This window comes from Meles meles, chromosome X (assembly GCF_922984935.1).
Source record: "Meles meles chromosome X, mMelMel3.1 paternal haplotype, whole genome shotgun sequence".
In the NCBI taxonomy this organism is placed as follows: domain Eukaryota; kingdom Metazoa; phylum Chordata; class Mammalia; order Carnivora; family Mustelidae; genus Meles; species Meles meles.
This window is the reverse complement of record NC_060087.1, coordinates 62106389-62394746: the sequence shown is the minus strand read 5'-3', so window position 1 is coordinate 62394746 and position 288358 is coordinate 62106389. Positions and strand designations below refer to the sequence as shown.

General features: G+C 37.1%; 1 protein-coding gene and 2 pseudogenes across 2 annotated transcripts; 1 reads left to right on the top strand and 2 right to left on the bottom strand.

The window, feature by feature from the left end:
• Nucleotides 1–92038: 92038 nt before the first annotated feature.
• On the top strand, nt 92039–93357 carry LOC123935180 (annotated as a pseudogene).
• A 3407-nt stretch (nt 93358–96764) lies between these two features.
• Nucleotides 96765–259211, bottom strand: ABCB7 (ATP binding cassette subfamily B member 7). 2 transcript variants are annotated; one of them, XM_045995536.1, is made up of 16 exons: nt 259025–259211; nt 182419–182496; nt 179986–180072; nt 169944–170063; nt 140806–140938; nt 139677–139945; nt 138981–139069; nt 138801–138888; nt 136202–136376; nt 135126–135283; nt 134411–134574; nt 134120–134249; nt 129693–129864; nt 126711–126814; nt 122736–122843; nt 96765–98366 (listed from the first exon to the last, which is right to left on the bottom strand). In XM_045995536.1, the coding sequence occupies exons 1-16, from the start codon at nt 259190–259192 to the stop codon at nt 98151–98153; spliced, it is 2259 nt and encodes a 752-aa protein (XP_045851492.1). In that variant the 5' UTR covers nt 259193–259211; the 3' UTR covers nt 96765–98150. The 2 variants fall into 2 exon arrangements, with proteins under 2 accessions (XP_045851492.1, XP_045851493.1); XM_045995537.1 differs by lacking the exon at nt 179986–180072.
• LOC123935089 lies at nt 101329–101906 on the bottom strand (annotated as a pseudogene).
• Nucleotides 259212–288358: the final 29147 nt, after the last annotated feature.

Genomic DNA, 288358 nt, shown 5'->3' with positions numbered 1-288358 from the left:
AGATTTCATTTCTTTTGATGGCTGCATAATATTCCGATGGTTGCTTAATGTAGAACTCATTCTTTACTCCTCTTCCCTCCATGTTAGAGATATTTACTATCTTAATCTACGTTTTTTTGCTATGTGAGTCCCTGGACTGATTTTTACAGAAATACTTATTTTTCTTCTTTTGTGCTTTTTACATTTTATACTCTCATATATGGTCTTTACTTTCTACTCAAAGAGTCCCCTTTAATATTTCTTGTAGAACTGGTTAAGTGGTCACGGACCCCTTTAGTTTATCTGAGAAACTCCTTATCTCTCTTTCTATTCTGAATATTATCCTTGCTTGGATACAATATTGTTGGCAGCAGATTTTTACTTTTCAGAACTTTGAATATATCATGCCACTTCCTTCTGGCCTACAGTGTTTCTGCTGAAAAATCCCGAAAGCCTTCTGACATTTCCTTTGTGTGTAACTGTCTTCTTTTCTTTTGCAACCTTTACCTTTTTTTCTTTATCACTATTTTTTTGTCATTTTAATTATTATGCATTTCAGTGTAAACCTCTTTGGGTTGGGTTTGTTGGAGGATCTCTATGCGCCCTGAATCTGGATCTCTGTTCCTCTCCTTACATTTGGTAAGTTTTCAGCTATTGTTTCTTCAATTTCATTTTCTATCCCTCTTTCTCTCTCTTCTTCTGGGAACCCTGTAATGCAACTTATTATTCTTGATGGAGTCACTGAGTTCTCTACATCTGTTGTCACTATACAGTATTTGTTTGTCTCTCACCTGTTCAGCTTGATTGTTTTCCATTACTCTACCCTACAGGTCACTGATACATTCTTTTGTTTTCTGTTGCCTACTATTTATCCCATCTATTGTATTTTTAATTTCATTTATTGAGTTCTTCATCTCTGATATTAGTTTTTATCTTTTTGTCACTGACATCCTTCACCCTTTTCTGAAGTCCAGTGAGTACCTTTATGATTATTATTTTAAGTTCTCTATCAAGCATTTAAGTTCTCTATCAAGCATATTTCTGTTTCACTTAGATATCCTGGGGTGATTTTGTTGTGATCTTTAATTTGAGACAAATTCCTCTGTCTCCTCATTTTGTCTAACTCTTTGTGACTGTGTCTGTGTTAGGAATGTCAGCTATGTCTTCTCTTCTTGAAAGTAATGGCACTATGAAGAAGAGATCCTGCTCTTCAGTGCAGTGTCCCCTGTTCACCAGAAACTGGTACTTCAGGGGAATTGCCTATGTGTGATGTTTGTGTCCTGCTCTTATGTCCTAGTCACTTTTCCATTCAGTTCAGGCCACTGATTATTGTGGGTTATGCTTTCTCTCTGTGGTGTTAATGAGTCCAAGGCAGGCCAGGTCTGAGGGGGCATAACAATAGGAGGACTCAGGGGGCAGGGAAGCAGCATTAACAAAATTTATACTGAGCTGCTAGTCCTAGGCTGGATCCCCTAAATCATGGCAGTGGCCTGGGGTGCAGTGCACATTAGTGGTAACAGCTGAGAACAAGGTTGGAGGCTGCCATAGCAGCCAGGGGCATGCAGCAACTAGGCATGGCAAATGGCATCTGTGTATGCAGAAGCTGTGCACAGAATGAGGTGGCTTTCTGTGGTTGGGCAAAGCACACAAAATGTCAGCAAAATTTGTATTGGGCTGTTAGTCCTAGGCCAGATCCCCTAAAGCATGGCAGTGGCTTGTGGCATGGCATGGTTTAGCAGCAGTGGCCAGGGACAAGGCCTGTGGCAGCAGCAAGGGGTGCAGGTTGTCTCTGTGATGGCTGAATATGAAGTACAATGGCAGCTGGGGGCATTCAGTGTCTGCACAAGGTGGGTGTGTGAGGTGCACCTACCATTAGCAAAATTTGATCTGAGCCATTAGTCCTAGGTCAGATCCACTGAAGTGTGATGGGCACTAGAGTGGATTGCAGAAGCAGCAGCTGGGGAGGCCTGCTCAGGGTTAAATTTGTGCTGAGCTCTGGGTCTAGGTCAGCAGGCTTGGAGTGGGTGAGTCCTCAGGAGGACTCATGGGCTGGGCACACTGCTAGCAGCTTAGGTAGCTATGTGTCTGTGCCCTGCCACCTCCCACAGGTGGCTATGTTTATGCTGGGGGCAGTGGGAGGAAAATTGTGTCTGCAGTTCCTCATTCCTGAAGTCTTCCAACATGCTCCAAAATCCTTACTAACAGATCTCCCTCCCATTTGCCCCAGGCATTGCACAATTCTACGTTACCTCCTTGTGGGCTGTTGTCTTTTTAAAGGCAAGGTACCTAGCTATCATTCAACAAAAGTTAAGCTGGCTTTTAAAGTTCCCAGGATCCAAGTCCTGTTGGTTATAAAAACTCATGGAATTCAGCCCCTCTGGTTTTCAAGGCCAGACATTAGGGGGATTTATTTCCCTGTGTCGGTTCCTTCGTATTTTCCCCTCTCCATGGTCACAGCTCCCTCCTTCCTGCTGGCAGCTCCCAACCAGTTTCTGCAGTATGTAACCTCTCTGATGTGGCTTCGTCTCTACATTTAATTGTGGAGTTTATTCTGCCAGTCTTCCAATTGCTCTTCAGTTTATTGCCTAAGATGTGAGTGGTAACTAAACATGGGATAGGGTGAGCTTAGGGTTTTCCTACTCTGCCATCTTCCTCCATCAGCTATTGTAATTTTTAAAGATCACAAGTGTTGGCTAATGAAGGTTGCTAGTGATTTTAGCTGTTCACTTAGATTTACAAACTTAATTTCACTCTATGACTTTTCTTTATGGGAGGAAACAAGGTAGCCTTTTCATTTCACTTCACAAAAATGGTAACAGGATGAGAATCGTTGGCTTAAGTTATAAACAATGAAAGAGCTGATTGATCCACGGAACACGTAGTTATTTATCTAGTTTCTACAATATGCAGTCCACGTCAACACCCAGAAAGCCCCACGATAGGGACCCAAGTAAGGAAGATGCCTTCTTTGCTCATGAGACGCTTACTGTTCAGTGGATAAGATAAGAAAATACAACTTGGGGTGCCTCGGTGTCTCAGTCATTAAGCGTCTGATCCCAGGGTCCTGGGATCAAGCCCTGTATTGGGCTCCCTGCCTGGCAGGAAGCCTGCTTATCCCTCTTCTACTCCCCCTGCTTGTGTTCCCTCTCTTGCTGTCTCTCTGTTAAATAAATAAATAAATAAATAAATAAATATTTTTAAAATTCTATCTCTGTTTAAAAAAAAAAAAAGAAAAATCTTAGGGGTCCCTAGGTGGCTCAGTTAGTTAAGCATCTGACTTCTGCTCGAGTTGTGATCTCAGAGTCCTGGGATTAAACCCTGCATTGGGTCCCCCACTGAGTGGGGACTCTGCATCTCCCTCTATCTCTGCCCCTCCCCCTGCTTGTGCTCTATCTCAAATAAATTAAACAAATAAGCAAACTTTGTTCTTAGAAAACACAACTTTAATGCAAGTCCCCATGTGGTGAGTGAAATGTGGTCAATTTCTCCTAATGTCTTCAAACATTACCTCTTGACAAAAGATCCTTTATTCATTTAAATCATTTATCTATGTATCTTAACTAGAGATCCAGGAACTTGTTACCATCTACTTGTTCTCAATGAAAACAGAGCTTAGGTCAACCTTCAGTTCTCCACACAAATGAGGAAGGGCAGAAATTTTTCACATAAGTCAAAGACCTCGGTTTTTTTTTTTTTTTGGTAATTGTTTCAACTGCTTTCCCACAAATTCTGTTGTTGCATATGGTTATTAGTATTTCCACAGAAAGCCAAATGAGCTGCCATTCCTCCTGCAAGCTCAGTCCACCTCTTCAACTTAAACTGGGTAAATTAATAGATTGCTAGGTCTCTAAACAATGTAGTGAAGTTGCTGATCTGTGATGGCAAGGACAAGCACAATATTAGAGAACTTGGTTTGAGAGTTGACTCTACCAGTAGCCAGCTGTGTGACCTTGGGAGAGTCATTTCTATCTCTATACCTTTATTTCCTCATATTCTAAAAATAAAGATGTTAATATTAATCTCACATTGATGTGAGCCTCAAATATGAAACTGCTTCATAATTTATGCAATTGTGTTTCTGTGGATTGGGCAGTTGTTGTTGCTGTTGCTGTTGTTGTTGCTGTTTTTAGAAGAAGCTGGTCTTCTTCAATCCAGGACATCTAACAACTATTGGGACTTCTCATCTGAACTGATTATCTTTTTTATGACAGAGGGATTGCATGTTCTTAGTTAACTACTGGTAGTTTACTCATTTGGAAGAAATATTTAAGGGCCTTGGGATCACTTCTAACCTCTTTCTCTTGATAAATAAAAAAAAGAAAGCTAAAATTTCCACCATCTCAGAGTTAGGGTTTTTGGATAGCCAGTATAGGAAGGAGCAAGAAGATGATGATAGTGTTTAAGATGTCAAGGGATTTTAGAAATTAAATAGTCCAATTGTCTCATTTTATAATTGAGGAAACAGCCTGATTATGAAGATGAGTTGTTATGATAACAACAACATCTAGCAATTACAGAATGCTTCCTTTGTGCCAGGCACTCTCCTAAGTGTTTTACATGCATTATCTCACTTAATCCTTACAATTATTCTCTGGAACAGGAATTGATATTATACCCATTTTACAAATGAGGAAACTGAAGCACAGAGGGGCTAACTTTTCCAAGCCCACATGATTAGGGAGTAAAAGAACACAAATAATTCAAGGAATCTTTGGCACACTTTCTCTTCATAAAAACATTCTGTCTACCAAAAACAATTGAAATATGGCATTCAAGACCCTCCATGATCTGGCTACAGCCTGTCTCTCCAGCTTTGTCTCCTAGATTTGTCTTCATGTATCTTACACTCTATCAAACAGCTTGCTGAATATGTCACATACTTTCCTAACTTGTTGTTTTGGCTGTGTTACCTTCTATTCTCTTCCTTGGGCTCTCTCCAGGTAAGAGAGTAACACTTTATCAAGTGTTACCCATCTTTTAAAACTCAGTTGAAATGTCATTTGGTTCACTTAGAAATGACCTCAACTTCCTCTGTGTTTCTGAAGCTCTTTGCAGGGAAGAGAAGGGCTCTTATTCTGGTTTGTCCAGAAAGAAGTACTGACGAGAGAACCTCTACCTTTTGTCAGTTTCTAGAGTCCTGCTTACCTCGCAAGCTTGTCATAAGGATGTGATGAGGCAATGGACTTAATGGGCCTTTTGAATCAATAAGTACTGTAAAGGTCATTATTGCATTTTTGGTATCCCTTTATTATCCAGGTTTGGAAAAGAAGAGACCTTCCAGTGTGTAATTATTTTAGGAGGGAAAATTTTCATTTTTAGTCTATATTAAAGAAAACTTAAAATGTCAAAATTGGAAAACAAAATGGCAAGGAGTGAAAGGTAACCTGTACAAATAAAAATACAGTTTTATTAGGTGATGACAGTGTGGACAAGTACAGTTATAGATTTCTGTTGTTTTTACAATAGAGAAACACAGAAAGATAAGAAAAGTGAAAAGAGTTGCTTGGGTTAATTGTGCATGTTCATAGCTTCTGTTTGATTTGCAAAATCTGTGTTCATTTAAAATTCCTAAGAGAGAGCTTGTGCTCTTTGCTGATAGAGTGATAGGGCCATAGTGCAATAAAATGAAGGGTAATTACAGACCAAGGTTTTATTTATGTCTATGTGTACACATAAAAACCCACCTCCATGTTGAAAGATGACACTCAAAAGCCTTCAGAGAGACAGTGACATCTGCTATGGGGGAGTCACACTTGGGACAACTTGATTGACCATTTTTGGCATATGCTGGTCTAATTTAGTTTGTCTATTGGCTAACAATCTTTTCTGAATTAGGTCCAACTCTCAACAGGCACATTTCCATCTGGTTAAGTTTAGAACTCAAGCTGTTTTTTTTAAACTACCTTACACCAATACTAGTCCAGGCAAAAGGTTCTTATATATTATTTCACTCCTGTACTCCTTTGAAAAATTGTCTTTCCCCCTGCTTTAAGCCAGAGGTGAATGATGTGGTCACTGTGGCTCTGTGAGCCTGGAGTTTGAAGAAGAGCAAAGATAGATTTTTTAAACAAAGACTTAAAAGGAGAGAGGAAGGAAGAAAGTGAAGACATCTGTAAAACCTGCTGTGTTTGTATGGCAAAACAGGAAGATACCATGTTAGGAGACTGAATTCTCTCAGGAGGTATGTGGCCCCAGTGAACAGTTACTTAGTACAGAGTCTTTTTCTCCTTGAGTGTCTCATTGTATCTATGTCAAGCACAGCCTTTGGGACAGTTCATCACACTATCAAGTCACAGAGATGATTAGAAGGGATATGACAATAAGCAAAGTCATGTGGCATATGGCATATAAATCAGAGGATTGAGGGCTTTGATTGCAATCAGAAAATAATGATGTTATTGACCTTTTCTTAGCACAACTCTGCTCTTAATTTCTGGGTGTTAATTCCCATAAGAGAGATGCCTGGTTTAGGCATGGAAGGTAAAGAGTGAGTTAGAGGATTGAGAGCCATGGTTAGTATTTTTTCAGAATGTGTTCATATCACTGATATTGATAGAGAAGTCTGAGAAAAAGCCTCTCATTTCCAGGTGTTTTGTGATTCTGTTGTAGGGCTGGGATTTAGCAATTTTCTCATGGTTAACACTTTGTTAAAACACTTTTCACTTGATCCATAATCTGGATCAGGCTAGCAATTTCAGGAAGTAATTTCTGGGATGGTGCTAGAGATCTAAGGATGTTCAGTTTTGTTTTGTTTTGTTTTTTTTCAATTTGGAAGTAAGGGAAGACTCAGGAGAAATTGCAAAAATAGTGGAGTTCCCATATACTCTTTATCCAGTTTTCCCCAATGATAAAATCTTATATAACCATAATACATTATCAAAACCAGGACATTGACATTGGTACAATACTGTTAAGTAAATCATAGACCTTATACAGAGTTCAACAAATTTTTTTTTAAATATTTTATTTATTTATTGGACAGACAGAGATCACAAGTAGGCAGAGAGGCAGGCAGAGAGAGAGGAGGAAGCAGGCTCCCCGCTGAGCAGAGAGCCCGATGCGGGGCTCGATCCCAGGACCCTGGGATCATGACCTGAGCCGAAGGCAGAGGCTTAACCCACTGAGCCACCCAGGCGCCCCAGATTTTACATGCATTCATCCATTCATTTGTCTGGGTGTTTTTTGATGAAATCTTACCATGTGTAACTATCACAACCATCAGAACACAAAACTATACTATCACCAGAAAGAAGATCTCTTCTACTACCCTTTTACAGTCAGTCATCCCAGGATTGTTTAGTATATATATATATATATATATATATATATATATATATATATATATAAAATCTCTATATCCAAAGTGGGGCCTGAACCCATGGTCACGTGCTCTTTTGACTAAGCCACCCAGACACCCTCCAGGAGTGTTCAACTTTAAATAAACTTTACTTTGTTTGTTTATTATTAGTTTCAGAGATATAATTCAGTGATTCATCAGTTGCATATGACACTCAGTGCTAATTACATCAAGAGCCCTCCTTAATGCCCATCACCCAGTTATCCATTCCTCTCACCCACCTCCCCTCCAGCATCCGTTAATCCATTTCTAAGAGTTCAGCATCTTTTATGGTTTGCCTCCCTCTCTGTTTTTTTTTAAGATTTTATTTATTTATTTGACAGAGAGAGAGATCACAAGTAGGCAGAGAGGCAGGCAGAGAGAGAGAGGAGGAGGAAGCAGGCTCCCTGCTGAGCAGAGAGGCCAATGTGGGGCTCGATCCCAGGACTCTGAGATCATGACCTGATCCAAAGGCAGAAGTTTAACCCACTGAGCCACCCAGGCACCCCTCCCTCTCTGTTTTTATTTTATTTTATTTTTCCTTCCCTCCCACTGTGTTCATCTGTTTTTTTCTTAAATTCCACATGAGTGAAATCATATGGTATTTGTCTTTCTCTGACTGACTTATTTCTCTAGTTCCACATATCATTACAAATGGCAAGATTTCATTCTTTTTTTAAAAGATTTTATTTATTTATTTGACAGAGAGAGAGATCACCAGTAGGCAGAGAGGCAGGCAGAGAGAGAGGGGGAAGCAGTCTCCCTGCTGAGCAGAGAGCCCGAGGCGGGGCTTGATCCCAGGACCCTGAGATAATGACCTGAGCCAAAGGCAGTGGCCCAATCCAATGAGCCACCCAGGCGCCCCAAGATTTCATTCTTTTTGATGGCCGAGAAATATTCCATTGGTATATATACCACTTCTTCTTTATCCCTTCATCTGTCAATGGACATCTGAGCTCTTTCTATAGTTTGGCTATTGTGGACATTGTTGCTATAAACATTTCAGTGCAGGTGCCGCATCAGATCAATACATTTGTATTTTTGGGGTAAATACCTAGTATCACAATTGCTGGGTTTAGGGTAGTTCTATTTTTAACTTCTTTTGGCCCCCCTTTTTAAAAAAATTATTAAATTTTTTTATTTTTTATAAACATGCAATGTATTTTAACCCCGGGGGTACAGGTCTGTGAATCGCCAGGTTTACACACTTAACAGCACTCGCCATAGCACATACCATTCCCAATGTCCATAACCCCACCCCCCTCTCCCGAACCCCCTCCCTCCAGCAACCCTCAGTTTGTTTTGTGAGATTAAGAGTCTCTGATGGTTTGTCTCCCTCCCGATCCCATCTTGTTTCATTTGTTGTTTTCCTACCCCCAAAACCCCCATGTTGCAACTCCACTTCCTTATATCAGGGAGATTGTATGATAGTTGTCTTTCTCTGGTTGATTTATTTTGCTAAGCATAATACCCTCTAGTTCCAAACACGTCATTGCAAATGGCAAGATTTCATTTCTTTTGATGGCTGCATAGTATTCCACTGTATATATATACCATATCTCCTTTACCCATTCATCTATTTATGGACATCTAGGTTCTTCCCATAGTTTGGCTATTGTGGACATTGCTGCTATGAACATTCGGGTGCACATGTCCCTTCAGATCACTACGTTTGTATCTTTAGGGTAAATATCCAGTAGTGCAATTGCTGGGTCATAGGGTAGCTCTATTTTCAACTTTTTGAGGAACCTCCATGCTGTTTTCCAGAGTGGTTGCACCAGCTTACATTCCCACCAACAGTGTAGGAGGGTTCCCCTTTCTCTGAATCCTCGCCAGCATCTGTCATTTCCTGACTTGTGAATTTTAGCCATTCTGACTGGTGTGAGGTGGTATCTCATTGTGGTTTTGATTTGTATTTCCCTGATGCCGAGTGATGTGGAGCATTTTTTCATGTGTCTGTTGACCATCTGGATGTCTTCTTTGCCGGAATGTCTGTTCATGTCCTCTGCCCATTTCTTGATTGGATTATTTGTTCTTTGGGTGTTAAGTTTGCTAAACTCTTTATAGATTTTGGATACTAGCCATTTATCTGATATGTTGTCTTCTTCCATTCTGTCAGCTGTCTTCTGGTTTTGTTAACTGTTCCCTTTGCTGTGCAAAAGTTTTTATCTTGATGAAAGTCCCAATAATGCATTTTTTCTTTAGTTTTCCTTACCTTTGGAAATGCATCTAGCAAGAAGTTGCTGTGGCTGAGGTCAAAGAAGGTGCTGTATGTTTTCTCCTCTAGAATTTTGATGGATCCTTTTAAGTTTTTCACCCATTTCGAGTTTATTTTTGTGTATGGTGTAAGAAAATTGTCCAGTTTCATTCTTCTACATGTGGTTGCCCAATTTTACCAACACCATTTTTGAAGAAACTGCCTTTTTCCATTGGAACTTCATTCCTGCTTTGTCAAAAATTAATTGACCATAGAGTTGAGGGTCCATTTCTGGGCTCTCTATTCTGTTTCATTGATCTGTGCATCTGTTTTTGTGCCAGGACCATACTGTCTTGATGATCACAGCTTTGTAATACTGCTTGAAGTCTGTCACTGTGATGCCACCAGGTTTAGTTTTCTTTTTCAACATTTCTCCAGCTGTTTGGGATCTTTTCTGATTCCATACAAATTTTAGGATTATTTATTCTAGTTCTGTGAAAAATGTTGATAGTATTTTGATAGAGATTGCATTGAATGTGTAGATTGCTCTGTGTGGGAGGTTGGGGGAACCAGGTGGTGGCTAATAGGGAGGGCATGTATTGCATGGAGCACTGGGTGTTGTGCAAAAACAATAAATACTGTTACACTGAAAAAAATTAATATTTTTTTTAAAAAAGAAAGAAATACAAAAAAAAGATTGCTCTGTGTAGCATAGAAATTTTAATAATGTTTGTTCTTCCAGTCCATGAACATGGAATATTTTTCCATTTCTTTCTGTCTTCCTCAACTTCTTTCATAAATGTTCTGTACTTTTTAGGGTAAAAATTCTTTACCTCTTTGGTTAGGTTTATTCCTAGATATCTTATGACTTTTTTGTGCAATTGCAAATGGGATCAATTCTTTAATTTCTCATTCTTTAGTCATATTGTTAGTGTATAGAAATGCTACTGACTTCTGTGCATTGATTTTATATCCTGTCATGATGCTGTATTACTGTATGAGTTCTAAGAATTTGGGGGTGGACTCTTTGGGGTTTTCCACATAAAGTAACATCTCATCTGTGAGGAGTGAGATTTAGACTTCTTCTTTGCCAAGTTAAATGCTTTTTATTTCCTTTTGTTGTCTAATTGCTGAGGCTAGGACTTCCAGTACTATGTTCAACAATAGTGGTGACAGTGAGCATCCCTGTCATGTTCCTGACTTTCAGGGAAAAACTCTGTTTTTCCCAATTGAGAATCATATTTGCTGTGGGCTTTTCATAAATGGCTTTTATGATATTAAGGTATGTTTCCTCTATCCCTAGTCTGTGGAGAGTTTAATTAAGAAAGAATGCTGTATTTTGTCAAATTCTTTTTCTGCATCGATTAAGAGGATCTTGTCCTTTCTTTTATTAATGTGATGTTCTTGTCCTTTCTTTTATTAATGTGATGTATCATGTTGATTGATTTGCCAATATGGAACCTCCCTGCAGACCAGGAATAAAACTCCCTTAGTGGTTGTAAATAATCATTTTAACGTACTGTTGGATCCTACTGATGGTTACCTTGGTGAGAATTTTGGCATCCATGTTCATCAGCGTTATTGGTCTGTAATTCTCCTTTTTGATGGGGTCTTTGTCTGATTTTTTATATCAAGGTAATGCTGGCCTCATAGAATGAGTTTGGAAGTTTCCCTTCCATTTCTAATTTTTTGAAAACTTTCAGATGAATAGGTGTTAATTCTACCTTAAGTGTTTTGTAGAATTCCCCTGGGAAGCTATCTGGTACTGGACTCTTTTTTTTCTTTTTTTTTTTTTTGAAGACCAATTAAATTTCTTTGCTGGTTATAGCTCTGTTTCAGTTTTCTATTTCTTCTTGTGTCAGTTTTGGTGTTTATATGTTTCCAGGAATGCATTCATTTCCTCCAGATTGCCTAATTTGTTGGCATATAGTTGTTCATAATATGTTCTTAAAATAATTTGTATTTCCTTGGTATTGGTCATGATCTCTCCTCTCTCCTCTTTCATTCATGATTTTGTTAATTTTGTTCCTTTCCCTTTTCCTTTTGATATATCTGACCAGGGGCTTCTCAGTCTTATTCTTTTTTTTTCTTTCTTTAAAGATTGAACGGTCCTCTCCTCTTTCGGGGAAGGTCGACCTCTTCGACCGACCGAGTGTGCAGCTTCGGGAGGGACGCACATGGAGCGGTGAGGGAGGAAAGGGACACCTGCCTAGCCAGCCAGATCAGCTGAATCAACCCTGGCGATCAGTGGGGTGACAGATGTCGCAGCCAGATCGCCCTCACATCCTTCTTTTTTTTTTCTTTTCGGTGCTCCAGAATTCATTGTTTATGCACCACTACTCAGTGCTCCATGCAATATGTGCCCTCCATAATACCCACTACCAGGCTCTTTATCTTATTCTTTCAAAGAACAAGCTTCTAGTTTCATTGTCTGTTCTTCTGTTCTTTTGGTTTCTATTTCATTGATTTCTGCTCTAATCTTTTTTTTTAAGATTTTATTTATTTATTTGACAGAGAAAGAGCACAAGTAGGCAGAGAGGCAGGCAGAGAGAGTGAGAGGGAAGCAGGCTCCCTGCCGAGCAGAGAGCCTGATGCAGGACTCTTCTCTAATCTTTATTATTTCTCTGTTCCTGCTTGGTTTAGGCTTTAGTTGCTGTTCCTTCTCCAGCTCCTTTAGGTGTAAGTTTAGCTTGGATATTTGAGACTTTTCTAATTTTTTTGAGAAAGGCTTGTATTGCTATGTCCTTGCCTCTTAGGACTGCCTTTGCTGCATCCCAAAGGTTTGGGAGCTGTGTTTCATTTTCATTTGTTTCCATGATTTTAAAATTCTTTAATTTCCTGGTTGATTCATTCTTTAGTGGGAGGCATTTAACCTCTAAGTACTTGAGTTACTTCCAAATTCTCTCTTGTGATTGAGATTACATTTCAAAGCATTGTGGTCTGAAAATATACAGGGAATAATCCCAATCTTTTGGTACCTCTTGAGACCTGATTTGTGATCCAGTATGTGATCAATTTTGGAGAATGTTTCATGGGCACTGGAGAAGAATGTGTATTCTGTTGCCTTAGGATACATGCTCTGTATTTATCCATGAAATCCATTTGTTCCAGTGTCCCATTCAAAGCTCTTGTTTCCTTGTTAATCTTCTGCTTAGATGATCTGCCCATTGCTGTGAGTGGGGTTTTGAAATCCCCTACCATTATTGTATTACTATCAAGGTGCTTCTTTGATTTTATTATTAATTGGTTGACATAATTGTCTATTCCCGAGTTAGGAGCATAAATATTTAGAATTGTTAGATCTTCTTGTTGGACCATTTAAGTATGATATAGTGTCCCTCTTCATCCCTTATTAGTCTTTGGCTTAATATCAAATTTGGCTGATATGATGATTGCTACTCCAGCTTTCTTTTGATGTTCATTTCCATGATCAGTGGTACTCTATCCCCTCACTTTCAATCTGGAGGAATCTTTAGGTTTAAAATGTATAGAGAGCATATGGATGGGTTTTGCTTTTTTACCCAATCTGATAATTCTGTGTCTTTTGATTGGAGCATGTAAACCATTTACATTCATTGTACCTACTGACAAATAGGAATTTAGTGCTGTTGCAGTCCTCATAAAGTCCCCATTTCTGTAGACTGTCTCTGATTCTTTCTGGTCTATGCTGCTTCTGGGCTCTCTCTTCACTTACATGATCCCCTTTAATATTTCTTGCAAGGCTGGTTTAGTGATCACAAATTTTTCTCATTTCTGTTTGTCCCAGAGGCTCTTTATCTCTCCTTACATTATTAATGACAGCCTTGCTGGATGAAGTATTCTTGGCTGTGTGTTTTTCTCATTTAGTACCCTGATTATATCATGCCAGTCTTTCTGGCCTACCAGGTCTCTGTGGATAGGTATGATGCCAGTCTAATGTTTCTACCATTGTAGGTTAAGGAGCTCTTGCTTTGAGCTGCTTTCAGGATTTTCTCTTCATCTCTGAAATTTGCAAGCTTCACTATTATCTGCCTGTGTGTTGATCTATTTTTATTGACTTCGAGTGGGCGTCTTTCAACCTCCTAGACTTAAATGCCTGTTTTCTTCCCCAGATTAGGAATGTTCACAGCAATGCTTTGCTCAAATATGCCTTCTTTCCCTCTCCTTTTTCTTGGACCCCAATATCTAATATTTTTTGCTTTATGGTATCACTGATTTCTCAAAGCCTCTCCTCATCATCCATTAGTTGTTTTTCTCTCCATTCCTCAGCCCCTTCCTTCCCATCATCTTGTCTTCTATGTCCCTGACTCTCTCTTCTACTTCATTTACCCTTGCTGTTAGAGCATCCATTTTAGACAGCATCTCAGTTAAAGCATTTTTAATTTTGGCCTGATTAGATTTTATTTCTGCACTAAGATTCTCTAGTGTCTTTTATGCTTTTTTAAAGCCCAGCTAGTAACTTTATAATCATCATCCTGAATTTCAGCTCCAATATTTTACATATAGCCTTATTGATTATATCTGTGTCAGGGAGCATTACCCTCTTCATTCTGCCCAAAGAAGAATGGATTAATGAGAGAACCAAATCAAAAATATCAACCATGACCCAAACAAAATCCACACTAGACAAATCTGAAGAATTCAGAAACCAAAAGAAAAGAAAGAGAAGGAAAAAAAGAGAGAATATAATCTCCCAAGTGTATAAAACAGGGCAATCCCTTTGGTCCTGAGTGTATTTTGGTATGCTTTCTGGAAGATTCTAAATCCCAAAATTGTAAAGAAAGCAAAACTTCTGTATCTACAAAAATAAATTGAATACAGTGAAAGGAAACAAAAAATGAAGAATATATAAAATGTAAATGTAAAATGAAAATTAAAAGAAAACTTAAAAACAGAATTGATAAAATAAGAACCTAGTTGAAAAGGAAAAAAAAAGAAAAAAGCATAGGAAAAATTTAAAATGAAAGATAAAAGAATCATGAGGAAACAACCTCAAATTCTATATACTAATTTCCCCTAGCACAGGAGTTTTGCAGTTTTGTGTGTTTGGTAAAGTTGATATTCATCTGATGTTCTAGCTGGTCTTCTGGGGGAGGGCCCTGCTGCACGGATTCTCAGGTGTCCACTTGTGCGGAGTTTCACCACTCATTTTAGGGGGCCAGGCTCAGTGTAAGTTCCTTTGGGTTGCTCTATGTAGCTTTCATTCCCTGAAGGCTCTCTGTATGGCTTTGAAGTTGAAAATTAAAATGGCAGCACCTTAGTCTCCAACATCAGAGCTGAAATATCATGGCCTCTTCTCCTCAGTAAACCCTCAGGGAAATGCACTCTTCAATTTTGTGTGCCCAAACTCTGCAGATTCCTGTGGTGTGCACCTGTGCTGGTCTTCCCAGGAGAAGCAGGTGGGTCACCACTGGTCTACTGCTTTCAGGGTTCCCCACACAGAAAGTATTCACCCAATCCTGCCCTAGTTTGCAGTTTATGGCAAACTGAGTTACGGGCTCACTGACCATAGCTGGATTCCCACTCCAATGCTTGGGAACTCTGCCAATTCAGGCACCCCTGCTCTTTCTGGGATCCTAGGGATCCTGAGACAACACTATCCCACCTAGGATTCTGCCCTGCTTCACTGCCTGAGCACCTTTCAGGCAGGGATGTCTCTCACTGGAGCAGACTTCTAAAAGTTCTGATATTGAGCTCTGCTGCTTTATCACTTTCCAGTAGCTGGCTTTCAGGAGTTCCCTCCCCACTCCCTGCCACTTATCTTCTGATACATACCCCTCATATTCACTTCTTTGCATCTCCTACCTTGGGAAATGTGGTCACTGTTCTAATTGTAGAATTCCAGTAATTCTTTTCTTCCATCTCAGGTTGAATTCTCAGGTGCTAAATTCAAGGGACTACATGAAACAATGTCCCCTATCTTCCATCATTTTTGTGAAAGTCTAGCTTCGGTCTGCTTTTTCAGAATTGATTTGGCAATGCAGGGTCTTTTATGGATAAATACACATTTTTGAATTTTTAAAAAATTCTGTGAAAAATGCTGTTGTTATTTTGATAGATATTGCATTAAATGTGCAGATTGTTTTGGGTAGTATATCCATTTTAACATTATTCTTTCTTCAAATCCATAAGAAGGGAATGTCTTTCCAATTCTTTGTGTCATCTTCAATTTCTTCCATCAGTATTTTCTAGTTTTCAGAGTATAGGTCTTTCACCACTTTGGTTAGTTTTATTCCTAGGTATCTTATTAATCTTGCTGCAATTGTACATGGAACTGATTCCTTATTTTCTCTTTCTGCTGCTTCATTTTTGATGTATAGCAATGCAACAGATTCCTATATGTTGATGTTGTATCCTGTGACCTGACTGAAGAATTCCTGTACCAGTTCTAACAGTTTTTTGGTGGAATCTTTCAGGTTTTCTTCATAAAGTATGATGTCATCTGCAGATAGTGATAGTTTGACTTCTTCCCTGTTGACTTGGATACTTTTTTTTTCCTTTTTGTTATCTGATTGCTGTGGTTAGGACTTACAGTATACTATGTTGAACAGAAGTGGTGAGAGTTGACATTCCTGTCTTGCTCCTGACCATAGAGGAGAAGATTTCTGTTTTTCATTATTGAGGATGCTTTTAACTGTGGGATTTTAATATGTGGCTTTTATTATGTTGAAATATACCCATCTTAACAAACTTTGTTGAGGGCTTTTATCATGAATGGATATTGTACTTTCTCAAATGTTTTTCCTGCAATCTATTTAAATGATTGTATGGTTCTTTTCCTTTCACTTATTGATATGATGTATCACACTGATTGATTTGTGAATATTGAACTATTTGTACAACCCAAGAATAAATCTCACTTGATTGTGTGAATGTTTTTTAAGGTATTCTTCAACTCAGTTTGCTAGTATTTCGTTGAGGATTTTTACATCTATGCTCATTAGGGATATTGTCTGCAATTCTATATGTCAGTGGTAACTCATTCCAGTTTTGATATCAGAATAATGCTGGTCTCACAGAATTAATTTAGAAGTTTTCCTTCCTCTTCTTTTATTTTAAATATAAGTTCAATTTAATTAAGGTATAATGTATTATTAGTTTCAGGGGTAGAATTTAATGATTCATCAGTTGCTTATAACACCCAGTGCTCATAACATCATGTGCCCTCCTTAATATCCATCACCCAATTACTCCATCATCCCACCCACCTCCTCTACAGCATTCCTCAGTTTGTTCTCTGTACTTAAGAGTCTCTTATGGTTTGCCTCCCTCTTTGTTTTCATCTTATTTTATTTTTCTTCCTTTCCAGTTTCATCTGTTTTGTTTCTTAAATCCCATATATGAGTGAAATCATATGGCATTTGTCTTTCTTTGAACGACTCCTTTCAATTAACATAACACCCTCTATCCACATCCTTGCAAATGGCAAAATATCATTCTTTTCATGGCTGAGTAATATTCCGGTGTGTGTGTGTGTGTGTGTGTGTGTGTGTGTGTGTGTGTGTACACATACCTATACCAAATCCTCTTTATCCATTCATCTGTTGATGGACATTTGAGCTCTTCCCATATTTTGGCTATTTTGGACATTGTTGTCATAAACATTAAGGTGCAATGTGCCCTTTCAAATCACTATGTTTGTATCCTTTGGATAAATACCTCATAGCGGAATTGCTGGGTTCTAGGATAGTTCCATTTCTAACTTTTTGAGGAAACTCAAAACTGTTCTCCAGAGTGGCTGTACCAGTTTGCATTCCCACCAGCAGTGTAAGAGGCTTCCCCTATCTCCAGAGCCTCACCATCTGTTGTGCCCCAGATTGTTAATTTTAGATGGTATGATGTATTATTTGGATGGCTTTTATTTCTTTTTGTTATACGCCAATACTATGTTGAACAACAGTGGTGAAAGTGGACATTCCTGTCATGTTACTGACTTTAGGATAAAAGTTCTCCGTTTTTCTTCATTGAGGATATTGGATGTGTGTCTTTCATATATGGCTTTTATGATGTTGAGGCACGTTCCTTGTATCCCTACATTGTGAAGGGTTTTGTCAAGGAAGAATGCTGTATTTTGTCAAATGCTTTTTCTGCATTTATTGGGAGGATCATATGTTTCTTATCTTTTATTTTATTGATGTGGGGTATCGCATTGATTGATTCGTGGATGTTGAACCACCCCTGCAGCACTTGATAAATCCTGCTTAGTGGTTGTGAATAATCCTTTTAATGTACTCTTGGATTTGAATAGCAAGTATCTTTTGGGAATTTTCCATCCATGGTCATCAGGAATATTGATCTGTAATTCTCCTTTAATGTGTCTTTGTCTGGTTTGGGGATCAGGGTAATGCTGTTAGAATGAGTTTGGAAGTTTGCTTTCATTTCTATTTTTGGAATCATTTCAGAATAATAGGTATTAATTCTTCTTTAAATATTTGTTAGAAGAGGAGTTAAGACAGCAGAGGAGTAGGGGCCCCTAAATTCGTCTGGTTCCTGGAATTCAGCTAGATATCAAATCCTTCTGAACATCTGTGAAATCAATCAGATCTGAGAAAAAGAAATGTTGCAATTCTACAAATAGAAAAGTTATCACTTTTGGGAAGGTAGGAGGTGTGTAAACTTGAATCCAAGGCTATATTACAGAGGATATGGGAGTGGTGATAGAGCTGGCTTAAGGAGGCTACCACAAAGTATTATAGGCAGCAGAGCACAAAATCAGAACTTTTAGAATTCTACTACAGTGCGGGATGTCCCTGGCTTAAAGGTGCTCAGGTGGTGAAGCAGGGGAAATCTCAGGTGGGACAGCATGGTCTCAGAGTCCCTGGGGTCAAAGGAGAACTGGGGTGGCAGAATGTGGCAGAGTTCCCAGGTATTGGAGCAGGGAAGCTGGGTGAAAACAGCGAGTCTTGGTTCTGGCTTTCTGCTCTGTGTTGCTATAAACTGTGAACTGCTGCATGGTCACAGGACTGTTCTCCTGGGAGGGACCCAGCAATAGGCAGAAGTGTGACAAGACACCCCTCCCTCCCCTGGGAGTAACAGCATGGGTCCATGATGTAGGTGTCTATAAAATTTGGAGACTTCAAACTCAATCATGTGCCTGAGATAAAATTATTGGTCATGGGCTGGGAAAATACAAAGTTTGGGTGGAAACCAGGAGACAAAAGTGAATGCTTTCTGTGAGGGCTCACTAAAGAGTAGGGGGTGTAAACTTTCAGCTCTGGGGCACCACATTTTCATCCAGCCCATTGGGGCTGAAAGCCTTCAGAGAGCCAAACAGTGCCACATAATGGAATCTGGAGCCACTTACACTGAGCCTGGACCCTGGCAATGGAGGTACATTTCCACAAGTGCAAGTGCCCCCAAGAATCAATGCAACAGGACCTTCCCCCAGAAGACCAGCAGGAACAACTGGCTAGCACCAAATTTCCTCATTATAGAAAATTGCAAAGCTTCAGCTCTTGGGGAAAACAGTATACAGAATTTGTTGGGTTTTTTTTTTTTAATTCTTCAGCCTTTCAGTTTAATTTTTTCACTTTTATATGTACATATAGTGGGGGACTTGGTTTGGGGATCAAAGTAATGTTGGCCTCATAGAATGAGTTTGGACATTTTCATTCTATTTCTAATTTTTGGAATATTTTCAGAAGATGGGTATTAATTCTTCTTTAAATGTTTGGTAGAATTCCCCCCAGGAAGCCATCCAGCACTGGAATCTTGTTTGTTGGGATATCTTTGATGACTGGTTCCATTTCTTTGCTGTTTGTGGGTTTGTTCAGGTTTTCTATTGCTTCTTGTTCCAGTTTTGGTAGTTTATATGTTTCTAGTAATGTATCTATTCCAGATGGCTTAATTTCTTCACATATATTGCTCATAGTATTCTCTTATAATTGTTTGTATTTCTGTAGTGTTGGTTGTGATCTCTCCTCGTCTATTCATGACGTTATTTGGGTCCTTTCTCTTTTCTTTTTGATAAGTCTGGCTGGGGGTTATCAATCTATTAATTCTTTCAGAGAAATAGCTCCTAGTTTTGCTGATCTGTTCTACTTATTTTTTATTTCTATATCATTGATTTCTGCTCTTACCTTTATTATTTTCCTTCTCCTGCTGGATTTAAGTCTTAATAGCTGTTTTTTTTTTTCCAGGTCCTTTATGTGTAATGTTTGGTTGTGTATTTGAGAATTTTCTTGGTTCTCGAGGAAGGCCTGTGTGGCTATATACTTCCCTCTTAGGACTACCTTTTTACAAAGGTAGTCAAAGGTTGACCTGTCCTGTTTTATTTTAATTTGCTTCTGTGTATTTTTTTAATTTGTCTCTAATTTCCTGGTTGATCCTTCCATTCTAATAGTATGGTCTTTAAACTCCATGTATTTGTGGTCCTTCCAAGTTTCTTAAGAGTTGTCTTCAAGTTTCAAACTGATGTGGTCTGAAAGTGCATGGTATGATCTCAATCTTTTTGTACTGGTTGAGACCTGATTTGTGACCCAGTATGTGATCTATTCTGGAGAATGTTCCATGGACACTCAAAAAGAATGTGTGTTCTGCTGCTTTAAGATGAAATGCTCTCAATATATCTGTGAAGTCCGTCTGATCCAGTGTGTCACTCAAAGCCCTTATTTCCTTGTTGATCTTCTGTTTCCATGATCTGTCCATTGCTGTGAGTGGGGTGTTGAAGTCTCCTCCTATTATCGTATTATTATCAATGTGTTTCTTTATTTCTGTTATTAATTGGTCTATATATTTGGCTCCTCCCAAGTTAGGGGACTAAATATTTATCATTATTAGAGCCTCTTGTTGGATAGACCCCTTTATTGTGGTATAGTGTCCCTCTTCATCTCTTATTACACTCTTTGGTTTAAAATCTAGTTCATCTGATATAAGTATGGTTACTCTAATTTTCTTTTGATGTCAATTAGCATGATAAATTCTTCTCCATCCCCTCACTTTCAATGTGGGCATGTCTTTGTGTCTAAAATGAGTCTCCTAAATGAAGGGGACAAAATGAGGGTAAGACAAACCATGAGAGACCATGGACACCAAGAAACAAACTGAGAGTTTTAAAGGGGAGGTGGGTGGGGGAATGGGATAGCACAGTAATGGCTACTAAGGAGGGCACGTATATTATGGAGCACTGGGTGTTATATGTAAACACTGTATCATGGAACACTCCATCCAAAATAAATGATGTACTGTATGGTGAGTAAATTAACATAGTAAAAAAAATTTTAATAAAAAATAAAACTAAGAAATAAGGATACAAAAACATTAAAAAATAAAAATGAGTCTCTTGCAAGCAGCATTTCAGTGGGCCTTTTTTTAATCCATTCTGATACCTTATATCCTTTGATTGGAGCATTTAGTCCATTTACATTTGTATTAGTAATTAAAAAAATACAAATTGAGTGCCATCATATTTCTTGTAATGTTGCTCTTCCTGTACCTTGTCTCTGTTCCTTTCTGGTTGTTGTCACTTTTTAGTTCTCTTTCCACTCAAAGCATCCCCTTTAATATTTCTTGCAGGACGGGTTTAGTATGTAGTTTTTGTTTGTTTGGGAAACTTTTTATCTCTCCTTATTCTGAGTGATAGCCTTGTTGGATAAATATTCTTGGCTGCATATATTTTCCCATTAGCATGTTGAATATGTCATGCCAGTCCTTTCTGGCCTGCCAGTTCTTTGTGGATAGGTCTGCTGCCAGTCTATTGTTTCTACCTTTTAGGTTAAGGAGCTCTTGCCTCAAGCTCCTTTCAGGATTTTCTCTTTGTGTCTGAAATTCGCAAGTTTCACCAAAATATATTATGATGTTGACCTATTTTTATTTATTTTAAGGGGAGTTCTCTGTGCCTCTTGGACTTGAATGTCTATTTCCTTCCCCAGATTAGGGAAGCTCTTGGCTATAATTTGTTCAAATAAATCTTTTGCCATCTTTTCACACTCTTCTTCTGAAACACCCATAATATGGATATTATTTTGCTTTATGGAATCGCTGCATTCCCTAAGTATACCTTTGTGATCTAATAGTTTTGTTTCTTCTTTTCAAATGCATTATTTCCCATAATATTATATTCTATATCATTGATTCACTCTTCTGCTTTGTTTATCCTCATTTTTTATGGCTTCCACTTGGGAGTACATATTGGTTATAGCCTTTATAGTTTTGGCCTGACTAGATTTTAGTTCTTTTATCCCTACCATAGTGGATTCTCTAGTGTCTCCCATGCATTTTTCAAGCCCAATAATTGTTAAAACAATAAATTGTTTTAAATTATAATTCAGAGATCTTACTTATATTTATATTAATGAAATCCTTGGCTGTGAGTACTACCTTCTGTTCTTTCTTTTGGTATTTGGATTTCTCCATCTCATCATTTTTTCCAGAATAGTAAAGAAGAAGGAAAAAGAAAAACAACAATAACAACAACAAACTATATATACACATACATATGTATATACACATATACATATATATATATACACATATATACACATATATATAAAACAATAAAAAGAAATAATAAAAATATATATAAAGCATATATAAATACAAAAATTTAAAAAGAATTGAAAAAATGAGAAAAATAACTGAAAAAATAATAATAATAAACTAAAGAATAAAAGTAGAAAGGATGTTAGATACATTTTCCCCTAGAGCTAAAGCTTTGCAGCCATCTATGACCAGTAAACAGTATGAGTAATTTGTGCTGGTCTTCTGGGGGAGGGGCCTGTTGCACTGATTCTCAGGGGGACTTGCCCTAGTGGAAATGCACCTACAGTGCACAGGGAGGCAGCGATTGGTGTCCGAGGCTCCAGACTCTACCTCTAGGTGGAGCTATTTTGCTCCCTGAAGGCTTTCCCCACTGATGAGCAGCATGAATATGGTGGTGCCCTGCTCTAGCCCCGGTGCTAAAAATTCGCAGCCCCCAGTCTTCAGTGAGTATTCACAAAAGAGCAATCAATCACTCTTGTATCTCTGGTTTCCGTCATAACTCTGTGCTCTAGTTCACCCTGCCTATGTCCAAGCTTTTTTTTTTTTTAAATCTCAGACACAGGATGGAGTTTTAAAACTCCAAATTGTTGGGACTACTATGGTGCTTACCTGTGCTGTTCCTCCTGGCGAGGGTTTCTCCAGGCTTTTGCCTTTTGCTGGACTCATCCCAGGAAAGCAGTAGCACAACAAATTTGCGGTTTGCAGTTTAAGGCAACAGAGAGCAGAAAGCTAGCACCTAGACTTAATGTCCTCAGCTGGCTTCTATGCTTCTATGCCTGGGAACAGTGCTTCACTAAGGTGCTACCCATTCTTCTTGAGACCAGGGGATCCCTCAGACCACCCTGTCACACCTGGGATTCTGCCCCACTTCACCATCTGAGCACCTTTAAGTCAGGCACATCCCCTACTGTAGCAGACTTCTAAAAGTTTGGATTCTGTCCTTTGCTACTTATTGTACTTATTGTTACTTATTGTAATACTTTGTGGTAGCCTGCTTAACAGCCTCCCCCACCGCCCTTATCCTCATCTATATCACACCTGACCCAAGTCTCCTCCCCTCCTACTTTCCAAAAGGCAGTGGTTTTTATCCTTGTAGACTTGCAGTATTTGTTTTCTCAGGTTGCTGATTGATTTCTCAGGTGCTCAGAATTATTTGACAACAATCTAGTTGTATTCAAGGAATGAGAGTTACTTAGGGTCCCCCTACTCCTCCACCAACTCAACTCTCATCTTCATCTTCTATTTTTCAAAATAATTTGAGAAGAATATGTATTAAGTCTTCTTTAAATATTTGGTATAATTCACCTATGAAGCCATCTGGTCCTGGACTTTTCTTTTTTGGGAGTTTTTTTGATTACTGATTTGATTTCTTTGCTGGTTATCAGTCTGTTCAAATTTTTTATTTCTTTCTATTTCACTTTTATGTTTTTAGGAGTTTATCTACTTCTAGACTGTGATTGTTGGCATATAATTTTTCCTTTTTTAATATTCTTTTCTTTTTTTTAGTAATCTTCTCTCATGACTACAAGATCAATAGTCACATGCTCTTCTGACTAAGCCAACCATGTGCCCCTACTTTTTACAATATTCTCTGACAATTGTTTGTACTATTGTGGTGTTGGTTGATAATTCTCTTCTCTCAGTGGTGATTTTGTTTGAGTCCTTCCTTTTATATTGATGAGTCTGGCCAGAGTTTTATTAATTTTGTTGATCTTTTCAAAGAATCAGCTCCTGGTTATGTTGAACTGTTCCATTGTTTTTCTAGTTTCTATTTCATTTATTTATGCTCAAATCTGCTGCTTTTTGTGTTTTTTGTTGTTATTTTTCTAGCTCCTTTAGGCTTTAGGTGTAAGTTTCAGTTATTTATTTCAGGATTTTCTTTCTTTTTGAGATAGGCCTGTAATGCTATAAACTTCCCTCTTAGAACCATTCTTTGTTGTTCCATCCCAAAGGTATTGGATCATTGTGTTTTCATTTTCATTTGTTTCCTTGTACTTTTTCATTTCTCCATTGATCTTTTGGATAACCTATTCATTCTTTAGTAGCATGTTATTTAATCTTCATGTATTTGTGCTCTTTCAAGATTTTTTTCTTGTGGTTGATTTCTAATTCACAGTGTTGTGGTCAGAAAAGATGCATGTTATGACCTGAATTTTTTTTTAATTTGTTGGGGCTTGTTTTGTGGTGTAATATGTGATCTATTCTGGTGAATGTTCCAAGTACACTTGAAAAGAATGTGTATTTTACTTTTTCAGGATGGCATGTTCTGAGTATATCTGTTAGAGACATCTGGTTCAGTGTTTCATTCAAAGTCACTGTTTCCTTGTTGATTTTCTGTCCATTGCTCTTTCCATTGCTCTAAGTGTGGTGTTAAAGTCCCTTACTATTATTTTATTATCATGGATTTATTCCTTTATGTTTGTTATTAAATGTTGCATGTACTTGGCTGCTCCCACGTTGGTGGCATATATATTTATATAATTACAATTCTTATATCTTCTTGTTAGCTTGCCTCCCTTCTTATTATATAGTGTCCTTCTTTGTCTCTTTTTACAGACTTTGTTTGAAAATCTATTTTGTCCTATATAAGTATTGCTAATCTATATCTCTTTTGACCACCATTTGCATGACAAATGTTTCTCCATCCTTTCACTTTCATTATGCAGATATCTTTCAGTCTGAATTGAGTATCTTCTAGGTGGCATATAGTCTTGTTTTGGGGTGTCTGGGTGGTTTAGTTGGTTAAGCATCCAACTCTTTTTTAAATTTTTTATTTATTTTAAAATTTCTTTTCAGTGTTCCAGAATTCATTGTTTATGCACCACACCCAGTGCTCCATGCAATACGTGCCCTCCACAATACCCACCACCAGGCTCACCCAACTTCCTACCCACCCCCAAACCCTCAGTTAGTTCTTCAGAGTCCACAGTCTTCCATGGTTTGCCTCCCCCTCCAATTTCCCCCAACTCCCTTCTCCTCTCCAGCTCCCCATGTCCTCCATGTTATTCCTTATGCTCCACAAATAAGCGGAACCATATGATAATTGACTCTCTCTGCTTGACTTACTTCACTCAGCATAATCTCTTCCAGTCCCGTCCATGTTGATACAAAAGTTGGTATTCATCCTTTCTGATGGAGGCATAGTAATCCATAGTATATATGGACCACATCTTCTTTATCCTTTCATCCATTGAAGGGCATCTTGGTTTTTTCCACAGTTTGGCGTCTGCATCCAACTCTTGATTTCAGCTCAGGTTGTGATCTCAGGGTCATGAGATTGAACCCCACCTTCATCTCTGCAGTGGGCATGGAGCCTGCTTAAGAGATGATCTCTTTCTCTTTCCTTCTACCCCTACCTCCTAACTCATGCTCCATCTCTCTGCCTCTCTCTCTCTCAAAAAAAAAAAAAAAAGAATAGATGTCTTGTTTTTATTCATTCTATCACCCTATCTCTTTTGATTAGAGCATTTAGACAATTTACATTCAAAGTAATCATTGATAGATAAATATTTCTTGCCATTCTCTTACTTGTATTGCGGTTGTTTTTCTAGCTCATTGTATGATTAATTCTTCTCTTTCTTACTTTCATGGTTTGCTGGTTTTCTTTAGTGATATACTTGGGTTCTTTATCCTTTATGTTTTCATATCTGTTACCACTATGTGATTGGTGGTTACAACTTAGTTTAAATACAACAGCTTCTGTATATAGTAGTCTATATTAAGCTGGTGATCTTTTTTTTAAAAGATTTTATTTATTTATTTATTTGACAGAGAGAGAGAGATCACAAGTAGGCAGAGAGGCAGGCAGAGCGAGGTGGGGGTCGGGGAAGCAGGCTCCCTGCTGAGCCTGATGTGGGGCTTGATCCCAGGACCCTGAGATCATGACCTGAGCCGAAGGCAGAGGCTTAACCCACTGAGCCACCCAGGTGCCCCTAAAAGCCTGAAGTTTTAAAGGTCAGTGGGTTTCACTGGGATAGAGCATAGAGGGTTCTGTGCTGTTGCTAGTGAGATGGCAGGCCAAAACCCAGTGGCAAACAGTGTTGAAACAGCAATCCGAAGGGCTCCTGGGCCACACTGTGGGTAGATTATTCACTGTTCTCAGAGCACATACCTGAGAAGTAGCATTCATGGAGATACCTCTCCAGAAACAAAGGAGCTGGTGAGTGACATTTCCCTCCCACATTAAATACTGAGCCACCTGTGGGAAGCAGTGCAGTATGGACATTGGCTGCCTAACATGCTCACAGCAAGCCCCACACTACTGTGCTCTGGTGGAACAGTCCTTGCCAGTTATGCTTGCCTCATTCTTAGCATGTTAGGGCTCTCCCCCAGAAGACCAGCACAAACCCCTTCCTATACCACATCTCCCAACCAGAGAGTTTTGTAGGGCCTCAGTTCTGGTGGAGGTGGTGACAGGTCTCATTTCAAAAGCAGACCAGAGCACACCTAGTTCAAACTCACCACATTTAGACCAAGAAGTAAACTGCCCACTGCAGGCAAGGAGAGCCTCTGCAGATGGCTGGAATGAATTATAGAGCAAGAAGAACAAAACATCAGAGCACAGGCAGTGCACACCAGAGTTACTCCCTGAAGCACTAGGAACAGGGCACTACATGACCTCTTCACAAGGATATTACTTTCAGAAGCAAGGGACATAATTGGCTTTTCTAACACAGAGAAGAAAGCAGAGGGTTAGACAAAATGCAAAGACAGAGGAATTTATCCCAAATAAAAGAAGGGGTGGGATGCCTGGGTGGCTCAGTCAGTTAAGCATCTGCCTTTGGCTGAGGTCATGATCCAGGGTCCTGGGAATGAGTCCCACCTCAGGCTCCTTGCTCGGTGGGGGGCCTGCTTCTCTCCCTGCTCCTGCCTGCCACTCTGCCTGCTTGTGCACTCTCTCTCTCTGTGACAAATAAATAAATAAAGTCTTAAAAAAAAAAACAAGATAAGGCCAAGGCCGGAGATCTACCAAAGCAGATATAAGTAATATGCCTGATAGAGAATTTAAAGCATCATAAGAAAACTCACTGGGCTACAGACAAAAATAGAAGACTTCAATGTGACCCTTACCACAATGATAAAATGTTTAAAAAAATAATTCAAAGACGGAATTCAATAAATGAGATTAGAAATGTGTTGGATGTTATGAACAGCAGGCTGGAAGAAGCAGTGGAATGAATTAATGACATAGAAGACAAAGTAATACAAAACAATGAAGGTGAATGAAAGAGAGAAAGAAGAATTATGCAAAAGGAGAACAGAGTTCAGGAACTCAGTGACTCCATTAAATGTAATATTTGTGTTATAGAAATCCCAGAAGAAGAAGAAAGAACAGGAGTTAGAAAATTCATTTGAAAAAATAATAGCTGAAAACTTCCATAATCTAGGGAGGGAAACATACATCCTGACCCAGGAGGCACAGAGAACTCCCATAAAAATCAACAAGAGCAGGTCAGCACCTGTCAGATTTGCCCAGCAAACCCTGAGACAGTGAATGAAAAGATTACTCCAGGCACCTTGGTAGGATAGAGGAGAGGGTTTGGTGACCAGACAGTATAGTGTTAAAAGGCTCTGAGTCAAGCTTTGTCTCAGCTTTTATTGTGAGTTTTATCAATACACCAAGTGCAAAGGCAAAACAAGAAGGAATGTGTAGTTTTAATGATCGGGACAGTAATATATGGGGCAGTGTGTGATAAGGGCAAGCAGCACTTGTGACATGCATGAAAAGCAAGGAGTTTGTGGAGTTCATGACTAGCAGAGGTGACTGTTTGTTTTTTTTAAAGATTTTATTTATTTATTTGACAGAGGGAGAGATCACATGTAGGTAGAGAGGCAGACGGGGGGCGGGGGGAGAAGCAGGCTCCCTGCTGAACAGAGAGCCCGGTGTGGGGCTTGATCCCAGGACCCTGAAATCATGACCTGAGTGGAAGGGAGAGGCTTAACCCACTGAGCCACCCAGGGACCCCAGAGGTGCATGTTTTTCTTCAAAACTTAAACATTTACTCCCTAGATGAGAACCTTGAGCTTCAGTAAGAATCTGGCCACTTTTAGCCGAGAAACTTCAAAGAAGTCCCAGCGTTCTGGGCATGTTCCTTTGCTTTTAAGTCAGTTTCATCCAGGAAGGCATATAAAAGTCAGATTTTATTTATCCAGGGACTGTGAATTCCCACAAACACCAGCATATATTGTAATTAAATTTGCAAAATATAGTGAATAAGGAAAAAACCTTAAACATAGCAAGAGAAAAGAAGTCGTTTACTTACAAGGGAAAACCCACAAGGCTAGCTGGAGGTTTCTCAACAAAAACTAGGAAAGCCAGAAGGGAGTGGCATGATATATTCAAAGTACTAAGTGGGAAAAATTTGCAACCAAGAATACTCTAACCAGCAATGCTATCATTCAGAGTAGTAGAGATTATTTCCCAGACAATCAAAAACTAAAGGAAAAAACTAAAGGAAACAATGGTCACTAAACCATCCCAGCAAGACTATTAATAGGGGGATTTAGGAGATAAGAGGGACCCTAGGTTTGTCTCATTCCTCAAATACAATTATAGTTATCAAATCATTCTGAACACCTAAGAAATCAATTGGAGATCTAACAAAACAAATGCTTCAAGTCTCTATCAGTAGAAAAGTACCACCATTGGAAGATAGGAGGTACAGAAACTTGAATCAGGTGTGATATAGCTGAGGATACAGCAGAGAGGAGGGAGGCTGATTAAGGAGGCTACTGTGAAGTATTATAAGCAGCGGAGTGCAAAATGGGAACTTTCAGAAGTCTGCTACAGTGGGGGAGGTACCTGACTTAAAGCTGCTCAGGCATCATAGTGGGGCAGAATCCCTGTTGTGACAGCATGGTCTCAGGATCCCTGGAATCCCAAGAACAATAGGTGGTGCCTAAGTATGGCTGAATTTCCAGTCATAGAAGCCAGGGGAGAAGAGCAAGTCTAGGTGCTGGCTTTCTGCTCTGTGTTTCCATAAACTGCAAACTGCTACTCTGCTGAGGGACCACTTGACTGGGAGGGGTCCAGCAAAAGGCAGAAGAATGATAAGACCCCCCCACACACACACACCCAGAAGAAACAACGTGGGTCATTTTACAGGAGTTTGTAAAATTTGGAGTTTTGGTACTCAGTCACATGGCTGAGATAAAAGTGCTCCATCACAGGCCAGGTGAATGCAGAGTTCTGATCGAAACTGGGGAGACAACAGTGGTTGACTGAGAGCTCATTGAATACTGGGGGTGTGAATTTTCCACTCCAGGCTAGAGAGTGGGCATAGCTATATTCATCCTACCCATCAGTGCTGAAAGCCTTCAGGGAGCAAAACAGTTATACCTAATGGAGTCTGGAGCTGCTTATACCATGATTTGCCTCCACCTACTGGAGGACAATTTCCACCAGGACACATCCACCTGTGAATTAGGGCAACAGTCCTCTCCCAGAAGACCAGCACAGATAACTAGCCATCATCAAGAGTACTGATCAGAGAAGGCTAAAATGCTTCAGCTCTTAGGAAAAACTGTATATGGCATTCTTCATATTTTTATCCTTTAGTCTCTTAGTATCATTTTTTAGTTATTTTCTTATTTTTAATTCTTTTTCATTCATTTTTTATTTTAATTTTTATACATATTTATGTATTTTTTATTTCCTTTCATTGTATTTTATTTTATATAGATACATAGGTAAATATAGATATATATGTTTTTCTTCCTTATTTTGGAATCTATTTTCTTTTAAGAAGTAGAAGAAAATACATGCAAGATTTAGTTTTTTTCTTTTTGTTATTTTTATTCTTGTTTTTGTTTTTCATGTTTTTTCTCTTTCTTTCTTCTTTTCTTTTCTGGACAAAATGACAAGATGGAGAAATTCACCCTGAAAGAAAGAACAGGTGATAGTACTCACTGCCACAATTTTATTCAATATGGATATAAGTAAGATGTCTGAACTAGAAATTAAAACAAAGATTATAAAGATAATATCTGGGCTTGGAAAAAAGCATAGAAGACACTAGAGAATCCCTTACTGTAGAGGTAAAAGAACTAAAATCTAGTCAGGTCAAAATTAAGAATGCTATTATGGAGATGCAGTTCCAATTAGAGGCCATAAAAATGAGGATGAACAAAGCAGAAGAGTGACACAATGATACAGCAAATAAAATGATGCAAGATAAGGAAGCTAAAAAAGAAGAGGGAAACAAAACTATTAGATCATGAAGGCAGAATTTGGGAAAGCAGCAATGCAATAAAGCAAAATATTATCTGTATTATAGGAGTTCCGGGGGGGGAGCAAAGGGTTTATTTGAACAAAATATAGCTCAGAACTTCCCTAATCTAGGGAAGAAAACTGACATTCAGCTCCAGGAGGCAGAGATAAACTCCCCCTCAAAATTAACAAAACCAGGTCAATACCTCAATATATTATAATGAAACTTAAAAATTACAAAGATAAAGGGAAAATTGTGAAACTAGCTCACAACAAGAGATCCCTAACCTACAGGGGTAGATATATAAGGTTGGCAACAGACCTGTACACAGAGACCTGGCAGACCAGAAAGGACTGGAATAATATATTCAATGTGTTAAGTGGTAAAAATATGCATCCAAGAATATTTTATGCAAAAATGCTGTCATTCAAAATAGGAGAGATAAAGAGTTTCCAGGACAAGCAAAAACTAAATGAATTTGTGAACAGTAAATAAGTCCTGCAAGAATATTAAAGGGTATCCTTTGAGCAGACAGGAAGGGCCCCAAAGTAACAAAGACAGGAAAGGAACAGAGACAATCTACACAAACAGTGACATTACAGGTAATACAATGGCACTAAACTCATATCTTTCGATGACTAATCTTTTTTTAGGAGCACTTTTTAAATTATTTATTTATTTGACAGAGAGAGCATAACCAGGGGAAGCAGCAGGCAAAGAAGAGGGAGAAGCAGGCTCCCCATTGAGCAGGGAGCCTGATGTGGGGCTTGATCACAGGACCCTGAGATCAGGACCTGAGCTGAAGGCAAACGCTTAACCAACTGAGTCAACCAGACACCCCTCTTTCAATTACCAATCTGAATGTACATGGACTAAATGCTCCAATCAAAAGATATAAGGGTATCAGAATGGATTTAAAAAAAAAACAATGGCCATTGATATGCTGCTTACAAGAGTCATTTTAGGACCAAAGGCATACCCAAGTTGAAAGTGAGTGGGTGCAGAAAAATTTATCATGGTAATGGACATCAAAAGAGTGCTGGAGTAACCATCTTTATATCAGACAAACTAGATTTTAAGCCAAAGAGTGTAATAGAGATGAAGAAGGACACTATATCATAATAAAGCAGTCTATTCAACAAGAAGATCTAACAATTATAAATATTTAGGATCCTAACTTTGGAGCAGACAATTATATAAGGCAATGAATAACAAAATTAATGAAACTCATTGAGGGTGCCTGGGTAACTCAGTTGATTAAGCAGCTGTCTTCAGCTTGGGTCATGATCCTAGGGTCCTGGGATTGAGTCCCACATCGGGGTCCCTTCTCAGCAGAGAGCCTGCTTCTTTCTCTGCTCTGCCTGCTGCTCTACCTACTTGTGCTCTCTATCAAATAAATAAATAAAATCTTTTTTTTTAAAGGAACTCATTGGGGCACCTGGGTGGCTCAGTGGGTTAAAGCCTCTGCCTTTGGCTCGGGTCATGATCCCAGGGTCCTGGGATCGAGCCACATATCGGGCTCTCTGCTCAGCAGGGAGCTTGCTTCCCTCTCTCTCTCTGCCTGCCTCTCTGCCTACTTGTGATCTCTGTCTGTCAAATAAATAAATAAATAAAATCTTTAAAAAATAAAGAAAATAAAAAAGGAACTCATTGATAATAATACAATGATAGTATAGCCTTTATCACCACACTCAGAGCAATGGATAGATGATCTAAGCAGAATATCAATAAGGAAACAAAGGTATTCAATGACAAACTAGACATATGGCTTTAACAGATATATTCAGAGCATTTCAACTTAAAGCTGCAGAATATAAATGATTTTCAAGTGCACATGGAATATTCTCCAGATCACATACAGGGTCACAAATAAGGACTGAACTGTTACAAAAAGATTGAGATCACATCATGCATCTTTTCAGACCACAATGCTATGAAACTTTAAGTCAATCACAAGAAAAAAATTGGAAGGACCACAAATACATGGAGTTTAAACAACATCCTTTTAAAGAATGAACGGTGGTTTTTATGAAGGAGGGCACATATTGCATGGAGCACTGGGTGTTGTACATAAACAATGAATTTTGGAACACTGCATCAAAATGTAATGATGTATTTTATTGTGTTATCTATCATAACACAATAAAAGTTAAAAATAATTAGTGGGTCAACCAAGAAATTAAAGAAGAATTTAAGAAATACTTTGAAGCAAATAAATATAAGACATGATAGTTCAAAACCTTTGGGATGCATCAAAGGAAGACACAAAGAAATGGAAAAGCATTCCATGCTCCAGAATTGGAAGAATGAATACTGTTAAAATGTCTACGCTACCCAGAGCAATCTACACATTCAATGCAATCCCTATCAAAATACCACCAGCATTTTTTGCAGAGCTGGAAAAATAATCCTAAAGTTTGTATGGAACCAGAAAAGACCATGAATGAGGAATGCTGAAAAAGAAAACCAAAGCTGGGGGCATCACAATGCCAGACTTCAAGCTGTATTACAAAGCCATAATCATTATGACTGTGTACTAGCACAAAATCTGACAAATAGAGAAATGGAAAAGAATAGAGAACCCATAAATGGATCCTCAACTCTATGGTCAACTATCTTTGACACAGTAGGAAAGAACATCCAACAGAAAAAATGACAGTCTCTCCAACAAATGGTGTTGGGAAAATTGGTCAGCCACATGCAGAAGAATGAAACTGGACTGCTTTCTTACACCATAGACAAAAATAAACTCAATGTATTGCATGGAGCACTGGGTGTGGTGCAAAAACAATGAATACTGTTACGCAGAAAAGAAATTAAAAAAAAACTCAAAATGGTTGAAAGACCTAAATATGAGACAGGAAACCATCAAAATCCTAGAGGAGAACATAGGCAGCAATTTTATTGACATTGGCTGCAGAAGCTTCTTGCTAGACTTGTCTCTGGATGCAATAGAAATAAAAATGAACTATTGGGGATTAATCAAGACAAAAGCTTCTGCACAGTAAAGGAAACAGTCAACAAAACTAGAAGGCAACCTACAGAATGGGAGAAGATATTTGCAAATGACATATCAGATCCAAGATCTATAAAGAACTTCTCAGGGTACCTGGGTGGCTCAGTAGGTTAAGCCTCTGCCTTGGGCTTGGGTCGTGATCTCAGGGTCCTTGGATCGAGTCCTGCATTGGGCTCTCTGCTCAGTGGAGAGCATGCTCCACACACACACCCCGCCCCGCCTGCATCTCTGCCTACTTGTGATCTCTTTCTGTCAAAAAATAAATAAATAAAATCTTAGGGGGAAAAAAAACAAAGAAATTCTAATGCTCAACACCCATACAACAAATAATCCAGTCGAGAAATGGGCAGAAGACATGAACGGACATTTCACCAGAGAAGACATACAAATGTCCATCAGACATATGAAAAAATGCTCCACATCACTGGGCATCAGAGAAATAAAAATCAAAACCACAATGAGATACCACCTTACACCAGTTAGAATGGCTAAATTAACGACAGGAAACAACAAATGTTGGAGAGGTTGTGGAGAAAGGTGAACCCTCTTACACTGTTGGTGGGAATGCAAGCTGGTACAGCCAGTCTGGAAAACAGTATGGAGGTTTCTCAGGATGTTAAAAAGGGAGATACTATATGATGCAGCAATTGAACTACTGAGTATTTGCCCTAAAGATACAGATTTAGTGAAAAGAAGGAGCATATGTACCCCAATGTTCATAGCAGCAAGGTCCACAATAGCCAAATTGTGGAAGAAGATGCTGAAGGAGATGTCCTTCAACAGATGAATGGATAAAGAAGATGTGATTCCTATATATATTACTCAGCCTTCGCAAAGGATGAATACCTACAATTTACATTGATATATATGGAAATGGAGAGTATTATGCTAAGTGAAATAAGTCAGTTAGAAAAGGCAATTATCATACAGTTTCATTCATATGTAGAATATAAGAAATAGCACAGAGGATCATAGGGGAAGGTTGGAAAAACTGAATGGGAAGAAATCGGAGAGGGAGACAAATCATGAGAGACTCTTGACTCTGGGAAACAAACTGAGGGGTGCAGAAAGGGAGATGGGTGGATGGGGTAACAGGGTGATGGGCATTAAGGAGGGCACATGATGTGATGAGCACTGGGTGATGTATGCAGCTGATGAATCATTAATTCTATCCCTGAAACTAATAATATACTCTATGTGAACTAAAATTGAATTTAAATAAAATCTTGAAAGAAAAAACCCCAATACATCAACAAACTGTACAATCTAGAGGAAATTGACATATTCCTAGAACCATATCAATTACCAAAACTGAAACAAGAAGAAATAGGAAACTTGAATAGACTGATAACCAGCAATGAAATTATATCAGTAATCAAAAAACTCCCAACACATAAAAGTCCAGGACCATTCACAAGAAAACTCTACCAATATTTAAAGGAAAATTAATACCTATTCTTCTAAAAATACTAAAAAAATAATTGGAAGGAAAACTTCAAAATTCATTCTATGAGGTCAGCATTACCCTGATACCAAAATCAGAAAATATTCCACTTGGGCCGCCTGGGTGGCTCAGTAGGTTAAAACCTCTGCCTTCAGCTCAGGTCATCATCCCCGCATCAGGCTCTCTGCTAAGCGGAGAGCCTGCTTCCTCCTCTCTCTCTGCCTGCCTCTCTGCCTGCTTGTGATCTCTGTCTGTCAAACAAATGAATAAAAATCTTTAAAAAAAAAAAGAAAGAAAATATTCCACTAAAAATGAGAAGTATATGTCAATATCTCTGATGAACAGAGATGCAAAAGTCCTCAACAAAATGCAAGCAAACCAAATTAAGCAATACATTAAAACATCATTGACCAAGATCAAGTGGGATTTATTCCTGGATTGCAAGGGTCATCCAATATCCACAAATCAATTAACACTACACATCACATTAATATGATATAGGATAAGAACCATATAATCTTGTCAATGGATGCAGAAAACACATTTGATGAAGTACAACATCAATTCATGTTAAAATCCTTCAACAAAGTAGGGCTAGAGAGAACATACCTCAACATCATAAAGGCCGTGTATGAAAAACCCATAGCTAAAATCATCCTCATGGGGAAAAACAGCTTTACCTATAGAGTCAGAAACAAGACAGGGATATCCACTCTCATCACTTCTATTCAACATAGTACTGAAAGTTCTAGGCTCAGCAATCAGACAATAAAAAGGAATAAAAGACATCCAACTCAGCAAGGAAGAATTCAAAGTCACACTATTTGCAGATGACATGATACTCTATATAGAAAACTTGAAAGACTCCACTAAAAAATTGCTAGAACTGATACACAAAGTCAGTCAAGTCATGATGTATAATAAGATCAGTGTAGGGAAATCTGCTGCATTTCTATGTGTCAATAATGAAGCAGCAGAAAGAGAAATTAAGGAATCAGTTCCCTTTACAATTGCACCAAAAAAAAATGTAAGATACCTAGGAATAAACCTAACCAGCCCTCAGGAGGCAGAAGATCTATATTCTGAAAACTGTAAAATACTGTTGAAAGAAATTGAAAATGGCACAAAGAAATGGAAATACAATCCCTTCTCAGGGATTGGAAGAACAAATACTGTTAAAGTGGCTATACTACCCAAAGCAATCTACACATTTAAGGCAAGCCCTATCAAAATACCACCAACGTTTTTCAGAGAGTTTAAAGAATCCTAAAATTTATATGGAACCACAAAATACCCCAAATAGGCAAAGCAACCTTGAAAAAGAAAAACAAAGTTAAAGACATAACAGATCCAGACTTCAAGTTATATTAGAAAGCTGTAGTGATCAAAACAGTACAGTACTGGCACAAAAATAGACACATTGACCAACGGAATAGAATAGAAATTCCATAAATTAACCGACAAATATGCGATCAATCAATCTTTGACATAGCAAGAAAGAATATCCAGTGGGAGACTGACAGTCTCTTCAACAGATGTTGGGAAACCTAGATTGCAACATGCAAAATAATGAAACTGGACCATTTTCTTACACCATACACAAAAATAAATTAAAAATTGATTAAAAATCTAAATGTGAGAACTGAAATCATAAAAATTATAAAAAACACAGGAAGTAACTTCTTTGACTTTGGCCTAAGGAACTTCTTTCTAGAGATATCTCCTGAGTCAAGAGAATGAAAGCAAAAAATAAACTATTTGGAGTACATCATCATAAAAACTGCACAGTGTAGGAAACAATCAATAAAACTAAAAGCAACCTGTGGAATGGGAGAAGACATTTGTGAATGACATATGTGATAAAGGGTTAGTATCGAAAATATATAAAGACTTACATCATTAGCATCCAAAATATAATAATCCAATAAAAATGGGCAGAGGACATGAATAGAAATTAATCCAAAGAAGTCACTCAGATGGCCAACAGACATATTATAGATGCTCAACATCAGTGATCATCAGGGAAATGCGAATTCAATCTCCAATCAGATATCACACCTCTCAGAATTGCTAAAATTAAAAACAGAACAAACAGTGGTGTTGGTGAGGATATGGTGAAAGGGGAAACCTCTATTCTGTTGTTGGGAATTCAAACTGGTGTACTCACTCTGTAAAACAGTATGGAGGTTCCTCAAAAAGTTACATAAATTGCATGCCTGGTGTTACCCAAAGAACACAATAACACTAATTTAAAGGTATACAGGCATCCCTATGTTTATAGCAACACTGTTTACAATAGAAAATCATGCAAGCAGCTCAAAAGTCCAGAGACTGATGGATGGATAAAGAAGTGGTACACACACACACACACACACACACACACACACACACACACACATACACTGGAATATTTTTGAGCCATAAAGAAAGAAATCTTGCCATTTGCAAAGACATGGATGGGGTAGAGAGTATTATGCTAAGTGAAATAAGTCAGTCAGATAAAGACAAATAGTGTATGACTTCATTCACATGTGGAACTGAGGAAAGAAAACAAATGAACTAAGGGGGAAAAAAGAGAGGGGCACCACACAAGAAACAGTCTTAACTATAGAGAACTGACTGTTCGTTACCAGAGGAGATGTAGGTGGGGGGATGGATTAAATAGGTGATGGGGTTTAAGAAATGCACTTGTGACGAGCACAGGGTGATATATGGAATTATTGAATTATTAGATTGTACCCCTGAAAGTAATATAACACTGTATGTTAACTAACTGGAATTTAAATAAAAGCTTAAAATAAGGAAGATCCTCAAACAATAACTTTACACCTAGAAACTAGAAAAAGAAGAGCATATGAAACCCCAAAACTAGCAGAAGGAAGGCAGTAATACAGATTATAGTAAGTAGAAATATGTGAAATAAAAAACAGAAAATAAATAATACAAACAAAATCAAAAGTTTGTTCTTTGAAAAGACAAGACATAGAAAAAAAAATTTAGGTACCCCAAAAAAAAGCTGAGAAAACTCAAATTACTATAATCAGGAATAAAAAGAGACCATTGTTATGGGTCCTACTGAAATGAAGAAAATATGAGAATGCTATGAAGAATTGTATAATAACAAATTAAGATAACCTAGATGGAAAGGACAAATTACTAGAAATATGTAAACAACCTGAATACTCAAGAAAATTGAAAGTCTGAACAGACATAAATACAAGGGAAGAGACTGATTATTAATAAAAATTTTCCAAACAACAAAAAGCTCAGGACCAGATGGTTTCACCAGTGAATTCTTCCAAACATTTAAAGAAAGTAAAAAATTTTCCACTCCACAGAATGGGAGAAGATATTTGCAAATGACAATACAGACAAAGGGCTGATAACCAAGATCTATAAGGAAGTCCTCAAACTCAAAAAAAAAAAAAAAAAAAAAAGATAATCATGTCAAAAATGGGCAGAAGGTATGAACAGACACTTCTCCAAAGAAGACTTACAAATGGCTAACAGACACATGAAAAAATGTTCATCATCACGGGCCATCAGGGAAATTCAAAACAAAACCACATTGAGATACCACCTTACACCTGTTAGAATGGCCAAAATTAACAAGACAGGAAACAACAAGTGTTGGAGAGGATGTGGAGAAAGGGGAACCCTCTTACACTGTTGGTGGGAATGCAAGTTGGTGCAGCCACTTTGGAAAACAGTGTAGAGATTCCTCAAGAAATTAAAAATAGAGCTGCCCTATGACCCTACAATTGCACTACTGGGTATTTACCCCAAAGATACAGATGTAGTGAAAAGAAGGATCATCTCTACCCCAATGTTCCTAGCAGCAATGGCCACAGTCACCAAACTGTGGAAAGAGCCAAGATGCCCTTCAACAGATGAATGGATAAAGAATATATGGTCCATATATATAGTGGAATATTATGCCTCCATCAGAATAGATGAATACCCAACTTTTGTATCAACATGGACAGGACTGGAGGAGATTATGCAGAGTGAAATAAGTTAAGCAGAGAGAGCCAATTATCATATGGTTTCACTTATTTCTGAAGCATAAGGAATACCATGGAGGGCATTAGGAGAAGGAAAGGAAAAGTGAATTGGGGGAAATCAGAGGGGGAGATGAACCATGAGAGACTGTGGACCCTGAGAAACAAACTGAGGGTTTTAGAGGGGAGGGGGTTGGGGGGTTGGGTGATACCCTGGCGGTGGATATTAAGGAGGTCACGTATTGCATGGAGCACTGGGTGTGGTGCATAAACAACGAATCTTGGAACAATGGAAAAAATAAAATTAAATTGAAAAAAAAATAAAGAAGGGTTAACCATTTGTATGTCTTCCTTGGAGAAGTGTCTGTTCATGTCTTCTGCCCATTTTTTGACATGATTATCTGGTTTTTGAGTGTTGAGTTTGAGGAGTTCTTTATAGATCTTGGATAACAGCCCTTTGTCTGTAGTGTCATTTGCAAATCTTTTCTCATATTCTGTGGGTTACCTCTGTTTTGTTGACTGCTTCCCTTGCTGTGCAGAAGCTTCTTATCTTGATGAAGTCTCAAAAGTTGATTTTTGCTTTTGTTTTTTTGCTTTTGGAGACATATCTTGAAAGAAGTGGCTGTGGCCAATGTCAAAGAAGTTACTGCCTGTCTTCTCCTCTAGGATTTTGATAGATTTCTGCTTCATGTTGAGGTCTTTTATCCATTTCGAGTTTATTTTTGTATATGGTGTAAGAGAATGGTCAAGTTTCATTCTTCTACATATAGCTGCCCAATTTTCCCAACACCATTTATTGAAGAAACTGTCTTTTTTCCACTGTATATTCTTTCCTGCTTTGTCGAAGATTATTTGACCATAGAGTTGAGGGTCCATATCTGGGCTCTCTACTCTGTTCCACTGCTCTATGTGTCTGTTTTTGTGCCAGTACCATGCTGTCTTGGTGATCACAGCTTTGTAGTAAAGCTTGAAATCCGGCAATGTGATGCCGCCAATTTTTTTTTTCTTTTTCAGCATTTCCTTAGCAATTCGGGGTCTCTTCTGATTCCATACAAATTTTAGGATTGTTTGTTCCAGCTCTTTGAAAAATGCCGGTGGAATTTTGATTGGGATGGCACTGAAAGTATAGCTAGCTCTAGGTAGTATAGACATTTTAACAATGTTTATTCTTCCGATCCATGAGCATGAAATGCTTTTCCTTCTATGTGTGTCTTCTTCAATTTCTTTCATGAGTGTTCTGTAGTTCCTTGAGTACAGATCCTTTACCTCTTTCATTAGGTTTATTCCAAGGTATGTTATGGTTTGTGGTGCTGTAGTAAATGGAATCGATTCTCTAATTTCCCTTTTTATATTTTCATTGTTGGTGTATAAAAAAGCAACTGATTTCTGTGTGTTGATTTTGTACCCTGCCACATTACTGAATTGCTATATGAGTTCTAGTAGTTTGAGTGTGGAGTTTTTTGGGTTTTCCTATGAATTATCATGTCATCTGCAAAGAGAGAGTTTGACTTCTTGGCCAATTTGAATACCTTTTATTTATTTTTGTTGTCTGCTGTTGTTTGGACTTCTAGTACTATGTTGAACAACAGAGAGTAGGCATCCTTGTGTTGCTGATCTCAATGGGAAGGCTGTCAGGTTTTATCCATTGAGAATGATATTCACTGTGGGATTTTCATAGACAGATTTTTTTATTCTTAATCATTTTAATCCACTGAGCCACCCAGGTGCCCCTATTCTTAATCATTTTAATATGGAGCTTAGATAACTCAGGATGGTTCTTCCCCTCCCCCCACCCAGTAGCCTTAATTTTTTTTAAATTTCTTTTCAGTGTACCAGAATTCATTGTTTATGCACCACACCTAGTGTTCCATGCAATACATGCCCACCATAATACCCACCACCAGGCCCACCCAACCTCCCACCCTCTTCCCTCCAAAACCATCAGATTGTTTCTCAGAGTCCATAGTCTCTCATGGTTCATCTCCCCCTCCAATTTCCCTCAACTGATTCTCCTCTCCAGCTCCACATGTCCTCCGTGTTATTCCTTATGCTCCACAAATAAGTGAAACCATATGATAATTGACTCTCTCTGCTTGACTTATTTCACTCAGCATAATCTCTCCCACTCCCATCCATGTTGATACAAAAGTTGGGCATTCATCCTTTCTGATTGGAGGAATAATATTCCACTATATCTATGGACCACATCTTTCTTATCCATTCATCTGTTAAGGACATCTTGGTTCTTTCCACAGTTTGGCGACTGTGGCCATTGCTACTAGGAACATTGGGGTAGAGATGGCCCTTCTTTTCACTACATCTGTATCTTTGGGGTAAATGCCCAGTAGTGCAATTGTAGGATCATTGGGAAGCTCTATTTTTAATTTCTTGAGGAATCTCCACACTGTTTTCCAAAATGGCTGCACCAACTTGCATTCCCACCAACAGCATAAGAGGGTTCCCCTTTCTCCACATCCTCTCCAACACTTGTTGTTTCCTGTCTTGTTAATTTTGGCCATTCTAACAGGTGTAAGGTGGTATCTCAATGTGGTTTTGATTTGAATTTCCCTGATGGCCCGTGATGATGAACATTTTTTCATGTGTCTGTTAGCCATTTGTAAGTCTTTGGAGAAGTGTCTGTTCATACTTTCTGCCCTTTTTTTTGGCATGATTATCTGATTTTATGAAGACATACTATATATACATATATATATATATATATCACATACCTTCTTTATCCATTCATCAGTCAATGGCCATTTGGGCTCTTTCCATTATTTGGCTTTGTTGATAATGCTGCCATAAAAATCAGGGTGCATGTGTCTCTTCCAAAAATAGAACAGAAAACAATATTTCCTTACTAATTCTATTAGGCTGAATTATCCCAGTACCAGGCCAGGTAAAGAAATCACAAGATAAAACTATACACCAGTTCCCTTGGGGATGCAAAAATCCTTAACAAAATACTAGAAAACTGAATCCAGCAGCGGGTTCAGTGGATTGTATATCAAGTAAGAATTATACCAGAAAGTATTCAGAGCAACATTATTCATAATAGCAAAAAGTGTAAACAATTAATATGTCTTACCAACTTGTGCATGGATAAAGAAAATATGGGTATATCTATATGACAGAATACTATTCAGTAATATAAACAAATACACACCTGATACATGCTACAATATAGATGACTCTCAAAACAACATGATAAGTAAAAGAAGCCAGAAGCAACAGATCAGATGCTATGTCATTCTAGGCTGCAAAACTCTATACATTCATTAAAAAAATCATTGGATTTTACACTACAGTAGATGAATTTTATGTTATATGAATTATTCCTCAATATATCTGTATATAAAAAATAGATTGGGCTATAAAATTTTAAAAGAGCTTTTAAATTCTTACTTTCCAAAGAAAAGCAGATTATTGTCTACCTTGAACATATGCTTCTCCTTCACTGTCCCAGACTCATGTAAATTTACTGGTACATTTTTAGCACATAAATTCATGTTACAGGCTCAGTTTTACTAATATTATTATCATCATCATCATCATCATCATCATCATCATTTTATTGTTCTTGCTATTATTATTTCAGGATGTCAGAGACATAAGGAATCTCAGAAATGGTCTAATTCAACTTACCTCATTTTAAATATGAAGAGACTTAGGTCCAGTCAGAAGAAACTACTTGCCAAAGGTCTCAAGACTAAGACTAGAATGTGATTTTTTAAATTTTTCATGAAAAGGGACCATTTTCCTCTAAGAAAAGAACTAAACTGTGAAGAGATCTCAATCTTTGATCCTCCCATTAGAGGTCATTAGAGGGTCCTACTGATTTAGATAAGACTGGTCATTGTAAAGGAAACAAAGCTAGCTAGTTTTTTGTTTTGATGCACATGTTTATAAAGAGTCTGTGGAAGTTCACATTGCTTTTTCTCACTGGGAAAAGGCCATGGACAAGATGCACACATTCCTCCTTCACCACTCCCTTCTCCTCTTTATTTAAAGACCTATACCAAATCTTTTAGTAGGTACCAAGAAGGACTTCTGAGCAGTCAAAAAAACAAAGAAACAAAGGTATGGACGAATAACTGAACTATCATTCCTCAATCAGCACAAGGAAGTAAGGGGAACTGAGTGCTGGAGCTTGTAGATTTGAATTGGTAGCTAATGGGGGGTGGTTGCAAAGAATAAAAAGAGTGAATTTGGAGGATGAACTATCCACAGTGTAGTGCTTTGATAGGAAGCCAGTTCACAATGCTCAGAACTTCATAAATGCTTCTGAGTTCTACTTGAGTGATGAAAAGGGAGGCCAGAAAACTTTGGATTAGGAAAATGGCATTATGCTTTATGTAATTATCTTAAATACCTGTGTTTTTCTCAGATTTAACAAGGTACAATTGAGGAATAAAATTCTAATATATTTAAAATGTACATTGTGATCACACACACACACACACACACACACACACATTGTGAAGGACTCCCTCTGTCAATTATCACATCCATCATCTCACACATTTTTGAGTGGGGTTTTTTGTGGACAAAATTAAAGTTCTATTCTCTTAAAAATTTCATTTATGCAATACATTTACAGACCATTCTTGAATTTTAAAAAAAAATGTAACCAAGAGGGCTTAAATGTCTGTTGATAAAGGGATAAAGTTTAGTATCTGGGTCTTATATGACCATGTCACATGCACTTAATGACCAGGTGAGCTGTGAGAACATACCATTTAGAAAATGGGTTCAGTGAGGTTGATTTTACCAAATGAAGGTTCACATTGTGTCGTCATTCACTAGACAAGTATTTCTTCAGCACCTAATATGTGTAAAGTATTGTGCTATACTCTCTTTTATGTTTGTACAGATCAATGAATTTTCACAATGTGGCAGATGCTGAGAGGGGATGCATACTTCTGCCCCCAAAGAGCCAACAGTTTAGTAAAGGAGATAGGAGATATACAAAAAAGATATACAGAAGTATAAAATTGACAGTTGTTTAGTGCCATGTTAGTGGTACACATGACTACAGAAGTTCAGAGATGAAGAAATAATTTCCTAGCAGAATTAAAATGAAAGTTTTACAGAGGGATGGACAGGATTTCATGTGTGCATGTATTTGAAGTTCTTTGAAAATGTGAAAAGAGACTATAAGGAGGATGACAGAGCATCTGTTCTTGGATTGTAGCAACAGTAGGTAGGGAATAGTTTTAAAATACATCAGAGTAATTTGGGGTAACATATGAAAAGCAGTTTCCTGATTCTATGGACAGTAAAACACGGGAAGACACAAGAAAACTTAGAAAGTTTATAACTTTTTTAGGTTGAAGGTTAGATAATCATACACCTGTGATAGTTTAAAATGAGTACTTTGTACAAGCAGATAAATAAGACTACCTCCTTGGATGGCTTCCATAAGCACAGCTACTACATGTTTGAGAGGGAATTTATCTTTTTTCTCCCACCACCCTAAATTGCTCCTCCTCCTGGGTTATCCACCTTAGTGAATGACTCAACCATCCATCTGCTCAAGGTCAGGATCCTTAATGCTCTTTTCTCTCCTTCACTTCCCACATCCAAAATGCCACTAACTCCTGGTTATTCTAGCTCTGGAATCTCTCTTGAACTTTCCCGCTTCTCCCCACCTCTTTACCACTTCCCTAGTACAGTTCCATTATTTCCCCCTTAAGTACCATGTGGGCCTCCAAAGTGGCCTCTTTGCATATGTAAGATAAAAGGTTCCGCAGAAAGTTAAGAAGTGCCCAACTTACATTAATGTGACGTTTGTATTATTTTAAGCTCTAGCATTGGTTATTCCCCCATTGGTTGCCCAAAGACCTACTTTAATAAAATTCTAATTTTTCAACCTGGCATTCAAGACCTTCCAAAATTTTTATTCCTACATTACCTTCAGTTTGTCTTTCCTCATTCTCATTTCCCTAGTTCAAGCTCTTATTACCTCAAACGCCCATTCCCTTCATTACTTTAAAATAGAAGTTGTGACATATTAAGTGGTCTATAGCACTGCTATCATCTCCCTGTCAGTTCATTTTATCTGCATCTTCTAATCCTAAAACACATGTCTAAACCTGGTTTTAATTCTTTTTTATTTAAATTTAATTATCCAAGATACAGTATATCATTGGCTTTTGATATAATGTTCAACAATTCTTTAGTTGAGTGTATCACCCAGTGCTCATCCTATCATATCATGCCCTCTTTAATGCCCAACACCCAGTTACAACATCTCCCCACCTCCCTATCTGCAACCTTTAGTTTGTTTCCTGGATCCATGAGTTTCATATGGTCTGTTTCCCTCTTCGATTTTTTTCCCAGTTTCCCCCGTATCCCTATTATCCTCTGCACTATTCCATATATTGCTTATATGAGTGAAATCATATGATAATTGTCTTCCTCTAATTAACTTATTTCACTTAGCATAATATCCTCCAGTTCCATCCATGTCAATGTAAATGGTAACTATTCATCCTTTCTGATGGCTGAGTAATATTCCATTCTATATATGAACCACATCTCTTTTATACATTCATCTGATGAACACCTTGGCTCCTTCCACAGTTTGGCTCTTGTGAACATTGCTGCTGTGAACATTGGGGTGCATCACTACATCTGTATCTTTGGGGTAAATACCCAGTAGTTCAATTGCTGGGTTTTAGGATAGCTCCATTTTTAACATCCTGAGGAACCTCCATACTGTTTTCCAGAGTGGCTGTACTAGCTTGCATTCCCATCAACAGTATAAGAGGGTTCCCCTTTTTCCACATCCTTGCCAACATTTTATTTTTCCCTGTCTTGTTAATTTTAGCCATTCTGACTGATGTAAGGTGGCATCTCATTATGGTTTTGATTTGTATTTCCCTGATTCCCTGTGATGTGGAACATTTTTTCATGTGTCTGATGGCCATTTGTAAGACCTTTTTGGAGAAATGTCTGTTCATGTCTTCTGCCATTTCTTAACTGGATTATTTGTTTTTGGGGTGTTGAGTTTGAGAAGTTCTTTATAGATCTTGGATACCAGCCCTTTATCTGTAATGTCATTTACAAATATTTTCTCCCATTCCATAGGTTACCTTTTACTTTTGTTGATTGTTTCCTTTGCTATGCAGAAGCTTTTAATCTAGCTGAAGTCTCAGTAGTTCACTTTAACTTTTGTTTCCCTTGACTTTAGAGAGGTGTTTGAAAAAAGTTGCTTTGTCCAAGGTTGAAGAGGTTGTTACCTCTGTTCTTCTCTAGGGTTTTGATGGATTCCTATCTCACAATTAGATCTTTCATCCACTTTTATTTTATCTTTCTGTATGGTGTAAGAGAATGGCCCAGTTTCATTCTTCTGCATGTGGCTGTCCAATTGTCTGAGCACCATTTATCAAAAAGACTGTCTTTTTTTCCATTGGCTATTCTCCCCAGCTTTGTCAAAGATTAGTTGACCATAGACTCAACTGTTGCTCTCTATTCTGTTCCATTGATTTATGTGTCTGTTTTTGTGCCAGTACCATGCTGTCTTGATGACCATATCTTTGTAATATAGCTTGAACCAGGCATTGTGATGCTCCCAGCTTTGGTTTTCTTTTTCAATACTCCCTAACTTTTGGGGGTCTTTTCTGGTTCCATACAAATTTGAGGATTGTTTGTTCCAGCTCTGTGAAAAATGTCAGTGGTATATTGATAGGGATTGCATTGAATGTGTAGATTGCTCTGTGTAGCATAGAAATTGTAAAGTTTATTTTTTCCAATCCATGAGCATGAAATGTTTTTCTATCTCTTTGTGTCTTCCTCAATTTCTTTCATCAGTGTTCTGTAGTTTCTAGAGTACAGATCTTTTACCTCTTCCATTAGGTTTATTCCTAGACATCTTATGGGTTTTGGTGCAATTGTAAATGGGACTGATTCCTTAATTTCTCTTTCTTCAGTCACATTGTTAGTGTATAGAAATGCAATTGATTTCTGTGCTTTGATTTTGTATACTGTCACGATGCTAAATGGATTTATGAGTTTTGGCAATTTTAGGGTGGAGTTTTGGGTTTTCCACACAAGTATTTCATCTGCAAGGAGTGAGATTTTGACTTCTTCGTTGCCAGTTGAATTCCTTTAATTTCTTTTTGTTGTCTGATTGCTAAGGCTAGGACTTCCAGTATTATGTTGAACAATAGTTATACTATTGTATAGTGGAGAGAGTGGATATCCCTATCATGTTTTTTACTTTAAGGGAAAATTCTCAGTTTTTCCCCATTAAGAATGATATTCTCTGTGGGCTTTTCATAGATGGCTTTTATGATGTTGAGGCATGTTCCCTCTATCTCTATACCTCGAAGAGTTTTAATCAAGAAAGGAAGCTATATTCTGTCAAATGCTTTTTCTGAATCTTTGAGAGGCTCATATGGTTCTTGTCCTTCTTTTATTGATGTGCTCTATCACGTTGATCGATTTTGAATGTTGAACCACCCTTGCATCCCAGGAATAAATGCCACCTGGTCATGGTGAATAATCCTTTTAATGTACTGTTGGATTCTATTGTCTAGGATCTTGGTGAGTATTTTGGCATCCATGTTCATCAGCGATATTGGTCTGTAATTCTCCATTTTGATAGTGTCTCTCTCTGGTTTTGGGATCAGAGTAATGCTAGCCTCATAGAATAAGTTCAGAAGTTTTGCTTCCATTTCTGTTTTTTGAAACAGCTTCAGTGTAATAGGTATTATTTCTTCTTTAAATATTCAGTAGAATTCCCCTGGGAAGCCATCTGGACTCTTGTTTTTTGAGAGGTTTTTGATTACAACTTCAATTTCCTCGCTGGTTATTGTTCTGTTCAGATTGTTTATTTCTTCCTGTTTCAATTTTTGTGGCTTATAAGTTTCCAGGAATGCATCCATTTCTTCCAGATTGCTTATTTTGTTGGCATATAGTTGCTAATAAAAATTTCTAACAATTGTTTCTATTTCCAAGGTATTAGTCATGACCTCTCCCTTTCATTCATGATTTTATTGCTTCGGGTCCTTTCTCTTTTCTTTTGAATAAGTATGACCAGAGGTTTATTGATATTATTAATTCTTTCAAAGAATGAACTTCTAGATTTGTTGATCTGTTCTACTCATTTTCTGTTTTCGATTTCATTGATTTCCACTCCAATGTTCAGTATTTCTCTTTTCCTGTTTGGTTTAGGCTTTATTTTTTGTTCTTTCTCCAGGTCTTTTCATTGTAAAGTTTTCTTGTGCATTTGGGATTTTTCTAATTTTTTGAGAGAGGCTCGGATGGCTATGTACTTCCCTCTTAGTACCACCTGTGCAGTATCCCATGGGTTTTGAACTGATGTGTTTTTATTCTCATTAGTTCCAATGATTGTTTAAGTTCTTCTTTAATTTTGCAGTTGACACAATTATTCTTTAGCAGGATGCTCTTTAACTTTCAAGTTTTTGAGTTCCTTCCAAATTTCTTCTTGTTGTTGAGTTCCAGTTGCAAAGCACTGAAGTCTGAAAATATGCAGGAAATATCTCAATCTTTTGGTATTGGTTGAGACCTGATTTTTGACCCAATACATAGTCTATTCTGAAGAAAGTTCCATGTGCACAAGAGAAGTATGAGTATTCTGTTGTTTTAGGATGGAATGTTCTGTATATGTCTGTGAAGTCCATCTGGTCCAATGTGTCATTCAAAGCTCTTGTTTCTTTTTTGATCTTCTGCTAGATTATCTTCCAGTTACTGTGAGTGGAGTGTTGAAGTTTCCTACTATTAATGTATCATTATTGATTTTTTTTTACTTCGGTTATTAATTGGTTTATATAATTGGGTGCTCCCATGTTGGGGGCATAGATATTTACAATTATTAGATATTCTTGTTGGATAGACCCTTTAAGTATGATATAGTGTCTGTCTTCATCTCTTACTACAATATTTGGTTTAAAATCTAATTTGTCTGATATGAGGATTGGTACCCCAGCTTTGTTTTGAAGTCCATTAATGTGACAAATTATTTTTCATCCCCTCATTTTCAATCTGGATATGTCTTTAGGTTCAAAATAAGTCTCTTGCAGACAGCACATAACTGGGTCGTGGTTTTTTATCCAGTCTGAAACCCTGTGTCTTTTCATGGGAGCATCCAGCCCATTTATACTGAGAGTAACTATTGAAAGATATGGATTTCTTCACAAGTGATACCGCAAACAAAGGGCTGATATCCAAGAACTATAAAGAACACCTCAAACTCAACACACACAAAACAGGTCAAAAAATGGGCAGAAGGCATGAATAGACCCTTCTCCAATGAAGACATACAAATGGTTAACAGACACATGAAAAAATGTTCACTGGCCATCAGGGAGATTCAAATCAAAACCACATTGAGATACCACTTTACACCTATTAGAATGGCCAAAATTAACAAGGCAAGAAACAACAAATGTTGGAGAGGATGTGGAGAAAGGGGAACCCTCTTACACTGTTGGTGGGAATGCAAGTTGGTGCAGCCATTTTGGAAAACAGTGTGGAGATTCCTCAAGAAATTAAAAATAGGGCTTCCCTATGACCCTGAAATTGCACTACTGGGTATTTATCCCAAAGATACAGATGTAGCGAAAAGAAGGGCCAGCTCTACCCCAATGTTCCTAGCAGCAATGGCCACAGTCACCAAACTGTGGAAAGAACCAAGATGTCCTTCAACAGATGAATGGATAAAGAAGATATGGTCCTTATGTACAATGGAATATTATGACTCCATCAGAAAGGATGAATACCCAACTTTGGTATCAACATGGACAGGACTGGAGGAAATTATGCAGAGTGAAATAAGTCAAGTGGAGACCGTCAATTATCATATGGTTTCACTTATTTGTGGAGCATAAGGAATACCATGGAGGACATTAGGAGAAGGAAAGGAAAAGTGAATTGGGGGAAATCAGGGGGGGGAGATGAACCATGAGAGACTGTGGACCCTGAGAAACAAACTGAGGGTTTTGGAGGGGGTTGGGGGCTAGGTGATCTTGGTGGTCGATATTAAGGAGGTCACATATTGCATGGAGCACTGGGTGTGATGCATAAACAATGAATCTTGGAATACTGAAAAAAAAATTTTTAAAGATAATTTAGTACCATTGCATTGCTTGTAAAGTTCCTGTTTCTGTAGATTGTTTCTGTTTTGTTTTGTTTTGTTTTGTTTTTTCTGGTTTGTGTTACTCTTGAGGTCTCTTTGCTTACAGCATCACCCTTAATATTTTTTGCAAGGTTGGCTTGGTGGTCACATATTCTTTCAGTTTCTATCTGTCCTGGAAATTTTTTATCTCTCCTTCCATTCTTTTTTTTTTTAATATTTTATTTACTTGACAGAGAGAAATCACAACCAGGCAGAGAGGCAGGCAGAGAGAGAGGAGGAAGCAGGCTCCCCGCTAAGCAGAGAGCCCGATGCGGGGCTCAATCCCAGAACCCTGGGATCATGACCTGAGCTGAAGGCAGAGGCTTTAACCCACTGAGCCACCCAGGCGCCCCTCTCCTTCCATTCTAAATGATAGCTTTGCTGTATAAAGTATTCTTGGCTGCACTTTCTTTTCATTTAGCTCTCTGAATATATCTTGCCAGCCCCTTCTGGCCTGCCAGGTTTCTGTGGATAGGTCTGATGTTATTCTGATATTCCTCCCTCCATATATAAGAAATCTCTTCCCCCTAGGTGCTCTCAGAATAGTTTCCTCGGCTCTAAGATTTGCAAAATTCACTATTATATGTCAGGGAAATTTGATATTTTTTTTACTGATTTGCAGAAGGGTCCTCCCTACCTCTTGGATGTGATTGCTTGTTTCCTAGATTAAGGAAGTTCCAAACCAAGATTTGCTCAAATATACATTCTAACTCTCTTCCTCTCCCCACCCCCTCTTGGATCCCAATGATCCTGTTATTGGTTCTTTTCAGTTTTCATTAAATTCTCTAAGTCTTTCTCATGTACTAAGTTGTTTTTCTCTGTTTTCCTCAACTTTCTTCTTTTCCATCAGCCTGTCTTCTAGATCACTCATTCTCTCTTCTGCCTCAGTTACCTTATCTGTTAGAACATCCAATTTAGATGGCATCTCATTCATAGTATTTTTAAGTTTGGCCTGATTAAATCTCGTGCCTGCCTTCAGAAGTTCTGTATTGCATGTATGCTTTCTTCAAGCCTAGCTATTAGCTTTATAATTGCTATCCTGAATTCTATCTCTGACGTCTTGGTTATATCCATATCAATGAGTTCTGTGGAAGAGGACATTGCCTCTGATTCTTTAATTAGTTGTGAGTTCCTTCTCTTAGTCATTCTGCCAAAAAACGATTGACCAAATGAACAGAGTCCAAAATATGAACCCTAGAGAAATACAAAATGGGCTTAATTCTTAATAATATTTTTATTATAAAGTCCAAATATCATTTTAGAACACATTCTTAATTCAATTTATGATAATAAAAGTCTGACAGCCTCTTGAACATGAGGAGTAATAAGAAGAACAAGCTGGAGAGAGAATGATAGGAATAGAAAAAGTTGTTTGCTCAAAGCCTTATTTGTTCAATGAAAGTAGGGAGGCTACTCAAAAGGCTATTATAAGAATTAAAAAATGAGAAGCTACACAACAAATTTTACAGTAAGAATCTATTTTCATTTAACACACATTTAGTAAACCATAGACAAGAGTCTTACTAGATTCTGTTGGAGTTACAAAGGTGGACAATTTGGTCACTACTATTTGGAGCTTACAGTCTACTATGATATAAACAAGAAAAAAACTCACAATGAGTACAAGGTTAAGTAACTAACTAAAAGGGTAACTGGTGCCTAAGTAGAGGTAAAAAACAAAAACAAAAACCCATATTTGTTATTTATTGGAACACCTGATTTTTTTTTTTTTTTTTTTTTTTTTGGCCAGGGCCTATGGATTGTAACATGACCTAAATGATACAGTATGTTTATTTATTTATTTATTTTTGTTATTTTTTTATTTTATTTTATTTTTTAAAGATTTTATTTATCAATTTGACAGAGATCACAAGTAGGCAGAAAGACCCACAGAGAGAGGAAGGGAAGCAGGCTCCCCACTGAGCAGAGAATCCAATGTGGGACTTGATCTCAGGACCTGAGATCATGACCTAAGCCGAAGGCAGAGGCTTTAACCCAATGAGCCACCCAGGCACCCCTTGTTAATTTTCTATTAAATTCAAGTTATTACTTGGGCGCCTGGGTGGCTCAGTTGGTTAAGCCTCTGCCTTCGGCTCAGGTCATGATCTCGGGGTCCTGGGATTGAGTCCCGCATCTGGCTCTCTGCTCAGCTGGGAGCCTGCTTCCCTCTCTCTCTCTGCCTGCCTCTCTATCTACTTGTGATCTCTCTCTGTCAAATAAATAAATAAAATCTTTAAAAAAAATTACAGTTACTTAACACACAGTGCAGTATTAGTTTCAGGTGTACACTTTGTTTATTTTAATTATGTGAAAGAGTTGAAATGGGGCATGTTGGATTGGAATATAAAAGACAACTTTATTCTTAAGTCTAGCTGTGACATTCAACATTTTATATTAAGGAATTCAATATATTTTCACGTATAGTTTACCTCTTATACCATTCATCTGAGGTACAAGGAGACAGAATTATCCAGAATATGTAGTGAGGTCGTATTTCCAAAAGTAACTCAACAACAAATAGGAGAAACAGGACTGAAATGTAGGTTTTCTAATTCCCACTCTAATCTCCCCTAGCTTAAACTCTACTCCTTCCCAAGATGATACTTAGAAAATGTTGAGTAAAATCTTCTTTATTCAGCACTGTTAACTATGATTCATTTATTACATTTTTGTTTATTTCAAACCTTAGTCCTTGGAAATGTTTTAAAGACATTGCATTGGAATTTATTGGAGATGGCATTTTAAGTCTAGGCAGACTTGGCAGGGTCTATAAATTGAATTCCCAATAAATCTCACCATTAACAGGGACTTTTAGAAGTCTGAGGTATAGGTTAACTTCTTAAGACTATCAGAATTTTTAAAAGTAGAGGGAGGAATTAAAATGGTAGAGTAGTAGAGAGGCACTGAACTTGCCCCATCCTTCAAATACAGCTAGATTCAACAACTTTGAACAACTAGAAGGAGGGTTGGAACATTAAGGAAACGATCTCCACAGCTGGAGCATAAGAATGAGGCAGACGGGTGGCTTACTTCACAAACAACTCAAAGGACACCTACTTAAAGGTCAAAACACTCCCCACTACAAGGAAAGAGTATCTTTGCAGAGGAAGGGTCAGTGGGAAAAAGCAACCAAACACAATAGAAGAGTGAACACAGCATACACGAGAAAGACTTCCTGAATTTGTGGTTGTTATTGTTGTTTTTATTTATTTATTTATTTATTGCCTTTTTTTTTTTCTTTCCTCTTTTCTTTTCTGGACACAATCACTAGGAGGAGAAATTTTCCATAAAAGAAAGTACAGGAGGTAGTATTCTCTGCCATGGATTTAATCTGTATGGATATAAATAAGATGTTGGAACTAGGATTCAAAATAACAATTATAAAGATACCACCTGGGCTTGAATAAGTATACAATACAGTGGAGAAGCCCATACTATAGAAATAAAGAAATAAAATCCAATCAGGCTGAAATTGAAAATGTTATCACTGATATGCACTAAATAATGGATGCTGTCATGGCTAGGATAATTGAGGCAGAAGATAGACTCAGTGATATAGAAGACAAATTGATGGAAAGTAAGATTCCTTTAAAAAAAAAGAAAGAAAGAAACACAACCACTGGATCACAAGGGGAGATATTGAGAAATCAGCAATATTATAAAATGCAATAATATTCAAATGGGGTACAAGAAAAGGAGGGGCAAGAGAAAGTTTATCTGAACAAATTATAGCTGAGACCTTCCCTTATCTGGGGAAACAAACAGGCATTCAAGTCCAAGAAACACAGAAAACCCTTCCTCACAATCAACAAAACCAGGTCAATACCCTTACATATAAATAGTGAAGCTTGCAAATTTCAGAGATAAAGAGAAAGTCATAAAAGCAGCTCAGGGATAAGAGGTCCTTAATATACAAGGGTAGAAACATAAGTCTGGCAGCAGACCTGTCCACAGAGACCTGGCAGGCCAGAAAGGACTGGCAAGATATATTGAATGTGCTAAATGGTAAAAATCTGCAGCCAAGAATACTTTAGCCAGTAAGGCTGGCATTCAGAATGTAAGGAGAGATAAAGAGCTTCCAAGATAAACAAAAATTAAAGGAATTCATGAACACCAAACCAGCTCTGCAAGAAATATTAAGGGAATCCTGTGAGTGGAGAGAGAACCCCAAAGTAACAAATACCAGAAAGGAAGAAAGAAGACATAATCTAAGGAACACCAGGGGTTGCCTGGGTGGCTCAGTTGGTTAAGCAACTACCTTCAGCTCAGGTCATGATCCCAGAGTCCCGGGATCGAGTCCCACATTGGGCTTCCAGCTCCATGGGGAGTCTGCTTCTCTCTCTGACCTTCTCCCCTCTCATTCTCTCTCTCAACTCTCTCTCTCTCTCTCAAATAAATAAAGAAAATCTTTAAAAAAAATAAAGGAACACCAATACTACAAGTAATACAATGGCACTAAATTCATATCTTTCGATAGTTACTCTGACTGTAAATGTACTAAATACTCCCATAAAAAGATGCAGGCTATGAGACTGGATTAAAAAAAAGAACCTATCAATATGCTGAAGAGATTCATTTTAGACCCAAATACACCCCCATATTGAAAGTGAAGGGGTGGGGAAAAATTTATCATGCTAATGGACATAAAAAGAAAGCTGTACCAGCAATTCTCATATCAGACAAACTGGTTTTTTTCCCCCAGAGATTTTATTTATTTATTTGACAGACAGAAATAGCAAGAGAGGGAATAAAAGGAGCAGGAGTGGGAGAGGGAGAAGTGGGCTTCTCACAGAGCTGGGAGCCCAATGTGGGACTCAATCCCAGGACCCTGGGATCATGACCTGAGCTGAAGGCAGACACTTAATAACTGAGCCACCCAGGAGCCCCCAAACTAGGTTTTAAAACAAAGACTGTAATAAGAGATGAAGAAGGGCACTATATTATAACAAAGTGTCTATCCAACAAGATCTAACAATTATAATTATTTATGCACCTAACTTGGGAGCAAGCAATTATATAAACCAAGTAATAACAAAATAAAAAATGATAATAATACAATAATAGGGGGTGGGGACATTAACATCCCACTCACAACAATGGATAGATCAACAAGGAAACAAGGGGCTTTGAATGACTCACTGGACAAGATGTACTTCACAAATATATTCAGAGCATTACATCCTAAGGCAAACAGAATACACATTCTTCTCAAGTACACATGGAACATTCTCCAGAATAGATCACATACTGGGTGACAAATCAGGTCTCAAGAGGTACCAAAATATTGACATTATACCATGCATATTTCAGGTTTAAAGCTTTAAAACTTGAACTCAGTCACAAGGGAAAATTTGGAAGGAACATAAATATATGGAGATTAAGAGCATCTTACTAAAGAATGAATAGGCCAATCAGGAAATTAAAGAATTTTAAAAATACATAGAAACAAATGAAAATGAAAACATGACAGTTCAGGAACTTTAGGATGCATCAAATTCAGTCCTAAGAGGAAACCTAAACTTACACATAAAGGACCTGGAAAAAGAATAGCAAGTAAAGACTAAATCCAGAAGAAGAGAAATAATAAAGATTAAGAGAAGAAATCAATGACATAGAAATCAAAATAACAGTAGAATAGATAGTAGAACAAAACTAGGAGTTGTTTCTATGAAAGAATTAATAAACCCCTAGTCAGACTTAACAAAAAGAAAAGAATTAATAAACCCCTAGTCAGACTTAACAAAAAGAAAAGAGATGGACCCAAATAAATAAAATCATCAATGAAAGAGGAGAAATCACAACTAACACTGAAGAAATACAAAGGATTATGAGAGAATATTATGAGCAATTGTAAGCTAATAACTTAGGCAATCTGGAAGAAACGGATGCATTCTTAGAAGCATTTAACCTGACGGGACTGGAAGAGATTACGCTGAGTGAAACAAGTCAAGCAGAGACAGTCAAGTATCATATGGTTTCACTTATTTGTGGAGCATAACAAAGAACATGGAGGACATGGGGAGATGGAGAGGAGAAGGGAGTTGAGGGAAATTGGAAGGGGAGATGAACCATGAGAGACTATGGACTCTGAAAAACAACCTGAGGGTTTTGAAGGGGCGGGAGGTGGGAGGTTGGGGAACCAGGTGGTGGGTAATAGGGAGGGCACATATTGCATGGAGCACTGGGTGTGGTGCAAAAACAATGAATACTGCTACGCTGAAAAGAAATTTTAAAAAAGTGAAAAAAAAAAAAAGAAGCATTTAAACTACTAAAACTGAAAAAAGGAAGAAACAGAAAGCCTGAAAAGACCCATAACCACCAAAGAAATTGAATCAGTCATCAAAAATCTGCAACAAACAGGAGTCCAGGGCCAAATGACCTCCCAGTGGAAATCTACCAAACATTTAAAGAAGAATTAGTACCTATTTTTTTTCAAGCTGTTTCAAAAAATAGAAGTAGAAGGAAAACTTCCAAACTCATTCTATGAGGCCAGCTTTACCTTGATCACAAAGTCAGACAATGACCCCACCAGAAAGATTTACAGACCAATATTCCTGACAAACATGAATGCAAGAATTCTTGCTAAGATACTAGTTAATAGGATCCAACTGTATATTGAAAGGATTATTGATCAGTACCAAGTGGGATTTATTCCTGGGCTGCAAGGGTGGTTCAGCATCAACAGTTCAATCAATGTGATATGCTACATTAATAAAAGAAAGAACAAGAACCATATGATCATCTCAATACATGCAGAAAAAGCATTCAACAAAATACAGCATCCTGGGGCACCTGGGTGGCTCAGTGGGTTAAAGCCTCTGCCTCTCCCAGGGTCCTGGGACCCAGCCCCGCACTGGGCTCTCTGCTCAGCAGGGAGCCTGCTTCCCCTCTCTCTCTGCCTGCCTCTCTGCCTACTTGTAATCTCTGTCTGTCAAATAAATAAATAAAATCTTGTAAAAAAAATACAGCATCTTTTCTTGATCAAAACCCTCCTTTCTTGATTAAAAACCCTCCACAAACATAACTCAGCATCAAAAAGCCATATACAAAAAACCCACAGCAAATATCATTGTCAATAAGGAAAAAGAGAGCTTTTCCCCTGAGGTCAGGGAAATGACAGGGGTATCCATTCTAATCAATGCTGTTCAATGTAGTACTGTAAGTCCTGGCCTCAGCAATCAGACAACAAAAAGAAATAACAGGCATTCAAATTAGCAAAGAAGAAGTCAAACTTTCACTCATTGTGGATATGATGTTCTATGTAGAAAACCCAAAAGACTCCACCAAAAAATTGTTAGAACCGATACAGGAACTCAGCAAAGTTATGGGATATAAAAACCAATGCACAGAAGTCAGTCACATTTCTATACGCTAACAATGAGGCAGAAGTAAGAGAAACCAAGGAATAGATCCCATGTACAACTGCACCAAAAATGCTAAGATATGTAGAAATAAACCTAATCAGAAATAAACCTAATCAAAGGACCCATACTCTAGAAACTACAGAACACTTATGAAAGAAATGGAGGAAGACAAAGAAATGGAAAAACATTCCACACTCCAGGATTGGAAGAATAAACATTGTGAAAATATCTATGCTGTCCAGAGCAATCTACACATTCAATGCCATCCTTATAAAAATGCCATCAACATTTTTCACAGAACTGGAACAAACAGCCCTAAAATTTGTATGGAACCAGAAAAGACCCTGAATAGCCAAAGGACTGTTGAAAAAGAAAACCAAAGCTGGAGGCATCACAATTCTGGAATTTAAGCCATCTTACAAAGCTGTAATCATCAAGAGACATTATGGTACTAGAATAAAAACAGACAAATAGATCAATGGAACAGAATAGAGAACCCAGAAATGGACTCAGAACTCTATTGTCAACTACTCTTCAACAAATCAGGAAAGAATATCCAATGGAAAAACACAGTCATGTCAATAAATGGTGTTGGGAAATTCAGACAGCCACATGCAGAAGAATGAATCCGGACCATTTTCTTATATCATACACAAAGAAAATCTCAAAATGGATGACAGACCTCAGTGTGAGAGAGGAAACCATCAAAATCCTAGAGGAGAACACAGGCAGCAACCTCTTTGACATTGGTCACAGCAACTTCTTAGACACATTTCCAAAGGCAAGGGAAACAAAAGCAAAAGTGAACTACTGGGACTTCAAGATAAAAAGCTTCTGCACAACAAAAGAAACAGTCTACAAAACTAAAAGGCAGCCTATGGAATGGGACAAGATAGCTATAAGTGACATAATAGATAAAGGGCTGGTATCCAAGATCTATAAAGAACTTGGAAAACTCAACACCCATAAAACAAATAATCCAGTCAAGAAATGGGCTGAAGACATAAACAGACACTTCTCCAAAGAAAGCATACAAGTGGTTAACAGACACATGAAAAAATGTTCAACATCACTAGCCACCAGGAAAATACAAATCAAAACCACAATGAGATACCACCTTACACCAGTCAGAATGGCTAAAATTAACAAGACAGGAAACAACACATATTGGAGAGGATGTGGAAAAGGGAGATCCCTCTTACACTGTTGGTGGGAATGGAAGCTGGTACAGCCACTCTGGAAACTAGTATGGAGGTTTCTCAGGATGTTAAAAATGGAGCTACCCTACAACCCAGTAATTGAACCACTGGGTATTTACCTCAAAGATACAGATGTAGTGAAAAGAAGGGGCACCTGCATCCCAACGTTCATACCTGCAATATCCACAATAGACAAACTGTGGAAGGAGCCAAGAGTCCTTCAACAGATGAATGGATAAAGAAGATAAAGAAGATGTGGCTCATTTATACAATAGAAAATACTCAGCCATCGGAAAGGATGAAAACCTACCTTTTGCATTGACACGGATGGAACTGGAGGGTATTATGCTAAGTGAATTAAGTCAAGCAGAGAAAGACAATTATCATATGGTTTCACTCATATGTGGAACATAAGGAATAGCATGGAGGATTACTGAATGGGAAGAAATCAGAGAGGGAGACAAACCATGGGAGACTCTGGACTCTGGGAAACAAATTGAGGGTTACAAAGGGAGGGGTAGAGGGGAGGTGCTATCTGGGTGATGGGTATGAAGGAGGACAGGTGTTGTGATGAGCACTAGGTGTTATGCACAACTGATGAATCATTGAACATTACATCAAAAACTCATGATGTACTATATGCTGGCTAACTGAACATAATAATAAAAAAATAAATGCAGTCAAATTATGTTTCTGTTTAACTGGTATCATAATATTATGTGACAATGTTGTCACATGAGATGCAATAGGTTGAATTATTAATATCTATAATGCTAAGTGAATAATTTTCATATTTTAATTTATAGTTCTTCCAGTATGTTTGGAGTATAGTCCTCCCTTCCTTCAGACAAAAAATTCTGCTGTGATGTCAGTTTCAAGGTGAAAATGATTTTCAGCATCTTTAGAAATGGTTAGAACAGTTTTGAGATTAGGAAGTTATTTTTTGGGACACCTGGGTGGCTCAAGCTGTTAAGTGTCTGTTTTTGGCTCAGTTCATGATCTCCAGGTCCTGGGATTGAGCCCCAAATTGGGCTCCCTTCTCAGCAGGGAGTCTGTTTCTCCCTCTGCCTCTGCCTTTCCCCCCACTTGATCTCTCTCTCTCTCTCTCCCTCTCTGTCAAATAAATAATAAAATCTTTTAAAAAAGAAAATGATTCTTCTACTCTACCAATTATAATCCAGTGATTCATCTCTTAAGTTTAAGAAAAAAATAAATAAAACTTTGTTTTAGTACTAATATTAAAATCTAAAATAAGTTTTAGATACAATGAAAAAATTTAGAAGTTTTTGAAAAAAATATTTATAAACTATAAGTGTAAATCAAGAAAAATAAAATGTACATCATGTGTCTTCACAAAGGCATTAAGGAAACTCTAGAATTTTAAAATAGTGATTTGGTAAACAAATTGACAGAGATTATTGCAGGTATAAGTATAATACCAGTATGAAAACAGAAGTAATGAGAACAAATGGAGTCATTTTTATAAGTATGAAATACCCATACTTATGCCCTAGATACAAGAACAAACCTATTAAATATTACATAATAATGTCATCCGTATAATATAGCTTTTAGGAAACAGTATATACTTGTAAGAAAATGAGAGTGAAAAAAGCAAGTGTCTTAGTACAATTATAGAAACTGATTTGGCCTCACAAGCTCTTAAAGAATCTCAGGAACCCCCAGATTCCACTTTGAGAACCTTTGAGCTAGACTTCCCACTTTACAATATGACATGGAACCACTCAATCAATTTGTACATTTTTTTTTTACTTGTAAGACGAAGAAAAATTAAACTGGGTGACCTTCTGTAATTGCTTAGAAATCTGAGAGATGAAGGTGAATAATTAACAAAATAATTACTCATCAGCCCCTCTAGGTCTTCTCTATTTCCCATTAGATCTTGCTTATTATTCAGTTGAAACTGGGTGATGTGAGAACCCCAGTTAAAAATGAAGCATTGGGAACAGAGAGTTCACAGAAAAGCCTGCCAGTATATTTTCTCTCCCAAAGCAACATATAGAATCACCAATACTTTCCTCCTTTTCACCTGCCAGTCCAGTTTCTGGAATAGAAAAATCTACAGAAGTATGTTCCCAAGTGTCATGAACAATTAAAATATCTATTATTGTACTTTGGTATCCACAAAATAAATACCTATAGAAGTTCCACAAAGAAAAAGAGAAAGGAATCAAAACCTATCAATACAATAACAAAAACCAAACACAAAGAAAGACAGTAAGAGAAAAAAAGGAATAAAATAACTACAAGACCAAAAAAAAAATCAAAACAAACAGTTAACACAATGGTGATAGTTAATTCTTCCTTACCAATAATTACTTCAAATATAAATGGAATAAAGTACCCAACAAAAAGATACAGAATGGCTGAATAGATTAAAAACCAAGATCCAACTATATCATGTCTACAAGAAACTCATTGCAGATTCAAGGACATACATAGGCTGAAGGTAAAGGGAAGGAAAGAAATATTCCATGCAAATAGTAAGTAACCAAAACAGAGCAGGAGTGGCTATACTTATATCAGGCAAAATAGACGTTAGGTCAAAAACTATATCTAAAAACAAAAGTCAATATATAATGATAAAAGGATCAATTCAACAAGAAGATATAACAAAGGCAAATACATATGTACCAAATGCCAGGGCATCTAAGGATATAAAGCAAATATTGATAGATCTGAAAGGAGAAGTTGACAGAAATGCAGTAACTGTATTAGATTTCAGTATCCCTTTTCAATAATGGATTTAACATCTGGACAGAAAATGAATAAAGAAATAGCTGACATAACACCAAATGTACCTAACAGACAAAGAATTTTTTACCTAACAGTAGAATACACATCCTTCTCAAATGCACATAGAACATCTTCAGGATAAATCACATGTTATGTCATGAAACATCTCTTAATAAATTTAAGATTAAAGTCATACTAAGCTATCTTTCTAACCACAATGGAAAGAAACTAGAAATCAATAACAGCAAGACAATGAAAAAACTCAAATACATGAAACTGACATATACTTGAAAAAATCAGTGGATCAAATAGGAAATCAAAAGGGAATTTAAATAATATCTTGAGAAAAAACAAAATACAGCATACCAAAATGTATAGGATGCAGCAAAAGCAGTACTAAGGGAGAATTTTATACTGATCATAGCCTACTTTAAAAAAGAAATGTATCTTATAAATAGCCAAACTTTACACCTCAAGGAAATAGAAAAGAACAAACTAAGCCCAAAGTTAGAGGAAGGAAGGAAAATCAGAGAATGGGGGGAAAAGTAGAAAAAATATCAACAAGACTAAGAGTTGGGTTTTTAAAAAAATGAACAAAATAGACAAATGTAGACTAGGAATAAAAACAGAATTCTCAAATAAACAAAAGCAGATACGAAAGAGGAGACACTGCAATGGATGCTTGAGGAATAAAAATGACCATAAAGGATTATTATGAACAATTATATGTCAACAAATCACATAATATAGAATAAGTAGATAAATTTCTAGAAACATACAACTTACCAAAACTGAATCAAGAAGAAGTAGAAAGGGGCACCTGGGTGGCTCAGTGGGTTAGAGCCTCTGCCTTCGGCCCAGGTCATGGTCCCAGGGTCCTGGGATCGAGCCCCGCGTTGGGCTCTCTGCTCAGCGGGGAGCCTGCTTCCCCTCCTCTCTCTCTGGCTGCCTCTCTGCCTACCTGTGATTTCTTTTTTTTGTTTCCCTTTTTATTAATTTTTTCAGCGTAACAGTATTCATTCTTTTTGCACAACACCCAGTGCTCCATGCAAAACGTGCCATCCCCATCACCCACCACCTGTTCCCCCAACCTCCCACCCCTGACCCTTCAAAACCCTCAGGTTGTTTTTCAGAGTCCATAGTCTCTTATGGTTCGCCTCCCCTCCCCAATGTCCATAGCCCGCTCCCCCTCTCCCAATCCCACCTCCCTCCAGCAACCCCCAGTTTGTTTTGTGAGATTAAGAGTCATTTATGGTTTGTCTCCCTCCCAATCCCATCTTGTTTCATTTATTCTTCTCCTATCCCCCTACCCCCCCCATGTTGCTTCTCCATGTCCTCATATCAGGGAGATCATATGATAGTTGTCTTTCTCCGATTGACTTATTTCACTAAGCATGATACGCTCTAGTTCCATCCACGTCGTCGCAAATGGCAAGATTTCATTTCTTTTGATGGCTGCATAGTATTCCATTGTGTATATATACCACATCTTCTTGATCCATTCATCTGTTGATGGACATCTAGGTTCTTTCCATAGTCTGGCTATTGTAGACATTGCTGCTATAAACATTCGGGTACACGTGCCCCTTCGGATCACTATGTTTGTATCTTTAGGGTAAATACCCAGTAGTGCAATTGCTGGGTCATAGGGTAGTTCTATTTTCAACATTTTGAGGAACCTCCATGCTGTTTTCCAGAGTGGTTGGACCAGCTTGCATTCCCACCAACAGTGGAGGAGGGTTCCCCTTTCTCCACATCCTCTCCAGCATCTGTCATTTCCTGACTTGTTAATTTTAGCCATTCTGACTGGTGTGAGGTGATATCTCATTGTGGTTTTGATTTGTATTTCCCTGATGCCGAGTGACGTGGAGCACTTTTTCATGTGTCTGTTGGCCATCTGGATGTCTTCTTTGCAGAAATGTCTGTTCATGTCCTCTGCCCATTTCTTGATTGGATTGTTTGTTCTTTGGGTGTTGAGTTTGCTAAGTTCCTTATAGATTTTGGATACTAGCCCTTTATCTGATATGTCGTTTGCAAATATCTTCTCCCATTCTGTCAGCTGTCTTTTGGTTTTGTTAACTGTTTCCTTTGCTGTGCAAAAGCTCTTGATCTTGACGACGTGGATGGAACTAGAGCGTATCATGCTTAGTGAAATAAGTCAATCGGAGAAAGACAACTATCATATGATCTCCCTGATATGAGGACATGGAGAAGCAACATGGGGGGGTAGGGGGATAGGAGAAGAATAAATGAAACAAGATGGGATTGGGAGGGAGACAAACCATAAATGACTCTTAATCTCACAAAACAAACTGGGGGTTGCTGGAGGGAGGTGGGATTGGGAGAGGGGGAGCGGGCTATGGACATTGGGGAGGGGAGGCGAACCATAAGAGACTATGGACTCTGAAAAACAACCTGAGGGTTTTGAAGGGTCAGGGGTGGGAGGTTGGGGGAACAGGTGGTGGGTGATGGGGATGGCACGTTTTGCATGGAGCACTGGGTGTTGTGCAAAAAGAATGAATACTGTTACGCTGAAAAAATTAATAAAAAGGGAAACAAAAATACAAAATGCAAAAAAAAAAAAAAAAAGAAGTAGAAAGCCTGAACAGATCAATAACAAATAAGAGGAGTGAAGTAGTAATTTAAAAAAACCTCCCAACAAGGAAAACCTCAGGACTAAATGGCTTCACAACTGAACTCTAACACACTTTCAGAGTACTAATATCCATCCTTCTCTAACTCTTCCAAAAAATAGTAAAAGGTATACTTCCAAACCTGTATGAGGCCAGCATCACCCTGATACCAAAGTCAGAAAAAGAGTACAATAAAACTACAGGCCAATATCTCTGATGAACACAGATGCAAAAATCCTCAATAAAATACCAACAGAACAAATTCAACAACACATTAAAAAGATAATACACCATGACCAAGTGAGATTTAACCCTGAGATGCAAGGTTGGTTTAACATATGCAAATCAATCACTGTGATACACCCCATTAATAAAATAAAAGATAAAAAGTATGATAACCTCAATGGCTGTAGAAAAAGCATTTGGGAAATGGAATAATCATTCATGACAAAAACTCGCAACAAAATGGGTATGGAAGGAACTTACCTCAACACAGTAGAGGCTATTTATGAAAGCCCCATAAGTAACATAATCAATGGGGAAAAACTGAATCTAAGATCTGATTACAAGGCAAGGATTCGCATTTTCGCCACTTCTAGTCAACACAGTACTGGAAGTACTAGGAAGAGCAATTAGACAACAAAAGGAAATAAAAGCATCCAATTCTGAAAAGAAGTGAAATTATCTGTTTGCAGATGACATGATTCTATATGTAGAAAACCCTAAAGACTTCATTTAGAAAAAAAAGCCTCATCAGACACATGAAAAAATGTTCATCATCACTAGCCATCAGGGAGATTCAAATTAAAACCACATTGAGATACCACCTCACACCAGTTAGAATGGCCAAAATTAGCAAGACAGCAAACAACATGTGTTGGAGAGGATGTGGAGAAAGGGGAACCCTCTTACACTGTTGGTGGGAATGCAAGTTGGTGCAGCCACTTTGGAGAACAGTGTGGAGATTCCTCAAGAAATTTAGAATGGAGCTTCCCTATGACCCTGCAATTGCACTACTGGGTATTTACCCCCATGATACAGATGTAGTGAAAAGAAGGGCCATCTGTACCCCAATGTTTATAGCAACAATGGCCACGGTCACCAAACTGTGGAAAGAACCAAGATGCACTTCAATGGACGAATGGATAAGGAAGATGTGGTCCATATATATTATGGAGTATTATGCCTCTATCAGAAAAGATGAATACCCAACTTTTGTAGCAACATGGACGGGACTGGAAGAGATTATGCTGAGTGAAATAAGTTGGGCAGAGAGAGTCAAGTATTATATGGTTTCACTTATTTGTGGAGCACAACAAAGAACATGGAGGACATGGGGAGATGGAGAGGAGAAGGAAGTTGAGGGAAACTGGAAGGGGAGATGAACCATAAGAGACTATGGACTCTAAAAAACAACCAGAGGGTTTTGAAGGGGCGGGGGGGTGTGAGGTTGGGGGTACCAGATGGTGGGTAATAGGGAGGGCACGTATTGCATGGAGGACTGGGTGTTGTGCAAAAACAATGAATACTGTTATGCTGAAAAAAAATAAATTTATAAAAAAAAATAAAATACTTAGGAATAAATTTAACCAAGGTACACTGAAAACTAAAACACTGATAAAAGAAACTGTAGAAGGCACAACTAAACATAGATACCCCATGTTTATGCAATGAAAGAATATTGTTACAATGTTTATACTACCAAAAGTGATCTATAGATTCAATGCAATCCATAACAAAATTACAATGGCATTTTTTAAAGAAATAGAACAAACCTAAAATTTGTATGGAACTACAAAATACCCTGAATATCCAAGGCAATCTTGACAAAGAAGAATAAAGTTGGAAGCATCATATTTACTCATCTCAAATTATATTATGAATCTATAGTAGTCAAAATAGTATGGTGCTTATATAAAAACAGACACTTAGACCAATAGAACAGAATAGAGGGCCTGGAAATAAACCCAAGCATATATGGTCAATGAATTTTCAACAATGGTGGTAAGAACATACAATAAGGAAAGGATACTCTTTTCAAATGGTGCTGGGAAAACTGAATATCCACATACAGAAGAATAAAATTGGACCTGTATATTACCATACAAAATAATAAATTTAAGGTGGATTAAAGACTTAAATGTAAGATCTAAAACCACAAAACTCCTAGAAGAAAACACAAGGAGAAATATCATTGATATTGGTCTAGACAATAATTTTTTGGATATAACATCAAAAGCTTAGACAACAAAAGCAAAAATAAACAAGATGGACTTCATCAAATGAATAAGCTTATGCATAACAAAGGAACTTTCTTGACTCAGGACAATGATGAAAGCAGATATATTGTACTTTCAATGGTTTCAATTTTTTTCATAATTTAATTTTCTCCTTAGCCCCTAATTTGCAAATAGCTGTTTGGAAGTCTCCTGTGACTCTTAGAAACAAATCCCATAGGCTTGGTTAGCAAAACCATATTAAAACTGTACATAGAAGAGAACAATTAGAATTAATTAGGTTAATTGACAAATAGAAGTCTTATTATAACCTTATTATCCTCCACAAATACATAGTGTAAGGAATCTTTGTTGTTCTTAGACCTGGCATTAGAATCCTAAGAGGCCAGATATGAAGAATTAGTTCCCATATGACCTTATTAAGAGAAGTTATGAAAAAAAAAAGATTTAAACCACCTTCTGGAAATCCTGGATTTTTGTTTTGTTTTGTTTTGAGCTTTATTGTCTTAGGACAGCTGAACTGTATAGACTAGTGGTTGGATTAAAATATTAAATGTAATAAAACTCAAGAGAAGACATTAGACTGCTCTTTTAATTGATAGTCTCTCACCCTAGTCATTATTCACCCTAATTAGCTTTGCAGTATGATGCTGTCTGAATGGACTAAAAATAGTATCCTCCAGCGGTTTCTCTTCATGACCTGACCACATCCTTGGAAACTCTTACCCATTAAGTTTGGGTTCTTCAGTTTCCCTGGGTTCTTCATATATGCTGAAGAGTTGAAGGAGTTGAGAAACACTTCTTTACTCCAACAAAACTGAAGACCCATTGGTTAGCTGAGATGAGGAACAGATCCTACCTCTGCTCTGCGTCAGTTGGCTGACTCTGGGCTTGTTGCCAACCCCTCTGTACCACAATTTCATCATATTCTTAAGGATAGATTTCTTAAAATCAAGGTGTTAGCAGGACATCCTTTCAAAACCTCTGGAGGAGAATTCTTTTTTGTCTCTTCCAGCTTCAGTTAGTCCCAGACATTCCTTGGCTTGTGGATGCAATCACCCCAATCTCTGCCTCTGTCATCACATGCCTGTGTTCTCCCTGTGTCCTCACATTTTCACATTTTCCACATGCCATTTACTGAATGAATGATATTACTTACTGTAAAATCTTTCCAACGAACCCTTATTATCAGGGCCTAAAAATTTTTAATTTTTAACTGGGAAGTTCACTCAAAATTGCTACCAAATATGTTACTAGAGCTGGTCATGTTAATTATCATTTTCATAGACCATTAACTCAAACATTAAATTAAAATGGCTACACAGATGCATGCAGAGAGCACACAAACAAATCATATTCTGAACTACAGGTTAAAGGATATGTTGATGAATTTCATGTGATCTTAAGATATGAAGAGGAACATTAATATCTCTAAAACCATGGAGAGGCATGACTATTTGAAATCAGTATGAAATCTCCACTAAATTACATTATACTTTTCACTTTTTTTCCTAAATAAGAGAAATTAGGAGAAATGGCAGTGCCTTAGGAAAACCAAACTCTTGAGCAGAAATATAATTTTTGAGGACATTCAGCAATAAATCTAGAAAGCTGTTCTTTTCATTCTTTTTGAGTGATCTGCTTAAGAAAGTCCTCTCACCAGAGTTTTATCAGGAGTGGAAGTCAGCTGGGTAACAATTGGCTCAACCAAGTCGATTCCTAATTATTTAGCCAATTTAGTCAATTCCTAATTATTCCATAATTGAAAATTTGATTCCCAGATTATCAAAGCATAAACTTTCTTCTTCCTCTGGATTTTATGGTCATTTTTCTGCTCCCTCACTACCACTGGGCTAAAGTAAGATAAAAGAAAGGATAAGCAAACAATTTTACAATGTTAATGAATATAGTTGGTGGGTAGGAAGATGAAATGGGATTTAATCATTTACAGATTTCATGTATTTCTGAGAATTCCTGACCACCATGAAGATAGCTAATAGTTCATTGCTATAGTGCTAGTTATTTATTATATAAATGAGTGCTAGGTACTGCATTGAAAGAAAATTAAACAGAAGGAAGAAGCATGCATGGACAGGAACCTTACAAGTTAAATTAAGGAGCCAAACATAGGAAAAATAAGAAACTTCCAGTACTGTGGAATATTTAGATTCACCCTTTATAAAAAGGTTTGCTGATCCCTAAATTAAGCCATCTGAGATTTACTCCAATTTTGATATTCCATACAACCTATGAAATTATTAATTTAATAATGAACTTAATTTATAATAATGAAGTAATTAATTAATTTACAATTGCATCTTTTGTATAAACTTGCAACTTCTAATTTATGCAGTGGCTTTTCTTTATAGAGAAGTTGGCATTTAATATTACTAGTAGAAGAAGGGTTTGTTTTTCACGTTTCATGAGTATATTTAAAGACAGTATCTGATTTGCAAACGACATATCAGATAAAGGACTAGTGTCCAAAATCTATAAGGAACTTAGCAAACTCAACACCCAAAGAACAAACAACCCAATCAAGAAGACATGAACAGACATTTCTGCAAAGAAGACATCCAGATGGCCAACAGACACATGAAAAAGTGCTCCACATCACTCAGCATCAGGGAAATACAAATCAAAACCACAATGAGATATCACCTCACACCAGTCAGAATAGCTAAAATTAACAAGTCAGGAAATGACAGATGCTGGCAAGGATGCGGAGAAAGGGGAACCCTCCTCCACTGTTGGTGGGAATGCAAGCTGGTCCAACCACTCTGGAAAACAGCATGGAGGTTCCTCAAAATGTTGAAAATAGAACTACCCTATGACCCAGCAATTGCACTACTGGGTATTTACCCTAAAGATACAAACGCAGTGATCCGAAGGGGCACGTGCCCCCGAATGTTTATAGCAGCAATGTCTACAATAGCCAAACTATGGAAAGAACCTAGATGTCCATCAACAGATGAATGGATAAAGAAGAAGTGGTATATATACACAATGGAATACTATGCAGCCATCAAAAGAAATGAAATCTTGCCATTTGTGACGACGTAGATGGAACTAGAGGGTATCGTGCTTAGTGAAATAAGTCAATCCTAGAAAGACAACTATCATATGATCTCCCTGATATGAGGACGTGGAGATGCAACATGGGGGGTTGGGGGATAGAAGAAGAATAAATGAAACAAGATGGGATTGGGAGGGAGACAAACCATAAGTGACTCTTAATCTCACAAAACAAACTGAGGGTCGCTGGGGGGAGGGGGGGTTGGGAGGGGGGATGGGTGTTATGGACAATTATGGACATTAAATTGGGGAGGGTATGTGCTATGGAGAGTGCTGTGAAGTGTGTAAACCTGGCGATTCACAGACCTGTACCCCTGGGGATAAAAATACATTATATGTTTATAAAAAAATAAGAAATAAATAAAATTTTTTTTTTAAAAAGCACAAAAAAGTAAAGACAGTATCTGCAGAGGTGTTTTTTTTTACTTTCTAAATTATGTATTTATTAAAAACAGATACACATTCTAGCTCATTATTTCAGCATTAGCATGTAACAGTTATGGAGAATTGCCCCCTAGCAGCTTTTTTTCTTTTTTGATTTTGTTGTTAGTCACCATAGAGTACTTCATTAGTTTTTTTTTTTCATGTCTCAAAGTAAGCCCACTGTTGCAGTAGAATTAATAGAAAACAAACCCAAATATTTGTTTCATTAAAAAAGAAAGAAAAACGAGAAAACAAAACAAAACAAAAAATCAAACCTCATGCAGTAATTACACCTAAGTTTTTTTTTTATTTCTTTTCAGCATAACAGTATTCATTGTTTTTGCACCACACCCAGTGCTCCATGCAACACGTGCCCTCCCTAAAATCCCACCACTTTGTTCCCCCAACCTCCCACCTCCCACCCCTTCAAGACCCTCAGGTTGTTTTTCAGAGTCCATAGTCTCATGGTTCACCTCCCCTTCCAATTTCCCTCAACTCCCTTCTCCTCTCCATCTCCCCATGTCCTCCATGTTATTTGTTATGCTCCACAAATAAGTGAAACCATATGATAATTGACTCTCTCTGCTTGACTTATTTCACTTCATTAGTTTTTGATGTAGTGTTCCATGATTCATTATTTGCATATAACACCCAATGCTCCCTGCAATACATGCCCTCCTTAATACCTGTCATCAGGCTAAGCCATCCCCGCACCCCCCACCCCTCTGAAAACCTCAGTTTGTTTCCCGGAGTCCATAGTCTCTCATGGTTATCTCCCCCTCTGATATCCTCCCCTTCATTTCCTCCTTCCTTTTCCTAATGTCCTTCGTGCTATTCCTTATGTTCCACATATAAGTGAAACCATATGACACTGAGGGTTTGTTTTTTTTTTTAAAACCATCATCATCAAAAATGTTTTAAGTGTGGTAAATGAACCTTTACAAATAGCAGCTGGAGACTCCTGTAATTAAAATCAGAAGAAAAACTGAGGATATTGATTTCTTATTTCACTGGCATGACTTCTTGGAATACAGAAGTAAAATAGTAGCAATACACTACAATGTCAACTATGAAAATTAATAAAGGGAAACCTCATTAAAATAGAGTCCAGAGGTTTAGCAGGGGGAGCTCTCATGCCACGACTCATACTCAATCACAGACCAGCAGGAAGAGACAGACCTTGCGGGTGGATACTAATTTACACCAGCAAAAGGAAGGAAGTCTTCCTCACCCCTCAGCAACAGCACAGCCAGTTAGAGACAGTCAGAGCTTAGCCAAGGAAAAGCCACTATACTTAGAACTCCCAATTTACTCCAGTAAACTTTTTGTTTACAATGGCCTTCCAAACTTCCCAATTTCCTCTATGAAAGAGCACTCCTCTCCTTTGTTGGGTAGACTTGCCTATGGTTTTGTCACAGCTTCTTGTCCTAGATTGGAATTCTCTGCTATTCCTGAATAAACACATCTTTCACTGATAATAATAGGCAGCTTTATTTTTTAAGGTTAACTTTACTCGGTACCCCTCATAGGGGTCCAAAGAAAACCTCCAATGACTCCAAGGTTGGGGAACAAAAAGATGCAGGTAACAGTATTCATTCTTTTTGCTAAAAAAATAAATAAAATGGAAAAAAAAAAAAAGATGCAGGTACCAGAGCTGATTGTGCTATTTTCTTGCTGACTCTGACATTTGAGGGTAAGTTTTCTCCTGCATTTAAAGCACTATGCCTTGTGTCTGAGCTCTCCAGGCTTTTACTTGGGATCCGTTTTAACAGCCTTGTTTTTTGTTTTTGTCTGTAAGTATATTCCTTGGCTTTCAGTCTCACTCCTTTTCAGAATCGGACTATTCCTGATGGAACTGTGATAGCCTTTGGTATGATTCCTTTTAGGAACCAGACTATTCTTTTTGGAACTGTGCCAGTTGGATATGTAGGCCTTTGGTCTGACTCCTTCTTAAGATTGGACTTTTCTGGTTAGTACTGTGCCTGGTACACTGAAAACTACCTGGGACTGGACTATTCCTACTGGAACTGTGCGGGTCTTTAGTTTGATTCATTCTGGAACCAGGCAGTTCCTGGGTTGGGTCCTACCTGGGATTGGACTATTCCAACTGGAACTGTGCTGGTCTTTGGTCTGATTCATTCTGGAACCAGGCAGTTACTGGAAAACCTCTAAAAAATGGAATCCCCATCATCAAAATGTTTTGAGTCCACCTCCCCTTTCTGAGACTCCAGCCAGTTTTATGGTTAGAAACTAAGGTCTCCTGTCATGCATATTTTTAATCATGTGGACCAACTTATTCAAAGTAAGTTCTTTTTTTTTCTTTCATTTTTTTATTCTTTTAAGTTTTTATTTAAATTTAAGTTAACATAAAATGTAATATTAGTTATAGGTGTACAATTTAGTGGTTAAACACTTACATACTACACCTAATGCTCATCACAAGTGCACTCCTTAATCCCCATCACCTATTTAACCCATACTCCACCCACCTTCTTCTGGTAACCATCAGTTTGTTCTCTATTGTTGAGTCTATTTCTTGGCTTGCTTCTCTCTCTTTTTCCCTTTGCTTGTTTATTTTGTTTCTTAAATTCCACATATGAGTGAAATAATATGGTTATTTATCTTTCTCTGACTGACTTATTTCACTTAGCTTAATACTTTCTAGCTCTATTCATGTCCTTGCAAATGGCAAGATTTCATTCTTTATGGCTGAGTAATATTCCATTCTCTCTCTCTCTCTCTCTCTCTCTCTATATATATATATATATATACATATCTCACAGCTTCTCAGCTTCTTTATCCATTCATCACTTTATGGGCATTGGGGCTCTTTCCATAATTTGGCTATTATAGATAATGCTGCTACAACCATTGGGTTGTATGTATTCCTTTGGGTTAGTATTTTTGTGTTCTTTGGGTAAATACCTATCAGTGCAATTGCTGGATCATGGGGTATTTCTATTTTTAACTTTTTGAGGACTCTCCATACTGTTTTCCAGAGTGGCTATCCCAGTTTGCATTCCCCCCAAGGAGGTTCCCCATTCTCCACATCCTCACCAACACCTGTTGTTTCTTGTGTTGTTAATTTTAGCCATTCTGACAGGTGTGCCGTGGTATCTCATTGTAGTTTTGAATCATAGTTTTTCCCTGATGGTGAGTGATGCTGAGCATCTTTTCCTGTGTGTGTTGGTCATTTGGATGTCTTCTTTGGAAAAATATCTATTCATGTCTTCTGCCCATTTTTTAACTGGATTGTTTTTTGGGTGTTCAGTTTGATAAGTTCTTTATATATTTTGGATACAAACCCTTTATCAGATAGTCATTTACAGCTATCTTCTCTCATTACATAGGTTGCCTTTTAGTTTTATTGATTCTTTCCTTCACTGTGCAGAAGGATTTTATTTTGATAAAGTCCCAATAGCTTATTTTTGTTTTTGTTTCTCTTGCCTCAGGAGACATGCTAGCAAGAAGTTGGTATGGTCAGTGTCAAAGAAGTTACTGTCTGTGTTCTCCTAGAGGATCTTAATGGTTTCCTGTCTCACATGTAGGTCTTTCATCCATTTTGTGTTTATTTTTGTGTTTGGTGTAAGCAAGTGGTCCAGTTTCATTATTCTTCATCTGGCTGTCCAGTTTTCACCAACACCATTTGTTGAGGAGACTGTCTTTTTTCCATTGGATATTCTTTCCTGCTTTGTCAAATATTATTTGACCATATAGTTCTGGGTCCATTTTTGGGTTCTCTAATCTGTCTCCCTAATTTACAATGATGGGGCTCTGAAGAACTACAGGGGTTCTTTGCAATCTTCCTTGTTAAATGGATCAAAAAAAACCCACTCTCTAAATTGGGAATGAAACTTTCTCTTTGTCCTTATTGACACTGGAGCTACATTCTTGGTGCTTAACCTCACTGCTATAAAGCAGTCCCTGTGTTAGAGTACTGAAACAGTTCAAATAGTGGTTGTATCCAATAAACCTTAACAGATTCCTTTCTCTTAACCTATTCCCTTCTGCTTAGGCCCTTTGAGGAATACTTACCCTTTTTCTTCTTAGTCCCTCCACCCCCTATGAATTTATTGGGCCAAGATTTCATAGAAAATTATCACACCAGAATTTTTCCCCAAAGGGGGAAACAATTCTATTATTTGACAATAGTAACCAAAATAGTTAACCAGGGGAAATAAATGACCCTTCACCAACTTATCTGTCCTGTCTCTGATGGCACTATAACTGAATCAGGGGACACTGATCATTTATATCTATTAAATCAGCTACCATTCTCTTAATGGGCAAAATCCTCAACACCCTGATATTGGCAGAGTTGATAGCGTACCTCCACAATTCAGAAAGATTTCTCAAAATCTCTCTCCAGAATAACAATGCTTATAAGTAAAGAAGACCTTCAGGTCAGGTCCATACTAGATTATAAGGCCCAGGGTCTGCATTAGTCCCTGTAACACCTCTATTTTACCCGTGAGAAAACCCAAGGCTGAGGATGAAGTTTTGTCTAGGAACTCTGAATAATAAATAACATTGTTATCCCTTGGTACACTATTGTTCTTAACCCCCATACACTACTGGTATTCATTACCACTGAAAGCAAATTTTTCACTGTAATCAACTTACGCACTGCATTATTAGTATTCCAGTTGATTAAAGGTAGCTGATACCTTTTTTATTTCACTTGGGAAGAATGGAAATATACCTGGGCAGTAATGCTCCAGGGTTTCACAGAGAGTCCTTCTTACTTTTCACAAACCTTACAAACTGATTTAAATGATAATAAAATTTTCTGTAGACTATACTTTTTTACAATATGCAGATAGTTTACTTCTCTGCTCCCCCCCTTCTCAAACCTCTTCACAGGAAGATAGCATTCACCTCTTTAACTTTTGGCCTTAAAGGACATAAGTTCTCTAGAGAACAATTGCAGTTTACTTGCCTCAGGTTAGATACTGAAGGCATCAATCTCAAAACAAGGACTACATTTGGATCCAGATGAAAATCATCACACCTGCTTAATACTGATGGGTTAACTTTTGACTCCCCATGATAATTTAGAAATAACTCCTCTAACCAATGCAGAATTTTCATGGCTTATTGGTAGTTCTAATTTAAAGAATAAAATAAATATTGTATTGGGTATACCATTATAACTACTTTTGAAGTGATTAAGATGGCACCTTTACAGTTTGGCTACTTCAGACCGACAAGCGGAATTATACACACTTACTCAAGCTTCTTTTACTTTAGCCAAGGGCAAAAGTACAAACATTTATACCAATAGTTGGTATGCTTTTGGGGTAGCCCATGACTAATAAAATATTATACAATGAGATGTCCTTGCCTTCAACGGAAACAATATTAAAAATGGTTCCTATGTCCAAACATTTATTTGGTGCCATAGTCTTGTCAGCTTCTTTGGCTATTAATGTTCCTGGACATTCCAGACTCCACATCTTGGAGAGCAAAGTAATCCACCTCACTTATATTCCCAACAAAAAATGTTGCTTTCAAGGATACCCATAGCCAGACCTCTGTCATTTTCCAAGGGGATGTTCTCCCAAATTATAAGTTTTAGAAAAATTGACAAGAGATACCCAGCAATTGGCCCCAGAAAGGGAAAAAATGGAAATCCAATAATTTCTGGCTCAATAAAAAGAGAACTCTGGTCTGAACCAAATAATAATCCAGCTTACCAGACATTCTGAAATTCCCAGTATTTACAACTGTATATGCATTAAACCATTGATCTACAGACAAAATGATAGCATTTATGAACAAGTGTTGGTGAGCAGAAGTTAATAAGCCTGCAAGAGGTGCCTACTTTGCTTGTTCCACCTGTCCAAACCACAATCCAGGAAACCTGTTTGTACAAATGGATTTCACATAGCTTCTCCACCTCATGGATGTTCATATGTTTTAGTCATGGTTTGTATGTTTTCTCATTGGAACTAAACTTTTCTTGTAGGTAAGCCAATGGCTCTTCTCTTAGAAATGATTATCCCTACCTGGGGAACCCATCTTGAACTTTATAGTGATTGGGGAACGTATTTTACTGGTCAGGTGCTTCAACAATTCTGTGTTTTGCCTGTGTTACAATACTTTCATTGTACATACAATCCTCAATCCTCAGAGTTAGTCACACTCACTAATGGCACTATTAAGACTTAATTGACAAAATTTGTAGAGACTCTCCAAAAACTTTGGCGTAAAGCATAATTGCTGGTCCTTCTAAATCTCAGATCCACCCCCTTAGGAATTCATAAGCTCATAAATCTTTTAAGATACTCAGAAGATGTCCCCTGCATTTGGCCCCTGCCTCCTCTGACCCACAGTTGATATGAAGAGATATACTTCAATACTGTAAAGACTTAATTGTTTCTATTAAAAATAACCATGCTTTGGTATTGCAGTCTTTTCACAGTGCACTCCTGGGAGATGATGACTTTAGGCATCACATCTTGCAACCTGGAGATTTTTCTGTTGGAAAAGACACCTCCATAAAGACTCTTCAACCTCACTGGAAAGGCTTTCATCAGGAACTGCCAAACAACCCATGTGCCACCAAACCCCAGAGAATAGATTCTTGGATTTATGTGACACATCTAAAAAAGAAAAGCACCAAACCCTGACTGAACCTGCATACTATGTAGTGAACTGAAAGCCATTTGCGACGACGTGGATGGAACTAGAGCGTATCATGCTTAGTGAAATAAGTCAATCGGAGAAAGACAACTATCATATGATCTCCCTGATATGAGGACATGGAGAAGCAACATGGGGGGGTAGGGGGATAGGAGAAGAATAAATGAAACAAGATGGGATTGGGAGGGAGACAAACCATAAATGACTCTTAATCTCACAAAACAAACTGGGGGTTGCTGGGGGGAGGTGGGATTGGGAGAGGGGGAGCGGGCTATGGACATTGGGGAGGGGAGGCGAACCATAAGAGACTATGGACTCTGAAAAACAACCTGAGGGTTTTGAAGGGTCAGGGGTGGGAGGTTGGGGGAACAGGTGGTGGGTGATGGGGAGGGCACGTTTTGCATGGAGCACTGGGTGTTGTGCAAAAAGAATGAATACTGTTACGCTGAAAAAATTAATAAAAAGGGAAAAAAAACTTTCAGGAATTAATACAGATGACATCTGATGAGGCAGCTTTCCCAAGATATCTGGACTAGGTTTATATACATTTTTCTCATGGTCACATCTTCTAGCTCTTTTGTGGAGTTTCCCAAACTTTTACAAAAGGGGGAAACTTCTATGATTTTGGCCTTTTGGAGACAGCCTCACCATGATCCTGTGACAAATAAATTTTTCACTTGTCTTCTCTGAAAATTTGGAAGGTTCAGAGTTCACAAAAGTCTTTCTTTCATCTAAACTGTTAACTAAACAATTGCAGTCTTGTGGCTGGGACACAGAGTCAGCTGACGAGTTCTGATATAAACTGTTAACTAACTTTGGATTCTTATCCAAATTCATGGTCTCTGAATTTATAGCCTCACAGACTGTATTATCAATAACACATATGGTTCTAAATAGTTCTATTAAGACAAAAAATATGGTTTTAAACTGTTTTTGAGGTTTTGCTTTTTTACAAAAAGTTCATCAGCTATTGCTTCATATATATACCTGTACTGCACTCAGTACAGGTATATATATGCACTCAGTTAATTCTTTCAGTGTGCTCCTGCAGTATTCACTATTTTGCTTTCATCGTTTCTTTAAGCAGAGACTTCCAGACTCCAGGTTTGCCTTTATAGGGAGAGACTTTCTCCCCGAAGTTGTAATAAGTGCCAATCAATATTTCAGTTGGCTACTTTCAGTCCTAGAGTCCTGGTGTAGAACCATTATATATAACTTGGAATTATTATGTTACTTATGTTTTGTATAATTAAGTTTTATACTTTGTTGACTATTAAAACTTTTTTTTTTTTGGTAGAAAAGATGTACCCAGTAAACTGATAATGGGTTAGTACATCAAGATCATCTCCAACACTTATGACTTTGAGAAGATGTAGACTTTAGGTGGGAAGTGCCTGAGAGTTTCTCCTAGTCTTCCTTGTTACTCAAATGTGGCTTTAAGTGATTTCCAAATACCATGCACTTTCCCTCCAATGTAAGACATTACAGCCATAAAAGGTTCTTCCTGGCACCGTGGGGGAGAAAACTAAATATAAAGCACCTGACTATTGATCGGTGATCTTTTTAAAGAAAGATCTTGATCAAAAAGGTGAAAGGTGAAAATTAATAAAAGGAAATTGAATTGGGAGGTTTGACATGGGGAGCTATCACACTCTACCACTCATAGCTAATTGCAGACTATAGGAAGAGACCCTGAAAGAGACCTTGCCCCATGGACACTACCTTACTACCCCAGCAGGAGGAAGGAAAGCATCCTCCTCCCCAAGCAACATCTCAGCCACTATATTTGGAATTCCCAATTTACGCTAATAAACTTTTTGTTTACAAACAGCCTTCCCAACTTCTCACTTTCCTCTATAAAAGAACATTCTTCTCTTTTGGTGGATTTGCCCAAGGTTTTGTCATAGCTTTGGAATTCTCTGCTATTTCTGAATAAACCCATCGTTTACTGATAGAATAATGGATAGTTTTATTTTTTAAGGTTAACACAGCATATGTACAAAAGACATATTTTGTCATGAGCCTCATGACAACACAGGCTATAGTCAATATTCTTAACCTTGTGCCCATTAACAATAACTTTTCATTCCTCCAAAACACAGTCCTATCCCTAGGCAGCCATTAATCTACCTTCTGTCTCTATAGATTTGCATGTTCTAAAGTGGAAGCATACAATATATGGGATCCATATGTAACACATATGTAACATGGATTAGTACTTCATTCTTCATTTTTATTGCCATGATATTCCATGATATATCCAGGATATAAAATATTTTATTTGTTCATTCATCAGTTGTTGGGCATTTAGGTTGTTTACATATTTGGGTTATCATGAATGGGCTCCTATCTAGGAGTATACTTTGAGGAACTATCAGACTCTTTTCCAAAATAACTGCACCATTTTACATTCCTACCAGCACTGTAGGAAGGTTCAAATTTCTCCACATCCTTGCAAACAATCCTATTTTGTCTTATTTATTATACCCATCTAGTGAGTGTGAAGTGGTATCTCCCTCTAGTTTTGATTTGCACATCCCTAATGGCAAATGATGTTGAGCAACTTTTCATGTGCTTTTTGGATATCTGTACATCTTCTCTGGAAATTTTTATTCAGATCTTCCACCCATTTTATATTGGGTTATTAGGATTTTTGTTATTGAGTTGTAATTTTATTTATATATTCTGGATACAGTTTCTTATCAGATATATTATTGGAAAATATTTTCTCCCACTCTGTCTTTTCACTTAAAAAAATTACTTTATTATTTATTTATATGGATATTTATTATTCTATTCAATTAACCAACATACAGTACATCATTAGTTTTTCATGTAGTGTTCAGTGATTCATTACGTGTGTATAACACCCAGTGCACATCACAACACATGCCCTCTTCATACCCATCACCCAGTTACACATCCCCTCATCCCTCTCCCTTCTGTAACCCTCAGTCTGTTTCCTGGAGTCATGAGTTTCATATTGTTTGTCTCCCTCTCTGATTTCTTCCCATTCAGTTATCCTGACCTTCCCCTATGGTCCTCCATAATATTCCTTATGTTCCACATATGAGTGAAACCATATGATAAGTGTCTTTCTCTGCTTGATTTAATTCACTTAGCATAATCCCTTCTAGTTCCATCCATGTCAATGTAAATTTTAGATATTTATCCTTGCTGATGGCTAATATTCCATTGTATGTATGAACCACATCTTCTTTATCCATCCATCTGTTGAAGGATGTCTCGGCTCCTTCAAGTTTGGCTATTGCAGACATTGCTGCTATGAACATTGGGGTGCAGGTGCTGCTTCTTTTCACTACATCTGTATCTTTGGGGTAAATATCTAGTAGTTCAGTTCCTGGGTCATAGGGTAGCTCTATTCTTAACATCTTGAGAAACCTTCATATTGTTTTCCAGAGTGGTTGTACCAGCTTACATGCCCACCAACAGTGTAAGAGGGTTCCCCTTTTTCCACATCCCCACCAACATTTGATGTTTCATGTCTTGTTAATTTTAGCTATTCTAACTGGTATAAGGCAGTATCTCATTGTGGTTTTGGTTTGTATTTCCCTAATGGCTAGTGATGTTGAACATTTTTTCATGTATCTGTTAACCATTTGTATGTCTTCTTTGGAGAAGTGTCTGTTTATGTCTTCAGCCCATTTCTTGACTGGATTATTTGGGGGGGGGTTGAGTTTGAGAATTTCTTTATAGATCTTGGATATAAGCTCTGTATCTGTTATATCATCTTCAGCTATCTTCTCCCATTCCACAGGTTGCCTTTTGGTTTTGTAGACTGTTTCTTTTGCTGTGAAGAGCTTTTTATATTCAAGTCCCGGTAGTTCACTTTTGCTTTTGTTTCCCTTGCCATTGGAAAGTTATCTAGCAAGAAGTTTCTGTGGCTGATGTTGCTGCCGGTGTTCTCCTCTGGGATTTTGATAGATTCCTGTCTCACATTGAAGTCCGTCATCCATTTTGAGCTTATCTTTGTGTGTGGTGTTAAGAAAATGGTACACTTTCATTCTTCTACATGTGGCTATTCGAATTTCCCAGCACCATTTATTGAAGAGACTGTCTTTTTCCATTGAATTTTCTTTTCTGCTTTGTTGAAGATTAGTTGCTCCTAGAGTTGAGGATCCATTTCTGGGTTCTCTATTCTGTTCTATTGATCTCTGTGTCCACAATTGTACCCATACCATAATGTCTTGATGATTCTAGCTTTGTAATATACCTTGGAATTCTGGCATTGTGGTACCACCAAGTTTGGTTTTCTTTTTCAACCTTACTCTGGCTATTCAGTGTCTTTTTTGGTTCCATACAAATTTTAGGATAATTTGTTCCAGCTTTGTGGAAAATATCAATGATATTTTGATAGAGATTGCCTTGAATGTGTAGATTGCTTCTGTAGCATAGAGATTTTAACAATATATATTCTTCCAATCCATGAGCATGGAATGTTTTTCCATTTCTTTGTGTCTTATTCAATTTCTTTCATAAGTGTTCTATAGTTTTCAGAGTACACATCCTTTGTGTCCTTGGTTAGGTTTATTCTTAGGAATCTTATGGGTTTTGGTGCAACTGTAAATGGGATCAACGCCTTAATTTCTCTTTCTTCTTTCTCATTGTTAGTGTATAGAAATGCAACTGATTTCTGTGCATTGATTTTTATATCCTGCCATGATGCTGACTGTATCAGATCTAGCAATTTTTGGGTTTTCCTCATAGAATATCATGACATCTGTAAAGAATGAGAGTTTGACTTCTTCTTTGCCATTTTGAATGCCTTTATTTCTTTTTGTTGTCTGATTGCTGAGGCTAGGGCTTCTAATACTATGTTGAACAACAGTGGTGACAATCGGCACGGCTGTTGTGTTCCTGACCTTAGGGGAAAGTGCTCAGTTTTTCCCCATTGAGAATCATATTTGCTGTGGGGTTTTTATAGATGGATTTTATGATATTGAGGTATATTCCCTCTATCCCTACACTGTGGAGAGTTTTAATCAAGAAAGATGTATTTTGTCAAATTCTTTTTCTACATCAGTTGAGAGGATCATATGGTTCTTGTCCTTTCTTTTATTAATGTACTATATCACATTTAGTAATTTGCAAATGTTGACTCACCCTTGCAGCCCAGCAGTAAATCCCACTTGGTCATGGCGAATAGTTTTTCAATGTACTGTTGGATCCTTTGGCTAGTATCTTGGTGATAATTTTGGTATCCATGTTCATCAGTGATACTGGTCTGTAATTCTCCTTTTTGATGGGGTCTTTGTCCAGTTTGGGGATCAAGGTAACGCTGGCCTCATAGAATGAGTTTGGAAGTTTTCCTTCCATTTTGACTTTTTGAAATAGCTTCAGTAGAATAGGCATTATTTCTTCTTTAAATGTCTCATAGAATTCCTCTTGGAAGCCATCTGGCCTGAACTCTTGGGGGGTTTGAGGGGGAAGTTTTTGATTACTGTTTTAATTTCATTGCTGGTTACCGGTTCTGTTCATATTTTCTATTTCTTCCTGTTTCAGTCTTGGTAGTTTATAATTTACAGAAAATGCATCCAATTTTTCCAGATTGCCTAGATTCTGGCATTTAGTTTCTTATAAAATGCTCTTTAAATTGTATTTCTTTGGTGGTGGTTTTGATCTCTTTCACTCATTATTTTATTCTTTCTCTTTTCTTTTTGATAAGTCTGGCCAGGCGTTTATCAATCTTATTAATTCTTTCAAGGAAACTGATGCTAATTTCATTTATCTGTCCTACTGTTCTTCTCATTTTTATTTCATTGATTTCTGCTCTAATCTTTGTTATTTCTCTTCTTCCTGGTTTAGACTTAACTTCCTGTTCCTTCTCCAGGTCCTTGAGGTGTAAGATTAGCTTGTGCATTTGGGATTTTTCTAATTATTTGAGAGGCTTGTATTGCAATATCCTTCCCTCTTAGGATTACCTTTGCTGTGTCCCAAAGGTTTTGAACAGTTGTGTTCTTGTTTTAATTAGTTTCCATGAAGTTTTAAATTTTTGTTTTTAATCTTTAAAACTTAAAGCTTTTAATCTTTGTTAATTTCCTGCTTAACTCATTCATTCTTTAATAGTATGCTCTTTAACCTCCAAGTGTTTGAGTACCTTCCAAATTTCCTCTTGTGATTGAGTTCAAGTTTCAAAGCATTGTGGTCTGAAAATATGCAGGGAATAATCCTAATCTTTTGGTGTTGGTTGAGACTTTATTTATGATCCAGTGTGTGGTCTATTCTAGGGAAAGTTCCATGTGCATTTGAGAATGTGCATTCTGTTGCTTTAGAATAGAATGTTCTGTAAACATCTGTGAAGTCCATCTGGTCCAGTGTCTCATTCAATGCCCTTGTTTTCTTGTTGATCTTCTGCTTCGATGATCTGTCCATTGCTGTTTGTGTGGTGTTGAACTCCCCTAATATTACTGTATTATTATCAATGTGTTTCTTTAATATGATTAGTAATTGGTTTATATAATTTGCTGCTCCCAAATTAGAAGCAGAAGTATTAATAATTGTTTGCTCTTCTTGCTGGGTAGACCCTTTAAGTATGATATTGTGTCCCTCTTCAACTCATACTAGTCTTTGGTTTAAAATCTAGTTTGTCTGATATGAGGATTGCTACCTCAGCTTTCTTTTGAAATCCATTAGCATGAAAAATGTTTTACGCCCCCTCAGTTTTAGTGTGGAGGTGTCTTTAGGTCTAACATGAGTCTCTTGTACACAGCGTATGGATGGGCCTTGCTTTTTTGTTTTTATCAAATCTGATACTCGGTGTCTTTTTATTGGAGCATGTAGCCCATTTACATTCAGAGTAACTATAGAAAGAAATTAATTTAGTGCCATTATATTACCTGTAAAGTCTCCATTCCTGTGGATTGTCTCTGTTCCTCTCTGGTTTATCTTACTCTTGGGCTCTCTCTTTGCTTACAGGTTCCCCTTTAATATTTCTTGCAGGGCTGGCTTGGCGGTCACATATTCTTTTAGTTTCTGTCTGTCCTGGAAGCTCTTTATCTCTTTTTCTATTCTGAATAACAGCTTTGCTGGTTAAAGTATTCTTGGCTGCATGTTTTTCTCATTTAGTAAGTACCCTGAATATATTATGCCAACATTTTCTGGCCTGCCAGTTTCTGTGGATAGGTCTGATGCCAGTCTAATATTCCTATCCCTGTAGGTTAGGAACTTATTGTTTGAAGCTGCTTTCAGAATTTTCTCTTTATCTCTAAAATTTGCAGGCTTCACTATTACATGTTTGGATGTTGATCTATTTTTTATTGATTTTGGGAACTGTCCTCTCTGTTTCTGGGCCATGAATGCCTGTTTCCCTCCCCAGACTAAGGAAGATTTCAGCTACGATTTGCTCAAATATACCTTCTGGCCCTGTCTCTTTTTCTTTTCCTTTGACATCCCAACAATTCTGATATAATTCGTTTTATGGCATCACTGATTTCTCGAAGCCTCCCCTCATGGTCCACTACTTGTTTTTCTCTCTTTTCCTCAGCCTCCTTACTTTCCTTCAACTTATCTTCTATGTCACTGACTCTCTTTTCAGCCTCATTTACCCTAGCTGTTAGAGAATCCAATTTAGACTGCATCTCAGTTAGAGCATTTTTTATTTTGGCCTGATTAGACCTCATTTTTGCACAAAGTGATTCTCTAATGTTTTTTATGCTTTTTTCAAGTCCAGCTAGTAACTTGATAATTGTTATCCTGAATTCTAGGTCTGACATTTTATATTCATATTGATTAGATCTATGGCAGAGTATTACCTCTGGTTCTTTCTTTTGTTGTGAATTTCTCCTTCTAGTCATTCTGCCCAGAGAAGAATGGATGAAGAAGTGAGCATTATCAAAATAATCAACCACAACCCAAGCAAAATATACACTAGACAAATCCAAAGAGGTCAGAAATCAGAAAAGAAAAAGAAAAAGGGAAAAAAGGTGTGGGGAGAGAATATAATCTTACAGGGTGGACAAAACAGGGTGGTCCACTTGGTCCTGAATGTATTTTGGTCTATGTTTTAGAAGACAATAAATCCCAAAAACCAAGAAAGCAAATCATACACACACACACACACACACACACAGAGAGAGAGAGAGAGAGAGAGAAAATTGAATATAGTGAAAGGAAGACAAAAGTGAAGAATATATCTATAAAATGTAAATTCAAAATATGAAAGCTAAAAAAGGACTTAAAATCAAAGAGTTGATAAAATAAGAACCTAGTTGGAAAAGGAAAAAAGAAAAAAAGAAACGGGAAATTTTAAACTGAAGGATAAGGAAATCATGAGAAAAAAAACCCCCTCAAATTCTATATACTATTTTGCCCTAGCACTGGAGTTTTACAGTCCTATGTGGTCTGTAAACTTGCTGTTCACCTGTTCTTCCAGTTGGTCTTCTGAGGGAGGGGCCTGCTGCACTGATTCTCAGGTATCCTTGCCTGGGCAGAGTTGCACCACCCCTTGTCGGAGGACTGGTCTCAATGTAAGCTGTTTTAAGTTGCTCTATGTGGCTTCTGATCCCTGAAGGTTTTCTGTGCCTCTTTAGAGGATCAAAATAAAAATGGCCATACCCAATCTCCAGGACCAGAGTGGAAAGATCTCAGCCCCCACTCTTTAGTAAATCATCAGGGATAAATGGTCTTTACTTCTGCATGTGCCAAACTCTGCAGACTCCTGTGGTGTGCACCCACCCCTATCCTCCCAGGGGAAGGATGTGCTTCTGCACTTTGTATGGTCCTGGCATGGAGAGCAGCTGCCCAATCATGGTGCACCAAATTCAGCCGCCCATTTATTTTCTGATATATCTCCTCAAAAACACTCCTCTGCATGTCCTACCTTGCAAAAAGTGGTCCCTTTTCTACTTGTAGAGTTCCAAATATTCTTTTCTTTCATCTCTAGTTGAATTCATGGCTGTTCAGAATGATTTGATACCTATGTAGCTAAGTCCAAGTGACCAGTTGAAACAAGGTCCTCTACTCTTCCACCATTGTACCTCCCCTCCCTGTTCATATTTTTAGTTTGTTTTTACCTGTAAAATTGGCACTGATATCCTTTCATTCGTTTTTCCCCCACTAATTTGAGTCTTCACTATTTTGTTACTCATCAATCTACTTTAAAAATTTTAGTTTTGTTAATCTTTCCAAAGAACCAATTTGTGGCTTTGTTAATTTTTTCTACTGATTTTGTATTCTTTATTTCACTGATTTATGCTCTAAATTTTCTTTCTGCTAGATTTTGGTTCAGTTTGCACTTTTTTCATTTCCTAAGGCAGAAGTTTAGGTTAGTGATTTGAGATATTCCTTCCCTTGAAATTTAAGCATTTATGGTTACAAAATTCCCTTGAATGACAGCTTTAGCTGCATCCCATACATTTCTGTTTTTCCATTTTCAATCATCTCCATAGTTTCCCCTGTAACTTCTTCTTTGATCCATATTTAAAGTGAGTTAATTTCCTTCTGAAGTACCCATATTTTGTTCCTCTATTATTGACTTCTAATATTTTTATTATGGCCAGAGAACATGTTTTATATGATTTCAATCTTTTAAAATTTATCAACACTTTTTTTTTGGCCTAACATTTAATCTATCCTGAAGAATGTTCCATGTGCACTTTGGCAAAAAGGGTATTCTGTTTAAGTCTTCTATTCCTTTGATCTTCTGGCTAGTTGTTCTAACCATCATTGAAAGAGGCCTTGAAATTTTCCACTATTATTGTTAAATTGTCTATTTCTCCCTTCAATTCTGCCAGTTTTTGTTTCATGTACTTAGATAGGTTCTTAGGTGTATATAACATATATGTAACATATAGTTTAAAATTGTCATATCTTGGGGCACCTGGGTGTCTCAGTGGGTTAAAGCCTCTGCCTTCAGCTCAGGTCATGATCTCAGGGTCCTGGGATCGAGCCCCGCATTGGGCTCTCTGCTTGTCAGGGAGCCTACTTCCTCCTCTCTCTCTGCCTGACTCTCTGCCTACTTGTGATCTTTGTCTGTCAAATAAATAAATAAAATCTTAAAAAAATTTGTCATATCTTCCTCATAGATTGAACTTCTAATCATTATGAAATACCACTTTTTATCTCTAGTAGCATTTATGTGTTTTAAAGTTTTTTTCTCTGATATTAGTACAAGTACTTCAACTCTCTTATGGTTCTTTCTTGGAGAATGTACATATATGTATATATAGATATACATATACACACATATATATATATATAGTTCTCATTCTTTTTTTATTTCTTTATTTTTTAAAAGATTTTATTTATTTGACAGAGACCACAAGTAGGCAGAGAGGCAGGCATAGGCAGAGAGGAGGAAGCAGGCTCCCTGCAGAGAAGAGAGCCCGATGTGGGGCTCAATCCCAGGACCCTGGGATCATGACCTGAGCTGAAGGCAGAGACTTCACCCACTGAGCCACCCAGGTGTCCCTATTTCTCATTCTTTTAAAAAAGATTTATTCATTTGAGAAATTGAGGAGAGGGGCAAAGGGAAAGAATCTTTAAGCAGACTCCATGCTGAACATGGAGCCTGTTATGGGGCTCAATCTCACAACCCATGAGATCATGACCTAAGCTAAAACAAAGAGTTAGATGCTAACCAACTGAGCCACTTAGGCACCCTTCCGATCTTTTATTTTCAACCTATTTATATCTTTGAATATGAAGTGGTTTGCCTATAGACAGAATACCTGTTGGATCAAGTTGGATCTCAATTTTTAAAATATATTTTCATTATTTTTATTAACATATAATGTATTATTTGCCCCAGGGGTACAGGTCTGTAAATCGTCAGGCTTATAAACTTCACAGCACTCACCATATCACATACCCTCCCCAATGTCCATAACCCAACCACCCTCTCCACACCCCCTCCCCCCAGCAACCCTCAGTTTGTGAGATTAAGAGTCTCCTATGGTTTGTCTCCCTCCTGATCCCATCTTGTTTCATTTTTTCCTTCCCTACACACCAAAACCCCCACTCTGCCTCTCAAATTCCTCATATCAGGGAGATCATATAATTGTCTTTCTCTGATTGGCTTATTTCATTAAGCATAATACCCTCTTTTTCCATCCACATTGTTGCAAATGGCAAGATTACATTTCTTTTGATGGCTGCATAGTATTCCATTGTGTATATATACCACATCTTCTTTATCCATCTGTTGATGGACATCTAGGTTCTTTCCATAATTTGGCTATTGTGGACATTGCTGCTATAAACATTCAGGTGCAATACCCCTTCGGATCACTACAATTGTATCTTTAAGGTTAATATCCAGTAGTGCAATTGCTGGGTCATAGGGCAGCTCTGTTTTCAACTTTTTGAGGAAACTCCATGATGTTTTCCAGAGTGGCTGCACCAGCTTGCCTTCCCACCAACAGTGTGGGAGGGTTCCCCTGTCTCTGCATCCTCTCCAACGTCTGTCATTTCCTGACTTGTTAATTTTAGCCATTCTGGCTGGTGTAAGTTGGTATCTCACTGTGGTTTTGATTTGTATTTCTCTGATGCCAAGTGACGTTGAGCACTTTTTATGTGTCTGTTGGCCATTTAGATGTCGTTGCAGAAATGTCTGTTCATATCTTCTGCTCCTTTCTTGATTGCATTATTTGCTCTTTGGATGTTGATTTTGATAAGTTCTTTATAGATTTTGGATACTAGCCCTTTATATATCATTTGTGAATATTTTCTCCCATTCTGTCAGTTGTCTTTTGGTTTTGTTAATGGTTTCCTTTGCTGTGCAAAAAAGCTTTTGATTTGATGAAGTCCCAAGAGTTCATTTTGCCCTTACTTCCCTTGCCTTTGGTGATGTTTCTAGGAAGAAGTTGCTGTGGCTGAGGTCGAAGAGGTTGCTGCCTGTGTTCTCCTGAAGAATTTTGATGGATTCCTGTCTCACATTGAGGTCTTTCATCCATTTTCAGTCTACTTTTACCTGGTGTAAGGAATTGGTCCAGTTTCATTCTTCTACATGTGGCTGTCCAACTTTCCCACAATTTGTGGAGGAGACTGCCTTTTTTCCATTGGATGGCCTTTCCTGCTTTGTCGAAGATTATTTGACCATAGAGTTGAGAGTCTATTTCTGGGCTCTCTATTGTGTTCCACTGATCTATGTGTTTGTTTTTGTGCTAGGACCTTACAGTCTTGATGATTACAGATTTGTAATAGAGCTTGAAGTCTGGAGTTGTGATGCCACCAACGTTGGCTTTCTTTTTCAACATTCCTCTAGCTATTTGGGGTCTTTTCTGGTTCCATATAAATTTTAGGATTATTTGTTTCATTTCTTTGAAAAAAAATGATGGTATTTAAGTAGGGTTTGCATTAAATGTGTAGATTGCTTTAGGTAGCATAGACATTTTCACAATATTTGTTCTTGTAATCCATGACCATGGAATGTTTTTCCATTTTTTTGTGTCTTCCTGTTTCTTTCATGAGTACTTTATAGTTTTCTGAGTGCAGATTCTTTGCCTCTTTGGTTAGGTTTATTCCTAGGTATCTTATGGTTTTGGGTGCAATTATAAATGGGATTGACTCCTTAATTTCTCTTTCTTCTATCTTTTCTTGGTGTATTGAAATGCAACTGATTTTTGTGCATTGATTTTATATCCTGCCACTTTACTGGATTCCTGTATGAGTTCTAGCAGTTTTGGAGTGGAGTCTTTTGGGTTTTCCACATAAAGTATCATAGAAGGAGATAAAAAAGCTTCCGGGACAAACAAAAATTAAAAGAATCTGCAAAGACCAAACCAGCCCTACAGGAAATATTGAAAGGGTTCCTCTAAGCAAAGAGAGATGCTATAAGTAGTAGACCAGAAAGGAACAGAGACAATATACAGTAACAGTCACCTTACAGGCAATACAATGCCACTAAATTCATATCTTTCAATAGTTACCCTGAATGTAAATGGGCTCAATGCCCCAATCAAAAGACACAGGGTATAAGAATGGATAAAAAACCAAAACCCATCAATATACTGTCTACAAGAAATTCATTTTAGACCCAAAGACACCTCCAGATTTAAAGTGAGGGGGTGGAAAACAATTTATCATGCTAATGGACATCAAAAGAAAGCTGCGGTGGCAATCGTTATAGCAGATAAATTCGATTTTAAGACAAAACTATAATAAGAGATGAGGAAGGATACTATATCATACTTAAAGGGTCTGTCCAACAAAAAGATCTAAAAATTTTAAATATCTATGCCCCTAACATGGGAGCAGCCAACTATATAAACCAACTAATAACAAAATCAAGGAAACACATTAACAATAATACAATAATAGTAGGGGACTTTAACACCCCCCCTCACTGAAATGGACAGATCATCCAAGCAAAAGATCAACAAGGAAATAAAGGCCTTAAATGACACACTGGACCAGATAGACATCACAGATCTATTCAGAACATTCCACCTCAAAGCAACAAAATACACATTCTGCTCTAGTGCACATGGAACATTCTCCAGAATAGATCACATCCTGGGTCACACATCAGGTCTCAACTGGTACCAAAAGATTGGGAACATTCCCTGCATATTTTCAGACCACAATGCTCTGAAACTAGAACTCAATCAGAAGTGGAAAGTTGGAAAGAACCCAAATACATGGAGGTTAAAGAGCATCCTACCAAGGAATGAATGGGTCAATATGGAAATTAAAGAAGAATTGAAAAAAATTCATGGAAACAAATGAAAATGAAAACACAATTGTTCAAAATCTGCAGGACACAGCAAAGTCAGTCTAGAGAGGAAAGTAAATAGTGATACAAGCCTTTCTCAAGAAACAAGAAAGGTCTCAAGTACAAAACCTAACCATACACCTAAAGGAGCTGGAGAAAGAACAGCAAAGAAAGCCTAAACCCAGCAAGAGAAGAGAAATAATAAAGATCAGAGCAGAAATCAATGAAATAGAAACCAAAAGAACAGTAGAACAGATCAATGAAACTAGGATCTGGTTCTTTGAAAGAATAAGATTGATAACCCCCTGGCCAGACTTATCAAAAAGAAAAGAGAAAGGACAAAAATTAATAAAATCATTAATGAAAGAGGAGCGATCAGAACCAACACTAAGAAATACACACAATTATAAGAACATATTATGAGCAACTATACGCCAGCAAATTTGACAATCTGGAAGAAACGGAGGCATTCCTAATTCCTAGAAACTTATGAACTGCCAAAACCGAACCAGGAAGAAATAGGAAACCTGAACAGACCTATAACCAGTAAGGAGGTTGAAGCAGTAATCAAGAATCTCCCAACAAAGAGCCCAGGTCCAGACGGCTTCCCAGGGGATGTCTACCAAACATTTAAAGAAGAATTAATACCTATTCTCCTCAAACTGTTCCAAAAAATAGAAATGGAAGGAAAATTTCCAAACTCATTTTATGAGGTCAACATTACCTTGACCCCATAACCAAAGGCCCCATCAAAAAAGAGAAATAACATGGAGAACATGGGGAGATGGAGAGGAGAGGGAGTTGAGGGAAACTGGAAGGGGAGATGAACCATGAGAGACTATGGACTCTGAAAAACAACCAGAGGGTTTTGAAGGGGCGGGGGGGGGGGGTGGGAGGTTGAGAAACCAGGTGGTGGGTAATAGGGAGGGCACGTACTGCATGGAGCACTGGGTGTGATGCCAAAACAATGAACACTGTTATGCTGTAAATAAATAAATAAATAAAAAGAGAATTACAGACCAATATACTTGATGAACACAGATGCGAAAATTCTCACCAAAATACTAGCCAATAGGATCCAACAGTACATTAAAAGGATTATTCACCATGACCAAGTGGGATTTATTCCTGGGCTGCAAGGTTGGTGCAACATCTTCAAATCAATGTGATACAATACATTAATAAAAGAGAACAAGAACCATATGATACTCTCAGTAGATGCTGAAAAAGCATTTGATAAAGTACAGCATCCTTTCTGATCAAAACTCTTCAAAGTGTAGGGATAGAAGGTATATATCTCAACATCATCAAAGCCATCTATTAAAAACCCACAGCGAATATCATTCTCAATGGGGAAAAACTGAAATCTTTTCCCCTAAGGTCAGGAACATGGCAGGGATGTTCACTATCACCACTACTATTCAACATTGTACTAGAAGTCCTAGCCTCAGCAATCAGACAACAAAAAGAAATAAAAGGCATCTGAATCAGCTAAGAGGAAGTCAAACTATCACTCTTTGCAGAGGATCTTGATTTTTTTAATTCAATCTGACAATCTCTGCCTTTTGACTTAATTCATATTTAATAGTTACATCTTCTACTTTGTTTTCTATATGCCTCATGTCTTTTTTTCTATTCCCACTTTATTGCCTTCTTCTTGTATTAAGTGGATATGTTCCAGTGCACTGTTTTGATCCCTTTAATATTTTAAGTATATTTCTTACAGTTACTTTTTTAGTGGTTGTTCTAGGTCTTACAATATACAACCTAACTTCTCAGAATTCACTTTGCTTTTCCACTGATTATTTCCAAAGAAGTATGTAACATTTACTCCTATATAGTTCCTTTCCATACCACCTTTTTGTACTATTGTTATATGTATTACATTTATATAGGTTACATTTATGTGTGTGTGTGTGTGTGTATAGTATCAAACTCAACAATACATAGTTAAAATTATTTGTTTATACGATCTTATATCTTTCAAAACATCTAAGAGAAGGACAAGTGTATATTCATAGAATTTGTTATATTAATCATCAATATACAATTTCACCTCTCTTCATTTGTTCTTGTGGATTCTGGATATCATCTGGTTTCATTTCCAAGAATTATTTTCATTAATCCAAGACATCTCTGTTTCCACTCCCAACAAAAGAATACACATTGCTTCATGTGGTTGTTTTCTAAGTCAACTTAAGTGAAGTTTTAAAATTTTCTTACTCTACTTGCAGCATTTGGTGGCAGAATGTCTCATAGGAAACTCTGTTCCCAGGCATGGGTCCCTGGGCTTCTTGCCTCAGAAACACAGTGACTGGCATCATGGAAGGTGACGAGCTTCCCCAAGCATGACTCTATTCACCTCACGGCTTTCCTCATCTACAAGGCTGGCATGACTCACGTTGTATGAGGGGTCAACAGGCCAGGATCCATGGCGAAAAAGAAGGAAATTGTGGAAGATGTGACCATTGTGGAGGTACCATCCACGGTAGTCATGGGCATCATGGGCTATGAAGAAACCACTCAAGGTCTCTGTATGTTTAAGACCATCTTTGCTGAGCACATTCATGATAAGTTAAAGGGCACTTCTATAAGAACTGGCATAAGTCTAAGAAGGCCTTTGACCAAAAACTGCAAGTGGCAGGATGATGATTGGCAAGCAGCAGCTAGAGAAGGACTTCAACAGCATGAAGAAGTACTGACCAATCATCTGTGTCATTGCCCACACCCAGATGCCCCTGCTTCCTCTATGCCAGAAGAAAGCCCACCTCATAGAGATCCAGTGGACTAGATGCACAGTGGCTGAGGAGCTGGACTAGGCCCACGAGAACCTGGAACAGTAGGTTTTTATGAACCAAGTGTTTGGGCAGGATGAGATGATAGATGTCATTAGTGTCACCAGCCACTGGCACACCAAGAAGCTACCCTGCAAGACCCACCAGGGACTGTGCAAGGTGGGCTGTATTGGGGTATAGCATCCTTCCCAAGTGGCCTTCTCTGTGCAGTGGGCTGGGCAGAAAGGCTACCATCACTGCATTGAGATCAATAAGAAGACCTACAAGATTGCAGGGCTACCTCATCAAGGATGGCAAACTTATCAAGAACAATGTTTCCACTGATTTTGATCTGACAAGAGCATCAACCCTCCAAGTTGGCTTTGTCCACATGATGAAGTGACCAATGCCTTTGCCATGCAGAAAGGCCATGTGATGAGAACCAAGAAGCAAGTGCTTACTCCCCACAAGTTGTTGCTCGTGCAGATCAAATGACAGGCCCTGGAGATTGACCTTAAATTCATTGACATCACCTCCAAGTTTGGCCATGGCTGATTCCAGACTGTGGAGGATAAGGAAGCATTCATGGGACTACTTACGAAAGACCTGCTATAGCTACCATCTGGGCCCCTTAAAGCAGTATTTACTGCCCGTTTTTCCTGTGTAGGCATGGCACGTTCCTGTTTTTTGCATTTTTTATGATCTTTTATTATAAGGCAGACTTTTTATTATAGTATCTTATAGCAACTCTGGATGATCCTCCTCCTATAAGGGATCAGCATTTACTTGGTAATTTCCCCTGCAGTATGCAGCCTGATATTATCTCTGTCTTTTAGTCTAGCCACCTAAGGGTTATCTCTGGGTGGGCATAATGCACTTATTGCTAAGATTTTTACCCTTTACCATTGGATATGAATGAACTTGGAGGCTGCTGTCAGAGAGTTTTGTTTTGACCCATGTTCAGCCAGTGACTAGTAACTGGGAGGATCCTTCTCTTTTCTGGGAGGGCACAGTTTTAGACATATAACACAGTCTTCCAGACTGCCAAGGAGGAGTGTGATTTTATTTTTAAGCCTGTGTTCCTAATAGTCACCTCTAGATGAGAACAATTTATTGTTCAGTGTTTGGTCAAGTTCCTTGTGCCAGTGAAGTGTTTGCTCTGTGCTGATGGGTACATATACTGGGAAAGGCTTTTAAGTCTGTCCCATGCTCTGCTCTAATTGTTCCAAGTAGGTGCAGCCTAGCACATGCACAGTCTCTTCAATCCTCAGAGTTGACTTTGCTCCCAGGAGGGCTCTTTCTGGTTCCCTCTTGGTTTCTCTTTACTAAAATCCTGGCTGCTCTGCTGCTTTGCTTGCACCAGCTCCTCCTAATTGCTCTCCACCAAGATCTCCATTGTTTTTGACAATGTCCTTAGGGACAGAGTTCTCTATGCTGTTTCAAATGAAGTCAGTCCCCCAGGCAGAGAGGTGGAATTCTTTGTTCTCACTGCATACCTTCCCACTAAGAAAGGACCTGTGCACCACTGAACCGAAGCTGGGGGTGTGGGGCAAGGGGCGAAGAGTGAAAACACCACTCCGAGTGGACACTGGGCCATGGTGTCAGTCCCTGGTATTCTCAGTTATCCTCTCCTTGAGTGAAACATCCAAACTTTGAGTAAGCTAGCGTGGAAAAATCAGGGCCTCAGTATTCTCACCCTGCACACAGAATAGTTTGCTTCCACTCAAAGAATGGAGACTGGGTGGTGAAGTCCTCTTGGCTGTGCCTGTGAGGAATAAATTTCTTCAACACAGAGTTGGGGGGTAAAAAATGCAGGCAGCTACCCCTGCCAGGGTGAAATCAGAGCCCTGGAGTGGGAGCTGGGGGGAGGAGCCCTACCTCCTCCCAACATCTTCACCACACCTGCCTAAATAGAATACCCAAGGTCAAGCTTCTGTAACACAGACCTGGTATGGTATAAGTTATGCAGGTAATTCTTCAAATGCCAGACTTGCTATTCTTACTGATATTTAATAGTTTTTTTTTTAAGATTTTATTTATTTATTTGACAGACAGAGATCACGAGTAGGCAGAGAGGCAGGCAGAGAGAGAGGAAGGGAAGCAGGCTCCCTGCTGAGCAGAGAGCCCGATGTGGGGCTCGATCCCAGGACCCTGGGATCATGACCTGAGCCGAAGGCAGAGGCTTTAACCCACTGAGCCACCCAGGCGCCCCTAATAGGCTTTCTTGAATCAATGTTTTTCCAATTGATATATGCCCTTTGCACAATTTCTAGAGATTTTTAAATTATTGTTTTTAAAAAATAATTTCAAACAGTTAAGTTGTTTTGCTGCAGAGAAGGTCTACTGAGCTGCTCACTTCAACATTCTGGAAATCTCAGCCATCAATATATTTTTAAACTTAGCTTCTGAGTGGAAATGTCCAGCAAAAAGAGAAATGGAGTAGGTGTTAAGAGCCAGAGTTTTCATTCCAACTTGGTCTCTTGCAAAACCAGTGATTTCTCCTGAAATTCAGTTTCCGAATGAGGAAATTACATTAAAAGCTTCGATATTGCAACTCTAAATACCCTATGCTTTTATAAAGTAGAAATGGGAATAGAAGGTAATCAGTGAAAAATGTTCTGTAGCTGTGTGAGAACAGGATATAAGAAAACAATCCACTGCCTTTTTAAGCCGAAACTGTTCCAACTTGTTTTTAATTAGAACAATTAATTCTAATTCTACTTAATCAAAATACTAGTTTTGCATGCTTTGCAGTAAAAAAATTTCTTAGTCCAAAGGTTTCCTTCCTAACCATTAGAACTGAAAAACTTGGGGCAATGGAAAGTTGCCTTTCACTGACTGGTCATCAAAAATATAACAGCTTAATGCTAAGTGAAAGCACTATAATTTACTACCATTTTACCTATATTATGAAATCTGCAAATAATTACTTTCTCTCTATGACAATTCCAAGTTTTCACCTTCTGCATAAGGCTCTAAGGCCATACCCCAGGGTGTCTATTAATTATTCTTATTTACTCTGTGTGAATGACAAAATATCAGTTCTCCCTATGCACTGCAGAAAAAAGTTGCTTCAATGGGCCACCCATTTCTAGTCACAAAGATATATTGTTTATTTAGTAATGATTATCTATACAAATTGCTATAACAATAAAACTAATAAAGAACCTCCCTTGCTGAGTTGTTTTTGTCTTAACTAATAGTTTTAACCAGTGTATTTAATATGTCCTTTACTATATAGTTTACATTCAAAATCTATATACTCAAAGCAGGGGGAAATGGGACTTTTTATAATTTAAGAAAGCTGCCAATGCAAATATATTTAAAAGCTTTCAATTATTAATCTACAACAGAACATCCTATGATAAAGGTAGAAGGTATATATGAATTATAAATATACACTTGCAAAAGTTGCTACTTACTGATACATCCAGAAATTAGGAAGGATGACAGCAAGAAGACAACATGGACAAAGTGACCCAGAAACAAAAATTCATTTAATCTTTAAATACCTTATCCTTAAAGCAAAATTATCTATCTACCTATCTATCTATCTATGCACGGAGGGAGAGAATCTTAAGCAGGTTCAATGCCCAACTCAGTGCCCAACGCAGGACTTGATCACATGACCCTGAGATCATGACCTGAAAGCAAGAGTTTAACGCTTAACAGACTGAGCCATGGAGGTGCCCCTTAAAACTTATTTTTATACTAACCATTTGTACAAACTGATCTTCATCAACATCTAAGGGAAAAGGCAAAATACTTATCATAAGATATATAAAAGATGCATATCCCTATAGAGTTAAAGTAAATGCATACTTTGAGTTTGTCCACATGCCTAGGCCTCTTTTTGATTTTCATAGTTAACCCTTACATTTGAACTGCTGAAAAAACTTCCAAATGAACCTATCCATTCACCAAGATATTTCTATGTTAAAAACTCTAAGGAAGACATCAGTTTTTCTGATCCCAAATTACTCGTTTCAATTTTTGTAGATTGGGATTGCCTTTAGGAAGGAAATATGCAATTTTTAAAACACAGGGATATAAGAAATAAAACCCCATCATCTTGCTCCATTTCAGAGCCCATATTCTAAAACTGTAGCTTATTCATCCCAATCCATTAAAAAATTATGTTTCAACATTGATTTAAAAAATTTATACTTTATACACCTTTATGTGAATATGTAATATTGTAATGTAAAATTATTGTTATAATAAATGCCACTTTTCTTGACGTTTTCTTCTGAGTGAGTCATCCTAGGAAGCTTTCCTTTTGTTCATTATTTCACTGTATGGAACCATCTTAATATGATGAAGGTAAGAGAAAATATTTAAGACTTACTTAATGGCCCTAACAATAACTGTTTTTTAGGTTATTCAAGTTTTTATTAGCTGAAAATACTGGCTAATGCTCACATGATCCAATGGTCTTGAGACCACCGCTAATCATATGAAAAGAAAATAGCTTTTTCAAAAAGAAAAGAAGCTATTTAAATTGGAAAAAGAGAGGAGCTTCTAAGTGAACATATACCAATATTTTATTAACAGGTAAAACTTGATCATTTTGTTTGGGCTCTTCCTTGTGAAGTCACATTTAAAGGAACTCATTAAATTACTGAAGAAGGAAGGGAAAGATCCTGTAATAAATTCTGACGTGTCACTGATTAAAGTCCCAATCATCTAGAGTACATATACACAACTTTCTCCTATTTACCTCAAGGTCATTAATAATCTTTAAGTGGTTGCTGCTTTTATACAGTTGTGAGCATGTGCACACACACATATCTGTGTATGTATACATTCCATTTAGTTTTTTCTTTATATAGCTCCAGACAGCAAAAGCACTATAGTTAAGATGGAAATAAAGAGCAGTTAACTTCCTAAGCTTTTTAGATCATTCCCAGTATGACAACTGTCAAATTACATCAGGGTTTTAAGTGTTAAAGAGAAAGGCATAAATTTTGGTCCCAAACAAGAGCAATAACTCATTTTGATGAAAAAATAAAATTCCCACCACTAGAGATGCCAGTTAATGATGAAGAACATTCTACATACATACGTGAGAATTAAGGTTTTTCCTCCAAAAGCTATACAGTGGCAGACTTTAAAAAATGAAGGTGTAGGTATCTTTGAAGTATGTCAGCAAGGAGGGAGGAGGAGAAACAATGAACCTACATTGTCCTCTTTTAAAAAGAAAAAAAAAAAAAAGAAATGGATACTTTTCATCTAAACTGTAAGCATAAAGGAGACTTAAAAAAAACTATTAAAATTTGGAATCCAATGTAATTCATCTGATTATGGATATCAAATGGCTATCAGGCCCCCCAAAATGGAAATGGGGCAAAGTGAAATAGTAACAAAAAACAGGCTTTAGGCATAACTAAGGCAGTAACAAGAAGGTAATTTGGGGCTAAATGCAGATGTCACATTAAATATTGTGAAAGATGTAAAACTCAAATTTCTTTTCAAACAAATCTTATCTTAAAAAAGGATTATAGAAAATGGGAATGCATGATTTTTTTTTAATAAAACAATTCTGCTTCAGTGCAAATGTGTCAAAAAAAAAATGTCTCGTGCAACTTAGCAGGAACAGTTTCCACAGCCTTTCACACTATTGACAATTTCTTCTTGTAGTTTCTTCCTTTCCTCCTCTTTGGACGTATTTTCTTTTTTTGCATCCCATGTGGGGTTATTATGGTTCTGCACACGGTTACTTTGTGTATGCCACATTTCTGAATAGATACTGCCAGGGTTTGCAAGCAAACCATGGTGGGTACCACGTTCCGCTATCTTACCCTAAAAAGCAAAAGCAAGAGAAACATAGAAAAAGGTCACATAACTAGCATAATAACTGAAAATACATAATAATTTCTAACTAAGGATTTTGAAGGATTTCCGTTCATTATAATACCTCTCCCAATTCTGTATCCATAGCACAAGTAGGAAAAATTGAGGTAGGGATGCTTTCTTCACTACTAAGGTATTAGTGTAGTGAACAAACAAAAAGCTATGAAATCCTATATACCATAAACCATTTCACTTAAAAGAAATGATATTTTAATGTTTTATTTTTAATTTTGAAGGGCAGAAAAGGAAGGTGAAAAATTTTAAAGGTGATTGTAATTGGTAAATATTTAATCAAAAGCACTGTGATTTGTAACAGGGACTTAAATACCCTGAAATCCTTATGTATACTTTAAAATAAAAGATTTCTCCATGAAAAGCTTACTTCTTCCAGTAGCTATTTTTGTTAACAATGGATATTAAACTTAACATTACAGACTTGGTATAGATTCCAAACTCGTATCGACAATTAATTTGCCTCTGACAGCTACTGTTAAACATGGTGGGAGACAAAAGGAGTTTTGTCACTTTTACTGGTACTCCCAGTTACAGGATCTTTACAAATATACCCTTAAGCAAAACAACTAAAATTTGTTCCACATCTGAGTGGTTAATTTAAGACTCCTCTTTCATTGCCAGCTAGCCAGTTTAAAAAAGAACTATTTTGCTCAGCTGTTTAAATTCCTCTGGATTGTGAGGAACATAGTTCTCAACCTAGGTATGTGTAGATCACTTCGTTGGCACAAAACTCCCCTTGGATTACATGGTTTATATTTTTCTATTTACCATTGTCAAAAACAAAATCCTCAGTGAAAACTTCATCAAAAGTTTCTAGAAAAAATAAAATTATTTTTGTGGAAACACCAATGAAATAAATCACAAATAATTATCCTATAGTAAAAATGTATAAAATATATTTTAAATTACTTTTATTTATATTAAAGCACAAATGTATATATCTTAAAAAGTAAGATTAAAAGCTTATAACAAATTGGGGGAGGGGGAGCGGGCTATGGACATTGGGGAGGGGAGGCGAACCATAAGAGACTATGGACTCTGAAAAACAACCTGAGGGTTTTGAAGGGTCAGGGGTGGGAGGTTGGGGGAACAGGTGGTGGGTGATGGGGAGGGCACGTTTTGCATGGAGCACTGGGTGTTGTGCAAAAAGAATGAATACTGTTACGCTGAAAAAATAAATAAAAAGGGAAAAAAAAAAAAAGCTTATAACAAAAAGGTCTTTTGTCTCCTCCTTCATACCTATCTCCTTCCTATCCACAAATTCATAGCTATTTCTTCTTGTATTTACAAACACATATATGAATATATACATGTATTATGAAATTCAGCACTCCTATGCTACCCCACATTACCACTGCTTCATTTTTACACTCTTCTAATAGCACTGGTCATAGCACAGGTGTTGTTTAAGTTAATATTCAGTGTTTACCTTATTATGACCATGTAAAGCATTACCTGCTGAGTCAAGTAGATACTAGAATTTTATATATTTTTTCTTGTAAAATTTTTGTTCTTCCTGGACTTAGTAACTGCCACATTTTTTTTTTGTTTTCTTAGTTTTCTATGTCACTATTGGTAATTCTCTCTAAACTTTCTTCCAGAATTATAAAGACTATAGTCTATAAAGTCTAAATACTATTTTTCTCATAATCAATTGTATTAGGGGATCTATTATTTCAATCCCCCATGACTATCACCCCTTTGAGACAATCCTCTCACAACTTTTAAGGTTGTTTTATTTATCCTCAACTGTAAAATTTTACAATATGTGTTCTGGTGTGTGTGTGTGTGTGTTTTCTTTTCCATTCATTGTGCTGGGTACCTTTCAATATGGAAACTCATGCTTCTCCCAATTTAGCAACTGCCACATTTGCTTTTTCTCACTTCATCATCTAAATTTACACTATTTTTTGCTAATTCATTTGAGAATGAGTTATGAACATCATTACATTTCACTCCTAAATATTTCATTAGCATGTATCTCCTAAAAACAAGAATATTTTTGTATTGACTAGAATACAAATATTTATAGAATACAAATATTTATAGAAATTTATCTAACATATAGTCCATAGTCGAATTTCACCTGCTGTCCCAATAATATATCCTTTATATATTTTTCCACCCAGAATTCAATTAGGATCAATACACTGAATTTATAAGTTTTCGAGTCTGTGGGGTATGTATGACACTGACATTTCTAAAATACCCAGGTGTGTTTTTTAAAGAATGCCATTTAAGTTGTTTTTTGTTTAGTGCTCCTGATTATTAGATCCAGGCTAAACATTTTTAGTAGAAATACAATACAGGTGATGTTGTGCCCCCCTGCATCAGTTCAGGAAGTACACAATGTCAATTTACTCCACAATAAAGAATATTAAGTTTGATCCTTTCGTTAAGGCAGTGTACCAGATTTCTCTATTTTTTTTAATTCTTACTTAATTTCTATTAAGCACCAGCTTAATACTACAGAAAGTTCCAATCACCTTTCAACAACCCATTCTTCCCTCCCCCAACCAAATTCTTGATAAAGAGCTCTTCGAGGGGCGCCTGGGTGGCTCAGTGGATTAAAGCCTCTGCCTTATGCTCGGGTCGTGATCTCAGGGTCCTGGGATCGAGCCCCGCATCGGGCTCTCTGCTCAGCAGGGAGCCTGCTTCCCTTCCTCTCTCTCTGCCTGCCTCTCTGCCTACTTGTGATCCCTCTCTCTCTGTCAAATGAATAAATAAAATCTTTAAAAAAAAAAAAAAGTTTAAAAAAAAGAGCTCTTCGAGTGAAGACACTTCACTTCACTCTCTTCTCTCTTCTGTATAAAACTTTATCAAATAAAGGCAAATAACTGTGTACATCTTGCTGTAAAATGCTGCTCATGGCTGTGGAAAATGTCTGCGGAAAATGTCTGCCCAGGCTCTTTTCACTGTCCAGGTCCTGAAAGACTCTTGTTCATGAACTGTCTCTTCACAAAGCAAGTCCACCACTTGCTAGGTTTATCATTCTGAAGGTCAAAAACTTTCTCACAAAGTCTCAGTCCAGTCTCTTGTCTCAACTGCTGTAAGTAGGCCCTCATCACCTCATCTTCCTGTTTGTTTGCTGGTTTGGCATAAATCGCATGGAAATAAATAAATAAATAAAATAAATCGTGGAAAACCAGGCTCTCCAGGAATGGGAAAATTAGTGATTCCCAGTGTATGCATTTCTTTTTCACCTTGGCTTTTGGAACTGCACTTTTGGAGTTTCTTTAGACACTCAGAAATGTAGAGAGTTATATACATCAAGGTTCTATCAGCTTAATTCTTAATCTCATAGTTTTGGAAGAAGACATTGGCCTTGAAGTAATAGATGGCTTCACCCACAATATCTGTATCTTTTGTCTCTCTAGAGGCAGGTCCTTTGAACTGACTTCTGATAGGCAACAGTGGCATGTTTCCAATGATTTTGGTGTCCGGATCCATGAGAGATGAGTGGTAAGCCGGCATCTTGGCGGTGCCCTGGTTTCAAGCAAGATGAGGAGAAATTTCTCTATTTTAAAGGTACTTTTTCTCTTTGAAATTAATCTATGGGTTACATTTTCAAACTGTATAAATAATCCATTCCCCAATATTTTTTTTCACCATAGGGTTTTAGCAATCAATGATGATGCTTAGCTATAGTCATTATTACAATGGTAGTTGCAAAATATGATTTTCTAAATTTATCATTCCTTCTACAAGTGACAGTTGGCATGCTTTTTTTATTTTATTTATTTGACAGAGAGAAATCACAAGTAGGCAGAGAGGCAGGCAGAGAGAGAGGAGGAAGCAGGCTCCCCGCGGAGCAGAGAGCCCGATGTGGGGCTTGATCCCAGGACGCTGGGATCATGACCTGAACCGAAGGCAGAGGCTTTAACCCACTGAGCCACCCAGGCGCCCCTAGTTGGCATGCTTCTTAAAGAAGATCCCCATACTTCTGCACTGTTGTGAAATTATAGGTTAGTTTTTTACTGAACATGCTGTAGTTCACAAGTATCATTTTTTTTTTTATGTTTGAATTATCCCACATTGGGCCAATGGGAGCCCACACAAAATGGTTTTTGTGTCTTTGTGATAGGTATTCATTAGTTTTCTCACTCCAGATACTGAATCAGTCATTTATTCAAAGAATTTTGGTTCCTTTTAGTGAGGAACAGTATTTAGTGCTCAAGATCTATGGGCTAGTTATACTTATTACCGCTGGGATTTCACTGCTTCTAGGTCTTTTCAGTGAAAAATTAGGAACTTCTTTATCATCTTCTGATAATTCTGTTCCAATATAACATCACAAGGTTGCCCCTCTTCCCACATTCCATTTTTAATCTTTCTTCTCCCAAGTAAGATTACTGTTTTACAACAACATTAATATATTTACTCATATATGCACTCTTAAAATATACAAAAAAGAATTCTGAATAGGCTCCTTCCATACTACTGATTATAACAGAATTAATTTCAAAGTTTTATTTACTTTTGACCTTATATTCCACTAAGGGTAAATAATCAGAGTAATGTGGTCAATAGTCACTTGGATTGTTTTTCTCTTGCATGTTTGTTATCAATTTGTTATGCAGTTAGTTCCACTTCTATTTGTAATCACTTTTTGCTTTTCTCTGTCCTTGCTGATGTTCAAACATTTAAATATATAAAAACATTACTATGGTTCAAAAATAAAAATAATACAAAAAAAGGAGCTAAGATGGTAGAGTAGGAGACCGTAGGCTTGCTACATCCCTCAAACACAGCCGGATAAATATCAGCTCATTCTGAATAGCCAAGAAATCGATCTGAGGACTGACAGAACAAACCGCACAATTAGAGGGAGAAGAGGCTACATTGTGGAAAATAGGAGATACAGAGACCTGGTTTGGGAGAGAAATAGATAATTGGTGCTGCAGAGAGGAAGGAGCCCAGGTTGCAGAGGGGGGTTAGAGAGAAAGGAATGCAGAGGGGATCACACAATGAAAATGCTTCCCAAACTCATTAACTGAGAAAACAAGGGGATGATTTCCATGGGTTTTTTTCCTGGCACAGCTGACAGAATCCTGAGGGTGCTGCAGTTCTCCTAAAGGCAGGAAGGTAAACCGAGGTCAGATGGCATGATCTGAGGATTTCCTGACATTCACTGGGAGAAATGGATCCTCTTTCCTAGAATGCTTTTGAGAGAGATGTCATTGCCTCTCTGGGGACAAAGGAGTCAGTGGGCAGCATTTCTGTCCCCTACCCCTAAGAATAGGTACTGAGACACCTGGTGAGGACAGCAAAGTCAGACCCTGGCTGCTTAGTGAGCTCTGCTCCAAACTGCACACTCCTGAGCTCTGGTGAGACTGCCCTTCTGGGTCAAACCTGCACCACCCTCAGACCAGAACAGGTCCCCAGCACACCAAGTCTCTAAAGATTAGAATTTTAAAACTCAGCCAGCCTGACTGGGGAAGAGCGTAAAGTTCACACGGTTCTGCAATAGGAAGGCAAGCAACCCGGACACAAACAGTGAGAAAACAATGATCTAAAAAACACTTAGGGTGCATGAAGGGAGTTTATTTGCTCCTCTGGGAGTGCTTCCCTGACATTAAGTGAGCACGAACTCCCCTCTCAAGGGAAAAAAGAACTGGCTGGTGCCACCTCCCTCCACTGGCCTTCAGCATAAACTAACTTCAGTAAATAGAAGAGTGCCAACACAGGCTGCTTAATTGCTTACATCAACCCTATTCCTCTGCACTCTACTGGTATGGCTTGTCTCAGGCAAGTGTGCCTGAGAACCAGTACAGCAGGCTCCTCCCCCAGAAGACCAGCACAAACTCCCACAGGCATCATGTCTACTGACCACAGACTTCTGCAAAGCTTCAGCTCTAGTGAAAATGGCACCAGGTCTTTTTAAACAAGCAGACAAGAGCATAACTAGTTAAAACTTGCCACACTCTGGCCAAGGTCCAGACAGTACTCACTGTAGGCAAGGAGAAACTCTGCAGAGTACTGATCTGAGGCGGACAGCAGCCATTAACACAACAGCAGAGTGCACAGAACAGACATCAGAGATGCTTCCTGAAATGACAGGCCCTGGACATTATATGATCTCTTCTTCATAACACCATTACATCTCAAGAGCAGGAAACACCACAACAGGCTTTCCTAACACAGAGAAGAAAACAATACCTAGACAAAATCCCAAGACAGGAATTCATCACAAAAGAAAGAACAAGGTCATGGCCAGGGATCTAAACAAAATACATACAAATAATAGGCCTAACTGAGAAATTAAAGCAACAGTCATTAAGGATATTAGCTGGGCTTGAGAAAAGCATAGAAGACACCAGAGAGACCCATACCACAGAGATACAAGAGCTTAAAAACAATCATGACAAAATGAAAAATGCAGTAACAGATTCAAAAACTGACTAGATGCAATGACCACATGGAAGAAGAAAAGGAATGAATAAGTGATATAGAAGATACAATTACAGAAAATAAGGAGGCTGATAAAAGGGGGGAAATCTAGGACCTTGCGAGCAGACGTAAAAGAACTCAGTGACTCCACAAAATGTAATTACATTTGTATCACAGGAGTCCCAGAAGAAGAGGAAAAAGGGGAGAGAAGGTTAATTCGAGGAAATAAGAGCTGAAAAATTACCTCATCTGGGGAAAGAAACAAGTCCAGTAGGCACAGAGAACTCCCATCAAAATCAACAAAAGGGACGCCTGGGTGGCTCAGTCAGTTAAGCTGCTGCCTTCAGCTCAGGTCATGATCCCAGCGTCTTGGGATCGAGTCCACACAGGCTACCTGCTTGTGCATTCTTACACACACTCTCTCTCTGATAAATAAATAAAGATCTTTAAAAAAAATCAACAAAAACACAGACCAACATCAGAACATACTGTAGTTAAAGTTACAAAACAAAACAAAACAGAGACACAGAAAAAATCCTAAAGTAGCAAGACAAAAGGAATACATAAGAGGGAAGACAAACTATATTAGCAGCAGACCTGCCCATAAAAACTTAGCAGGCTGGAACAGAGAGGCAAGATATATTCAATGTGCTGAATAGGAAAAATATGCAGGTAACAATACTCTTATCCAGCAAGGCTGTCATTCAGAATAGAAAGAGAGAGTTTCCCAAACAGACAGTAAAGGATTTCGTGACCACTAAACCAGCCCTGCAAGAAATATTAAAGGGGACTCTTTGAGTGGGAAAGAAAGACCAAAACTGACAAAGACTTCAAAGTAACACAGAAAACTGTCAGGAACAATGACAAAACAAGTAATAAAATGGTACTAAATTCATATCTAACAATAATTACTCTGAATGTAAATGGACTAAATGGTCCAATCAAAAGATGTATGGTGTCAGACGGGATTAAAAAAAATTAAAAAAAAACCCAAGATATACTATATCTATATCTATCTATATGTCTATATCTATATATCTATATCTATATATAGATACCTATAAAAAAACCAAGATATACTATATCTATATCTATAGATATCTATATATAGATATCTATAGATATAGATATAGTATATATAGTATATATACTATATACTGCCTACAAGAGACTCATTTTAGACCTAAAGAGACCTGCAGATTCAAAGTAAGGGGATGGAGAAATATTTACCATGCAAATGGACATCAAAAAATGCCAGAGTAGCAATACTTATAACAGATAAACTAGACTTTGAAACAAAGACTGTAAGAAAAGATGGAGAAGGGCATTATATAATAAAAAAGGGGTCTACCCAATTAAGAAGATCTCCCCCACCTTGGGAGAATTCAAATAAATAAATTAATTAATAAAAAAACATAAAAGAACTCATTGATAATAATACAAAAAAACAGCAGGGCATGCTTATATCAAGTGACAGATCATCTAAACAGAAAATCAGTAAGAAAACAATGGCTTTGAATGATATACCAGATTAGATGGATTTAAGAGAGAGATCCATATGGTTTCACTTACTTGTAGAACATAAGGAATAACGTGGAGGACATTAGGCAAAGGAAAGGAAAAGTGAATTGGGGCAAATCAGAGAGAGAGATGAACCATGAGGGACTGTGGACTCTGTGAAACAATCTGAGGCTTTTTGAGGGGAGTGGGGTGGGGGAAGCCTGGTGGTAGGTATTAAGGAGGGCACATATTGCATGGAGTACTGGGTATTGTATATAAACAATGAATCTTGGAACACTGCATCAAAAACTACTGATGTATTTTATGGTGACCGACATAACACAATAATACACACACACACACACACACACACACATATAGAGAGAGAGATTGATTTAGAACAGAATTTCATCTTAAGCAGAATATATATTATTTTCAAATACACATAGGGCAGTCTCCAGAACAGATCACATACTGGTCACAACTCAAGCCTCAACAAGTACAAAAAGAATGAAATCACACCATGCATACTTTCTGACCACAATGCTATGACCCTGAAATCAACCACAAGATAAATTTTGAGAAAAACCACAAATACATGGAAGGTAAATAACATGCTACTAGAAAATAAATAAACTAGAAAATAAAAGAAATTAGGAAGAAACACAGAAACAAATGAAAATGAAAACATGACAGCCTATAATATTTGGGATGTAGCAAAAACAGTCATAAGAGGGAGTATACAGCAATACAGGTCTAACTCAAATAGAAAAATCTCAAATACGCAACATAACCTTACACATAAAGGAGCTAGAAAAAGAACAACAATGATGAGCACTAGGTGTTATATGCAACTAATGAATCACTGAACATTACATCAAAAACTATTGATTTTGGCTAATTGAATTTAAATTTAAAAAATGAAACAAAGGAAAAAGAACAACAAATGAAGGCTAACACTAGCAGAAGTGAAATAAGAAGATTAGACTACAAATAAATAATATAGAAATCAAAAACACAGGAGAATAGAACAATGAAACCAGGAGCTGGTTCTCTGAAAAAATTAATAAAATTGATAACCCCCTGGCCAGACTTATAAAAAAGAGGAAGGCTCCAAAAAAATAAAATAGAGAATTCATAAATAATAATATAAAAATACAAACAAATAAAATAATATTATGAAAAATTGTATGTCAACAAATTGAGTAATCTGGAAGAAATGGATAAATTGCTAGAAACATATAAACTACCAAAACTGAAACAGGAAGAAACAAAAACCTTGAACAGACATAACCAGTGAAGAAACTGAATCAGTAATAAAAAATCTGTCAACAAACAAAAGTCCAGGGCCATACGGCTTCACACGGGAATTCTATTAAATCTTTAAAGAAGAGTTAATACCTATTTTTCTTAATAGAAATGGAAGGAAAACTTCCAAACTCATTCTATGAGACCCACATTATTCTGATTCCAAAATCAAAGACTCCACTAAGAAAGAGAACTACAGGCGAATATCTCTGATGGATACGGATGCAAAAATTCTCAACAAAATACTATCAAATTGAATACAACAGTACAGAAAAAGAATCAATCACCACAATCAATTGGGATCTATTCCTACACTACAGGAATGGTTCAATATTTGCAAATAAATCAATGTGATACACCACATTAATAAAAGAGGGTAAGAACCATATGATCCTCTCAATAGATGCAGAAAAAACATTTGAAAACATATAGCATCCATTCTTGATAAAAACCCCTCAAAGGGGCGCCTGGGTGGCTCAGCGGGTTAAAGCCTCTGCCTTCAGCTCAGGTCGTGATCCCAGGGTCCTGGGATCGAGCCCCGCATCGGGCTCTCTGCTTGGCTGGGAGCCTGCTTCCTCCTCTCTCTCTCTCTGCCTGCCTCTCTGCCTACTTGTAATCTCTATCTGTCAAATAAATAAATCTTTAAAAAAAAAAAAAAAAAAAAAAAAAAAAAAAAAAAACCCCTCAAAAACCGAGGGACAGAGGGAACATACCTTGATACTATAAAGGCCATATATGAAAGACAACAGCTATTATCATCCTCAATGGGGAAAAACTGAGTGCTTTTCATCCAGCATCAGGAAAAAGACAAGGATGTCTACTCTCACTACTTTCATTTAACACAGTATTAGAAATCCTAGCCTCAGCAAACAGATAACAAAAAGAAATAAAATGTATCCAAATCAGCAAAGAAGTCAAACTTTCACTATCTGCAGATGACAGGGTACTCTATATAGAAAATCCAAAAGACTCCACCAAAAAATTGCTGGAACTCATACATGCATTCTGGCCAGTTGCAGGATACAGAATCAACATACAGAAATCTGTTGCATTTCTATAAACCTATAATGAAGCAGCAGAAAGAAAAATCAAGAAATCGATCCCATTTGCAACTGAACAAAAACCGTAAGACACCTAGGAAGAAACCTAACCATAGAGGTAAAAGATCTGTATTATGAAAACTTAGAAAACACTGATGAAAGAAACTGAAGATGACAGAAAGGGAAAAACGTTCCATGCTCATGAATTGGAAGAACAAGTGTTGTTCAAATGACTATACTACTGAAAGCAATCTATACATTTAACGCAATCCTTATCAAAATACGAACAGCATTTTTCACAGAGCTAGAACAAAGAATCTTAAAATTTGTATGGGACAAAAGCAAGAGGCATCACAATTCTGGACTTCAAGTTATCTGTAGTAATCTGGATGGTATAGTAGTGGTACAAAAACAGACACACGGATGAATGGAACAGAACAGAGAACCCAGAAATGGACCCCAAAATATAAGGTCAACTAATGTTCAACAATACAGGAAAAACTATCCAAAGGGACACAGTCTCTTCAAGAGATGGTGTTGGAAAAACTGGACAGAAACATAAAAGAGAATGAAACTGGACCACTTTCTTACATCATAAACAAAAATAAACTCAAAATGGATGAAATACCTAACTGTGAGACAGGAAACCATCAAAATCCCAGAGAAGAAAACGGGCAATAACCTCTCTGACATCAGCCATAGCAACTTCTTACTTGGTATGTCTCAAAAGCAAGGCAAACAAAAGCAATAATAAACTTATCAGGGCTTTTCCTGCCACTGAATTCCCATATGAATTCTAGCAATTTTGGGGTGGAGTCTTTTGGGTTTTTCACATAAAGTTATCAGGTCATCTGTGGAGAGTGAGAGTTTGACTTCTTTGCCAATTCAGATGCCTTTTATCTCTGTGTTGTCTGACTGCTGAGGCTAGGACTTCTAGTACTATGCTAACCAGCAGTGGTGATAGTGGACATCCCTGCTGTGTTCCTGACCTTAGAAGAAAAGCTCTCAGTTTTTTCCCCACTGAGAAAGATATTTGCTGTGGATCTTTCATAGATGGCCTTTATGATACTGAGGTATGTTCTATCCCCACACTGTGGAGAGTTTTAATCAAGAAAGGATGCTGTACTTTGTCAAATGCTTTTCAACATCTGTTAAGAGTATCATATGGTTCTTTTCTTTTATTTATGTAGTATATCGCACTGATTGATTTGTGGATGCTGAAGTACCCTTGCGGCCCAGAAATAAATCCCACTTCATCCTGGTGAATAATCCTTTTAATGTACTGTTAGATCCTACTGGCTATTATTCTGGTGAAAATTTTTGCATCCATGATCATCAGGGACATCGGTCTGTAATTCTACTTTTTGGTGGAGTCTTTGTCTCGTTTTGGGATCAAGGTAATGCTGGCCTCATAAAATGAGTTTGGAAAGTTTTCCTTCCATTTCTAATTTTTGGAAGTTTCAGGAGAGTTGGTATTAACTCTTCTTTAAATGTTTGGTAGAATTCCCCTGGGAAGCCATCTGGCACTGGGCTCTTGTTTGTTGGGAGATTTTTTTTTTTTTTTTTGGTTGGGAGATTTTGATTACTGCTTCAATTTCTTTCCTGGTTATGGGTCTACTCAGGTTTTCTATTTCTTCCTGGTTCAGTTTTGGTAGTTTATATGTCTCTAGGAACGCATCCATTTCTTCCAGACTGCCTAATTTGTTGGCATATTCAGTCAAGTGGCAGGATATAAAATCAACACACAGAAATCAGTTGCATTTCTACACCTAACAATGTGATTAAAGAAAAAGAAATTAAGGAGTTGATCCCATTTATAGTTGTACCCAGAACCATAAGATACCTAGGAATAAATCTAACCAAAGAGGCAAAGGATCTGTACTCAGAAAACTATAGAATACTCATGAAAGAAATTGAGGAAAACATAAAGAAATGGAAACCCATTCCATGCTCTTGAATTGGAAGAACAAATATTGTTAAAATGTCTATACTACCTAGAGCAATACACACATTCAATGCAATCCCTATTAAAATACCATCAACTTTTGGGGCACCTGGGTGGCTCAGTGGGTTAAGCCTATGCCTTCGACTCAGGTCATGATCTCAGGGTCCTGGGATCGAGCCCCGCATTGGACTCTCTGCTCAGTGGGGAGCCTGCTTCTCTCTCTCTCTCTCTCTCTCTGCCTGCCTCTCTGCCTGCTTGTGATCTCTGTCAAATAAATAAATAAAATATTTTTAAAAATACCATCAACTTTTTCTCAGAACTAGAACTAATAATCCTAAAATCTGTATGAAACCAAAGACCCTGAAGAGCCAAAGGAATGTTGAAAAAGAAAACCAAAGCTGGTAGCATCACAATTCTGGACTTCAAGCTCTATTACAAAGCTGTAATCATCAAGACAGTATGGTACTAGCACAAAAACAGATGTATAGATCAATGGGAACAGAACAAGAACCCAGAAATGGACCCTCAACTCTGTGGTCAACTTATCTTCAAAACAGCAGGAAAGAACATCCAATGGAAAAAAGGCAGTCTCTTCCACAAATGGTGTTAGGAAAACTGGACAGCCACATGCAGAAGAATGAAACTGGACCATTTTTTTACACCATACACAAACACTGACTCAAAATGGATGAAAGACCTAAACATGAGACAGGAATCCATCAAAATCGTAGAGAAGAACACAGGCAGCAACTTCTGTGATGTTGGTCATAGCAACTTCTTGCTAGACACACCTCCAAAGGCACAGGAAACAAAGGCAAAAATGAACTACTGGGACTTCATCAAGTTAAAAAGTTTCTCCACAGCAAAGCAAACAGTTGACGAAACCGAAAGACAACCAAGAGAATGGGAGAAGATATTCGCAAATGACATATCATATAAAGGGCTAGTATTCAAAATCTATAAAGACTTTATGAAACTCAGCACCTAAAGAACAAATAATCCAATCAAAAAATGGGCAGAAGACATGAACAGACATTTTCCCAAAGACACGCAAATGGCCAACAGACCCATGAAAGAGTGCTCAACATCACTCAGCATCAGGGAAATACAAACCAAAACCACGAATACCACCTCACACCAGCTAGAATGGCTAAAATTAACAAGTCAGCAAATGACAGATATTGGGGAGGATGCAGAGAAAGAGGAACCCTCCTACACTGTTGGGAATGCAAGCTGGTGCAGCCACTTTGGAAAACAGTATGGAAGTTCCTCAAAAGTTGAAAGCAGAGCTACCCTACAACCCAGGAACTGCATGACCAGGTATTTTTCCAAAGGATACAAACACAGTGATTTGAAGGGGCATCTGCACCCCGATATTTATAGCAGCAATGTCCACAATAGCCAAACTATGGAAAAGAGCCTAGATGTCCATCAATAGATGAATGGATAAATATATCCACTACGTGTACACACACACACACACACACAGTAACATTACTCAGCCATCAAAAAAAAAAAAAAGAAATCTTGCCATTTGCAATGACATAGTTGGAACTAGAGGGTATTATGCTAAGCAAAACAATTCAATCAGAGAAAGACAATTATCGTATGATCTCACTGGTAGGTGGACTTTAGGAAACAAAACAGAGGATCATAGGGAAAGAGAAGAAAAAATAAAACAAGATACAACCAAAGAGGGAGACAAACCATTAATCTTAGGAAACAAACTGAGATTTGCTGGAGGGGAGGGGTGGGTAGGGGAATGAGGTAACTGGGTGATGGACATTGGGGGGGGTATGTGTTGTAATGAGCACTGTGTATTTTAAGACTGATGAATCAATACCCCTGAAACAAATAATACATTATATGTTAAAAAATAAACTATCCGGGGCGCCTGGGTGGCTCAGTGGGTTAAGCCGCTGCCTTAGGCTCAGGTCATGATCTCAGGGTCCTGGGATCGAGTCCCACATCGGTCTCTTTGCTCAGCAGCGAGCCTGCTTCCCTCTCTCTCTCTCTGCCTGCCTGTCTACTTGTGATCTCTGTCAAATAAATAAATAAAATCTTTAAAAAATAAATAAATAAATAAATAAATAAATAAACTATCGGGACTTTTCAAGATAAAAAGGTTCTGCACAGTGAAGGAAACAACTGGCAAGACTAAAAGGCAACCTCCAAAATGGGAGAAGGTATTTGCAGATGACATATCTGATAAAGGATTAGTATCAAAAATCTATAAAGAATTTATTAAACTCAACACCCAAAAGACCAAATAATCCAGTTTAAAAATGGGCAGAAGATGTGAATAGACATTTTCCCAAAGAAGATACCCACACGGCTACCAGGCACATGAAAAGGTGCTCAACATCTCTCATCGTCAGGGAAATACAAATCAAAACCATGATGATATACCATCTCACACATATTAGGATTGCTAAAATCAACACAAGAAACAATAGGCGTTGGAAAGGATGTGGAGAAAGGGGAACCCTCTTACACTGTTGGTGGGAATGCAAACTGGTTCAGTCATTCTCAAAAACAGTAGGAACGTTCCTCAAAAAGTTAAAAAGAGAACTACCTTACAATCCAGCAATTCTACTTGTAGGTACTTACTGAAAGGATACAAAAATACAGATTCAAAGGCATACATGCACCCCAATGTTTAAAGCTGTTTTATCAACAATATCCAAACTAGGAGAAGAGCCCAAATGCCCACTGACTAATGAATGGATTATGAAGATGTAGTATACATATGTGCATATGCATGCACACATATGCACACACACACAGGAATATTATTCAGCCATCAAAAATAAATCCTTCCATTTGCAAGGATGTGGATGGAGCTAGAGAGTATTATGCTAAGTGAGATAAGTCAGAGAAAGATAAATACCATATGATTTCACTCACTTGTGGAATTTAAGACAGAAAACAGATGAACATGGGGGAGAAGAGAAATCATGAAACAGACTCTTAACTACAGAGAACAAACTGAGAGATGCTGGAGGTGACATGGGTGGGGAGATGGGTTAAATGGGTGATGAGCATTAAGGAGGGCACTTGTGATAAGCACTAGGTGCTGTGATGAATCACTGAATTCTACCCCTGAAACTAGTATCACACTCTATCTTAACTGGAATTTAAAAACTTGAACGACTAAAAAATATATATATATAAAAAAGTATAATCAGGAAAGTCATGCTCCCTTTCCTATCCCTTTTACCTCTTTCTATCTCCGCTCCATAAACAATTTAATTTCTAGTTTATGTTTCCTGAGTTTGTTTTTGTTGTTTTTTCTTTTACTAAGAGTTCTTTTTATTTGGCATTGAAACATAAAAAAGAAAGGCTTTAGTCTATTTTATGTTAATCAAACTATTAAACACTGTTCTGTATTGCCTTAGTATAGTAATAATTAATATCCACAATCATACCTCTGAGCCAAAGACTGTGAATGATCAAATATTAAATTCTTTCTAGCTCAACTTAGGATATTTCTTTTTTTGTAATTTTTTATTGAAATTATTGAAATATAATTGACATAGAATGTTTTATTACTTTCTGGTGTACGACACAGTGATTAGACAACTGTATACATTATTCAGTGCTGGCCTCGGTTATGTAGTCACCATCTGTCACCATAAGGCATTATTATAATATTATATTATAATATTATTGACTATATTACTTATGCTGTACTTTCAATATCCATGACTTATTTATAAGTGGAAGTCTGTACCTCTTAATTAAAGAAAACTGGTAGTTGCCAAAGGGAAGGTGGATGAGAGAATGGGCAAAGTAAAGTGGATTAAGAGGTACAAACTCTGAGGTTTTTTTTCCCACAGAAATAAGTAAATATCACATATTCCTTTTTCCCCCATCCTCCTTGTAAATAGCAACATACAACAGATTCTGAATTGTTCTCTCTTTCATTTAACAACATATCTAGAACTCATGCCTTATAAAGCTCCCTTTACTTTTTTCTCTTAACAGCATCTGTCCTTATTTTAGAAATGCTTTATTTTCCATGACCTGTGACAATATTAATTATATAAGTTGCTTTATGCTCTTTTCATTGTCTATATTTTCTACTGAATTCCTTTTTTTCTGCTTAAGAGGTCTTCCTTTATTATCCATTGATACTTAATAATGGAGCATTAGAAAGCTGATTAGAAACTATGTGCATGGGAATGGGAATTTCAACTGCGGGATTTCACTGAAGAATGACCGTATGGATACACGGTCATTTTGCTGGGGCAAGTACAAGTACAAATATCTTTTTTTTTTCCCTGGGGCTACATGTGTTTTCTGCAGAGAATTCTTCAATTATCTCCTGATGAAGGAAGGAGTGGTGATATTAGAAATAAAGAAATGGTTAGCAAGGTTCTTGAAGCCAGTGGCAGAAGAGGGTCTATGGTCTTTTTTTGGTGTGCTTTGATTTCCAGTTAATCTTTCCCCATCTTTGTTCATGTGCTAGACAATTTTCTGTCTAGAGCCTCTATGACTCAATTTCCTGACAAGTCAACTTACAGCCTCTTGCCAAGGCTGGGAAGCAGTAATTACCAGGCTGTGGGATTAAGGAGGGGCCTTGAGAATTCAATTTCTTAGGTAGATGTAACATTATACTACGAGGCACTGTTGACAGAACACATGAAGTTATATACATTTCACTAGAAAATGAAAGTCTCTGATTTTCATAATCAAGCAAATACAGAATGATCAAATTATAAATACTAAGATATTTTAGATACATGTGCTATAATCATTAATATATTAATTATAGTTCCAATTATAATCCAAACTTCAAGTGGCAATGTTGTAATATAACTATAGATACTGTCAACCTCAAAGTATGAAACAAGAAAGCTCAAGCTTGTTCAAGTACCTTTACCACTTTATAAGAAAAGACTATCTGCATGCCTGTATACAATGGAAAGGTTAGTAAAAAAGCACCAACAGCAAATTTTATTTCAGATTCTTTCTTTTTAATTTCTTTCCTCCAAGTTTTTATTTAAATTCCAGTTAGTTAACAGATAGTATAATGTTAGTTTCAGGAGTAGAATTTAGTGATTCAACCCATACATAAAACACCCAACTGCCCTCTTTTGAATATCAATTGGATAATAGAGTGTATTTACAACATTTCATATTTAAGGCATTCTGGTATATAAGCATACTGAAAAAATTAGTTTGTTTTCTACTGAATGTAAGCACTTATGAAAAAAACAACAAAAAGACCTAGGGTTACTCAAGTACACACAGGTAAGACTAAATAACAATATATATGTACGTATCTAAAAAAATATATATACATACACACCACAGAAAAATCAACAGCTTATATGAAATTTTAGTGGTGTGAAAAATTCTCTTGATAACTCAATATAGAAAGTACATGAGAATGCTTTTTCTCTCTCAACATCTAGTATTCAGGCTTTCAAAATGAAAAGAATTGAAGGTTTATTTATTAGAAGGGAAACATAATCACAGAAAAGACTGAATGGAAGGTGAAAAACTGAACAGTGTGAGAAATAACCGAGTAATAGGATGTGGGAAAATATATTCTTATAAAGAGTAGAGAAAAGGAAAATTACCAATCACTACAGTGGTATTCTGAGTGATCAGAACATTTAGAAAGTAGTACACTGGTAATAGTAAAGCCCTCAGAAGGGATAAAGCAGGCTATCCATTTTCTTACTTTCCCCAGGAGGAAAAAAATAAAAATAATCATGTTTGCAAGTGACTATTTTATGGTAATTTTCTTTTAGACATCAAGGCTAATATTAGATATTAGATATTAGATATGCAGATATTAGAAAAAATAAAAATACAAAATACAAAAACGATAATGAGCAATGATTCTGTACAGAGCAAAACTGAATGCAAAGAAATATTTTATATATATATATACTCCCTAAAACTTGATTCTATTATATGAGGCTTTAATGCTTTCCTGATATAAGTTTGCTTTTAATACTTCGATGAAAAGTGAGTTAATGGTTTATTTCTTCTTGGAAGAAAAATGCCTTTGTTTTCCTGTCAAAGGAGTAAAAATGGGAGTCCTATCAGGATTCACTCTTATTTAAAGAACACAAATTTTGCATTTTTCTTTAGAAACAATATTTAAGTTATTTGTGTTTGTGACAATTTTCTATGTTCTTCATATACTAAACTTTTTTTTTTAAAGATTTATTTATTTATTTGACAGACAGAGATCACAAGTAGGCAGAGAGGCAGGCAGAGAGAGGAGGAGGAAGCAGGCTCCCCGCTTAGTGGAGAGCCCGATGTAGGGCTCAATCCCAGGACCCTGAGATCACGACCAGAGCCAAAGGCAGAGGCTTTAACCCACTGAGCCACTCAGGTGCCCCCTAAACTTTTTTTTTTAATTGAACTGCAACTAAGATCTAATGTTCTATTAGTTTCAGGTTTAAAATATAATTATTCAATAATTCTATACATTTTTCAGTGCTCATCAAGTTAAGTGTACTCTTATTCCCCTTTATCTATTTCACCATACTCCCATACCACACCTCTGAAGACCACCAGTTTGTTTTCTATATTTAAAGGGTCTATTTTTTGTGTCCCTTTTTCTTTGTTCATTTGGATTTTTTCTTAAATTCCACACATGAGTGAAATAGTGTGGTATTCATCTTTCTCTGACTGATATCACTCATCACTATATCCTGTAGGTTGATGCATATTGCTCCAATGGCAAGATTTCATTTTTTTTATGGCCAGGTAATAGTCTTCTTGATCCATTCTCTATGGATGGACATGTGAGAAGTTTCCATATCTTGGCTATTATAAATATTGCTGCAATAAACACAGGGGTGCATATATCTTTTCAAGTTAGTAGTTTCATTTTCTTTGGGTAAATACCTAGTAGTGGAATTACCTATTTTTGAAGGTACCTTTTTGAAATTACCAATTTTTGAAGAACCTCCACATTGTTTTCCAGAGTGGCTGCACCAATTTGCATTCCCAGCAATGGTGCATGAGGGTTCCTTTTTCTCTGTATCATCGTCAATATTTCTTATTTCTTGTGTGTCTGATTTTAGCCATTCTGAAAGGTATAAAGTGATATCTCATTGTGGTTTTAATTTGCATTCCCCTGATGATTAGTTATGGTGAGCATATTTTCATGTGTTTGTTGGCCATCTATACAGCTTCTCTGGAAAAATGTCTATTCAAATCCTCTGCCCATATTTTAAATCAGATTATTTGTTTTTTGGGGTGTTGAGTAGTGTTAAGTTCTTTATGTCTTTTGGATATTTAGCCCTTATCAAATAAATCATTTTACAAATATCTTCTTCCATTCAGTAGGTTGCCTTGTAGTTCTGTTGATGGTTTCTGTCATTATGAAAAAGCGTTTTAGTTTGGTGTACTCACAACAGTCTAATTTTGCCATCGTCTCTCTTGCCTGAAAAGACTTACGTAAAAAAAGTTTCTATAAACAATGTCAAAAAAAGTATTGCCTATGTTTTCTTCTAGGAATTTTTACAGTTTCAGGTCTCACATTTAGGTCTCTAATCCATTCTGAGTTTATTTTTGTGTATAGTGTAAGAAAGTGGTCTGGTTTCATTTGTTTACATGTACCTGTTCAGTTTTCCCAGCACCATTTGTTGAAGAGACGCTTTCCTCCTTGTATATTCTTGCCTCCTCTGTCATAGATTAACTGACCATATAAGCGTGGGTTCATTTCTAGACTCTCTATTCTCTTCCACTGACCTATGTCTCTAGTTTTATGCCAGACAACCACGACTTTGTAATGTATCTTGAAATCAGGGATTTTAATATATCCTGCTTTGTTCTTTTTTGGATTGCTTTCGCTATTTGAGGTCTTTCGTGGTTCCATAAAATTATTTTTACAGTTCTAGGATGGTGTTGGTATTTTGATAGGGATTACACCGAATCTCTGTAGACTGCGTTGGGTAGTACAGACCCTTCACCAATTTAATTCTTCTAATTCCTGAACCAGAAATATCTATTTGTGTCATCTTCAATTTCTTTCATCAGTATTTTATAGTTTCCATGGTACAGAACTTTAAGTTCATCCCTAGGTATTTTATTCAGATTAGGTTGTTTATTCCAGATTTTTATTCTTTGAGACAGGCCTATACTGGTATAATCTTCCAGCTTAGAACGCTTTTGCTGCATCTTAATGACTTAGAAACTGTGTTTTCATTTTCATTTGTCTCCATGTATTTTACTTTTTCTTTGATTCTTTGTTGATCCATTGGTTGTTTAGTAGCATGTTGCTAAGCTTTCAAGTGTTTGTAGTTTTTTCCCTTATTTTTCTCGCAATTGATTTTTAGTTTTATATCTTTTTGTTTTGGAAAGATGCTTGCTGTGGTTTTATTTTCCTAAATTCAGAGACTCGTTTCGTGCCCTAATATGAGATCTATTCTGGAGAATGCTCTATGTGCACTTGAGAATAAGTGCATTCTGCTGTTTTTTGATAGAATGTTCTGAATATATAGGATGTTAATTTCATCTGGTCCAATATGTCATTCAAAGTCACTCGTTATTTTCTGTATAGATGATGTACCCATTAATGTAAGAAAGGTGTTAAAGTCAGTTATTATTACTGTGTTAATTTCTTCTTTTATGTCTCTTAACACATGATTCATGTTTTGGAGTGCTCCTATGTTGGGTGCACAAATATTTGCAACTATTTTATCTTCTTGCTGGATTTTTCCCTTTTATTATCATGTAGTGCCCTTGTCTCTTACAATCTTTGTTTTTAAGTGTGTTTTGTGCAACGAAAGTATTGTTCTCCTGGCTTTCTTTTCACTTGCATTCACATGGTAAATGTGTCCTTCCTTTCAATCTCCATGTGTCTTCAGTTCTTGAACTGAGTCTCATGTGGGTAGGACTTAGATGGAGTTTGCATTTTTTATCCATTCAGTCATCCTGTGTTTTTTTTTCCTCCTATGTGTTTTGACTGGAGCATTTAGTCCACTGGCATTCAAAGTAATTAATGACAGGTATGTAATTATTGCCATTTTGTAACTTGTTTTATGGTTGTTTTTGTAGTTCTCTTTTTTCCCTCCATCTTCCCTTTTCTCTTGTGATTTGATGGCTTTCTTCAGTGTTATGCTTGGATTGCTTTCTCTTTGCTTTTTGTGTATCTACCACAGGTTTTTGATTTGTGATTACTATTAGGCTCACATGTAATATTTTACGCATATAGCAGTCTATGTAGGTTGATAGTTAAGTTTGAAGCCATTTTTAAAGTAGTAAAATTTTACTTCCCCGACATTTTATGTGGTATCATACTTTACATCCTTTTATTTTGTGACTCTCCTGATTACTTTTCTTAAAGATTTATTTATTTATTTATTTATTGAGAGAGAAAGCACAAGAACGGGGAGAATCAGAGAGAGAAGCAGACTCCCCGCTGAGCAGGGAGACTGATGTGGGACTCGATCCGGGACTCCAGGATCATGACCTGAGCTGAAAGCAGTCACTTAACCAACTGAGCCACCCAGGCACCCTCTTGATTACTTTTACAGATATATTTTATTGTTTTTCTGCCCTAATCTCCATACTGGTTTTATAAGTGATTAATACACTACTTTAATTATATGTTTGCATTTACCTGTGACATTTTTTCCTTTCATAATCTTCTTACTCTTAATTATGGCCTTTTCTTTCCAAAGGATTCCCTTTAATTTTTCGTGAAGGCTGATTTAATGGTAATGAACTCCCTGAACTTCTGTTTGCCTGGAAAACTCTTTCTCTCTCCTTGTATTCTGAAGACAGCCTTACTGGGTAGAATATTCTTGGTTACAGGTTATTTTTCTGTCAGTAGTCTGAATATACCATGCCACCCCCTTCTGGCCTACATAAAGATTCTGCTGAAATATCATGTGAAAAGCCTTATGGGGTTTCCCTTGTATGTAACTATTTTCTCTTGCTGCTTTTAACATTCTCTCTTTATCATTACTTTTTGCCATTTTTGGTTGTTATGTGCCTTGGTGTGGACCTCCTTGGGTTGATTTTGTTGTGGGTTCTGTGTGCCTCCAGAATCCAGATGTCTGTTTCCTTTAGTTTTTGGCTATTATTTCTTCAAACAAATTTTCTTCATCCTTCTCTCTCCTCCTCCTGGGATTGCTATAATGTGACTATTATGATCCTTAATGATGTCCCTGAGTTCCCTTAATCTAGTCTCATTTTTTACTCATCTTTTTCTTTTTGTTGTTCAGCTTGATTTCATTACTCTGTCTTCTAGCTCACTGATCCATTCTTCTGTCTCCTCTAATCTGCCAGAGCCCCTCTAGTGTAGTATTTTTTTTTAAAGATTTTATTTCTTTCTCTGACACAGAAAGAGAGAGCATGCAAGCAGGGAGAGCAGCAGAGGGAGAGGGAGAAGCAGGCTCTCTGCTGATCGGGAAACCTAATGCAGGGCTTGATCCCAGGATGCTGGGATCATGACCTGAGCTGAAGGCAGACACTTAACTGACTGAGACACCCAGATGCCCCCATCCAGTGTATTTTTAATTTCAGTCATTAAGTTCATCTCTCACTGGTTCTTTTTTATATTTTCTATCTCTTTATTAAAGGTTCATTGAGATTCTCTACTTTTCTGTCTAGTCTAGTGAGTATCTTTAAGATCATTAATTTGAATTCTTTATCAGGCAATATTGTTCATCTCTGTTTTAATTAGTTCTCTTGATTTACTTTTGTCCCATTCTCTCATATCTAGGACACATTTGTCTGTCTCCTCATTTTGTCTAACGCTTTGTATTTGTTTCTATGTGTGAGAAAAGTCTGCGAAGTCTCCTGATTTTGAAAGTAGTGGCCTTATAAAGAAGAGGTCTTGTGGTATCCTGTAGCATAATGTCTACTGTTCACCAGAACCAGGAGCTTCAGGGGTATCTCCTAGTGGGTTGTGTGTACCCTACTATTGTGGCTAAGCTGTACTTGCCTTAAGTCATTAGATGCATTGGTCCACTTTTCATGTTCTGGGTGTACCAGGCAGGGTTTGCTCTCTGTGCTTTTAGGGGAAGAGTCTGGGGCCACTGTGGGCTTATAATACAGTAGTGTGAGCAGTCAGACTAGATGTGTGCTCTCAGCCCCTCTGACTGGGTTGCAGTCACACCGAATTGCAGGGTCCTCTCCCACTGTTGCCCCTGAGAGGCTTTCATTGGTGGGTGGTGCCTGTAGTCAAACCAGATGCCTGCCCCCAGTCCATCTGTTATGGTGGCAGTAGCATCAACCTTCAGGGTGCTCTTCCTGCCTTTTCTTGAGAGGCTTTTGATGGTGGGTAGGGCCAACTGTCGGACCAGATGCCTGCCCAGTCTGTCTGCCGTTACTGCAGTTGCACTGCTGTATGTGGTTATCTTCTCTCCCCAGGACAGGAATCACTTTGGAGTGGTGCAGGTCCCTGCAAGGGCTGCTTGCAGTGTGTGTCTTGGCAGAAACTGCTTTGGAGGGATACTTGCTAAGTGGCGTGCATCCCCCAGAATGCCGGATGTGGTATTGGCGAGATAGGTGATAGAGTGTTCCTCCTGATTCCTGCAACTGTCTGGCTATCTAGGCTGGGGGTGGGGGAAACGAAATGGTTGCCCACTAGCCCTTCCATTCTTAGGGAAATCTCTAATAATCATCTCTATCCTGGTGGGGTTTTTTTTTTGGTTTTGCTGGCTCTTTAAGGCCCAAACCTCAGTTTCCAATTGCCCTGTGGGCCTCCCACAGCTAAGTTAGCTGATTTTTAAAGCACCTGGCATTAAGTCTCACTGATTATAAAAACTCATAAAGTTAAGACCCATTTTAAAGCCTAATGTTTGGGGGACCTATCTTTCCAATGTAGTTCCCCCATTGCCTAAGGTGTCTGGTGTGGGGTCTGCTTCTCTCCCTTTTCCATGCTTGTGGCGCTCCTTCCATTTGTGGTTAGTCTCAATGGGATTCTGGTTCCAGACTATGTCTGGCCCTCCTACACTCTTCAGGTGGCCTCCTGTCTGCAATAAACTGCAAAGTCTGTTCTTACAGGGCATTTTTGTGTTAGTTGCACTGCTGTGATTATCTAGATGTGTCTGTGCGATCAGGTGAGCTCAGGATCCTCTTGCTCCACCATCTTCCCCCAAATCCCCCCATACTAAACTTTAAAGTTAAATCTCTTACCTGATCCAAGACAATGATTTCATCTGCATCAACCACTGTTGACAATCTGTGTGCAATGAAAATAGAAGTTCTATGTTTGACTGCATCCTTCATGGCACCAAGAATAGTCTGCAAGTTTGACAAGAAGAGTAGGAAAAAAAGATCTATTAGGTAAGTGTACATTAAAATAACCATACATTTCTTAAAGGAACATATAAAATGCCAATGAATTTTTTTATTATATAAAATTTATATCACTACCAAATATTTGACCTATTCTAATAATTAGTAAGAGGAGAAAACTGATCAAAAAGGGAAGGCAAATATGCCACATTATCATGGAAAAAATTATCTTTTAGATAGGCAACATTTCTTTAAATTAGAAAGACCTGGAGAGGGGTAGATATTTCTATACTTAAAAATAAACAAGTAACAATGATGAATCCAATCATATTAGGAACATAGCCAGGTATGATGTTTATCTGGCCAATAAGAATAAAAATAAAATGTGATAGGACTCAAGTGATAGGATATAGAAAATTTCAAATCAGTAGAAAGGAGATTCAAAGGGTACAGGAACATTTGCTTTTAATTAGTTCAAACTCAGAGGACAGAGGGGCAATAAAGACAACTGTGTATGGTAACTTCAGCAAACTTCCTTTTCAAAAGTATTCTGACTTATTTATCCATCATCAATTGATGGACAGCTGGGCTACTTCCGTATCTTGGCTATTGTAAATAATGCTGCTATAAACACAGGTTGCATGTATTCCTTTGAATTCATGTTTTTGTATTTTTTGGGGTAAATACCCAGTAGCACAATCACTAGATTGCACACTAGTTCTATTTTAAACTTTCTGAAGAACCTCCATACTGTTCTCCAGAGTGGCTACACCAGTTTGCATTCCCATCAACAGGACACCAATGTTCCTTTTTCTTGACATCCTTGCCAACACCTGTTGTTTCTTGTGTTTTTGATTTTGGCCATTCTGACAGGTATGAGGTGAGATCTCATTGTAGTTCTGATTTGCATTTCCCCAATGATAAGTGATGTTGAGCATCTTTTCATGTGTTTGTCTGCCATTCGAATGTATTCCCTGGAGAAATGTCAGTTTATGTTCTCTGCCCATTTTTAAGATTTATTAGAAAGTGTTTATTTAAATATACAATGAAAAATAACACAGCCATAAAAAAAGAATGAAATCTTGCCATCTGCAATGACATGCATGGAGGTAGAGAGTATAATGCTAAATGAAATATGTCAGATAAAAAACCAAAAGCCAGGATGCCTGGGTGGCTCAGTTGGTTAAGCAGCTGCCTTCGGCTGAGGTCACGATCCCGGCGTCCTGGGATCGAGTCCCACATCGGGCTCCTTGCTTGGCAGGGAGCCTGCTTCTCCCTCTGCCTCTGCCTGTGCTCGCTCTCGCTCCTCTCTCTCTGACAAATAAATAAATAAAATCTAAAAAAAACACCAAAAGCCATATGATTTCACTCATAAGAGTAGTTTAAGAAACAAAACAAACAAGCAAAGGAAAAAAGAGAGAAAGAATGAGACTGAGACAAATCAAGAAATGACTCTTAAGTATAGAAAAGAAATGAATGGTTACCAGAGGGGGATGGGTAGGAGGATGGGTGAAATAGGTAATGGGAATTGAGGAGTACAGTTGTTGTGATAAGCAGTGAATAATGTATGAAACTTGTCAATCACTATATTGTACACCTGAAACTAATATAACACTCTATGTTAATTATACTGGAACTAAAATAAAATAAAAAAAGGAACAAAAACCCTTATATCATAATGCATCAAAAAAATAGCAAGAGGATGGAAATGGCTACACAGAGAACAAAGCCATCAATTTAGAAGGCATTGTGATAAAGCTAAGAATGAAACGTCTGGCTCCATTTCCCTTTGCCCTAGAAGGAAGGACAGCTTCCTCCCAATACCTCTGGCCTTTTCCGAACATAAGCATTCTATGCAGGGCACACTGAAATGGTGTAGGACTATCTTTGTCAAAATAATTCTGAAGAGCAAGTTTTTAGAATGCCTTTTTCCCTCCAAAATATCCAAGATTCAGAAGAAAAAGGCCAGCCCCCCCCCCCCCATTATAAACAGAGGGAATGACTCTGAGTCACTGGCCCTGAATAGCCAACTGAATAAAGAGCAAAAGGAAGGAAATGGGGGAAAAAGTATTCTGACTTCTTAGGGAACTCTGGGAAACATTTTTTATTACAGTATAATTAACAATGTTATATTAATTTCAGGTGTACAGTATAATGATTCAATAATTTTATACATTACTCAGTGCTCATCAGGATCAGTATACTCTTAATTCTTTTTATTTCACTTGTCCTCCCACCAACCTCACCTCTGACAACTACCAACTTATTCTCTGTATTTAAGAATCTGTTTAGAAAACACATTTTTGTTTACTGCTTTTAAAATGTAAAGGAGTTGTACATATATTCAGCTGTACTTGGAAACCTGGGTCTAAGTACAGCTAACATGATGGAAACAGCAATGTGGGGTTGGGCATATACCCAGTGGCTCCCTGCAGATATTTCTAAACATTGTATTTATTAAAGGAATAAAATTATCAAGAGTAGATATGGCTACCCAGGAAGGGAAGAGCTTATATTTTACTAAGATAGATGGTAAATCAAATGTGGGGCCAATTCTAAGAAAAATTGTGAATATTTGTGGGGACTCATCTTCCTTATTCTCAAGAACTTAAGCTCTGACATTCTACTAAGTGCTATGCACCTTTTAAAAAGGCCCATTAAAATGTACTAAATCTGCTGGTAACTCATTCCCTTGGGGGGTTGTCTACTAGCTCTTAATGGGTTATGCTCTGTGATATAATAAAGCTACCTGACTCAAATAATGACTGTTAGGACATTTAATTTGTGGTAAACGTGATAATACATTTGTAGGTATAAAGTTCTTGTAAGCAGATTACTATTTGGAAGGGACAGAGGAGGAGGAGAGAAAGAGAGAATCTTAAGCAGGCTCCATGCCCATAGCAGAGCCAGAGGCCGAACTCCACCTCACAACCCTGAGATCATGACCTGGAGCTGAAACCAAGGGTTGGACACTTAACCAACTGAGCCACCCAGGCGCCCCAAGATTCTCTTTAAATATAATGAATCCTTATGCTAAACAAGTCACTTAGATATTAAACTATTTTAAACATATGGTAGATCAAATAATATGCCCTGAAACTTAACGACATATGCAAATATTATGTCATACATGCTGCAAAGCTGAAATTAAGCCTATCCTTCAATACTGGGTTTTTCCTATATATTTAAATAAAATGTAGATGAATGGAGGTAACTGACAGATAATCTGCCTATCTTCAGTTCTAGATTAAGGGGATCCATTCATGAAATTATCGTTATTGTTAAGACTATTATGTATAATGCAAAGATGTTTTTATTAAGTCTAATGTAGTTGCTGAGTTGTACCACGACATCAAATGTCACAACATCTTGGTGCTGCACAGTATTTTTTTGTGAAATGACTATAAATTTATACCAGCACCACAGGCTGTGTGTGCCTGGCTTGTACTTCAGTGAGTTGCTCCATGGTAAGTGAAAGATTTTCTGGTGTATACTTGTGTCACAATCATTTACATGACCTATTTTCATGAATGGTAAGTAGCAATAGCAGAAAGACTAAAACATTCTTCATCTGTCAGCAGATTAGGCAATTCTTACAAGCTTTGCAAGATGTAAGGATAATAGAATAGTCATAAGGTTCAAAAAGAAGACACTTTTGCAAATGGACTTAGCAATGTGATAAATGAATGCAACCTGACATTCTTGTTATCAGCACTTGCTATATGGGGACAAAGGGCCAGATATTTTGCTCTACCGTACCTCCTACTGAAGTTCATTCAAAATGTAAAAGAATATAGCCATTTTACTGAAACTTCCAAGGAGAAAAGTTAAGCATTGAGAATTGAAGAGCTCTGCATTTTCATCATCATTTACCTCTTCAGTAATTGAATCTAATGATGAAGTGGCTTCATCATAGAGAATGACTGGGGGGTCCTTCAAAATGGCTCTTGCAATTGCTACTCTTTGCTTTTCCCCTCCTGGTAAAGAAAAATTTAGTTTAAGAAAGTATAACATACAGACATATTTTGTGTTTCTAGTCCATCGATCATAACCACAAAGCAATACCTTCAACATGTACCTCTACTCTGACCACTGTCAGTTTACTCAGAAGAGTCTAAGTTCATATATGATATCCTTTGACAAACTATATACCCTGGAAAATAAATGTAATTCTGGATCCTGACTTTGTGACAGGAGAAAAGAACAAGGAGGAGAGGTAATAGCTTTGATTCCACGATTACTCCTCTCACTGAGAATATGTTCACACCGAGAATATGTTCATTACATGTGTTATTTTATATTACTTCCCAATGGACAGCAACCACAGAGAGAAAAATTTCAGTATTAGAGAATCAAAAAGGCCAAAAACAAATACAGTATCTGAAACCTGGCAACTTGAAGACATGAAACTATGAATATTTATATTTACTTCTTAACAAAATGTACCATCTAGCCAGTATTCTTTTCAAGAATTTTTAGAATTAATTATTATCTTTTATCATGATCAGTTAGCCACTAGTTTTGGATGTAATGTCCAATGATTCATTAGTTATGTATAACACCCATTACACATCACAACACATGCCCTCCTTAATACCCATCACTCTGTTACCCCCTTCCCCAAACAACTTCCTTCTCAAGGATTCTTTTGACAGATATTATTTTCACAGTACTCTTCAAAGTTAAAGGTGTACACTAGATACCACTTATTTCACCTTAGTCATTTGCTATGGGTCTCTAGAACAGCAGAATTTTAAAACAGAAAGGAAAGAGAGGCCCAGAAAGGTTTAGTGATTTGCCCAAGATCACAGAGCAACTTCTGGTGGAATCTAGACTAGACCTGACTCCCAGTTCAGTGCTCTTCCTAACATAATATGCAAGCCCGTATTTGTTCCTAAATATACTCTGGTGAAAATAAAGTAATCATTCTTTCCTCACTGGGACTCTTATAGGTCTAAGGTCATCAATCATACATAAACTATAGCTGAAAGTATAGAGGATGGTGCTTTGCTGAATATGTCCCTTTGGCTTCTTTTCTTTCCCATTATCCGTTAATTTATCAATGTCTGAAAAAAACTTGTATTTTTCTTAGGGAAAACTTTGTATTTCTCTTAGGGAAACAAGCTCTACCTGTTTACTATCTGGTACACCAAATATTATTTCAGTTTTATTTCTGCAATTGTTATTTGCAACTTGTAAAAGAGGGCTCCTTATCTCTAATATTAATAAGTTTGTATTTATACTATCTACATTCTTCCCCATTTAATAAGATCAGAATTCTCCTACCAAAGCAGGCATCATGCCAGCACTACCTCCTTACCTACCTAGCAAATCAGTGGCAGAAACCTCCTAAAAAGATGCAGATACTCAGAGGAAAGACTAGTTTAGACATGACTCTCAAATTTCAAGTGGAAACAAACCCAGTTTCAATTCTAATCAATAGAATTTTGGCACCTTGAGAAGAAATATTTGTTAATTCCCTACCATAAATACTAGCATAGATGCTAAATAATACTCATTTAGGGAGGTCTAGCTGTAGGGCAATGGATATTAAACAAAAAGAAAATTTCTTTAGCCATTCCTACTCCCAAAGGCATGCAGAGAAGGGAAAAATGATTGGAAAATGACACATGGCATAGCTATCTGAGGCAGAGTCTTATTTTGAGAGGTCTAGTTTATACTATATGAAAACTTGGAGGTCTTTAAAATTAGCCAACTGCACAAATCATCTGGGGGTGGTCTAGTTAGCTGGGCACTACTCCTGTTAAGAGCAATGGTGAAGTATAAACGGGGACTGGAATGATGCAAGAATCTTCTACTACCAGATGATAATCAAAATACTACAGACCAACTTAACTTGAAATCAATCTTTGCTTAACATTTTCTAAACCTAGATCAAAACTTTCTAATGGAATGCAAATTCCCTGACAGCAAGTACATTTATGCATCATCGTATTAACTCTCAAAGCATTTAGCATGTTAGTCTGTACATAACATGCACCTAATCAATGTTGTGAATAAATGAAGATGGTTTGTAATGAAAAGGAATGGGGATTCATTAAATTCATGCAGAGTATTCTTCATTCTTTTTGTCTCACCTCTATCCCTAATTTATATATTTCCTCCCTAAATTAAACTAGAATAAAGAATAAATGTAAAGGATATAGTGTGTTTATACTAGTTACATTAATACTTTCAGGCACAGATATCATACTTTTGGAATTCAAATAATTTTGGTGAAAAAGCTTTTTTATGGATCCTCCAAAAAATTCAGTCATTACAGGGTAATTATTAAACACAGCAATCTCATAATTAAACACTTAAATAGAAATGTACAAGCCCCAAAATTTACTTGACCACTGAACCAACAAGGACATGAAAACGAAACTGGCTGTAATAAAAGTATAGCAGTTAAGTATATCAAGTATAAGGAAGTCTAAAGTATTGAAAACATCCCATAATGATCTAGGAAATTATGATGAGATACACTATTTATTATCAAATTACTTTTCCCTACTCCTACTACTTTCTCAGGTGAGAAATGATGCTGGCTTTCCTTTAATATTAAAATTATGGATGATAAGTTAATGCTGACCTGAGGATGTATTAGCAATTTACTATTAAGCATTTACAGTTTACAGCTGCAAGTGAAATAAAAAAAGAGACCTGCATGACTGAGAAGTTATTTCCGACATGTTGAATTATTTACGGTGATGGCTGAGACTAGGACCTTGTTGAAAGTGACTAGATGAGCACTAGGTGTGTACTCTGTCATTGCATTTTCAAGAAAATGGCTCTGACAAATTAAAGTTTGATGGGAGTACACAAGCAGGAGTAGATCTAAAATCTGATTACCTGAAAGTTTGAGTCCTCGTTCCCCTACTTCTGTATCATATCCATGTGGCATTCGAAGAATTGCATCATGGAGTCCAGCTAATTTTGCCACCGCATACACCTCCTCTGGTGAAGCATGGATGTTTCCATATAAAAGGTTGTAGTAAATGGTATTGTGGAAGAGGACAGCATCCTGAAGCAGATTTATATATATGTACATATATATGTGTATTCATTACAAAAAACTCAAACAACTTAGTAAAGACACAAAGGCATAAAGAGTAAAACATGGTAACTCCTTTATCACCCCCCTCATTCCTGCAATCCCATTTCCCTTACAAGCTCTAATCACCATGAACAATTTGTTGAATGTAAGTCCAGACTTTTTTTTTTAAGATTTTATTTATTTATTTGACAGACAGATCACAAGTAGGCAGAGAGGCAGGCAGAGAGAGAGGAAGGGAAGCAGGCTCCCCGCTGAGTAGAGAGCCCGACGTGGGGCTCGATCCCAGGACCTGAGATCATGACCCGAGCCGAAGGCAGAGGTTTAACCCACTGAGCAACCCAGACGCCCCAAGTCCAGACTTTTTTGATGAATTTATATGCCATATATTTTTTCTTCAACATAGTGAGATCATACATACATGTTATTTTATAAATTGCTTTTTTCACTTAACATACGCTGGGAACTGCTCACGTCAGTAACAGAATCCTACCTCACCTTTTTTTTTTTTTTTTAAAGATTTTATTTGTTCATTTGAGAGAGAGAGAGACAGAAAGAAACAGAGAGAGCACAAGCAGGGGTAGAGGCAGAGGGAGAGAGAGAAGCAGATTCCCCGCTCAGCTGGGAGCCTGACATGGGGCTCGATCCCAGGATCTGGAGATCATAAGGCAGAAGCTTAGCCATCTGAGCTACCAAGCATCCGCTCTACCTCAATTTTTAAACAGTTGTATGATACTAACAATATATTTATTTATTTACTTCTCTACTTATAGATATTAATGTGGTTTCCAAATTTTTGCTACTATAAACAACGTTGAATGAAATATTGTATATAGGGCTCTGTACACTTGAGTATTTCTCTAAGAACGACCCCTAAAAATAGACTGATGAGTTAAAAGGTAAGCATACATCTGGCTCCCTGATCAGTGGAGTCTGCTTCTCCCTCTCCCTCTGCTCCTCCCCTCCTCTCCTTCTTGTGCTGTCACCTGTCAATTGAATGAAATCTTTTAAAAAAAGGTAAACATACATTTATCCTTTGATAGTATTGCCCGTCTTCCAAAATGGTCCAACAGTATACATACTCCAAACCATAGTGTATGAGGGCATCAGATCCCTATATATTTGACAACCCTGCATATTAATTAAGTTTCAGTTGTTGCTACTTTTGGGTATAAAACGTGCTGTTTAAATTAGCACTTCCCTAATTACTAATGAGGTTGAATATATGTTTCTCAGAAGCTTTTAAACTGGGACACAGAAACAAGTTTTTTACTTGGACACAGAAAACAAAGGATTTATACACTAAAGATATTTTTTGGAGAAAGGTCACTACAAGCATTCAATTGATATTTCATTTTATTCTGATATAGCACACTAAAGCTAAGGTACTTAAAGTAAACATCCACCTCCCACTTCCCTTTTAGTCTCCAAATGGTTGGAAGGCAACAGTAAGATGAAATAAAATGGCTCCATTAGTTCACATTAACCAAGATAACTAATTAAGATCTTCTTTAATATCACAATCAGCCCCAGTTTCAGATATTACTTCAAATAGTATTTTAATCATTTTATACCAACTACTGATCTAAAATGTTCTCATTTTGAAATGGTACTTAAACCCACTAAACTTAAAGTTCTATAAAGAGAAAATACTTTTAAATATTTTATATTCAAAAAAGAGCTAACAAATACTAACTGGAAACTTTGAAAATACAAAAAAATATGGTAAAATAAAAATTTATTAAATAATCCATAATGCTACCATATATCAATAACTACTATCATCATTTTTGTTAATTTTCTTTCTTCTCTAGTTATATATATTCATTTAGTATTATAAAATTGGGATATTATATTTTGCTTGGTATCCTCCTTTTAAGAAACTTTGTATTTGAGTATTTTTTATGATAATATTATTTACAAGCAGCATATTTATAAATGGCTGTATGACATTTGATCCTATGGTGATAAATTTAACCATTTACTTTGGTTAGTCACTGTTGGATAGTCACTGTCAATTTCAAATTCTGCTATTATAAATAATGGTGTAATGAACATCTCTGCATATAAAAATCTGATCACTTCTCTGTTTATTTTCCTTAAAACTTCCTAGAGGCAGAATTACTGGAATAAATGGTATCAGTATTTTTCTGGCTATTGGTACATATTGCCAAGTTGCTTGTCAGGAAAGCTGTATACTTCCACCGGCCAAACAACAGACTAGCCATTTTACACAGCCTTGCCCAAACTGGATGTTATGAATTCTAAAATCATTGCTGGCAGGTGAAAAATGGTTATCACATTGTTGTTTTAATTTGTACTGGCAAGCCTTCCGATGAGGATCTGCATCTTTTCTTTCATTTATTAACCATGTATATTTTTCCTTGTGAATAAAATGTTCTATTTTTCAAAAGGTCAAGGGCAACTGTTATATACCCTAAGAGAATGGCAGTAATCTAGCTGGATGGATGAGGACACTGAGCCCTAAGCAGACACAGCCTAGAATTCAATTCACTTGATATTCAAAAATGCAGGTTCCTGGGCCCCACACAGCCCTCCCTTTTTTGGAGGGGGGTGTCTTCTGATTATTATTTTTTTAAATTTTTTTAAAATTTATTTATTTTTTTCAGCGTAACAGTATTCATTGTTTTTGCACCACACTCAGTGCTCCATGCAATACGTGCCCTCACTATTACCCACCACCTGGTTCCCCAACCTCCCACCCCCCGCCCCTTCAAAACCCTCAGGCTGTTTTTCAGAGTCCATAGTCTCTCATGGTTCATCTCCCCTTCCAATTTCCCTCAACTCCCTTCTCCTCTCCATCTCCCCAAGTCCTCCATGTTCCTTGTTATGCTCCACAAATAAGTGAAAACATATGATACTTGACTCTCTCTGCTTGACTTATTTCGCTCAGCATAATTTCTTCCAGTCCTGTCCATGTTGCTACAAAAGTTGGGTATTCGTCCTTTCTGATGGAGGCATAATACTCCATTGTGTATATGGACCACATCTTCCTTATCCATTCATTCGCTGAAGGGCATCTTGGTTCTTTCCACAGTTTGGCGACCGTGGCCATTGCCCACACAGCCCTCCTAAGCCAGAACTAAGGTCCGTGAAAGAGTTGGAATTTCAATAATCTCCCTAGGCAATTCATGCACACTAATATTTGAGATTGTCAGTGAAAGAGGGAGGACAGTGCAGACTGTCAGTTCATTTGGGGACCTTTTAGAAGTTACATATCCCTGACTGATCCCTTTCTTACAGTTGTCTCAATTTAATTCAGATTCTAGGCTGCAACTTGTTCCCAGGTCTCTCTATTGGCTTTTAGCATAAGAAAAATTCACATTCTATAAGGCATCCCTGTTGTCTTCTCAGATTTTGCTCTAAATTTATTTTTCTCCCTAAAGTCGTTCAACAAATACTTACTAAATACTTACTACAGGTCAGACACAAACAGGACAAGTTGGTACAAAGACAAGGCATACAAACATGGAAGCAGATAGCCAAATTGTTTCACTATGTCAAAAACTGTTCAAAATCACAGTAATAGTTTTCACTTACTGAAAAATTACGTGATGGACATTATGCTTGGTGCTTTATAGTATATCATCTCTAATTCATAATAATTCTATCCTCTAAGACAAATGGTTATTATCCTTATTTTAAAGATAAGGAAACTGAGGACCAAGACCACAGAACTTAAAAGGGTTAGAGCTGGGGTTAGAATCCAGATGTTTGTCTTTAGTCTGGGCTCTTCCCTTTATATTATGCTATCTTTCTAAGACTTAAAAAAAATCTTTCCATCATGCAGATTTTCCATTCATTATTTTAAAATATTTTTGGTAACAGAATTTGAAATGTAGGGCCTACTGCTTCCTACTTAATTAGCATATATTGACCTTTTTTTCCCCTTTTATTTGGCGGGGAGAGAGAGAGAGAGAGAGAGAGAGAGAGCCAGCACACAAGCAGAGCGGGGAGGGACAGATGGAGAGGGAGAGAGATACCCCAAGCAGGCTCTATGCCCAGCACAGAGGCCAACATGAGGCTCGATCTCACAATCCCTGAGATCATGACTTGAGCCAAAATCAAGAGTCAGATGCTTAACCAACTGAGTCATCCATTGATGACTATATTGACTCTCTGAATTCAAATTATTCTGATAAAAGATCTACCAACCCAATAAATCTTTCCCCAAATAGGTTTTTTCTTTTTTTTTTTTAAATACCTGAGGCACCACTCCCACTGCCCTTCGAAGGCTTTCCAGGCTCACATCTTGTATATTTTGACCAGCAAGGTAAATGTTACCCTTTTGAGGCTCATAGAAGCGAAACAATAGCCGTACTATTGTGCTTTTTCTGAAATTGGAGACAAGGAAAGGCTATGTAATATTATTAACATTAGGGAACCCCTGTTCTAAACAACTCTAATCATTTTATTATGATAAAGGAAAAAAAAGCATTATATTGGGACTCATTAACCAATGATGCAGAATTTTATAAATAACTGAATTACCTACCCTGACCCACTACCTCCTACAATGGCCACTTTCTTTCCTGCAGGAACTTCAAAAGATATTCCACTAAGGACTTTCTGTCCCTCAATGTATTCAAAATGCACATTATCAAAGGCCACCGAAGCTGTCTGTGGTGTGATCTGAATGGGAGATGCCATTGCTTTGTCCTAGTAGTGAAGAGAAAAAAAAAGCCACTTTAGACACCATGTAGAGTATAGCCATGAAGACAATTTTCTACTTCACAAAGAGAAGAATGGAAATAATGGGGGAAGAGGAGGTTTACAAGTAGAGCTACACTACTTCCAAGCATGCTTTTAGAGATTTGTTTTTTCACTCTGCACTAAGGTCAAAAATTCTTAAATGCTTTGGGTTCTGAGCAATTTTGGAGAGCAGGTAGGAAGATGGTGGGCACAGGTATAAGGAAGTTGAGAATGTGAGGAAAGGCAATCACACATTTTATATCATTTTTAGCAGAAGTAAATCAAGTGCAAGTACAAATAATTTAAATTAACAAAATTTAGCTTCTAGGTATAATATTTGCTAATACTGTAAACATGGAAGTAGAAGCTCTAATAACCTCTTAATACACATAATAGCTCCAATTCCTACAAAAAAGAAACAGTTCGCTAACATGGTGATATAAATATTCCCTTAGAACAATCCTATTAATGGGATGATATTCACATGCTTTTAAAAAAGTACTGAATAGATTACTTACTTTAATTCGACTGTCTACCTTGAGTAGAGTAAACAAGGTGTTCATATCTATGAGTGCTTGTCTAGTTTCTCTATATACAGTCCCCAGAAAGTTAAGGGGTAATGAGAGTTGAAAAAGCAGTCCATTCACCATTACTAGATCTCCAACCGTAAGGGTACCTTAATATGTAGTTAGCAGAAGAAAAAAAAACAACAATGGTATTTTAGAGGTTATAAACTTTTCCAGCTTAAGACAGAAAATTTACAGTCTATTATTCTGGAATATACTTCAAAAATGCATATAACTAGCAACTCTTAAGGCTTACTCAAATTTCAAAGCATTTTAATCCAAGATTCAGGAATACAGGGAACTTGATGTAAGTAGAATGGGAACCGCTCACCCATACACTATACATAATATTTTTTTAAAAAGGAATGGTTTAAGGGAAGATAGAAATGGATGGCTAGAAATCTTTCCTTTCTTCCTAATACCCTAGCAAGTAACTCTGTAATGTGAAGTAGAAATTTTTTAAAAAGTACATATTAAAAAATTGGAGCAAATGAGTATATGACTGGGAATGATAAACCATGTATTAAAGACACAGTGAATGAATAAATCCTGAGTGGGCAGGTTATACAAAGGAGGCAGAGACATTATTTACTTTTGAAATGTTTTGCAAATACATCTAATTAAAATGTAACTAGTAATTGTAATTGTAATCCTTTGGACTAAACACTAAATTAATTACCATGCTTTCCAGGTCCAGAGATAAATAGAAATTAGAAATATTAAATGCTAAAAAAAGAAGTTACTCCTGAAATAATCAGTACGTAGCCCCACAAAATGTATAAACAGTAGTCCTAATTAATGAGGGAGCTAGTGCTAAACTTACAGTGTCAAACAAAAGGAAGTTAAAAAAACATTATCATACAATTAAGAAAACACATTCTGATACAAAAAGGAAAGCACTCCAAGGATATTAAAGCACCTTATTGAACATGCTTTATAGTAAGACTAATATATACATTCCTTTCATTAATCTTTATTTATAAAGGTTAAGTAAAGTATCTTTAATGTGAACACTGCAGATCCATTACCTGCCACAATTCCCTGACTGGCGAGCACCATAATAGCTGTTAAACCAACACTGAAAATAGCACTTTGACCAAAGTTCAGCATAGCCAGAGTAGAGGTACTTTTCAATGAAGCAGTTTCATATGTCTTCAGAAATCTATCATATCTTTGTGCTTCATAGTTTTCATTATTAAAATACTATAAAACATACAAAAATAGTAATTACATGCAAGTACAATTAGAATTTATTCTCTTAAAGGCAACCCACGGGATAGGAGAAGATATTTGCAAATGACACTACAGACAAAGGGCTGATATCCTAGATCTATAAAGAACTCCTCAAACTCATCACCCAAAAAACAGATAATCACATGAAAAAATAGGCAGAAGACATGAACAGACACTTCTCCAAAGAAGACATACAAACAGCTAAGACACACAAGAAAAAATGTTCATCATCATTAGCCATTGGGAGATTCAAATCAAAACCACCATGAGATACCACCTCACACCAGTTAGAATGGCCAAAATCAACAAGATAGTAAACAACATGTGTTGGAGAGTACGTGGAGAAAGGGGAACCCCCTTACACTGTTGGTGGGAATGCAAGTTGGTGCAGCCACTTTGGAAAACAGTGTGGAGATTCCTTAAGAAATTAAAAATAGAGCTACTCTATGGCCCTGCAATTACACTACTGGGTATTTACCCCAAAGATACAGATGTAGTGAAAAGAAGGGCCATCTGTACCCAATGTTCATAGCAGCAATGGCCACAGTCGCCAAACTGTGGAAAGAGCCAAGATGCCCTTTAACAGACAAATGGATAAAGAAGATATGGTTCATATATACAATAGAATATTACGCCTCCATCAGAAAGGATGAATACCCAACTTTTGTATCAACATGGACGAGACTGGAGGAGATTATGCTGAGCGAAATAAGTCAAGCAGAGAAAGTCAATTATCATATGGTTTCACTTACTTGTAGAACATAAGGAATAGCATGGAGGACATTAGGAGAAGGAAAGCAAAACTGAATTGGGGTAAGTTGGAGGGAGAGTTGAAGCATGAAAGACTGTGGACTCTGATAAACAAACTGAGGATTTTGGAGGGGAGAAGGTGGGGAGATGGGTGAGCCTGGTGGTGGGTATTAAGGAGGGCATGTATTACATGGAGCACTGGGTGTGGTGCATAAACAATGAATCTTGGAACACTGAAAAAATAAAATAATATAAAATAATAAATCTTTCTAAAAACTAAAAAAAAAAAGAATTTATTCTCTGAAGTGATTAGTATCCTTTTCATCTGACCTCATGTATGGATACAATTTTATACTGCATACTCCATTTTAAAAAATGACTTTCAATACACTGGACTATGGTACTCCTATAGTTTTCCACAATGAACTGTATTTGAAAAGTCCATGAAATTTCTCATTTTGAGGAATGTCTGGTTAATTTTCTTTGAGGATTTTATTCATTTATTTGACAGAGAGAGAGAGAGAGATCACAAGTAGGCAGAGAAGTAGGCACAGAGAGGGGTGGAAGCAGGCTCTCCACTGAGCAGAGAGCCCAATGTGGGGCTTGATCCCAGGATCCTGAGATCATGACCTGAGCAGAAGGCAGAGGCTTAACCCACTGAGCCACCCAGGTGCTCCAATGCCTGGTTAACTTAAACCAGATCTAAAACACCTGGCAGGCTCGGTGGAGCAGATGACTCTTGATCTCAAGGTTTTGAGTTCAAGCCCCACAATGGTGTAGAGATTACTTTAAAAAAAAATCTTTTTTTAAAAAAAGCTGTTATTTAAAGATTTTATTTATTTATTTGACAGAGAGAGAGAGATCACAGATAAGCAGAGAGGCAGGCAGAGAGAGAAGGGGAAGCAGACTCCCTGCTGAGCAGAGAGCCCAATGTGGGGCTCGATCCCAGGGCCTTGGGACCATGACCTGAGCCGAAGGCAGAGGCTTAACCCACTGAGGCACCCAGGCACCCCTAAGAAAAAGCTGTTAATGGCATTTCCTTCACAAAGCCTTCCCCTGATCCCGAGACTGAAATGACAGTTCTCATTGCCCCTACCGCCATCACACCTTCTTATATAGTTACCTGCATACTTATTTAATTCTCCCAATTAATGGAGTTAAATCTGGGAGGGCAGGAGGGCAAGGGTTAAATATTAATCATTTTTTACCACCCTCCCCCATCACAAGACCAAGTGTAGTGCTTTGGACATAAAAAGCATTCAATAATATTTGTTAAACGGAAAAATGAACATATAAATGAAAGAATTAATGGAAAGCACTATGTTAAGTACTCTGAGGGATAGAAAGTCAAGAACTTACATGTCTGTTTGACCAGCTTAGTGTTCATTCTGAATCAAAGCGCTACCTATACTTTTCTCACTTATAAATTAATTCAGAAGGTAAAATTCTGATGCTGCCACACAAAAATGGAGGCAGAAAGACAATTTCCAAATAAGGAAAAATAACAAAGTACAATTACTCCATCATAGCTAGAGATCCTATCCTCATCTAAAGCTCTAACTTAACAGCACCTATTCTATTAAATGGCAGAACAAATCTTTGTGCAACATGAAAGGCAGAGGAAAGTATAATTAAACATATTACCTTCACAGTTTCATAATTCAGCAGCGAGTCTATGGCAGCGTTACCTGCATCATTATCCGCTTTGTTCATTTCTATTCTAAATCTAGTTCTGTAAGACAAAGATGTGCATAGGCATGAAATTTTTATTATAAAAGCATCGCTAATTTCTGAACCTTGACTGGCTCCTGGGAAATACTTTACCTCCACCGTGTAACAGCAACTGTGAATGCTGTGTATGCACCAAGAGTCCCGAGGGTTACCAATGCAAACTGGGTACCACATCTATAATACTGGAGAAGCCAAAAGAAGAAATTATGGTCTTTGTTCTTGCCAAATAGTTTATAATCTACAACAGCAAATATCAGTCAAAAGATTTTAATAAAAACATGCTGATGGGAAGTTATATAAATAAAATGTGTGAGGAATCAAATATCTTAGAAAAGCTACCCAAGGTAGCAAGGGAAGAAAGCCAAACACTTGCCGCATTGATACTACTGTCAAATGCTGATAAAAAATAACCCAATAAGCCTTAAGAGGAATAAAGAGTATATGTACAGTTTTAATTATAAAATATGAAATTGCTTAGAATATTATAAATGGTGAATAAAAATCTAGGTAATTTGAGCATACCAGTCTAAAGTCATATAAAAATATCTCTGCCAAAACAATTACAAGCACTAGTTAAACAACTGATGTATGTGTTGAACTGACCAACTCTTTACAATAACAACATGATAAAGATTTTGGACAGTCTCTTGAAGCTTGTGGCAAATAATTAAATTAACTGCATAACCCCTCTCATACCACGGAATTTTGCTTTCACACCAGCTTCAAATACTAAGTAGCCACTAATGAGAATGTAAGATAAAAGCTTATTATGAAAAATGTCTTACTTACCAAAATACCACTGACAAGAGTCACCTCAAACATGATGGGAAGGAGATTAAATACTAAAGCACTCAGGACAAAACTGATACCCCTTGTCCCTCTGTCAATAGCCTTTGATAAAGCTCCTGTCTGTCTACTCAGGTGGAAAGCCAGATCCAGGTTGTGCAGATGGAGAAAGACATTTCTGGCTATTCTTCGGATTGAATTTTGGGCCACCTTGCCAAATACTGCATTTCGAACTTCATTAAAAAAGGCAGCTCCAGCTCTTGATACACCATCTAATAATATATTCAAAAGAAAAAAAAATGGGTTATAAAAACGTTAGAATCATGGGGATAAAATGATAAGTATGTAGTAAGTAAGAAAGTGTTTATACAATAAATGAATACATCACAGAATACTTACATTAAAAGAAACCTAGAAAGAAAGCACCTAGCCTAGTGACTACCAATCTTTCCACCACTATGGATCCCTTTCATTGTTATTTCCCTCTATAAATTCCAGATTTTGAAAGATTTTTTTCTAACTAAATACTTTTAATAAAGAGCAGTCTATATGGCCTTATTGTGGACAAATTCTAATCTACTTCAATGCACCCAAATAACAAATGATAAAATCGAGTTCCTGAAAAATCAAGTGCTTGACTAAAGCATGTCCCCATTCAAATCTCCTGAGTCTCACAAAGTGTCCTTTCTAATGCATGAGGGAACAAAGCAACATGTTCTGTTCTTTACAAATGGTAAATTTGTGTCATGGCTATTGAATATTATTCAATAAGACATTAAATGTACACATATCATTATTTAGCTATTTCCCTTAAAATAATTAACAACAGCAAGAAAATAACCAGAATTATTGAAAAGGTTATCTGATAGACTATCAGAAGTGGTTGTTATGAATTCAATGTCTTATTTCATTTTATTTTTTTCTAGAACTTGAAAAATGAGGCTGTTATAGAATTTTTAGAAAGTATACCATAAAAAGAATTTTTAAAAACCACATCTCAAATATCTCACATAAAATGATAAACATCCAAAATGCTAAATGTGTTTGTGGTGAAAAGGTCATCTTCTCAAATATGATGAAACCCTCTTGAAGAAAGTCAACACCTGCAGACAGATCAAAGAATCACACATACAGCCAATCAGAACTGCCGTTGCCATGGTTGCAACTGTATTTGGTGCATCACTCAGGTTCAGCATGTTTCCCGACATCTGGTTGAGGCTGTCTACAGCATATTTAAACATGAAGGGGACCACAATATTCATGGCCTAAAAATATAAAAGCAGCAATTAACCATCATAAACAAATGTACTCTCTAAAAGCACAAATATTTACCTTAAGTTAGTATTTATGGGAATGTTTAGATATTAATCATTCATTAGTAATGAAATGATTTTCCCAGTTTACAAAGATAAAATCTTTCACAGTGGAGAGCTCTCATTTCAGAATCTCTACCTCACACTGACTGCCATGTTAATATTCATTTAAAAGCGACAAGCATTAGTCAAATGCTCATGCCTCCATGAAATAATCTCTGATCATCTACTCAAAATGCTCTCTCCATTATCTGAAATTGCTACAGAGCTTAGGACACTTAAGGCAAAATGCCTTATCGTCATTTATGTAAATATTTTTCTTTCTTACTAGATCCTTGATGATCTGTATCATAATCCTACACTTGTTCTGTACTACTATGCTTTGTATTTAGTAGATACCCAATCAAATACATAAAAATATTTGTTCACCAAAATAATAGTAAAACTAAAATTATTTAGTGAAAATGTATCTCAAAAGTAGATAAATTACAAGTATCTGTGGCTGACTACTTGGGAAAAAACACAATACTCGTAGATCTATCTGCCCCACAAAAAGATTCCTTGGGTCAGAGAAGAGGTGGGGGAATGAGTGAAATAGGTGAAGGAAATGAAAAGGTACAAACTTCTGGTTTTAAGATAAGTGAGTCATAGAGACATAAAGCATAGCATAAGAAATATAGTCAATAACACTGAAATAATGTTGTATGGTGACTACATTTTTGTGGTGAGCGCTGAGTAATGTATAGAATTGCTGGAGCACTTTGCTGTACACCTGAAACTAATTTTGACATTGTATGTCAACTATAACTCAATAATAAAAATTTAAGAAGATTCCTTTGCTCCACTACTAAACAAAACCCACTATATACCAAATTAAGCTTTCAAAAACCAACGTATTTGTCTAAGAGAATACACCAGAAAATATGAAAATTATGGGTATATCGCTTTCATATATTCAAGGCACATTTCACATTTTCTGCAAGGTTATAGTATCAAAAACATCAACTATCACTTAAGAACAGAAAACTGATCAGAATGTCAAAGCTTTAAAGAAATTAAGTTCATGTATATCAATAACATATGAAAGCAATTCTTTTTTTTAAATTTTTATTTATTTGAGAGAGAGAGAGAGAGATGGAGAAGCAGACTCCCTGCTGAGCAGGGCGCCCAAAGTGATGCTCAATCCCAGGACCCTGAGATCATGACCTGAGTCGAAGAAGCAGCTTAACCGACTTAGCCACCCAGGCACCCTGAAAGCAAGTCTGTAAGGCTTGACAAAAACAATGAAATCCCAGCTCTTGTTGTAGGGGCCTGATTAGCCAGAGGAACTGAAAACCCCGGATACAGGGGCGGGCCAGGCCAGCTAGATGGAGACATCCAATCAGTGGGGCATGCATATATTTACTGAGGTGAGTTGCAATCTCATTGGCCACCTATGTGTAGGCCGGGCTCAACCACCTCTAGAAAGGCTGGTCTTTGAGGGGGGGAGGGTAGCAGTAGCCATTAGAGTAGCCATTGGGAGCCGTTAGGGTGTCGGGGTCATCGAGAGTGACAGCGGCCTCTTCATCATTGGGAGCGCCATTGCTGGGAGCCCCGCCGCCTGGAGCAGCGGTGCCACTGGGAGCGACCTCGCCGCCGTCACGAGCCCGGGGAACAGCCTCGTTGGCAGCGGCCTCATCACGAGCTGCCTCATCCGGAGCGGCCCTGTCCGGAGCGGCCTCATTAGCAGCGGCGCCGCCATGAGTGGCCTCGCCGCCCAGAGCAGTGGCGCTGTCACCAGTCCGGGGAGCAGCCTCATCCAGGGAGCGGCCTCGTACCGGGGAGCGGCCTGTGGTACAGTGAGAGTGAGGCAGGGAGCCTCCAGGAGGGACCCCAGGGCAAGGAGGCGGTGGCCCCCACTAAAGCTCGGGCACCTACCGGTCAGTTTGATTTCTGAAGGATGGCGCGAAATAAAGCTTTGCTTGATTTTCGCTTTGTGTAGGTCTCGTTCCTTTGATCATGGACCCTAACATTGTTAATGTCCCATTATTATATCATTCATCTTTGTTAAACATAAAAAATATTGTCAACAAGCCCAAGTTCAGCTGACAGCTGACAGGAGCTATGTAAATCTTACCAATCAAGATTTCAAAGTAAAGTATACAAGTGTCCTAGCAACCAAATAGGTTCAAAAATACCATTAAAATACGCAGCAGAGGACCATCATGAATGAAGAAGAGGCATTAGCCTGGTTCTGAAGGCTGAGGAGGGCGGGGGGGAAAGGGAGAGGGCTATTAAGCCAAACCCAGTAAACACAATATTCAAGGAGTTAGGTTTCAGCTCAGAAAGAGAGAACTTGATAATATTTGGGTTGCCTAAAGATAATACAGGAGAAGATGGTGGGGAAGTAAGAGGAGGCAACATTTCAACCTGTACCCTAAAGTGAGCTGATTACCTACCAAAGAACTCCGATCACCCATGAAATCAGCCTGAGATCAGAATTATACATGTCTGGATCTCTACAGGAGCAGAAGATGCTAGTGGGCAGGTAAAGTGGAGTGGGAAAGTCAGACTGTTATCTGAAGATAAACAAAAGGGGGAAGGAGCCACCAGAGGCGACCGATTGGAAAGTAATACCCCAATACGAGAGTGCCCTGCATCTGGGGAACAGCATTAACTTGGAGTCTGGTTGAAAGCACTCAAAAAAGAGCAAAGGATCGTGGGGAGAAATTGTGGGAATCGGGGAGGGTAGGGACAGGGGCTTAAGTCCCCAGACCCAGGACAGCCTCCCCTGGCGCTGAGACACAGAGAGTGTGGCGGAGAAACAAGGACTTAGTCCCTGAGCCGCCAGTGCGCCCGAGAACACGTGGGAGAACGCGTGGGGTCTGGCTCCCGTAAGGGGCTGGGAGCCTCGCCAGAAGGCGTTCCTGGGATGCGCGTGCCCCACACCCTCCCTGAGAGAGGTACGGGCAGGCATTAGCCTGGCGCTCTTAGACCTGCGACAAGGGATCAAAGCCTAAGACGCGTGCGCCCCACACCCTGCCCTGGGAGAGGTGCTCACAGGCGCTAGCCGGGAGCTCTTGGACCTGGAAAAACCAGGCACTCCCACCCAGGCCAGCAGGAAAATCTCAGTGTGTGATCGCTGCCTGGAACCTTTCTGGCGGTCTGGAGCCACCCAGACAGCCACCGATGCTGTAGTTTTGGGTATAAGGAGGAGATCCTGCATCCTCAGGGACTGTGACTCGGGAACCTACTCTGCCAGCAGCTCTGCAGAGCATTCTGAGGCTTCTCTCTGAGAGGGAGGTCAGGGTGTAGTTTGCTCTCCTCTAAAACTCCAAAAACCATAAAAAACTGTCAAGGTGAGAGAAAACAGATGAACAAACATAAAAACTTCCAGAGAACAAAAGCCTGAAAAAAACGGTTTCCTCAGAGCCCATCCCCTTGAAGGGGGTGGGAGGACTTAATTCAGGGAACCTCATTGACTGAAAACGCACGTGGCAGGCCCCTCCCCAAGAAAACCAACCAGGAAAGAAAAAAAAAAAAAAAAAGACAACAAGAGAACAACCACCACTACTTCATAGATACAACTTTTATTTTTAACTCGTTACAACTATTCTGGTTCATTTTTTTATACATATAGATAATTTTTTAACCTATTTATCATCACAGTGAGATGACCAGGACATCAAATTCCTTAATAACCTTCTAACCTGAACTTTTTGATACATACACCCGTGTGTTTCTTTTGCCTTTCTATTTTTTTTAATTTTTTTAAAAATTGTAGTTTAGTATAGTCTAGCTTATTCTTTTTTAATTTTTATTTTCTAATATACATATAGAGTTAAACTTCAAGGTAATCCCCATTCCCCAATCAATGCTACTCCTATAGGTAAACCAATTTTTTTTTAAAGATTTTATTTATTTATTTATTTGACAGCGAGAGAGAGAGAGATCACAAGTAGGCAGAGAGGCAGGCAGAGAGAGAGAGAGAGAGGGAAGCAGGCTCCCCGCCAAGCAGAGAGCCTGATGTGGGACTCGATCCCAGGACCCTGAGATCATGACCTGAGCCGAAGGCAGCGGCTTAACCCACTGAGCCACCCAGGCGCCCAGGTAAACCAATTTTTAACCCCCCTTTATCTTAGGAAAGTTGAGTCCTTTAACAAAGACATCAAGATACATCCAGGAAGGATCAAAATAACCTTACTCACCCACACTGAGAATTTATAACTACTCTCCCATCTTCTCCTTCCACCAGTGTTTCTGTGTATTTGTGTTTGTCCTGATAGTATATAAATCTTATACTTGGGGTTCTTTTTGACGAGGTTCTTCCTTTTTTTGCTTTCATATATATATTTTTTTCTCTTCTCATATACTTTTATCAGTCTTTTTGTTTGTCTCTTTTTGTTTGTATACTTCATAAATCTTACCTTGGGGCACATTTGGGATGAGCTTTCTCTTTTATCTTCCCTTTTTTCCCTGTCTGTCTCTCTCTATAACTTTCTCTTTTCTTTTTCTTTTCCTTTCTTTTTTCTCTCATTTGGGTGGGGAATCCTGATTGCTCAGAAGCGTTCCAGGGTGCAGCTTGACTGCACCACAGTCGATACATCCAGCTACATCCGTTCAGTCATCTCTCACCAAAATGACAAGGAGGAGGAATGTCCAACAGAAGAAAAATACAGAGGATGGACCTTCTGCAACAGAGTTAATGGCTATCGACATAGACAATATATCAGAAAAGGAATTCAGTCTAACAATTATCCAGGCAATAGCTAGGTTGGAGAAAGCCATGGATGACCAAATTGAATTGATTAGGGCAGAACTGAAAGTCACCAGGGATGATGTTCACAATGTTAGGGCAGAACTGAAAGCCACCAGGGATGATGTTCAAAATGTTCTCAATGAGTTCCAATCTAATCTAAATTCTCTAAAAGTTAGGGTGACTTGAGACAGAAGATAGAATTAGTGATCTGGAGGACAAACAGATAGAGAGAAAGGATCAGGAGGAAGCCTGGAACAAACAGTTCAGAAGCCACGAAAACAGAATCAGGGAAATAAATGATGTCATGAAACGTTCCAACGTCAGAATTATTGGAATCCCTAAAGGGGAAGAGAAAAAAAGAAGTCTAGAAGATATAGTGGAACAAGTTGTCTATGAAAATTTTCCCAATCTCACGAATAGAAAGAGCATTCATGTTCTAGAGGCAAAATGGTTTCCCCCCAAGATTATAGATTCTCGAAAGTCCTCGAGACACCTGATAGTAAGAACGAAGAATTATAACTGTACGCAGACACTCTTGAAAGCAGCTAGGACAAAGAAGCTCCTTACATACAGAGGAAAGCCCATTAGAATAATCTCAGACCTTTCCACAGAGACCTGGCAAGCCAGGAAGGGCTGGAAAAATATATTCAGAGCACTAAATGAGAAGAACATGCAGCCAAGAATACTTTATCCAGCAAGACTGATATTCAAAATGGATGGAGAGATAAAGAGTTTCCACGACGGGCAAGGCTTAAAAGACTATGCAACCACCAAGCCGACACTGCAGAAAATATTGAGGAGGATCTATAAAAGAGAAAAAAATCCCAAGAATATAATTGAACAGAAATATAGAAACAATCGACAGAAAGAAAGACTTCAAAGGTAACACGATGTCAATAAAAACGTACCTATCAATAATCACTCTCAATGTGAATGGCCTAAATGCGTCCATAAAACGACAAAGGGTTGCAGATTGGATAAAATGTCAGGACCCATCCATATGTTGTCTACAAGAGACCCATTCTGAACCTAAAGATACACCCAGACTGAAAGTAAAGGGATGGAGAAACATCTTTCATGCCAATGGGCCTCAAAAAAAAAGCCGGGGTCCCGATTCTCATATCAGATAAATTAGATTTTAAACTAAAGACTGCAGTCAGAGATATAGAAGGACACTACATAATTCTTAAAGGGACTATCCACCAAGATGATCTAACAATTGTAAATATCTATGCCCCCAATATGGGAGCAGCCAATTACATAAGAAAACTATTAATCAAGATAAAGAGTCATACTGATATAAATACATTAATAGTAGGAGATCTTAACATGCCTCTCTCAGTATTAGATCATCGAAGCAGAAAAATCAATCAATAAATAAAAGCACTGAATGAAACATTGGACCAGATGGACCTCATAGATATATACAGAACATTCCACACTAAAACAAGAGAATACTCATTCTTCTCAAGTGCACATGGGACCTTCTCCAGAATAGACCACATGCTGGGTCACAAAGCAGGACTCAACCGATACCAAAAGACTGACATTATTCCCTGCATATTCTCAGATCACAATGCTTTGAAACTGGAACTCAATCACAAGGAAAAGTTTGGAAGGAACTCAAACACCTGGAAGCTAAAGACCACCTTGCTTAAGAATGCTTGGATCAACCAGGAGAGCAAAGAAGACCTTAAACAATTCATGGAAACCAATGAGAATGAAGACACCTCGGTCCAAAACCTATGGGGTACAGCAAAGGCGGTATTAAGGAGGAAATACATAGCCGTCCAAGCCTCCCTCAAAAACATCGAAAAATCCAGAATACACCAGCTGTCTCTACACCTTAAAGAACTGGAGAATCAACAACAAATCAAACCAACTCCACAGGCAAGAAGGGAAATAATCAAGATTAGAGCAGAGATCAATGAGGTAGAAATCAGAGATGCAGCAGAAGGTATCAATGAAACTAGAAGCTGGTTTTTTGAAAGAATCAATAAGATCGATCAACCATTGGCCACACTAATCCAAAAGAAAAGAGAGAAAGCCCAATTTAATAAAATTATGAATGAAATGGGAGAGATCACAACTAACACCAAGGAAATAGAAACAATCATCAGAAATTATTACCAACAGTTATATGCCAATAAGCTAAGCAACCTAGATGAAATGGATGCATTTCTTGAAAACTATAAACTCCCAAAATTGAACCAGGAAGAAATTGACAACCTGAATAGACCGATATCTAGTAATGAGATTGAAGCAGTGATCAAAAACCTCCCAAAAAAAAAAAAACCCGGGACCTGACGGATTCCCTGGGGAATTCTACCAAACTTTCAAAGAAGAAATAACACCAATTCTCCTGAAGCTGTTCCAAAAAACAAGCAGAAGGAAAACTTCCAGACTCTTTTTATGAAGCCAGCATTACCCTGATCCCCAAACCAGGCAAAGAACCTACCAAAAAGGAGTATTTCAGACCAATATCCCTGATGAATATGGATGGTAATAATTTCAACAAGATCCTAGCAAACAGGATCCAGCAGCACATTAAAAAGATTATTCACCGGGCGCACACGTGGCTCAGAGGGTTAAAGCCTCTGCCTTCAGCTCGGGTCATGATCCCAGGGTCCTGGGATCGAGCCCCGCATCGGGCTCTCTGCTCAGCTGGGAGCCTGCTTCCTCTCTCTATCTCTGTGCCTGCCTTTCTGCCTACTTGTGATCTCTGCCTGTCAAATAAATAAATAAAATCTTAAAAAAAAAAAAAAGGTGGGATTCATCCCTGGGTTACAAGGATGGTTCAACATTCACAAATCAATGAATGTGATAGAACAGATCAATAAGAGAAGAGAGAAGAACCACATGGTCCTCTCAATGGATGCAGAAAAAGCATTTGACAAAATCCAGCATCCGTTCCTGATTAAAACGCTTCAAAGTATAGGGATAGAGGGAACATTCCTGAACTTCATAAAATCTATCTATGAAAGACCCACAGCAAATATCATCTTCAATGGGAAAAAGCTCGCAGCCTTCCCGTTGAGATCAGGAACACGACAAGGATGCCCACTCTCACCACTCTTGTTCAACATAGTATTAGAAGTCCTAGCAATGGCAATCAGACAACAAAGAGAAATAAAAGGTATCCAAATTGGCAAGGAAGAAGTCAAACTCTCTCTCTTTGCAGATGATGTGATTCTTTATATGGGAAACCCCAAAGACTCCACCCCCAAACTACTAGAACTCATACAGCAATTCAGTAACGTGGCAGGATACAAAGTCAATGTACAGAAATCAGTGGCTTTCTTATACACTAACAATGAAAATACAGAAAGGGAAATTAGAGAATCGATTCCATTTACTATAGCACCAAGAACCATAAGATACCTGGGAATAAACCTAACCAAAGAGGTAAATGATCTGTACTCAAGGAACTACAGAACACTCATGAAAGAAACTGAAGAAGACACAAAAAGATGGAAGACTGTTCCATGCTCTTAGATCAGAAGAATAAACATTGTTAAAATGTCTATACTGCCTAGAGCAATCTATACTTTTAATGCCATTCTGATCAAAATTCCACTGGTATTTATCAAAGAGCTGGAGCAAATAATCCTAAAATTTGTATGGAATCAGAAGAGACCCCGAATTACTAAGGAAATGTTGAAAAACAAAAACAAAACTGGCGGCATCACGTTACCCGATTTCAAGCTTTACTACAAAGCTGTGCTCACCAAGGCAGCATGGTACTGGCATAAAAACAGACACATAGAGCAGTGGAACAGAGTAGAGAGCCCAGATATGGACCCTCAACTCTATGGTCAAATAATCTTCGACAAAACAGGAAAAAATATACAGTGGAAAAAAGACAGTCTCTTCAATAAATGGTGCTGGGAAAACTGGACAGCTATATGTAGAAGAATGAAACTCGACCATTCTCTTACACCGTACACAAAGATAAACTCGAAATGGATAAAAGACCTTAATGTGGGACAGGAATCCATCAGAATCCTAGAGGAGAACATAGGCAGTAACCTCTTCGATATCAGCCACAGCAACTTCTTTCAAGATATGTCTCCAAAGGCAAAGGAAGCAAAAGTGAAAATGAACTTTTGGGACTTCATCAAGATCAAAAACTCCTGCACAGCAAAGGAAACAGTCAACAAAACAAAAAGGCAACCCATGGAATGGTAGAAGATATTTGCAAATGACAGTACAGACAAAAGGTTGATATCCAGGATCTATAAAGAACTCCTCAAATTCAACACACACAAAACAGATAACCATATCAAAAAATGGGGAGAAGATATGAACAGACACTTGTCCAATGAAGACATACAAATGGCTATCAGACACATGAAAAAATGCTCATCATCACTAGCCATCAGGGAGATTGAAATCAAAACCACATTGAGATATCACCCTACACCAGTTAGAATGGCCAAAATTAGCAAAACAGGAAACAACGTGTGTTGGAGAGGATGTGGAGAAAGGGGAACCCTCTTACTGTTGGTGGGAATGCAAGTTGGTGCAGCCACTTTGGAGAACAGTGTGGAGAGTCTTCAAGAAATTTAGAATGGAGCTTCCCTATGACCCTGAAATTGCACTGCTGGATATTTACCCCAAAGATACAGATGTAGTGAAAAGAAGAGCCATCTGTACCCCAATGTTTATAGCAGCAATGGTCATGGTCTTCAAACTGTGGAAGAACCAACATGCCCTTCAACGGACGAATGGATAAGGAAGATGTGGTCCATATACACGATGGAGTATTATGCCTCGATCAGAAAGGATGAATACCCAACTTTTGTAGCAACATGGACGGGACTGGAAGAGATTATGCTGAGTGAAATGAGTCAAGCAGAGAGAGTCAAATATCATATTGTTTTGCTCATTTGTGGAGCATAACAAATAACATGGAGGACATGGCCAGGAGATGGAGAGGAGAAGGGAGTTGAGGGAAGTTGGAAGGGGAGATGAACCATGAGAGACTATGGACTCTGAAAAACAACCTGAGGGTTCTGAAGGGGGTGGGGATGGGTGGGAGGTTGAGGAACCACGTGCTGGGTAATAGGGAGGGCACGTATTGCGTGGAGCACTGGGTGTGGTGCAAAAACAATGAATACTCTTATGCTGAAAAGAAATTAAAGAAAAAAAGATAATGCAGAAAAAAATATGCAGCAGGTGTTGGAACACATTTAAGAATGTAACACTCGGGAAAAATTGCTTAACATTTTTTCTAACTTCTAAAATATAATCTAATAGAATAGGAAGTTTGAAGTATGATAGATTTCTCAATTTTGATTTTTATATAGTCATATAACCTCAAGCTCTTGCTTCTGCTTGAAATGGTCTGCCTGCCTGATTTACCTTTCTTCCTTTCCATTTTTAAAACCCACTCTGAATACTATTCCCATCATGATGCATTCTCTGAAACCTGCAGCCCATTTGACACTTTTCATTTGCAAACTCCTTTTTTTCATAGTTTATATACCTCAGTATTTGTCCTTTTTACTATATATTTATCATTTGCTTTCTAGGTGCAATGTTCATGGATATACTGGCTTCTCAACCTCAGTTCACAAAACTTTTGTGGCAAAACAAACATTTTGTGAACAGCTACCAGAGACACATATGGTACTAGGTATCTTTCATAAAGGTGAGAACTGAATTACATAATTCTCTTCAATGGACAGCCCTGTAATTGAGGAAACTTAGGTTCCATGAGGTTTAATGACCTATCTAATAAGCAGCAGAGCTAGGATTAAAATCAAAGACTGACTTGAAATTCAGATTTTTTTCTAGAATACCATTGCCATATTAGCAGCTCATAAAGCAAGGGATCATATTATTCTACTTCATTTGTACCCCAAAGTAGATGCTCTCAAATATGTTGTTGAAACCAGCATAAAGTATCGCATAAATAATTTTTAAAATTTGAGCAGATTCCAGTGTTTCTGTATAATAAGACCACATCCCCTCACTTGCATTCTAATAAAATTTTCTGAGCAGGAGAAAAAGTGATAGTTATAGCTAGCACACAATTCATAACTTACAGCTCATTGCATCTTTGTCTCAGCCAGAGTGAGTAGTGACTAAAAATAATCTATCACCAAGAAAGTTGTGTTATTTTACTTCCTTGAAAATGTGTTTGGGTCTGGTCAAATTTGGCAGCATCCTTATAAATGTATAAAGGATATGAATATCATCTGTCCTGTATTTTAATTGACAGAAAAAAGGAAGTTTGCACATTTCTAAGAACATGTACTACCTCTAATATAACTACTGATTACTTCCAGTTTTCCCCCAAAAAAGTAATTTTAGACAGGAAAGAAATTTTTAAACACCAAAGAAATAGAAAGGAGTATATTATGTGTAGATGTTTTTATTAGTACATGTGTATTTGCTGCAGTGGCCTTGTGGTATTTTGAGCAGAGGGGGTGGCAAATATTGGTTTTCCCCAATATTCTGTTTTCACAAGAACTATACTTAAACCACCTCAGAGAAATGTGAATTTAGAAAAAAAAAAACAAAACTTTTCTTTTGAAATAATTATAGACTCACAGGAAGTTGCAAAAGTAGTACAAAGTGACTCATAACCCTTCACTCAGTGTCTCCTAATGATGACATCTTATATAGCTGTAGTTGAATATCAAGACCAAAAATGTACACTGGCACATTACTATTAACTAGACTACAGAACTTATTCAATTTTTATCATACTTAAATATGTATTCATGTATGTGTGTGGTTTCTATGTGTTGCCTATATGGTCCTATGCCATTTTTTTTTTTTTTTTCTTTTTTACAGATAGAGAGAGAGAGAGAGAGAGATTACAAGTAGGCAGAGCAGCAGCCAGAGAGGGGAGGAAGCAGGCTCCCTGCCAAGCAGAGAGCCCGATACGGGGCTCGATCCCAGAGACCCTGAGATCATGACCTGAGCTGAAGGCAGAGGCTTAACCCACTGAGCCACCCAGGCGCCCCTGGTCCTATGCCATTTTATCCCATCTTTAGATCCATGTAACCATCACCACAGTCAAGATACAGAACTACTCCATTACAACAAAGAAATCTCTTGTGCTACCTCATTATAATCACTCCCATCCCACCTTGCCCCACACCTAAATCCCTGTCCTCTGGCAACCACTAATCTGTGCTTTTACTCTATAGTTTAGTTATTTTGAGAATATTATATATATGGAATCAAATAGTTCATAATCTTTTGAGACAGACCTTTTTCTTCACTCAGGGTTCATCAAGGATGATGTACGTATCAACAGCTTATTTTTAAAGATTTATTTATTTGAGAGAGGGAAAAAGTATGCACATGTATGGAGGGGAGGGACAGAGAGAGAGGGAGAGAGAGAGTCTTTAGCAGACTCTGTGCCAAGCATGGAGCCCAATATGGGGCTCGATCTCATGACCCTCATATCACGACCTGAGATGAAACCAAGAGTCTAATGTTTAACCAGCTGCATCACCCAGGCGCCCCTCAACAGCTCATTTTTTATAGCTAAGTACTATTCCACAGATGTACCAAGTTTATTCATCCCTAAAGGACATTTTGGTTGTTTGTAGTTTTGGATTATAAATAAAAAGATGCTGTAGAAACTTTCATACAGGTGGTCATAAGTTTTCATTTCTCTGGGATAAATGCCCAAGGGTAATTTTTAAATCATATGTAAGTCTATACTGAACTTTTTAGGAAACTGCCATACTCTTTCTGAGTGGCTATACCATTTTATATTCCCACCACCAGTAAAGTATGAGTGATCCAATTCCTCCACATCCTCACCAACATTTGATATCATCACTATTTTTTTATTTCGAAGCCAATTTTTTAAGCAGGTTCCACAATGGTGCCCAAAGTGGGGCCTGAATCATGACCCTGAGTCCAAGACCTAAGCTGAGATCTAGAGTCAGTCGCTTAACTGACTAAGCCACGTGGCATCCTTTTATTTTGAAACTATTTTAGTAAGTGTATAGTGATATCTTGTGGTTTAAATTTGGGTTTCCCTAACAGCAATAATGTTGAACATCTTTTCATATTCTGATTTTCCACCCATATATCTTCTTTAGTTAAATATCTGTTCATGTGTTTTGCAAATTTTGTAACTAGACTGGTTTTTTGCTTTTGTTTTTTTATATTGAGTTTAAGAGTTCTCTCTATATTTTCTAGATATAGAGGCCTTCGTTGGGTCTGTAATTTGAAAATATTTTCTAATAGTGTGTAGCTTGTCTTTTATCCTGTTGAGGAGCCTAAACTCCTACCCCACCTAGAAGCCATGAGGAGTCCCTTCCTTTAGGAGTCAATGGAGGCCAAGGTGAGAACCTAAACTTTTAACCCCACCTGAAGTAATGAGGCAGCAGCCCATTCCCACTGGAGCAATATCATAGGAGGTCTGCTAAACAAAAGATGTTTTAAAAAGCCAGAGTCTAATACCATAATACTCAAAATATCCAAGGTTTCAATAAAAAGTCACTCAGTATACCAAGGACTACTAAGACATCAACTTGAAATAAAAGAATACAATCAACACACACAAATGTTAGAAATACCTGATGAGGTTTTTAGAATAGCCATCACAAAAGTGCTTCAAGGAGCATTTATAAACATGCTTCAAACAACAAAAAATAGAATGTCTCAGCAGATAAAGAGGACATAAAGAAGAACCAAACAAAAAATCCAGAACCAAAAAAATATAATGACTGATTTAAAAAAATCTGAATTTATGGGATCTATGAAGCATGGAGAGGACAAAGGAAAGAATCAGTCAACTTGAAAACAGAAAATAAAATTTATTTGAGTATGAATAACAGAGAGAAAACACTAAAAAGGGGGGAGAGGGTACAAGACTCTGGGATCTATGGGACTATAAAATAAAGACCTATCACTCCTCTTTAGAGTCTTAGAAGATTAGGAGAGAAAGTCTGAGGCTGCAAAGAGTATTCCAAGAAATAATGACTAAAAATTCCCCAAATCTGGCAAAAGACATAAACTTACAGATTCAAGAAGATGAGCAACCCCTTGATTAGGGAAAACCCAAAAAAAGTCACACCAAGACACATTATAATTAACATTCCAAAAGCTAAAGACAAATTTAAAAATCTTAAAAACAGCCAGATAGAAACAATACATTATGTATAAGGGGAAAACAATTTGAAGAAACCAGATTTCAGGGAGGCCAGCAGGAAGTGGCACATTTTTCAAGTGGTAAAAGTAAAGAACTATCAACTTAGAATCCTATAATCAGCAAAATTAGCCTTCAGGAATCAAAGGAATATCAAGACCCTTTCAGGTTAAGGAAAACTAAATATTAGTCACTAGCAGACCTCCTCTAAAAGAACTGCTAAAGGAAACTCTTCATACACATGGGAAATGGTAGCAGACAGAAATCTGGAACGTCAGAAATGAAGGAAAAGCAACAGAAATAGTAAATATCTGTGCAAATATAGTAGCTTATTCTCTTAAGTTCTTTAAAATATGTTCGATGGACAAAAGCAAAAGTTAAATCATTGACTAATGGGGTTTTCAATGTATGCAGATGTAATATATAACATAACCTATAAATATAAAGGGGAAGGTAAAGGGACTTAAAGAGTAGTAATGTTTTTACATTTCACTTGACATGGTAAAATACTGATTCTAAGAAAGCTATGAAAAGTTCAGTATCAATATTGTAATTCCTAGAGTAACTACAAAAAAATTATAGGAGTACCCAGACTAAAAGGCACAATAGATAAAGTAAAAGGGGATAGTAAAACATGCTTAAATAACACAAAAGATGGCAGGAAAGGTGAAACGGAGTAACGGAAGAGGAAACTGGCACAAAATAAATAATAAAATGGTAGGCCAAACTCCAAATTTATCAATAATTATAAATATAATTATCAACAAATTATAACCAACATAAGCAAATAATTATTAATGTATCCATATATTAGTAATGAACCAACATTTTAAAAAATTACAATACCCCAGTGCCTGGGTGGCTCAGTCAGTTAAGCGTCTGCCCTCAGCTCAGGTCATGATTCTAGGATCCTGAGACTGAGTTCCACATCAAGCTCCGTGCTCAGTGGGGAGTCTGCTGCTTCCTCTCCCTCTGCCCCTCCCCCTGTTCATGCTCTCTCACTTTCAAATAAATAAATAAAATCTTTAAAAAAATTAAAATAACCTCCCACCAAAGAAATCCGTAAGTACAAACCTAACCCACGATTTCTCAACCTTCAGCACTACATTCTGTGTTAGATAATTCTTTCTTATGAGAAGAGACATTCTGTACACTTTAGGATGTTTAGCAGTGTCCTTAACGTCTACCTACTATATGCTAGTGGCACCCTCATCCCCAACTGTAACCATCAAAAATGTCTCCAGATAGTGCCAAATGTCCCCTGAAAGGCAAAATCACCCCTGGTTGCAAACCAATGGTCTAATCAAACATGTACGGTGTCTATATGATAAAGCTACAAGTGCAGATGAAATAAACAAGAGCTAAGTAAGTGGAGAGATATTCTATGCTCACTGACTGGAACACTCAATGTAGCAGGAATGTCAATTCTCCCAGTTACTCTAGAGATTTAAAAAAAAATCCATTTAAAAATCCTATATGGCTTCTTTGTAGCTACAGACAAGATCATTCTAAAATTATATGGACAAAGAAACCAGAATAGCCAAAAAAAATTTTAAAAAGAAAAACTTTGAAAGAATCAAACTATCTCAATAAAGTCAATGTGGTGTGGATGAATAGAGAGACAGATACATACAGATCAACAGACAAGAACAAAGTCCAGAAAAAGATACACACACACACACACACACACACACACACATACACACACACACACGTAGAGAGAATAATGGCTCCCTAAAATCTCCATGTACTAAGGTACTAAAGAATATGAGCTGGGAAGAGTATCGTGAATTACCTGGGTGGGCCAAGTGTAATCAAAAGGGTTCTTATAAATCTTATAATAAGAGGGAGGTGGGGGGGGATCCAAAGTCAAGACAAAAGATATGACTATAGAGGCCATAAGTTAGAGTCAGAGAGACTAAAGATGCTGCAGGCTTTTAAGATGGAGGGAGGGGCAGCCACAAGTCAAGGCATGCAGATAGAAAAGGCAAGGAAATGGGTTTTCCCCCAAGAGCCTCTGGAGGGAACACAGCCCTGACAAATGCGCTTATTCTGATGCAGGAGACCATCTTGGACTTCTGAACTTTACAAAATAATATATATGTGTGGTTTTAAGCTACCAAGTGTGAAAAGTTTTTACAACAGCAATAGGATACAAAGGAAATCCAACTAGGAGAGTATAGTGTTTATGTTAGGAACAACTGGACAAAACAATAAACTTCCAACTAAACTGGATACAATTCAAAATGGAGCATAAATATAAATATAAATTACATAAATATAAATGTAAAAGGTAAATATATAACTTTTTTATTTTATTTATTTTATTTTAGGAGAAAACTCAGGAGAAAATCATAATGACCTTGAGTTAGGCAAAAAGTTCTTAGACGTAATAAATCAAACATAATCCATAAAGAAAAAAATGATAAACTGGAACCCATCAAAATTAAAAACTCTTGTTCTATATAAAACACTATTAAGGGAATTTTTTAAAAAGCTAAAGATGGGAGAAAATTTTTGCAAATTACATATCTGAGAAAGGTCTCATATCCAGAATGTATAAATAACTCACTGAATAGTAAAAAAAAAAAAAAAAAAAAAAAAAAAAAAAAAAAAAAAAGCCTAACTAAAAATGGACAAAACGTGAACAGACACTTCACCAAAGTGCATAGGTGCCTGGCAAATAAGCACATGCAAGGATTTTCAATATAATTAGCCATTAGGAAAATGTATATCGAAACCACGAGACATCACTAAATGCCTGACAATATCATGTGTCGGCTAAGAAGTAAAGCACTGGAACGCTCATCACTGCTGTTAGGAAGACAAAAAACCATTCTGGAAAACAGTCCAGTGGTTTCTTATAGAGTTAAAAACACACTAACCATGACCATGATCTCTAGGATATTTATCCTAGAGAAATGAAAACTCAGGTTCATACAAACACCCATACTTAAGTGTTTACAGTCACTCTAGTTATAATTGCCAAAAGGTGGAAAGAAACCAAATGTCTACCAGTAGGTAAATATAGTACATCAATACTACAGAATACACCTCAGCAATAAAAAGAAAAATGAACTATTGATAGACTTAATGAATTGGATGAATGACAAAGGCATTATGTTCTTTGAGAGGAGCCAGCTCAAATGGTTATACACTGTATGATTCTATTTACATGGTATTCTCAAAATGACAAAACTATAATGATAAAGGACAAATCAGTAGTATCCAGCAGTTAAGGGTCTGAAGAGGATATATCCACAAAGGGGTTACACAATAGAGATTCTTGGTGTGGTAGCACATTTCTGTATCCTGACTGTGGCAGTAATTACATGAATATATTCATGTATTAAAAATCATAAGAGTACACTTTACTGCATGTATATTAAAAGCAAAATTTAAAAAATAAAGCCAGTGTCTCAGGCCACACCAGACCTGGCTCCCTAGAGGCTGGAGAGGTCTAAAAATAAGGCTAGATGTTAATGTATTTCAATCAAAATTGACTCAGTATGGAATTTAATCCCACTGTTGTTTTCTAAAAATTAAGAAACTGTTTTTACTGGATTGTAGTCATGGGACAGAAGTTGTTTCATCTATAACTGCAATGTGCCCATTAATTTAAGTACAAGAGAAATAAAAGGACTTAGTACACAATATTTTCTTCCCTAGATCAAAAGTTTAAATCACATATATAAATAATCTAAATTCTTGAATTTTTAGGACTGGTATATAATTAAGAAATTGAATCTGTTTAACTTTAACTTGAAAATGCACAGCTTGGGACATTAAATAATGGAATTAAGGAAAAAGTACAATCACCATCAAGGACAACCAAAAATATGCTGTATCTATATGATGCCAAATTTACTGGTCCATATGATCAGTTTGCTGAGGATCTCAAATTCTAGATTTTAAAATGACTTTTCCCTTCTTGGTCATGAAAGTATTGTCTAAGTCATCTGAAGAACACAATTCTTCCAGACCCTTTCAATACCTAAATTCCTCAATAATTAATCCCTTTCACAGCAGTCTCTGATAATTAAGGACTCTATAACTAGTCCTGCCAAGAAGGGCCCAATATACATGAAGAGGTAAAAGAGAATTTTGTTTGTTCATCTCTCTAGCCTCAAAAAGATCAGAAGGAGAGAAAGAACATAATGGACAAGAGCACTAAAGGGAAATATGACTAGCAAGGCAAAACAAGGAGAAAAGAAAAGTAGACAATATATTCAGACAATCTGTAAATACCATTCCTTCCAGAAAACAGAGACAGAAGGAAAATTTTTGAACTCATTGTAGGAGGCCAACACGACACTAATACCAAAACCAGGCAGACATTATAAGAAAGGAAAACTCTGGGGCGCCTGGGTGGCTCAGTGGTTTAAGCCGCTGCTTTCGGCTCAGGTCATGATTTCAGGGTCCTGGGATCGAGTCCCGCATCAGGCCCTCTGCTCAGCAGGGAGCCTGTTTCCCTCTCTCTCTGCCTACCTCTCTGCCTACTTGTGATCTCTCTCTGTCAAATAAATAAATAAAAATCTTTTTTAAAAAAAAAAAGGAAAGGAAAACTCTGGAACACTATCTCTCATGATTACAGATAAAAAATTCTCACCAAAATATTACCAAGTCAAATCAAATATTATATAAAAATAAATATATAAAATGACCAAGTGGAATTTACTCCAGGTATGCATAGCTGGTTCAATATTGGAAAATCAATTAATGTAATCCATCACATCAACAGGCTAAAGAAAAAATATCCCATGATATCAATAGAGGGAAAAAAACACTAGACAAAATCCAATACCTATTCATGATTAAAAAAAAAAAAACTCTCAGCAAACTGGGAACAAAATAGAAAGAAACTTCTTTATAGATCTTGGATATCAGTTCTTTGTAGTGTCAGACACATGAAAAAATGTTCACCACCACTAGCCATCAGGGAAATTCAAATCAAAACCACACTGAGATACCACCATATACCAGTCAGAATGGCAAAAATTGAAAGGCAAGAAACAACAAGTGTTGGAGAGGATGTGGAGAAAGGGGAACCCTCTTACACTGTTGGTGGGAATGCAAGGTGGTACAGCCACTTTGGAAAACAGTGTCAAAGTTCCTCAAAAAATTAAAAATAGAGCTACTCTATGACCTAGCAATTGTACTACTGGGTATTTACCCCAAAGATACAGATGTAGTGAAAAGAAGGGCCACAAGCACCCCAATGTTCATAGCAGCAACATCCATAATAGTCAAACTGTGGAAAGAGCTGAGATGGATAATGGAAAAAGATGTGGTCCATATATACCATGGAATATTACTCAGCCATCAGAAAGGATGAATGCATCAACATGGATGGAACTGGAGGAGATTATGCTCAGTGAAATAAGTCAAGCAGAAAAGTCAGTTATCGGGGGGGGGCGGAATCAGATGCATAGACAAACCATGAGACTATGGATGCCAAGAAACAAACTGAGAGTTTTAGAGGGGAGAGGGGGATGGGTTAGCCCCATGATGGCTATTAAGGAAGGCATGTATTGCATGGAGCAGTGGGTGTTATATGCAAACAGTGAATCTTGGAACACTACATCAAAAACTAATGACTAACATAACAATAAAAAAAGAAAAAAAGAAAGAAACTTCTTCAACTTGATTAAAGACACCTACAAAAAAACCCTATAGCTAACAACATACTAAATGATGAGAAACTAGATGCTTTACCCCTAAATCTGGGAACAAAGCAAAATGCCCTCTCTTGTCGCTCTTGTTCAACATAGTACTGGAAGTCCTATGTAATGCAATAAGAAAAGGAAAGAGAAGACACACATGTTAGGAAAGAAGAAATAAAATTATTTTTGTAGATGATATGATTAGCTATGTAGAAAATCCTGAAGAACTGACAACAACAACAACAAAAACCCCTCCTGAAACTAATAAGCAACTCTAGCAAGGTTGCAGGATATGAGGTTAATATACAAAAGTCAACTGCTTTCCTATTTATCTCCAGTGAACAATACATGATTTGAAATTAAAACAGTAAGACCACTTAAATTTGTACCCAAAATGATATAATTAGGTATAAATATAACAAAGCATGTTCAAGATCTATATGAGGAAAACTATAATACTCTGATGAAAGAAATCAAAAAGGAACTTAATGAATAGATTCTATGTTCATGGATGGAATGACTCAATATTGTCAAGATGTCTGTTGTTCGTAAACTTGCTCTAAATATTCAATGTAGTCCCAATCAAAATCCCAACTATTTGGTAGATATGGACAAACCAATTCTAAGCATTATAGAGAAAATCAAAAGACCCAGAATATTAAACACAATATTGGAAGAAAAAAACCAATGTCAGAGGGCTGACACTACTTGACTGCAAGACTTACCATAAAGCTGCAATAGTCAAGACAGTGTTTTTGCCTATTCTGGCAAAAGAATAAACAGACCAATAGAACAGAACAGAGTCCAGAAATAGAAAAATATACATGAATATATTCAACTGATGTTTAACAAAGGAGTAGAGGCAACCAAGTAGGGGGAAAATAGTCTTTTCAAAAAGTGGTGCTAGAAACTAGTGCAACCACTCAGGAAAACAGCATGGAGGTTCCTCAAAAAGTTGAAAATAGAGCTACCCTATGATCCAGCAATTGTACTACTGGGTATTTACCCTAAAGATACAAACGTAGTGATCCAAAGGGGCACGTGCACCTGAATATTTATAGCAGCAATGTCCACAATAGCCAAACTATGGAAAGAACCTAGATGTCCATCAACAGATGAATGGATAAAGTAGAGGTGATATTACATACACACACACACACACATACACACACACGGGAATACTATGCAGCCATCAAAAGAAATGAAATCTTGCCATTTACGATGCCATTTACGATGATGGAACTAGAGGGTATTATGCTTAGCGAAATAAGTCAATCAGAGAAAGACAACTATCATATGATCTCCCTGATATGAGGAAGTGGAGATGCAACATGGGGATGTATGGGGGGTAGGAAAATGAAAGCAAAGACGGGATCGGGAGGGAGACAAACCATAAGAGACTCTTAATCTCACAAAGCAAACTGAGGGTTGCCAGGGGGAGGGGGATCGGGAGAGGGTGGTGGGGTTATGGACATTGGGGAGGGTATATATTATGGTGAGTGCTGTGAAGTGTGTAAACCTGGCAATTCACACACCTGTACCCCTGAGGCTAATAATACATTATATGTTTATAAAAAAAATAAAAACAATTATTAAAAAAAAGTGGTCCTAGAACAACTGAAAGTGGGGGGAAAAAAGACAAAAGCCTTTCACAAAAATTAACTCCAAATGGATCATAGTCCTAAATGTAAAGCACAAATCTATAAAACTTCTGGAACATAAATAAAATCTGGTGACCTCTGGTTTGGCAATGACATTAGCTGTAACACTAAAGACACAATCCATGAAGCACTGATAAGTTGGACCACATTAAATTTAAAACTTCTGTGAAAGACACTGTTAAAGAAGGAAAATACAAGCCACAGACTGAATGAAAAAATTTGCAAAAAAAAAATCTTATAAAGGACTGGTACTGAAAATATGCAAAGAACTCTTAAAACTCAACAATAAGAAAATGAACAACCCAATTTAAAAATGGGCAAAAGACTTAACAGGTATCTCATCAAGCAAGATATACAGATGATCAGTAAGCATACGAAAACATGCACAATATCATATGTCATTAGGCAGTATTAAATTCGAACAAAAATGAGATAGCATTACACACCCATTTGAAAGAATACAAAATCCAGAACATTGATAACACCAAATACTGACAAGGATATGGGGCAACAGAAACTCTCTTATGCAGTGCTGGTGGGAATGCAGAATAGTGCAGTCACTTTCGAAGACCGTTTGGGAGTTTCTCACAAACTAAACATAGTCTTAACATATAATCTAGCAATTGCACTCTTTAGTAATTACCCAAATGAGTTGAAAACTTATATCACACAAAAATCTTGCACACAAAGGTTTAGTGCAGCTTTACTTTATGACAAAATCTGGAAGCAACCAAAATGTCTTTCAAAAGGTCAGTGGATATACACACTATATGGTATGTCCACATAATGGAATGTTTTTCAGCAATAAAAAGAAATAAACTATCAAGTCATAAAAAAAGACACAAATGACTCTGAAATGCATATTGTTAAGTGAAAAAAGCCAGTCTGTAACAGCTATATTCTGTACGATTCCAACTATATGACATTATGGGAATGGGCAAAACAACAGAGATAGTGAAATGATCAACGGTTTTTTAGGGATTTGGGAGGATGGAGAAATGAGTAAGTGGAATACATTGGATTTTTAGGGCAATGATACTTTATGGTGGATACATGACACTACGCATTTCCCCAAACCTGTAATAAGTGCCCAACACAAAGAATAAATCCTAACGTATACTATGAACTTAGCTAATAAGAGTAATGTATTTTTAAATAATCGGTTCATCAATTGTAACAACTGTACCATATTAATGCAAGATGTTAGTAATAGAAGAAATTGAGTGGGGTTCAGGGGGATATATAGGAATTCTCTGTCTTTACTGCTCAAATTTTTGGTAAGCCTCTAACTTCTCTAAAACGTAAGGTCTTTTATTTAAAAAAAGATACTCCAGGATATAAATAATATTTCTCAACTAAAGGTTTTAGGTAGCATTGTTTCATTCTAAAAAGTGTTTCTCAGAAAATTTTTAAAGAATCAAAATTAAGCAAAAGTGCATGAATCTTTTAAAGTTACATATGGCAAGACAGTAGTTACTGGAAATCTCTAGCTCTTCCATGGAGCCTTCCTCAAATGCCCAATTGCTGGAACTCCCATATATCTTCATTTGTGATTCCCTTTGCATATTTACGTTATATATATTTAGAAATATATATAACATATGTAATTATATGTTATATATACATATATGTATGTATATACAATATACATACATGTAATACATAATAATGATTATTATGATCATAATCATTATTTGTGCTTTTTTCTCCAGTACACTGCAACTCCAGGAGGGAGGGCAAGGCCCACATTTTATTCATTTTTGTATTCCCAGCTGCCTAGAATAGTATCTTGTACCTAACAGTCACTCAACAATTGTTGCTCAATACATATTTCTACAATCTGAATGTGCCCCTGCCAAATTCACATGTTGAATCTTAACCCCCAGAGTGATGATACTAGAAGTGGGGCCTTTAAGAGGTTATCAGGCCCTTATGGAATTAGTGCCCTTATAAAACAGTCCCCAAAGACCCTTCTTACCTCTTACATCATGTAGATTACAACAAAAAGACAGCCATCTATGAAATACATAGTTTACAGAGATTTTTTATAGCAGTGTAAATGGACTAAAACACATTTATTATTCCACACTTTATATAATAGATGCATTCTTGAAGAAAAGGGATATCAATTATACTTTTTATAAAATGCCCTCTCCCTTGGAATTATTTTATAATTTTAAATGAAGCTTATTTTCATTTGAAACAGGTTTTCAATTGAGATATCTTTTTGTACTTGATACTTTAATGTTCTGTGCTCCCCAAGTTCTCTGTCAACTAAGTGGTTCCAAAGGTGGTGCTGATTAGAGAATATGAATAAACTTTTTTTTTCCTAGCCTCTTGCATTTTTTAAATTTTTTTTTACTTTATTTTATTTTTTCAGTGTTCCAAGATTCATTGTTTATGCATCACAACCAGTGCTCCATGCAGTATGTGCTCTCCTTAATACCCACCACCAGGCTCACACAACCCCCACCCCTCCAAAACCCTCAGTTTGTTTCTTAGGGTCCACAGTCTCTCATGGGTCATTTCTCCCTCCAATTTACCCAAACTCCCTTCTCCTCTCCTTTTCCCAATGTCCTCCATGATATTCCTTATGCTCCACAAGTGAAACCATATAACTGACTTTTTATAACATTAAAATAAACACTTACTTTATGAAAACAGATGACTTTAGTTAATATGTTTTATATTTCCCTTAAATCCTGGCACAGCTATAAGTGAAATACTAATAGAAAGGTTAAATTAAAAAAAAAATCCTTAGATCTCAAAATCCCCAGATGAATGATAACGTGATACTTCTAGGATATATGTGTGGATGGTAAGAAAAGGCACTGCATATGATTTGTAGGGATTAAGGAATGAAGGCAAATAGTGTTCTATCTCTGTTTGTCTCTCTCTCTGTCTCTCTCTTGACAGCAACCCCCAAAATAGTGAAAAGGGCATTAATAGACAAGTAAGCAGATTAGGTATGCTATGGCCCCACATGTTAAGCATGAAATCCTCTCTTTTTCTTCTTCTCATTTGACATTTCTCTCTTTCTGTCTTCCTTCTCCCTCATGGATGCTTCTGGCCTTGCTATGAAACCACCACATACTGTTCAGATGGCTGGGTGGCATTCATTTATAGCTGAGAAGATTCCTGAACCTTCTCCTAAAATTCCCACAAGTATGTGGAGGAGGTAGGGAAGACCACAGTATAAAGGGGAATAGACTGGTCCAAAGTACTTACATGCCAAAGTATGTAAGTAAAAAAAAAAATAGGAAGCCAACGAATGAAAGGGATAATAATCCATCTTTGCATACCAAATATAAATCACACCTACAATACTACCAAAATGAAACAATAACCAGGTTTTAAAGATTGGGAGAGTAATAGTCACTTTTTAAACTGAGGAAGCCAAAGAATGAAATGGATAACAATCTATCTTTACATAGCAAGTATAAATCATGCCAACAATACTACCAAAATTAAACAATGACCAGGTTTTAAAGATTGGGAGAGTAATAATTACTTTAAACTGAGGACAGCAGAAAAGCTAGAAAAATGATTTTAGGAATGGTTAAATGCTACTACTGTATATTCCAAAAGTTATTCTATGGTCTAGTTCCTATCTAGTGAAAAGTAAACTGGTTTTTGTAACATGTTCTGAAAGTACAAGCATGCAATCATTATAACATCAGGTAATTTATTTCTTCTCCTGACTCAAAAGGAACCAAACACACTTTGTAAGGACTGACTTTTTTATATTCATTTCTGTTTTCTTGTCATTAGTTTATATGAGGTTAGTACATCACTATCCATTCTATCAGTGTTCAGTATTTATTGAGAGAAGAATCAAATATTAGCCTTCTAAAAATATTTGAGTTAATAAGAAAGTTACCTTGACCTAGCTTTTATACCTGACATTGACCTGTCACCAAGCAAGAGAAGTCTGTATTTTGAACAACTGAAATTCACTGCAAAAATAAAATCTAATACAAATGTCATTATTTAACACTCCTCCCTTTGACTGACTTAATTAATCATGTTCTAACCTTTTCTCTTCAATTCAAAAGAAAGTCCAGAAAACAATCTGCCTTTAACTTGTCAGCAAAGTACTTTCATTCAGCTAATAAAGAATAAAGGCCAATTTACTAATTCTGCCTTGCACAAGAGCTCATTATAATCTTTATCCTTAAGTAATTTGTAGGTAAAAGATAATTCAGCAACCAGTACAGTGCTAAAAATGTAAGAGTTAAAAGAATTTCAACATTAGCTACCAAAATTAGATTTATAATATTATCCTCTATGTTCAGCTTAAACAAAGAGAATAAAGTATGAATTCTTGGTCTGTTGTTTCGTATCTTGATTTAGTCTTCTTGGAGGGAAGGGGTCTGGTTCATTGGGAGAGGTACTCAACAGAACCAATACATGGGAAAGAAGAAAAGACAATGAATAAGTTGGACTGAATTATTCTACTCCTCTCCAATCACTCCTTTCCTGTTTCCATTACTGTTTATTACCCTACAGGAGCACAATTTATCATAAGTTTTGTCTGCAGTCATCTTCTATTTCTGCTCTATTCCTTGGTGAACTAATTTGCATTGTTCTACCTCTTCCTCCAGCCCCCCATTACCTCTTAATCTCTCTAGCCTGGGGTTCCTTCCTAAACTTGTCTTGCATTTTATATTATCAGCTAAATATTCTGTCTCAACATTCCATTAGCATCTCAAACTTGACTTGCCCCAAACCAAAATTTTCATCTTCCCAAATAAGACCTCCTAACTTCCTACATACTCCTATTAAAAGCATTTTTCTTCTCTTATCCTTGGCATCAACGTTGAATTCTATTTCTCTTTTACTTCTAATATCTGATCCATTTCTAAGTCTTGTTGATTCTACTTCTCTTACCTCACAATATCTCTGGCATCTTTTTCCTCCATATTACCATTTCTACCACTAGTCCAGTACAAAGTGCTATTACTTCTAATCCAGATTATGATATCAGCCTCATAACTGGTCAGTAAATATTTGCTAAATGAATACATGAAATGAAAATAAATGGTATCCCTACTTTAGTTCTCTTACCACCATAATCCATCTTATACAACAGGATCAGATTAATTTCCTAAGGTACAGCTCTAACCTTACTACTCTTCTATTCAAAATAAATCTTCCTAGTTCCAACATAATTAAATTTTTGTTTCACAGTTTCAGTATTTCACATTAGGAGTACATCTATCTTTCCAAGGTTACTTCTAATTTCTCTGAAATATTATCCCCTCACTAGAGCAAAGCTGGACTATTTACTACTCCACACACACTATATGTCCTCTCTCATCCTGTCCATGTTACTCCTATACCTATAACAATCCCACCTCAATCCAAGACTATCTCAGACATCGCCTCCTCTGTGAAACCTTTCCAGACTCTCCATCTTGGTGGTTTTTTCCTTTGAAATCACCCAATATGTGAATGGTACTTTTAAATCATTTATGACCTACTTTGCATTACAGCAATAAAATATAACTTGTTTTATCCCGTATGATTTGAGAGAAGAAATATGCTTTATTTATGTTTGAATACTCTGCAGGGCCAAGAACAGTCCTTTGTATGACAGGTTCTTTGTTTTTAAGATTTTATTTACTTATTTGACAGAAATAGTGATCACAAGTAGGTTGAGAGGCAGGCAGAGAGAGAGGGGGAAGCAGGCTCCCCACTGAGCAGAGAGCCCGACAGGGGGGCTCAATCCCAGGACCCTGAGATCATGACCTGAGCCAAAGGCAGAGGCTTAACCCACTGAGCCACCCAGGCACCCCTATGACAAGTTCTTAATGCATACTTTTAGAGTATGGAAAAGAATGAGTAAATAAAAGGCAACATACATGACATAAAGAAGAAATAAGTGATAATGACCTGGGTTCTAAAACAATAAATTAACCCTTACACATAAGAGTGGTAATCAAACCTCATTTATACGTTTCAGCAGACTTTTTTTTTTTTTTTACCAATTTTTGATGGAAATCTAAATTAATTTATTTTTATTTTAACACTTGTTTTACTACATGCCAAACACTGTTTCAAGCCTTCTGTATGTTGATTTATTTAATCCTTGTAACAACAGTATTTTACCTTATTTTACAACTTGGGAAACTGAGGCACAAAGACTAAGTAATTTGCCCAATGTTAAAATGTTAGTAAGTGCCAGAGCCCAGGAATTCTGACTCCAAAGACTACACATGTACCATGACTACATATTGTACCTAAAGATATATACTTCACTGACTTTAATCTGAATAAATTGAAATAACGCTTTTTTCCTTGCAAGTTCAGAGTCGTTATAACTGCCTTATTAAAATGTTCTACAATCATTACAGAGATAAACTGAAGAGGCTGTTAAGGTATAGAGGACCCCTGGGCACTTGGGTGGCTCAGTTGGTTAAGCAACTGCCTTGGGCTCAGGTCATGATCCTGGAGTCCTGGGTTCAAGTCCCACATCAGGCTCCCTGCTCAGCAGGGAGCTGCTTCTCCTGCTGACCTCTCTCCTCTCATGCTCTCTCTCTCAAATAAATAAAATCTTAAAAAGAAAAAAGATATAGAGGACCCCTACATTGAGTGGTACAAAAATGCCTAGCTTGGTGCAACCACTCTGGAAAACAGCATGGAGGTTCCTCAAAATGTTGAAAATAGAACTACCCTATGACCCAGCAATTGCACTACTGGGTATTTACCCTAAAGATACAAACACAGTGATCCGAAGGGGCACGTGCACCTGAATGTTTATAGCAGCAATGACCACAATAGCCAAACTATGGAAAGAACCTAGATGTCCATCAATAGATGAATGGATAAAGAAGAGGTGGTATATATATATATATATATATATATATATACACAGTGGAATACTATGCAGCCATCAAAAGAAATGAAATCTTTCCATTTGCGACGACATGGATGGAACTAGAGGGTATTATGCTTAGCGAAATAAGTCAATCGGAGAAAGACAACTATCATATGATCTCCCTGATATGAGGAAGTGGAGATGCAACGTGGGGGGTTTGGGGTGTAGGAAAAGAATAAATAAAATAAGATGGGATCAGGTGGGAGACAAACCATAAGAAACTCTTAATCTCACAAAACAAACTGAGGGTTGCTGGGGAGAGGGGGGCCGGGGGAGGGTGGTGGGGTTATGGACATTGGGGAGGGTATATGCTATGGTGAGTGCTGTGAAGTATGTAAATGTGGCGATTCACAGACCTGTACCCCTGGGGCTAAAAATACATTATATGTTTATAAAAAATGAAAAAAAAAAGAAGTCCAGCTTTTGTGGGCATTTTAAGTCTTCCTGGTTTGTTTTTTTTTTTTTTCCTCTTCACATTGTTGTTTACCACTTATGGCTATCAGTGTGCCTAAATGTGTCTTCATTCTCTTTTCAATTTACTGGGAGCTGAAAACCAAGCTTATGAGAAATATGCATTAAGAAAGAGCCAACAGGGTTCTGAGGAGATTGTTTTATAAAGTTCTTAATGCTTTGTTACAACTAATGATCCTATATCTTACACTGGTTTCAGGAGTGAATTCCATTAAGTTGAGGCTCTTAAATCTGATCCAAGATAAACTGGGCATTACCATATAATTTCTGACTGCATAAAAGAGTTATGTAAATAAGGGTCCTTAAAGTTAATAATGCTCCCCCAAAAGTAGCTTTTATAAGCTCAAGTTTTGTTATTAGAAAATGCCATACTATTTCTTAGTTACACAACAAACAATGAATAATTTCTCCTATTCTTACCTTTGCACCACCCAAAAATCCCAAGGAAATGCCAACTCTAGCTCGTAGATCTGGCCTGTCTTTGGGCCACACATAAGAAAGCATTGCTTTTATGATTTTCCGAGTATCAACATCTTTTAACTGTTGAAAGAGAGAAAACAAAGCAGTGAGTAACATGTCATTTCAAATATAACTGCATTTTAATAATGTAGAATTATGTACATATTTGAGAAAAACTTGCAAACATTACAAACATAACTTTTTTTATTCAAGTATAATTAATATATAGTGTTAATGCAATCAGTATCAAAATACCAATAATATTTTTCACAGAACTAGAACAAATAATCCTAAAATATGTACGGAATCACAAAAGACCCTGAATAGCCAAAGCAATCATGAAAAGGAAGAAGAACCCTATGATCCAGTAATCACACCACTGGGTATTTACCCAAAGAATACAAAAACACTAATTCAAAGGGATATAAGCACCCTTATGTTTATAGAAGCATTCTTTATAACAGCCAAATTATGGAAACAGCCCAACAGTCCACTGATTAATGAATGGATAAAGAAGTAGTAACATATATATATGTATATATATATACACACACAATGGAATATTACTCAGCCATAAAGAGAATGAAATCTTGCCATCTGAAATAACACTGATGGAGCTAGAGGGTGTAATGAAAGTGAAGTAAGTCAGTCAGAGAGAGACTAATACCACATGATTTTACTCATGTGGAATTTAAGAAACAAAACAAATGTGAGAAAAGAAAAAAGAGAGAGAAACATACTCTTAATTAGAAAAAAACAAACTAATGGTTACCAGCGGGGAAGGGAGTAGGGAGATGGATGAAAGATGTGATGGGTATCGGGGAAAGTACCCATCATGATGAGCACTGGGTGATACATGCAATTGCTGAATCACTATATTATACACTTGGAACTAATATTACACTGCATGATAACTGAAATTAAAATAAAAACTAAAAAAAAGACCCAAACTGGAGGTTATCATAATCCCAGATTTCAAGATACACTACAAAGCTGTAGTAATTAAAATAATATGGTACTGGCACAAAAACAGACACAAATCAATGGAAGAAAACAGAGGTCCAGAAATAAACCCGCACTTCTATGGTGAATTAATCTAAGACAAAGAAGGCAAGAATATACAACGGGAAAAAAAAACAAAACAGTCTCTTCAACAAATGGTGCTGGGAAAATTGGACAGTTACATGCAAAAGAATGAAATTGGACTGCTTGTACCATACACAAAATTCAAAATGGATAAAAGACCTAAATGTGAGACAGGAAACCATAAAGTTCCTAGAAGAAAACATCAGCAGTAATTTTTTTGACATTAGCCACAGAAACGTTTTCCTAGATGTCTCTTCTGGCAAGGAAGCAAAAGCAAAATTACACTATTGGGACTAATAAATAAATAAATAAAATAAAATAAAAATAAATAAAAAGCTTTTGCACAGTGAAGGAAACCATCAAAAAACCAAAATGACATGGGAAAAGATATTTGCACATAGTTTTTACTCTGAATCTAAGGTCAGTATCTCTCAAGCTCTAACTATCCTGGAGAAAAAGAAACTATATAAAATGCTTTTTAAAAGCGACTTATATCCCTTCATTTTTTACTTCCAGCTACAGCCATTCTCATATTGTCAAAGAATTATTCAGTAGGGGCAAGAGGACATGTACTATACATTTATTTTCCATCTATTAAGCTATCAGTACATTACACAAAATTTAATTAACATTTCAATATTTCCATCTTTGTGGTCAAAATCTTTATATACTTTTGGGCTTTTTATCAATATGTTTATTTAAAATAGTTGGAGCCCTCAATCAAAACTCATGATAAAGTAGAGTTCTAATGCAATGTTTAGGAAAGTAGGAGTCTTGGTATTAATTATAAAGCACAGAGGTTGGATTATTAAAAATTTCAACAAAAACACAATTTGCCAGTCATGTTTAATCTGACCTAAATCATCTTACATTTTTCTTTCTCTCAAGTTTTGGAGGCAACATGCCCATGAAATCTTTTTGTTTTAGTTTCAGCTTTTAGAGGCAGAATATTAAGAATCAAAACCACACTTGGTAAAGTCAAAATAAAACTAGTACATACACATTGCAAAACTACTATGTTATTATAGTTGGCAAAATAATCTCCGTTCAAAAAACTGAATTATCTACACACTTTCTGGAATAGATATTTAAAAAACTCCCCAAAAGTTAATGCTCATTGCTGGTGAAGTTGCACTGAAATGGGCGTTCTAACACAGTTAATGGGAGAGTAAACTGAAACAATCTATCCAGAAAGCATTTTGATATCTACCATCAACTTTTAAAATAATTTGCCCCTTGTGTCAAGAATTCCATTTCTGGGGGCGCCTGGGTGGCTCAGTGGGTTAAAGCCTCTGCCTTTGGCTCAGGTCATGATCCCAGGGTCCTGGGATCGAGCCCCACATCGGGCTCTCTGCTCTGTAGGGAGCCTGCTTCCTCCTTTCTCTCTGCCTGCCTCTCTGCCTAGTTGTGATTTCTCTCTGTCAAATAAATAAAATATTAAAAAAAAAAAGAATTCCATTTCTGGAAACTTATGCTTTAAAAAATACTTAAGAATATGAGCCAAACTGAATCAATTTTACCTCATAAAAATTTCTTGAATCTATTTTCACTACCAACCTAATCAAAGCTATCGTAACCTCTCACCTAAAATACTTGCAACACCCTCCTAAATGATTTCTCTGTATCCACTCTCCTCCTTGTTCAATTAGTAAACCCTGCAATCAGATATTACTCATAGTTTAAAACCCTTCTATTGCATCCTACCACTCTTAGAATGAAGATCAAAGTCCGTAACATTACTTGTGAGGCTCTGCTTGGCTTGATCCCTGACTACATCTCTAGGGATGTTTTATACCACTTTTCAGTGTTCATGCCATACTAGCTTTTTTTTCTTTTAGTGCCTCAAATATGCTATAAACTCTCCTGCCATAGGGCATTTGCATTATACCATTCATTCTGTCTGGAATAATCTCCTTCTGTGTAACACCAACTCACTCTCCAACCTCTTCCAATTAGTTAACTGCCAGCTCAAGCAGCATTTCTCCAATGAGCTCTTTCCTAACCCCAGTCAGGATCCTTGGCTGTATTCTTTCACAGGAGAGTATTCCTCCTTCCAAAGCATCCAATTCGATTATAAACTACATATGCATAAGTGTGATTATTTGATTAATATCTGCTCTCCTGTTATTATTTTGTGAGTGGCAACTTTGTTGTACCATTTAACCCAATATCAATACAGTGGCTAACACACAGTAGGTACTCTCAACAAGTATCCACTGAATAAAGGAATGAAAAATTTAGTTATAGGACGTTTATTCTTATGCTGTTTTAACAGGAAAAATTTGGAAAGAGCCTAAATGATCAATAATGGAGAACTGTAAAAACAACTTATAGTGCATGTATACCACAAAGTACAGCCATTCAGAAATATATGTAGTGACACAGAAACATCTAAAGTGAAAAAAGCAGAGTACAAAACTTATTTTTCATGTTAAAAAAAATAAGTGAGGGCGCCTGGGTGGCTCAGTGGGTTAAGCCGCTGCCTTCAGCTCAGGTCATGATCTCAGGGTCCTGGGATCGAGTCCCGCATCGGGCTCTCTGCTCAGCGGAGAGCCTGCTTCCCTTCCTCTCTCTCTGCCTGCCTCTCTTGTGATTTCTCTCTGTCAAATAAATAAAATAAAATCTTTAAAAAAAAATAAGTGATGTGTGTATGAGTTTACAAATGCAAACAAAAGGGTCTGAAAGCAATACCCCCAAAAGGGTTAAAATAAGTAGCTGTGAGTAGATGGAATCATTGATAATTTTTTACATTCTTTTTGCTTGCTTGTATTTTCTGTAGTTCATATGTAAGAAAAAATTTAGTTCACCTTGACAGAGGAAAATTACACAATTTCAAGTAGATTTATACAGCAAGGAATGGAGGAAACTGTCAAGATATAAGAAACCCAGGACAACACATTATGTTATACGGGGTAGTTTATATTATGGTTATTGCCCCCAAAGCTCAGCAAACTATTTTTCTAGCTTAAGTCTCAGTTTACTGTGTAAAGAGCAACAGAAATAAAACTGTTCATATTGTACTAAATACAGGACTATATTCTGGCTGCTTTAAAGATATAAGGTGGCAAAAACATGAAATGCCAAAAGTACAGTTGTTAATGTTTTATTTCATACACACATATACTCATATATGCTCTCGTAACCAGTAAGGTATTTTTAAAAATGGGAATAAGGCTATAATTTTAAAATTCACTTTTTCCAATCAAACTATTACTAAATAAATATAACTTAATGCATTACAACACAAATTGAGGCATTTCAACCACTTTCCCATTTCACAAGTTTTATCTGTCTTATTTTTCTTGGTGGAATAATGACAAAAAGGCCCTGTTTCTGCATATCTTTCTAAACATTCTCTCCTATCAAAACCTTCTACAATAAACCCCAAAATTTTTCAATAAGGATACAGAGGTTATGGCTAAGAGCAAGAAAATTATTCTAGTTGGCTTAATAGTACATAAAATGTCACCATTTCATTTAACAAAATGGGTTCTGAAGTTGTGTAATCATGCATTATGAATCCATTCAGCTATAAAGTATATGACTTCAGTTTCACATTAGCTAAATTTGAAAAGTATCTTTTTTTAAGTTGAGCCCAAATCAAAAAGGCATATTATTAGAGGCTGAGGCACACTTTTAAAGGATTTCAAACCAACTCATTCTTGCTGCACGAGAGTAAAATAACACTGGAGGTCTCAATACAGATCCTGAAAGCACACACCATCTTTCAAAATCACCAGAGTCATCATACTGTGGATACCCACAATTCATACACTGGACAGACAATGGTAATCCCGAAAGACAAAAGGGTTATCTAAAGCCATAAGCTTGAGACCAAATTCAAAATCACCTTCATTTCAACTTATTTTCATTTCAGTCTAAGCATCACAAATAGCATAGATACCCCTTTAAGATCACATTCTTAAAGAAAGGGTGGAAAATACAAGGAATGGTTAAGGAGGATGATAAGAAACTGGCTTTTCTGAAAACATAGTGTATAAGGAGTATTAGAGGGGAAAAAAAAACAATGATTTAAGGAAAGGAAGTTCCTTCTCAGGGGTCAAAATTCCTGAAGCGATCATATCGTAATTTTTGATATCATTAATTTTTATTTAAGCCTCACTTACATGTAAAAAGGAAACATGAAATTCCTTCACTTTTCTGTTCATCATTATTTTCACAATAAGTAAAATTTAAAAGTTATTTTAAAAAATGAACTATGGGGGCACCTGGGTGGCTTAGTGGTTTAAGCCTCTGCCTTTGGCTCAGGCAATGATCTCAGGGTCCTGGGATCGAGCCCCGCAGCAGGCTCTCTGCTCCGCAGGGAGCCTGCTTCCCCATCTCTCTCTGCCTGCCTCTCTGCCTACTTGTGATTTCTCTCTGTCAAATAAATAAATAAAACCTTTTAAAAAAATGAACTATGATGACATATCATGATAACAAAATTTGAATGTTACAGAAATATCATTAAAGGGCTTATAAAAGTAGAAATGAATCTATTTTCCTCTTTGCTAACAATAAATATAATAAGACCTTCTTGCTATAGCTAAGTAACTTCAAATTTTAAATGTGGAACTGACATTTTAAGCTCTATTAAAACTAGTACTATGTTAGTATGAGGAATAAACACTTTTACAAGTCTCAAATACATACTGGAATTAGCTTGCCATAATAAAGGGAATCAATTTGGATTCAGAAAGAAAACACAAAGGTAATACAGGAAAGAATTCAAATAGGCTCCCTATACCTCTATATGGTAACAAATTGTATCTTTTGATAACATCAAAGAGCCGTGAAAGAGGAGATGAAAATGAAAATAAGGTGGGCCGACAGAAAAAAAGCAGGTGCCACAAAAAGAAACCTGATATCAGAAATAATGCTCAGTAAATATTTATTCAATTAATAAATTATTTTATCTATTCTTAAACACAGGATGACAAACTGTTACTTATATTCAGGAGAATACTTATTACTTGATGTATTAAGTCATCATAACTTCTGACAGGTTTTAAAATATTTACTTATTTGGTATTAATATGTAGTTTCATAAGCCTTATGAGGCTGGGCAGGTAAAAGAAATAATGAAGGAGGGCGCCTGGGTGGCTCAGTGGGTTAAGCCTCTGCCTTCGGCTCAGGTCATGATCCCAGGGTCCTGGGATCAAGTCCCGCATCGGGCTCTCCGCTCAGCGGGGAGCCTGCTTCTCCCTCTCTCTCTGCCTGCCTCTCTGCCTACTTGTAATCTCTGTCTGTCAAATAAATAAATAAATAAAACCTTAAAAAAAAAAAAGAAATAATGAAGGAATACCTACTTATATACAGGGAGCTGAAACAGCACAATCATAGCATGGTGGGCCAAAAACAAACGCAGAAATAAAACAGGAAGCCTCTGACCCAACTGGGTATAAGTGGAAAGCCACAAACTGCACTGTTTATATGCAGTAGTACTGAATGCAACAGTATGACCTGAGAGAGAGATGTAGTCTCTCACAGCCATAAACGCTATAAGTGAATACCTATAACTAGTAACTATGTGGATAGGGCACAAAAAGGACAAAAAGAAAATCAAAGCACCTCTGGAGCAGCTCACTTGGTAGAATTTTAAGATATTGAAGAAAACTGCATATTAATAAGCTAAATATGTGTTTTGTTTCTCAGGTCAGTAATTTTTTATCATTCAGCAGAAAAGGTTGTCAAGCATTGAAGCAAGAACAATTTTTTCCACTAAGAGTCCACTGCTTCCAAGGGTGTACAGCTCACTGGGTTCTGATAAGAAAATAAAAGAGTATGAAAAAAGAAAATGATCATTTGATAAAGGTAACAGAATCACTTTTTCTTTAACTGATGTGGAATGTATCTAAGAATTCTAGTTTAAAAGACATTCCTGCGGGACACCTGGGTGGCTCAGTTGCTTAAGTGTCTGCCTTTGGCTCAAGGTCATGATCCCAGGCTCCTAGGATCAAGCCCTACATTGGGCTCCCTGCTCAGAGGGAAGTCTTCTCCCTCTGCCTGCCGCTCCCCCTTGCTTGTGTTCTCTCTCTCTGCCAAATAAATTTTTTTTTTAAATCTTTAAAAAAAAGACATTCCTGAATTGAGAGGCACCTGCCTGGCTCAGTCAGTAGAGCATGGGACTCTTGATCTTGGGGTCACAAGTTTGAGCCCCAGAGTGGGTGCAGAGATTACTTTAAAAAAAAAAGACATTCTTGAATTCTAATAGCAAGAAATTTTCTAATCTTAGATCAAGGGACTAGTTAAAGACACTACTTTGGGGCAAAATCTGTGGTGAGGAAAAATAAAATATATACTAAAAACTTCGGGTTCAATTTGTTTTGTATAAATGTGCACTACAGACTGAATGTTTTCTCCCAAAAGAACCAATTTAGCAGCAGATAATTTGGAAGTAACCAAAGTGGACAGTGGAAACTGTCCAGAGAAGAGAATTGTTGTTTCACTCCAGGCTAAAGATAACTAAGTACAAATAAAGGAATAAATTCAACCACTACTTCAATATTGTTAGAAATAACAGTGGTTTGATAAAAGCAAGGTCAAAAGACAAGCAAGTTGAACAGAAGTCTAATGGAAAAATCAAGAGTAACTGAAAACTATTCCAGTATTACTGGGGATATAAGTATATAGTAGGTTTATGGATGGGAGATGAAAGATATACTATCAGGAAAAACTTTACTATTATTGTTACTTTCTCTATACCTTAAGGTTTGTTTTCTATACTCTGTTGGTCTAATACCACAAATGAAGAGTTTATCTAGCAGTGAAAAGGCCCTAAAACTAGCTTATGGTACATATGAGATGCATCGTTACCCATAAGTCAATTTAATAGCATAATAAAAACATTACAAGCTGACTGATTTCACAATGGCCAATCCATTAGTCCTCTATCCCAAAGAGAAGTCAATTGGAAAAATCAAATAAAGATCGTAAGGCTGCGTGATGATGAATAAAATCAGAGCTAGAAAACAGCCTCTCCAAGTTATCCAGGTATTCCTGTCCATTGGTCTAAGTGTGCACTCATCTTAACAAGCCTGGAAATTCATTATTCCATTATCTTCCCAAACCTACAATTCTTAAAAATTCCACATTGCTGTTCCACTCCTTTTGATTATATTAAGATTTGTACCAAAGCTCTCTGACTGCTCTAGTAAGTGCTAATCTTTCTTTTAATACTACTAGCCTCTGACTATATCCAATAAAGATCTGTTGCTAAAATAAAAAAAAGTATGTCAAGCAAAGTCTGGAAAGTCATCCTTATTTTAAGTTCTTCATTACTCATTTTATAATGAGCACAGAATGAACTAAATTTACTAATATATGATTCTTAATAGGACAGTAAAAAAGTTTAAACACAGGAGTAGAGCACCAAAATTCTTCAAAAATCTGAAGATTCTATTATAAAACAATTTCTTAATTTGTCTATTTTAAAAACAAGAGCTTCCAAATACTGAAACTATCACTCTTTTTTCATAATCCCTTTTACTACAGGGACTGGGTAAACAAATGATTTGAATACCTTCTGAGCAGCATTATTAATTTTTATTAGTAGTGTTAAGAATACAAAAGTGGTGCAGCCCATTGTGGAAAACACTACGGAGGTTCCTCAAAAAGTTAAAAATAGGGGCGCCTGGGTGGCTCAGTGGATTAAGCCGCTGCCTTCGGCTCAGGTCATGATCTCAGGGTCCTGGGATCGAGCCCCGCATCGGGCTCTCTGCTCTGCGGGGAGCCTGCTTCCTCCTCTCTCTCTGCCTGCCTCTCTGCCTAATTGTGACCCCTCTCTCTGTCAAATAAATAAATAAAATCTTTAAAAAAAAATAAAAAAATAAAAGTTAAAAATAGAACTACTTTGCCATCTGGCAATCTCACAACTGGCTATTTACACAAGGAATATAAGCACACTAATTCAAAAGGATATATGCACCCCATGCTTACAACAGTATTATTTAGAATAGCCAAGATATGGAAGTAGCCCAAGTGTCCATCAAGTGACAAATAAAGAAGATGTGGTATGCATGTATGTATGTATGTATGCATGTTTGTGTATACACACACACACACAAACAGGAATATTATTAAGCCATAAAAATGAAATCTTGCCATTTCCAACGACATGGACAGAGCTGGAGAGTATAATCCTAAGTGAAATAAATCAGAGAAAGACAAATACCCACATGATTTCAGTCATATGAAATTTAAGAAACAAAACAAGAAAAGGGAAAAAAATAAGAGGGAGAGAGACAAAGTAAGAAACAGACTCTTAATTATAAAGAACAAACTGATGGTTACCAGAGGGTAGATGGTTGGGGAAATGGGTTAAATAGGTGATGGGGATTAAAGAATGCACTTGTTGTGATGAGCACGGTGATATATGGGAAGCACTGAATCACTATATTGTACACCTGAAACACTGTGTTAACTCACTGGATTTAAAATAAAATTTTTTAAAAAATAATATGGATAATTAAATAAATGGATGAGGTAAATGGAGGATTTATCAGGAAGCCACCGGGCATTCTAGGATCTTTCTAAACTTAGTATAGGGAAGGAGAAATGATAACCTCAAAACACACACACACAAATTGCTTTTAAGTGCTAAATCTAATTTACCTATTTATTTATAAGATTGGATTATATAAAAAATAACCTCAACCAATGCTATTTTAAATAAAGAACTAAAACGTTTAGGTTGATAACTTTTTTTCGTTTTTAGAAAATCATGTAATTTTTTTGTTTTAAGCCCAAGAGAATGTCATCCATATAACGATGTTCAATTCATAAGGTTCTGTATTAGAAAACCTATAGTTACATGAGTCAATCAAAATATTCCAGAATATAATCATCTTGAATGTGTGTGTGTTCTATGCAAGCATAAACATGTATAAGAATTTCCATTTACTTTATTTGCTCTTACCCCTTCTTTTGGGTCTGTGTGCAGTCCTCCTCCTGCATGACCATGCCAACATGTCCTCTTTTCTATCAGTGGCCAGGCCTGGAGACCCTAGTTGAAGATGATACCAAGTTGTCCATCAGCTATTACAGAATTTCAGATCTTTAAAATCTAATGTCCCATACAAATTCATAGGCATAGCTTCTAGCTTAGCATAACAAAGCAAAACACCCTCACAATTAGCTTATGGATACACTTACACAAAGAATAAAACTATATATTAATATACTTATATTAATATAATATTATATATTAATATAACTATATATAACTAATACTTATACAGAAGTTACTTTCTCTAAATAGCTTTTGAAATGTTTGAAAACTTATTACACTTCTACTTGACTTATACCAGCTTTCTTACTGTCATTTGCTATTACAGTACTATGTAAACAATTACTCTGTCACTGGCAAGCAAAATGTGTCATACAGTTAACTAATTATATTTCACTTGCTTTACACATGTATACATATTTTTTGCTTTACTGTTCATTTTACATAGCTGATTCTTTTCCTTATTCTTGCTTCTGTGTGTTTCTGTACAAGTATTTTTTTTAAAGATTTTATTTATTTATTTGACAGAGAGAGATCATAAGTAGGCAGAGAGGCAGGCAGAGAGAGTGAGAGGGAAGCAGGGTCCCTGCCGAGCAGAGAGCCCAATGTGGGACTCGATCCCAGGACCCTGAGATCATGACCTGAGCCGAAGGCAGCGGCTTAAACCAATGAGCCACCCAGGCGCCCCATCTGTACAAGTATTTTTAATACTTCCTATCTGTCTGTCATATGCTACAGTAATACGCACGCATGTTTTGTCTTTCTTATTACATGGCAAATTTTTTGAAATTAAAGACAGTCTCTTTTATTCTTGTATCTCCCATGGCCTATGCCAGTGCCTTGCACACGAGCAGAGTAGATTTCAATGCTTAATGAATTAGCTTATAGAACACAGCTATCTATAAATCTCCCAACTAGCCTTGAAAATATGCAAACATCTTGCCTACTTTAAAGAAAGGTCTTAAGACTGATTCTTAGACTAGATAAACATAAAAGTCTTACTGGAGAAAATATAATAGTCATTTGAGAAAATAAAATAGTTAATATTTTAATAATAACAGTAAAGATTAGGCTCAAAATTGAAGCTTGCTAATATTTAGAGGTTTTCCTCAATTAAAACATACTTAAAAAATGCATATAGTTAATTCATTAACTATTATTATAGTTATATTATATATATAGTTATATTATATAATAATATTATTATATTATTATAGTTATTATATATTAATATATTATATATATAATATATTAATATATATTATATATATTAATATATAATATAATATATATTAATATATTATATATATTATTAACTATAATAATAGTTAATGAATTAATGAAAGGCAAGCTCTTTACAAACACAAATGTGTATCAATGCCAAATCATAACAGCATGAGCTTTGGGCTAAGCCATGAAAATAGAATCACAAAAGGCAAAAGTGTCTTCTTATTCACACCAGCTGAGAACAAAAAAATAATTGCCATAAATGGGTTACTGATTCTTGGATCAATAATCTTAAAGTATTTTTAAAGGGAAAACATCAAAATAGGAGTTTTTGTCTGACAATATCTTCTTGCAACACTTTTTTCTGAAAGACTAAGCAACAAATTATATCAAGGGGTCTGATGAATACCACACAAGATAATGAGGTCTTTGACAAAGCAAATGATTAAAATGTAATTCACTTTTACAGCCTCTGCATAAATTAGAACAAACTCTTATACCTTGTAATGGCAAATAACTGCTAATCAAAAAGAAATAATAAAGGAAGTACTCAGGGTTTAGGTTATCTTCTAATTTTCTAGCTCTTTTCTATCTTGGAGAATTGCCTCTATAATTTTAGAGCACTGAGAAATTTCTGTCTTTCACTTACATTAACAATGAAAAATAACCCTTATCAACAAGTAAACTAAGTATGAGGCTCTAATAAGCTTAGAGTCCCTTGATACTCTGCCATCCGAACATCTTCAAAGGTAAAGGAACTTCACTCACTTGAAAAGCTTACAGCAAGTATTCCATATATCACATACAAAGTACTGGGGAAAATTTAAGTGTCAACAAACTGCCATTGCATTTATAAAAGCATTCTAAAAATGTTACTGTAGCTGGCACTGATCTCAAGAGAGTGTGACAGAGTTCTCCAGTAGAAAAACAATCAAGATATCTATCCCTGTTTCTACTAACAAGAACACACTTTCTTATTCATCTTTCAGTATTTAGAAAAAATAAAAAGTATTTTGAAAGAAATGAGAAACACAAAATATGTAGTATAAATTTGAAAATGCTCAAAGGGCTTGCAAATTTTTTGAGTTATATGTAGAAGTATCTGCTCAATCTTACCCTGGTAACATCTAATATCTGTCTTGAGTTGGCTTTTCCCAGTCTCTGCCATATAGTATGTCTCAATGACTCTGGGATCTGTGGAGGAGAAAAAAAGGAGGAAAATTTTTCAGAATAAACAATTAATATTAAAAGATTTCCTCTAAAAAAAAAAAAGATTTCCTCTATTCTCCTGTATACAACTGTTAGGTCAATCTGGTCATTGAGGGTGACTATTTCCCTCTTGACCTTCTGACTGGTTGATCTATTGACTGACGTAAGTGGGGTGTTAATGTTCTCTACTATTACTGTATTACTACCAATTTCTTCCTTTACATCTTTTAATAGTTGCTTTATACATTTAGGTGCTTCCATGATGGGTGCATAGATATTTATAATTGTTATATTCTTGATCTGGATTGTTCCCTTTAACAGTATGTAGTGTTCTACTTTGTATCTTGTTCCAGTCTTTGTTTTAAAGAGTATTTTGTCCATTATAAGTATGGCTACCCCAGCTTTCCTTTCACTTCATTTGCATGATAAATGTTTTTCCATGCCTTCACTATTAATCCACATGTCTTTAGGTCTGAAAGGAGTTTCTTACAGGAAGCATACAGATGAGTCTTGCAATTTTGTCAATTCAGTCAGCCTATGTCTTTTAATTGAAGCATTCAGTCCATTTATACTTAAATAAATTGATAGGTATGTACTTAATTGCCATTTTTTACTTGTTTTACAGTTTTCTTATAGGTCTTTTCTTGCTCTCTTCCCTTGTGGTTTGATGGCATTCTTTAGTGTTATGCTTGGATTCTTTTCTTTTTATTTTTTGTGTATCTACTACAGGTTTCGGAGTTGTGGTTACCATTAGGTTCATATAAAACATCTAAAGTGTGTAGCAGTCTACATTCAGTTTGTAGTCACTTAAGATCAAACCCATTCTAAAAGTACTCAACTTTTTACCACCTCCACATTTTATGTGTATGATGTCATACTTTACATCCTTTTGTCAATCCTTTGATTTTTGAATATACAACTGACTTGAATGTTTTTGTATTTAACCTCCACACTGGTTCTATAAGTCATTAATCTACTATTTTTATTTTATGTTTGCATTTACTTGTAAAATTTTTTCCTTTCATAATGTTCTTACTCCTGATTGTGGCCTTTTCTTTCCACTGAAAGAGTTCCCACTACTTTTTCTTAAAGGTCAGTGTAAAGGTTATGAATTCCTTCAATTTTTATTCATCTGGGAAATACTTTATCTCTCCTTCTATCCTGAGTGATAACCTTGCTGGGTAAAGTATTCTTGACTGCAGATTTTTTCCTTTCAGCATTTTAAATACATCATGCCACTTTCTTATTAACTGCAATATTTCCAAAGAGAAATCAGCTGATAGCCTTATGGAGTATCCCACATGATATACATAATATATACACAAAATTCCATCCAAAAATAGCATAATACATTTTTTAAGTACTCATGGAATATTTTCAGGACAGACCACACCTAGGCCACAAAACAAGTCTCGACGAATTCTAAAAGACTGAAGTCATTATCATACATGTTTTCTGACCATAATGGTAGGAGCGAGGAGGAATTAGTTAGAAGAACAATTTGAAAAGAATACAAACACATGGAGGCTAAATAACATGCTACTAAGCAAGGAATGGGTCAACCAAGGAATCAAAGAGAAATAAAAAGAAAAAAACATGGAGATAAAGGAAAATGAATACACAAGAGTATAAAATCTTTGAGAGGCAAAAAGCTCTGCTAAGAGGAAAGCTTATAGCAATAGAGGCCTACTTCAAGAAACAAGAAAAATCTAAAATAATCAACCTGAAGGAGTTATAAAAAGAAGAATACACAAAGTGCAAAGCAAAATAGAGACTATTTAAAAAAAACAATAGAAGAGATCAATGAAACCAGGAGCTGCTTCTACAAGAAGATTTAAAAAAAAAAAAAACTGATGAACCCTAGGACAGACTCATCAAGAAAAAAGAGAAATGACTCAAATAAACAAAATCAGAACTTACGGAGAAATAACTGACACCATAGAAATACAGGATTACAAGAGAATAGTATGAAAACCTTGGGAAACAAGAAGAAATAAAGTCCTAGAAACATAAAACCTTCCAACACTAATCAGAAAGAAAGAGAGGGAGGAGAAGGATGGTGGAGGAACAGGACACCTAAATATCGTCGGGTCCCAGGAGTTCAGCTAGTTAGTTAACAAACCATTCTGAACACCTACTAACTCAACAGGAAATCAAAGAGAAGAAGAGCAGCAATTCTAAGAACAGAAAAGCAACCAGTTTCTGGAAGGTAGGACATGTGGAAAAGTGAATCTGAGGTGATGTATGGGAAGACAGATCACGGGAGGGAGAGGCCACCTCCCGGCAAGCGGTAGACTAACAGAGCACAAAACTGGAACTTACAGAAGTCTCCTCCATAGAGGGACATTGCTCCAGAGGCTAAGCAACGGGGTGTAGCTCTTGCAGAGACAGTGTGGTCTCAGGACCCACAGGGTCAAAAAAAGACTGGGATATGTGTCTGAGGCAGAGTTCCAAGGTATCACAGTAGAGAAGCCAGCTGCAGACACGGAGTCAAGGAGTGGGCTCTGAGCTCGGGGTTACTGTAAACCGTGATCCGAGGCAGAGTTGGGCCACTGCTCTTCATGCAGGGACACCACAAGTGGCAGATATGGGGAGAAACACTTCTTGCTCCTCCAGGAGGAGAGACACAGGAGTGCACTACAGGAATCGGCTGGGTTTGGAGACTCCAAACAGGGCAGTGTGCCAGAGGTAGAAATGCTTGGTCACAGGCTGGATGAGCACAGAGTGCAATGGGAGACCAGGGAGATGGGAGTGATTGACTGCTTTTCTAGGAATTGCTTTGGGATGGAATATTCTGAATGTATCTGTGATGTTCTTATGGTCTAGTGTGTCATTTGTTTAAGATTTTATGTATTTATTTGACAGAAATCACAAGTAGGCAGAAAAGCAGGCAGAGAGAGAGGAGGAAGCAGGCTCCCTGCTGAGGAGAGAGCCCGATGTGGGGCTCGATCCCAGGACCTGGGATCATGACCCCAGCTGAAGGCAGAGGCTTTAACCCACTGAGCCACGCAGGCGCCCCCTAGTGTGTCATTTCAAGCCTTTATTTCCTTGTTGATCTTTCACTTAGATGTTCTGTCCATTTCAATCAGGGGGTGTTAAAGTCCTCTATTATTATTGTATTATTTTCAATGTGTTTCTTTGATTTTGTTATTAATTGGTTTATATGGTTGGCTGCTCCCACGTTAGGGGCATAGATATTTAAAATTGTTAGCTCTTCTTGTTGGACCAAGCCTTTAAGTATGATATAGTGCCCTTCCTCATCTCTTATTATAGTCTTTGGTTTAAAATATAATTTATCTGCTACAAGGAATGCCACCCCAGCTTTCTTTTGATGCCCATTAGCATGGTAAATTGTTTTCTACCCCCTCACTTTAAATCTGGAGGTGTCTTTGGGTCTAAATGAGTCTAAATGGGTGTAAAATGAGTTTCTTGTAGGCAGTACAATAACACTAAGGGGAAAGTATACAGCAATACAAGCCTTTCTTGAGAAATGAGAAAGGTCTCAAATATACAACCTAACCCTACACCTAAAGGACCTGGAGAAAGAACAGCAAAGAAAGCCTAAACCCAGCAGAAGAGAAATAATAAAGATCAGAGCAGAAATATATAAGATAGAAAACAAAAGAATGGTAGAACAGATCAATCAAAGTAGGAGCTGGTTCTCTGAAAGAATAAGATGGATAAACCCCTGGCCAGACTTAACAAAAAGAAAAGAGAAAGGACCCAAATTAATAAAGTCATGAGTGAAAGAAGAGAGATCATAACCAATACCAAAGAAATACAATTGTCAGAACATATTATGAGCAACTATATACCAGCAAATTTAACAATCTGGAAGAAATCAATGAGACATACAAACTATCAAAACTGAACCAGAAAGAAATAGAAAACCTGAACAGACCCATAACCAGTGAGGAGATAAAAGCAGTAATCAAAAATCTCCCAAATAAAAAAAAAAAAAGAGCCCAGGGTCAGACAGCTTTCCATGGGAATTCTACCAAACATTTAAAGAATTAATACCTATTCTCCCCAAACTGTTTCAAAAAATAAAATGGAAGGAAAACTTTCCAAACTCATTTTATGAGGCCAGCATTACCTTGGTCCCAAAACCAGATGAAGACCCCATCAAAATGAAGAATTACAGACCAATATACCTGACGAACACAGATGGCAAAATTCTCACCAAAATACTAGCCAATAGGATCCAATACTACATTAAAAAGATTATTCACCACAACAAAGTGGGATTTATTCCTGGGGTGCAAGGTTGGGTCAACATCCACAAATCAATCAATATGATACAATACATTCATAAAAGAAAGAACAATAGATGCTAAAAAAGCATTTGATAAAGTACAGCATCCTTTCTTGTTCAAAACTGTTCCCAGTGTAGGTACAGAGGATACATACCTCAATATCATTAGAGCCATCTATGAAAAACCCACAGCGAATATCATTCTCAATGGGGAAAAAAAGAGCTTTCCCTCTAAGGTCAGGAATACAGCAGGGTTGTCCACTATCACCACTGTTATTCAAAATAGTACTAGAAATCCTAGCCTCAGCAATGAAACAACAAAAAGAAATAAAAGGCATCTGAATCAGCAAAGAAGAAGTCAAACTCTCACTCTTTGTAGATGACATGATACTTTATGTGGAAAACCCAAGACTCCACTCTAAAACTGCCAGAACTCATACAGGAATTCAGTAAAGTGGCAGGATATAAAATCAATGCACAGAAATCAGCTGCATTTCTATACACCAACAGCAAGACAGAAGAAAGGCAAATTAAGGGGTTGATCCCATTTACAACTGCACCTCAAACCATAAGATATCTACAAATAAAGCTAACCAAAGAGGCAAAGAAGCTGTACTCAGAAAACTATGAAGTACTCATGAAAAAAATTGAGGAAGACACAATGAAATGGAAAAACGTTCCATGCTCATAGATTGGAAGAACAAATGCTGTGAAAATGCCTATGCTACCTAAAGCAACCTACACAGTTAATGCAATACCTATCAAAGTCCCATCATTTCTTTTTTCAAAGAAATGGAACAAATAATCCTAAATTTAAATGGAACCAGTAAAGACCCAAAAAAGCCAGAGGGATGTTGGAAACAACAACAAAAAAAACCCCCAAAGTTGGAAGCATTGCACTTCCTGATTTCAAGCTCTATTACAAAGCTGCAATTATCAAGACAGTATGGCACAATAACAGACACATAGATCAATGGAATGGAATGGACCCTCAACTCCATGGTCAAATAATCTTCGACAAAGTAGGAAAGAATGTCCAGTGGAAGAAAGACAGTGTCTTCAACACATGGTGTTGGGAAAATTGGACAGCCACATGTAGAAGAATGAAACTGGACCATTCCCTTACACAACACACAAAAATAGACTCAAAATGGATGAAAGACCTCAATGTGAGACAGGAATCCATCAAAATCCTAGAGGAGAACATGGGCAGCAACCTCTTCAACCTCAGCTGCGGCAACTTCTTCCTAAGACATCACCAAAGGCAAGGGAAGCAAGGGCAAAAATGAAATCTTGGGACTTCATCAAGATCAAAACATTTTGCACAGCAAAGGAAACAGTCAACAAAACCAAAAGACAACTGACAGAATGGAAGAAGATATTTGCAAATGAAATATCAGATCAAGGGCTAGTATCCAAAATCTTTAAAGAACTTATTAAACTCAATACCCATAGGACAAATAATCCAATCAAGAAATGGGCAGAAGATATGAATAGACATTTCTCCAAAGAAGACACAAATGGCCAATAGACACATGAGAAAATGTTCCACCTAACTTGGCATCAGGGAAATACAAATCAAAACCACAACAAGATACTACCTCGCACCAGTCAGAATGGCCAAAATTAACCAGTCTAGAACTGACCGGTGTTGGCAAGGATGCAGAGAAAGGGGAACCCTCCTACACTATTGGTGGGAATGCAAGCTCGTGTAGGAACTCTGCAAAATAGTATGGAGGTTCCTCAAAAAGTTGAAAATAGAGTGACCCTATGACCCAACAATCACACTACTGGGTATTTACCCTAAAGATATAAATGTAGTGATCCGAAGGGGTACGTGCACCTGAATGTTTGTAGCAGCAATGTCCACAATAGCCAAACTATGGAAAGAACCTAGATGTCCATCAACAGATGAATGGATAAAGATGTGGTGTATACATATACAATGGAGTACTATGCAACCATCAAAAAACCCCAAATCTTGCCATTTGCAATGACGTGGATGGAACTGGAGGATATTATGCTAAGCAAAACAGGTCAATGAGAGAAAGACAATTATCATATGGTCTCTCTGATATGAGGAACTTGAGAGGTAGGGTGAGGAGTCGTGTGGGGTAGCGAGGGAAAAAAATGAAACAAGATGGGACTGGGGAGGGAGAAAAACCTTAAGGTACTCTTCCTCTCAGGAAACAAACTGAGGGTTGCTGGGGGGTAAGGAGGGAGAGACAGGATGGCTGGGTGATGGACACTGGGGAGGGTATGTGCTATGGTGAGTGCTATGAATTGTGTAAGACTGATGATTCACACACCTGTACCCCTGAAGCAAATAATACATTTTATGTTAATAAAAATATATATATTCTTCTTCTTTTGATGGTTTTCCCAGCTGGTACCAAATATAAAAAAAAAATTCTTAGCACAGACACCTTCTATTAATAGGTGGCATACTGGATTTGTCTCAAGGGTCATATATTGCCGATTCTTGCTCTAGATGACTTTAAAATCCCAGCAGCCTCCAAAGATTCTGTGAATGTCATAGCAAAGCAAATGGAAACACATCCACCAAAAAAAAAAAAAAAAAAAAAAGACGCCACTTTCACCATCACAGAAAACCAACTCATGAACAAACAATATCCACAAAATTCCCCTCTTCCTCAAACAAATTTTTACATCTCTTGGGGCTTAACACTAGCAGCAAGACCTATTTAGTGCATAGCATAATTTGCATAGCATAGTTTTTAAGTTTTTTTAGGCAACTTTTGTGAAGTTTAAACACCGTTCCTGTTCATAAACAACCTTATTTGACATTTCTGTCATCATGAAACTTGGTCACTGCTTCATACATTTCAGCTAAGTGGTGTGAGATTCCATGCTGTTAATAAAGTAAAAAGGAACAATGAATTTGCCAATTTCAAGGCAATAAACATCAATGACAGAATTCTAAAGTAAGAAAAAACTTTAGAACCAATTCCTTTTAAATCATGAAATTAGGGGAGACCTAAAGAGAACTTTACTATTAGGGTAACTAAGGATTCATTTTAGACATGTTTAGTAATTATTCCATTGAGTTGGCTTATTAGAACCCAAGAACATAAGGAAATTGGGATGAGTCTCTCAGTCTTTTAAGATTCCTAGCCTGACTATACTCGTGCACAAAATGGAGATGTATTCTTAGGATTTTTTCTCTTTTATAGGACCCCCCTTAATATTTCCTGCAGTGTCGGCTTGGTGGTTGCATAGTCTTTTAAGCCTTGCCGGTCTTGGAAACTCTTTATCTCTCCATCCATTTTAAATGTCAGTCTTGCTGGATAGAGTATTCTTGGTTGCATGTTCTTCTCATTTAGTACTCTGAATATATTTTGCCAGCCCTTCCTGGCTTGCCAGGTCTCTGTGGAAAGGTCTGACGTTATTCTAATGGGCTTTCCTCTGTATGTAAGAAGCTTCTTTGTCCTAGCTGCTTTTAAGAGGGTCTCTCTTGAAACATAATTCCCCATTCTAACTATAAGGTGCCGTGAGGACTTTCGAGAATCTAAAATCTTGGGAGGAAATCTTTCTGCCTCTAGTACATGAACGTTGTTTCCATTCGTGAGATTGGGAAAATTTTCATAGACAACTTCTTCCACTATATCTTCTAGACTTCTTTCTTTTTCCTCCCCTTCAGGGATTCCAATAATTCTGACGTTGGAACGTTTCATGGCATCGTTTATTTCCCTGATTCTGTTTTCGTGGCTTCTGAGCTGTTTGTTCCAGGCTTCCTCCTGATCCTTTCTCTCTATCTGTTTGTCCTCCAGATCACTAATTCTATCTTCTGTCTCAGTTACCCTAGCTTTTAGAGAATTTAGATTGGATTGGAACTCATTGAGAGCATTTTGAACATCATCCCTGGTGGCTTTCAGTTCTGCCCTAATCAATTCTGTTTGGTCATCCATGGCTTTCTCCAACCTAGCTATTGCCTGGATAATTGTTAGTCTGAATTCCTTTGCTGACATATTGTCTATGTCGATAGCCATTAGCTCTGTTGCAGAAGGCCCATCCTCTGTATTTTTCTTCTGTTGGGTATTCCTCCTCCTAGTCATTTTGGTAAGAGATGACTAAACAGATGCAGCTGGACTTATTGATTGTGGTGCAGTCAATGTGCACCCTGGAACGCTTCTGTGCAATCGAGATTCCCCATCCAAATGAGAGAAAAAAGAAAAGAAAAAGAAATAGAGAAGAAAGAAAAAAAAGGGGAAAGAAAAAAGGAAAAAAAAAGAGAGAGAGAGATAGGAAAAAAAGGGAAGATAAAAGAGAAGACTCAGCCCAAATGGGCCACAAGGTAAGATTTGTGGAGTATACAAACAAAAACAGACAGACAAAAAGAGTGATAAAAGTATATGACAAGAGAAAAAAATATGTATATATAATATCTGCATATGTTTTAACTGTTAGTTTAGTATTGCTAATAGCACTCAAACCTGAGAAGGTTGCTAACATCTATTCCATTACCTCCTCATGGTCTAATTAAACAGAGATGTGATGTAAAACACAACTATGTATTTCTTGTAACACAATTATTGCCCCAAATAAATGAATTAGCTTCTCAAATAAGAAAAAAAAAATAACCTTTTCAAAGGATATTGTGCCCCCTCTGAAACATACATACATAAAAATGTCTTAATTTTGGTTTCTCTCATTTATCTCATTTATCTATTTGAACCCTGAAATAACCTGTTAGAGTTTTTTCCTAAAAATATCCACTCCTCTTTTCAACTGCACTTTGAAAATTCCAGAAGGTAACCATAATTCACACAATGACTAGAACACTTATTTTCACATAATGCCAGGAAGAAAACTGGCAGCTCTCTTAGAAGCATTTTGAGAGTTGTACTTTCTTCTAAATGCCTTAAAAAGAAGCTCCAAAAAGCCTTAAAGTCACTCTACATTGTTTCAAGAGTAAACAAACCTTGCTCTAAACTGCCATATCAACCTTCTTAAATTGTATTCACTGTTGAATACCAAAAGGCTATTATCTTACATATGGTATACAACAAAAACTTTAAATGCATGATCCTGATACTTTAAGAGTTCATAATCCAAAGCTAACAGATGCAGGCATATCACAGAAATACAAATACAATGATAAGATATATCTTGATTGCCTTCCCAATATCATCCACCTCCCCCCCCCAAAAAAAACCTCAATTTTAGTTCATCCTTGGAGATGCTCAGCCCACAACAGAATAGATTCACTGAAGGCCAGGGCAGTTAGTATTTTATCTACTTTTCATATTTTCATTCTGCTCTTGGTTTGCAAAAGTACTTTTTGCATTACAAACCATGTGGATTAGAAACAGCTATAATCATTTTTAGTAAGAACCATTCACTAAGCAGTCACTATTTGGCTGGTTTTCTATCCACTGCTACATTATCTCACATCGTTCTCGCTACAATGCTACAAGGTATCTACTATTATTATTCCCATTTAACACACTAGATACTGAGGCTCAGTGAGGCTGCTCTGCCCAAATTCACACAGCCAGTAAGTAGTGGACTGGAGATGTACATCCCTAACATTATCAATACTAACAATATCTATGATGTACTGGACCTAGTAAGTTTACTGTCATCTTCCTGATTGATAACCTTAAAATGTCTAGGTTAATTTTTGTATTGTTAATAAAACACATGTGATGTTTTTGGTAAAAGCGTCAGCGCAGGGCGCCTGCGTGGCTCAGTCTGTTAAGTGCCTGCCTTCAGCTCAGGTCATGATCCCAGAGTTCTGGGATCAAGTCCTCCTAAGAGTCTGCTTCTCCCTCTCTCTCTCCCTCTCCCCGCTTTTCATGCGTGCTCTCTCTCTCACACATACATAAATGAATTTTTAAAAATCAAAAAAACATCATCAATGCAACTGTGATGCTAAAACTAAAGAGTGACATCACCAAAGTTCCAGAGTACGGAAATTCAAAAATACATACCTCCACTGAAGCAATGATTAAGCTGTCAAAAAACTGATAGAAACAACTTTTTTAGAACTCCGGAATCTAATTGAAAAATTTATAAAAACCAGTGTATAATGAAGAAGTTGCTAAATTTCAGTATAAAGTGTTGATATTTGTGCATACTCGCCCACCATCCCCAGGTCCCCAGATCAGAGGCAACCATAGGGATGGATAGCATCTCCCGTTTCTCGTATGGCTTTCTAGTACCAGAAGGGGAAATATGGGCTTTGTGCTCAAAGAAATATGGTTGTGTATTTTGACTTGTCTGGCAGCTTCCCAAATACTTGGCTTAGGGGCTTAACCTACTCTGCACCCATCACAACTCTCTTCAGACTGGAGTACCCTTCAGTGTCACTGCTTGCTATAAGCATATAAAGGTATGTACTAGTTGCAGATGCCTGGTGCAAGGTACAAAAGCAGCAACCAGGAGACAAAATAAAAGAAAAGAAAATAGCAATATTAGATTTTAAAAGTAAGAAAAGTTAAATAAAGGAACACAAAGTGTAAGTATTAAAAACTATTTAATATGATACCAAGAAAAGATTAAAGTGTAAAGAAACTGGAGGTTCTTCAAAAACATAAAAATAGAATTACTATATGATCCAGTAACTCCATTATTTCATATTTATCCAAAGGAAATAAAAATATTAATTCAAAAAGATATATGCATCCCTATGTTTACTGAAGCATCATTTACAATAGCCAAGTTATGGAAGCAGCCCACATGACCACCAAAAGATGAATGGACAAAGAAAAACTGGTATAGATACATAATGGAATACTACTCAGCCATTAAAAAAGAATATCTTATCATTTGCAACAACACAGATGGACCTAGAGGGTATAATGCTAAATAAACCAAGTCAGAGAAAAACAAATACCATGTTATTTCACTCATATGTGGAATTTAAGAAACAAAACAAAGAAAAAAGAGACAAGCAAAAAAATCCCAGACTCTTAAACACAGAGAACAAACTGGTTGCCAGAGGGGAGGTGGGTAGAGGGAATGGGTGAAATAGGTGAACAGGATTGAGAAAATATTTATCATGATGAATACTGAGTAATGTATAGAATTGTTGAATCATACTGTACACCTGAAACTAAGATAACACTGTATGTTAATTATAATTTATTTAAAAACAAGGTATAAAAAATTAAATACAAAAAGATTAAATTTGCCAAAATTAAAGATGGAAGATTTCATATTGGAAGAGCATATAGAGTGCCAAGAGGAGAAATTACAAAAAAAAAAAAACTTATCATCTAGACATATTTACAACAAAACTTAGGAATATCAAAGTAAAATAATATATTCTTTAAAAATCTACAAAGACTTTTCAACAAGTTGTACTGAATGCAAAAACAGTAAAGGATTTCAGAACATTAAAAAAATGCCAAACCTAGAGTTTTAGATACAACCAAATTGTCTTTCAAATCTGATACAGATTTACATGGGTCTTCTCAGTTTGTAAAAAGTCATCAAGCTCTATACTCATGATGTTTGCATTTTTCTGCTCATATATTATACTTGAATAGTTAAAGGAGTGACATACAAGATGTCAGAAAAGAAAATCCTAGCTCTGCCAGAGAAACACTGATTTGATGAGGATACATGGTCCAAAATACCTTAATGAGAATTTCACATTCCAAGTTGCAGTATCCGAGACAAGGACAAAGCTGAGAACAGCTGCACTAAAGAACTTAAGAATAGCAAATTCACTTTATCCACAATGAACCCCTCCCCTAAACCAGCAGAGCTCAATGCTGAGACAGATCATCCCGGCTGGCAACTTTTTCCTTGAGGGCAAGAGTAGTGAAATATGTATTCAACATCTCAGAATTATACAGTGTTGCTCCAGGTACTGGTTTCTGTCTCAGATTACTTGGATGAGAATCAGAATAGTTTGGATGTCTCAGGGCAGATAAAAACAAAGGGAAGTGGCTGGTGCATTACTACAATTGGCACAGCTTTGAACATTGGGAGGAGGCACAGAACTTGAGGCTTCCTTCCTGACAGTGAGGGAGAAACATGCATCCAGCAACCTAGCTTTTGTGAGTGCTGCCCCCCAGCTATGGTTTCTGTCTCAGCTCACTGGAAGCCCTGACAGAACCAACACAGTCTGGATGCCCCGGGGCTGCTGAGAAAAAGAGAGTGGTGAGTAGTGAGCAGTATACCCAGCATGATCAGGAGAAGATACACAACTCAAGGCTTCTACTTTGGGAAGGAGGGAAGGAGTGGAGCATGCATCTAACATTCTGACTCATCAGCAGGTTGTCCAGGGGTCTGGTTTCTGTCTTGCCTGATTTAAGAGTACTGGTTAGACATGGCATATTACAGATGCATGGGGAAGCTGAGAACAACAACAACAAAAAAACACCTTGGTGATGTGTTACTGTTTCAGAGAACCAGCAGTGTAACAGACCCCCAAGAGAACAAGAAATTACAAGCTTCAAAAATAAAGAAACTAACAAATCCCTCTAATTAAAAATCTACATACACAAGTCCAGAGAAGGTATATCCAGAGGCCCTCAGAATGTCTAGCTGGGATGACTGGTGAAGGTCTTTTCTGCCAGTCAGTACTTAAAGACTAGGAAATATGGTTGTTTCTTCAAATGTGCAGATGCCATTGCAAAGCTAAAAAGAACATTAAAAAAAAGAGAAATAGGCCTCATCAAAGGGACAAAATAAAGATCCAGAAACTGACACTAATGAAATGAAGGTTTATGTGTGACCTGGCAAAAAGTTCAAAATCAACGTCATAAAGTTGCTCAATGAACTTTGTAAAATAGTACATGAGCAAAATAAGAGTATCAAGAAAAAGAAAGCACAAAAAAGAAAAATTTAGACCTAAATATTACAAAGCCTGAACTGGAAAAATTCAATACCTGAGTTCAAGAACAGACTTGGTCAAGCAGAAGAAAGAATCAGCCAATTTGAAGAAAAGTCATTAGAAATTACTCACCTAGAGTAGTAAAAAGAATGAAAAGGAGTGAAGAAAGCCTAAGGGACTTAACACATACCATAATACAAATCACCTTTCATATTATGGGAGTATCAGAACAGGAAAAGAGAGAGCAAGGGGCAAAAAGATTATCTCAATAGGTAATGTCTGAAAACTCCCCCAAACTGAAGAGGGAAACTAATAATGAGAGTTGATAAAACCGAAGGGACCAAAAAACAACCCCCCAAAAATCCACAAGACAAATTATAATCAAATTATAAAAACTCAAGGACAAGGAATTTTGCAAGCAGAAAGAAAAAGTGATTCATCTCAGAAAAGAGAGCCTCAATTAAAACTAAAAGCAGACTTCTCATCAGAAACTTCACAGACCAGAAGAGAATAGGATGACATATTCAAAGGGACAAAAAAACCTTGCTAACCAAGAATACAATATCCAGCAAAAACAACCTTCAAAAAGTAGATAAAGACTTTCAGATAAGCAAAAGCTGACAGGGTTTATCAAACACCAGACCTGCCTTACAAGAGAAGATAAAGGGAGAGTTCCTCAAATTGAAAAGAAAGGACCTTAAACAGTAACACAAAAGCATATGAAAGCATGAAGCTAGCTGGTAAAAGGAGATATACAAAGAATACAAACTATAATAACCCAAAAGTGGTATAAACAATTTTTTCTATTATAGGGTTAAAAGATAAAATCATAAACAGTAACTACAACTAGAAATCCTTAAGGGACATACATTATAAAAAGGTGTAATTCTGATATCAATAATATCAAGTGTATGTGGGAGATTAAAACTATAGCATTTTTCACAAGTGATCAAAAATTAAGTTGTTAGCATATAATATATTATGAACATAAGAAGTTTTATGAAAGCCCCACGATAACCACAAAAAGATACCTGTAAAAGATACACAGAAGAAAATTAAAAGGAATCAAAGAATGTCACTAAAAAAATCAATGAATTAACACGAAAGAAGCAAGAAATGAAAGGCAGGACAAATGAAGTACAAGACAACACAATTCACAAATATGGCAATAGTTAAAGAAAAATATAAATCAAAACTTCAGTGAGATATTACTTCATAACTGTTAGGATGGTCATTATAAAAAAAAAAAAACAAATGCTGGTGAAGATGTGGAAAGTTTGGAACCCTATGCACTGTTGGTAGAAATGTGGAATGGTACAGTTGCTATGGAAAAACAAAACTCCTGATAAGTTAAAAATAGAACTACCATATAAGCTACCAATCCCAGACCTGGGTATTTACCCAAAACAAAGTGAAATGAAAATCTTGAAGAAATATTTGTGCTCTCATATTGACTGAAGCATTACTCAAAATAGCCAAAGTGTGGAAGCAACTGAAATATCCATCAGTGGATGAGTAAAGAAAATGTGATGTATACTCACAATGGAATGTTTTTCAACCTTAAAAAGGATATCCTGTCATATGTAGCAACTTGGATTACCCTGGAGGAGAACACGCTAAGTAACATAAACCACTTACAGAGGGACAAATACTACATGATTCCACTGAGGTAACTAAAGCAGTCTAACTCATAAAAGCAGAAAGTGGAATGGTGGTGCCAGGAGCTGGTGGGGTGGAAGAAATAAGAAGTTGTTTTCAATAAATGTAAAGGTTCAGTTATAGAAGGTCAAAAAGTCCTAGAAATTTCCCTTTGCTTACAGTTTATAATATTGTACTGCACACTAAAAATTTAAGAGGGCAATATGTTATTAGTGTTTTTTTAAACCATAGTAAAAAATAATTATGATAGGGAGATGGCAAAGCAGTGGAAGCATAATATTTTCATATTCCTGAATTCTCACATTACAAAATACACAAAACCAAGAACAGAACTTATATACAATATTTGAACAAAATTAGGACATAAGAAATTACACTGAACCTCAAAATACAACTAAAGGAGACCACCAGAGCCACATGATCTGCATGGTTTATTAGCAATTCTGTGGTAATAAGCAGAGACCATATGCAAACCTGAAATCTGCAGAATACCCATACAGTATTCACTGGAAAACCTAGTGGCCACATTAGGAATAGTACATGAAACTGGAAGGCCTTTTGTCCACACCAGTAGTGGAATGGCAGGTGTCAAGGATAATAAATTCTGAAACAGCTGGAGCAGTCTTAACCCCCACTGAGTCCTCAAAACTGACTAACAAAGGCTCCCTTCAAGACACAATGGGAAAAACTGTTGGAATTAGAATTAAAATTGGGCATGATATAAGGACAATAGAAACAAAGGAAAAGAAGGCTCATAGGAAAGAAATGGGAAGAAAGAGGATATCACTGAAAAGAACACAAAAGGGAGCTCTGTGAAGTTAGAAAAGCTAGCTGAACCAAGCCTCCTTTGAAAAACTTGAGCAAAATAATTTACATAAAAATGAGCAATAGAAAACTATCAAGACCAAACCCCATTCAAACAGGGGTGCCTGGGTGGCTCAGTGGGTTAAAGCCTTTGCCTTCCCCTCAGGTCATGATCCCAGGGTCTCATTGGGCTCTCTGCTCAGCGAGGAGCCTGCTTCCTCCTCTCTCTGTCTCTTCTTCCTCTCTGCCTACATGTCTGTCAAATAAATAAATAAAATCTTTAAAAAAAATAACAACCAGAATGGTACCATAGACAAGGAAAGCACAACAACATATGCTTATAAAACAAGATCACAAGTATAAAATATCTTAAAATAAGCTACAGATTTTAAGAGAATGACAATATATAAAAGAACATAAAGCAAAATTGGGTACAATGAGAAACAATGAGAGAATTCCAACAATAATTAGAAACAAAAGTAAAAAAGCACATTATAGAAATAAAGCCCAAATTAGAAGGAATACAAAAGCAAATACACAAGGGTAAATAAACTAAATAATGTCTTAACAAAAGCAGAATACATTAAAAAATGTATAAGTCAAATAAGGATTCAAGAAAAAGTGACATAATTGGAGAAAGGAAAAGATGATCCAGCATATGAATAATAGATGTCCCTGAAGAAGAAAATTAAAGTGCATTTCTTGATTCAAAACTGACTATGAAACTACGGTCATTTAGACAAGATGGTACTGACATAGACACAGAAATACAGATAAATGGAACAAGACTGAGAGTACAGAAATGAACCAATACATTTACTGTCAACTGATTTTTGAGAAGGGTGTCAAGAAAAAAAATGGGAGAAATAATACTCATTTCAACATAATGTTTCATTATTTTGTCAAATGTTTCTGGCTGGGACTTCTAGTACTATGTTGAACTTAAAAATGATAAGAGTGGGAGCCCTGTCTTGGTACAAATCTTAGAGGAAAAGCTTTTAGCTGTTCACTATTGACTATGATGTTAACTGTGGGCTTGTCATAGATAGCTTTTATTATGTTGAGATATTTTCCTTTTACACCTAATTTTTTGAAAGCTTTTTTAATCATGAAAGGATGTCGAATTTTGACAAATGCTTTTTCTGCATCTATCAACATGATCATATGATTTTATCCTTCATTTTGCTGATGTGTATATCAATTTTATTAAATTGCAGCCAAAGAGCCAAGGTCTGGAGCACAAGCACATGCAGGATGGTCAGAGTTCAGAGGTACAGGGCATGGCTTATATGGTCAGGGGGCTGGCAGCGCAACAGCTGCTCCTTCTTGGTTGGGAGGACATCAGTATCTCACTCTCTGGGGGGAGAGGGTCCGTGGTGGTGACAGCTGTTGGTTACCTCAGTGGTAAAAACGGTCAGTGTCTTCAGAAGAGAAGGTCACTGAGGTCTATACAGAAAAAAAATTCTGAGAGCATCAGCTGAGAAAGTTGCAAAGGGAGGCTGAGGCTGTTGCAGAAGCTCTTAAGGTCCTCAGCAGAGCAGGCCACTGGGGATCAGTACCACATGGCTGATACTGATGTCTCCTAACCTTTCTTTCTTCCTAGCTTTTCTAGATGTCTCAGATATGATGCCCATCTCCCCAGCAATCCTTTCTGCACTGTTCTCCATTTATTTCTTGTTTCTTTGTGTTCCCATAGTTTTTCATTAGACTCTACAGCTCCCTCCTCCAGGGCTATTTTTTTCATATGCAACTGTATAATTGTTACTTTTGGTGTGGGTCAGAAAGCTAGCATCACCTACTCTACAATTTTGTGGACATCTCCCCAAGCATAAACATTTTTTAAGGTTTTTGATCCACTTGGCAAACTGTCCTCCAGAAATGCTGTGCCATCGTACATTGCCATTAGCACTGTCTAAGAATAATTTCGTTGTAAGAATGCTGCATGTTTTTACTATTCTCAACTAAGCAGAATGTAAAAGATTCAACTGCTGTTTAGAACTCGTATTCTTTTGTGGGCTGTTTTTGTTTCCTGTCCTTTCATATTAAATTTGATTACCTTTTCATACACTTATTGATTACTCATCTAGTATTTCTTTTTCAATGAATGGTCTTTTTACCTCTTTGCCTAGCTTTTTAAAATATTTTTATTTTTTAAATTTCTTTTCAGTGTAACAAAATTGTTTATGCACTACAACCAGTGCTCCGTGCAATATGTGCCCTCCATAATACCCACCACCAGGCTCACCCAACTTCCCACCCCCCACCCCTCCAAAACCCTCAGATTGTTTTTCAGAGTCCATAGTCTCTCATGGTTCGTATTCCCCTCCAATTTCCCTCAACTCCCTTCTCCTCTCCATCTCCCCATGTCCTCCACATTATTTCTTATGCTCCACAAACAAGTGCTTTATTTATAAGTGCTTTATACTGCTTGCCTTATTTCACTCCGCATAAAATCCTCCAGTCCTGTCCATGTTGATATAAAACTTGGGTATTCATCCTTTCTGATGGAGGTATAATACTCCACAGTATATATGGATCACATCTTCCTTATCCATTCATCCATTGAAGGGCTTTTTGATTCTTTCCACTGTTTAGCGACTGCTGCCATTGCTGCTATGAACTTTGGGGTACAGATGGCCCTTCTTTTCACTATTTGTTGTTCAATATTTGTTGTTCTCTGTCTTATTAATTTAACCATTCTAAATAGAGTAACGTGGTATTTCAATGTGGTTTTGATCTGAATCTCCCTGATGGCTAGTGATGATGAACATTTTTCATGTGTGTGATAGCCATTTGTATGTCTTCATTGGAGAAGTGTCTGTTCATATCTTCTGCCCTTTTTTTGACATGATAATCTGTTTTGTGTGTGTTGTTTGACAAATTCTTTATAGATCCTGAATATCAGCCTTTTGTCTGTATTGCCATTTGCAAATATCTTCTCCCATTCCATAGGTTGCCTCTTTATTTTGTTGACTGTTTCCTTTGCTGGGCAGAAGCTTTTGATCTTGATGAAGTCCCAAAAGTTCATTTTTGCTTTTGTTTCTTTTGCCTTTGGAGACATATCGTGAAAGAACTTGCTGTGGCTTCTGTACCCCAATGTTTATTGCAGCAATGGCTACGGTCGCCAAACTGTGGAAAGAACCAAGATGCCCTTCAACGGATGAATGGATAAGGAAGATGTGGTCCATATACACAATGGAGTATTATGCCTCCATCAGAAAGGACGAATACCCAACTTTTGTAGCAACATGGACGGGACTGGAAGAAATTATGCTGAGCGAAATAAGTCAAGCAGAGAGAGTCAAGTATCATATGGTCTCACTTATTTGTGGAGCATAACAAATAACATGGAGGACATGGGGAGATGGAGAGGAGAAGGAGTTGAGGGAAACTGGAAGGGGAGATGAACCATGAGAGACTATGGACTCTGAAAAACAACCAGAGGGTTATGAAGGGGTGGGGGGGGGGGTGAGGGGGGTGGGAGGTTGAGGAACCAGGTGGTGGGTAATAGGGAGGGCACGTACTGCATGGAGCACTGGGTGTGATGCCAAAACAATGAACACTGTTATACTGTAAATAAACAAATAAAAATAAATAAATTAATTAAAGGAAAAAAAAAAAGAACTTGCTGTGGCTAATATCAAAGAGGTTACTGCCTATGTTCTCTTCTAGGATTCTAATGGATTCCTGCCTCACATTGAGGTCTTTTATCCATTTCGAGTTTATCTTTGTGTATGGTGTAAGAGAGTGGTCGAGTTTCATTCTTCTGTATACAGCTGTCCAATTTTCCCAGCACCATTTATTGAAGAGACTGTCTTTTTCCACTGTATATTCTTTCCTGCTTGGTTGAAGATTATTTGACCATAAAGTTGAGGGTCTATATCTGGGCTCTCTACTCTGTTCCACTGGTCTATGTGTCTGTTTTTGTGCCAGTACCATGATGACTTGGTGATCACAGTGTTAGGTCCATAATCAAAGGAGCGAGACTGATACAAAGCGAAAGTCAAGCAAAGTTTTATTTCGTACCAAGCACTGAGAATCAAACAGACAGTTCGGGGCCGATTCTTACAGAGAGGGTGACCCCTTCCTGCCTTACAGACTAACTTTTATAGAGCAAAGGCCAGGTGGTTGAGCCTGGCCAACACAGGTGGCTAATGAGATTGTAACACACAGAGAAAGCTGCACAGTCATGCTAGGTCACACACGGGTGGCCAAATGAATTACAATTCACCCCATAGTAGCTATTTGAACTAGCCTATCATCTTGGTCAGAATTGGTGCCCAAAAGGCGGGGCGCACACTCCTTGATAGCTAGGAAGACAGTATGTGTGCCCTACTGATTGGATGTCTCCACCTGGCCTGACCCGCCCTTGTATTTGGGCTTTGTTACCTGGGACTGGTTTCCCCGGACTTGCTTTTAAGTTAAGTCTCTGGGGGGGGGGGGGGCTTGGGGGGGCAGGGTCAGTTTAAGTTTTACTGTATAAACAACAAAATCACTGTGTAACTGGATGGAATAGCCCTGGCTAAATAGGCCCTTACAAAAGCTTTGCAGTAAAGCTTGAAATCCGGCCACGTGATGCTGCCAGTTTTTTTTCTTTTTCAACATTTCCTTAGCAATTCTGGTCTCTTCTGATTCTATACAAATTTTAGGATTGTTTGCTCCAGCTCTTTGAAAAATACCAGTGGAATTTTGATCATAATGGCACTGAAAGCATAGATTGCTCTAGGCAGTATAGACATTTTAACAATATTTATTCTTCTGATCCATGAGCATGGAATGGTCTTCCATCTTTTTGTGGTCTTCTTCAATTTCATTCATGAGTGTTCTGTAGTTCCTTGAGTACAGATCCTTTACCTCTTTGGTTAGGTTTATTCCCAGGTATCTTATGGTTCTTGGTGCTATAGTAAATGGAATCGATTCTCTAATTTCCCTTTCTGTATTTTCATTGTTAGTGTATAAGAAAGCCACTGATTTCTGTACATTGACTTTGTATCCTGCCACATTACGGAATTGTTGTATGAGTTCTAGTAGTTTGGGGGTGGAGTCTTTGGGGTTTTCCATATAAAGAATCATGTCATCTGCAAACAGAGAGAGTTTGACTTCTTCCTTGCCAATTTGGATACCTTTTATTTCTCTTTGTTGTCTGATTGCCGTTGCTAGAACTTCTAATACTATGTTGAACAAGAGTGGTGAGAGTGGGCATCCTTGTCGTGTTCCTGATCTCAACGGGAAGGTTGTGAGCTTTTTCCCATTGAGGATGATATTTGCTGTGGGGTTTTCATAGATAGATTTTATGAAGTTCAGGAATGTTCCCTCTATCCCTATACTTTGAAGCGTTTTAATCAGGAACAGATGCTGGATTTTGTCAAATGCCTTTTCTGCATCCATTGAGAGGACCATGTGTTTCTTCTCTCTTCTCTTATTGATCTGTTCTATCACATTCATTGATTTGTGAATGTTGAACCATCCTTGTAACCCAGGGATGAATCCCACCTGGTCATGGTGGATAATCTTTTTAATGTGCTGTTGCATCCTACTTGCTACGATCTTGTTGAGAATCTCAGCATCCACAATCATCAGGGATACTGGTCTGAAATTCTCCTTTTTGGTGGGGTCTTTGCCTGGTTTGGGGATCAGGGTAATGCTGGCTTCACAAAAAGAGTCTGGAAGTTTGCCTTCTGCTTCAATTTTTGAAACAGCTTCAGGAGAACAATTGTTATTTCTTCTTTGAAAGTTTGGTAGAATTCCCCTAGGGAATCCGTCAGGCCCTGGGCTCTTGTTTTTTGGACGGTTTTTGATCACTGCTTCAATCTCATTATTAGATATTGGTCTATTCAGGTTGTCGATTTCTTCCTGGTTCAATTTTGGGAGTTTATTGTTTTCCAGGAATGCACTCATTTCATCTAGGTTGCTTAACTTATTGGCATATAACTGTTGATAATAACTTCTATGATTGTTTCTATTTCCTTGGTGTTAGCTGTGATCTCTCCCTTTTCATTCATAATTTTATTAATTTGGGCCTTCTCTCTTTTCTTTTGGATTAGTTCACCAAGTGGTTTATCGATCTTATTGATTCTTTCAAAAAACCAGCTTCTAGTTTCATTGATGTGTTCTACTGTATCTCTAGTTTCTGTCTCATTGATCTCTGCTCTAATCTTGATTATTTCCTTTCTTGTGTGTGGAGTTGGCTTAATTTGTTGTTGATTCTCCAGCTCTTTAAGGTGTAGAGACAGCTGGTGTATTCTGGATTTTTCAATTTTTTTGAGGGAGGCTTGGATGGCTATGTATTTCCCCCTTAGGACCACCTTTGCTGTATCCCATAGGTTTTGGACCTCTTTGCCTAGCTTTTAATTACATTTTTGTATTTTAAAAAACTTATTTGTATGTATCACCTCTAACACTGGCTTCTTATGTTACAAGAATTGCTTTGTTATATCATCTTTGACAAAGAATATGTGTATTTACATCATCACATTTGTATATTTTATTTGTTTATGCCATTCTCTCATACTTTAGAAATGCCATTCTTAGCCTGAGAGTAAATAAATGGCCATGTTATATATTTGCATTGATTTAAGGTACAATTTATAATATTTAATCATTAATACATTTCCAGTTTACTTTACCTATGCTATTAGGTAAAAAGCTAAGTGTTTTTTCTCCTACTAATTTGAAATTTAAAGAACTTGCAAATACTAAGTATATATGTAGGTCTGTTTCAAATTTGATATCTGGTCTCATTAATCTCCTTGTCTACTCATACACTAGTATCACTGTTTAACTTATATAGTGTAGTATCTGGAAGAATAAGTTCCTCCCCCCAAAACACCTGCAGTACTTTTATTCACCAAAATCTTCATGGCTTTTCACATCAGCTTATTCTTCCAGAGAAGCTTCTGAGATAATTTTTTGGAGGTCTTCTCAAAAAATCCTGTAGAAATTTTGACTAGAATATACCTAAAGCTATTCATTAATTTAAGGAGAATCAACATCCACATAATACTCAGTATTATACTGAGTATACTGAGTATATATAGTATATACTAGCATTTTCTCTAATTATTCAAATTTTCTTCTATGATCTTCAGTAATGATTATTAGCTTTGGTCATAAGGTCTTAAATAGTCTACCTTAAGTTTATTCTGAATGTGTATGTGTATATTGTTGATTATGAGAATCTCTCCCCCCCAACATATTTCCTATAAACTAAGGGCATCTTCACAATGTATGAAAGAATTTAGAACTATTTTATTAGTATGTACAATCATACACTTCTAGATTAAAAGCTTATATGTAGAAATTTGTCCTGATATTATCTATCAGAATTACTTGAGTTTTTAAAGAATGTAATATTCCCCCTACTCCTACCGCCTGCCAACACAGCTTCTTGAAACACCTGACTACCTTTTAAGTACCTAAGAATAAGTTGTTATGATCATTAACATTATTGGCTTCCTAAATATGACCCAGAATTAGGTTGCAACCTATCCCTCCAGTTTTATCTTACAGAAACTTCTCAGGTGCTCCCATACTTCTTATCACCACAGAGCTTTTAGACATGTTGTTCCCTCAACCTAGAACTCTCTTCCTTTTCTTTGCCTACTTACATCCTATTCATTCTTCAGAACCCAGCTTGGGCATAACTATCTCAGGAAAGCCTTCCTTAACTTTTCTGATTAGGTCAAAGTATACTTAACAAAGAATATCATGGCAGCACACATCTCTGAATATAGCACTTGTACATTTCCAAATTCGCATTTAAATTTTCTGTCATTATTTAATGTTTGTATTTGCATCATCACTTCCATTTGGTTCACAAATGTAAGGCCCATGTCTCTTTCCTGCTGTGACCCACAATCTACCACACTTCCTGGCATTCAATATAGTCTTTCTATGAGTAATTTTCGAATAAAGTTAAAAGAACAAATCATGAATTTGAGGAAATTCAATGTCTGTGTTACTAGCAACTCTCATTCAAAATTGGCTTAACTTTTCAGTTGGTTTTGAAAGTTCTGATGATATAGAAGTGCAAAGGAAAAAAGAGAAAGACAGCTTCATCAATACTCAGATTTCTCTATAAATTTTCCTATATCAATAGTTCTATCAAAATCCCAGGAAGAACTGAGCAAGGATTAATTATACAAAATAAAAGTAATCTGAAATGAACTGAATTAAAAAAAAAACCAAAATAATGTAGAAGGACAGACATTGTACCAGAAGTTAGGAGATCTTGGCTCTGTGATTCATTCAGTATCTCTTTGCTACTGGGCATATCATGCTTCAGTTTCTCATTTGTAAGATTATGAAAATAGAGTATATCACCCCCAGAGTCTATTTAAATGCTAACAGCCGATGAATCTATGACTCATGTATAATTGCTTTGTGTACTTAAAAAGCAACTGCCTTTGCTGGCAATTAAAACATTAGTTAAGTATAAATTCAAATGTCATCCAAAAGTAAATAAAGCTTACATAAATGAAATTTTGAGAGAATATAATATCTGTCCTTCCCATATGACTATCACTGAAATCTGTCCATTATTCACTATAATTTGATTTTATGAAGTAAAGCTCTTAAATGAAGTTCTTATGCAGTTTCAGAACTTAATAAATCAAAATTATAAGTAAACTTACTAAAAAACAACTAAATTATATAACTCTTCATGTTCTCAGCCAATTTAATAAAATTAAATATATAAAGATAGTGTGTCCTATGACTAATCACTTTAAAATCACACTAGCTCTAAAACAATGTTGTCACTTGCTATTCAGTGTTCTTCTATCATATGTGCTGGTGTACAACAGTGACTCCTGCAAGTCTGTATGTTATGTTGCGCTCACCACAAGTGCAGCTATCATCACTCACCATATAATGCTATTCCAATACCATTCATTATATTCCTTATGCCCTACCCTTTTAGCCCCATGACTTATTTTTTGTCAAGATATAAATGTATAATTGAAGCATAATTAGCATACAATGTTATATCAGCCGCAGGTGCACACTATAAAAATTGAACAATTTGGAACACCTGGGTGGCTCAGTCAGTTAAGCAGCTGCCTTCAGCTCAGGTCATGGTCCCAGGGTCCTGGAACTGAGTCCCGCACTGGACTTCTTGCCCAGCAGGGAACCTACTTCTCCCTCTGCCTGTCTCTCTCTTCCCCTGCTTGTGCTCTCTCTCTGACAAATAAATAAATAAAATCTTAAAAAATGAAACTGTTCTATGCATTAATTACTGCTCCTCGAGATACCTACAGTCTTAATCCCATTTACATATTTAACCCATGTCCCGAACCACCTCCCCTCTGGCAACCACCACTTTGTTCTACATATGTAAGAGTCATACTCTGTTGTTCTTGCTGTTTGCTTCCTTTTGTTTCTTTGTTCATTTGTTTTGTTTCTTAAATGCCACATATGAGTGAAATCACATATTGTGTCTTTCTCTGACTCACTTATTTTTCTTAGCATTATACCCTCTAGGTCCATCCACATTGTTACCAATAGCAAGATTTCATCTTTTCTTGGCTGAGTAATATCCCATTACATATATATATATATATATATATATATATATATATATATATACATACACACATATACTTCCCTGGTAACTACAGATGTCGAGCATCATTTTATGTTGTCTACTAATAATCTGTATGAGTTCCTTGGGAAAATATCTAAGCAGGTTCTCTGTCCCTTTTCTTTATTTGAGAAAGAGAGCAAGAGAGAGAATACAAGTGGGGACGGGGTTGAGGGGGAGCCAGAGGGAGAAGCAGACTCCCCACTGAGTAGGTGAACAGGGAGCCAACATAGGGCTCGATCCCTGGACCCTGGGATCATGACCTGAGCAGAAGACAGAAGGCAGATGCTTAACCGACTGAGCTACTGAGGCACCCCTACTTTGAATTCTTTATGAAGCATATTGATTATATATGTTGCATTTAACTCTACCGCTTGGTTTTTGCTGTTCTTTCATTTGGGACATATTCCTCTGTCACCTCGTTTTGTCTAACTGGTGTCCTGCAGCACAATGCTCCCTTTCATAAGAACCAGGCACTTCAAGGGTGTCTGCTTTGTTGGGTGCATGTGCCCTGTTGTGACTGAGCCACGAATGCCTTCAGTAGAGTTGAGTGCAACGCTCACTTTGCCTACTGTAGGCACACAGGGCAGGGTTTGGTCCCTTTGCTGTTATGGTGGCAGTCTGGGGCTGCCATGGGCTTATAGCTAAGCATGCCATATGCCTGTGACCAGCCAGGCTTCAGGTCATTTTCACAGTTAGGTGAACTGACATGCCTGTTATCTTAGTGTCACTGTGGGATAAGATGAGCTCAGGATCTGCCTACTCTGCCAATATCCCAGAAGGGTATGAAGGCTGGAAGTTCTATACCAAGGAGACAGCACAGTCAGATCTCTGGAGAGGGTTACTTCTCCCCATGACTTATTCTTTCTGTAACTGGAAGCCTTTACCCCTTTCACCCATTTAGTCCCTCCTCTCAACCCTCAGATAAAAGTGACTTTAAATATCACAAGCTAAATAAGCACACAGAAAAGCAAATAGATTAACTTTGGTTATAATACCAGGAATCTTAGCTAATGACATGACTGAAAAATGGAAGACCAGAGAACTTGAAAAACCCATTCTTCAAGAGAAACATTGAAAACAATCAAACTGAAAGAACCAACCTCACCAGAGTGTCTTTAGTGAGTTGGCCTGTCTTACAAGAAATGTTAAAAGAAATATAAGGGGGAAAACACAAAACAGTACTTCAAAGACATATAAATAAAAATTTCCAGTAAAGATGACCACATAGGTAAATACTAAAGTCAACAGTATCCTATTTCTGGATTGTAACTCTATGTTTTACTTCAAGCATGACCTAAGAGATAAACATAAAAATATTCATAAAAATATTTATAAATCCATGGTAAGGGTCATACAATGTGTAAAGATGTAATAAATGATAACAATAATGTAAAGAAGGAAGACTCCACCTAGAAGCAGCATTTTTTTTCTTTTTTTATATTTATTTTTATTTGTTTATTTACAGCATAACAGTGTTCATTGTTTTGGCATCACACCCAGTGCTCGACCATTCTCTTACACCGTACACAAAGATAAACTCGAAATGGAAAAAAGACCTCAATGTGAGACAGGAATCTATCAGAATCCTAGAGGAGAACATAGGAAGTAACCTCTTCGATATCAGCCACAGCAACTTCTTTCAAGATATGTCTCCAAAGGCCAAGGAAACAAAAGCAAAAATGAACTTTTGGGACTTCATCAAGATCAAAAGCTTCTGCACAGCAAAGGAAACAGTCAACAAAACATAGAAGCAGCATTTTAAAAAATTTATTTTTTAATTTCTTTTCAGTATACCAGAATTCATTGTTTATGTACCACACCCAGTGTTCCATGCAATATGTGCCCTCCATAATAACCACCACCAGGCTCACCCAACCTCCCATCCCCCACCCCTCCAAAACCCTCAGATTGTTTTTCAGAGACCATAGTCTCTCATGGTTCATCTCTCCCTCCAATTTCCCCCAACTCCCTTCTCCTCTCCAGCTCCCCATGTCCTCCATGTTATTCCTTATGCTCCACACGTAAGTGAAACCATGTGATATTTGATTCTCTCTGCTTGGCTTATTTCACTCAGCATAATCTCTTCCAGTCCCGTCGATGTTGATACAAAAGTTGGGTATTCATCCTTTCTGATGGAGGCATAATACTCCATAGTGTATATGGACCACGTCTTCCTTATCCACTCATCCACTGAAGGGTATCTTGATTCTTTCCACAGTTTGGTGACAGTGGCCACTGCTGCTATGAACACTGGGGTATAGACGGCCCTTCTTTTCACTACATCTGTATCTTTGGGGTAAATACCCAGCAGTGCAATTGCAGGGTTATAGGGAAGCTCTATTTTTAATTTCTTATGGAATCTCCACACTGTTCTCCAAAGTGGCTGCACAAACTTGCATTCCCACCAACAGTGTAAGAGGGTTCCCCTTTCTCCACATCCTCTCCCGACACATGTTGATTACTGTCTTGTTAATTTTGGCCATTCTAACTTGTATAAGGTGGTATTTCAATGTGGTTTTGATGTGAATCTCCCTGATGGTTAGTGATGATGAACATTTTTTCGTATGTCTGTTAGCCATTTATATGTCTTCATTGGAGAAGTATCTGTTCATGTCTTCTGACCATTTTTTGACATGATAATCTGTTTTGTGTGTGTTGAGTTTGAGGAATTCTTTATAGATCCTGGGTATCAGCCTTTTGTCTGTACTGTCATTTGCGAGTATCTTCTCCCATTCTGTGGGTTACCTCTTTGTTCTGTTGATGTTTCCTCTGCTGTGCAGAAGCTTTTGATCTTGATGAAGTCCCAAAAATTCATTTTCGCTTTTGTTTCCTTTGCCTTTGGAGACATATCTTGAAAGAAGTTGCTGTGAGGTTACTACCTACGTTCTCTAGGATTCTGATGGATTCCTGTCTCACAATGAGGTCTAGAAGCAGCATTTTCTTTATATTATTGAAGTTAAACCAGAATCAATTCAAAATAGATTGTTATAAATTTCAGTAAGTTGGAATCCCTATACTAAACACTAATTAAAAAAAATACACACACGCACATATATATACACACACACAAAATGAAATGAGAAGTGAGTCACTATGAGATGCCGAAATAATCGATTAAACCTCAAAAAGGCAAGATATGAGGGAAAAAATGGTACAGAATTAAGCAGAATTAAAGTAGAATGGGGCTGAGGATGGTGAAGTATAGGAGGACACTATGCTTGACTCGTGCCTTAAACACAATCTGATAAATATCAAATCATTCTGAACACACAAGAAATCAATCTGAGAACTGAGAGAACAAACTGTACAAATAGAGGGTGAGAAGAGGACATGTCCTGGAAGGTAGGAGTGTGGAGACATGATTTGGGGGAGTAGAGGACTGTGAGTGCTGGAGAGGGGAAGGAGCCCTGATCACAGAGGAGAGAGAGAGAGGGGGAGATGGGGCGAGAGAGAGCAGCACACATGGGATCACACAAGAAAGACACTTCCCCCAAACTACTGACTGGGAAAACGAGAGGAGCTAACTATTGTGAGTTTTTGCAAACAGTGGAACTCAAAAACTGGAGTTTTAGACGTCCACTCCACAATCAGTGTAGAGCCCAGCAGATACAGTAGTCCTTCTGTGGAGAAGGAGAGCAGAGGCCCAGGAGTGCATGGCACAATCTGAGGAACCCCTGGTACACACTAGGAGAAACAGTTAACCCTTGCTGGAATGCATCTGGGGAGGTGGCATTACCAGTCAGGGGACAAAGAGCCAGTGAGCCACTGAGCTACCTGATTCCTTAGCATGGGGGCAGAAACACCTGGTGAGGGCAGCAAACCCGGACGGTGCCTTTTTTGCACCACTCTACTATATATAAACTCCAAGCTCCTATGCAATGGTGCACCTATCCTTCTGAGACAAGCCCGCACCAGCCCTAGTGCTGTAACACCCTCCCACAGAGGACCAGCATGGGTCCAAGCTGCGCCAGTTTCCTAAAGTTTGGAGTTTTGAAACTAAGCTGGCATTACTAAAATAAAACACAAGCACATTACACTGCTGGGCAGGCAGATGTCCCAGACACAAACAGATTGAAGGTGGGGATCTGAGGGATGCCTGCAACTCACAAGGGGAGATTGTTCACTCTTCTGTGAGGCCTTCTCAGACAGCAGAATGTGCGAACTCTCCTCTCTTAGCAGGTAGACGAGGACTAGCACCATTTTTCTCCTCCAAATTTCAGCTCAGACTGACTTCACTAAGCAGAACAGCACCAAAAGTGAAGGCCCAAGCAACTTACACCAAGGCTCACCATCCTATGCTCTGCAGGTGCTTCTGTACTAAGGCAAGTGTGCCTAAGAACAAGAGCAGGGTCCCCTCCCTGCAGAAGACCAGCACAAACCCCCCATATGCACCAAGTCTGACAATAGAAGGCAGCAAAGCTTCAGCTCTAATGGAAACAGGAAATGGCCTCTTTTAACAAGCAGACCAGAGCACACCTTGTTAAAATTCACCAGACTCTCGAAAAGGTCCAAACACTTCCCTGCAGGCAAGGAGAAACTTTGCAGAACAGTGACCTGAAAGAAAAAGCAGCCAAAACACAGAAGCACACTGCACAAGGGATACACCAGAATCACTCCCTGAAGACCCAGTCCTTGGGTATTTTAAGATCTCTTCTTCCTAGAATCATTACTCTCAGGGGCAGGAAACAGCAGAATTTCCTAACACAGAGAAGACAGAGACTAAGACAAAATGCAAAGACAAAATGCAAAGAGGGATTCAAGCCAAAAGAAAGAACAAGAAAAGGGCACAGCCAAGGATCTAATCAAAACAGAAATAAGTAATATGTCTGATAAAAAATTTAAAGCAACAGGGACGCCTGGGTGGCTCAGTGGTTTAAAGCCTCTGCCTTTCGCTCAGGTCATGATCCCAGGGTCCTGGGATCGAGCCCCGCATCGGGCTCTCTGCTTGGCGGGGGGCCTGCTTCCTCCTCCTCTCTCTCTCTGCCTGCCTCTCTGCCTACTTGTGATCTCTATCTGTCAAATAAATAAATAAAATCTTAAAAAAAAAATTTAAAGCAACAAACATAGGGATACTAACTGGGCTTGAGGAAAGCATAGAAGACACCAGGAAGTCCCACACAGCAGGGATAAAAAGACCGAAAAACTACTCAAATCAAAATTAAAAAATGTTATAACTGAGACATGAAACTGACTGGTTATAATAACCACAAGGATGGAAGACGCACAGAAAAAATAAGTGATATAAAAGACAAAATTATGGAAAATAATGAAATCATAGAGGGAAAAATTAATATTGGATCATGAATATAGATTTAAGGAACTCAGTGAGTCCATTAAGCATAATAATATGGGTATCATAGTCCCAGAAGAAGAGAGGGAAAAAAGAGCAGAAGGTTTATTTTTCCAATTAGTTTAAAACATTCCTAATTTGGGGAAGGAAACAGACATCAAAATCCAAGAGGCACAGACTCCAGTCAAAATCAATCAAAGCAGGCCAACACTGACATATTGTAGTGAAATATGCAAAATGCAGTGAGACTAAGGAAAAAAATCCTTAAAGTAGCATGGAATGAGAAATCCTTAACTTACAAGGTAAGACAAATAAGGTTAGCAACATACCTATCCGCAAAAATTTGGCAGGCCAGAAGTGAGTGGCATGATATATTCAAGGCGCTGAGTGGGAAAAATCTGCAGTCAGGAATACTTCATCAAGCAAGGCTATCATATAGAATAGAAGAAGAAATAGAGTTTCCCAGACAAACAAAATCTAGAAGAGTTTGCAACCACTAAGCCAGTCCTACAGGATATATTAAACGGGAACCTTTATGTGGGAAAGAAAGAACAGAGAAAATCTCCAGAAACAATGATAAAGCTAGTAAAAAATGGAAATAAATTCATATCTAACAATAATTACTCAATATAAATAGACTAAATGTAACAGTCAAAAGACAGAGTGTAAGAATGGATTAAAAGGCAAGACTCATCCATATGCAGCATACAAAAGACTCATTTTAGACCCAAAATCACTTGCAGATTAAAAGTGATAGGATGGAGAAACATTTGTCATTCTAAAGGACATCAAAAGAACCAGAGTAGGAATACCTACATCAGACAAACAAAATTTTAAACCAAAGACTAACAAGAAATGAGAGAGGGCACTATTTCATAATAAAGGGGTCTATCCAACAAGACTTATGTCCCCAAAATGGAAACACACAAATGTATATATCACTTACTAAAAAAAACCATAAAGGAACTGGTTAATAATAATACAATATTGTAGGGGACTTTAACACTTTAATTACATCAAAAAGACAAATCATCTACACAGAAAATCAAGAAGGGAACAATGGCATTGAATGACACACTGGACCAGATGGACTTAACAGATATATTAAGACCATTTAATCCTAAAACAGAAGAATACACTTTCTTTTCAAGAGCACATAGCACATTTTCCAGAATAAATCATATAATGGGTCATAAATCAGGCTTCAACAAGTAAAAAAGACTCAAATCATACCATGCATACTTTCTGACCATAATACTATGAAACTTGAAGTCAATCACAAGAAAAAAAATTGGAAAGACCACAAATACATGGAGGCTAAGCAACATGGTACCAAACAATGAATGGGTCAATATGGAAATCAAGGGGAAAAAAGATGTATACAAACAATTTAAAATTAAAACACAACGATCCAAAACCAGCCTAAGAGATATAGATATGTAACACAACACAGACCTACCTTAAGAAACAAGAAAAATCTCAATTAAAAACCTAACCTTACATCTAAAGGACCTAGAAAAAGAACAATAAATGAAGCCTAAAGCCTGCAGAGCAAAGGAAATAATAAAGATTTGAGCAGAAATAACTGATAAAAAAAAACAACAACAAGAGAACAGATCATTGGAATGAGGAGATGGTTCCTTGAAAAAATTATTAAAATGGATAAAACTCTAGCCAGGCTTACAAAAAAGAAGAGAAAGGACCCAAATAAATAAAATTATAAATGAGAGAGGAGAGATCACAACAACACAAAAATACAAATATAAAATTATATTATGAAAAATTATATGCCAACAAATTGAACAATCTGGAAAAAATGGATAAATTCCTAGAATCAAATAAACTACAAAAACTGAAACATGAAGAAACCATATGATCCCCTCAACAGATACAGAAAAGAATTAACAGTAGACTATACATTCTTGATAAAAACCCTCAACAAAGAAGGTATAGATGGAATATACTTCAACATTATAAAAGCCATATATGAAAGACCCACAGCTAATATCATCCTCAGTGGGGAATAAATGAGAGCTTTTCCTCTGTGATCAGGAACAAGATAAGGATGTCCATTCTCACCACTCTTATTTAACACAGTACTGGAAGTCCTAGCCTCAGCAATCAGACAACAATAAGAAATAAAAAGCATGCAAATCTGCAAGGAAGAAGTAAAAATTTCACTATTCACAGATGACATGAAACTCAATGTAGAAAAGCAAAAAGACTCCACCAAAATCAAGCAGCAGAAAGAGAAATCAAGGAATTGATCTGATGTACAATAGCACCCCAAACCATAAGATACCCTGGACAAACCTAACAAAAGAGGCAAAAGATCTATTCACTGAAAACTACATAACGCTTATGAAAGAATTGAAGACACAAAGAAATAGAGAGCTAGTCCATGCTCAGGGGTTGGAAGAATAAATACAAGTAAAGTGTGTTTGGTACCCAAAGCATAGTACACACTTAATGCTATCCCTATCAAAATACCAACAGCATTTTTCAGAGGTGGAATGAACAATCCTAAAATTTGTATGGAACAAAAGATGCTGAATTGCCAAAGCAACCTTGAAAAGAAAAGAAAAGAAAAAAAAAAAAGCAAAGCTGGAGGCATCACAATTCCAGACTTTGAGCTATATTATAAAGCTACAGTTATCAAGACAATGTGGTACAGGCACACACACACACACACACACACACAAAAAAAAAAAAAAAAAAAAGACACACAAAGCAACAGAACAGAGAAGAAAATCCAGAAACGGACCCCAAATTATATGGCCCAGTAGTCTTTAACAAAGCAGGAAAGAATATCCAAGGGAAAAAAAGACAGTCTCTTCAACAAATGGCATTGAGAAAACTGGACAGCAACTTGCAGAAGAATGAAAAACTGAACCACTTTCTTTCCATACACAAAAATAAATTCAAAATGGCTTAAAGACCTAAATGTGATAGCGGAAACCATCAAAATTCTAGAGAACACAGGCAGCAAACTTTTGACCTCGACTATAGAAACGTCTTACTAGACACGCCTCTGGAGGCAAAGGAAACAAAAGAAAAAGTGAACTACTGGTGCTTTTTCAAGGTACAAAACTTCTGCACACTGAAGAAAACAAAAAAAAAAAAAAAAAAAAAAAACTAAAAGCCAACCTATGGAAGAGGAGAAGATATTTGCAAATGATATACTTGATAAAGGGTTTATATCCAAAATATATAAAGAAATTATAAAACTCAATACCCAAAAAACAAGCAATACAGTTAAGAAATGGACAGAAGACATGAATAGAAATATTTCCAAAGAAAACATCCAGATGGCTAACAGACATATGAAAAGATGTTCAACATCACTCATCATGAGGGAAATACAAATCAAAATTACGATATACCACCTCACACCAGTCAGAATGGCTAAAATTAACAATACAGGAAACAACAGATGTTGGCAAGGATGCAGAGAAAGGGGAATGAATACTCCAGCTGTTGGTGATAATGAAAACTGGTACAGACACTCTGAAAAACAGTATAGAAGTTCCTCAAAAAGTTAAAATTAGAGCTACCATACACACTAGCAATCGTACTACTAGGTACAATGAAGATCTTGTATGTTGGTAAATGGGTGAATTCAAATCAACCAGACAGAAAACCAATAAGGAAACAAAAGATTTAAACAACACTATAGAGCAATATATGGAAAACTCCACCCAACAAAAGTGGAATACATAGTCTTTCAAAGTGTACATGGAACATTTCCCAGGATAGACCATATGTGTGATCACAAAACACAACAAATTTAAGACTGAACTTTTATGAAATGTTTTTAACCATCAAAATGGAAAGAAAAAAAATGGAAAGAAAGTAGCAATCAACAGAAGAAAAATGAAAATCCACAAATATAAGGCAATTAAACCATATATACTATATACTGCTAACCAATGGTTCAAAGAAGAAATCAGAAGGGAAATTAGACCATATCTTCAGAGAAATAAAAGTGCAACATATGAAAGGTAAAGAAATGCAGCAGGGGCGCCTGGGTGGCTCAGTGGATTAAGCCGCTGCCTTCGGCTCAGGTCATGGTCTCAGGGTCCTGGGATCGAGCCCCGCATCGGGCTCTCTGCTCTGCAGGGAGCCTGCTTCCTCCTCTCTCTCTGCCTGCCTCTCTGCCTACTTGTGACCTCTCTCTCTGTCAAATAAATAAATAAAATCTTTAAAAAAAAAAAAAAAAAAAAAAGAAATGCAGCAAACTCAGGACTAAAAAAATTGTAGCTCTAAGTGCTAATATTAAAAAAGAAGATGGGACTCAAATCATCCACCTAACTTTATATCCCAAAGAACTGTATGGAATAATAAATACTTAGTATTTAAGTATTTAATATTTCCATACTTAATTAAAGTATGGAAATAAAAAATACTGGAGCAGAGGGGTGCCTGGGTGGTTCAGTAGGTTAAAGCCTCTGCTTTCAGCTCAGGTCATGATCCCAGGGTTCTGTGATCAAGCCCCGCATCGGGCTCTCTGCTCAGAGGGGAGCCTGCTTCCTCCAATCTCTCTCTCTGCCTGCCTTTCTGTCTCCTTGTGATCTCTGTCTGTCAAATAAATAAATAAAAATCTTTAAAAAAATACTGGAGCAGAGATTTAAAAACTGAGAAGAGTAAAGCAATAGAGAAAAAGAAATTGAGTTGGATTCTAAAAAACATTAACAAAACTGAAAAACCCTTAGGTAGACTGGTAGGAAAAAATGATTCAAGTAATATCAGGAATAAACAAGGGTACATTACAACTGATGGCACAGAAATAAAAAGGATTACAAGAGAATATTATTTAAAACAATATGCCAACAAATCCAATAACCTACAAGAAATGGATAAATTCTTACAAACATACAAACCTACCAAGACTGAATGATAAAAAAATAAAAAATATTAACAGACGTGTAACTAAGTAGACTGAATAAGTAAAAATCTGTTTCAAAAAAAAATGACAAGAAAATAAAAGAAAAGCCCAGGATGAGATGGCTTCATGGGAGCAGTCTACCAAATATTTTAAAAGTTTATCAATCCTCCTTAAACTCTTCCAAAATGCCAAAGAGAAGAAAACACTTTGAAATTTATGCCCTATAAACAAAAGCAGACAAAGACACCTTAAAAAGAGGAAATTATAGAGGAATATCCCCTAAGAAATAGGATACAAATATGTTCCACAACATATCAAGAAATCTAATTCAACAGCACATTAACATGAGTATACACCATGACCAAGTACTCACTCTTGATATACAAGGATAGTTCAACATCTAAAAATTAAGCAATGTAATATACACCACATTAATGGAATAAAGGATAAAAACCACATTACTGGGGTGCCTGGGTGGCTCAGTGGGTTAAGCCTCTGCCTTCTGCTCAGGTCTTGGTCTCAGGGTCCTGGGATCAAGCCCCGCATTGGGCTCTCTGCTCAGCGGAGAGCCTGCTTCCCCCTCTCTCTCTGCCTGCCTCTCTGCCTACTAGTGCTCTCTCTCTGTGTCAAATAAATAAATAAAAATCTTTTTTAAAAACCCACATTATCATATTATTTGAGACAGAAAAAGCATGTGATAATTTTCAACAACCTTTCATAATGAAAACACTGGAAAGTCTAGGAAAAGAGGGAAATGACCTCAACATAATAAAGTTCATAAAGTAAAAAACAAAACAAAACAAAACAAAACCACAGCTAACATCATACATAACAGGGAAAGCCTGAATTTTTTATTCACCTTCACCATTTCTAGTCAATAGGGTAGTGGACATCCTGGCAACAGTAATTAGAGCAAAATAAGGGGTGGGGCAGAAAAGAAGGAAGGGCATCTAAAATGGGTAAGAAGTAAAATTACCTCTATTCACCTATGACATAATGTTATGTAAGAAAACCCTACAGATTCCTGAAAAAAAAAAAGACTATTAACACTAAAAAAGAATTCAGCTAAGTTACACAATGCAAAATCAAAATGAAAAACAGGGGTGTCTCTATAAACTAAATATGAAGATTATAACAATAATCCTTTTACAACAGTATCATAAGTAGTATAGTAATTAGAAATAAACTTAACCAAGAGGTCAAATGACTTCTACTCTAAAAATTATAAAATATTACCAAAAGAAAAAAGACACAAATAAATGATAAGACACCCTATAATCATGGATTGGAAGATTTAATACTTCTAAAACACTCACATATTACCCATAGGAATTTATACAATCAATGTGATCCATCAAATCTCAATGTCATTTTTTTTTTGCAGAAATAGAAGTCCAAAAATTCATATGGAAACTCAAGAGTCCCTGAAAAGCCACAACAATCTTGAGGGGGAAAAGTTGGAGTCCTCACAATTATGGATTTCAAAACACATCACAATGCAACAGTAATCAAAACAGCTGGGAATGGCATAACAACAAACATATAGATCAAAAGAAGGGAATAGAGAGTCCAGAAATATCTTGCCCATACGTTAAAATGGTCTTCTATGAGTGCAAAGGCCACACGACGAGAGAGTGTAGTCTCTTAAACAAGTAATAATGGTAAACTGGATATTCACATACAAAAAACTAAAGCTGGACTCTTACATAATACCATACACAAAAATCAACTCAAAGTAAAATACCTAAATATAAAATATCTAGTATCTTCTCTATAATCTGTAAGACTTCAAGAAAAAAACAGGAGGAAAACATTGTGACTTTGGATCTGGCAAAGTTTTCTTGAATGTGACATTAAAAGCACAGGCAAGAAAAGAAAAAAAAACACAAATGAGAGTACATCAAACTCTAAAACTTCTGCACATCAAAGAAAACAATCAACATAGAGAAAATGCAACCTATGGAATGGGAGAAATTATTTGCAAACCATATAACTCATAAGGGGCTGGTTATCTAAAATGTATATATGGAACGCATATAATTCAGTACCAAAATAACAAACGCTGCAATTTCAAAACAGGCAGAGTAACTAAATAGACATTTCTCCAGAGAAGACATACAATTGGATAATGGGTAAATGAAAAGGTACTCAATATCATTAATCATAATAGAAATGCAAATCAAAATCAAAATGAGATATCAGCCCACATATAGTGGAATGGCTAAAATCAAGAATAGAAGAAATAAGTGCCAGTGAGGATGTGGAGAAAACTGAACTGTCTGCTGATGGAAATGTGAATTGGTACAGCCACTGTGGAACACAGTATGGAGGTTTGTCAAAAAATTAACTGTATATACCATTTGACCCAATAATTCTACTACTGGGCATTTACACAGTGAAAATGAAACCATTAATCTGAAAAGATTAATACACTCCTATGTTAATAGCAGCTTTATTTATATTAGCCAAGATACAGAAGCAACCTATGTGTCCATCAATAGATAACTGAATAAGGAAGATGTGGTATACACACACACACCAGAATATTACACGGCCATAATAAAGGATGACATTGTGCAACATGAAACAACATGGATGGACCCAGAAGGTACTATGCTAAGCAAGTCGGACTGAGAAAGATAAATCCCAGATGATTTCACTCATAAGTGGGATCAAAAAAAAAGCACAAATAAATAAGCAAACAAAACCAGAATCAGACCTATAAATACAGAGAATAAACTGATGGTTTCCAGAGGGGATGGAGGTGGGAGTATTGGGCAAAATGGGTAAAGAGAAGTGGGAGACACAGACTTCCAGTTATGTACTGCATAAATCACGAAAATAAAAGACACAGCATAAGGAATATACTCAGTGATATTGTAATATCAATGTACTGTGACAAATGGTAACTATACTTGTGATGAACAGAGCATAATGTATAAACTTGCTGATTTCTGTTATACACCTAAAACTAATATAACACTGCCAATTACAAAGAAAGAAAGAGGAAGGAAGGAAGGAAGGAAGGATGGAAGGAAGGAAGGAAAGGAAGCGAAAAGAAGGAGGGTGGGGAAGAAGGAAGGAAGCTAGGTAGGAAGGAGGGAAGGAAAAAGGGAAGGAAAAAATAAGAAGTATTTTGAGACGGGGCACCTGGAGGGCTCAGTCAGTTAAGCATCCAACTCTTGGTTTTGGCTAAGGTCATCATTTCATAGGTCAGGAGATGGAGCCCCTTATCCGTCTCTGTGCCCAGCAGGGAGTCTGCTTTAAGATTCTCTCCCTCTGTCCCTCCCCCCACTCATGTGTACAGTTGCCCCCCAATACATAAATAAACCTTTAAGAAAAAGTACCTTGAAACAAATAGGAAAACACAACATACCAAAATTTATGGGATGCAACAAAAGTAGTAGTTAGATGCAACTCTATAGTGTTTGCCTAAGATTAAAAAAGAGAGAAGATCTCTGCAACAGAGTGCATTTTTGTGCCCCCTACCCAAATTCATGTTAAAACCTACTCCAAGGGCGCCTGGGTGGTTCACTTGGTTAAGTGTCTGCCTTTGGCTCAGCTCATGATCCCAGCATCCTGGGATCGAGCTCCCTGTTCAAGGGGAGGCTGCTTCTCCCCTTCCCCCTGTCTGCTGTTCTGTTTGTGTTCTCTATCAAATGAATAAATAATTTTTTTTTAAAAAACCTAATCCACAGTACAATGATATTTGCAGGTAGGGCCTTTAAAAGATGACTAGGTCATGAAAGTACAGCCTCATTAATGGGATTAGTGCCCATATATGAAGGAGGTATGAGAGCAATCCTTAGGCTATTCCACCATATAAGGGAGAACACAGCCATCTATGAACCAGAAGATGGGCCCATGAGACACTGAATCTCCTAACACCTTGATCTTGGACCTTCCAGGCTTCAGAACTGTGAAAAATAAATTCTGATGTTTATAAGCCACCAATGTATGATATTTTATTAGAGCAGCCTGAACTGAGTCTCAAACAAACAACCTTACTTTACACCTCAAGGCAGATAAAGAAGAACAAACCAAACCTGAAGACAGTGGAAGAAAAGACATCATAAAGACTAGAACATAAATGAAACAGAGTATTGTGAAGCAGTAGGGGAAAAAATCCCAACAAACTAAAGAGTTAATTTTTTGAAAACAAAATTAAAAAACCCTTAGCTAAAATAAGGGGGGGGAAAGACTCAAATAAATAAGATAAGAAAAACAGGAGTGCCTGGGTGGCTCAGTTGGTTGAGCGTCTATCTTCAGCTCAGGTTATGATCCCAGGGTCCTGGAATCAAGCCCCGCACCTGGATCCTTGCTCGACGGGGAGCCTGCTTCTCCCTCTCCCTCTGCCTGCCACTCTGCCTACTTGTACTTTCTATATATATATAGAATATATATATATATATATATATCCGTTAAATAAATATATATATATATATATATATATATCCGTTAAATAAATAAATAAAATTTTTTAAAATATTTTATTTATTTAACAGACAGAAATCACAACTAGGCAGACAGACAGGCAGAGAGAGAGGAGGAAGCAGGCTCCCTGCAGGGCAGAGAGCCCGATGTGGGGCTCGATCCCAGGACTCTGGGATCATGACCTGAGCCGAAGGCAGAGGCTTTAACCCACTGAGCCACCCAGGCGCCCCTAAAATCTTTTTTAAAAAGAGAAAAATAGACAATACTACATTTCCTTCACAAATCAAAAGGAACATAAAAGAGACTATTGTGAACTCTGTCAGAAAACAAAAGCCTAGAAAAACGGTTAAATTCCTAGAAACATACAAAATACCAATACCGAGTTAAAAAGAAACAACAAATGACAAATAAGAGATAGAATTTGATTACTGAATCAAAAACCTCCCACAAAGAAAAGCCCAAGACAAGATGGCTACAAGGATAAACTCTACCAAGCAGGCAAAGAAGAATTCACACTAATCCTTAAACTCTTCCAAACACTGGCTGAAGGAATATTTCCAAACCTATTCTATGAGGCCAGCATCATACTGATACCAAAACCAAAGATACTGCAAGAAAAGAAAACTACAGGCCAATATTCCTGGTGAATCTAGATGTAAAATTCCTCAATAAAATACTAGTAAACCAAATTCAATAGCACATTAAAAAGATTATACACCTCGACCAAGTGGGATTTATCCCTGTGACACAAAGATGGTTCAGTATGAGTAAATCAATCAATGTGATACACCACATTAACCAAATGAAGGGAAAAGAATGGTCATCTTAGTAGAAGCAGAAAAAAACATTTAACAAAGCTCAGCAACTACTCACAATTAAACTTCTCAACAAAATAAATATAGGAGAAACTTACCTTAACATAACAAAGGCCATATATGAAAAGCTCACAGCTAACATCATACCCAATGGAGAAAAACTGAAAGCTTTCCCTTTAAGATCCAATACAAGGCAAAGATGCCCACTCTGGCCACTTCTTCTCAACACAGTACTGGAAGTCCTAGCCAGAGCAATTAAACAAGAAAAAGAAATAATATTAGGCAACCAAATTAGAAAGGAAGAAATAAAATCATCTTTGTTTACAGATGACAGGATCAGATATGTAGAAAACCCTAAAAGGTCAACAAAAGTACTGTTAGAAAAAACAAACTGAGTACAGTTGCAGGATGCAAAGTCAAAACACAAAAATCAGTCATGCCTCCATAAATAAAAAACAAACTATCCAAGTAGTTAATTAAGAAAATCTCATTTACAATAGGAACAAAAAATTAAAATAGAAATAAACTGATCCAAATATGTAAAAATTTACATACTAAAAACTTTAAAATATTGATGAAAAAATCAAAGAAGACATGAATGGAAAGACATCATGTTCATGGTTCAGAAAAACCAATACTATTAAAATGCCCATACCACCTAAAACCTTCTATAGAGTCAATGCAATTCCTATTAAAATTCCAATGGCATTTTTCACAGAATAAAATCCTAAAGTTCATAAGGAACCACAAAAGGCCCTGAAGAGTCAAGGCAATCTTTAGCAAGAAGAACAAGGCTGGAAGTATCATATTTCCTGATTTTAAAATATGTTACAAAGCTTCAATAACCAAAATAGTATGGTCCTATCATAAAAATAAACATATAGACCAATGGAACATAAGATGGCTCAGAAATAAAGCTATGTATCTATAGTCATATGATCTTTGACGATAGTGTCAAAACCATTCATACGATGAGGAAAGGGCAGTCTCTTCAACAAATTATACAGCAAAAGTAAATGTCCACATTTAAGAAATGAAGCTGGACCCTTACCTAACACCAAATACAAAAATAAACTCAAATGGACCAAAGACCTAAATATAACAACCAATATATAGCTCTTATAGGAGAAATTATAATGGGAGGTTTTATCACATTGGACACTGGATTTAGCAATGATTTCCTAAATGTGACACCAAACACACAGGCAACAAAAGAAAAAGAGACAAACTATGCATTTCATCGCAATTCAAAATTTGCATATAAAAGGATACTGTCAACAGAGTAACAGGCAATCCATGGATGGGGAGAAAATATTTACAAATCATGTATCTGATAAGCATTAATATCCACTATAAACTCTTATAGCAGGCAACAACAAAGAAAAGCTCAAAAATTGACTGAAAAGATCTCAATATACATTTCCTCAAAGAAGATATAAAAATGGGCAATAACCTTATGAAGAGATGCTCAACATTATGAATTATGTATGAATCATCAGAGGACTGCATATCAAAATCACGATGAGATACCACTTCACACTCTTTAGGATGGCTATGATTAAAACAACACACACACACAAAAACACAAACAGAAAATAACCAGTGTTGTCAAAGATAATAAGAAACTGGAACTCTTGTGCTCTGCTGGTGAGGATGTAAATGGTGTAGTCATTGTGAAAAACACAATAGCAGTTCCTCAGAATATTAAAAATAGGATTACCGTATGATCTAGATGTGCCACTTTGGGGGTATATAATAAAAATAATTCAAAGCAGGAACTCAGACACTTGTACATCCACATTCACATTATTCACATCATCCACAAAATGCAGTAAATGCATAAAATGGAATACTATACAGCCTTAAAAGGAAGCAAATTCGGACACATGCTATAACATGGATGAACCCTGATAACATTATGCTAAGTAAAAATACTATCACAAAAAAGACAATATAAATATTTTGATTCCATTTATATGAAGTACCTAGAATAATCAAATTTATAGAGACAGAAAGTCAAATGGTATCTGCCAGAGACAAGAAAAAGAAGGGAAGAGAATTAAGTAGTATTTAATGGTACAGAGTATCAGTTGGGAAAGATAAAAAGTTATGGAGATAGATGATAGTGATCATTGCATTCATATAAGTCTGAACATACTTAATGCTACAGAGCTGTACACTTCAAAATGGTGGGAGTGGAAAATGTTGTATATATTTAACTATAAAAAATGACCCAAATTTTAAAAAGAAACCAACATATCAGAACATATGGGATGCAATGAAAGCAGTGCTTAGAGGGGAAATTATAGCACTAAAAGCCTACATGAAAAACAAAGACATATTTCCAATAAATAACCTAACTTTATACCTTAAGCTGGAAAGGAAGAGTAAACTAAATTCAAAGACAGTAGAAGAAAGGAAATAAAGATCCAAGGGAAGATAAAGAAAGAAAAAAGAAAAAGACAGCAATGAAAGTAAAACTTCATCCAGAGTAAGGTGACTCTACGTCTGACTCCTCACTTGAACACAGCTAGATAAATATTAAATCATTCTAAACACCCCAGAAATCAATCAGAAGTCTTAACGGATAATGCTGCACTTCTACAAACCAGAAAAACCACCTGTTGAAGGTGGCACTGTGGAGAGCTGATACGTAGGGGAAGAGTGGTGGGTACTCCCCAGGTGAGGGAGCACTGACCGAAGACTGAGTAGCAAGAGAAAAGGAGAGAGAGACAAAGTGTGGGAGAAAAAAAATGAAAACTCATACAGCGGACTACACAAGAAAACTACTGCTCAAATCAACTGACAGGAGAAAACGAAAAGGTTACAATACTATAAACAGCAAAGTGCATATTCTGAAGTTTCAGAAGTTTGTTACATACCCAGGTTTGCACCTGGGAACCTGAGTAGTGCTCCAATGGGGGAGCAGAGCTGAGCCCCAGCAGCAAGCAGCCTCCAGATCCCCAGGGTCAGATGGGGAGAAGCGGTTCCCCTGCTTGCAATGCATTTGGGAGAGGTGTTATGGCATCTCTGCGGGCAAAAGACCCTGTGGGGACATCCAGCTTCCCTGCCCACCAGTACAGGAACAAGACTCCAGCTGAGGACTATAAACCCAGGCACAGGGTGTGTTGCAATTTCCATAAACACCAAAGGGCTGCATGGTCTCCCAAATATCTTCCAGGACAAGCCAGTGCCAGAAACACCTTGAGGGCATTTGGGAGTGGTGATATGGCCTCTCTGTAGGCAAAGGCAAAGGACCCTGTGGGTGACACTGAGCTGCCCTGCCCACCAATACAGGGAAAAAGACACTGGCTGGGGTCTACAAAACTTGCAGCTGGTTGTATGTCACAATTCACCATGAATCCAAACTGCAGCACCATCCATCCAGTGTCTTTTGCTACAAGCCAGTACTGGCCACAACACAGGGAGACCCTCTCCCAGAGGATCAGTGCAGATCTGCACCTCAGGGGTTACTAAAGTGGGTTTTGAAACACAGCTCTCCCTGACCAAAAAAAAAAAAAACCAAAACAAACAAAAAACCACAACACAGGAGTGCCGTGCCATTTGTCAGGCAGACAGCTCCAACACAGACAGGGTGAAGGCAGGGATCTGACAGAATACAGGAACACAGGAGGGGTCACTGTTTACATGTCTCTGAGGGCTCATTAAAGAGGTGTGCTGCCCATTTCCCCACTTCAGAAACAAGATAACACTGTAAAATCATTCTCTCCCTGTACCCACCACCTGAATGAGCTAAATATTGCCAAGCAGGTAACAGGCCACTATACCTAGCATTCCCTGTCCCCCCTGCCATGCAGGCACACCTTTGCTAGAGGAATTAGACCTGAGAATCAGAGCAACAGGTCCCTCCCCTAAAAAAACCAGCACAATCCCCTTACTCACACCAAGTCTGCTGATTACAGAGTGCTACAAAGCTTCAGCTCTACGAGAAACAGGATCTAGTTTCTTCTGGGTATTTTGTTGTTGTTTGATATTTCCTTCCTTTTTTTTTGTTTTTGTTTTTGTCTGCTTTTTTTGTTTCCTTTTTTAAACACAAACACAACTTTTTTATTATTTTATTTTAATTTTTTGTTTTTCTTTCTTTTTCTTTTCTTTCTTTCTACCTTTTTTGTAACAAGCTTTCCATAACAAGCAGACCAAAACACTCCTAGGATCTAGTTTCCTTTTAATGTGTTCTATTTTATCTTATTTTCTTTTTTTTTTTTTAGCTATTATTCTTACTTTTTATTTTTTTCTCCAAAATGACAAGACAAAGGAATTCACCCCAAAAGAAACAGGAAGACATGACGGCCAGAGATTTAATCATTGCAGATACAAGTAAAATATCTGAAACAGAATTTAAAGTTAATTATACGGATACTATCTGGGCTTTGGAAAAGCCCAGAAGACACTAGAGATTCCCTTGCTGCAGAGATAAAAGAACTAAAATCTAATCAGGCCAAAATTAAAATTGCTATAACTGAGATGCAAGCCCAAATGGAGGCCACAAAAATGAGAATGGACGAAGCAGAGAAACAAATCAGTGATACAGAAGATAAAATTATGGAAAATAATGAAGCTGAAAATAAGAGAGAAACAATGGTAATGGATCACAAAAGGAGACTTAGGGACTTCAACGACTTATCTTTTTTTAAGATTTTATTTATTATTAGACAGAAAGACACAGCGAGAATGGGAATAAAAGCAGGGGGAGTGGGAGAGGAAGAAGCAGGCCTCCCACTGAGTGGGGAGTCCAACGTGGGGCTCGATCCCAGGACTCTGGAATCATGACCTGAGCCCAAGGCAGCAGCTTAACGACTGAGCCACCCAGGCGCCCCTTCAACAACTTATTAAAACAGAATAACATCTATATCATAGGAGTCCCAGAAAATGAAGAGAGAGAAAAAGGGGCAGAAGGTTTATTTGAGCAAAGAAGCACAGAGAACTCCCATTAAATTAAAGAAAAAATCAATGATCACCAAGGCATATCATAGTAAAATTCGCAAAATACACAGACAAGTAAAGAATCCTGAAAGCAGTAAGGGGTAAAAAAGACCCTTAACCTAAAAGGGAAGATAGATCAACAGCAGATCTCTCCACAGAAACTTGGCAGGCCAGAAGAGAATGGAAGGATACATTCAAATTGCTGAATCGGAAAAATATGCAACAAAGAATTCCTTATCCAACAAGGCTGTCATTTGGAATAGAAGAGATAAAGTGTTTCCCAGACAAACAAAAACTAAACAAGTTTGTGACCACTAAACCATCCCTGCAAGAAATACTGAGGGGTATTCTGTGAGTGGGGAAAAAGAATGAAAGCTAGAAAGAACCAGAGAACATCATCAGAAATACCCACTCTACAGATAACATAATGACAATTATTGAAATTCTTATCTTTCAATAATCACTCTGAATGTAAACAGGCTAAATGCTTCAATCAAAAGACACAGAGTATCAGAATATATAGAAAAAAAAAACGACCTACATGCTTTCTTTACAGGAGACCTATTTTAGACCTAAAGCATATGAAAGTTGAAAGTGAGTGAATGGAGAACTATCATGCAAATGGACGTCAAAAGAAAGCTGGAGTAGCCATCCATATATCAGCTAAACTAGACTTTAAAACAAAGACTGCACAAGAGATGAAGAAGGGTATAATATCATAATTAAGAAGTCTATACATCAAGACGAACTAACAACTCCAAATATTTATACACCTAACTTGGTAGTACCCAAATATATAAATCCATAAATAATAAACATAAAGTAACTCATTGATAATAATACAATAACAGTAGGGAACTTTAACACCCCACTTAGAACAATAGACACATCATGTAAACAGAAAATCAACAAGGAAAAAAATGGCATTAAATGACACAGTAGACCAGATGGATGTAACAGATAAATTCAGAACATTTCATTGTTAAGCAACACAGTATACATTCTTTTTGAATGCACATGGGACATTCTCCAGAATAGATTGCATACTGGGTCACAAATCAGCTCTCAACACATACAAAAAGACAGATCTCATACCATGCATATTTTTAGACCACAACACTGAAACCTGAAGTCAAACAGAAGAAAAAAATTTAGAAAGACACACTGAAACCTGAAGTCAAACAGAAGAAAAAAATTTGGAAAGACCTCAAATACAAGGACCCTCAACAAGTAGATGGATATGCGGAACATACCTCAAGATCATAAAGGCTCAGAGCTCATATCCTCATTGGGGAAAAACTGAGAGCCTTTCGCCTATAGTCACGAACAAGACAGGGATGTCCCCTCTCACGATTACTATTTAACGTACTACTAGCAGCCTTAGGATAAGCAATCAGACAGCACAAAGAAATAAAAAGGCATCCAAAATGGCAAAGAAGTAGTCAAACTTTCACTATTTGCAGACAACATGACACTATGTAGAAAACCTAAAAGACTCCAGCAAATTGCCACAACTAACACATGAATCTGGCAAAGTTGCAGGATATAAAATCAATCTGCAGAAATCTGTTGCATTTCTCTATACCAATAATGAAGCAGCAGAAAGATAAATCAAGAACTGATCCCCTTTACAACTGCACCAAAAATAGTAAGATACCTAGAAATAAACCTAACTTAAAAAGGTAAAAGATATTTATTCTGAACAGTATAAAACACTTATAAAAGAAATTGAAGAGGACACAAAGGAAAAATGGAAAAACATTCCAAGCTCATGGATTGGAAGAACATATATTGTTAAAATATCTATACTACCCAATGTAATCCACACATGTAATGCAATGCCTATCAAAATAACACCAGCATTTTTCACAGAGCTAGAACAAACAATTCTAAAATTTGTATGGAACCACAAAAGACCCCAAATAGCCGAAGCAATGCTAAAAGGAAAAAAAAAAACCTGAGGCATCACGATTCTGGATTTCAAGCTATATTACAAAGCAGTAGTCATCAAGACAGTATGGTAGTGGCATAAAAGTAGACACAGACATCAATGGAACAGAACAGAGAACTGAGAATTGGAACCACTACCATATGGTCAATTAATCTTTGCTAAAGCAGGAAAGAATATCCAATGGAAAAAAGACAGTCTCTTCAACAAATGGTGTTAAGAAAACTGGACAACAACATGCAGAAGAATGAAACTGGACCACTCTGTTACACCATACACAAAAGTAAATTAAAAAATGGATGAAAGACCTAAATATAAGGCAAGGAACCATCAAAATCCTAAGGAACGGAGGCAGCAACCTCTTTGACCTCAGCTGTAGCAACTTATTAGACATTTTGGCGAAGGCAAGGGAAACAAAATAAATGAACTATTAGGACTTCATCAAGATAAAAAGCTTCTGCATAGCAAAGAAAGCAATCAACAAAACTAAAAGGCAGCTTATGGAGGGATAGAATATATTTGCAAATGACAAATCTGATAAAAGGTTAGTACCCCAAATCTATAAAGAACTTATCAAACTCAACACCCAAAAAACAAATCCAGTTAAGAAATGGGTAGAAAATATGAATAGACACTTTTCCAAAGAAGACATCCAAATGGCAAACAGACACATGAAAATATGATCAAAATCACTCCTCACCAGGAAAATACAAATCAAAACTACAATAAGGTATTACCTTGTCAGATGCCTAAAATTAGTAACACAAGAAACAGCAGTTGTTGGCAAGGATGCGGAGAAAGGGGAACTCTCTCCCACTGTTGACAAGAACGCAAAACAGCCACTCTGGAAAACAGTATGGAGGTTCCTCAAAAAGTTAAAAATAGAACTACCATATGGTCTAGCAATTGCACTACTAGGTATTTACCCAAATGATACAAAAATACAGATTCAAAGGTATACATGCACCCCGATGTTTATATATTAGCATTATCAAGAATAGCCAAACTATGGAAAGAGCCCCAATGTTTGTTAACTGATGAACGGATAAAGAAGTTGTAGTACATATATAAACAATGGAATATTATTCAGACATTAAAAAAAAGAAATCTTGCTGTTTGCAACTATATAGATGGAGCTATAATGTATTATGCTAAGTGAAATAAGTAAGTATGAGAAAGACAAATACCATGTGAAATTTAATAAAGAAAACAGATGAACATATGGGAAAGAGGTAAGAGGAAAGGGAAATAAACCATAAGAGTCTTTTTTTCTTACTTATTTGAAGTTTTTTTTTTTTAATTTAAATTCAATTAGTTAACATATAATGTATTATTTGCTTCAGGGGCACAGGACTGTGATTCATTAATCTTACATAATACCCAGTGTTCATTACATCACATACCCTCCCCAATGACCATAACAGACTCTTAACGATAGAGAACAAATTGAGGGCTGATGGAGGGCGGCTGGAAGCGGGGATAGGACAGATGGATGAAGGGTATTAAGTAGGGCACCTGAGATGAGCACTGGGTGCTGAATGTAGGTGATGAATCTCTGAATTCTACTCCAGAAACCAATATTGCACTGAATGTTAACTAAGTAAATATTTTTAAAAGTTTATTCTCTTGAAAATATCAACAAAATAGACAAACTTTTAGTTAGAATGACAAATAAAGAATGAAAAAAAGAAAAAGATGCACACAATTAAAATAAAAAATGAAAGAAACATCGATCTTAGAGAAATAACAAGGAAAAAAATCATATGTTAACAAATAAGATAAACTAGATAATAAGAATAAATTCCTATTATAATATAAATTACCAAAGTCAAGTTGCTTCAAGAAATAGAAAATCTGAACAGACCCCTAACAAATAAAGACACTAAATCAGTTATGAAAAAATCCCAATAAAAAAGTCTTAGATCATATGGTTTCATTGTGACTTCTACAAGTATTTAAAGAAAAAAATAACTTAAATCTTGAGTGAATACTTCCTATCTCATTCCATGAAGCTAGCATTACTTGCATACCAAAGCCAGATAAAGACATTAGAAAAAACTACACACCAAAATTCCTTATTATAGATGTAAAAGCCTTAACAAACAACTAACAAACTGAATTAAGAAGCATTTTAAAAGTATTATACATCATGACCAGGTGGGATTCATCCCAGAAAAGCCACAGTGGTGCAATATAATTGCACCAATTATAAAACCAATACAACCAATACAAAAACACATACTATCAGCTGGGTAGGAATGTGGGAAGAAGGCAGAGTAGGAAGACCCTGAGCTCACTCTGTCCCACATTTTCAAGTATATATCATTTACATCCAAGGCAATAAACCCAGAAAGTGATACAAAGACTGGCAGAACAAACTCCACAACTACACACAGAAAAGATGCTGCATGTGAAATATTATGAAGGTCAGAAGGGCAGAGGGAGGGAGCTGTGCACACAGAGAAGGCAGAGAAATGGGACTATGCACCAGCAAACTCACACTGGGAAGACTAACCTCCACAGTATTTGGCTTTAAAACCAGAGGGGCTGAATTCTGTGAGTTTGTAAAACCAAAGGATCTTGGCCCCTGGAACTTTAGAGGTCAGCTAACTCAGCACTCCAAACCAGAAGGGCAAGTGATAGCTGGGTCACTGTCCTAAAAGAGATAGCAGCCTGGGGGCACCTGGCTGACTCAGTGGGTTAAGCCACTGCCTTCGGCTCAAGTCATGATCTCAGGATCCTGGGATTGGGTCCCACATCAGGCTCTCTGCTCAGCAGGGAGCCTGCTTCCCCCTCTTTCTCTGCCTGCCTATCTGACTACTGGTGATCTCTGTCTGTCAAATAAATAAATAAAATCTTAAAAAAAAGATACAGCAGCCTGGGAGGAGAGATAACATAAAAAGACCAATTTCCACAGTGCTGCAGGCAAACAGGAGACAGATCTGTGGAAACTAATTTCAGTGTGCGTTGGGCATTAACCCCGAAAATGAGGCACTTGGCATGTGCCATTTTCCTCCCCTGCCCCCCAGCATAAATACAGATACCTGAAGGAGAGAGAGCTTCACAGACTCTTGCTACCTAACCTGCTAGCAGTGGGTCCCCCCCACAAATTCTCCTGACTACTGGCCCACTCCAAGCCTGCTAACCTCAACCATAGGCTCAGAGCAGATTTTGTTAAAGTCCAGCCACCAGGTGCACAGCACTTGTTGAGTGCTGTACCCATCCACCTCACCATGCCCAACCTTGTGCCCCTAGGAACCATCATGCCCCACACCCAGCCTCATGTCCCCAGTTGCCCAAATATACCATAGCATTTCAGGGAATCTGGAAAATGACTAGTGGACCAGAGCAAATTTGATAACACTATGGCCCCAATCCCAAGTTTCCTGGCAGGCATGCATCCTAAAAGTAGGGCTGTCTAGGTCCCACTAACACCACAGAGAGGAAGCAGAGAACAAAAAAGGCAGGGAGTCCGTGCACATAAAAATAAAAATGATGCAGACATAACACCAGGACATAAACCACACACAAAGGATACTCTCCCCAAGTGCCAGGTTCTGCAAGTGACACCAAGACCTCTTCTTCATATAATCACTACTTTTAATAGCAGAAGACAAGCTGACATTTTTACCACACAGAAACAGACGCAGAGAGGCAAACAAAATGTTGAGACAGTGAAATTTACCCCAAATAAAACAACAGGGCAATGGACAGTCAGAGAACTAAGCAAAACAGATACAAGTAACATGCCTGATAGAGAATTTGAAGCAATGATCAGGATACTCACTAGACTTGAGAAGAGAATAGAAGACATGAGTGAGACACAGATAAGGAATAACAGAGGACAGATAAAGGGCACAATAAATGAAATGAGAAACACACTTGATGTAATTAACAGCAAGATGGAACCAGAGGAACAAATTAGTGACTTAGAAGATAAACTAATAGAAAGTAACTAAAAAGAACAAAAAAGAAAGAAAAAATTAGACAAAACAAAAACAGAATGTGAATCTCTGACTCCATCAAACATAATAATATTCATATTATAGAACTCCCAGAAGAGAGAAAAGAGGGAAAATGTATTCAAAGAAATAATAGCTGAAACTTCCCTAATATGGGAAATGAAACAGATATCCATATACAAAAGGATTAGAAACCCCAACAAAATCACCAAAAGGAGACCCAAACCAAGAGATATTGTAATTAGTTGGCAAAACAGAGTGATTAAAACCAAAATCTTCAAAGCCGCAAGAAAAAGAAGTCAGTAACTCACAAGGGAAAAGCAAGAGACTAGCAGGATATTTTTGAATAGAAACACTGCAAGTCAGAAAAGAGTGTCATAATATATTCAAAGTGCTGAATGGGAAAAATCAGCTAAGAATACTCTATCCAGCAAGGATATCATTCAGAATAGAAAGGGAGATAAAGTTTCCCAGACAAACACTAAAGAAGTTTGTGATCACTAAACCAGCTGTGCAAGAAATACTAAAAAGGACTCTTTGAGTGGAAAGGAAACACCAAAAGTGATAGTACAAAGGAAGCAAAAATAAAAGCAGTAAAAATAAATATGCAAAGACCTCACAATAAAGGATATAAAATATAATACAGGGGCGCCTAGGTGGCTCAGTGGGTTAAAGCCTCTGCCTTCGGCTCAGGTCATGATCCCAGGGTTCTGGGATCGAGTCCCGCATCGGGCTCTCTGCTCAGCAGGGAGCCTGCTTCCCTTCCTCTCTCTCTGCCTGCTTCTCTGCCTGCTTGTGATCTCTGTCTGTCAAATAAATAAATAAAATCTTAAAAAAAAAATAAAATATAATACATACCAAAAATGTGGGGACAAGAGGAAAAAAGAATGGTTCAAACATAAACAACCATTAACTTAATATAGACTCTGAAATGCAAAAAAGGTTACATACAAACCTAATGGTATCCACATATCAAAAACCATAATAAATATGCAAAGAATAAAGAGAAAGAAATCCAAATAACTCACTAAAGGAAATCAGCAAAAAATGAAAGACAAGATGGGAAGAATATTTTCAAAAACAATGATGAAAATAGTAATAAAATGGCAATAAATAAATATCTACCAATGATTACTTTGAATGTAAATGGACTGAATGCTCAAATCAAAAGATATAGGGTGGAAGAATGGATTAAAAAACAGGACCCATCTATATGCCTACTAAAAGATACCAATTTTAGACCTACAGCCATTTGCAGATTGAAACTGAAAGGAAAAGAAACATCTATCATGAAAATGGATAGAAAAAAACGCTGGAGTAGTCTGACAAAACAGACATATTATTTCATTCATTCATTCATTCACTAACTCATTCATTCATTCATTCATTTTTACTGCACAGCAACTTAAAATTTTTATTAGGCTTCCCAGAATAGTTTTTTTCCCAAGATTTTAAGTTCCAGATAGTTAATATACAGTGTAACATCAGTTTCAGGTGTAGAATTTAGTGATTCATCACTTACATACAACACCCAGTGCTCATCACAAGTACGCTCCTTAATACCCATCACCCATTTAATCTATGCCCCTGCCTACCTCTCCTACAGCAACCTTCAGTTTGTTCTCTATAGTTAAGAGTCTGTTTTATGGTTTGACTCTCTTTTTTCCACTTACGTTCATCTGATTTTTTTTCTGAAATTCCACATATGAGTGAAATCATATAGTATTTATCTTTCTCTGAGATGTTTTGCTTAGGATAATACTCTCTAGCTCCACCTACCTGTTGCAAATGATAAGATTTTATTCTTTTTATGGCAGAATAATAGTCCATCATGTGTGTGTGTGTGTGTGTGTGTGTGTGTGTGTGTACATACCACGTCTTTATCCATTCATCAGTTGATGGACATTTGAGCTCTAAAACAAAAGCTGTAAGAAGAACCAAAGCAAGAAAGCCATCACTTGATAATAAAGGGAACAATCCAACAAGAAAGTATAACAATTGTAGACATTTATGTACCCAACACAGGAGCACCCAAATCCATAAAAACAAGTTAATAACAAACATAAAAGAACTAACTGATAGTAACAGTAGGGAAATTTAACACCCCACTTACATCAATGAATAGACAATATGAAAAGGATGGAAATAATAAATATAAGAGAGCAAAAATAAATGATAAAGAAACTAAAAAAAAAACACAATAGAACAGATCAATAAAACCAGGAGCTGTTTCTTTGAAAAAAAAAAAGAAAAAAAATTGATAAACCTCTAGACAAATTTGAAGAAAAGAGAGAAATGACTCAAATAAATAAAATCACAGATGAGGACAAATAACAACCAATACTACAGTAATATAATCATAAGAGAATATTATGTATAAGTATGTGCCAATAAACTAGGTAACCTAAAAGAAATAAATTGCTTTAACATATAAACTACTGAAAGTGAAACAGAAGACAGAAGAAAATTTGAACACACCAAAAACCAGCACAGAAGTTGAGTTAGTAATCAAAAAACAAAAGTCCAGGGCCAAACAGTTTCACAGGCAAATTCTACCAAACATTTTAAAAAGAATACCTATTCTTCACAAACTATTCCAAAAAAATTAAAAAAGGAAGAAAAACTTCAAAATTCATTCTATAAAGCCAGCATTATGCTTATACCAGACATTTTGAAAAGAATATCTATTCTTCACAAACTATTCCAAAAAAATTAAAAAAGGAAGAAAAACTTCAAAATTCATTCTATAAAGCCAGCATTATGCTTATACCAAAACTAGGTAAGACTCCACTAAAAAAGAAAACTTGAGGCCAATATCCCTGATGAACACAGATGCAAAAAATTCCCAATAAGATACCAGCAAACCCAGTACATTAAAAAATTCATTCACCACAGTCAAATGGGATTTATTCCTGGGATGTAAGTGGAGGGGGTTCAACATTCACAAATCAATCAGTGTGAGACATCACATCAATAAGATAAAGGATAAAAACCATATGATCAATCAATTGATGCAGAAAAAGCATTTGACAAAAGTACAACATCCATTCATCATAAGAACTGTCAACATAACAGGGTTAGATAGAACATACCTCCACATAACAAAGGTCACGTATGAAATACCCACAGCCAACATTATTCTCAATGGGGAAAAATTGAGAGTTTTTCCTCTCAGGTTAGGAACAAGACAAGGATGTCCATTCTCACTACTCCTACTCAACATGTTACTTGAAGTCTGAGCCACAGCAATCAGACAACAAAATAAAAGGAATCCAAACTGGTAAGGAAGTAGTAAAACTTTCAGTATTTGCAGATGACTAAATATCATTTATACAAAATCCTACAGACTCCACCAAAAACCTGCTAGAACTGATAATATGAATTCAGTAAAGTCACAGGATACAAAACCAATCTACAGAAATCTGTTGCATTTCTATACATCAATAATGAAAGGGCATACAGAGAAATTGAGGAATCAATCCCATTTACAACTGCCACAAAAATAATAAGATACTTAATAATAAATCTAACCAAGGAGGTGAAAGACCTGTACTGTGAAAACTATATAAAGACTTGTACTGTGAAAACTGTAGAACACTTATGAAAAAAACCCAAGACCACACAAAGAAATGGAAAAGATGAAAAGATCACTCATTATCAAGAAAATCCAAATCAAAAATCCAAAATTCAAATCCAAAGAAATGGAAAAGACGAAAAAATCACTCATCATCAAGAAAATCCAAATCAAAACCAAAAGGAGATATTACCGCACACCTTTCAGAATGGCTAAAATCAACAACACAAGAACAAAAGGCATTGGTGAGGATGTGGAGAAAATAGAATAGCTATGCACTACTGGTGGGAATGCAAACTGGTACAGCCACTGAGGAAAACAACATGGAGGTTTTTCATAAAATTAAAAACACAGCTACCTTATTATCCAGCAATCACACTGCTGGGTATTTACTTAAAGAACACAAGAACACTAATTCAAAGGGATACATGCACCTCTATGTTTATAGAAGCATTATTTACAACAGCCAAGATATGGAAGCAACCCACACGTCCATCAATTGATGAACTGATGAAGAAGATGTGGTATACACATGTAACAGACTATTATTCAGCCATAAAAAATGAAATCTTGCCATCTGCAATGACACAGATGGAGCTAGAGTATATAATGCTAAGCAAAATAAGTAAGAATAAAACAAATACCATGATTTCACTCGTATGTCAAATTTTAAAAACAAAATAAGCCAAGGGGGGAAAAATGAGACAAAGCAAGAGAACAGTCTGATGGTTAGCAGAGGGGAGAGGTGTTGGGGGATGGGTTAAATACATGATGGGGATTAAGGATTGCAATTGTTTTGATGAGCACCAGGTGTTGTATGGAAGTGCTGAATGACCATAATGTACACCGTAATGTACATAATGTATAAAAAATTTAATATAATAGTGTAGGTAAACTAACTGAAATTAAAATAAAAACTTTAAAAATTAAGTGTAAAAAATTTAAAAATTTAAAAATAAACACTGCTGATTTTCAGCTCTCAACCCCAACTGTTACAATAGGTATAAGAATTAAAATGTATACTGAGAGTTTAAAAAGCCACCCAGGTGATTCTAATGTATGGCAAAGTTTTGGAATCCTTGCTTCATGCAACGCATGAAGAATCATCAGATGCAATATCTGAATATTCCCCAATACCCTTTGATTTACAGATACATTCCTTTATTCACTGTACATTTGCATGAATAAACACCATACCATTAAACCTTCTAAACGTTCCATCCAAACTAAATGTCTACTTCTAATTTTGTCCACATCCAATCCACCCTCCAAACTACAGCTTTTCCAAAGAAAACATGTCATTTAATATTTTTGCCTAAAATATCCCATTTTCCTCATTCATCCATCAAGTGAACATCTACCTACAAGTCCTTCAATACTCATCTATAAATCCTGTGGAAAGTCTTCCCCGACCGCTCTAGGCTGAAGATGGTTTTCCACCTCTGGGCTCCCATATAATCCTGCAATTACCCCTATGATAACATTTACCATATCTTATTTGAATAGTTGGCTACCTGTTTTCTACTCTAAACTGTTATTTCCTGGAGAGCAAAGACTTATGCCTCACTCATGGCTGTAGCTCCAGTGTGTTTGTTAAAGGACTGTCTGAAGATAATGGTAGCATATTCTTTTTGTAAATGTAGAGCTGTGTTAGGTGGTCCTAAAATCTAAAAACATTAGTGTGGTATAATTTTGCTACTTTTGTATGTACTACAATACTCTAAGCTAATAATATATAAGAATTCATTTAAGGGTGCCTTGGTGGCTCAGCTGGTTAAATGTCTGCCTTTATCTCAGGTCATGATCCCAGAGTCCTGGGACTGAGCCCCACACTGGGCTCCCTGCTCAGCAGGCAGTCTGATACTCCCTCTGCCCCACCCCCCCATTCATGCTCCCATGCATACTCTCTCTCTCTCAAAAATAAATAAAATCTTTTAAAAAATAATTCATTTAAAAGACAGTTTTGTCTAGTTTTATTTAAATAGATTTATTCTAGATATTCATCTATGCAATGGAGTATAATTACACAAACGATCCCAAATAAGAAGAAAAATGCATCCATTTGAGTTGTGAAAATAGAGCTGATAAGATGAAAGGGAAAGAGATGAATGAAAAGCCTTGGGTTGCAGTGTCAATTCTGTCACTAATTAGTTAGGATGTCACTGGACTGCTTGAGAGGCATTCAAAACAGAAGTGATAGTAGCTTACCCACATGAGTTCTACAGGCAGTCCCAACAAAACTGATTACAAGAGATAGTGTTTTTTACAGAAGCATTAACTAAAATTGTAACGGCAAAATTTAAAGCACTTTATACTTCACAAGCCCATTTTATAGCTTAAAGATGTCGAGACTGAGAAAAGTAGTTAAGACAAAATGTTACTCTCCTTCTTCAAACCTTTCATCATATTTAAAAATATTTCAAAATCATGTCATGATGTAAGAATGATTGGTGGCAAATCCTGATAATGCTTTCTCATGACAGGCAGTAGAGGCACTTACAACTTCTCTCCTATTTACTTCAATATCCTCCTAAATGATGTCTATATCACCAATTACTACTTATTTTCCAACTATCCTTCAAACTGCAGCCAGAATAATATTCCTAAAACAAATCTGATAATACCATCACCTACATAAAATTATTTTCTAGGCCAGCCGTGTCCAATACAACTTTCTATGGTAACAGAAATGTTCTATATCTGTGTGGTCAAATACAATAACCACTCGGTCACATGTGGCTTTTGAGCACTTAAAATATGTCTAGTGTGACTAAGTTACTAAGTTTATTTTATTTAATTTTTAACTAATTTTAATTGAAATTTAAGTGCCTACATGGGGCTAATGTCTACTGTACCAGGCAGCATACCTCTAAGCAATAGGAAGCCTTTATTTTTGGGGTCTTCATGAAAAATAACACATAAAATAGGAACAAGAACTGAAATGTTAAAGAATTTTGTGACCTATAAAAACATTAAGACATATCAGAGCAAAACCTGCAAAATACAAACATAGAATTCTGAAAGTGGCTAGAGACAAAAGGTTCTTAACCCAAAATGCTAGACACATAAGATTAGTAGCAAGCCTATAGACAGAAACTTAGCAGGGCAGAAAGCAGTAGCATGATATGTTCAACATGCTCAAAGGGGGAAAAAATGCAGCCAAGAATACTATAGCCAGAAATGGTGTCATTCAGAAGAGCAAAGAAAGAGTTATCAAGACAAGCAAAACCTAAATGAGTTCATGAACACTAAACCAGTCCTGCAAGAAATACTAAAGGGGACCCTTTGAACAGCAAAGAGAGACCAAAAGCAATAAAGACTAGTAATGAACAGAGAAACAGGAATAGTGACTTTACAGGAAATACAATACCCAATAATTCATATCTACCAATAATTACTCTGAATATAAATGGACTCAATGACACAATGCAAAGACACAGGGTATTAGAAGGGATAAGAAAAAAAAATACCTATCAACATGCTTAGAAAACACTCATTTTGAACCTAAAGACACCTCCAGAAACAAAGTAAGGGGGTGGAGAGCCATTTACCATGTTAATGGACATCAAAAGAAAGCTGAAGTAACCATCCTTTTTATCAGAAAAAATAATTTTTAAACCAAACACAGTAATAAGAGAAGAAGGACATTATTATCATAATAAAAGGGTCTTCCAACAAGAAGACCTAAGAACTGTAAATACTTATGCCTCAACTTGGGAGCACCCAAATATATAATTACTAAAAAACTTAGAGAAACTCATTGAAAATAATACAATAGTAGGAGACTTTAACACCCCGTTCACAGCAATGGACAGATCAACTAAGCCGAAGATCAACAAGCAAACAATGGCTTTAAATGACACACTGGACCAGATGGACTTAAGAGATACTTTTAGAGCATTTCATCCTAAAGAAGAAGAATACACATTCTTTTTGAACAAACATGGAACATTCTCCAGAAAGCATCACATACTGGGTCACAAACCAGTCTCAACAGAAACAAAAAGACTGTGATCACCATGCATATTTATAGACCACAACTCTATGAAGCTTGAAGTCAACCACAAGAAAAAATTTTGAAAGAATACAAATACATGGAGGTTAAAGAACATCCTACTAAAGAATGAATGGTCAACCAGAAAATGAGAGAAGAAATTTAAAAATACAAGGAAACAAATGAAAATGTAAACACGACAGTCCAAAAGCTTTGGGATATAACAAATGTGGTCATAAGGATGAGGTATATAGCTATACAGAAATTCCTCAAGAAAGAAGAAAAGTCTCAAATGCATAAGCTAACCTTATACCTAAAAGAGCTTGAAAAACAACAGCAAATAAAAGCTAAGTCCAGCAGAGGGTTGGAAATAATAAAAATTAGAGCAGAAAAAAAGATACAGAAATTTTTTTAAAAACCATATCAACAAAACTAGTAGCTGGTTCTTTGAAAGAATTAGTAAGATTGATAAACCCCTAGCCAGCCTTATCAAAAGGGGAAAAAAGGACCCAAATACATAAAGTCATGAAAGAAAGAAAAGAGATTACAACCAACACTGAAGAAATACAAACAATTAAAAGAGAATATTATGAGCAATTATATGCCAACAACTTAGGCAATCTGGAAGAAATAGCTAAATTCCTAGAAAGAAATAAACTACCAAAACTGAAACAGGATGAAATAGAAAATCTGAACAGACCTATAACCAGCAAAGAAATTGAATCAGTCATAAAAAATCTCCCAACGAACAAGAGTCCAGGGCCAGATGGCTTCCCAGGGGAATTCTACCAAACATTTAAAGAAAAATTCGCAACTATTCTTCTGAAACTATTTCAAAAAATAGAAATTGAAGGAAAACTTAAAAACATATTATTCCATGAGGCCAGCATTGCCTTGATCCCAAAATCAGGTAAAGACTCCACCAAAAAGGAAAAGTATAGAACAATATCCCTGATGAACACGGATATAAAAATTCTCACCAAGATACTAGCTAATAGGATCTAACAGTACATTAAATGGATTATTCACCATAATCGAGTGGGATTTATTCCTGGGCTTCAGGGGTGGTTCAACATCTACAAATCAATTAATGTGATACACCACATTAATAAAATAAAGAACAGGAACCATACAATCCTCTAATAGATTCAGAAAAAGCTTCTCACAAAACACAGCCTCCTTTCTTGATAAAAACCCTCCACCAGGTAGGGATAGAAGGAACATACTCCAACATCGTAAAGGCCATATATGAAAGACCCACAGCTAATATCATCCTCAATGTGGGAAAAACTGAGAGCTTTTCTCCTAAGGTCAGGAACAAGACAGGGATGTCCACTCTCACCACTGCTGTTCCACATAGTATTGGAAGTCCTAGCCTCAGCAATCAGACAACACATAGAAACAAAAGGCATCCAAATATGCAAAGAAGAAGTCAAACTTCCACTTTTTTATGATTTTCTTTACTTATCTGCCAGAGAGAGACAGCCAGAGAGGTACACAAGCAGGGAGGAGTGGGAGAGGGAGAAGCAGGCTCCCCACTGAGCAGGGAGCACAGTGTGGGGCTTGATCCCTGGACTCTGGGATCACCATCCAAGCTGAAGGCAGACACCTAACTGAGCCACCCGGGTGCCCCCAAATGTTCACTCTTTTTTTTTTTTAAAAGATTTTATTTATTTATTTGACAGAGAGAGATCACAAGTAGGCGGGGGGGGGGGGGCGGGAAGCAGGCTCCCGGCTGGACAGAGAGCCAGATACGGGGCTTGATCCCAGGACCCTGAGATCATGACCTGAGCCAAAGGCAGTGGCTTAAGCCACTGAGCCACCCAGGCACCCCTCAAACTTTCACCCTTAACAGATGACTTGATACTCTGTGCAGAAAACCTGAGAGACGCCACCAAAAAAAACAAAAACAACAACAACAACAAAAAAAAAAACCTGCTAGTGCTGATACCTGAATTCAGCAAAGTCACAGGATATAAAGTCAACACACAGAAATCTGTTGGTAGAAAGAGGAATCAAGTAATCAATCCCATTTACAACTGCACCAAAAACCGTAAGATACTTAGGAATAAACCTTATCAAAGAGGTAAGAAAACTGAAAACTATAGACCACTTACAAAAGAAATAGAGGAAGACACAAAAAACCAGAAAAATATTCCATGTGCATGGACTGGAAGAACAAATATTCTTAAAATGTCTATACTATCCAAAGCAATTTACAAATATAATGCAATCCTGATCAAATTACACCAGTATTTTTCACAGAGCTAGAACAAACAATTCTAAAATTTGTATGGAACCAGGGAAGACCTAAACAGCCAAAGTAATGTTGAAAAAGAAAACCAAAGCTGGAGGTATCACAATTCCAGTCTTCAAGCTAGCATTACAAAGCTGTAATCATCAAGACAGTATGATACTGTCACAAAAACAGACACACCAGTGAGTGGAACAGAACAGAGAACACAGAAATGGACCCACTACTATGTGATCAACTAACCTTCAACAAAGCAGGAAAGAATATCCAATGGAAAAAAGATGGTCTCTTCAACAAATCGTACTGGGAAAATTGGACAGCAACATGCAGAAGAATGAAACTGGATCACTTTCTTATACCATACACAGAAACAGACTCGAATGGATGAAAGACCTAAATGTGAGACAGGAATCCATTAAAATCCTAGAGAAGAACATAGGCAGCAACCTCTTTGACCTTGGTGGTAGCAACTTCTTACTTACTAGAAATGCCTCCAAATGCAAGGGACACAAAAGCAAAAATGAACTATTGGGACTACATGACAATGAAAAGCTTCTGCACAGTAAAGGAAACAATCAACAAAACTAAAAGACAATTGACAGAATGGGCGAAGGTATCTGCAAATGTCATATTAGATAAAGGGCTAAAATCCAAAATCTATCAAGAACTTATATAACTCAACACCCAAAAAACAAATAATCCAGTCAAGAAATGGGCAGAAGACATGAACAGACATTTCTCCAAAGAAGACATACAATTGGCCAACAGACACACAAAAAATGCTCAACATCACTCATCATCAGGGAAATATAAATCAAAACCACGATGAGATACCACCTTGCACCAGTCAGAATGGCTAAAGTCAACAACCTAGGAAATGACAGATTTTGTGAGGATGCAGAGAACTCTTGCACTCTTACACTGTTGGTGGGAATGCAAACTGATGAAGCCATTCTGGAAAACAGTACGGTGGTTCCTCAAAAACTTAAAAAAAGAAATACCCTACAATCCAGCAATTGTACTATTGGGTATTTATCCAAAGGCTATAAAAATACTGACTTGAAGGGGCACATGCTCCCCAATGCTTATAGCAGCACTATTAACAATAGCCAAAGTATGGAAAGAGTCCAAATGCTCATCAGCTTATGAATGGATAAAGAAGATGTGGTATATACACACAATGGAATATTACTGAGCTATCAAAAACAATGAAATCTTGCCATTTGCAATGACAAAGAATGGAACTAGAGTGTATTATGCTAAGCGAAATAAGTCAATGAGAGAAAGACAAATACCGTATGATTTCACTCATGTGGAATTTAAGAAACAAAACAGATGAACATAGGGGAAAGAAAGGAAAAAAAGATAAAAACAGAGGAGGAAGGAAACTATAAGAGACTCTTAACTACAGAGAACAAACTAGGGGTTGCTGGAGAGGAGGTGGGGGGGGATCAGGTCAAAGGGCATTAAGAAAGGCACTTGTGGGAGCGCCTGGGTGGCTCAGTGGATTAAGCCGCTGCCTTCGGCTCAGGTCATGATCTCAGGGTCCTGGGATCGAGCCCCGCGTTGGGCTCTCTGCTCCACAGGGAGCCTGCTTCCTCCTCTCTCTCTGCCTACTTGTGATCTCTCTCTCTCTGTCAAATAAATAAAATAAAAAATCTTAAAAAAAAAAAGAAAGAAAGGTACTTGTGATAGATGAGCTCCAGGTGTTTTATGTAAGCAATGAATCACTAGCTTCTACTCCTGACACTAATATTACATTATATGTTAAGTAATTTGAATTTAAATAAAATCTTGAAAGAAAAAAATAAAACAAACAAGGCCATCATCAATTGAAAAGTTTACATGTAAGATTTTTTTCATTTTAACAACAAGCACATCAGGATGTCTGGGTGGTTCAGTTGGTTAAGTATCCAACTTGATTTCAGTTCAGGTCATTATCTCAGGGCCATGAGCTCAAGCCCTGCATCAGGGCTCCCTCTCCCTTTGACCCTCCCCACCAGGTCATGCGCATGCGTGTGCACTCTCTCTCTTGCACTCTGTAATAAATGAGTAAATAAATACAAGCATAACAAACAATGCTAAAGTTTCTATAATATCAAGTGAAAGGTCCTTTTTACTGTCTTTTAGCTTCCCAACCCATCCACTCTTCAGAGATATGTTTAAGTATATCCTTCCACTTTTCTATGTGTTTGTGAGCATGTGGACACACACACACACACACACACACACACACACACACACACAGAGTTATGGACTGAACTGTTTCTCTCCCAAAATTTCATGTTTAAATCCCAACTCCAAAAAACCTCAAATGTGACTATATTTGATGATCAGGCCTTTAAAGAGGTAATTAATGTTAAATGAGGTCATTAAAGTAGGCTCTAATCTCCCTGGTGTATTTAGTAGAGATTAAAACACAGACAAGCACAGAGGAAAGACTTTGTCAAAGCAGAGAAGACAATTATCTGCAAGTCAAAGAGAGAGGTCACAAAAGAAATCAACCCTACCAACACCCTGATTTCAGACTTCTAATCTCCAGAACTGTGAGAAAATTTGTTGTTTAATTCACCCATTCTATGGTACTTTGTTATGGAAGCCCTAGAAAAACAACATTCATGTACACACATAGAGCTGTTAAATCAACATAGTTAAGAGTAGATGAAGTTCATACTTGGCAAATATTCACACACTTAAAAACGACTATATTACAATGACGTCATAATACAAGTTACTCAAGAGCAATAAAAATAATTTGATGAATAAACCAAAACAGAAACCTTAACTTCACTTTCTTATTATGCTTTGAAAAGCATGATAGCAGTTTAAAAACCTACTTTCCTAAAATGTCAGTATCTAAGAAACTACCTGATAGGATACAGTTTCTCCACTCTAACATCTCTTTCCCTTCTGGATGTGGAAAAGAAAATTTAATTGGAAAACTAACGAATGAGCCAAAATATAACCTGCAGTTAAAATTTCTAGAAAGAGTAGGGTGCCTGGGTGGCTCAGTGGATTAAAGCCTCTGCCTTCAGCTCAGGTCATTATCCCAGGGTCCTGGGATCGCATCCGGCTCTCTGCTCGGCAGGGAACCTGCTTCCCTCTCTCTCTCTGCCTGCTTCTCTGCCTACTTGTGATCTGTCAAATAAATAAAATCTTTTTAAAAAATTTAAAATTTCTAGAAAGAGTTAAAATTTTTTATCTTATTCTTTAAAGAACTTCACCTTGTAAGTCACTCTTTTTAAAGACTTATTCATTTTAGAGAAAGAGAGAGCACGTGCAAAAGGGGGGAGGGGCAGAGGGAGAGGGAGAGACAGAACCTCAAGCAGATTCTGTGCTAAGAGTGGAGGGTGACACAGGGCTCAATCTCACAACCCTTAGATCATGACCTAAGCTGAAACGGGGAGTTGGATGTTCAACTGACTGAGCACCTCAGGTGCCCCTTAAGTTATTTTTTCTTAGCAAAAGATGCCTACTAATAAAGTAACCCAAAAATTTTGCAATAAAAAAGCATGTGTGCTTTGGTTATCAAACTAAAAACTGATATTCAGTGCTACCCTACCACAGTACCACCTAATGACAGAAATGCAGTGTACAAACTTAAGAGGTTATCCTCAAGGGTGCCTGGGTGGCTCAGTCAGTTAAGTGTCCAACTCTGGATTTCGGCTCAGGTCATGATCTCAGAGTTATGAGATCGAGTCCTGCATGGGGCTTTGCACTGAGCGTGGAGCCTGCTTGGGATTCTTTCTCTCTCTCTTTCTCTATCCATGATTTATGCGCACTCTCTCTCTCCCTCAAAAAAAGAGATTATCCTCAAACTTAATGACTCTACAATCTGATTATGATTTTGCTGAAATAAACATGTTATGTAGAAAGTGAGGCTCTGATTCCAAATGTACAGCACCAAAGCAAATATTATTTATTTTTATGTTAAACTTAGTTATTATTTTGGTTATAGGGTTTAATCATTCATTTCACAAATATTTTCTGATTGCCTACTACATGAAAAAGATCATTCCTGGCTCTGTAGAAGACAAAAGAGATGACAGGAATGTATCTGCCTTTTAAGCATCTAAAATCTTATCTCTTCAACAGGACACACATGATAACTACTTGCAGAAGAAGATGTTACAGGAGTTCAAAAGAGGAAGAAATCAATGTCTTTCAAGCTTATAAAGAATGGTTCTTGGGGCAGCTGGGTGGCCAACTTGGTTTAGTGTCTGACTCTAGGTTTTGGCTCAGGTTGTCCTATCAGGGTCATGAGATCAAGCCTGGAGTCAGACTTTGCACTCAGTGTGGAGTCTACTTAAGATTATTTCTCCCTCTCCCACCCCCAAATAAATTTTTTAAATCTTTAAAAAAAGAACAAATGGTTCCACAGATAAACTGGCCCTTGAGCTAAGTTTTGAAAAATTGGGAGGAGTTAGAGAGAGGGCATTTCAAACAGAGAGTACGGCATAAATGAAGGAAAACAGAGAAACACAAGGTCCAAAGAACAGGGAGCAATCCAGAGTGACTGGAAAAGCAGAGTGTTTATAGGAAAATATTTAACAATGTGGCTAGCAAGCTAGTTATGTGGGGGATCCTTAAGGGCTTTGAAGACTAGGCTAAGGTACAGAGAACACTGGAGTCCATAAGTAAAGAAGTGACACTTAATTAGAGTTGTTCTTTAGGAAAAATAATCTTGATGTGTTGTGTGGGATGGATTGGAAGGGTAGTAAATAACTATAAGCAATGAGGAAGTCATGCATAATGTTACAAGGGCCTAAAACTATAACTGACGTTGAGAGAATGAAAAGGACAGGACAGGTCACAGTTACTGCAATGAAATGTACACCTGCCTCACAGAGTTACTGTGGAGATAAAATGACATAATAATATAATAGACTTGAAAAGTGTATTTACTCACTAGTACTAAAATCTACAAGGGTGTCTTGAGAGCACAAATGAGGACTTTAGGTAGACAAATTCTGGAAAAGGAAGAAAACCAAAAGAACAAAAAATGTCTCCCTTTGCACACAGCTAAATATACCTACTAAAATATTAAGTAATTAAAAGACCTAATTTTAGTAAAGACAGAGCACAAAGAAAAATAATGCTTATAAATAAAAAGAAACAATTTAAAATTATCTCAGCATTGTAAAAATTACAAACATTTTACATTTTACAACTACAACTCAAGGAGGAAATGGAAAATTACTTAAGAGGCAAAATTGTGGGTTATTTTTCTCATGTTTTTATTAGATGCAGTTTTGTACAATTAAAAAGGGAAATTTATAAATAAAATAAAGAGGGAAAACTGTAAGGATCTTATACAGAACAGGCAATTTCGCTTCTATTTTAAACTCTACTTTATAACATGGGCAGGAACATACTCCTATTTGAAAAACAAGAAACTTGCAGATAATCACTGAGTATCAGTGCATTACTATATTTTCCGTTTAATCAAAATTTTGATACAAGCAAAATAAGTTTCCATTCCACTTCTACCCCCCACAGCCCAGTGACAAGTGCCCTTTACTCCACCACTGGATGCTCAGGAACTCCATTAAAGAACCCCAGCCTGAAATACTATATTTATCAGGGATTCTCTGATCCCCCAAAACTGTATGCAGAATGAAGTATGTGTGTATGCCCATTTTCCTAGGAAGAAGGTTCATGGTTTTTACCAGATTCTTGAAGGGCCTAGTATTCTAAAAGAAAATTTAGAAATAATCTTTACTTTTCTTACCCCTCCTTTTAGTTTTAATAGCCAATTCAAATAACTATGTCAATGGCTTAAAGAAATGTTACTTATTTGACTATTTTCAAATAAGGGATCCTGTGAATTCTTCTTCTCTTTTTTTTTCAAAAGGTTTTATTTATTTATTTCACAGACAGAGGTCACAAGTAGGCAGAGAGGCAAGTATAGAGAGAGGGCGGAGCAGGCTCCCCACTGAGCAGAGAGCCCAATGCAGGGCTCGATCTCAGGACCCTGAGATAATGACCTAAGTCCAAGGCAGAGGCTCAATCCACTGAGTCACCCAGGTGCCCCCATCTGAATTCCTCTTCTCAATTCCCAGTGCCACTTCAGACTAAGACCTTTATACTTCCATTCTTTATCATTTATAGTCCAGGTAAGCTTCATCTTTATTTACAACTTTTACAGCACTGCTGCCATTCTCCACTACCTCCTTAGAACCTATTTCTATCTTCACAGATAATTTTAGAACCTAGCTCACTCTTCCCCTCTAATTCTATCTCCCCAACACTAGCAAATACTGAACTCATCACCAATCTCATTTTTTCTACTCCTGTTCTTAGATCAACAAGTACTATAAGAGGCAGAACCATATAAATTTGCTCCATTAAAAACATACATGAATTTGGGGTGCCTGGGTGGCTCGGTGGGTTAAGGCCTCTGCCTTCAGCTCAGGTCATGATCCCAGGGTCCTGGGATCGAGCCCCACATTGGGCTCTCTGCTCAGCGGGGAGCCTGCTTCCCTTCCTCTCTCTCTGCCTGACTCTCTGCCTCCTTGTGATCTCTGTCTGTCAAATAAATAAATAAAATCTTAAAAAAAAATACATGAATTTAAATGTAGCCTATGTTGCTCCTGAAAAACTACTAATAGTAATAAACTAGGCTCATAACATAGAGGTTCTATTTATGCAAAGGATACTGCCAGAAGATCAGAGTCAGGAAACTAACTTGAGTTTTGAATTGAGAAACTTAGAGATCAAGTAGCTGAATCTTATTTTAGAGAGAAACCAAGTCCAAAGGAACAAGTGATCTGTCCAAGATAATCAAGAGTAGAAATAGAGCTCAGGGGGCACCTGGGTGGCTCAGTGGGTTAAAGCCTCTGCCTTCAGCTCAGGTCATGATCCCAGGGTACTTGGATCGAGCCCCACATCGGGCTCCATGCTCGGCGGGGAGCCTGCTTCCCCCTCTCTCTCTGCCTGCCTCTTTGCCTGCTCGTCATCTCTGTCTGTCAAATAAATAAATTTAAAAAAAAAAAAAAAAAGAAATAGAGCTCAGATAGGCAGGTGTCCTGATGACAATGTTCATTCCACTATATCATGCTATGTCCTTCGTATACCAGTTGTTCATCCTCTTTAATACTTATAAATCAAAATTCTTCAAATTATCTGTGCTTTCTCCAGTAAGATTTAGTTACTACTATACTACTACCTCAAGACCCCTTAATAGTATACAAATCATTCCTTCCTGGCTTGTTGGGTGAGAATGATATAGAGGAAAATAACTGAAAGCCTTACTGAAATCAAGACAGGCAGTCCTCAATGGGAATATCGTCTAAAAACCAAACAGAAAGGACAGACCATTCTGCTGCATGCAGTATAAACCAAAGAACACAAGCCAGTCAAAATCAAATGAAGAGAGTTTCACTTCTAGCATGACAACATAAGATCTCCTTAGATTCATTCCTCAGCAAAACTGGCAAGTTACAAAAGGACCACCATTTAACGTCTCTAGAAATGGCCCTGGGGCATACAGCAAATGAAATAACATTTACTCAAGAAAAGCTACTAGAGCTCAATAAGAATAGCAAGTCTGTGGTGTTTGAACCAGCACCTACTTCCTGCCTCCCCATTCCCAGTTTGGCAATATGGAAACTCCATTTGAGACTTGTATAGCTAAGAGCACAGTACATTGCCCCCCTCCCTTTCATGAGCTCCCAGTCAGAAGACTATCTTCCCAGGAAAGACAGGACATCAACATTTTTCTCATCTTTCCCCCAGTAACCTACTGCTGAAACTAGCTTCTGGGCTAATGTGGTCAACAAGGAGAGGCTCCCTTCTTCCACACATCCCCACAGAAGGGACAAAGCCTGACCTTGAGTGTGGTGCCACTGAGAATACTTTATTGTTGAAGGCCCAATCACCCTAACCCTGACTTCTAAGAGGCTGGTTCCATATCAGGAGAAGCATGCCAAAAAGAACTCCTCTTACTCCCCACCAGCACTCAACTCCTAAGGTGGGGGTATCACTCAGAGAGAGGCCACTACTGTCCCCACTCCCAGCTTCAGACCGGTGGCTGGCAGATTTCTGCCTGGTAGAAGACCCTAAAACATAGAGCTCCTCATCTCTTCCCACAGGAATTGACTTAATGTGGAGAAGTTTATGCCTCAGTTTGCTCTCAAAAACAGTGGAGGTTTCTTGTGAAAGGCCAAGTGGGAAAAAACTGATGGAATCATCAGCCACAGAAGCTAAACTGTGGGTCAGCTGGTTTGCCCGAGAACCAGAAAACCAAGAAGGGAGGTAGCTCGGAGGAGCCTGCCTGGGATCAGAAAAAAATCTCAAACATTGTCCTCAGGAACTATCACTTCAAAGCAACACCAATTTGATTGCTTTAGTCTGTGGAACAATTTTTGCCCCAGGGCACTTCTGAAAACAGCAGTACAATCTGCTAGCAACTAATGGAACATAACTGGGAAAGAGACAGAAATCCCCAGCAAAACAACTCTCATCCCAAGGTAACTACGGACATACTCAAGGCTACGCCCCTTAAGGAGCAACATTAGAGGCTTTTACACTGCAAAGTAGGCAGCAGGGAGGAGAGTGAAGAAAAGCATCACTAAAATAGTCCAGCCAGTCTTTAACAAAATAGAAAAGCAAGTGAATAACAATAACAAGCCCTGGAAAGGAGGAGACCAGTACCCCGCGTTACTACATTATCTAAAATGTCCAGTTTCCAAAAAAATTGCAAGACGTGCAAAGAAACAAGGAAGTATAACCTATACCTTGGGAAGAAGCAGGCAAGAAAAACTGCCTGTGGTTTTGACCAAATGTCAGACTGCAAAGAAAAAGCCTTCAAAGTAATCATTATAAATATGTCCAAAGACTAAAGGAAACCATGTTAAAGAAATAAAAGAAGGTGTGATGACAATGTAACATTACATAGAGAATATCAATAAACAAATAGGAATTATTTTAATGAAACTAAATGGAAATTCTAGAGTTGAAAATTATAGTAACTAAAATGAACTATTCACTAGAGGGGACTGACAGCAGATGTGAATTGGCAGAAAAAATAATTAGTAAAATTGACAGAATAATAGGGATTATCCAATATGAAGACCAAAGATAAAAAAAAAAAGAGTAAGGAAAAATGAACACAGCTTCAGAGAAATGAGGGCCATTATTAAGCAAACGAACATACGGATAATGACTGTTTCAGAAGAAAAGGAGAACGATAAAGGGAAAGAAAAACTACTTGATGAAATAATGACTGAAAAATTCCAAAGCTTATTAAAAGGAACTTACATATTAAAATGTAATTTACACATCCAGAAAGTGCAACAAACTCCAAGGAGGAAACATACAAAGAGATCCACAGACACATTATAATAAAAACATTAAAAGCCAAAACAAGGGGAACATCCTGAAAGCAGCAAGAGGAAAAAAAGATTCCTTCCCAACAAGGGGACCCCAATAAGATTAACAGCTGATTTCTTAGCAAAAACAATGTGTAGTCTGGAAGGCAGTTGGATAATATTCAAAGCACTCAAAAAAAATTGTCAAGCAAGAATCCTATATCCAGAAAATATACTGTTCAAAAAGACAAGACAAAAACATTCGCAAGTAAACAAAAATTGGGAAAATGTGTTTACACACGCCTTACAAGAAATGCTAAAGGAAGTTCTTCAGGCTGAAAACAAGTGACCTCAGACTATAATCCAAATATGCATGCACACATGTACACACACACACACATACACCCCAAAACAAAGAGCACCAGAATGTATAAATGCACAGTTTTTTTAACCTTCTTCTTTTAACCAATTTATTTATTTATTTTTTTATTTATTTTTTTAAAAGATTTTATTTATTTACTTGACAGAAAGAGATCACAAGTAGGCAGAGAGGCAGGCAGAGAGAGAGAAGGGGAAGCAGGCCCCCTGCTGAGCAGAGAGCCTGATGTGGGACTCGATCCCAGGACCCTGAGATCATGACCTGAGCCGAAGGCAGCGGCTTAACCCACTGAGCCACCCAGGCGCCCCTTCTTTTAACCAATTTAAAAAGCAACTGTATAGGGGCGCCTGGGTGGCTCAGTGGGTTAAAGCCTCTACCTTCGGCTCGGGTCATGATTCCAGGGTCCTGGGATCAAGCCCCACATTGGGCTCTCTGCTTGGCGGGGAGCCTGCTTCCCCCTCTCTCTCTGCCTGCCTCTCTGCCTGCCTCTCTGCCTGCTTGTGATTTCTGTCTGTCAAATAAATAAAATCTTTAAAAAAATAAAAAATAAAAAAAGCAACTGTATAAAATAATATGGATAAAATTAATTGTTGAGCCTATGACATACAGAGATGCAATATACTTGCCAATAATATCCACAGCTATAGTGGAATAAGAAAATGACTCCAGATCGTAAATCAAACACAAGAGAAGAAATGAAGAGAACTAGAAATGATAAATACAAAGGCTAGTGTAATAAAATAAATATTTACTTGCTTTCCTTTCTTCTTTTAGCTTCTTTAAAAGTCATAAATTATATAAAGTAATAATTATGATTATATACTGTTAGGACTGTAACATTTATAAGTGTAATATATATGAAAATAAAGTGGGGAAATGGAACTAGAACTATACAAGAGCAATGTTTCTATATCTCACTAGGATTACATTATAAAATTCTTAGAAGAAAACATGGTACGGGGCACCTGGGTGGCTCAGCGGGTTAAAGCCTCTGCCTTTGGCTCAGGTTATGATCCCAGAGTCCTGGGATCAAGCCCCGCATCCAGCTCTCTGCTCAGCGGGGAGCCTGCTTCTCCTCTCTTGCTCTCTGCCTGCCTCTCTGCCTACTTGTGATCTCTGTTGTCAAATAAATAAATAATAAAAAAATCTTTAAAAAAAAAAAGAAGAAAACATGGTAAATCTTCACGACCTCAGATTTGGCAATGGATTCTTAGCTATAACACAAAAAGTATGACCAGCAAATAAAAAAATAGATAAATTTGACTTTATCAAAATGAAAAGCTTTTGAGCTTCAAAGGACATTATCAAGAAAGTCAAAAGATAACCCACAAAATGGGAGAAAATATTTGCAAATCACATATCTGATAAAGAACCTGAATCTGTAATATATAAAGAACTCTGACATCTCAATAATAAAAAGACCCAATTTAAAAATGGGCAAAAGACCTGAAGAGACATTCCTCCAAAAACGAGATTTAAATGGCCATTAAGCACATGGATAGATGTTCAGTGTTTTTTGTCAACAGGCAAACACAAATCAAAACCAAAAATTAGAGAACACTTCACACTCACTAGTAAAAAGTACGGTAAGAATAACTATTAGTGAGGATGTGGAGAAACTGGAACCCTCCTGGACTTCTGATGGTAATGTAAAATGGTGCAGTCCTTTGAAAACCAGTCTGGCAGTTCCTTATAGAATTAAACATAGAGTTACCATATTGCCCAGCAACTCCTAGATATACACCCAAGAGAAATGAAAACTCATGTCCATGCAAAACTTGTACATGAATGTTGACAGCACCATTATTATAATAGCCAAAAGATGGGGGGAAAAATACCTGAATGCCCACCAACTAATGAATGCATAAAGACAATACTGTTTGTCCACACTGAATATTACTTGGCCATAAAAACAAGTGAAATACTTAATATATGCCATAATATGGATGTGCCTTGAAAACATAATACTAAGCGAAAGAAGCCAGTCTCAAAAGACCACATATTATATGATTCCATCTATGTGAAAGGTGCAAAATGTACAAATTATAGAAACTGAACATCAACTGGTGGTTTCTTAGGGCTGGTGAGCGAGCAAGATTAGGGGTGATAGCCAAAAGAGTAGCAAGTTTGTTTTTGATGTAATAAAAATGCAAAATATGCTACGGGAACAATGCTATGGATCATTAAATATAATAAAATCTACTGCATTGCGTACTTTAAATGGGTGAATTATACAGTATGTGAATTAATCTCAAAAAAGATGTTTTAAAAGAACAAATGAAGAAAATTATATGACCAGTGTCAGGATCAAGAATTAAGAACTTTTTAAACTTAGATAAAAAGTGCTGTGGACTAACTGTATGATACCTCAGTTTCTACCACACAAATATTGATGAAAAAAATTCTATTACTCAAAATTCATGTCTTTTTAATATTAACTAATGTAGTAAAGAGGCAACTGCATAATAAATCATTACAATTTAAATCTTATCATACTAACAATTTTAATTAAAAAAACTTTTATGTTTAAGGTATTTCCCTCTATTAACAGTGCTCCAGTAGAAGTATCTTTACAGGGCACCTGAGCCATTCAGTCCATTAAGATCTGCCTTCAGCTCAGATCATGATCCTGGAGTCCCCGTGATGGGCTCCCGGCTCAGCAGAAGTCTGCTTCTCCCTCTGACCCTCCTCCCTCACTCTCTCTCTCAAATAAATAAATAATCTTTAAAAAGTGTATCTTTACAATTCAACATTTATTGTATGCTTAATGTCTGCCAGAATCTTATTTACCTTCATATAAATACCTGACACACAGAACGCCATAAATGAATGAGTAGCCTTAAAGACTGTCATTTATCTATACTAGGATTTAGTTACCTCATCTGTAAAATCCAAAGGCGAGATATGATCTTCTCTAAAGTAGCACTGTTTGAACAGAACTTTCTGCAATGATGGCAATGTCCCATACCTATGTGCCTTTTTAGCCCTTGAAATACAGCTAATGCAACCAAGGAATTACATTTTTAATTTAATTTAAATTTAAACAGCCACATGAAGCTAGTGACTACCATACTGCACAGTTTAGTTCTAGGGTATCATCCCTGTATGAAAAACACATTTTACAATGCATCCCAGTAATCACATACATGTAGGAGTGTATATTTACACATATAAACAATAGTACCTAAAGCATTACTTCCCCTAATATGTATAAAGCACTGATATTTTCTTTCTTATTCCACTGAATTTCATATTTAAAAAGTGCTTATCCAAACTATTAACATGATTTCATTAACACTGCACTAAGGTTCTTTTCAGCTCTAAAATATTATGCTATTTACTAACGCCTATCCTAAAAATATATATTAATATTTATTTTGTAATCTTTCCTTAAAGATTTATTTCTTTATTTGAGGGGGGAAAGGGCAGAGGGAGAGGTAGATAGAAACCCAAGCAGATGCCAAACAGAGCCCAAAGCAAGGCTCAGTCAAATGCTCAACCGACTATACCACCCAGAAGCCTCTATTTTGTAATCTTAATCACAAATCACTATTTGAAGATGCTTTAGGCTATATCTATCAGGTTCTGCTAAAAGCCTTATAACCATTCCTTCATCTTTCCATTAAATCTACATTTTTTTTTAAATTACGGCAAGAGTTCCATGCCTTTAAGAAGTAAAAAACAAAAGTAACATCTTTCCCTTGTTTTTCACTTTGGAAATGGTAACCAAAAGGAATGGTAAGATGTACAGAAGACAACAGGGAAGAAAGTTGTGGGGACAGTGTTCATGAAAACAGAGAAGGCTAATTTTTTATTTCCATTACTTCTTCTGAAAATACCAGTAACTTCTCCAGCCCCCTCTACTCTCCCAGCCTGACAAAGTCCTGCAAAGTCCAAATTTTATCTTAACTTCATCAGACTTTTTAGAGGACTACAGAACAAGAATGGTTCCCAAGAAATCATGTGTTCCAAACTTTCAACTATGAAGTGTTTTTAAAACTTTATTAAAATGATCTGGATTGTTCCCCTAGCCTAAGGTGCCACTTTTATCCTAAACTCCTCAGTAACCTAGAACTATATGTAGTTCTACAAAAAGTCCATGTTCTCTCTTCCCTGTGGGCCTCTGCACACACTATTCCCTCTTTAGCTAATTTCTCTTAATTTTGAAGGTCTTGGCTTAGCTTAGATATCAGTTATTCAAGGCATTTTTCCCACCTCAAAATTAGACTTGATGCCTTTCCCATACACTCTTCCAGTACTCTCTACCCTCCCCATCACTGCACTACTGAATTATATTTGCCTGTTTACTTACCTTTTTCCCTTACTAGATTTTAAACTCTTTAAGAGCTGGTCTGTATTTTATTCTGTTCACTGCTGTAAAGGTGTTCAGTAATTTACTGGACCAAAAAATATCTATTTTTTATAATTTGTCCAGCACTCCACATGCCTAGTGTCATTTGATATTCTCCCTGCATAAAATGTTCTCCCCCTTTCTATCACCAGCATGAGATCCTCTCTGTGATCTGGTCCTTAATTACCACCATTTCCTTTAGATGTTTATTGTTCTTATTGTTTACACCGTTCATTTGATATTTAACCTACACTGTTTTTTAGTTATCCTTATAATGCATAGATTCCATCTCCCTAATTAAATTGATCAATTCGAAGGCATTAATATATGTTTCTCTTGGTACCCCCATTACTGAGCACAGCCCTATGTACACAGTAGATATTATCTGTTCACGCAGAATCAAAATTTATGAGGGTGCTTCTCATACAAAACTGAAAATACTTCAGTGATACTGATGAACAAGTATCACTAAATGGGAATTAAACTTTTTGCCAATATATAGTAAACGAATGATACAGTAAAGTACAAGTACAAATAATTTATTTGAAACTGCTGAGTGAGGGATAACAATAGACACAGATATTAAGAGGCACTATAACAAAAACTACATTAATTAAAGATAACCAGATTTACGGTTTCCAAAGTGACCTGTATGAATAGAAGAACACTATTCTCAGATCAAAGGACAATCGTGTTTACATATGAATTTAGGGCGGTCAATGTTGTGGAAAGAAAGATAGTTTGGCCTATCAGGAACCGCTGTCAGCGGAGAGTTAACTGCTGGCAAATCAATTTGCCTCTTGTTTACACGTAGCTTTGCTGTCATCTTACAGTGCTCCCCTAATTGCTACTTTCAAATGAGTAAAATCTAAACCATGGGCATATTGGTCACAAATTCCATTACTAACTCTGGAAAGCAGCTCAGTTTTCCTTGCATTTGGAAGGATAAGCAATCTGGGATTCCTGTCTACCCCATCTCTTAAACTCAGAAGAAAAAAAAATGTAAATCCTGCGAGAGTCACTAGCGCTTAGGTGCCCTCTGACCAAAACCTTACGTTCCATTCCCGTGGGCTATCCCACAAAGGTTTTCTTCACCCTTTCCTCAAATTACTAACCCCAATTTCCTTCAATTACTGATATTCCGAGTTAGCATTGACAACCTTTCTTCTTAGAGTTCTCTCTGACCCAAGGACACGAGGGCAAACTTTTCCCTATAGGTCCCTTTGTCCTTCACCCTACTCTATCATGTGATGGCATCTCACCTGGGAAATTCGAGCGGTTCCCGAAACGCCGAGCTGCCGCGATCTCCACTGAGATCCTGCGCCACGGACACAGACTAGAGGTCGAATCAGAAATACGACATGCCGGCGTTTTTCGAAAGCAGCCCCGGCGGCTGCCCAGCGTGAAGAACGTATCGCGAGCAGCGCCATCTTGAGCGAGGAAAAAGGAACCGAGAGCAAAGGATTGTGGGACGCTGGCGGACCCAACTCAGCAACCTTAATCTTCTCTCGCCTCCCTCTCTTTTTCTCAGGGCCCTAGACCGGAAATAACTTAGTGGAGAGTCAGACCCTTGGGCCCCACCCCTTTTATCTTCCAGGGAGTCTTCGAATGTTTTTCGCCACCGGTAATGTAATAATAACTTTGTCTTTCTCTGTTTTCCTAGATTTGCCGCATAAAATACAGGATGCGCAGTTAAATTTGCACTTGAAATAAACGAGACATTTTTTAGTATAATTATGTCCCAAATACTGCTAAATCTGCCAACTCTATCTTGTCCAAGCATTCCACTTTTCTCTTACGGCTTCCAACTCGGTGCAACGCTTCACTCCATCCTCCCTTTGCATATTCTTCACTCCCCTTAGCACTAACTCTTAGGGTAGATTAAACTTTAGATATTCATTTACCCAGGGTGGAGACTAAAAGAACCATGAGATACACTGGGTTTCAGGCTGATTGTTGAGTTTCAGACTGATAGTTTACTTTTGCGCAAACCTTGGGGCAGTTTTCCTTTGGTCTGTTGCTCTTTACACACACACGCACAAACACACACATCTTTGCTAATTTGCCTCACTTTCTAGATCTTCCATTTGGTTTCTGAAGCATCCCGAATTATTGCAAAACAGCTAGATTGGCTGACAGATAGTAAAATGAAGATGTATGTAGAGAAGCCCATAGTTTTTATTGATGACAGTAGTGATGTAGGAAAAGACATTAGGGTTTGATGCCAATGGCCAAAAAGTAATTCTACAGACATCGTTGGTACAAGGTGATTTTATTAAAGCACGGGACAGGACCCAGGTTTTTATTCTTTTCTCGCTGATGTGAGAAACAATGGCAGAAGGAAATTATTAAATTTCCTTACTGTCAACAACCCATTGACAAATCCCTGAAACAGGCAGAGTGACATTCCTCTAGGAACTCAGCAGCATCCCTGTTAATACTTTGCTAGGGCAAGAGGCATCTGAACTGCCCACCCCCAGGATCCTGTAAGTCTGCTTTAACATATAAAAATTCCTTTGGAAACTTCCTTTATATCTACCCCCACTACCCCCAAATACATGTTGGCAATCATGCTTCACTTCAAGCATATAACCCACAGATATACATCTGTGGAGTCTGGTGACTGAGTTTTTACTAAACAGTAATAAAAGACCTTTCCAACAATATCTAGCCCCCTCAGGATCCTGGAAACCTTGTTTCCAAAATACCTGGGAGGCTTACACTATCCCTAACCCGCTTCCAACTTGAAAGTATATAATGGGCCAGTCCTCATGACCCCAGTACAGCTCTTTCTGCCCATGGGTCCTGTCCCCGTACTTTAATAAAATCACCTTGTACCAACGATGTCTCTAGAATTACTTTTTGGCCGTTGGCATCAAACCCTAAAGTCTTTTCCTACATCACTACTGTCATCAAACAAAATATTTAAATGCTTATAGTTTTCTGAAAGACTGAATCTCCAAGTGTCAGCGTTGCTTAAAACGCTATAGGCAGTGATGCCGTTGCAATTTTATATTCACCACTGCATATTCAAACTTTTTACACAAGACAGGCAAATAATTGTGTTGCCACTGAATCTTTCTATCCAGGTAAAGCATTGTCCAATAATGCTCTAATTTTTAAAAAAATATATACTAATCTATGTACCATTATATTTTGTGAGAGATTGTTACATATAAGGTGGCAAAATAATATTTTGAATTTTTATACTTGCAGAAACACTCATACACATTATTTTGCTCATTCTTAACAATAATTTTGGGGGGGTATTCCTCATTCCTAGTAGATAAAAAAAGACCAGGGCCATGTAGTATTAGAGTCAGAATTAGAACAGAGGTATCCTGGTTCCTATTCCACTGTTCTTTACACTAAAGATGTTTTCTATACTCAAAGACAAGGTTAATTGAGTCTGTAGGGGCCATATAGAATCGTAAGGGGTTTTTTTTTTTTGGTTTTTTTTTTGTTCTTTTTTTCTCATTTTTTTTATTCGTTTATTTGTTTATTTACAGCATAACAGTGTTCATTGTTTTTGCATCACACCCAGTGCTCCATGCGTGCGTGCCCTCCCTATTACCCACCACCTGGTTCCTCAACCTCCCACCCCCCCCCCCGCCCCGTCCCTTCAAAACCCTCTGGTTGTTTTTCAGAGTCCATAGTCTCTCATGGTTCATCTCCCCTTCCAGTTTCCCTCAACTCCCTCTCCTCTCCATCTCCCCATGTCCTCCATGTTATTTGTTATGCTCCACAAATAAGTGAGACCATATGATACTTGACTCTCTCTGCTTGACTTATTTCGCTCAGTATTCTGACTGATTTCAACAATTTGCAGTATTGTCCACAGGTCTGCAAATTGAGGAGGAAAAACACTCTTTTTTCAGAGTCCTGGGATCGAGTCCCACATCAGGCTCCCAGCTCCATGGGGAGTCTGCTTCTCCCTCTGACCTCCCCTCTCATGCTCTCTCACTTAGTCTCACTCTCAAATAAATAAAAAATTAAAAAAAAAACAAAACAAAATTGTTTATATAATAGACAAATTTTAAAGAGAAAATATCATATAGAAGAAACATGTTATAAAGCTGTGATCACCAAGACAGCTTGGTACTGGCACAAAAACAGACACATAGATCAATGGAACAGAATAGGGAGCCCAGATATGGACCCTCAACTCTACAGTCAACTAATTTTTGACAAAGCAGGAAAAAATATCCAACGGAATAAAAGACAATCTCTTCAATAAATGGTGCTGAGAAAATTGCACAGCTATATACAGAAGAATGAAACTCGACGACTCTCTTACACCATACACAAAGATAAACTCAAAATGGATGAATGACCTCAATGTGAGATAGGAATCCATCAAAATCCTAGAAAAGAACATAGGCAGTAATCTCTTCGACATCAGCCACAGCAACTTCTTTCAAGACATATCTCCAAAGGCAAGGGAAACAAAAGGAAAATGAACTGTTTGGACTTCATCAAGATAAAAAGCTTCTGCACAGCAAAGGAAACAGTCAACAAAACAAAGAGGCAACCCAAGGAATGGGAGAAGATATTTTCAAATGACACTACAGATAACGGGATGGTATCTAAGATCTATAAAGAATTTCTCAAACTCAATACCCAAAAAATAAATAATTAAGTCAAAAAATGGCAGAAGACATGGACAGACACTTCTCCAATGAAGAAATACGAATGGCTAATAGACACATGAAAAAATGTTCATCATCATTAGCCATCAGGGAAATTCAAATCAAAACCACATTGAGATACCACCTTACACCAGTTAGAATGGCAAAAATTGACAAGGCAGCAAACAACAAATGTTGGAGAGGATGTGGAGAAAGGAGAACATTTTTACACCATTGGTGGGAATGCAAGTTGGTACAGCCACTTTGGAAAACAATATGGACGATCCTCAAAAAGTTAAAAATAGAGCTAACCTATGACCCAGCAATTGCATTACTGGGTATTTACCCCAAAGATACAGATGTAGTGAAAAGAAGGGCCACATGCACCCCAATGTTCATAGCAGCAATGTCTACAATAGCCAAAGTGTGGAAAGAGCCAAGACACCCTTCGACAGATGAATGGATAAAGAAGATGTGGTCCATACATACAATAGAATATTACTCAGCCATCAGAAAGGACGAATACCCACCATTTGCATTGACCTGGATGGAACTGGAGGGGATTAGGCCAAGTGAAGTAAGTCATGCAGAGAAAGACAATTATCAGATGGTTTCAATTATATGTGGAACATAAGGAATAGTATGGAGGAGATTAGGAGAAGAAAGGGAAAAACAAAAAGGGGGGAATCAAAGGGGGAGACGAACCATGAGAGACCATGGACTATAGGAAACAAACTGAGGGTTTCAGAGGGGAAGAGGGTGGGGGGATGGGTTAGCCCAGTGATGGGTATTAAAGAGGGCATGCACATATTGCATGGAGCACTGGGTATTATACACAAACAATGAATCATGGAACACTACATCAAAAACTAATGATGTACTGAATGATGATTAGGTAACATAATAAAATTTAAAAATTAAAAAAAGAACACAATTTTACAACATGAAAAAATATGTAATTCAGAAAATGTATTCAATAAAATTTGACACTCATTCAAGATTTTAGTTTATACTATTTATTCATACTATTGTTTAAGTGTCTTCACATTTTTTCTCAACATTGCACTAACACTATTTTATTATTTATTCCATTATTTTTATTACATTACACGTGATATCAGTTCTAAATTTTATTACAACTATTATACCTTATTATTGTATATTAACTGCATTGCTCAAATGTTTATTTTTATAAATTCCAGAGTTTGACATCTAGCATACATACTGTCAGGCATCTTCTCCTCTAGTATGAGAATTTGCAGTCATCTTATTTCCCCTGTCTAAAAAATTCTAATTATTCATTAGAAATATTGCCCACTTTGTAAAATTTTTAAATTATTTAATGTACCTTTTCAAAAGTATTATTCCTTACTAGGCATCAGAGTTAATCAATTAAAATATTTCATATTTGTTAAAATTTTCTTTGAGATTAATTTATTTTAGTTGTTTCATATGTAAAGCTTAGGTACAATATAGTACAATATACTTTCATCAGGTCAAACTTGTTCATTGTATTATTAAAATTTTTGAATCCTTAATAAATTTCATCTGTTTTACTGAACAATAATCACAGAAGGCCAGCTGGCATTTTTCACTTTGGTCAAACAATTTCTTAGTTTATTTCATGATTCTGTCAAATTTGCTCCTTTGGGTATTCAAATACCCATACCCCAAATCCAAAGGGACCATAACCTTCACCCTCAGATGTTTTTTCTTCAGCTTCTCCATGTAACATAAATAGTTCCACCATAGAATCATCTCTCAAAGTTCAGCATATGTACTCTACCTTTCTGTCTCTTCTTCAACAGGCCAATGAGGATTATTGCTTCATACCAAATAGTCTACTTTTTTTTTTATATTTATTTTTATTTGTTTATTTACAGCATAACAGTGTTCATTGTTTTGGCATCACACCCAGTGCTCCATGCAGTACGTGCCCTCCCTATTACCCACCACCTGGTTCCTCAACCTCCCACCCCCCCCACCCCCCTGCCGCCCTTTCATAACCCTCTGGTTGTTTTTCAGAGTCCATAGTCTCTCATGGTTCATCTCCCCTTCCAGTTTCCCTCAACTCCCTCTCCTTTCCATCTCCCCATGTCCTCCATGTTATTTGTTATGCTCCACAAATAAGTGAGACCATATGATACTTGACTCTCTCTGCTTGACTTATTTCGCTCAGCATAATTTCTTCCAGTCCTGTCCATGTTGCTACAAAAGTTGGGTATTCGTCCTTTCTGATGGAGGCATAATACTCCATTGTGTATATGGACCACATCTTCCTTATCCATTCATCCGTTGAAGGGCATCTTGGTTCTTTCCACAGTTTGGCGACCATAGCCATTGCTGCAATAAACATTGGGGTACAAATGGCCCTTCTTTTCACTACATCTGTATCTTTGGGGTAAATACCCAGTAGTGCAATTGCAGGGTCATAGGGAAGCTCTATTTTTAATTTCTTCAGGAATCTCCACACTGTTCTCCAAAGTGGCTGCACTAACTTGCATTCCCACCAACAGTGTAAGAGGGTTCCCCTTTCTCCACATCCTCTCCAACACACGTTGTTTCCTGTCTTGCTAATTTTGGCCATTCTAACTGGTGTTAGGTGGTATCTCAATGTTGTTTTAATTTGAATCTCCCTGATGGCTAGTGACAAATAGTCTACTTTTAAAGAACTCCCCAAACCCAGTTGGTTTTCTTTATAACTCTCATATTTATTAGCTTCAAATTTAATTTTTTGTTATTTTTTAAAGATTTATTTGATAAAGAGAGAGAACACATGAGTGGGGAAAGGGGCAGAAGGAAAGGTAGAGAGAAACCAAAGCAGACTCCACACAGAGCCCAATGCAAGAGTTGATCTCATGACCCTGAGATCATGACCTGAGCCGAAATCAAGAGTCAGATGCTTAACCAACTGAGCCACCCAGGGCAACCCTCAAATTCAATTTTAATTAAAGCCTCTTAATATGTTTCTTGAGTTTACTCTGCCCCACACAGGATATCATATATTTCAGAGACTTTCCTTTAGAATTTAAGGAAAAATGGCAGAAACTGGTCTTAGATCTCCCACAATGTCTGACAACCCTTTTTTCCTTCCAGATCCACCATAGGCCACTAGTTGTGGAGTCACTGTTTTGCCTCCTCACTTTTTTGATCACCACTCATGTGTTTCTATTTCATTAAACACTTCTTATAACCCAGTTCCTAGTTAATTCTAGGGCAATTTTAATTAATTGCTTTAAATTTACATATTTATATAAGTTTTTTGTGTGTCCTAAGTATTAGAGGCTCTATTTTTTTAAGATTTTGTTTTAATTCCAGTGTAATGAATATACAGTGTTACACTAGTTTCAGGTATACAATATAGTGATTCAGCAATTCTATACATTACTAAGTGCTCATCATAATAAGTGTACTCTTTAATCCCCATCATCTATTTCACCCATTCCCCTACCTACCTCTCCTGTGGTAACCACCTGTTTGTTCTGTATAGTTAAAGAGTGTTTCTCGATTGGTCTCTCTCTCTCATTTTTTTTTCCTTTGCTCATTTGTTTCTTAAATTCCACATATGAATGACATCATATGATATTTGGCTGTCTATGACTGACTTCCTTCATATAGAGTGTATAGTTCTATACACTCTAGCTCTAACCATGGTGTTGCAAATGACAAGATTTCATTCTTTTTGTGGCTGAATGACATGACATTCCATGTCATTCCCTCCAGCTGAGCAGGGAGACTGCATTCTCCCACTCCCTCTGCATTTAACCCTGCTTTTGCTCCCTTGCTCGCTTTCTTGCTCATTCTCTCTCAAATAAATAAATAAAATCTTAAATAAATAGTAAGTAAATAAAAATCTTAAAAAAGAAACTCTCAGTTAACTAGGAATAGAAAGGATCTTCTCTAAACTGATAAAAACAATTTGCCACCATAAAAAATCTATTTCAAACATTTTACTTAATGTGGACACATTTGTAGTGTTCTCCTTAAAGATGGGAATATGTCAAAGATGCCCACTTACACAACTACTATTTGAGTTTGTATTGAATAGTAATGGTCAATGCAAAAAGATAAGAAATAGAAGCAGAATATACAAGGATTGAAAGAGAGGAAAATAGTAGTAAATTATAGGTTATATCATTTTCCAGAGAAAAAGATCTATATATAAGCTAATTAAAACAAGAGAGTTATATAAGGTTGTTAAGTAGAAAGTCAACACAAAATAATTAGTACCCTGTAGAGAAGATAAAAATTTTTAAATTGTCAAGATTTTCTAAACCCGTACTGTTTATTCATGTGCTTTGTTACATCTGTGTTAAAATGTCCCATTAAGAATGTCAATCTCTTTTATAATTTGCTCAACTATTGCTTTATAATCAAGCTGAGATTATGAGATACATACAAGTTCATGATTGTTACACTTTATTGGTGACTGATAAAAGATTAAGTCATTTCCTTTTTATTTATATTAATGATTTTCACCATGAATTCTCTTTTGTTTGATATTAATATTGCCATATCTTTGCCTAGTGTATCTTTTTTTTAACCCCATTATTGTTAGCTTTTTGTATGATTCTGTTTTAGTTTGTCTTCTGTAAGCAACATATACTTAGATTTTGTTTTTATATCCAATCTGAGAGTCTCCTTTAATAGACATTTATGGTTAATTTACATTTATATATTAATTACAAATAATTTGGGCTTCTATTATATTATTTTGTATTTTATTTTGCTATAGTTTTTGTTTACTTCTTTTTCCCTTCTTTTCTTCCTTCAGATAAACTGATTGAGCTTTCCCCCCTACCAGTTTGGAAGTTATGGTTGTTATTTACATTTGTTCAGAGATTATACACTTTTTTAAAAAGATTTTATTTATTTATTTGATAGAGAGATCACAAGTAGGCAGAGAGAGCAGGGAAGCAGGCTCCCTGCTGAGCAGAGAGCCCGATGCAGGGCTCAATCCCAGGACCCTGAGATCATGACCTGAACCGAAGGCAGACGCTTAACCCACTGAGGCACCCAGGCGCTCAAAATCACACAATTTTAAAGATATATATTACTATACATTTTTCTAAAAGTATAAAGTTAACATGTCTAGCCTTCTTCCCAAAATGACAAGAATGTTAGAGCTCTCAACTTTCCCTTTCTATCTTCCATGTTGTAGTAGTTTAAAATTGAATTCTATAAACTTGTTCAAACTAATTATTGTCATGATACTTCTCACAGTCAGTATGTACTTGAATTTTTCAACATTATTTACTGATTTCTTTGCTCAAGAGTGCTTAATTACATCACACTCTTTACTTGGTTTCAATTCAGCCTTGTTAGAATGCATCCTTTGTGGTCCCTTTACTGAAGTTCAATGTGTAGTAAACTTTGAGACTTGGGATGCCTGAAAATATTTTTATTTCATTCTAATTTCTGTATAATACTTCAAGTGATTGTCAAGTTCTAAGTTGATATATTATTCAATTAGATTTCCTTTGGGACAAAATTTTCCTGTTTTTACGTATTCTGGGTTGTTTTATTTGGTTTTGGTTATGGTAGTAAGATTCCTTCTTTGTAATTTTTTGTTATGATCTCTTTTTTAGAGAAAGTTGTCTTCCCCATGAGTTCTCCATATATGCGAGGTTGTAGAGGTGTCACTGTGGAACAGTTTGTGTTTGCTTCTGTAGCATCCCTGTAGAATTTACCAGTTTGGGATGAGTCTTTGTTTTTTAGCTTTTGTTTTCCAGTGCATTTCTTTCATGGAGACCCCACAGCTGAGAATGGGTTTCCTGTTTATAAGTACACATTTGTAGGCCAACAGTCAGAATTCTTGGAGCATTTCTTATTTCAGGAAGCCCAATTCCAGCTTACTACAAAAACTGGGTCTGTAACTTACCACCCATTTCAGCAGGGTATTAAAACTTCCGCCAAGTGGAGGTGCAGGAAGGGTTTGACTACAACTACTATATGCATGTATTAAAACTTGAAGAACTGTACACCAAAATGATGATTTTACTTTATATCTTAATTTTAAAAATTAAAAAGAAAAGAAAAGGGGGTACCTGGGTGGCACAGCCATTTAAACCTCCAACTCTTGATTTCATCTCAGGTCATGATCTCAGGGTTGTGGGATCAAGCCCTGTGTTGGGCTCCATGCTCAGAGCAGAGCCCTCTTGTCCTTCTCCCTACTTCTCTGCCATTCCCCTTGCTTGCTTGTTTGCTCTCGTGCGCTCTCTCTCTCTCTCTCTCTCTCATGTAAATAAATAAAATCTTTAAAAAATATACCCCAGATTTTGTCTTACATCTGTATCTGATTCTTCTATGGGTCATGCGGCTTCAATGCTATTTACTTTTCTGGCTTTGAGTTTCCTCTGTGTTTAGGACCCCTAGAGAGTTTCTTTGTTGGACTTCAAACGTGAATATGCAATCTTAAAACTGGGCGGGGAGGGTGTTGTAATTTGTTGTTGTTGTTGTAATTTTTATCCCACTTGTCTATGTATTTGGAGCATGTATGTATGATGATTTTTTCAAGTAAAAATTGCTGGATCATAGGGTAGTGCTATATTTAACTTTTGGAAGAACCTCCATAATGTTCTCCACAGTGGCAGTGCCAATTTGCATTCTCACCAACAGTATAATTGAAAATATTAAACTCAACACCCAAAAAGCAAATAACCCTGTTACAAAATGTGCAGAAGACATGAATAGACAGTTTTTCAAAGAAGACATCCAGATGGCTAACAGACACATGAAAAGATGCTCCTGCATTTGCATTCAAATAAAAAATGATCAATAATATGTTTTAGTTTTATAGTTTCTTCATATATATGTATACACACACTCACACATATCCACATTTATTACTATTAGGATTTCAAAAGAATACAGTATAAAATAAATAGTTGACATAATAAAGTTATACTTACAACTTTTCCCCCTTTTTTTGAGGGGAATAATTATTGAGCATTTATTTTTTTCTAAGCACTGAACTGGGTGCTTTAACTCATATCATCTAATTCTGTATTCCCTAAAGCCCATACAGAGCAGGTTCTAATATAACACTTACTTTTCCAATGAGGGAAAGGAAGCTTAGGGATTGCTCAAGGGTACACAGCTTGGAAGTGGTAGAGCTTATATCCAAATCCAGAGGGTCTGATTCAAAAGTTCATGCTCCTTACTACTATATAATATATAATGTAGTGTTTTAATTATAGTTTTCTGATAGTTTAAATTTTTTAATTCATGTAAGTGATTATTTTCCCCAAAATTTTTATTTAAATTCCAGTTAGCTAACATACAGTGTAGTATTAGTATCAGGTGTAGAATTTAGTGATTCATCACTTACATACAACACCCAGTGCTCATCACCACTGCCCTCTTCCATACCCATCACCTATTGAACCCATCCCCATGCTCATATCCCTCCAAGCAATATCAGATTTCTCTTTATACTTCAGTCTGTTTTGTGCTTTGCTTCTATCTTTTTCCTTATGTTCATTTGTTATATTTCTAAAATGGCACACATGGGTGAAATTATATGGTGTTTGTCTTACTCTGACTGATTTCACTTAGCATTTTACTCTCTAGCTTCATCCACATTTCAAGTGGCAAAATTTCATTCTTTTGATGGCTCATTTATATTCCGTTGTGTATATAAAATACATCTTCTTCATCCATTCAACAGTCAATGGATATTGGGGCTCATTCCATACTTTGGCTATAGTTGATAATGTTGCCATAAACATCAGGATGCCTGTTTCTCTTCACATCAGTATTTTTGTATCCTTTGTGTAAACACCTAGGAATGCAATTGCTGGATCATAAGGTAGTTCTATATTTAACCTTTTGAAGAATCTCCATAATGTTCTCCATAGTGGCTGCACCAGTTTGCTTTCTCAGCAACAGTATAAAAGAGATCCCCATTCTCCACATCCTTGCCAACACCTATTACTCCCTGTGTTGTTAAATTTAGCCATTCTAATTGGTGTGAGGTAGTATCTCATTGTAGTTTTGATTTCTATTTCCCTGATGATGAGTGATGTTGAGCATCTTCTCATGTGTCTGTTAGCCATCTATATGTCTTTTTTGGAAAATGTCTATTCATGTCTTCTCCCCATTTTGCAATTGGATTATTTGTTTCCTGGGTGTTGAGTTTTATAGTATCTTTATATATTTCGGATATATCAATTGCAAATATCTTTTCACATTCCAAGTTTGTCATTTACTTTTGTTGTTTCCTTCTCTATGCAGAAAAGCTTTTTATTTTTATAAAGTCCCAACAGTTTATTTTTGCTTTTGTTTCCCTTGCCTCAGAAGACATAACTACTAAGAAGTTGCTACAGTTAATGTCAAAGAGGTTACTGCCTGTGTTCTCCTCTAGGATTTTGATGGTTTCCTGTCTCAAATTTAGGTCTTTCATCCCTTTTGATTTATTTTTTGTGTATGGTATAACAAAGTGATCCAGTTTCATTCTTTTGCTGTTGCTCTCCAGTTTTCCCCACACCATTAGTTGAAGAGACTGTCTTTAACCATTGGATACTGTTCCTGGTTTGGTGAAAATTAGTTGACGATATAACTATGGGTCCATTTCTGGGTTTTTTATTCTGTTCTGTTTGTCCATGTGTTTGTTTTTGTGCCATTCTAATTGTCTTGATGACTACAGCTCTGTAATATAACTTGAAGTCTGGAATTGTGATGCCTCTAGCTCTGCTTTTCTTTTTCAAGATTTCTTTGGCTATTTGGGGTCATTTGTATTTCCACACAAATTTTAGAACTGTATATTCTAGCTCTGTGAAAAATGCTGGTGGTACTTTGAAAGGGATTGCATTTAATGCATAGATGACTTTGGGTATAGACATTTTAACACTATTTGTTCTTCCAATCCATGAGCACGTAATGTTTTTCCCTTCCTTTGTGTCATCTTCAATTTATTTCATCAGTGTTTTCTAGTTTTCAGAATACAGATATCTTTGGTTAGGTTTATTCCTGGGTATTTTATGGGTTTTGCTGCAATTGTAAATAGGATCAATTCCTTGATTTCTCTTTCTGCTGATTCATTTTTGGTGTAGAGAAATGCAACAGATTTCTCTACATTGATTTTGTATTCTGTGACTACTGAACTCATATATCAGTTCTAGTAATTTTTTGGTGGAGTCTTTCAGGTTTTCTACATAAAGCATGATGTCATCTGCAAATAGTGAGAGCTTAACATCTTCTTTCCAGATCTGGATGTTTTTTATTTCCTTCTGTTGTCCAATGGCTGAGACTAGGACTTCGAGTACTATGTTAAATAAAAGTGGTGAGAGTGTGGGGCGCCTGGGTGGCTCAGTGGGCCTCTGCCTTCGGCTCAGGTCATCATCCCAGGGTCCTGGGATCGAGACCCACATCGGGCTCTCTGCTCAACAGGGAGCCTGATTCCTCCTCTCTCTCTGCCTGCCTCTCTGCCTACTTGTGATCTCTGTCTGTCAAATAAATAAATAAAATCTTTTAAAAAAAGTGATGAGAGTGGACATCTCTGTCTTATTCCTGACTATAGAGGAGAAGTTCCATTGAGGATGGTATTAGCTGTGGGTCTTTTGTATATGGCCTTCATGATATTGAGGTATGTCCCCATAACCCTACTTTGTAGAGTGCTTTTGTCACGAAACAATGTTGTACATTGTCAAATGCCTTTTCTGCATCTATTGGAAGAATAATGTGGTTCTTTTCTTTTATTAATACACGTTAACCAACCCTGCAGCCCAGGAATAAATTCCACTTGATATTCATGAATGATTCTTTTAATGTATTGTTGGACTTGATTCGCTAGTATTTTTTTTTAAGATTCTATTTATTTGACAGAGATCACAAGTAGGCAGAGAGGCAGGCAGAGAGAGAGAGGAAGAAGCAGGTTCCCCACTGAGCAGTGAGCCCAATGCGGGGCTCGATCCCAGGACCCTGAGATGATGACCTGAGCCGAAGGCAGAGGCTTAACCCACTGAGCCAGCCACGTGCCCAATTCACTAGTATTTTATTGAGAATTTTTGCATCCATATTCTTCAGGGATATTGGCGTATAGTTTGTTGTTGTTGTTGTTTTAGTGGAGTCATTGTCTGGTTTTGGAATCAGGGTAATGTGGGCCTCATTGAATGAGTTTGGAAGTTTCCCTTCCTTTTCTATTTCTTGGAATAGTTTAAGAATAGGTATTAACTGTTCTGTGAATGTATGGTAGAATTCCCCTGGGAAGCCATCTGGCCATGGATTTTTATGGAGATTTTTTTGATTCCTGATTCATTTGTTTTTGCAGATTATGAGTTGGTCCAAGTTTTCTATTCCTTTCTGTTGAAGTTTTGGTAGTTTATATTTTCTAGGAATTTATCCATTTCTTCCAGTTTTCCCAGTTTGTTGGCATATAATTTTTTATAATATTCTCTTGTACTTGTTTATATTTCTATGGTGTGGTTGTGAGCTCCTTCATTTCTGATTTTATTTATTTGGGTCATTTTTCTTTTTGACAAATCTTGCTACGGGTTTACCAATGTTATTAATGTTTTCAAAGAACTACCACCTGGTCTTTGATCTATTCTATTGGGTTTTGTTCTTTCTTTTTCTTTCTTTCTTTTTTGTTTCTGTATCATTTATTTCTGCTTTAATCTTTATTATTTTCCCTTCCTTTGCTGGATTTAGGTTTCATTTATTGTTATTTTGCTTACTCCTTTTGAAGTAAGGTTAGATTTTTTAATTTGAGACTTTTCTTCTTGAGGTAGACCTCTTTTGCTATATACTTTCCTCCTGGGACTGCTTTTACTGTATCTCAAAAGTTTTGGGTCATCATGTTTTCATTTTCATCTGTCCCCATGTATTTTCTAAATTTCCTCTTTGATTTCCTGGTTGACCCACTAATTGTGTAGTAGTACGTTGTTTAACCTCCATGTATTTGTAGTCTTCCCCGATTTTTTCTTGTGGTTGACTTCAAGTTTCATGCCATTATAGCTGGAAAAGATGCATGATATAATCTCAGTCTTGTTGTACTTGTTAAGGCATAATTTGTGACCTAGTATGGGATCTATTCTGGAGAATGTCCCATGTGCACTTGAGAGGAACGTGTATTCTGCTCCTTTAGGATGAAATATTCTGAATATATCTGTTAAGTCCATCTGGTCCAGCTGTCATTCAAAGCCATTGTTTCCTTGTTGATTTTCTGCTTAGATGATCTGTCCATTGCTCTAAGTGGGGTGTTAAAGTCCCTTACTATTACTGTATTATTATCAATAATATGTTTGCTATTATGTGTTCCTTTATGCTTGTTATTAAGGGTTACTAAGGATGCTCCCCTTTGGAGTGCATAAACATTAACAATTATTAGATCTTCTTGTTGGATGGACCCCTTTACTATGATAGAGTGCCCTTCTCCATCTCTTGTTACAGTCTTTGGATTAAAATCTAGTTTGTGTGATAGAAGTATTGCTACTCTGGCTTTCTTTTGACTTCCATATGCATGGTAAACTTTTCTCCATCCCCTCACTTTTAATCTGCAGGTGTCATTAGGTCTAAAATGAGTGTCTTGTAGGCAGCATATAGATGGATCCTGTTTTTATCCATTCGGACACCTTATGTCTTTTGATTGAAGCATTTAGTCCATTTGCATTCAGAATAATCCCTGTTACAGATGAATTTAGTGCCATTTTATTACTTGTTTTGTCATTGCTTCTGGAGATTTTCTGTGTTCCTTTCTAGTCTTTGTCACTTTTCGTCTTTCCTTTCTACCCCTTTAATATTTCTTGCAGTGTTTGTACCCTTGGTTATCCTTTTACTTTGAATCTTTCTTTTAGGAAAAGCCTGGATCCTCTTATAAAGGGTTTGCTTGGTTACATGAGGCTGACTCAGAATAATCTCCCTTTTGATTAATTTAAAGTCAATTGATTAAGGACCTTAATACATTTGCAGTTTCCCTCACCTTTGCCATAAAACCTATCTAAATCAAGAGAGTGATATACCATTATATTCACAAATTCTGCTCACACTCAAAGGGAAGTGATTATATATGGAATGTAAAGTATGGGGTAGTAATCTTGAGGATCATCTTAGAAACTTGCCTCTGATAAAAAACAGGTTGAAGACCAAGTTGCGAATGAAGACTTGTGTCACACAAAAACATGTACATGAATGTCCATAGCAGCATTTACAGCATTTATTAGATTTTAATCTATTTCTAGTAGCCTAAGTAGCCAAAATAGTCCATGAGTGTCATATGTCCGTGAACTGATGACAGGATAAACAAAATATTCATATCCATACAATAGAATATTATTTGTCTATAAAAAGGTATGAAGTATTGATACATAACACAATATGGTTGGGCCTTGAAAACGTTATGCTAAGTGAAAAAAATTCCAAAGAACATACGTTATATGGTTCTATTTATGTCAAGTGCCCAGAATAAGGACATTTAGAAAGATGGAATGCAGATTTTGCATAGAACTGGGAAGTTTAGGGGTAAATGGTGGGGTGGCTGCTAAGGGGAATAGGGTTTCCTTACTGGGGTGATAAACTATTCTAAAATTGATTATGGCTGCATAACTCTATAAACAAACTAAAATGCATAAACAACGAATCTTGGAACACTGGAAAAAAAAGTAAACACGTGTTGAATAAAAAAATAAGCAAAAACAAAAAAGTATTGAATTGTATACCTTAAATAGGTTAATTTTATGGTCTGTGAATTATATCTCCATAAAGCCATTAAAAGATCAAACTGTTCCATGAAGGCCCTGCTGACACAGCTGTCTTTTATCACACTGATTCACATTTTGCTTGCAACCTACTTTCCCCTCCCTGTTTCCACACCGGGGAGAAAGCCATTCCGCTTTTGTCCTTCCAGTACCACTGTGACTGTAGGGCTGGTCTAAGACTACGAATAATCTGTGGAACAGGGGTGTTGATAGGTCTTACCTGCTCTGACCTGGCCCACAGGGAGCCCAGGATCATCTGGTGAGAGGGCAGCACAACCAGGGGAGGTGCATGTGTAATACTCAGTCACTAGATTTAATAGGGAAAGCTCTGCTAAAATGTAAAAAAGTATGGGAGGCAACACAATAGGTTTTAGGTTTTTGGCATTTCAACATGTGGAGAATTTCTATCTGAAGCATGCTGCTCTGAGCCCTCCACCCCTACCTGCTGGCTCCCCAGGTATCTTTTAAAAAGCTGTCCTGCAGAATCAGGGTAAACCATTGTTATTGTCATAATCTAGAGTTCCTTGTATCTCTGTGATTTGTTGATGCTGATACCATATATCCTCTAAAATCAAGAGGGTGCCAAAAGGAACTAAGTTAATCTTTCACACCTTAAAACAAACAAAAATGGTTTAGTGGTCCCTGTGTTTCCTTACATTGTCAAAAATATCATTTGGCAATAGCAAAACTTAGCTTTCTCCTCCCAAAAGGCAGCCCTAATTATGAACCTCACTTTCTTGTTTCTTTAAGAAGGCTGAGGATGAACTATATTAGACCTCTAGTGTTAAGATGAACAACCAATTATATTTCTAAAAACTCTTTCTATCCAGAATTTAAAACACACTCATTGAAGAATAAGGCATAGTAATAGATGTTGATAATTCTCAAAAGATAGAGTTAGGCTTTCAATAGTCTGTGGCATTTTTAAAGTCTGGGTTTCTTGATTTTCAAGTACTAACTACATGGTATGTTTCTATGTGACTCAAATACAACAAATCAGCAGCTCTTCACAGTCAGCACTGTTCACTGGGACACTCCTGATGTTTTGGTCCTGTCCATTGTACTTCTGTGTGCCTGATCCCTTGATGTCTGTGTGTTGGGAATGCATTGAGAGATGATGTATATCTGGTATCTTCCCATAAAATAGACTGCCAGCAAATTTTCTAACTTGTATTTTAACTGTTGAAACAGAGATTAAAAACTTTTGCTTAGGTCATGTCCAAAGGGTGGACTGTATTTCTTATCTTTAGAAATCATTCTTTACATTTAAATTTTTAACAGAAAAAAAAAAAAAACAACCCTGAAACAACCCTGAGGTATTGATAAAGTTCTCTGTGTAAGTGTGTTCTCTTCTTTCCATGCTGCCATTAAGACAAATCAAAAGCTGTGGGGAAAAAAAATGTGCTCGAGAATGTGTGTAGACAAAGTGATTTATTTTCAGGTCAAAGTCTCTGTTTCCTGAAGCTACCAAACTTTAAAAAGAATGTCACCTTTTTTTTCTTTGTTATGGAATCCAGAGATTGTAAAAAGAAAAAAAAAGTTGCTGCATTTTTCGTGATGGCACGAGGTTTTTGTACACTTTTTTCATATATCTGTGTATAAAAAATTATGTCGATTGTTTACTATGAAATTAATATTACATTTTGGGGTAAACAAAAGAATTTGTATTGCTTGATAAACTATTAGCTTATAAATTTAAAAAGTTTCTTTTCCTCAATTAACTTGAAGTAATGGACCAATAAACCTGTGATAGATGCTTTGTTTAGAAAAAAAAATCAAACTGTAGTATTTGGTAACTTCTTTAAAATTCAGTATCTCATTCTCAGTGTCCTCACCTTTAAGTGCATATAATGCCTACTTCACAAGCTTGCTGTGAGAATCAAATGAAATAATTAGGAGGAATTGTTTTGTAAGCTGCAAAATAGTATCCGCATTTTAACCATTATTATGTAGTCTGTAACTTTGCTATCAAGTCAAGATCAACTTAATAATTCTTTTCAGTCTTTTTATAATAGTACTCTTGGGGCACCCAGGTGGCTCAGTCAGTTAAGCTTCTGACTCTTGGTTTTTTTCTTGGGTCATCGTTTCATGGTCATAGTATTGAGCCCTGCATTGGGCTCTGTACTGGGCTCAGAGTCTGCTTGGGATTCTCTTTCTTCTGCTCCCTCTCACCCTGCTTATTCTCTCTTTCTCTTTCTCTCTGTCAAATAAGTAAATAAAATATTTGAAAAAATAGTACTCTCTTTATTCTGATAGCTGGATATCAATTCTATATTTCCAAACCTAAATTCTCTAATACATTTCTTTTCACTCTCAACAGAAATGGAGAATAGTTTCTCAATCCTATCTTTCTTTTCATCTATTTCAAGACTTTTATATAAAATTCTTCAAACTTCTCACCCAAAAAGCTAATTCAGTTTCAATTTCTATAATCTTCTCTCATAAATGAAATATTATTGCCCCTCATCTGATCCTTTTATATGTAGGAGATAAACATGGGCTCCAGGCTTAAAAGTAAGATCTGCCTTGACGTTTATTTACAACAAGCAATGTTTATAAGCAAAGGTCAAGGATGATAGGAGATCAGAAACTGGAACAGACATTTCATTTGATTGAAACGGAAAAGAATCTGCAGAGATTATACTTCTCCAAGGTTTGAAGTATCAGGTGAAATGACAAAGGTAAAGGTTCACAGACATGTCAATGACATGTTAAAATGCTTGGAATATAATACAAGTGAAATGCTAAGTTAAAAAATAGTAGATACAGTATATTTATTTGGAGAAAAATTTAAAAAAATGGAAACAGCTAATTGTTCCATTTTTTATTAGTCTATTATTAAAAGTGTAATATTCCTCTAAGATTGTTTTCTGTTTTTTAAATAATAAATATAGTACATATAAAAATGAGAAAATACATATCATGGCAAGTTCATGAAATAAATCATTCTATAGTGTGATTCTGGAGACAGACTATTAATAAGGTTATGATTAAAAAAAGCAAAATTATGGAATGGGAGAAGATACTTACAAATGGCACATATGATAAAGGATTAGCATCCAAAATATGTAAAGAAATTATAAAACTCAACACCCCAAAAATGAACAGTCCAATTAAAAATGGACAGAAGATATGAACAGACATTTCTCCAAAGAAGATATACAGATGGCCAACACGCAAATGAAAAGATGCTCATCATCACTTACCATCAGGAAAATGCAAATTAAAACAATAATAAGAGGGACGCCTGGGAGGCTCAGTGGTTTAAGCCTCTGCCTTCCGCTTGGGTCATGATCCCAGGGTCCCAGGATCGAGCCCCGCATCAGGCTCTCTGCTCTGCTGAGAGCCCATTTCCTCCTCTCTCTCTGCCTGCCTCTCTGCCTACTTGTGATCACTTTCTGTCAAAAAAATAAATAAAATATTTAAAAAAAACAATAATAAGATATCATCTCACACCTGTCAGAATGGCTAAAATCAACAACTCAAGAAACAACAGGTGTTGGCAGTTGTGGAGAAAAAGGAACTCTTTTTTTTTAAAGATTTTATTTATTTATTTAACAAGCAGAGATCACAAGTAGGCAGAGAGGCAGGCAGAGAGAGAGAGGAGGAAGCATGCTCCCTGCTGAGCAGAGAGTCCGATGCAGGGCTCGATCCCCCACTGAGTCACCCAGGCGCCCCGAAAAAGGAACTCTTTTGCACAGTTGGTGAAAATGCAAACTCATGCAGCCACTGTGGAAAACAGTATAGAGGTTCCTCAAAAAGTTAAATGATCCAGCCATCACATTATTAGGTATTTACCCAAAGAATACAAAAATGCTAATTCAAAGCAGCCCATGCATCCATCAGTTGGTGAATGGATGACAACAATCAGACAACAAAGAGAAATAAAAGGTATCCAAATTGGCAAGGAAGAAGTCAAATTCTCTCTCGGCGCAGATGACATGATTCTTTATATGGAAAACCCAAAAGACTCCACACCTAAACTACTAGAACTCATACAGCAACTCAGTAATGTGGCAGGATACAAAGTCAATGTACAGAAATCAGTGGCTTTCTTATACACTAACAGTGAAAATACAGAAAGGGAAATTAGAGAATCAATTCCATTGACTATAGCACCAAGAACCATAAGATACCTGGGAATAAACCTAACCAAAGAGGTAAAGGATCTCTACTCGAAGAACTACAGAACACTCATGAAAGTAATTAAAGAAGACACAAAAAGATGGAAGACCGTTCCATGCTCTTGGATCGGAAGAATAAACATTGTCAAAATGTCTATACTGCCTAGAGCAATCTATACTTTTAATGCCATTCCGATCAAAATTCCACCAGTATTTTTCAAAAGCTGGAGCAAATAATCCTAAAATTTGTATGGAATCAGAAGAGACCCCGAATTGCTAAGGAAATGTTGAAAAACAAAAACAAAACTGGCGGCATCACGTTACCTGATTTCAAGCTTGACTACAAAGATGTAATCACCAAGATAGCATGGTACTAGCATAAAAACAGACACATAGACCAGTGGAACAGAGTGGAGAGCCCAGATATGGACCCTCAACTCTATGGTCAAATAATCTTTGACAAAACAGGAAAAAATATACAGTGGAAAAAAGACAGTCTCTTCAATAAGTGATGCTGGGAAAACTGGACAGCTATATGTAGAAGAATGAAACTCGACCATTCTCTTAAACCGTACACAAAGATAAACTTGAAATGGATAAAAGACCTCAACGTGAGACAGGAATCTATCAGAATCCTAGAGGAGAACATAGGCAGTAACCTCTTCGATATCAGCCACAGCAACTTCTTTCAAGATATGTCTCCAAAGGCTAAGGAAACAAAAGTGAAAATGAACTTTTGGGACTTCATCAAGATCAAAAGCTTCTGCACAGCAAAGGAAACAGTCAACAAAACAAAGAGGCAACCCACGGAATGGGAGAAGATATTTGCAAATGACAGTACAGACAAAAGGTTGATATCCAGGATCTATAAAGAACTCCTGAAATTCAACACACACAAAACAGATTATCATGTCAAAAAAAGGGCAGAAGATATGAACAGACACTTCTCCAATGAAGACATACAAATGGCTATCAGACACATGGAAAAATGTTCATCATCACTAGCCATCAGGGAGAGTCAAATTAAAACCACATTGAGATACCACCTGACACCAGTTAGAATGGCCAAAATTAGCAAGACAGGAAACAACGTGTGTTGGAGAGGATGTGGAGAAAGGGGAACCCTCTTCCACTGTTGGTGGGAATGCAAGTTAGTGCAGCCACTTTGGAGAACAGTGTGGAGATTCCTGAAGAAATTAAAAATAGAGCTTCCCTATGACCCTGCAATTGCACTGCTGGGTATTTACCCCAAAGATACAGATGTAGTGAAAAGAAGGGCCGTCTGTACCCCAATGTTTATTGCAGCAATGGCTACGGTCGCCAAACTGTGGAAAGAACCAAGATGCCCTTCAACGGATGAATGGATAAGGAAGATGTGGTCCATATACACAATGGAGTATTATGCCTCCATCAGAAAGGATGAATATCCAACTTTTGTAGCAACATGGACGGGACTGGAAGAGATTATGTTGAGCGAAATAAGTCAAGCAGAGAGAGTCAAGTATCATATGATCTCACTTATTTGTGGAGCATAACAAAGAACATGGAGGACATGGGGAGATGGAGAGGAGAGGGAGTTGAGGGAAACTGGAGGGGAGAGGAACCATGAGAGACTATGGACTCTGAAAAATAACCAGAGGGTTTTGAAGGGGCAGGGGGGTGGGAGGTTGAGGAACCAGGTGGTGGGTAATAGGGAGGGCACGTACTGCATGGAGCACTGGGTGTGATGCCAAAACAATGAACACCATTATGCTGTAAATAAACAAATAAAAAAAATTTAAAAAAAAGGATACTAGTTGTGCTTGAGAAAAAGATTGAAGACATCAGGGATGAAGAAGCTTATAACCAATCAGGCCATAAATGAAAAAAAATACAATATGTAAGATAAAAACCGACTGTATGCAATGACCTCAAAGATGGAAGAAACGGGAATTAATAAGTGATACAGAAGATGCAATTATGGAGAATAATGAAACTGAAAGGAGGAGGGAAAGAAAAATCTTGAATCTGGAAAGTAGACTTAGGAAACAGAGTGACTCATGAAACACCATAAGATTCTTATCATAGGAATCCCATAAGGAGAAGAAGAAGAGAGAAAAGGGAGAAAAGCTTTATTTGAGCAAATTATAGCTGAAAAATTCCCTAATCTGGAGGAGGAAACAGACTTCCAAATCCAGGAGGCACAGAGAAATCCCATCAAAATCAACAAAAGCAGGCCAACACCAAGAGGTATTTTAGTTAAATTTGCAATATGTAGCGATAAAGAAAAACATCCTAAAAGCAGCAAGACAAAAGAAGTCCCTAACTTACAAGGGAAGATGAACATGATTAGCAGCAGATCTCTCCACAAAAACCTGGCAGGCCAGAAGAGAATGGCATGATATATTCAATGTACTGAACAGGAAAAATATGCAGTCAAGAATACTCTATCTAACAAGCCTGTCATTCAGAACAGAAGGAGAGATAAAGAGTTTTCCAGACAAACAAACTCTAAAGGAGTTTGTGACCACTCAACTAGCCCTACAAGAAATATCAAAGAGAACTTTTTGAGTAGGAAAGACCAAAAGTGACAAAGACTAGAAAGGAACACAGAAAATCTCCAGAAAAAATGACAAAACAAGTAATAAAATGGCACTAAATTCATCTGTAACAGGGATTACTCTGAATGCAAATGGACTAAATGCTTCAATCAAAAGACATAAGGTGTCAGAATGGATAAAAACGAGATCCATCTATATGCTGCCTACAAGACACTCATTTTAGACCTAATGACACCTGCAGATTAAAAGTGAGGGGATGGAGAAAAGTTTACCATGCATATGGAAGTCAAAAGAAAGCCAGAGTAGCAATACTTCTATCACGCAAACTAGATTTTAATCCAAAGACTGTAACAAGAGATGGAGAAGGGCACTCTATCATAGTAAAGGGGTCCATCCAACAAGAAGATCTAATAATTGTTAATGTTTATGCACTCCAAAGGGGAGCATCCTTAGTAACCCTTAATAACAAGCATAAAGGAACACATAATAGCAAACATATTATTGATAATAATACAATAATAGTAAGGGACTTTAATACCCCACTTACAGCAATGGACAGATCACTTAAGCAGAAAATCAACAAGGAAACAATGGCTTTGAATGACAGCTGGACCAGATGGACTTAACAGATATATTCAGAATATTTCATCCTAAAGGAGCAGAATACACGTTCCTCTCAAGTGCACATGGGACATTCTCCAGAATAGCTCCCATACTAGGTCTACAAATCAGGCATCAACAAATATAAAAAGATTGAGATCATACCATGCATCTTTTCCAACCACAAATCCAGGAAGCTTGAAGTCAACCATAAGAAAAAATGTAGAAAGACCACAAATTCAGGCCTACCTCAAGAAGCAAGAAAAATTTCAAAGAAGAAATGTAAACTTACACCTAAAGGAGATAGACAAAGAACAAAAAATGAAGTCTAAAGCCATCAGAAGAAGGGAAATAACAAAGATTGGAGTAGAAGTAAATGATATAAACAAAAAAAATCCCCAATAGAACAGATCAATGAAATCATGAGCTGGTTCTTTAAAAACATTAATAGCATTGATAAATTCCTGGGCAGACTTATCAAAAAGAAAAGAGAAATAACCTAAATAATTATTAAATCACAAATGAGAGAGGAAAAAATCATAAGCAACAATACAGAAATACAAACAATATAAGAGAATATTATCAAAAATTGTATGTGAATAGGGGAATCTGAAAGAAATGGAATAATTCCTAGAAACATAAACTACCAAAACTGAAACAAGAAGAAATAGAAAACTTGAACAGACCCATAAGCACCAAAGAAATTGAACCAGTAATCAAATGTCCCCTAACAAACAAAAGTCAAGGGCACGATGGCTTCCCAGGGGAATTCTACCAAGCATTTAAAGAAGAGATAATACCTATTCTTCTTAAACTATTCCAAAAAACAGAAATGGAAGGAAAACTTCCAAACTCATTCTACAAGGCCAGCATTACCCTGATTCCAAAACCAGACAAGACTTCACTAAAAAAGAGAACTACAGACCAACATCCCTGATGAACATGGATACAAAATTCTCAATAAAATACTAGCAAATTGAATGCAACAGTCCATTAATAGAATCTTTCACCATGATCAGGAGGGATTTATTCCTGAATTGCAAGGATGATTCAATATTCACAGATCAATGAATGTGATACACCACATTAATAAAAGAAAGGATAAGAACCATATGATCCTTTCAATCAATTCAGAAATAATATTTGATAAAGTACAATATCCATTTATGATAAAAACCCTCCACCATTTAGGAATAGAAGAAACATACCTCCACATCATAAAGGCCATATACAAAAAGCCCACAGCTAATATCTTGCTTAATGGGGGAAAACTGAGAGTTTTTCCTCTATGGTCAGGAACAAGACAGGGATGATCACTCTCACCATTGTTATTTTAACATAGTACTGGAAATCCTAGCCTCAGCAAACAGATAACAAAATGAAATAGAAGGCATCCATATTGGCAAGAAGTGAAATTTTCACTGTTTGCAGATAACATGATACTCTATGTAGAAAACCCAAGAGACTCCACCAAAAAATTGCTAGAACTGATAGACAAATTCAGTCAAGTCATAGGATACAAAATCAGCATGCAGAAATCTGTTGTATTTCTATATACCATAAAGAAGCAGCAGAAAAAGAAATCAAGGAATCCATCCCATTGACAACTTTAGCAAAAACCATAAGATATCTAGGAATAAACTTAACCAAAGGGGCAAAAGATCTGTACTCTTGAAACTAGAAAACACTGATGAAATAAACTGAAGATGACACAAAGTAATGGAAAGACATTCCATGTTCATGGGTTGGAAAAAATAAACATTGTTAAAATGTCTATACTACTAAAAGCATTCAATGCAATTGCTATCAAAATACCAACAGCATTTATCATAGAGTTAGCACAAATAATCTTACAATTTGTATGGCACCACAAAAGACCCTGAATAGCCAAAGCAATTTTGAAGAAGAAAAGCAAAGCTGGAGCCATCATGATTCCAGACTTAAAGTTTTATTACAAAGCTGTAATGATCCAAACAGTATGATACTGTCACAATAATAGATATATAGGTCAATGGAAGAGAATATACAACACAGAAATGGATCCACAACTATATTGTCAACTAATCTTCGACAAAGCAGGAAAGAATATTCAAGGGTAAAAGACTATCTCTTCACATAATGGTTTTGGGAAAACTGTTTGCAGAAGTCTGAAACCGGACCACTTTCTCACATCATACACAAAAATCAATTCAAAATGGATGAAAGACATAAATGTGAGATGGAAATCATCAAAATATAGAGGAGAACAAAGGTAGTAACCACTTTGACATCAGCTGTAGCACCTTCTCATTACCAACGTTCCTGAGGCAAGGGAAACAAAAACAGAAATAAAGTATTGGGACTTCATCAAGATAAAAAGCTTTTGTACAGTGAAGGAAACAATCAACAAAACTAAAAGACAACCAGTGGAATGGGAGAAGATATTTTCAATGACATATCTGATAAAGGGTTAGCATCCAAAATATATAAAGAACTTATAAAACTCAATACCCCAAACCCAAATAATCCAGTTTAAAAAAATGGGTAGACATTTTTCTGAAGAAGACATCCAGATAGCCAATGGACACATGAATAGATGCACACATCACTCATCACCAGGGGAATACAAATCAGGACTACAATGAGGTATCACCTCATACCTGTCAGAATGGCTAAAACTGACAAGTCAGGAAACAGCAGACGTTGGCAAGGATGCAGAGAAAGGGGAACCCTCTTATACTGTTGGTGGGAATGTAGACTGGTGCAGTCACTCTGGAAAACAGTATGGAGGGTCCTCAAAAAATTAAATATGTAATCTCCCTAAGATCCAGCAGTTGCACTCCTAGGTATTTTACCCAAAGGATACAGAAGTACTGATTTGAAGGGATTCATGCACCCTTATGTTTATAGCAGCATCATCAACAACAGGGAAATTATGGAAGGAGCCCCAGTGTCCATGGCCTAATGAATGGATAAAGAAGGAGTGGTATATATATATTCAATGGAATATTACTCAGTCACAAAAAAAGAATGAAATCTTGTCATTTGTAACAATGTGGATAGATCTAGAGAATATTCTGCTAAGCAGAATCTGTCAGAGTAAGACCAATAACATATGATTTCACTCATATGTGTAAGTTAAGAAACAAAACAGATAAACATGGGGGGAAATAGAGAGAGGAACGCATTAGCTCTAGGAAACAAACTGAATGTTGCCGGAGGGGAGATGGGTGGGGCGATGTGTTAAATAGGTGATGGCTATTCAGGAGGGCCCTTGTGATGAGCAATGGGTGTTGTATGTAAATGATGCATCACTGAATCAGACACCTGAAACTAGTATAACACTGTATGTTAATAACTGGAATTTAAATACAAACTTGGAAGGAAAAAAATGAAAGAGAGATAAAGACCGTACAAACAAAATCTGAGGGACTTAATCACCACTAGACCTGCTTTTTAAGAAATGCTGAAGGGAATTCTTCAAGTTGAAACAAAGGGACACTAAGCAGCTACTCAACACTAGTAAGAAAATATGAAACTCATTGGTAAAGGTAAATATATAGACAAATGAAAGAACACTACATTAGTATAATGGTGGTGAGTAAATGAATTTAAATTCAAATATAAAAGTTAAAAGAAAATTACTATAGAAGTGCCAGGCTGGCTGAGTCAGTAGAGCATGTGACTCTTGATCTCAGGATCATGAGTTCAACCCCACACTGGGCATAGAACTTAATTAAAAAAAGAAAATTATTATAAATAACTGTAAGTAAAATATGTTTAATGATACGTGATAGGAATAAATGTAAATTGTGACAATAACTTAAAGTGGGGCAGGAGAAGTTAAAGTGTAGAGTTTTTATATGTAATGAAAATTAAAGTTGTTATCAATTTAAACTATACTGTTAGAAAATGTGTTATATAAGTCCCAAGGTAACTAGAAAAAAAAATACCTTTAGAATTTACACAAAAGAAAAATAGAAACATTTCAAAGTATACAATATAAAAAATCAACAAAACACAAAAAAAGACACCTCAGGAGGTGCCTAGATTGCTCAGTCGGTGAAGCATCTGCCTTTGGTTCAGGTCATGATCCCAGGGAACTGGGATGGAGCCTCACTTCAGGCTCCCTGCTCAGGCAGGAGTCTGCCTCTTCCCCCACACCCCCCACCACTTGCTCATGTTTCCTCTCCTTCTCTCTCTCTCAAATAAAAAAAATCTTTTAAAAAACAAGACACCTCGGTTATTAATACATCATATTAACAGGTTCTATTTTATACCTCTTATACAAGGTATTTTCTTTCATAGAACAGGGAATAATTCTTTATAAAAGATCTGCCTGCCCTGCCCCATACACCTTACCAGAAATTGTTTAAGCTCCACAGGAGGGTCTTTGTACTTACAAGTAAAGTAACTGCAAAAGGCTATAGATATGTACTTTTTTATTATTCCAAATTAGAGTACTAAGTACTCTTTTAAAAATTATTTTATTGGGGCACCTGGGTGGCTCAGTGGGTTAAGCCTCTGCCTTCAGCTCAGGTCATGATCTCAGGGTCCTGGGATCGAGTTCCACATCCGGCTCTCTGCTAGGCAGGGAGTCTGCTTCCTCCTCCTCTCTCTCTCTGCCTGCCTCTCTGCCTACTTGTGATCTCTCTCTGTCAAATAAATAAAATCTTTAAAAAATTATTTTATTAACATATAATGTATTATTTGCCCCAGGGGTATAGGTCTGTGAATCATCAGGTAAATATGTATTTTAAAAGTGATTCAAAAATTTTGAAAGGAGGAGGAGTAAATGGCAAAAAAAAAAGGTACACATTTGAAAAGATATCCAAATAGAGATTTTGAGATTATTGGAAGCCATAGAGCCAAGGCATACATCTAAAAGTTGCTGTAGCTATTTGGACAGAAACAAACCACAGTATTTGTTGAGAACATTGGCTTATCCTTTTAATTAAAATTTTTGTTCATAAGACATTTAAAATAACAATGCAGGGGCAGCTGGGTGGCTCAGTTAGTTAAGCAGTTGCCTTTGGCTCGGGTCATGATCTCAGTGTCCTGGGATCAAACCCTGTATGGGCCCCTGGCTCAGCCGGGAGTCTGCTTCTCCCTCTCCCCTCTGCCTGCCATTCTGCCTACCTGTGCTCTCTCTCTCTCTCTCTCTGTCAAATAAATAAAATCTTTTCAAAAAAGTAAAATAATGCAATAGCTTAAGCATCACCAAAGTCAAATGAATTAGAGAATTCTTGGAGCTTAGGGCACAAAAGGATTGTCAAAGAGTTCATCTGAGAACTATGTATTAACATAATTATATCAGGATCCCCCAGCTCAGTCATGTAGTACAATTTTTGGTTCATAGGTTTAATCTGGTATTTCAGGTGAGATACTATCTAGTACAAACATAAAGTGTGGTCTATAGTAGAGGAAGGTAACTTGGACAAATTTGAGGACCTGGATTATAGGAACAGTCAAATTGACCTTTCGTTCAAATCTCTGCTCCTGGGCGCCCAAGTGGCTCAGTCATTTGAGTGTCTGCCTTCAGCTTAGGTCATGGTCCCAGGATCCTGGGATCGAGTACTGCATCAGGTTCCTTGCTCAGCAGAGAGCCGGCTTCTCCCTCTGCCAGCCATTCCCCTGGCTTGTGCGTATTCTCTCTCTCTCTTTCTCTGACAAATAAATAAAATCTTAAAAAAAATCTCTGCTCCTGCACTTAATACCTGTGTGACAGTGTCAAGTTAATCTCATTACATTTGTTTTGTTATCAGTAAATATTAGATAACAAATAGATAACAAATACAGCCTTCCTTCTAAGGTTATTGAAAGATTTAAACAAGGTAACTAAAGCATACTGCATAGAAAATAGAGATTTTATTAATATGAATTCTCTATTGCCTTCTTCCAACTCTACTATTCATGATGTAACTCTAAATTAGTTTCCTAAGTCTTAATTTTCTCACCTGTAAAACAGAAATTGTAACACTGAGCCTCACTACTCCACAATGTTGAATGAGATAACCTCTATATAAAGTG

Bases quoted from the DNA above. Each gene is read 5' to 3' on its own strand.
- ABCB7 (XM_045995536.1), bottom strand. From the start codon at position 259,192: ATGGCGCTGCTCGCGATACGTTCTTCACGCTGGGCAGCCGCCGGGGCT. The intron at 180,073-182,418 runs GTAAGATTGAGC...ATCTTCAACTAG, and splicing joins AGATATTAGATGTTACCAGG to GGTCTCCAGGCCTGGCCACT. The intron at 126,815-129,692 runs GTAATCAGATTT...TTTCTTTACCAG, and splicing joins ACGAGGACTCAAACTTTCAG to GAGGGGAAAAGCAAAGAGTA.